This window comes from Eucyclogobius newberryi, unplaced genomic scaffold, assembly GCF_026437365.1.
Source record: "Eucyclogobius newberryi isolate DKJ021-1_F unplaced genomic scaffold, fEucNew1.0.hap1 SCAF_8, whole genome shotgun sequence".
NCBI lineage: Eukaryota > Metazoa > Chordata > Actinopteri > Gobiiformes > Gobiidae > Eucyclogobius > Eucyclogobius newberryi.
Genome location: NW_027316500.1, coordinates 10,415,634 through 10,703,991, shown reverse-complemented (window position 1 = coordinate 10,703,991; position 288,358 = coordinate 10,415,634). Strand labels below are relative to the sequence as shown.

The 288,358-nt window shown below is 40.5% G+C and overlaps 14 protein-coding genes across 22 annotated transcripts in view; 7 read left to right on the top strand and 7 right to left on the bottom strand.

The window, feature by feature from the left end:
* jag1b (jagged canonical Notch ligand 1b) overlaps nt 1-27,040 on the top strand; it is a 35,701-nt gene extending 8,661 nt beyond the window's left edge. The window contains exons 3-26 of one of the 2 annotated variants that reach the window (XM_072437485.1): nt 445-496; nt 4,356-4,613; nt 5,614-5,674; nt 8,020-8,150; nt 8,238-8,357; nt 10,625-10,738; nt 11,256-11,369; nt 11,451-11,564; nt 12,312-12,358; nt 12,993-13,166; nt 14,516-14,666; nt 16,432-16,596; nt 17,227-17,340; nt 17,438-17,551; nt 17,713-17,826; nt 19,565-19,681; nt 20,969-20,996; nt 21,705-21,790; nt 22,334-22,447; nt 22,634-22,743; nt 23,837-24,076; nt 24,602-24,733; nt 24,944-25,085; nt 25,668-27,040. In XM_072437485.1, coding sequence (XP_072293586.1) covers nt 445-496; nt 4,356-4,613; nt 5,614-5,674; nt 8,020-8,150; nt 8,238-8,357; nt 10,625-10,738; nt 11,256-11,369; nt 11,451-11,564; nt 12,312-12,358; nt 12,993-13,166; nt 14,516-14,666; nt 16,432-16,596; nt 17,227-17,340; nt 17,438-17,551; nt 17,713-17,826; nt 19,565-19,681; nt 20,969-20,996; nt 21,705-21,790; nt 22,334-22,447; nt 22,634-22,743; nt 23,837-24,076; nt 24,602-24,733; nt 24,944-25,085; nt 25,668-26,143 — 3,288 coding nt within the window. In that variant the 3' untranslated portion in view covers nt 26,144-27,040. The remainder of the gene's footprint in view (nt 1-444; nt 497-4,355; nt 4,614-5,613; nt 5,675-8,019; nt 8,151-8,237; nt 8,358-10,624; nt 10,739-11,255; nt 11,370-11,450; nt 11,565-12,311; nt 12,359-12,992; nt 13,167-14,515; nt 14,667-16,431; nt 16,597-17,226; nt 17,341-17,437; nt 17,552-17,712; nt 17,827-19,564; nt 19,682-20,968; nt 20,997-21,704; nt 21,791-22,333; nt 22,448-22,633; nt 22,744-23,836; nt 24,077-24,601; nt 24,734-24,943; nt 25,086-25,667) is intronic. The other variant, XM_072437486.1, reaches the window with a different exon arrangement.
* Nucleotides 27,041-29,433: 2,393 nt separating this feature from the next.
* Nucleotides 29,434-81,486, bottom strand: slx4ip (SLX4 interacting protein). Its single transcript, XM_072436909.1, has 7 exons — nt 81,412-81,486; nt 65,898-65,990; nt 65,485-65,611; nt 50,721-50,798; nt 45,463-45,551; nt 30,838-30,944; nt 29,434-30,127 (listed from the first exon to the last, which is right to left on the bottom strand). The coding sequence occupies exons 1-7, from the start codon at nt 81,436-81,438 to the stop codon at nt 29,548-29,550; spliced, it is 1,101 nt and encodes a 366-aa protein (XP_072293010.1). The 5' UTR covers nt 81,439-81,486; the 3' UTR covers nt 29,434-29,547.
* Nucleotides 81,487-82,464: 978 nt separating this feature from the next.
* Nucleotides 82,465-85,339, top strand: mkks (MKKS centrosomal shuttling protein). Its single transcript, XM_072437368.1, has 4 exons — nt 82,465-83,446; nt 84,214-84,392; nt 84,696-84,806; nt 84,897-85,339. Exons 1-4 carry the CDS (start codon nt 82,465-82,467, stop codon nt 85,311-85,313), a joined length of 1,689 nt encoding a protein of 562 aa, XP_072293469.1. The 3' UTR covers nt 85,314-85,339.
* Nucleotides 85,340-85,404: 65 nt separating this feature from the next.
* Nucleotides 85,405-93,942, bottom strand: srd5a2b (steroid-5-alpha-reductase, alpha polypeptide 2b). The gene is made up of 5 exons (XM_072437369.1): nt 93,591-93,942; nt 86,016-86,179; nt 85,845-85,946; nt 85,615-85,765; nt 85,405-85,517 (listed from the first exon to the last, which is right to left on the bottom strand). The coding sequence occupies exons 1-5, from the start codon at nt 93,863-93,865 to the stop codon at nt 85,451-85,453; spliced, it is 759 nt and encodes a 252-aa protein (XP_072293470.1). The 5' UTR covers nt 93,866-93,942; the 3' UTR covers nt 85,405-85,450.
* Nucleotides 93,943-113,078: 19,136 nt separating this feature from the next.
* memo1 (mediator of cell motility 1) lies at nt 113,079-119,387 on the bottom strand. The gene is made up of 9 exons (XM_072436384.1): nt 118,989-119,387; nt 117,599-117,680; nt 117,459-117,527; nt 117,282-117,394; nt 116,899-117,010; nt 115,478-115,620; nt 115,334-115,410; nt 115,145-115,249; nt 113,079-115,033 (listed from the first exon to the last, which is right to left on the bottom strand). Exons 1-9 carry the CDS (start codon nt 119,047-119,049, stop codon nt 114,902-114,904), a joined length of 894 nt encoding a protein of 297 aa, XP_072292485.1. The 5' UTR covers nt 119,050-119,387; the 3' UTR covers nt 113,079-114,901.
* An 898-nt stretch (nt 119,388-120,285) lies between these two features.
* spast (spastin) lies at nt 120,286-125,484 on the top strand. The gene is made up of 16 exons (XM_072436810.1): nt 120,286-120,622; nt 120,703-120,786; nt 120,865-120,948; nt 122,406-122,575; nt 122,664-122,794; nt 122,872-122,965; nt 123,039-123,113; nt 123,186-123,257; nt 123,343-123,418; nt 123,495-123,586; nt 123,671-123,750; nt 124,501-124,543; nt 124,620-124,699; nt 124,791-124,861; nt 124,961-125,001; nt 125,079-125,484. The coding sequence occupies exons 1-16, from the start codon at nt 120,508-120,510 to the stop codon at nt 125,202-125,204; spliced, it is 1,434 nt and encodes a 477-aa protein (XP_072292911.1). The 5' UTR covers nt 120,286-120,507; the 3' UTR covers nt 125,205-125,484.
* A 17,792-nt stretch (nt 125,485-143,276) lies between these two features.
* Nucleotides 143,277-157,162, top strand: opn6a (opsin 6, group member a). Of its 3 annotated transcripts, none has more exons than XM_072437292.1 (7): nt 143,277-143,293; nt 147,250-147,470; nt 149,328-149,533; nt 153,297-153,396; nt 155,163-155,267; nt 155,786-156,009; nt 156,564-157,162. In XM_072437292.1, exons 2-7 carry the CDS (start codon nt 147,332-147,334, stop codon nt 157,026-157,028), a joined length of 1,239 nt encoding a protein of 412 aa, XP_072293393.1. In that variant the 5' UTR covers nt 143,277-143,293; nt 147,250-147,331; the 3' UTR covers nt 157,029-157,162. The 3 variants fall into 3 exon arrangements, with proteins under 3 accessions (XP_072293393.1, XP_072293392.1, XP_072293391.1); XM_072437291.1 differs by lacking the exon at nt 143,277-143,293 and adding an exon at nt 147,097-147,169; XM_072437290.1 differs by lacking the exon at nt 143,277-143,293 and having other exon boundaries at nt 147,179-147,470.
* A 2,164-nt stretch (nt 157,163-159,326) lies between these two features.
* On the top strand, nt 159,327-193,549 carry vit (vitrin). Of its 4 annotated transcripts, none has more exons than XM_072436629.1 (23): nt 159,327-159,465; nt 168,301-168,348; nt 168,776-168,841; nt 168,985-169,141; nt 169,806-169,939; nt 170,015-170,092; nt 171,203-171,391; nt 172,771-172,815; nt 174,363-174,401; nt 174,481-174,531; nt 175,326-175,388; nt 176,958-177,026; nt 181,310-181,384; nt 182,531-182,599; nt 183,507-183,569; nt 184,592-184,654; nt 186,018-186,065; nt 186,439-186,504; nt 186,587-186,734; nt 187,851-187,954; nt 189,856-190,082; nt 191,410-191,923; nt 192,447-193,549. In XM_072436629.1, exons 2-23 carry the CDS (start codon nt 168,318-168,320, stop codon nt 192,623-192,625), a joined length of 2,478 nt encoding a protein of 825 aa, XP_072292730.1. In that variant the 5' UTR covers nt 159,327-159,465; nt 168,301-168,317; the 3' UTR covers nt 192,626-193,549. The 4 variants fall into 4 exon arrangements, with proteins under 4 accessions (XP_072292730.1, XP_072292732.1, XP_072292733.1 ...); XM_072436630.1 differs by having other exon boundaries at nt 159,356-159,412; XM_072436631.1 differs by lacking the exon at nt 183,507-183,569.
* A 260-nt stretch (nt 193,550-193,809) lies between these two features.
* On the bottom strand, nt 193,810-239,362 carry LOC140351660 (striatin-like). Of its 2 annotated transcripts, XM_072437594.1 has the most exons (17): nt 239,016-239,362; nt 220,564-220,667; nt 211,826-211,899; nt 207,977-208,055; nt 206,150-206,314; nt 205,835-205,967; nt 205,087-205,249; nt 203,716-203,826; nt 201,438-201,581; nt 200,471-200,607; nt 199,378-199,553; nt 198,680-198,727; nt 198,193-198,314; nt 197,210-197,380; nt 196,447-196,587; nt 195,263-195,451; nt 193,810-195,077 (listed from the first exon to the last, which is right to left on the bottom strand). In XM_072437594.1, the coding sequence occupies exons 1-17, from the start codon at nt 239,226-239,228 to the stop codon at nt 194,908-194,910; spliced, it is 2,340 nt and encodes a 779-aa protein (XP_072293695.1). In that variant the 5' UTR covers nt 239,229-239,362; the 3' UTR covers nt 193,810-194,907. The 2 variants fall into 2 exon arrangements, with proteins under 2 accessions (XP_072293695.1, XP_072293696.1); XM_072437595.1 differs by lacking the exon at nt 203,716-203,826.
* Nucleotides 239,363-240,240: 878 nt separating this feature from the next.
* On the bottom strand, nt 240,241-271,098 carry heatr5b (HEAT repeat containing 5B). Of its 2 annotated transcripts, none has more exons than XM_072437332.1 (36): nt 271,040-271,098; nt 269,945-270,107; nt 269,651-269,862; nt 268,969-269,077; nt 268,737-268,886; nt 268,264-268,435; nt 268,021-268,175; nt 267,264-267,558; nt 266,175-266,330; nt 264,860-265,110; nt 263,430-263,541; nt 261,558-261,710; nt 261,180-261,279; nt 260,995-261,104; nt 260,377-260,540; nt 259,744-259,919; nt 259,173-259,278; nt 258,896-259,086; nt 258,466-258,625; nt 257,995-258,184; nt 256,846-257,015; nt 256,249-256,387; nt 255,787-255,966; nt 253,366-253,608; nt 251,960-252,141; nt 249,757-249,825; nt 249,050-249,229; nt 248,423-248,663; nt 247,694-247,912; nt 247,407-247,534; nt 246,551-246,695; nt 245,465-245,737; nt 244,363-244,587; nt 243,539-243,690; nt 242,410-242,623; nt 240,241-241,127 (listed from the first exon to the last, which is right to left on the bottom strand). In XM_072437332.1, the coding sequence occupies exons 2-36, from the start codon at nt 270,068-270,070 to the stop codon at nt 240,820-240,822; spliced, it is 6,156 nt and encodes a 2,051-aa protein (XP_072293433.1). In that variant the 5' UTR covers nt 270,071-270,107; nt 271,040-271,098; the 3' UTR covers nt 240,241-240,819. The 2 variants fall into 2 exon arrangements, with proteins under 2 accessions (XP_072293433.1, XP_072293434.1); XM_072437333.1 differs by having other exon boundaries at nt 267,309-267,558.
* A 1,588-nt stretch (nt 271,099-272,686) lies between these two features.
* On the bottom strand, nt 272,687-274,500 carry LOC140351485 (HEAT repeat-containing protein 5B-like). The gene is made up of 4 exons (XM_072437337.1): nt 274,495-274,500; nt 273,868-273,885; nt 273,350-273,418; nt 272,687-272,893 (listed from the first exon to the last, which is right to left on the bottom strand). The coding sequence occupies exons 1-4, from the start codon at nt 274,498-274,500 to the stop codon at nt 272,687-272,689; spliced, it is 300 nt and encodes a 99-aa protein (XP_072293438.1).
* A 338-nt stretch (nt 274,501-274,838) lies between these two features.
* On the top strand, nt 274,839-276,761 carry gpatch11 (G patch domain containing 11). Its single transcript, XM_072437335.1, has 8 exons — nt 274,839-274,995; nt 275,139-275,365; nt 275,505-275,546; nt 275,776-275,896; nt 275,988-276,078; nt 276,164-276,280; nt 276,363-276,444; nt 276,656-276,761. Exons 1-8 carry the CDS (start codon nt 274,946-274,948, stop codon nt 276,709-276,711), a joined length of 786 nt encoding a protein of 261 aa, XP_072293436.1. The 5' UTR covers nt 274,839-274,945; the 3' UTR covers nt 276,712-276,761.
* Nucleotides 276,762-277,252: 491 nt separating this feature from the next.
* On the top strand, nt 277,253-285,261 carry LOC140350907 (interferon-induced, double-stranded RNA-activated protein kinase-like). The gene is made up of 19 exons (XM_072436485.1): nt 277,253-277,425; nt 277,785-277,917; nt 277,993-278,150; nt 278,224-278,347; nt 278,415-278,482; nt 278,546-278,695; nt 278,766-278,898; nt 279,015-279,073; nt 279,139-279,220; nt 279,304-279,335; nt 279,815-279,854; nt 279,938-280,005; nt 280,087-280,206; nt 280,333-280,461; nt 281,945-282,161; nt 282,705-282,845; nt 282,920-283,021; nt 283,105-283,167; nt 283,951-285,261. The coding sequence occupies exons 1-19, from the start codon at nt 277,319-277,321 to the stop codon at nt 284,074-284,076; spliced, it is 2,052 nt and encodes a 683-aa protein (XP_072292586.1). The 5' UTR covers nt 277,253-277,318; the 3' UTR covers nt 284,077-285,261.
* A 2,729-nt stretch (nt 285,262-287,990) lies between these two features.
* The window catches only part of LOC140351484 (interferon-induced, double-stranded RNA-activated protein kinase-like), a 5,793-nt gene continuing 5,425 nt past the window's right edge, over nt 287,991-288,358 (bottom strand). The window contains exons 9-10 of the mRNA XM_072437336.1: nt 288,310-288,358; nt 287,991-288,183 (exon numbers count right to left, since the gene is read on the bottom strand). The exon at nt 288,310-288,358 is cut by the window's right edge and continues 98 nt beyond it. Of these exons, the coding sequence (XP_072293437.1) occupies nt 288,051-288,183; nt 288,310-288,358 (182 nt within the window). The 3' untranslated portion in view covers nt 287,991-288,050. The remainder of the gene's footprint in view (nt 288,184-288,309) is intronic.

Here is a 288,358-nt window from a genome sequence, read left to right as displayed (position 1 = left end):
CTACAAATGAGCATGAAATTAGAAAACCCATACACATTGTAAACCAGCGCTGTCTGAGAAAAATAACCATCTTCCATTGCCTAGTCTCACCACATTTCATAAACATGTGGAAAAACTGTACTTGGGGGAAAGTGTTACCGTGGTGGAGACGAAGACATGGTTTTGGCATTTCAGCGTCTTTTTTTTCTTCTTCACTACGTTTTCATTTTGACGGCTCATTACTCCAGATTGTGTTGAGCAGCTTTACTACAGTGTTTTGGTTTATCTGACTCGTCCAAACCACTCGTGTGCTCCTGATGTCATCAGGCATTAGTCGCCTTGTCCATTTTGCATTCTTATTTTGAATAGTTAAATGTGACAATTTGCATGGTTACTACTAACACGCAGAAGAATTTTGAACATCTAGTTTCTTGCAGCTAACTCCTGTTGTCTCTTTTCTTCCAGAGGTCGTACACTTTGATAGTGGAAGCCTTGGACTTCAGCAATGAAACCAGTGGTGAGTATTGTCCTCATCTGCCTTCTCCATCTCCTCTGCCTCCCCTTTGTCCTTCCTCTCACTCTCACTGGAGTCTTGGAGGAGTCGTGTGTTGAAGGTCAGAGGAGGAAGTTTATACTTCCTGCCGACCCAGGTCCTGTCTTTGGGTCCTCTGGGTCTGAGTGCATCCGTGAGGGGAGTGTGTGCTGACAGGTGCCCGAGCAGAGGGGCTCCGAGGTGGGACAGGGCTGCAGACAGAGAGGAGGAAGTCTGGATGTGGGGGGTTTGAGGGCGTATCAGGGCCTGCTGTTCACTATGAAAATGTTTTCATTGGACTGATGACTGATGGCAGGTGCTGCCAGTCGGGGTCAGGGTCACACTGTCTAACTGTCACTGAGGTGTGAAACACAGCTCGCCCGGGCGCTGCCACGGGGCCGAGGGCTCCGCATGGGGGGCCACTGTCTTTAGGTTAAAGTTACCTCTGACACAGGTGGACCACTCTCTTCTGCTCTTTTACTTCACACGACTGCTACACTCTGAGTTTATCTGTGAAAGCTGTGGTTGTACCTCTCATGCATGTGGGAATAGCACTGCAGTCTCAATTTGAATCTAACTTTTATTTTATTTGGTGAGGCAGAGGTGAGGCCGTGATCCCAGCTCAGGGAGGGCTCTATCCCAGCTTGTTTATGCAGGTCTGTCCGAGGTCATCAAGGTTTCGGTCATTTCTGCTGTATTTGCCGCTCCCCAGAGAGCTATTAGGGCATTGGTGTGAAAAGCCCCTGAATGTACACACTCAATGCTGGTTAAGCCTCCATGAGCTGCGCAGGCGAGCTCCCAGCGCTGTTAGCCTCAGAGGTCATTTTGTTCTGTTCTGTTATTTCGATAAACATTAAAACATTTCATACGTTAATATGACATAATTTATGTTGTGCTTCCCTGTTTGTAAACCACTGCTTTTAAAACATTGCATTTATCCCGTACTAAAGACATAACAGTCCAGTGCTCTGCTTATTGATAATCTTACTGCCAAAGTTGGGCCTTAATGACTTTATGAAGCTGGTCTCAGTCAGCGTTTATGTTTATCCTGAGCCAGGCAGCAGGTAGTAAGGACGTGCTACTCCCGGCGCCGCGGGCCAGCAGTCGGTAGAGAAATGCCTCACCGCCGAGCTCTGGCCTCCAGATCAATGTGAAATGTGGCCAGGCCCTGTGATTTCTGCTCACCTCGCTTCACTCCACTATATTCTCCTCAGAACTGCAAATATATGAGCGTACTCTTGCTTTATCGCTCACTCTCTCATCCTCTCTCATCTTCTATCTTACTCTTTTCTGCCTCCACCCGTGTCTTCACTATCTCTCTCTTACTCTCTCTCTGTGTGCATTGCATCATACTACACCGAGGGGCGATTCACCCAGCGGTCAGCTACCTCTGCTTGGCCGCGCTTGGTAAATAACTGGTGTGACACATTTTTCATTCGCTCCCAGGTGGAAGATTTAGAAAGCAAGTAGCAAGTGCAGGAGTGTGAGTGAATGAGCTGTGTTAATGCGCTGAGGCTTGTACAAACGCTAACTACGGCTACATGTCTAAAAAGTGAATCTCAAGGCAAACACTTAAGAATCAATATTCATTTACTTCTCAAAACACATTTAATATATGGGTTTCAGTGTCAGGCTACAAGAAATATCGCAATCGACTTGAAAGTTTAATGGTCGCAATTAGCAAACAATGTCCTCTACAAACAGCCAAATATTGTGCCTATTCATGTCTAAATCCTGTAGTTTAGACCTCTACAAACTGTTAAATGAAATGTTAATGCTTCTGGATGTGTTTGAAATGGGAACTTTGAACATAATCAAAACATGAATCGTAAATCTAATCACAAACGCAATGCTTGTCAGAAAAATCACAATTCAAAAAAATCAAAAATTGTTCCGCCCTATTTCAGAGTGATAGACATTTTCCACTGTTGCTATAGCAATTAATAAGTCAAAACACAATCACATCATGTCACCTTTAAAGAGGAAGCTGGGTCTAAACTACAGTATTAGCTGTTTTAATACAAATGTCCCCATGGAAACGTATGAGATTTTACAATCATGATCTTATCTTTAATTTGATTTAAACTGTTCAAAAAAAAAGTATTTGTTTAGCTTCAATATAGACCTAGTTTATGACCAGAAGAATAATATTCAGTAATGACTTCTTGATTTAAGTTCCTATGTCATTATGGTTGTATTCTTTCATCCATCTCATTGCTATTGCAGTATTCAGTAGTGTGTTTCCTCTGTAGTGTGCTGCTTTAGTGAATACAGTGTCTGGGCCCTGTGGCAGCCATGTTTGCTCAGTTTAAGTGTGTTTGCTCTGTTTGTAGAGCTCATTACGGCTCTCGCTCCCGGCTCAGCCTTTGCCCATTCACCAAAGCCATGACCTCGTCCTTGTTTGCCCAACTAAAGAAACCTTTCCCCAGCCCAATGTGTGCTAAATCATGCATTATGGAGCTGCACAGTCCACGTAAAGTGTAACTGGTGTGAAAAGTCCGAGACCTTTTGACTGGTGCGAGGAGAAGAATGTCTGTGAGAAATGAGGCTGTGGGGGGAAAAGCGCTGATGGTGCCGTGGCCCACGTCCCAGCGCCGGTGTCCACAGACTGTAATTTATGGCTGCTGTGGCGGTGGTGTCCTCGCCTGTGAAAATGCATGGGGCAGTGTCAATACTAGAGTAAGAGCTGCAATATCCCCGAGCTGCCAACCTGAGAATGAGAAAGCAGGAAAACAGAAGCTCTGATTTGTATAATATTATATTTTGAATTGGTCTTTTTGGGGCAAACTAAGAATCATGTTTTAGAATTGACAAAAGGGCATCACAGTAAGTGCAAGTTGGTTTTGTGTTATTTAATTGAGAGATAAATTGAAATTGTTGTTTTGGAGCTATGCAAAATTTGAATATTGAGAATATAATCTATAACTAATACTATTAAAATTAAGGTATAAAGTGATATTTCTGCCCTTATGTGATTCATTTTATGATCCAGTCACATCTTGTGTGCAAGACTTTAACCTAAACCAAGACATTTATATCAATGTCTTAGTTATATAAAGTCTTTTCTGAATATAGTTATTGAGATATTATTTGCCAGCCCTATGGATGACTATGCCTTTTGCTTTATTTTGTGTTGCCTGGTTGGTAGGTTGTTTGTTGTCTGTTTCAATGTTGGCCTAGACGAGCTGAAATCACTGTCCAACGTGTACCTAGAATTGATCAAAGTTACACAGAAAGCCCACGAGCGAAACATGAATGAAAGGAGTGTGACATAGTTTGTTACAGAACAAAGAAGGCATAATTCAGAGGCTCTAAACTGACAAGGTTAAAGCAAAGTTAAAAGCGTGGCTACTTAGGTGTCACTTTTACAAAGAACAGGGCCGTATCAAGCCCTGCGACAAGTTGGCCACTGTCCAGGGTGTACCCGGCCTAAGGCCCGAAGTCACTGGGATAGGCTCCAGTCACCCGCGACCCCAAAAAGGGAACAAGCGGTAGAAAATGGATGGATGGAGGGCCGTATCAAAGCAAAAACAGGAATAACCCCAAGGTGTAAACCCGAGAATCAGAAACGACGGAGCGATTTGCAAAAGAGAGCGTGAGAAAAAAGAAAAAAAAAAGTTAAAGTGCTCATTACTTCCAGCCTCTCTCGTTTTCTCCATTTTCTTCTTGTACATCTCCTCCAATACACATACTTGCGTTAATTACATACAATCTAGTATCTTGGAGAGCTTCGGCGATTTGTGCGAGCATATTTTGGTTTCCCTGCTGTAAAATCATCCACATTCACCAGATAAGATGCAGCATTCCCGTTCTTGGCCTAATAATGTGAAATTGTGTGTTTTAGGCGCCGATGGACGGTTAATAGCAAAGGCGTTGCTCTCTGGAATGATCAACCCGAGCCCTCAATGGCAAAAGCTCACGCATCCCGGGCCTCCAGCGCAGTTCGAGTATCAGATTCGTGTCAGCTGCGACGAACACTATTACGGATTTGGCTGCAATAAGTTTTGTCGTCCGAGAGATGAGTTTTTTGGACATTATACGTGCGACAGCAACGGGAACAAGACGTGTCTCGAGGGCTGGTCGGGACCTGAGTGCACCACAGGTAAGCTTGGGGTTATTCTTACAGGTCAAAGAGGATGGGTATCAGAGCTGAAGATAAATGTTGCCTTTGAATTAAACATGAAGAAATCAAAATGAATTATATTATAAGTGAGTGTAGCAAAAATTTGAATTGTATTTCCAAGCATAAAAGGCCCAAGTGCTGAATGAAATCATTCCTGTACTTTAAAATGTTGTAGAACCATTTCCTCAAGGCACAGACTAAATTAAGTTTTGAAATGGTTTTACTTATTTAACTATTCATTTTGTTTGGATGGTTTGTGTCCTATATACAAATATCAATATTTACATTATTGTTTTAAATAGAATATAGAAAATACAGTCAAGTAAAATACTATGAAAAGGGCAGAAACTTGCAGTGTGAGTATACAAAGTGATATTAAGGTATTTTTTACCGTTTACTTTAGTGCAATACTAAGCTGAACCTTAACAACTAAATTTACAGGCAGGTTTTAACACATTTCTGGCCAAAAGCTTTAATCTTTTAATCATTTTGTCATCACAATAATGCCCCAAGTGTCACACACACAACAAAGAAAGGTTATAGCAAATATAAAATCATCTATATCAAGTACAATTATAGGTAGATTCACCAATAGTACAGCTAGAAGTAAAATTTCCTCAGAAACATATCTCAAGTAAATGTTACACAGTACCTCTTTGCTAGCCACCTCTAGTTCAGTGTTTTGAAGTCGGCCTTATGAAGAGCCAGAGATTCAGACTGATACACTGTCTGCTGCTTCCTGCCTCTCAATAGCCACTTTGTTCATAAATTTTCTTTTTTTTTTCCCGTGCCACAGGAATTAGACTTTTATTAGACATTGAGCTATGAATCATGGCTTATGGTGAGGCCTTGTTGACAACAGTGTTTATTCCCTGTGGTTGAAATGAAAAAGTTAGGAGTAATTATCATTCACTGCTGCAATTATGAAGTGCTTAAAACAGAGAAGCTAAAATAAAGTCCTGTTTCTTTTCGTTTGTAGCTATCTGTCGACAAGGCTGCAGCACCGAACATGGATCCTGTACAGAGCCGGGCGGCTGCAAGTAAGTGACGAATACATTCATTTTGATCTTAAACTTGTAGCTGTGATATGTACATTTGCTATTCTTTATAACGGTGACACCTGTAGAGCATCAACTTCAGAATTTAAATCAGGAAAGGTTTATTGCCATTGCCTTTGATCAAAATTCACAAACATATGAACTTGCTTTGGTGATTCGGTGCAACATAAAACAGTGAACAATAATAAAACAGCATAAATAAAATCAAAAAGGGCATGCATTTTAATTCACTATAGGACGATGGAAAAAAAAAATAGACTCACTATGTACACAGAATTTACACTTAAATTTACGGATGTAGCGCAGAAAGTGAACAGTGCAGTGAGTGATTGATTAAATCGTAGTTAAAGTGGCAGGTGTTTAGAAGTGTTCATGAATCCAAAGGTGGAAAGAAACTGTTCTTGTGGCGGCAGGTTCTGGCATCCTACTTTTCAGTATTTCTTGGTAAAATGATTGGAAAACATTGTGATTCATGCTAATATCACCTTTCTACGGTCAATATTTCAATAAAATGAATAAGATCTGCAGTCAAGACGTGTTCAGCCACAACTAGAAGCTCATCCTCGATCAAGAATGTATTTTGAGTGATATTTTTTCATAAGTGGCACATACGGTAGGTTGTTCTATCATTGTTTTATGTTGCACCGAATCACCAAAGCAAGTTCCCATGTTTGTGAATTCTGTTCATTGACAATGGCAATAAATGTTTGTATGTTCTTTATTGTAGAGGCATTGACTTGGTTGCTTGGTCCCTATGTCTAACACATGCTCTAATGACGCACATGTTATCAGTTCAATCATGCACAAGATTTGGATGAGTCTTCGAGTGTATTGTTTGTCTAGCTAATGGCTCCCTAATGCTGTTTGTGTGCGCTGGAGGAAAGGCCGGGGCAGATGGGTATCCAGGCTTGTGCATTGTTAGCAGGTTCAGTCGTGGTCCTTAAGTTGAGAGTTGAGTAATAGTCTTCTTAATTCTTTTATCTGGCTGTAAATCAAGCGCAGGGTTGATGAGTTCATTTTGTGCTGCGACTCCTGTTGTTTTTCCCAAGCCTTTGACATCATAAGGTTTCTTGTAAGTGCTTGTGTGGCCACTGGCAGAACACAGAGTTTGACTTTCTTTAGTCTGTGCACAGGTGTGGTTACATTTGGAAATTTTGGTTTTGCTTTGTGTATATGCACTGTGCCAGAAACCTCCTAATGCAAGCTCTGCTACTGGTGCAGTGAGCAATTTCCCATGACAACGATAAGGAATTGTAATATTATTCAACTCAAACTTCTGCTAATGGAGTTTATGTTAATTTACGAATGTCGTAAATTCTCACAGAGGAGGAGCGGTTTGATCCACGTGTCACTGTTGTCAGACAGAATTTCTTTCATACTTCTGCTGAGACGTTGTGCTCCGCAGTTCATAATCTAATGTTGTGCTGCTCAGTAATTTGGCTTTGTAATGACTGTAAATTATTTAGGATGCTGTCGCTGAGAGATCTGCTTCTCATGACAGGATTAGCGCACTTTTAAGAATAGCTGCTTTAATCACAGACTGAGGTTTACTTAACCACGTGTTTATTTTTACAGCCTGTCCGTTTCTCGGGGCTAATCAGTGTGGCGCTTCCCTGGAGGGACACAGGGTTTCCTGCCCCTGCACTCAGCACTGCAGTACTGTAGTGCCACTTCACCACCTTTTAACAGCAAACTTATCAGCAGACTGCACTGCTCTCTTAATTATGGAGGCCTGAAAGAGAAGGGCAGCACTATCAGTGTAATTATGGCTCTGGACATTTTAGTGCCAGAGTGCTCCCTCCTCGGCCTCCAGGCACAGCCTGACTCCTGACTCATGGGAACCACGATGAGCTGCAGTGACTCCAGCTGGACCACTCTGTGCAGAGATGGTGTGACTGCCAAGCCACAAGCATGCCGTTGTTAAAGAGCATACTAATGTTAGCTGTGCTAAAGGTCCCTTTAGAGCAGTGATATTTAGTTTTTAATGCTGTGTTTGAAATGTATAATATTCTTTCTCTCTCCCAAACCATTGTTTTAAAGCTGTTGCTTAAAAACACAGCTACTTCAGATTGATTTGTGGTCCCTTTAGTCCCCTCAGCCCTATTGTGAAAACAAGCTGTTGTTTCTGTAATGTAATGTTGGTTCATTAGGGTCAGATTATTGCTGCATTTTTAGATGGACTAAAGGAATAAACACCAGATAAGAGTGTTTCAGCTCCCACTGGGAAATTGCAGTGGTAGTTTTTGTGTTTGGACTAATATGCCTCACAGCAGCAGAAGACATGTCTCCTTCCTTCTGTGACCTTAACACTGGTGCTTGTGTTGCAGGTGTCTGTACGGATGGCAGGGCCAGTACTGTGACAAGTGCATCCCTCACCCCGGCTGTGTCCATGGCACCTGTGTGGAGCCCTGGCAGTGCCTCTGCGGCACCAACTGGGGCGGTCATCTCTGTGATAAAGGTTAATCCTCTCTTATTTCAGTTGCACTTTTAAAGGAGTGGCATTTGTTGTCTCAAAACAAACTAAACGTGTTGGAAACTTTCCAAGATCTGAACTACTGCGGCACTTACCAGCCCTGTCTGAACGGTGGGACGTGCAGCAACACAGGACCGGACAAGTACCAGTGTACCTGCGCTGAGGGCTACTCCGGAGCCAACTGCGAGAGGGGTAAGTGAAGTCACACAGATAACCTCAACTCCACAAACATACATTTTATTGCTGAACAGACCTGCGTACAACTTTCAGTGATGGTCAAAGAAAGGGTTGTTTTCTTGTTACACGCTCCAGGCTTCGGCAAACAGTAATAATCTGAGTTGGGTTTGTGGAGATTTTAGTACTGATCTTGGCGCAAATCATTGATTGTTTGAGAAACAAGTTTGGGACCATGCGTGGCAGATGACTTGAGATCAAATGATATGATCCATTTGTGTCCTGTTGTGAGCACAGCCTAAAGGTCAGAGGTGAGCGACTGCGTAACGAGAGGAGGCGATAACTCGTCCATAATCTATTTTCACTGTGGCCTGAGTGCCTCCAAATCAGGTAATCCTCCGGTTTGATCTTGAGGCTCCGGTCATCTGTTCACGTCTTAGGTATTTCACAGACAGATGGGTGCGGTGCTGAGGAGATGATGGACTTTTCCTCATTAAATCTCAAACTAGCGGGGTGCTGACAGCTTAACTGCGGGGATGTCAGGAAACGGTGAATTTAGTAACAGGAGGTCCGAAACGAGGAGTGCGTCAGGCTATTGTGGAGTCAGGGGCCCCAGGGCGCAGCTCTGCATCATCTGCCTCTTCTGTACGGACCCCTCAAGGAACTGCATGTTAAAAGTTGCACAGCCAGATTTCTATTTGAGGTTTTACTTGACAAAAACGAATGGTTATTAATACAAAATGAAATAGCACCTATAAGAAGAGGTGGGCAATATATCAATATTTAGATAGTATTGTAAGTTTTGTTTGAAGATATGCATAATTTATATATTGAGTTAATTTATTGGGGGAAAATGCAACAGAAAGAGCTAATATAAAAAGACATGTTGCAAACTTTCAAATAAGGTGATATTTCTGAACTTTTGTAATCAATTTTACAGACAATTAAACCTCTACTAATACAATTAAAGCCATGTTTTAACACATTTCTGTTGGATTGATATAATTGTGTCAACATTGCCCAACCCAACCCTAATAAAGTAATTTGAATGCCTTTTTTTTTTTTTTCAAATATTTCGGAATTCTTCCCAGAAAACTCTCTGCTTGGTTGGTTTTAGCGCCATTCGTTGGAGCGCGGTCGTTTTGTTTACATATACTTAAGCGTCTGTATCTGAGTAACCACCTTCTTGGCTGCACACCTCAGACTTTTCATTATTCATTTAGTAGATCATTGATTTTTGATCTATTTGGGACACGCTCATCCTTAACTCCTCCCGCCACGCTCTCAACTTGAGCTGAAGAACGGCGGCAAGTGAAGAGGGAAGTCATGGTGCATTGGTCAGGTCAACTTAGCATGAAAGCTGATTTCCTGGTGGGGTGGTCTGCTGCGCGGGTCATCAGAGAGAGATGGGGGGAATTTGAGTACGTTTTTGGACGAGGGGGAAGGACGGCTGTGAGGGGGATGGCTGTTGACCCTTGAGTTGGATTTATTGACACTGAGTACTGGAGAGTGGAGGTATTTTGGTCAAGTAGAGTATAAGATGGACAATGGGTCAAGTTAATCTGTGGTTGCAAGAATGGATTTATTTAAATTTATACAGTATAGCCACTGATTCAGGGTTTAAAAACCACTGTAAATTAGACAAATTGGCTTTGGCGTTCTCATTATCACTTAATGCATGTAATTGATTAGAATAGCATTACTAAAATGTCAAACTCAATTACGATACAAAGGATTTGGCTTGATACTCGATACTGATTTTTATACCACAATCATATCAAAAAAACATAAAAACAATAGTCTCGTTTTCAACTCAAAATAATATACGTACTAGTTCTGATAAAGATCAAAATCATTCTAAAACAGTTCAGGTCCAATTTTGTCCAGCCTGCCATTAGTTTTAGTATCAATTAGTATCGTTTTTTTTTGATACAACCCTAGATTGGATAAATAATTGTAATCAAAATTAAGTGATTTCATATTGCATTAGTTTAAACCTAGAGTCTCTGTCGGAGCTTGGGACTTGATTTTTTCTCTTCGTGTTGGTGTTTTAGTATTTTAGGCAACCTTGCACATCGAAGGTTAGTCACTAATAGTTTCATGTTTCAACATGTTTAAGTTAATTATTTTTACAGCTTCAAACGCGGACTATACAGTGCCATTTTCAATCCAACATAATTAATGTTCATAAATTGACTAAATGGGAGGTATTTTTTCCCACAGTTTTGCGTGAGTCAGAGGGGCGTGTTATGGACCTGCTGTTCAAACTGTCTTTCTCGTTGCAGCTGAACATGCCTGTCTCTCAAACCCGTGTTCGAACGGAGGGAGCTGCTCGGAAACCAGTCAGGGCTACGAGTGCCAGTGTGCGCCGGGCTGGAGCGGAGAATCCTGCTCCATCAGTAAGACTACAACCATTAACTCAACCCCAACCTCACTATGATTAGAGCCACTTCAGTAACTTTTATATTGCACATAGGCGTGGGCGATATTGACAAAAATGATTATCTCAATGCCTTTTATTAGTTTAGGTAGGGGTTAATGTTTAAATATCAGACACACGCAAAATGTTTGTATAATGAATTGCAAAAGTGCATAAATATCACCGTATACCCTTATTTACGTTTTTCATTTTCAGTTGTAATCAGCACTTTTTGTGTCATTTAATCAACATTATCATTAGATCGTTTTAGCTCTGTTAGTGAACTTCTTATTATTTTTGGCCATTTTGGATACACCAGATTGTATACATTATTTGTATATATGTTGTGTTATATAATTTATAATACTAGCACTATAAACACATTTATATATTTTTTTTGCTGTGGCATTAAACATCTTTAAATGTGGCATTTCTACATTCTACACTTTTATTTGACTGTAAACAAACTTAATCTCCCAACTTGTATCTCCGTGCAGATGTGGATGAGTGCTCCACTAATCCATGCAACCACGGAGGAACCTGTCAGGATCTGGTGAACGGTTTTAAGTGCCACTGTCCTCCCCAGTGGTCAGGAAAGACGTGTCTGATCGGTGAGCCTAATTTTCCTCCTCTTTTCAAAACTGCAAATGCAAACATTTCTAACTGTTTGCTTTTGTTTGTTTCTCTTATAGATGCCAACGAATGTGAAAGCAAACCTTGTGTCAATGCCAACTCGTGCCGTAACCTGATTGGTGGATACTTTTGTGACTGCATGCCTGGTTGGACGGGGCAGAACTGCGACATCAGTGAGTGGAGAGTTGATATTTCCACCTGCCGTCTCTAGCTTTGTGTGCTTTCTCTGTGGCGTTGAGCTGAATTAAACTTCCTCTTTATTGGCAGTTTATATTCAGCAATTGTGCTCAGAAACCCACAGCTAAATAAAACATTAAAGCAGATGTGGCAATGCACGGCAGGCAGGACATTCTAGTGCCAATCCAGATCGCAATGTTCATCTTTAATCCAATCCAAGCAAACATTTAAACACATTTGTTTTAATATGTTCTTTATCATTGTGAAATAGAATTCTATCTCTCACATGGGCAATTTACAGTTTTATAATGACCCTTACAAGATTTGACCAGTGACTTAGTTGATGTGCTCTGTGAATACTTGCAATTTACATGTTAATGTGTATTTACATGTTTTTATTCCTTCATTTGGCTAAACAATGTTCTCAAAAACATGAAGTTGAATCCTTCTTCAAATGCACAGTGTTGCCTGTCTTGTGTATCGCTATAAACTAGTGCAGGGGCCAAGGCTGTGGAGATTAGAGGCGGTTCAAAACAATCCCACGACTAGTTTCACTTGGCAGCGAACAGGGTTGTGCAACAGCGCTTTGCACCAACTCTCACCCCACATTATCCAACTGTTACTGTCGCATTAAAAAGCATGGGACACATAAAGGCTTGTTTACTAAAAGGCTCTGTATTCAAGCCATTCATTGTTAATCCTCCTATTTGTGTGTGTGTGTGTGTGTGTGTGTGTTTCTGCAGATATAAATGATTGCAAAGACCAGTGCCAGAATGGGGGAACTTGCAAGGTAACTTCTTTTCAAAATGGTCCATCTCTTCCATATTTCACTGCGTGTTTACCAAAGTTCTTGTTTGTCTAAATATTCTTTCAGACGATGCATGAGGTATTTACAGTGTATAAATAGACATTGGAAACTGTAATCGCTGAAATTGACAGAGGAATTGTTGTGGAATTCCTCACTGAAAACAAATCTGGGGGGAGTGGGTTCAGACGGCTTTCGAAGGGAGGGACACACAAGATCCTTGACCACACAAGATTGAATTTCCATAAACATTATTGTCTTGAGTCGGTGCCAGGAAAATGTGTTGAAATAATTGTACAGCTCTGATAATATTGCTCAAAACTTACAGCATGTACGACATATGGTTTCACATGTACATTATTGCCAGTACAGTTCATCAAGTTTAGAGGTCTTATGACATGGTTTTGAGCATTCATAATGTTGTTTTCTCATCAAATTCCTGGAGCTGTGTTTTGTTTCCTCCATACAAGTCGGATTATATTTTAATTTTCCCAATTCCAAAAGCAGTTGATGATTATTTAAAAGTTACATCCAGAAGACGAATATGCAAAAAGCTGAACACTCACTGAATCAATGAAATGTGAATCAAAATGAACACTATTTTCTGTTGCACCTTCAGGACTTGGTTAATGGCTATCGCTGCGTTTGCCCTCCTGGTTTTGCCGGTGAACAATGTGAGCGGGACGTTGACGAGTGCGCGAGTTCTCCGTGTTTGAACGGTGGACGATGTCAAGATGATGTCAATGGATTTCAGTGCCTTTGTTTGGCTGGCTTCTCAGGGAATCTCTGCCAGGTAAATGAGACCACTACAACAATCACGCATACTGTCCTTAGCTAGTGCTATCCAGTATCCCGGTCATTTGGTTGAAGTTTTGTTGGCTATTCCTTCAGATTCCTTGACTTTATATTGGCTATCCGTTTAACATATCAGGAATGAAAGCTGCACTGCATAACTTTGCTATTATGGTGTCGTTTGTCTATTGTATTTTCTTTTAATTTGTTCTTATGTGGATCCCTTTGTGTCCAAAATAAAGTTTAGATTGTTTCTTTTAGCATCTGATGGAGATGTTTTCTCTTTGTCAGAAAATTCTCAGTATGGCATTAAACGTAACACCTGCAATTTAATAAATATAAGTTAAATGCCATACTCAGGAACGTTCCAAACCAAGTAAAACATCTCCACGGAGACAAGAGGGTGAAGGAGTTGCATAGCGTATTTCTCTTGCGCAGTCTTGTACTTCCTTTGACCGCGACCACAATACGGCTGTAGCTGCTGTGGCTTAGTTTTTATTGTATGAAATTGAACAATAAATTAACCTCTGATATTTTACTGGGACTCTCTGACTCGAAGCAGACTGTTTTCGTCCATCCATTAGACCTCTTTGTCCTGTATCTTTGGATCCCTTGTAAAGTTTTCCTGCCCCACCCTGTAAATGTCTGTTGTTCCCCAGTCCTGGTTTTTAAAAAGGGAGTGCTTTGTTGAATCTGCTCCTGGCTCTGCAGCGGGATACATTCTTCTCCGCTGAAGCCTCGAGGTTGAAGACGGCTCCTGTGTCTTCGCCTTATTTTTCCTTCTTCCTCCGAGTGTTGTGCGTGTGCTCTTTCCTGGCACGGCCTGCAGGGAGGATGCTGTGGGTTCTGCTCTGTTTAGTGTAGCAGAAACTATGTCAGCTATCAGGTTCACCACTTTATCTAATAGAAAGATTCCCAGACTTTTCACATGGACAGATACCTACAAAAGAGGAAAGTCTGAATCAGGGGTAAAGTTGTACAAAACATGGGCTAACAGCAGGTCTAAACCAGGAATAAAGTAGGAGGAAATTAGTGAACCCAGACTAAACAAAGAAATACATAATACAAATTAATTTAAACCAGGTCTCAAAACGGCACCAAATAAGGCCTAAAAAGCATGCAAAACCATGTCTAAATAAACAAGGAATAAACTACAACTAAATCAAGACTAAAGCAAAACAAAACCATGGTAATTCCAAACTAAATTAGGCAGAAAGTTGGACTTCCTCTAAACTAAAGAAAGACTTCACTGAAAGTCTCGACATCTGAAGGACTTGAACTCAAGCGTGACCTGTTGCTCAGTTTTTAGACCTTTTGCTAAAATGTCCCCACATTTCTCCGCCCTTTTAGCTGGATATCGATTACTGCTCGCCCAACCCCTGTCAGAACGGGGCTCGCTGCTTCAACCGGGCCACGGACTACTTCTGCTCCTGTCCCGAAGACTACGAGGGCAAGAACTGCTCCCATCTCAAGGACCATTGTAGAACCACCACTTGTAAAGGTACGACTGTTTCCTATCGTTATTACAAGATGCTCCGGATATGTATTACATGTGTTGTAGTTGATGATTCGTATTGGAGGCTTTGTCCAATCACATGCTTGACAAAAATATATCTATTGTCTGTCAGGATGAAGAAACAAAACAATATAACAAAGGCATTATTGTTCAAAAAGTATGCGAAATCCAACTTTCTGAACGCAAAAGTAACATTTTTGTGATATAAACTGCCACATAAAGAGCATTATACATTTAATTGTACTTTTTTGGAGCACCGATTGCTTCTAAAATGTCACGATTATTAGTATCGTGTTCTCATACTGTGACCTGAATAATAACAAAATATCGATTAACCGAATAATCGTCTAATCGTCGCCTAATTGTTTGGTTCAGCTACCTCTTCTTGTTCCAATTGAAAAGGTTTTCAACGGTTGCTACTAAGAAAGAGAAAAGGGCTATTTTTTGTGCAAGCAATACTCGTGGGGAAATAAACGCTTTTTGTGTTTGGCAGTCAAAAGATGGAAATTTGGGTTGTGTTCCTCTAAATCCCAAATGGATAATAGTGCTCAAATTATGCTAGGTTTTGTTTTAAAGTTTCTTGGCCTAGGTGAGCAGTTTTGTGTATTCCTGGTTGAATTCCTCGGCAAAGCTGTTTGAACGACGCTTTCCTAAAGATCTGGCATGGCTTGATCGCTCCGTGTGTGTTCTCAGTAAGGACTTGGTGGGCTCCGTCTTCTTTTCCCCCTCACTGAACGTGCACATTTAGCCGCGCCGACGTGTGTGCATGTGTAATTGAGTGAGCGGACCAACCACTGAGTCAGATACCAGACGGTGAGATTCGCGCTGCTTTTGGCAAGATTCGAGCGATTATAGCGGAGCGTCGTTGTGCGGCGCTCCTAACCCGATCAGACAAGGCGAAAGGAGGGGATTTGTTGCGGAAAGTGAAGCAGATCTTTCTGACTCGACTATGAAAGAATGAAGGCTTATTGCTGTTACAACTATCAATCACTAGTTGCGTTTCCAGCCCATGCCATGTGATACTTGTTGGCGGTTGCCACAAAATGACATAATTTTCTAAAACCTCTCGAGCTGAATGTGTATGATTGCATTGCTAAGTAGAAGACATGGCTTCCTGTCTTTGAAAAATATATTAAGCCCAACTTATCTTTACTAGTATATTTATTTACCACAATGTATTTGACTATTTTGTGCAATTTCAAGCCAGAAGAGCATTATTGACGGTAAATGTCACTTAGAGGGGGAAAATGTATACCTCAATATTATTTTTGAGCATCCATATATAACGATAGTCAGACAATATTATGTCAAGCCAATAGAAATGTGTTAAAACTTGAGTTTTAATAATCAGACAAATGTGGAAAAACCTGTCAAATTAATCACAAAAGTGATTTACTCTATGACACGTTCACAATATTATGTACATGTCCATACACCTCTACTGTGAACTATTACCGTGATTATTTAGGGGCTTTAAAAACGGTGTATTCATTTTTCTTTCTCCAGCGTTTGATCTTACACCTAATCTAGACAAGAATGTACCGTAGTTGTAAACGCAGCCTTTAAGCTTGCAGTGTGTATTCATTGGCCATTGCTTCAACACGTTCTGATGTCAGATGTTTGATGTTAGAACATTAGTTGAAGGCATTAGTGTGCAAATTGTCATGTGAAGTGAAGTGATAAACTCCCTTTATGTGTGTGTGCAAGCTCCCTGCAGTCAGTTGTGTAACTCCATTAACTGTCATTGCAGTGATTGACAGCTGCACCGTTGCCGTGGCGTCCAACAGCACTCCTGGAGGCGAGCGCTACATTTCCTCAAACGTTTGCGGACCTCACGGGCGCTGCAGGAGCCAAGCGGGAGGACAGTTCAGCTGCGAATGCCAAGAAGGGTTCCGAGGGACGTACTGCCATGAAAGTACGTCTTTCTCACAACACACATCAGAATTAGAAACGTTTTACTGCCGTTGTCAATGAACAAAATGCACACGCTAGAGAAATATGGTGCAACAGGAAACTACAAGTAATATTAGTAAGAATGTCAACTGTGATAAAATAGGCAAGAATAAAATAGACTTAAATCCAACATATATACAGTATAATGGACAGAACAACAGTAAAATGACATATACTATTATCAATACTTAGAAACTGTAGTAAAAAGTGTAGGTCAACTTGTGTTTTTTCTTCTAAAACCTTATTTAGCCTTTCACTTTTTTTTTTGCATTATCTGTCTATTGAGAAAAAAAATAATCTATTTCTTCTGAACTTTCCTTTCTAATTAGACATGAAATAAAAAATATTGTGATTTTATTTGGTTCATATGCACACAAAATGTAAGGAGGAAATTGAATTAACTTGTAGATTTATTAATGAACCTATAAAAAACTATGTCCATGTGGTGTCAATGATCTCTCAAAAGATGGTTCCAGTGGATTTAAAAAAAATATTGGTATCAAAAAGTTACCTGCATTTCCATAGACATTGTTCTTAAACCACACAAATGTACGATAAAGCACCACTCATGTTTTCATCTTTCTTCACTCAGACATTAACGACTGTGAGAGCAATCCATGTCACAACGGCGGCACGTGCATCGACAAAGTCAGCGTGTACCAGTGCATCTGCGGAGACGGCTGGGAGGGCACCAACTGTGAGATCAGTAAGTACTTCGTCACGTTAGCGGCGGCCCCTTTGATATTGTTTTTGATGTGGTGAAATCGTAAATCACAACGCTTGTTGGACATCTGCTCTGATAGACATTGACGACTGCAACACCAATCCCTGTCATAACGGAGGGACGTGCCGGGACCTGGTGACGGATTTCTTCTGCGAATGTAAAAATGGCTGGAAGGGAAAGACTTGCCACTCCCGTAAGCCTTTTTCTTTTCTTTTTTAAATAGTCTTGCATCATCTGCCCGTGCACGCTCTTGGTATGCGCTCCGGGGGCTGTTTACAATTATTCAATACATGATTACGCTGCGCCTCTCGTTGTTTGAAAAAGTAACCCTGGATTTCTGAATGGTACCCCCAGGTGAGAGCCAGTGCGATGAAGCCACTTGCAACAACGGAGGCACCTGCCACGACGAGGGCGATACGTTTCAGTGCAAGTGTGCGCCGGGATGGGAGGGGACCACATGTAACATCGGTAAGAAGTCTTAATGTTTGTCTTGATATTTAATATTCACAGCTTACAATTACAACTTGGCTGGGGATCTGCTCAGGCTCCTTAACACAACTGGGTTTTGTGATTAGTCATGAATGGAAAATCGGACTTCCCCACGCTGAGTTCAATAGTGTTTTTCACAGCTTTCAGAGGCAGTGGTGGAAAGGTACAGAAGTAAAATAGTCTTTATCTGTACTTAACTTAATTCATTTTGCAGTTGGTACTTTTTACTTTTACTTGACTGCATTTGAGAGTAGTTATCTGTACTTTATACTCCACCACATGGACTGAAAAGTAGAAAGTACTTTTTATATGGTTTGAGGGGTTATTTTTTGCCCCGGCTTTGGGCAAAAAAAAAATGCATATGTAAAATTCACAAGAAAAATTAAGACATGTATTTGAATTGCTGCTTTTAAGCTTTAACAGTTTTCAAAATCTGTGTGAAATACTTTTACTCTCAAATGTAGAAAACGATTCAGTTGTAGTCATTTAAAAACAATGAATTGCACAGCTGTCTCATTTTCACCCAATCTGCTTTTACAATGTATCAGCACCAGGGACACCTCCTTTTATAGGTTTTGGACAAATGATTAATTGTTTTCCTTCTTGGGTCACGATTGCAAACTGACTCCATGTCTCGGTTGATTTGCTTATTAATTATGCGAATAAATTACTCAGAATGCCTCTCCCGTCAAGTACCCAACTGCATCCATTTAGCCAGACTCTTTGTGGTTTTGTTGGCTTGTCAAATAATGTGCCTTTGTAGTTAAAGGTAAACAGGCCACACACTGTCAGTTATTTTACTATATCTGTTTTTATTCAAGTTATTTCAGGTCCACAAATGTTTTTGATCGCACTGTCAGCGCCCCCCTCCCGCCCCATCTCTGCTCTGAGTGCTGACAGATATCCGCTTTAAATCCCTTATTGCCCTGACAACACACTTCAAAGTCCAGGCGTGTAGATTCTCTCCGAGAAAACCAAACCTAAACCAGCAGTTTCCTCTGACTGACAATATGCTCCACTTATCTTAAAATCTATGTCAAAAGAGGGAATGTCAAGATTATTTCTTTTATCGATAATCGTGATTTAGAGCTGAAACAAGTTAATCAATTATTGAGATAATCATCAAATACAGTAAAGTAGCAATCAAACAGGTCATATGTTGAAAAAAGAGGTTTTATGGATTAGACAAAGATGAAAAACAATTTTGTCTGTAAATATATTGTCTGGACATTCTCAAGCGGCATCACAAATTTATAAAAAACACTAATATTCACGGCCTTTCTCAATCCAAGCAACGGATTTATTAATCAACTGACTAATTGCTAGATTAATAGCAAAACATTTTCAGTTGCAGCCCTATCATGATTATTCAAGTCACAATATAAGAATATAAGAAGTTAATTTAATCAATTTAATCCAATCTCTACTCAAAAACGTAAATGTTGGGTGCTTTTTATGGTGGCTGTTTATGTCACAGTTACATTACTTTAACATTCAGAAAGCTTGATTTAAAAAAAAAAATGGCTGGTCGCAACCTTTAGCAATGGTTTTGAACTAGTAAGTAAGAATTCCACTGTTGTTCAGTCATGATGTCAATAGCCGTGAATAATCATAAAATTTAGGTATTCTGTATCATAATCATTGTAAAAAAAAAAAAAAATTGTATTGCAAAATCATCCCTTGTAAAAAGTAAACTTCATGTGTCTTTGTGTTGCAGCTAAGAACTCGAGTTGTCTCCCCAACCCCTGTGAGAACGGTGGTACCTGTGTGGTGACGGGCGAGTCCTTTACCTGCGTCTGCAAAGAAGGCTGGGAAGGGCCCACATGCACACAAAGTAAGAGCTGCTACAGGGGAAAGGATAAAGTTGGACAGTTATTACTAGTAAATCATGATAAACCTCCTGCCTGCTACCTCATACCGGGCCCACTCCTGTATCTGATTATATCTGACTTTCTCTCATCTTGATCTTAAACATTAAAAAGGCCTTGCTTTCCCTCACTGCTGCCGGCTATCAGCAAAAGAGGAGGAGGTAGACACAAAAGGGTCCGGTAAAGTGGAGACAGATGTTGCTCTTCACTCCTCCTCCTCCTAAAGACTTGTCCAACACTAGGCCTCTCTCTCCCCTCTGCAATCCTGTCCAAACACTGACATGTCAGCTTGTACTACAGCACTCCTTCATTTCCCTGGCTTCACTGGGATCTCTCAAATAACTACACATTTTCTTCAAAACAGAAATTCCCCAACTTTTTCCATGCATTTATAATAAATTAGAACTGGAGTGCGTAGGTGTGGGCTGATCTACATAGCTGGGCTGAAATTAAGTTGTTGAAATATGGCCTTTGAGCGTGAATCCAACTAAGAATGGGCAATACGTGGCAAAAATCATAATCTATTTTGTAATCTGATGATATCCTTGCAATCCAGCAAAAATGTGCCTGTCTATAAATGCCTTGGTCGAGGTCCAGGTATTGTACAAATGTGAAAGGACTGTCAAAGTAGCTACAAATGTGCACACAAAAAACACAGAGAAGAAAAGAAACAAACACATTTCCCAACAAAAATGCTCACCAACTCTTGCCAGAAGTATGGAGCTTCTTGGAGTTTCTAAGGTATCCATTTATTGTGTTAACAGCAGGAGTTTTGAGGCCCAAATACATTGTGCTGAAGTGTTATCAGTGACGAAAACAATCTGCATGAATGAATAACACACCACTATCTATATTATGTCCCAAAACACTTAATAATAATGGATAATGGTGGCATCATGTATCATCATCAGAACTTCCCTGTGAATAGTGAGCATTTTGTCATGATGTTACTAAAATACCATGTGACTTTGTTGTCCTCCATATTCCAGTTTCCATTTTTGATATATCCCCTAATATTATTATCATAGTTTTGCATATTATCAAAACAACTGCTTTTGGTAGGCGATATTTTGCCCCCTCTAATTCCAACTTTGTTTTAATAAGGCATAGTCATTGTGCAGCCCGGACTTGGTTAGCCCAACACGCCTCTGCAGACTCAAGCTCAGACGTGCTCCTTGTTGTCATTTTCAAAGCAGTACACGTAACAGGCTAACTAAATTGTATCTCTCTTTCTCCTCCCTTTTTTCTTTCAGATACCAACGACTGCAGTCCGCACCCATGGTAAGTGGTAGCCAAACATTTCCTGTAGCTTTAGACCGATGTAAACAGGCTGCTCCTCCCGCACAGTGGAGTCTCACCTGCTGGGAGCCAAACATACACCCTTCGCTGTCATTCCTAAGGTGCAATCAGCCTTTTGACAGCTCCTAGGCACGGCTCGGTTTAACCACAAACTGCCTAAACCCTTAAGGCTCTTGTCTAATTAGTTATCAGGATAACATGAACTGATTTAAAATAAATTTGCTTTGATGGTTGACACAGACCAATGTGTGTTTTCGTCATGCTATCTGGGAATTTGTTGCAGTTTGACGACACAATACCCAACGCTATTTCTACATCCTATAATAACAATAGTGGGGTGAAGGGACCAGTTTTCCTGTACTGGTTATAGCTTATAATATTCTTTAAAGGAATATTCAAAAGTAAACATTGCGCACATTGAACATGATCATGTAGAGGTCTATAATCATTCCGTATTTGTCTAACCACAACACAAAGACATTTTGCCCGCTTTCCATCTCAAATGTACAAGTCTATCTCAGCAATAAAAAGAAACACGTTTGATTGCCCTAATGGTCTGGAGAGCTTGTAATTACACTGTACGCTGACTGCTGAGAAAGTCCCAGCATGAAGTCAGATCTGATAAAGCACTTTCTAAAACATGCCTGGGGGTATTGGAAACTAATCTAAAATGTCCCCTTCCCTCTACAGCTACAACAGTGGGACCTGTGTGGACGGGGACAACTGGTACCGCTGCGAGTGTGCGTCCGGATTTGCTGGTCCAGACTGTCGGATCAGTGAGTACTAACCCTTATGCCCCAGGTTTAGGATAGTCGTAGGCTCACACCAAATGCAAGGTCTAGTCGGCCAATTATCTGTAGTGGGCTCTTGGCCAGGTTCAACCATTTCGATGTCACTCCGCCGGGCCCTGCTGCCATCCCCAGGGGAAACGGGCTTAGCAGGCCAACAGCTAATCAGCCATGCTCTCTGACACTGATTACACAGATTGTTTTCCCTCTTAAAGGCTTTCAGATGGCCACATTCTTTCCCATTGCAAACCCTTTGTTCTGCTAAGTCCAGCCTTCAGCTCCTGCATACCTGCTAATGATGCTGCCTTTAATAAAGCTGCATGGGGCACAGATATCCAGGCCTGACTTAAAGCGTGTTTACTTGTTTTTATTAACCAGTGTACTTGTGTATGTACCATGCAAATGACACATGACCTCTGGAAATTCAGCCGAGGAATCAGATTTGTGTGCTGACTGCTTAACCCAATATTTGCGCTGTCTGGAACCCATACGGCAGCAGTTTCTAACCCATTACCCTGCGCTCTGTGGCAGATATTAACGAGTGTCAGTCGTCTCCCTGTGCGTTTGGCTCCACCTGCGTCGATGAAATCAATGGATACCGCTGCCTGTGTCCTCCCGACAGGACGGGACCCCACTGTCATGAAGGTATGTGCACAATTAGCGTGTCAGTGCCCACGGGAGGCCAGTATAGATGTTTATAGTGCAACAAAGTGTGTAGTGCAAAGATGTATTGAAAAACTGTCCAAATACTGTCATGAAATCTGTGAAATGAATCCCTTAGACGCACAAAATGCTGACTAAGCTTTAACTGTTTTGTTTTCTTTGTCTCAGAAACAAGAAAATCCTGCACCGTTAATGGCCACATAACCCCTGATGGAATGAAATGGGATGAAGACTGCAACACTTGCCACTGTTCCAATGGGAAAGTGGTGTGCACAAAGGTATGCCTTTAAACTGCTAACCATTATCTGAGTGTGAAGAATTTATGACGCCTTAGTACAGCTGTGTGTCACATGATGTCATCGTTTACCAATGGGAGTCGGGGATAACAACAGTGCAATAAACCATTGTGGAATACAGATGGGAACATGCACTTTAGTATTAGAAAAAATCACTGATATATCCCAAAACACATTTGCTCTAGTCCAGTCAAGAGAGATAGATAGTGGTAAAAAGTGAAGCTTCTGTAATGTGTAGAACTAATCCATCTAACGCTATCTTAAACTGTTTTTTAAGAAAGACAGAAATACCATTTATACTACAGTGATTTACCCAAAACAATACACAATCATCAAAGAGTGAAAATGTCTATTGTATAAGATGCTACCTGAGAGGCATTGAGCACGTTTCCATTCTTGCAAAGAGGCAGTTGTTCGAAAATTGTGGACCTTGACTTTCTAATTAAGTTTTTTGCCTTTTTGTAAATCAAGTCATCAAGTCAAACACAGATAGATTAGTTTTGGTTCAAACCTGGTTGCGGTAATTCATGTTTTAGTCATTCATTTTTTGTTTGTTTTGAGAATCAGTTCTGCTCCAATTCATGTGGAGGATTTATTTAGGCGTGAGAGAATGTCCTCAGTACGTTCCCAGGTGAAACATGGGCACAGCAGCACTGGCAAAGGGTGGAGCTGACTCAAGAGTGTCACATTCAATGTAGAGATGATGCATTTTGTTTTGAAAAGAAATACAATGGCGCAGTTGGAAATAGCTGCCAAATGCCATTTACAAGAAGTCACCCTGAGTAAGATGAGGATTTACAGGGAGAGCAGTTTTTTCATTTATCGTGAATACTTCATGTCTAAACGAACAATGGTGCCTCACTGATACTGCTTGCCTCGGGAGGAGTAAATCATAGGATTGACCTTATGCGGTTTCACAGCTTCCAGGAGCGTCTGCGGCAGAACACAGCAATTTTGCAAAAGAAATGAATCATTATTTAGGCCTTTTCCAGTGTACATTTCACACGTTATTATCTATGGTAATCAGACACAAGGAAAGTATGACTGATTTCAAAACTTCTTACTGTTTTTCCAGATGCGGTGCGGTCCCAAATCGTGCAAGCTCGTCGCTAAAGGTCGTGGAGGCTGTCCTTCAGGGCAGAGCTGTTTGCCGGTGCGGGACAGCCATTGTTTTGTGAAGCCGTGTGTGGAGGAGGGCGAGTGCTGGTGCAGTAATCCAGCCACCTCGCCTCACAAATGCCACCTGAGCTCCGGTTTCCCCGACGACAGCTGCGCCAACATCACCTTCACGTTCAACAAGGAGAACATGCCTCAAGTGAGTTACCCCTTTCACCGTGGAGAGACGTTAAATTCAGAGGTTTCTGGGGTCATTTTTCATGCTTCCTACACAACAATAGTCAAAAAGATCAGGTTTAAGTGTTTTTCTATCCCGTCTTAGGTCTTGGCTTTTATTGTGCTTTTAAATTTACTCCTAGAAACAACATTATTATATTTCCCCTTTCTTGACTTCCAATTCACTTTCAATCCAAGTTTTGGTGTTCCCAATCCCCCAAAACGTAACCACAATGAAAGATCAACTTCAGGATCATATGGATTTCAGCTAAATGGGTTCACTGGCGACTCTGTCACCACATTGGACCATCACTCGCCAGCTGTCTAATAAGCGTGACAGCCGATAGCGACAGGCCTACGAGTCTGTGGTCTTTAATCTAAATGAGGTGGATCCCAACCAGATAGCACATTGAACCAACTGCCAAATTCTAGACCAAAAGATTGTTTTCTTTTTGTTATTATTTGCCATGTATTTTCCACTAAGCATTTTCTTTCTCCCTTTCCACAGGGCTTAACAGTTGAGGGCGTCTGCAAGCAGCTAAGAAGACTGTATATTGTAAAAAACTTCTCCTTGGAGCATTCAGTGTTTATAACTTGTGACCCATCGTTCTCAGCCAGCAACGAAATCCACGTCTGCATTGTAAGTGACTTAAAAAAAATCTTTATCTGTCTTATCACTACAATTACAATCATCAGCATGTTTTCTTTACCCCGACATCTAATTTGTGGTCAATTAGGAATAACCACGATGATTCACAATGTAAACACAATCAGTAAAGGACACTAAAAAAACATGAATAAACTCGATGTTAACCCCACTTTTATACTTATACTTGTTATATTTTTGCAGTCGACTGACGACCATCGGTTGGATCGTAACCCGAGCAAAGAGATCATAGACAGGATACTGGACCTGGTTAGCAAACGCAACGGGAACAACACCATTATCGCCGCCATCGCGGAAGTTCGTGTGCCAAGCCCGAGCAAAACTGGTATGCATCACTTTGAGCTCCTTTGTTTACTTGCTTACACACCTGAATAGTGTGGGAGGGTTCAATGTTGTCTCTGGCATTTTTGAAGGTTATGAGATAGTGGCAAGCACTCAAAATTTAAAAAAAAAAAATGTTTGGAAACAAATTTCCATTCCACCCACACAGGCCCCGAGCTGGAGACCTGGGTGGTGCAATCTACAGTAAATAGTGCCGCTCAGATCTGGGTCTCATGGCAGTTGTAATTGAAAAGAATGCAGGCAGGGTTTCAATGGAAAGACTAGAGGTGCCTGCTACAAGGCCTCAGACTGGCTCACACTGAGACTGGCTGGACCTAGTAGTAGTTAGACTCTTGCATGTGTCCACCATTCATCAACACAGTGACAGCAGACTGCCGCCACAGCCAAATAAAAGCCGCCTCCTCCCTGTTAGGGCTCAGAGGTCAGGTTGCATTGGAAAAGCATGCTAATGATTTAGCAAGCTTGACGCAGCTATATAATAAAAGCTTTTGTGTATTGTTTAAATGGGGTAAATTCTTTTATGTGTGTGTCATCTCTGACCTTTCTGCTTGTTTTGTCTCGGCAGACTACCTAGTGCCCCTCCTCAGCTCCGTCTTCATTGTGATCTGGGTCCTGGTGTTGGTCTCCATATTTCTCTGGTGCATGCGTCACCGGCGGAAACAAAGCAACCACAATGGGACGTCCACTACAGGCTCAGAGGACAACACAACTAACAATGTGCGCGAGCAACTGAACCAAATCAAAAACCCTATAGAGAAGCATGTAGGCCTAACGGTGGCCATCAAAGACTATGAAAACAAGAACTCACTCATAGCCAAAATAAGGACAAATCATCCAGAGGGGGATGAGGATGACAAGGAGAGGCACCTACAGAAGGGCCGCTTTGCCAAACAGCCAGCATACACACTAGTGGAGCGGGACGAGAAGACGCCCATCTCCAACCCCAACTCCACATCCAAACATCCAAACTGGACTAATAAACAAGACAACAGAGACTTGGAGACAGCAAACAGCATTAACAGGATGGACTACATTGTATAGCAGACAGCTGTGTTGCTGTGCAACCAAGCCTAATGCATTCACACCCCGGTGGTGGGTGAGCGGGGAGCTTTGGCATGTGTCGTTAGTGGACCGTCATGTCAGCGACCCCACAGTATTTTCAGATATTCCCCGTGTTAATTTAAGTTTTGACAAGCTGGCTTACACTGGCAGTGACAGTTGCTTTGGTTAGCTGGAAACACAAGGCACTGGTGTACATTTCATCGTAGAGCTGTGGCAAACGTGTCCTCTATGCATTTCAGTTCTTGTGGTTAGAAGTTGGGACACATGGAGAGGCTCCTGGAGTAATTGTTGTACAATGACTAAACGACCCGACGTGTTCCACAATAGAGCTAATATTTTAGTATTGTTTGAATTATTTTAGTTCAGTTTGGAGAAAGTGCCTTTTCAGCTTTAGACTACAGCAACTGTCAAAAAAGATCAACTTTATTATTTATTTTTATTTCTGGGGGTTGGGGGCGGGTTCGATGTCAGCAGTAGCTGCCAATATGAAGAATTTATGTCGATTTAGAAACTTGTAGATATGTACATTTTTTATTAATCATTGTGTATATTTGATTTATTAACTTAATAATCAAGAGCCTTAAGATATCATTCCTTTTTATTTATATGTTCTGTGTAGTTTGAAGGTTTTGATAGCTGCGGAATCCTACCATTTCTAAATATTTCCGTTGCATTTGCTAAAGCCAAATTTCAAAGAATTTCAATGACAATGAATGGGCACTTTTGGCCTGAAAGAGACTTTTATTTTCTCATTTGACATTTCATAATTTGTTGCCAGGACCTTGATAGAAGGCAAGTGAGGACAACAAGCGACTACAGCAGCTCTGAGGGATGGACATGGTGGCAGACATATTGCTTGCCTCTAATGAAAAATTACTTAAGGGAACAAAAGCCCTCAGCAGCTCCAGTTTAGCCTCTGATGCATTCGAAAGGCTGTCAATTTCATCAACTTGCACAGCATTCACACAAAGACACGCCAGATTTCCCATCTGCTTTAGTCAGCATAATATCATAAGCTAGACCACGAGTACTTGAACGGTAGGAGGCAATGGGAACACTGTAGAATCGGATAAATACACTGCCTTGCTCTGCAAGAGTCTTTTGTTTCTGTGCACATTTGTTTCTTTTTTAAATGAGGCTCTTAAAGACAAACATGTTTTATCTCATTTGTTAACCCTATGAGATCATGGCAACATTTTGTCCTACTTTTTGACTTGTGTTATGAACTTGAGAATTATGTGTTGATCTGGCAATATATTTTTGAAAGTCATATTTATTAAATATTTTGTATGAAAAGAGAATTAAAGTTGTCTTTGTTCAGACGGAGAGTGCTGTTTGTGTGTGGTGTTTAGAGCCAAACATTGTGTGTGGTGTTTACAGCCAAACATGATGACGTAAAGGAGAGGTTTCTCATGAAGCCGTCATGGGAACCACTACAAGAGACACAGCATAGACTCCAGCAAGGTCTTAGTCCAAATGTGTTTACAGCTAATTACATTCTAGCGAGCTCTCCCTGTGTTAAGTCAATCCTAAAGACGAAAATATCCCTGCTCCACATGATCCACAAACAATGTTGTCCTTGTTGGAGTGGTTTGAGTAGGACACTTATCTGCAGCTTGCTCGCGCACTGAGCCTGAGAAGCTGCCATCCAACTCAGAATCAGTTAAAAGGATTAAAGCCAAAGCAAGAGATTACCAGGAATGACCTTAAACATATCAAGCAGCCTTAACACAATACCGTCTCCGCCTCTGTAACACTATGGGCCTGTATCCGATGTCAAATTACACCCACTCATGATAGAGATGGGAACAGCACCAGTTTAATTACAAACATCTCTAGGATTTGGACAAACTGCCACTGCAATGCTGCCAACAGAGAGAACCATGATATTTTAATCACGTTTGCTTCCAGCCTATTTGCATATTCCCGCAGAGTGCAAGACTAATTTATTTGTCATTCAAATATAATAAAAATGAATAACTTATATTGTTTTGGAAAGGCTGTCTTGAACCGATTTGTCCTTAAATTGCCCCTTTCTTGTGTCCAGGGGGAACAAAATTAAGCCCTGGAACAACTTCAATAGCCACATTAAAACACAGCAATATTGTTAAAAGTAAAAACCACCCAAATTATCTGGTGCTAGAAAAACTATAGTACTACGAAACTTGTGCATGAGTGGCATCTTAACTGTGACAATGCATTTTTGTAAGCAGGGTGATGAAATATACCTGGAAACGGCAATCAATCAAAGTTGGAGCTGGAGGAGGGAACTGGACGCTTTACAGACATGTAGGAGCCAGCATTTTGAGCAGAATCCATGACGTTACAGCATGGCTCCTGGCTGTCTGAAATCCCCAATCTTTAACACAAAACCAAATCTGAACTCAAATTAAGGTTTTTGACTTTCATTTGCGAGCTTTTCTTGACCACCACCACTGCAGTACTTAAGGGCGGAGGCCGGGTTTGTTTCAAGCGTTTGACAAAGCGTAACTTGAGGGCTCGTGTATCGATTGTTGTAAAGTGTTTGTGTCGGCAGCAGCGAGGAGAATAGACAGAGTAAACTATGACGTGCTGTTTTGTTTCCAAAGCAAAGACCTCGGCTCAGACTGTGCGAGGTAAACGTGTCAGCGTTGACTCAGATTTGCATATTATGAGAAAATAAAGAAGTGATGAGAATGAGAAACCCATGTGTATTGTGAAATGTTGTTATTTATCATATTTTAAAAAAGCAGTAAATCACCACAGATTTCATTCATAAAGTTGCAATCAATATTTTTAATCAAATACTTTTATGAAATTACAAAATATAGCATATGTATGGACTCAAAATGATTTAAATTTAAAAATGCACCATGTATCTTTTCTAGTGGAAGTTCTGCCACCAGCTTGTCTCCATGGAGATGTTATTGCTTTGCCTGGGATATTTCACACTATTGCATTAGACATATCTGTCTCCATGGAGACATGCAGTTTTACAGATCAGATCTGTAAAGCGGCGACACATTTCACCGTAAAAATGTGTATTTTAAGCAATAAAATTACCTATAATTGAATAAATAATTGTAATGCCATACGGTAGTTAGACAAAGTTACATAGTGCATTTGTAAAAAGACAAAGTGTATGAACTAAAGTATTTGCGGTCAAAATTAAAACCTCAAAATAAAACAATGCAGTTAAAAGACAAAAGAGAACGTAAAATAAAGTAAAATCTGTAAAACGTGTAATAATACTACATTACTAGTTGCTGCTAATCTTGGTCAATGAATTACTGAAACATGTGGGCACATCATCTATATCTTTCTTGTGATGTGGCGACTGCATTTATCGTTGCAATGACCCTAAAATAACAATATCACTGTAGTCTCCCTCTTCTCTCTCCTGCTCAGGACCTCTTCATCCTCCGTAATCGCGACGCTCGGGGCACGTTCTGGCTCCCCTTCTCTTCGGCATGTTTCTGTGCAGATCTGGAAGCAATAGAGGAGCTGGAGGATGCATGCTTGTCAGAAAGGCCCCTCAGACTTGCGGCCGGCCTGTTTTGGTTTGTCTGTGCCGTGTTATTGCTGCTCGCGAGGGGCTGCCGTGGGGCCCGTTTCCCTGGAGTAAGCAGCTCTACTTCCACTGCGGTTTCCACGCGCTCCGACACCGGGAAAGCCTTGGATTCTGCCTCGACTTTGGGGTCACGCCTGGACGTTTGAGTGGAGCTTTCGAGACACGCCCTCTTGGCCCGTTGCGGGACAGGGTCTTCCCCTTCGTCCCTTGTGGTCTCGCTAGTTTCTGGACCGGTTTCTTGTTTGTCAGTGTTACTATTATTCTGGTCACGAGTTGGGCCCGGGTCCAGACTATTCCCGATGTGTACCACTGTGTCAGGAGAGTGGTTTGGATGTGCTTCCTCTAGACCAGTTTGTCCTCTAGTGTTCTGGGGGTCTTTCTGTTGCTCCTTCTGGACACTGGCCTGCTTGGCTCTGTAAAGTAGATAAAGAACAGACATTTATAAAACAACTTACAAACGCTCCCATTACTGTAATACAATAGATTTTATTACTTTGGGGTTTGTACATTTCAGCCAAATTTTGACAGAAAATAAATGAAAACATGCAATTTGAATCTAAATGTCTACTTTTAAAAATATCTCTATTTGCTCTCCATTGATCAGTACAAGTGTATTATTACTTTGACTAAAATTAAACCTGATGGGCATCCAGCCCGGATCTGCATGGGTTCGATTTCATTAAATTATAGTTGGTTAAAAGAGCGTTTATGTCATTATCAAATTTTTGAGTTACGATTATAGTGAGAAGAAACATCTTGATTTAACTGTTATTCACTCTCACTAATGTTATAACCAAACAACAGTGAAATCCTTAATTTTCTTTGATTCATGTTGTTTAATAGATCACCAAGTATTTGACCCACTTTCTGAATGATGAAGTTAATGTGACATAAAAAGCCAGATAAAAATAAAAACAAAACCAACTTTACATTTAGGTTTACATTTTTGGAGAACAGATTTATGTGTGTTTTTAGTTGTAATTGAGTATTTGAGTAACAGTAATACTACTTCTACAGTTTAAAGAACCCATTCCTCCCTCTGATAAACAGGATATGGACAGTTCTACGAGTGTCCTGTCTGACCGGTGGGCTGGAAACTTCAGTGTTATTTGCTCATACTTACATCTTTTGAAGCCCAGTTTTCTTTGTTTTTGTGGGGATGTGAGGAGGCTCTTGGGTTTCGGCCACTTTGGAAAAATATTCAGATCGACTTTGTTCACTCAGCTCTTTCTGCGGAGGATGAGAGGACAAACAGGGACAGTCAACTATCATTTAGCAACATCAGACACACAAACACATTATTTGTAACCAGAGCAAACCATGAATTGCTTTGAGGTCAGTAGAACAGTATTTGTATAAAATTTAACCCCCAATATAACATCAGCAGCGTCACACAGCTAAGATGGGTGAAGTGTCTTGCCCAAGGACACAACTGCGACATGTCAAACCTGTAGATCAATCCGCACCTTCTTGTAATAAACATGACGGTTATAGAGCGTGCAAATAGTGAATAGTTTTACAGCTCATATTATGATGCAGTGAAGCTAGCAGAGTGGTTAGCATTTTTGTCTCTCCCTTTGTCTGTGATGGGTTTGTCACATATGGGCTATGTTTACATGCACACCAGAAATCTGATCATTATCCAATTTCTGAAATGGTCAGATTATTGAAAAGTCATGTAAACAGAGGCTGCGGTTACATGCACACTCAAACATATTATACGATTAGTAAACTGACAAAATACAAAATCTGATTTCTTTCTGATCATGGTCCTTCTCATTACCCACATCAGATTTAGCTTTTCATTTAAACCGTCTTAACGGTCAAGAAATCAGATCATTATCAGATTTGTTGTGTCTGTAAACACACATCTGATGTGAGTAATCTGATTTCTTTCTTGATTAAAAATATTTTTTTTACAACTAAATTGTGACAAGGGAAATTATGCAAAAAAGGGCAAAAAGGGAAAAATAAATGTTCTGATCTACCAGAAATGTAAAACCAAATGTCTTCCTACAAAAGTCCAAATATAAAGTTATTCTAAAACACACGTAAAAAAATGTACTGAATGCTTATGTATAACAAAAAATATTTAAGTTTATGTTTTAAATTATGTTTTTACATGTGTAAAGCACTTTGAATTATGTTTGTACCAATTGTGCTCCACAAATAATAGATGAATTTGAATTTACAGCTCCAGAGAATCTGAGCTTCATTGAAGATGAAAAATGGCTACTTCTTCGAGGCAAAACCAAAAATGTCCCAAATATTGGACCTCACCAACCAATGCCCTCAAAGGGCCACTAATGGAGGTTAATTACACATCTCGTCAGTGACTGCGCCAGAACAGGATTTATGAGTGGACAGGCACTGAAGGAAACCAAGCAGAACCAAGTGCCTGTCAAGTGCCCAGGCAAACCCACAAATACAATCTAATGTCAAAATAATGTACAAGCTTAAGTTCCATTTCGGCAGATTTACAGTGGATTTCAACCTAATACTTTAATGTATACATAAATAAAAAGAGAGAGAGATGGGTTATCTGTGATATCGAAGGGGTTCTCTAGATATTGGTGTCAGCTCCATATTGAAAATGTTGCAGATATTTGGCAGTGATTTTCTGCACTGCCCCAGTCTCTGTGCGCCCATGTGTCATTCCCAGTTCAACCTGAGTACATCAGATTTTATGAGTAAACATTTAAATAGAATAGTAATTAAGCTAAAATGCAACACATGATTTAGTATCCCAGATAAATAAATGGTAACTTTTCTATAATTGAACATACACTTGTGGTACTTGCTATGGAATTTAAAATCTTAATTTTCAAGTCCATATAAAATGGACAGGATTGCTTAAAGAAGACATATTGTGTAGAATCACCTTTAAATAGCTTTTAACCGTGTTATAACAGTGTAGTGTTTGGACTGAACCATGCATGTTTGAGTAATCCTGCTTTCTTCTGTATTTTGTGGCAAGAGTGGTCAGAACATGTCTGTTTATACCTATCACCAATCCTGCCCACAGCTTTGTACCTGTGATCATTCAGAAACAAAGGTCACATGGCAATTTTTGCACAAAAAAACATATGATGATCTGCTGCTCGCTAAGATGACATGCCACTGTGCAGTTCTGCATGAAATGAACTGTACCATTTATATTATTAAGCAGTTTAAGATCACTATTGAAGTTTGCCAAGACCTAAATGTAAAAGTCGAAAAATCAAAGTATGTTATAGTTTGAAATGAAATATCTGGTAAAAATTACAATACACCTTCCTTAAGAAAGGGCATCTGGCATTAAATCATTGCACTAGATGGTGGCGGGTTATTATTACGGCTAGCACAATCGCAACGTGTAAAGAAGGTCAAACAAGTTAAAGAAAAATAGCTGTATCTGGAGAACCATAAATTAACATAAATCAAATTTTACTGCTAAAGACTTAGAACTGCATTGCATTGGTACAACTCTTGCCCAGTGCTTGGCTTGGAAAACTAGTAGTTACAGTGGATTCAGGGAAAGTCCTCAGTGACCCTTTTTAATACTCAGCAATAGTTGTAATAGAAGTTGGCGTATCCCCACAGACACAGGGGAGTGTAATGATCCCGAATAAGAAAGTACTACGAGGGCATTGTGGTTGGTGTTGTGTGTTGACCCTAGCAACTGCTCACTGGTCTGTGTTGTAAAAGAGGCCAAACCGAAGAAAGGGGGCAGAGAGAGGGGCCGTCCGACAGGGAAGTGGGCGGCCGCTAATGTCAAGGAACAAGGGACAAGATACTGGGACGTGAATAGGAGACAGAAAAAAAACGACAATGTAACAAAGAGCAGTGGACCTCCAGAGGCTCAGAAATGTAACACAAATGTAAGATTCCCACACAGGAAACCAGGGACAGACGCGTCTTTGTCCCGTCCTAGTGGAGAGTGGGCAGAGGGTCAGGCGCTTCACAACCAAGTCTGGACCGCAGCTGGTGATCTGGATTCATGCAGCACAGAGCAAAATAAAAGAATAAAGCAACGTCCTGTCGGATTTAGATGCTGCTCATTATTTGTAACTCACAGTCCTGGGACGGCACATTTGTGACTCAGGGTGGTTGTATTATGTGTTGCATGTGTGAAAGGTGAAACGGTGAATTCAATTGGTGCCACTTGTTTGCCATCGCTTGTCTGTAGGAATTAACGCTCTGCTTGTCACACCGAAGGAGTTGTTGATGCTCAGATTTTTGGAGAAGCGGTTCACATCGCAAATAAAATGTGGCTCAAATCATTCCTCCTGTGGGAACCCAAGAGCCCTGAAGTGGTTTATGCGCAGAAGAAAAAATAACAGAACTAGGAGTCAGGCTGTTGTCACGTTATAACACAGACTATAACATTGAAATATATATTACATCAGTGAGCTCCATTTGTCAATTGGGAATTACCTCAAATGAATCTTCTTTATACATTATCTTTAGCAGGGCCGTTCACACTGTGATGTAAACATCTAATTGGGGGCACTGAACCTGCAATGTGTGAACGTAGCCTAAAAGTGGCAGAGCTTAAATCAGTCATTACTACGGTATAATTAATAACGTATTGATACAGAGATACTAATCAATACTAAAACTATTATCAAAATAAGAAACTAATTTGAACAAGTATCAAAACTGGGGGGGAAATGACATGAGCAGGACACAAATGGACCTTTCCTGAATACTTTTAGAATGTTATTGATCTAGATCAGAACTAGTGTATATGTGTAAAACCAGATGGTCGTATTGTGTAGGAAAATACTTTGTATAGTCTAATTTGTATTATTTTTATTATGAATATGAATTTTATTTGTATGTATTATTGTGGCATTGAAATTGTATCAAGCCTTTTCCTTAGTATTAAAATCAAGTTTTAAATGTTTAGCACTGTGACAACAATACTCATTACTGGAGCACATTTGGACTAGGGTAGCAGACCAAAACAGTTAAGGAACAAACACCTTACACTTTTATAATTGTCTCAGATTTTGACCGATCCTATAAAAATATCTTTCAGTCACTTTACCTCCAAAATTGAAAGTGTGTTGCGGCAAACGGAAAACAGAAAGTCTAGCCTGGCAGCCACACTGGAGCTCAACAGTGACTGCTCACCACTTTAATCCAGAAGTACATTTTCCATTATTTTTCCCATAGGGATTCTGAAAAAATACAGTTGAAACTTTGAAAGCTTGCTTGGGGCTAATCAGCTGTGTGGTAAGTAACAAATGTTTTAATTAAAATATGTTTCTGAAATGTATTAATTTAAATATTTTTGCTGAAGTTTTACAGTTTGTTTTTTTACTGCTGCTTTAGCCTCTACCTTGCCGTTTAACTTTAAATAGTTTATTCTTTCTAAATCCCTATGGCTATGGCTATGACTATCCCTATACTATTGTGTAGTAATAATAAAGACACAACACTTGTGTACTGCAGTGACATCAGTTCTGAGAAAGACGTGGGTGCCCACATTTGCATCATCAGGCCTTGATGCGTCAGCTCATCTGCTCGATATGAATGAATGCTGTTTGAAAGTGCAAACATGAAAGAAAAATCAACAAGGGGACGATGGGAAACTTTTAGTGGGGTGCATTTCCTGTCGGCACGACTTCAAATAAAAGAGAGGAACTATGATGGAGGAGCCAGGGGCAGACAGACCCAGAAACATGAATAATAATCATAAGAGCTTGATATGTTGCGTAGGAGACAGAGGAGGGATTAAAATCTCAAGTACGAGGGTGTGGACGAATGAATGCACCTTGTAATTATCACAAGGCATGGAGATAAAGAGCTGAGCATTGTGTGGGAAAGCAGGCAGCCTAATCTGGAAAGAAATGACTCTCAAAATGTTGGAGCACGTTATGTGAAAAAGCAGTAAATTGTTTCTGTTGAAGGAAAATTTGACGGGTAAAAGGTACAGGTAAACATAATTATTGGAAGATTTTTTGTTGCGTCATTGTCAGTGTTTTTTATTTCATCACGCTTTTGTATTATTATTGTTTTGTTTTAATCTGAACTAAAAGATAAGTTAGGTAAACAAGACCTCTCCCTATGCCTTTGTAGATTATTGCCTTTACGCTTCTGAAACTTCAATGACTTCCAAGGAACTTATGCCCAAAATCCCCTGGGGAGAAATTATGACATGATACAGTTAGAATGTTATATTCATTGGGAATACAATGTTGTAAAATGTGAGGTAATGTTACCGGCACAATAATTAATACCTGCTTGATGGAAAAGCAGGAACTTACTCAATCGATACTTGTGAAATCTTTTTTGTTACACATGATTAAAAAATGCATTGATTTTTCCCACACAACTTATGAATGTGTGTAGGTGTGAGAATATTTCAATTTTAGGATTCCTTGGTCCAGGGTTTGAGTTTATTCAGAATAAATGTTTTTTATACCCAATAAGAAAAATTGTATGCTATGATTTGCCACGTTCCAAGACGCAAAATCGCATTGGTCAATTATCCTTTTCTTATCAAGCAACACGCACAAATGACATGTTTGCACTGGTTACTCTCCCAACAAACCTGTGTGCACTGACCAATGTGAGTGAATGTGTGAAGGGTAAGTCTGTGTGCTGAGTGCATGTATGACACTGTATGACACTGTGGGTCGACCGTTTTAAAGCAGAACTAAGTCACTCTGGCAATAAAGCTCCCCCTGCAGCTCCCTTGTGAAAATACATTGTCAGAAAATAGACGCAAAGGCTCTTCTTTTTTCTTTGTTTATCATAATAAGACAGTATAATCACATACAAAAACATTTATAAAAAAGAGCGAGGGTTTCTCAGCCGAGTCGGTAAATGTTGCAAGGCTGGTTTTATGCCCAGAGACAGCAGGGGGCGACGACACTTCAAACGCCCCGAAAATACATATTTAACCATCACAGGGACTTACAAACACGTTCAATAAGGTGAAAATGTAACTTAATTCTGCTTTAAATATAAAACTGTGTGACTGTTTTATTGAATGCACCTCTCAATAAAAACACATTTTTATTCAAACCGTAAGTGTAACAGGTGGAAATGAGTATTTTTGCTTAAACCTGGCACATGACAATTTCTTTCATATATTTCATTCATATTTTTGTGCATTGTCCCTGATCAAATATTAAAATAAAAATACATTAGATGGTAGGCATATGTGTTGTTGCAGATTAAATCATGAAAACAATGTATTCCAATTTATTTCAAGCCTTTGTTTAAATTGTCTTTGGGAAAATAATTTGATATGTTTCCACTTTATTCTAATCTGGCAGGGTAAACGCAACAAGGGAAGGATGCTAGAAAAAGGCTATTTGTCTAAATGGAATCCAAAATAAAATAGGAACATCTGACACCTGAAAGTGCTATGCTGTTTAATTTTTACTCTAATAAATAACCAATACTATCATACAAAGCAAACCCACATATAATGACGCTATGGTGCTGCATTGTCGCTGAAGCACCACAGCGCCCTCTCTGGCCATCCGGCATGTCAGCTCGACACAAGGCGCCACATCTGGACATAAGATTATGATAAGCCTGGCAAAAGGGCAGCGAGAGTAAACCGAATGAATCACAGGGTTAGAAGATACTGGTACCGATTCTCAGTTTTGGAAAGGACTTCAAAAAGATAACTCGCCGCAAGCTCCATAAAACAGGGGCTTGAGAGCGTTCCACTCTGCCATCTCTGATAAGGGCAGGAGCAAAGATAGCAAGATTACCTGCTGTGTTATCATTGCACGCGGCTAAACTTTAAAGTAATGTAGTGATGGAGAAGACCAAACTTACAGAATCTAAATACCTTATTTTTGACAAAGAATGTAACAGACTTATGTGAGCTTAAGCGTGTGATTCTCAGTTGAGTTGGAGATATTTCTTAAAGTGAATCCAGTGCAAGAGGTCAGAGGGGTCAGATGGGGTTAGCTCCACCCACCGCACAAGCAAAATAAACTGTTTTCTTCATGCCTTGTGCTGTGACACGGGGGTTATACCAAAATAATAACAAGACGTTGCCTGAAAAGGTTGCCACAGTTGAACGTTGCGAGAAATGCACGTAGGATTGCCAGTATCTGACTTCTAACTTCCTCAAATAACATTGAAGATATCTAGAAAATTTGTGTATGTTATTATGACACAGATAAAAAGGAATGTGTCTCTTCAAAAAAGAGTTTCTCCACTTTTTTTTTAAATACAAGTGTGAAAAGCAAACCAAGATCTGGTCTCTAACAGATTTATTTGGAGTCCAACAAGAATGTGGATACTGGCACTGGCTTATATGTGTAATATTACGTTATTGCAATTTAAGAGGGCCTCAGACCATTTGTTGTTTTCAAGGTGCCTCAAAATCACTAGGCGGGATGTTTTTACAAGCTTTTGCAAGAATTTCTTGGAGTACAGGAAGTTGGATCAGACGTGACTTTAAAACTGGATAGCTGGAAGATAAACAAATTATGCTGTGATAATGTTAGGGTGCATGAAAAGCAGAAATATGCAAGGTCAGGCAACTAAAATGTAGAAATGTTACAAACTCTGAAGGTAGAAAAGACATGGGTTTATTGCTAACTGCTGCTGTTTGAATAAATATGGCTGAAAATGTGATGATTGGAGAGGAGTTTGCGTAATTCTTCATTCGCCCAGGAATGGTCTATGGCAGAAAAGGTTTCATGTGGACACTGTTTTTAGAAATAATAAGCAGGGAGAAGGGATGGTTTAAAAGAGGGGTGAAGGAGGCAATTTTTCTGAAAAAAGAAGACCCTTCTTTGAACAGAAATTATGTTAAACCGCTATAGTCACCCAAGTCAGTCAAATGCTAATCAGGTACTTAACAGCTGTGAGTGAGAGGCGGGCAGAGAATAGGGTTAAAACGACCCATAATGAGGCTAACAGGAAAACAAAGGCAGAGCAGTTTCGGGTTAAAACACTTCTCTTAGGGCACCTCTCTAGTTCAGAGCAGTATGAATGTTAACTTCTCAGTCCACTACCTTCAGATTGCAAATGATTTAGGATGGAAGTCAAAACCTCTAAATTTCAAAAACGGTGTCCAGATGACAACCTATAAAAATCATGTATGTAAAATGACTGTATAGTGAATGTGTCATGGATGTGTAATGCATTCAACAGTCTATTATGTATGTGTTATGAGTGAGTCCTTTGGGTTTCTGAAGGTCAACGTGAACAGACTTGAAATGTTACAGAATCTCAAAATAGGAAGAAAACTGAACACTTATTACGTTCTTTTGATTAATTTCCTCACCAATAAACGATACCATGTGCTGCCACATTCAAATAAGAGAGCCCTGTCTCTCAAAACAAAGCCTTACAGTTTGATGTTCTTGAAGCTTGCTGGTCAACAAAATGCTCAATGTTTCTCTAGCTGTAATAAAATTAAGAAAATGGAATCATTCTTTCCCCGGTAAGGCTTTGAAGTGTGCACTGATGCTGCAGCGGAGTTCTCCAACTGGCACCACCAAATCATAACAGAACTATATTTCAGAGAGAAAAACTCTAGTATGCAGTTTATGCATGGAACTAAATAAAATGGTTAAAAACAAAACAAAAAACAGAACTATTGTTTAGCACCTGCACTGTGACCAAGAGGATTAGGTTCAGTGTTTGTTGCACTAGCAGTTTTCTGAATGTCTCTCTTAACTCCTCACCCTCATTATTACATATCACTGATTTGAAAAGAACCTAAAGCCCCAAATCAAGAAATTAAACAAAGCAATGATTATTATAACCCTTTGATTGAAATCGATATTAAGGCCTGTATGTATTTAAATGGATTAATGACTTAAGTAATTTTGTTTTGACGGGCGAGGAGTGGGAAAATGTATGTACTTCACAAGGGAGGACAACAAAATCTAATGTTTGGAAAGAATTCTGTTGGAAGAGTGTGACTCATTTTTATATAACACCGTGTCAAAGTGCTCGTTATACAGAGGGAGGGGCTGAATGTTGGAGAAATTGTGGTTGACAGACTGATTTTGACACCATCATTCCACTCAATTTCATAACTATGGATTTGGCCCTCAAAACCCCTGCCTTGGACAATATAGATGGATACCTTTGGAACATTGGAACATACTACAGGCTGGGAAAAGGGCAATCACAAAAAAATGGATGACACAAACTGCACCGATGACCAAGGACTGGACTAAAGCACTATAACCTGACATATAGACAACGGGGGGGAATAAAAAAAAAATCACTCACAGACTTAACTCGGAAGTGGACAAATTTAAAAAAATCTGGACTAAATGGGACCTTTTGTGCCTTACATTTCTTTTCTGGAGTTTTCTTAAAAAATATTTTCAAATTTATATTTTTTTCTTTGTTTTCTCTGGTCCTGTCCAGTAAATAAATAAAACGCCTGAAGCCCAACAAATCTTTAAGTTGTATTGTGGGATAAACAGATGCTGCATTTAACCCTGAAAAGGACTTCTGGGCACAAACCAACTCTTCACTGATTTCTATTCATGATTTGTGTATTCTTCTTTAGTCTATCACCTTCCACAGCGTAGTCATAGAAATTTTCTCACCGCTCATTCCACCCTCCACTCATGCCCAGTTTGGCTCGATTTGGCTCACCACGCCGTCCTTGCAACAAAGTCAACAAACATGTACAGGCACAAGCTAGTTTAAAATAGAACATTTCTTACAGTAAACTCCATGACAAACATTTTGGATCCACCCATGAGTCTTAAGAGCTACACCCTACAAAGCAGCACATAACAGCGCAAAAACGTAGTCTTTGACAACCATCCAAAATGGTGGTTCAACCCCCCTTTATTAGCATTGCATATTATATTCTTGGGCAGGACACTTCACCCACTTGACCATTGTTATTTTTAGGGCTTTAGACCTTTAGGTTAGGTTCGGTCAGGTTAGGTTAGGTGTCTTTATTATTACCCTTGCTAAATTTGGTTTGCAGTGATTAAGAGGCATCAAACATACATCAGGACATGCCACATAATATAAAAACGAGTGACATTATGTAAAAGGACAGTGGCTGCAGGGACATAACTGTCTCTGTATCTTTTGGTCCTACATTTTCGAGCAACATTTTTATTTGTCAACTGATTATTTTGGGCGGATTTTAAAGTATTTGTTTCACAACAGCAGGCAGAGGAAAGCAGGAATTAGTTATCTTTTGATTTTGGAGTGAATTGCAAGTTTAATCTGCCTTTTTATAAATAAATACAACGCAGTGGTTTTCTGTATAAATAGTTTGAATTTTGAACACAGATCCAAATTATAGAGATACTTAATAGGGTTGAGACGTTTGGCCAGCGGCAGAACACGCTAATTTTAGTCAACTTACAGGGAATCTCTTGGGGGTCTTTGTTGATTAAATACATTTCTGGTCGACTAAACTGCCCTCGTTATCATGTAAGATTTCTATTGGCGAGATTAAGACTTAAGATTAAGATTAAGACTAAATGCAAATCTCTAACTACAACAATTGCTCCAATCAATTACAAACATGGTGGCTTTTAAAACAGCAATCACCAACCTTACACATAACGGATACATTTGCAAGTAAGATGCTTCCTTGGGGGACATTTTGGTGGTTATTGAATGAAGTCAACTAAAGTCATTAACAGACAAAATGAGTGCTTGGGAAAGTATGGCCGATGGCTGTAGCGAGCTGTGAAGAACCCAGGCGTGCTGAGGTCATGAGTAAACACAGAAAGAGGCTTCGGGAAGGGAGAGAGGGGCGTGGGGGGGCTGGAAACACATCTGCACTGCCTTTGATCCCAACTTCTGCGGCCCAGCACGCCACTCACCTCAGCTGCCCACACTGCAAAACAATGGCTTACAACGCTAAGGAACGGTGCTTTTTCCCAGGCCGCCCTCCCTCCGCACTCGGAGTCACTGCTTGGAGTTTCAGATGAGGCTTAAGTTCAACAAATTAGAAAGGATAATAAATAAAGGTTTGTTTGTTTCAGTTTTATGCAAAGGAAGCAAGTTTCGATGCGCTCTTATTTTGGGATTCTGGGTCAGGCTGATATGGTCCTCATGTTGGATCAGAGAGAAGCCTGGTGATGTGAGAGGAGCAGATGTGGAGGCAGCTGCGAGGACAAGAGCATTCAGGATTCAAGTCACAAAGGACACTGGAAATATAATAGAAAAAATGATACACTTTACATAAATCTGGTCACAAAGGTGTCATGGGTCATTTTAATGTGGAAATGAACAGCGTTGGATTGTAACTAAGAGTACTATGTAGTAGTAATTTGATCACAAAGTGACAAAACAATGGAATTTGAATTTAAGGGAAGCTTGTGAATGAAACAAACTTTGCTCACTAATATCTTGCTCAGTCCTGTAGTAATTTTTTCACTCAAAGACACTTATTGCATGGTACGCAATACACCTGGTATTACTGGACAACTTCTACTGTGGCTGCCTTGGGGTAGACTGACCACAGCATCAAATCTGTGTACTAAAGATCAACCGATATGATTGGTTTCATTTAATCAATGGCCGATAAGTGCCATCAATGTTTTGAGGCATGTTTTATAAATGGCCAATTCTTTTTTCTTTTTCCCCCCAAGCTATAAAATATATAATAACTATACATTCAGTTGTATAGTTAGGCGCTGCTCTGCATAATAAAAGTATAATAATAAATAAAAGCAATGATTTTTAAACATCCACAACCCCTGGGTAGTCTTATGGGCTGAAGTTAATGCTGCAATAAAGTGTTCAAACAAAGGCCCATGACATCCAGGTTTTTTGTCCCACACAGAATAACAGCCTATGCTGGAGCTTTACGGTCGATAGCTGATATATAAAACAGTGCAAATATCATCCTGATATACTGGCCAAACAATATAAATATAAATTTTGGCCATAGGACCCTTTCATATATCAAAATTAACACATGGTGTTGTGGCCCAAGGACACAACGGCAGCATGAACTGGTCAGAGCAGGAATAGAACCCCTGACCAGTGGGTTGGGAGGTGACCACTCTTACCTATATTTTGTACTTTTCCTTAGAGGCCAGTACTTGCCTTGGAGGCAGTGTCTTTCTTCCCCATCAGGCACAATACTACCAGTAAACCTTTAATGTGATGGTCAATTTTCAAGCTAAATTGCCCTTAGTTGTTATAGTAGATTCTAGATGATTCAATCACAGATGCCAGCAAGCATTTATGTTCTGCCAGATCCGACAACTTGGATCTTAGTTGTGATTAGTGGTGACTAAAGCCACACTCCAAACTGAACCACATTACAAATGACACATTCAACCAGCGTATTTGTGGGATAAAGCTTTCTCAAGACAGGTCCAACCATGATGTCACCTCATGTCGCTCTCGCAGCATCACCCCCTGACCTTAGTAAATGTGCTAATTTGATGAGTCCACATTTCCACTGCGGTTGAAGATTTTTGTCCGAATACTCATACAAATTGAGCTCTAACAACAAAACTGAACCCTCTCACCAAAACATGAAGCAATTTTGGGACTAAACTTTTTTGCTGTCAGGAGTCGCGGTGTAAAAGCCCCTCACTTTGACATTTGAATACTTCTGACTTAAAACTATCACATAATTCTTCATAGATGACAGCCTTGAACCAGCTCTGACTCATTGTTTAACCTTTGTTTTTGAGATTTAGAATTTTCCTTGGTAACATTAAATTGCTCCAACTTACTTTTCCGACATATTAAAGCGAGTTGAGGATGTAAACAAATTATTGTTTTTGTCATGTGAAAACTTCAGCCTCTCTGTCTGGTATCTTTCCTCAACGAAACCACAATCGAGTTTGGGATCGAGAACGCCTGGCCACAAGACTCCCACCCTCCAATTCCCCGTGCTTGTAGAGCAGGAGCCCAGAGAACCACATCCTGGCGCGGGGAATGCGATCGACAGCGATGCCTCCTTCAACTGGAAAATTGGTTATACAATTTGAACTCCTCACTGATGACTATAGCGCCACAAAAAATATTACAATCGCCGCTTTCATTGGACGCCAAGTGTATAGAGCGCAGAGACATTCAAAGGGAGAAACAATAGCAGCAAACTCACTGAAAAACAGAAGGCCAATGATCATGGTTTTATGGAGAGAGATGTGATGCCTTGATGTGAGTGCCAAGGTGAAAGGCTCTACCACCAGAATGCACTTGGGGGATGGGGATCAAATGAGCTGTGTGTGGACAAAAACTACTGTTGTGCTTTGTATGACTTATGAACTGCAGGGTGAGATGATACACAACTACAAACTGGAAATTATTCTCCAGATATGTCTGAGTCCTATCAATCAAGTCGCATGACATGAAAATGTAGATGATTATGTTAAATTGCCTGTAAACCCAGTCTGTGGTGGAAAAAAGTCCTGTCTAACTCCATAAACTCTTGAACTATGGTTTGGTGAAAATGCAGGAAAACGGCATTAAGCACAAGACCCAGCCAAATCCCGAGCAGAGGAAGAGACATGTTCAAAAGTTGTGCAACCAGACATTACTGGGGGTCAAGATAGGGTCCACTGCACCGCCATTTCGCCAAGACCTGTTCAAACCTGAGCTGCATTTGTAAAAGTCACTATGTAGTCTGTCTAATGTGTTTTCACTGTAGCCACAGTTTCACTGGGGATTTTCTCAGAATCTCACAAAACCTGATAATGGTTTATTTTTTTGAGTTTTGGGGGACCAAATATTTGTGAGAAAGTATCTCAGCTTTGGCTATGATGACACACTGGTTAGGTCATGAAAGGGTTGTCCAAAATTCAATATATTTTCATTAATCTATAAAAAAAAAAAAACAGAACAAACAATTCTCAATTTTTAGAATGTAAAAAACCTGAACATTCTATGTTTCAGAATAATTGAGGAGAAAACATTTACATGTGCATGTAATGTGCATATAACTGCAGCACTGGCTGCAGTTATATGCACATTCAAAATCTGTTTAATTATCAGATCTTTTTGAGTTATAAGTATATTAAAACGACAAACTGATTACATCATTTAAATAATCTTAATGATCCAGAAATGGAATGTTTATAAAATGTTTGGTGTACATGTAATCATAGCCACTGTTATATTCCTACTTTAAAGAATAACTTAATATTGGAAAAAGTCCTATTTCCTCAGGTATGATACTGCTGCAGTGGTTGCAAGACCATTCAATACTTTACAGAGAGATTATGGTCTGGAATCATATCACATTTACCTGATTTCAAAAGACTGAGGGCAGATCAACCAATCAGAATATAGCATGGTCTGTTTGTGTTAAAACAAAATAAACATGGCATCTAAGAAGGAACAAAGGTAAAATATATACCACAGAAGATTTAGAAACAGTGTGGGTAAAGTAAAGTACTAAATGCTGTAACTGAGGTAAATAAAGTAATGTATTTTGTTCTGAATGTCATAAGAAGAGTCGAGAGGAGATGTCCTACACATTTGAGAGACACGTGCTCCAAATTATCAGCTGTGGTTGGACCGTCCCAAGTTAGGAGAGTTGTTTGACGCCCCCTTATGGTCCAATTCCAGACTCTTCTGCATTTGAACAGAATGTAGAAGGGTCTGGCTGGTCAGAACTACACCATACTCCACCCCATGTCCCATCCCTCCTCTTTCCCCGTCAGAATCACAGCAACTCCCTTACAAAACCCATTACAGATAAAGTGAGAGCACTATTTGGCAGCGGGTCCCTGTAATAACACAGACAGACCCGACCCGTGCTGCCGGCCCTTTTGCCAGGCGATGGGGTGAGAGGAAACAGGGGAGTATAAACAGCGCTCACCGCGGATCGGCTCAGGTTTCCCCGGAGCGCAGAGGCATCCTCCGGACAGCTCACACACACAACAAACCGCTCCGGAAACATGCGCAGATCTGAGGGGCAGACAGAGACAGAGCAGAGCGCGGCCGTTAATAATGCGGCCTCACCTCTAATTACAACATGGAGTCAGGCGCAGGGAAATGTGGTCGAATATTGTGAGGGCATCAACAAACACCACACATTCACTGTCTCTATGACCAGCAAATATAATGACAGTTTAGTGGAGTTTTATGAGCCCCATAAGCTGCGTGAGATATGAGAGGGTTTGGATGTGCAGTGCGCTATTGGATCACATGACTACTATTTATAACTGTTTACTATAAAAACACACTAAAATATGGTCATTTGAAAGATATACTGGAATAAAACCACAATCAAGAAGATGTACGTGCCAGAATTTGGTTAAAGTTTCACATCTACACTATATGTTGCGGTAAAATTAATACCACGCTGTTTACACAGTCCTGCCTGATAAGTTTATGGGCCAAAAATAAGAAAAGAGGGTGAACAAAATGCATAAAGTGCTTTTTAAAGTTCATTGGATATTTTCACTTTTTTGGTGCTCTTACACAAACTGTAATTAAATAGTTGAATTTATTTAAACAAGCAAAAACAGTGCATGGTAATGAAAATGTCTGTAAGTACATGAGCCGGTTTACAAATGCAACAAAGCAAATTTTCAGTTGCAGTCTCACTATGAAACACGCTCATTATTGTGCAGTTGCATGTGGAAACATATTGCATATTGTCAGACCAATAACGTCAAATAGATGAATCAGTGTTTGTGAAAGGTTTTACAGCAGTGTTTAGGTGGAGACGGATGATTTACAGCAGCAAAGATCACTGCCATAAAACTGCTGCCTTTAATTGTCTTTCATTTGAAATTTGGTCCTTAAGCCCTTAATAAAAAACAAACCTTTCAAAAGCTTTACTGGATAAAACCCTTTTTCTGGCTTCTCCATTTAAAAAAAAAAAAAAAAAAAATATATATATATATATATATATATATATATATATAATAATATGGATAAAGTAAAATGAGGTCAACATTCTGCTGTAAAACCTAAAACTCAAGAATTTGTATTGTGTACAATAACCACTTACGTAATATGAAGAAATAATAAAAAGTACTTTTGTATTTTCTTTTTTTGTTTTACCAGGCTCTTATATTACTTAATAATAATAATAATAATAATAACTTTTATTTATATAGCGCTTTTCAGTGACCCAAAGACGCTGAGCATAATAAAAAAAGGGGGGGTATTTACAGACAGGGGGGACAACACGTACAGAACACATTAATATACAGATAAAATGAACAAGACAGAAGAAGTAGAGAGAAAAAGATGGGGATGTAACAGGGGGTAGAAGAGTAGGCAATGGGGTAGAGGAGGCTAGGGGTAGGGGAGGTCATAGGCTTGGGTGAAGAGGTATGTTTTTAGGCGGGATTTGAATGTTGTGAGTGAGGGAGAGTGGCGGACAGGTGGGGGGAGGGAGTTCCAGAGTCGGGGTGCTGTTCGGGAGAATGCTCTGTCGCCAAAAGTTTTGAGTCGGGATGTTGGTGCAGTCAGGGTGAGAGAGGAGGAGGATCGGAGAGCTCGGGTGGGGCGGTGGGGGATGAGGAGGTCAGACAGGTAGGGGGGGGGCAAGGTGGTGAAGAGCTTTGAAGGTGAGGAGGAGTATTTTAAAGTTTATGCGCTGCTTGATGGGGAGCCAGTGGAGAGAGCGGAGAACGGGAGTGATGTGATCACGGGACCGGGGGTGGGTGAGGAGGCGGGCAGCGGAGTTTTGGACCATTTGGAGTCTGTGGAGGGAATGGGAGGAGATGCCAGTGAGGAGGGAGTTGCAGTAGTCAAGGCGGGAGGAGATGAAGGCATGGATGAGGGATTCAGCAGCGGGGAGGGTGAGGCAGTGTCGGATTTTGGCGATGCGGCGGAGGTGGAAGTATGAGGTCTTGACAATGTGGCTGACATGGGGAGTGAAGGAGAGGGTGGGGTCCATGATGACACCGAGATTGCGTACCAGGGTAGAGGGGGTGATGGTCGAGGTGTCGATGCTGAGTGAAAAGGGACCAGTTTTATTGAGAGTGGATTTGGTGCCAATGAGGAGGAGCTCTGTTTTGTCACTGTTCAGTTTGAGGAAGTTGAGAGTGAGCTATGATTTTATTGTAGAGATGCAGGTTTCGATGTGGCTGAGGGGAGGGTTTTGGGTGGATTTGGTGGTGAGGTATATCTGGGTGTCGTCAGCGTAGCAGTGAAAGTCCAGGTTGAGTTGGCGGAGGATGTGACCAAGGGGGAAGATGTAGCAGATGAAGAGGAGGGGGCCGAGGACTGAGCCCTGGGGGACCCCTGCGTTACTGGGGAGAGGGTGGATGAGTGACCGGAGAGGGAAATGAACTCTTGCCTGTTGGTGAGGTAGGATGTGAGCCAGTCAAGTGCAGAGCCCTCAACACCCAGTTGGCGCAGCCTTTGTAGGAGGATGGAATGGTTTATAGTGTCAAAGGCTGCGCTGAGGTCTAGTAGTAACAGGATGTTGAGGGCCCCGGAGTCTGCAGAGGTGAGGAGATCGTTGAGTACTTTGACCAGGGCTGTTTCAGTGCTGTGAAGTGGGCGGAAGCCAGATTGGAGGGGTTCATAGAGGTTGTTTGACTGGAGGTGGGTGTGAAGTTGGGCGGCGACGATGCGTTCCAGCGTTTTTGAGAGGAACGGCAGGTTGGAGATGGGGCGGTAGTTGGAGAGGTTGGCGGAGTCTAGGGTGGGTTTTTTGAGGATGGGGGTGATGGAGGCCAGTTTGTAGATGGAAGGAACATGGCCGAGGGATAAAGACTGGTTGAAGAGGGTGGTAAGATGGGGGATGAGAGCAGGGAGGCAGGCCTTGGTTAGATTCGTTGGGAGGGGGTCGAGAGAGCAGGTGGTGGTTTTGGAAGCGGTGATGAGGTCTATGATATGAGAGGAGTTAACAGAGGAGAAGGTGGTGAGGGCAGGGAAGGGTGGGTGGTCAGGGAGAGGAGGGGGGGCAGGGGTGGGGGTGGTGATGGAGTTAATGGAGACGGCAGTCATGGAGCTGTTGATTTTGGAAATTTTGTCATTGAAGGCAAGGAGGAAAGAGTTGCAGAGGTTAGGGGAGGAGGGTGGAGTGATGTCCGGTGGCTGGAGCAGCTTGTTGACGGTGGAGAACAGGGTGCGAGGGCTCCGGTGGGAGCTGTTGATGAGGGTGCAGAGGTGGGCAGATTTGGCGGCTTGGAGAGCGTCACGGTAGGAGGAGATGTGTAATTTGAAAGCTTCGGCGTGGACGGTGAGGCGGGTTCTTTTGAGGAGTCGTTCGAGTTGGCGGCCAGTCTGCTTCATGGTGCGGAGTTCAGGGGTGTACCAGGGGGCGGGGTTGATGTATGAGACGGAGGAGGTTTTCCAGGGGGCTAGGGAGTCAAGGGAGTCGGAGAGGGTGGTGTTGAGCATGACAGCATAGTCGTCGGGGGAAGAGGGGGGGGAGTCAGGAGGGAAAGCAGAGGATATGAGCTGGGAGAGCGTGAGGGGGTTGACTGACTTGATATTGCGGTAGGTGATGGTGCGTTTTTTGGGGTTGTGGGGCGAGGGTAGGGGGGCGGAGAAAAGGATGCAGAGATGATCAGAGAGTGGGAAGGGGAGGGGGTGGGGCTTAGATATGGGTAGGAGAGAGGAACAGACTAAGTCCAGAATGTGGCCTTTGGTATGGGTGGGGAAGTCAATATGTTGGGTGAGATGGAAGCAGTCCAGGAGAGAGAGGAAGTCGGATGTCAGTGGGGCGTTGGGGCAGTCAATGTGGATGTTGAAGTCACCAGTGAGTAGGAGGCGGGCAGAGAGAGAGGATGCGATGGTGAGGAGTTCAGACAATTCAGTGAGGAAAGAGGGGTGGGGCTTTGGGGGACGATAGATCAGGATAGCGGTGATAGAGTTGGGGAGGGAGAAGGCGAGGTATTCAAATGATGAGATGGATGGAAGGTTGAGGTTCAGTTCAGTGATGGATGTAGATTTTTTATGAACTTGATTATTTACTTACACTTAGTAAAGTGGTTTTGATTTGCCAAAAAAAAGAAATGCAATTTTTAATTTTTTTTGATATACTGAGGCTATTCCAAGTTTATCCATTGTCATTATTATCTTCCACTTGACGTTTGCCTCCATTCCGGAATTTGGAAAGTTTTTGCTTAAAAAACGTTTAACGGGTTAATTATGAAACTAATAGACCCTTTAAAGCACAATGTCTCTGAATGTCCTGGAGTGGAGCCTTCTGGAGGCAAAAGTAAAATATTGTAACATATTTTCAATCAATAACTGGCATCAGAATACTAATGGTTTTATTTTTCTTTGTAACAAAAATTCAGGAAAGAATTGTCAGTTAGTTTGCTATTCTGTTACAAAGAATGGATGATATGATTTTCTTGCCGCAAAATTATGTTGGACCTTCACAAAAACTATAAGATGTTGTATACTGTACGTAATATAGCTAAAGATAAATGAATTAGTCCAGTAAAAACTAAAAATCAGGATTCTACCTTTATCAAAAATGCTGTCTAAAATAATCTCATATGACATAAATAAATTATGTAAAAACACAGTTGTAAATGTTTTCAAACGGGTTATCATTTGCCAAACACCCTCTTGAGTTGTCATATTTTGTGAAATATTCTGTGATTAATCCAAATTTCCCTATTGAAATTGCATTACGTTCTACTTCACTTTAGCCTCCATTCTGGAATTTAGAATGTTTCCGTTTACAAACTTTGAAAGGGTCTTTATAGCGGTTTAGAAAGATTACATTCTGCTGCAGGTTCCTCCCTACTGTCTCCCCATCCAAAGCCCGGGAGAGTACAGTAGATATTAACCGTACAGACAGGAAGAGAGCCGGGTCGGTCCCATGAAAAGGTCACCGGGGGTCATTGGCTCTAGATGAGGTGTGGAGATAGATTCCTACTGCCCTCCATAGACACGGCCCAGTCGCTCTCTCACACTCCCAGTCGCCTCTCACGGGATCCACTTAATAGCAGGCTGGACTCAAGCAGGTAGGGGACAGGACATAAAAACAAGTGAGGGGAAGAAAAGTCAACAGGCCGACCACAGGAGCTGACTGGGATTTTCTGTGGGAAATGTGGCTGGATATAAGCCTCGGAGACGTCCGTTTATGAATCATTAAAATGAGAATGCAGTCATTGAAATACAGGAATGGCTTTACTGTACTGTACATACCTCCATAAAGCTGCTTAGCGATGCATCTGAGGTTAGAGTGGCGCTTCAGGAAGTTGGCCGCCAAGTTCAAACCATCTCCTAAACGAAAAACAGTTTAGATAAATGTTATTCACTTTTGTGGAATTAAGGATACTTTATTAATGGGTTTCAACTTTCTGTTATAAGGGACCTTTTGAAGAATTCCATCATTATATAATATTTCATTTTTAAGCAGTCAATTTGTATGGCAACGGTCATCAGTTCGAAGCTTATAGATATTTCACATTTAGATACATCTGTTCATACTTTCATTTTCTCTGTGTGGCCCTCTCCTCAACATGAATTATGTTTTAGAGAAATAGTCTTTATCACAGGTTCCCAAATGTGACAGAGACAGAAAATACCTTAGAAAGAGAATTATGTGTGTAATTAATTTTAACCTAGAATTTATTTATTTTGTAATTTGTGTTCATTGTCTTATGTTGTTCATTTATGGTGTAAAATGTCAAGAAATGAATCTTCATCCCCTGACAATAAAGACATCTATCTAAAGAGTAAATATCGTGTAAATATCTTGAAATCCCCCATTTTGCGATTTGGTTATAGCACTTTTCAAAACACTCAAAGTCACCTAATGTTGTTGGCGGTAAAGGCACTCATTTACATTTACATGTCCTTTGATACATTTTTGCTATATATCTATACAATATATACTCATTTATACTTATTTCATACAAAATTATGTATGTTATCTGTGCTTGTAATTCGATATTACAACTGATTATTTCCTCCATCGCTGGTTAAGATTTGCTTGATAAAACTCATCAATCAGCCAACAATCAAGGCACAAATCACATTAGAAAATCAAGTTAATCTGATGCCATCATCATTATAAATGTAATAATAATCATTCAAATTCCCCGCATGGCATTACATTAAACTATTAGAGCAGGCTTTGTGAGTCGACTGATGTGGACAGCTGTGATTTATGGTAACAATACATGTTCAGCAAAGACGTGGTGAGAAAACTACATGCTGTCAACTATTTAATAACAACGCTTTTATAAATACAGGTCATTTATTTCAGTCATTTATTTCAGGCAAAGTCAGAGTTTTCAGACACAACGTATCTCTCGAAAATAAACAAATTATAAAGTACTGTTGCGGAAAATGATCACGGCCGAGTAAATACAGAAGATAAAAGGTGTTTCTTACATTCATCTTTTGTTGCTTTATATTGTCTCCAAATATATTGTGTTGATTAATTTGTTTATGTTACTATCGTAGGAAAAAGGATGGATTTCTAACTTAAAAATGTGTCTGTGCGGCTTTCAGAGAGCTATGATGAAATGCTTTGAAATTGCCATCTGGTGAATGAAAAACACTTGTTGAACATGATACTACAACCAAGATTATAGGAAAGATACTTGAATGGAGTTTTTTATGAATGGGAAGTGCCGTAAAATGAACAAATGCATCAGTCAGCAGCCTTTGGTTCACAGAGCTGGGACTTAACTCTATTTCCGAACACTTGTGCTGTCAATTGTTGCCAAAAGCCTAACATGGACGTCTTTTTTGCTTCTTGGATGTGATAATATTTCCACATTATCCATACCCCTGTGTTTTCTCAGTGTGCGGGCCTGGCAAGTTCACTCCTATGAGCTCATTTACGGAGTGAGAAAGCATTTATTCCCTTTTAATTGAACTGCCCTCCTGCTCTGGCATCTGTTGAACCAAGCGCTGTCTCTGCTCTATTTGTCATGGAATGTTTGTCATGGTATGTCAGATCCACTGGGCAGAAACGGTGGCTTGTTGCCTAATCGACCAGGAATTTGTTGACTAAAAGCAAAGCCACGGCTAACACGCCATCCAGTTGTTCTGAGTAAACAAGACGGCGATCCTGGGAAGCTAACAGAGCACTGCTGAGAGATCAATATCAAGTTAATGCGCAAATATGCTGCTGTGTAGGTCTTACAGTGACGAGGACGGGTGCAGTGCATGTTGTTGTTGCCGTTACAGATCACTAGAGCTTTTTTTAATCATCTCGAAGATAATATTCAGACAATGTAATGGCAATCCAAGAGAAACGTGTTAAAATGTGTGCATAAATGTCAGGTTCCAATTTTGCACAATGTGAATGGACAGAAATATGATTTTACTTCATTATTAGACTTCAACTTTGTTTTATTTTTATATTTAGTTTTTATTATATGCTTGATATTCTAATTTGCATATTCTCCAAAACGATGGCAATATAATCTACTTTTGTCTGCACAAAATACTGTATACAATAAATGCATTATCAACAAATGCAATCTTCCCGTTGCATTAACGGTGTGTGGAATGAAATAAGTTTGGATATTTACAAAATGGAAAAATCTACTTTTCTTGAAAATGTACAAATTTGCAAGACACTGAGACAAATTGGATCGTTACTTAAGTTGACATACTGTACCCTTTTTGTTGTTTTTGGACAATACCATTTCTTTTTGATTTTGTCTTTTTTCTCTCTGGTCTTGTTGGTTTTGTTTTCTCTGTGTTATAAAAATAAAAGTATGAGAACAGTAATTACAGAGAGGTCTGAGGTTCATCCAACTGGTTTTTGTCATAGGTTCTGGCAAAGAAGTGTTGTTACAATACAAAAATGTCAAACTAAGGAAAAGACTCAATCATCTATACCGATTTAGATACTACATTGTTAAGAGAAGAATGTAGAAAGAAAATGACTTCAAGGTGGCAGTCGAAACGTCTCAATTTAAAAAACTGTCACTTGAATCCTTTTCTACTGTAGAGCACTCCTAAACAAAGAAGGGATTACACAGACAATTCTGTCAACACAAAATAATAGTAGAAGTTTCTTTAAACGCTAACAACTTTATTCTTAAACAGTTCAGTAAGAGACCTGTAATTTCATCACCTTATCACTAATTCATAAATTATCATGATATTACAATATTCAAAATATATTTTCTAAATCATTGTCATTTAGGGCAACCCATGTTTGTAAAACACTTTAAAGAAAAAAATCCTGTCAGGCTTCCTCACTATGTGCCTGAGATGTCATTTACTTAAAACTAGGCTGCTTCCATCGTAAAAGTCTGACATTAAGGTGACAGGGTTTCCTCCCAAGGCCCAGCATCAGCTGATATGAACTGTCCCAGGCCCATAAAACAGTCGGGACAGGTCTGCCTCTGAAGCTTGACTTAACACAACAAATATGCTTCTTTGAATGGATTATGACTGAAATACAGGGCCACACACCAGTAAAAAGGCCTGTGTGAACACTTCCCCGCAGTTTAGCCAATGTCAGCGAGACTCCACTTTTAAAGCATCTAATTATTGTCTTCAAAAGAAGTCGGCTTGACTTCTTCACATAATGACATGCAATTACTGAGACAGTGGGCCACAAACTGCCAGAGTTTACAGTGAAGTCCAATGGTCAATGTATTCGTTTTCTAGTACAGATAGTACTAAAGTACTAAAGTACAAAAAAAAATTATGTCAGAGGTCATCATTTCTGGAACATTGACAAAACATACTTGAAATATTTGTCAGACCAAAAATTGTAAAATGTCTTCCCAAAAAGTCATAACTTTGCTCAAAACCACATGCTTTTTTTAGGATTGGCTGTGGATCTCTTTTTTAAAAAACAAGACGATGAGTGACTATTAGAGATGCCTAGCATCACTTTCCAGACCAAGTCAAAAATAATTGTTCCATCTGCTGCAAAATTGAAGTTTGTGTCTTCCCAAAATCAAGCAACAACAATGATGGTAAAACTTTATTGGAAATAGATTAACATATACAATATAACATAAAACAGCTGTAAATAAGAGTGCTAGTATTATTTTTATCAAGAGTATAAGAGGTTTTCTACAAGAGTGTTTTTATAAATTATCTGTTTTTTGTGCCTAATCTGTGTTGCAATACTGGAATTTCCCCATTGTGGGACAAATAAATATATAAATACATATATCCCATCTTATCTTATCTTTAAATACCTTCAGTTTTGCAGTGAATGATTCTGTCTACTGCCTTGCCATATTTGAGCACGACATCCAGGCGCTGGTTTATTAGTGCTGTGTGCAAAGGGCCTTTTTGGTCGAAGCCATTGACATCAGCAGACACTTATTAGTGGCCACAGTAGTGTTCCACCAGGTATAGAACATATGTATATCTGCTGCTTTGGGGTTTTGTTGGTTTAAATGCAATGTTCCACAAGTAAACACATGCACCTTTGGATTGAGGCCATACAACTGGCACAGCCACTGGAGCAGCCACTCTAAACAGTTCTCTCTTAAAATGGCATGCTTGTTTGCCTGTGCACTTCAGATCACCAGCCAGCTGCACCAGGACTAAGTGCAAACAATCTACTAATTAGCCAGTTTGTCAATTTAATTTGAGGCTTTGTTTGGTTTCAAGTCTACAGCGGATTTAGAAGAAAACAATCAAACCAAGGCTCATGAGCTGAAGTGCTTTAGCTGAACAACTCGCAAAGCTTTTCTCTCTAATAAAATAAGTTACAAAAACACACTGATAGGAATTAGATAGCTTTTCTTGTTAAATTTTACATATTAACCTTTTAATTTAATCTTAATACTATATTTCAAGATAGTAGTGGTAGCAATTAGGGCTGTCACGATCATTTTTGGCCCTGGCTGCATAGCCGCGGCGCGGTCAAATAAGCTAGCAGTTTCAGGAGCCGCGGCATGGCCATATAGCCTCATGGCTAACCCTAACCTTAACCCTAACCTTAACCCTAACCTTAACCCTAACCTTAACCCTAACCTTAACTCGGCGCGGTCAAATAGCCCAGCAGTTTCAGGAGCCGCGGCACAAAAACCCATGCAGTTTCGGCCGCGCGCCGCGGCTCTGTAGACACTCCCATAATTTTTAGAAATTGGCTAGTTAATCTATTATTTCTAATGTACATTACATGCTTTTTATATAAATCATCAACCAAATAAAGGTTAACTCAAGGTGACTGTTTTCTTGTAAGAGAATATTTATGATAAGTGTATTATGGATTTAAAATAAATTGTTGTTTCTAACCCTATCTAGAGATTGTTGTTGTAATTTTGATTTAATACCAGTAATGCCACCGTCTTTGTTAAAGAAGGTATTTTTGTATGTATTTTAGAGTCTGTAGTCCAGATAACGATTACAAGCATCAAAATACAACTATGATTATTTTTATAGTTGACTAGTTAGGATTAGTCAATTAATCGTTGCAGCTTTAGTAGCAATAAAATATAAACTCACAAGTACATTGGTAATGAATGTACTAAATGGAGTAGTTATTTAAGAGAGCAGTAATAGTAAATGTTACATTAAATATACTTTTTTCCTTTCACTATCAAACAGGTACTTGGTCAACATATAGAAGATTGTGTTCAAGGCAATAAAACATCATTCCTTCTCTGCAAATATAGTCTGGAAATAGCCCTGTCCATTGGTCATCCCATGCCAATTCCTGATGGCTTTGCACAGAGGAATGTTCATGCGTATCATTGTTTTCTTTGCCTTTTCTGGGCGCAAAAACAGACCAGGAAGCAACCATCTTTCATTGCAACTTTCATGGCTTTTTATGTTTTCCAAAGCTTTGATAGACTTTATCCTCAGGCCTCGCTCGACAACCCTTCTCACTGCTCTCTCCCTGGTGGCTTGCAGCTTGCCAATTCCCAGGACAAGTTTGACAGGGGACGTCTGGACTCAGAGTTGGGAACCGGTGCGAACAGCGTGGCCTGAGACATCAGCTGTTGCTCTGACTTTATAACGTCCTGCACAGCGGCAAGTAGCTCTTGGCTTTGTGCCTGGTTTCTCTCGTGCTAAGCTTAAATTCATGTTTCTGTCTCACAAACAGTCTGCTGGTGCCTCCTCTGGGACTGAGCGGCCGCTTTTCTGTGGCAACTTCAGACCACAGTGGTGCAATACCCCATTATAAAGAGTAATATAGAGCAGCGGTTGTCACAGCAAGCGCTGCTTTGTTCTTAACTCACTAAAACAGATTTTAATAAGAATGTTCTTAAACCAATATTAATATTTGTTATTCACGCATTTGGGTCTAAGCCCAAACAAAAGCATAACAGAGGAGGAGACACACAAGTGTACTCATGCAAAAGGTTTTCAATAAAATCGTTTTTTACATCCAAATCTTGACAACTCAATACTAAATCAAGAATAAACAGGAGAGAAAAATATCCCTAAAGTTAACGTGCCCTTTTTAATAGTAAAAAGAAGTCCAAAACATGGACAACCCATGGGCACCACAACAAAGAGCTTGCAAACCAGTTTGAGAGACAGTGATAAAGGAGCTCAAAGAGATCGGTCATACTTCCCTCAAGAGATACTCTTGCATAATTGTTTTGAAACTGGATCCACGACAATCATTTTACAAGTTAAATCACAGAGATAATGAGTCAACATAAAACATAGCCTTGATAATAAAAATAAAATGATTCAGTCTAAAAGTCATCCCCTATCGTTTCTATGGTATTATCATCAATATTGTTTGAGAACCACTGGTGAAGAACCTTAAAAGGAACTGCAGTGCAGAGGAGATGTTGCTTAATTGTTTTGAAACTCAATGCGTGGCAATATTATGACAATTCAAATCGTACAGTAAACAAGTCTGCACGCCATGTTTTGAAAAATGTTGCAGATAACATTGTAACCGCTTGTGTGGAAGGACTTCTGCCATCTTATAATCCTCCACAGAACAACTGCAGAAAAAGGCTTACTGCCAAGGCTATGGCACTGTACGCCCAGATCTAGCAGACACACACATATCCCTGCAGCTTTCACCACTTCCTGGGAAAACAATGAGAGGAAAGAAAAGTCAACAAACTCAAAGGCATCCAGAGCGGTCCGGGACTGTAAAATGGAACAGACAAAAGTGGAGCTGGGGTCAAAGGTGAATCCCGCTGGAAAGGACTTGATTAACTTCAGTCACATCCTGAAAGGACATCATTAAAGAGTCCATAGAAAACATAACACACGTTTTCTGTCCTACGCTATCTGCGGCTGAGTTCTATGAGTCATTCCGGACTCCATGAGCATTCCATCTCTGAAATTCCAGAATGTTGTGGTGTTGATTGCCGGTTTTTAAACTATGCAATCTCCCAGAGTATATGTCATCACTCACGCCTACTCTCCAGCACAGTATGGTCAAATCTAGTGTCTTACAGGAACGTTTTTACAAGAGCAGATGTGCAGGAGTAAGACCGAAGCCCCCGGGAATGTTGCACTACTGTAGCTACGTCTCGGGATGGAAGAATTATTAATGAGATGGTTTAAAAGTGGCAGTAAAACTCAGCCCTTGTAGAAAACTAAATGTGTTAAAAATCAAACATAAACTTTGAGATTTGGAAGTGATTTTAGTAGTCCCATGTCAGGTAAATTCTTATTATAACGGAAATGGTATTTTAATGACTGATGCCAATAAAAGATATTAACAGGTTTGAAAATGCAGATGAGGTCTGTGAGATGTATTGCGCTTTGAATTATTCAACTTTCCACGACACTCTTGAAAAAGAGATTATACATCTCAAGGGTCTATCCAAAATAAACAAATAGTCTATTTTAATACTGGTCACATTGGTCAGTTTGGTCCGATAACTGACATATAAGTGCTTCAATGGCATGCCAACAAATTGATACAAAAGTAAGTAAAATGAATAGTATAGGGTATCGAATAAAGTTTCAACCTTGGTAGTAATATTAATAGACATAGAAATTGCTTTAGTGGCATTGATGGATTTAGTAAAAGTGATAGTAATATGATAGCAATAACATCAGCTGAGGTAAAGGGGAAAAAAGCCCTAATTTAAGATAAAATGAAATGAAAAATCCAATACAACCATGAGATTTGTCAGGAAAGGATAGATTGAAAGGCTTAAGTTAAGAATGATGCCAGCGCTGCATAAAACATATGGCACGATAAATGGGAAAAACTAATTACAGAACTTTTATTGTAACCAGGTTATTGCAGTCTGCTATAACCCAATTTCTGCTTTTAAACGCTTGTAAAAGTAGTGACCATATGTCAAGAGAGTTCCATTCCCACGCAAACTGCTTCACGCACAGGAGTAGAACCAGCAGGACCGACAGAGACCAATGCCTGAAGAATACTGCTCTTTTGACATCCTCAGGCTTTGAAGTGGACCCCCTCCCTCTGTACTGGGATGCGGGTGGAAACAGGAAAGAGAGGAAGAGGGAAGAGGAAGAAAGGAATATAGCAAGGGAGAGTAAGAGCGAGAGGACTGTGCAGAGTGAAATAAGGGGAGGTTGGCCTAAAGAGGGCAGAAAGAGAGAGAAGAAGGAGATAGAGATGAAGTCTAATGAAAAGAGGGCACAGAGGGCAAAAGGGAAGAGAAAGGGGGAGATATGGGTATGAGGAGAGCGGGAGAGATGGAGCAAGAGAAAGTAGAGTGAGAAAACGGAAAGGGAGAGAGAGGAAGCGAATGAGTGAGCGAGGGGTAAGGAAGGAGACAGGGAGCGAGAGTGAGGGAGAGAGCGTACAACAGGAAAGGAGAGAAAAGGGAGGATACTAGAAAGGAGGGGAATGAGGACAAGAACAGGGGGGAGAGAGGAAGAAGGAGAGAGGGGAGGGTAAGAGAAAGAGGAGGGCGCAGAGTGCGAGATGGGGAGGAGAGAAAGGGTGGAGGGGATGGAGGAAGTTACCCATAATGCAAGCGGGGGCTTCGCATCGCTCTGTGCGGTGTAACTGTAACTACGGCACTGTGCCTTATCATCCCCGCGCAACGTCCACCTGAAACAATATTTGCACATGAGTGTTCAATTTAACATTTGGGTGACCCCTCCATCGCAGTTACAAAATATGCCGCAGCATGGTAGCGCAGGCCAACCCATAATGCAGCATGTGACTCTGGAGCAGTGGTGGGGAGCTGTTTGGGAGCACAGGAGAATTACCAAGGGGAAAAACAGTTTCTCAGAGCACAAATCAGATGACAAAAGCGCAGTCAAAATTTGCAATGTCGCATTCAATCACCACTGTGGGCTAATCAGCAGAAAAGACCACACAAAGCACGGTTTAAAAACTGCCATGTTTTTAATTAAAGGCGGTTCAGACGGACACTGACGTTAACAGCATATTCTGCATAAATCTAAATTAATGTTTGTGGGATTGGGATGGCGGGGTCTAGGCTGCATAAGAATTCATTTTATTGGTGAGCTACAACTGTTAAACATATGGAGAAGATCATTTAAAGCTGATGACAGAAGCTACAGTATTACAATGAAAGTGATTGCTGAATGTTTTATTATTTAAAAGAAAAAAGATTGCATGATGAAACCGAACCATGGCTATTAGATACATGAGGTCAACCCACATAAGGCAGGGCAGTAGAAGGGCACAGTGAAATGACTTCACTGGATTTCCTAAAACAAGGCACTCTAGTGAACGTTTGCATGAGTTCAAGAGCAAGTGGTGTCTCTGAGCAGCTTGTGGTGAAGTCTAAGAGTCACATGAACAGTCCGTGCTCCAGCTGAGGCTCAGGCCCTAATTATATGGGAAACAGTGTGGTCTAACAGCTATGGCCGGGGTGCGGGTATGTCCTAGTGCAGCTGACCCTGTGGACAAGTGAGAGGACTCAAAGAGAGTTATGCGTGTGTGTGATGGGTGAGAGAAAGTGGATGTTGCATTTGTCGTATCACAGACACAGATATGAGGAGTTAGCCTGGAGTCAGACTGTCCTGTGCTCTGCTGCAGGGTAAGGCCCAGGCTTAAAGACTGGATTTAAAGAGCCACAGCAGCCCCACAGAAGAGCAGAAAGGGGGTGCCCAGCAGGGGCTGGAGCAGGGAGGAAAGCACTGCAGCCGCCTCACTGATCGGGATACATTTCCAGCCCAGGCCATGGAATTCCTTTGTTCCTGTCACAGGTCTCCGTTTCCCTCTCGCCTTAATCCTGGCCTGCCTCACGCCCGTTAACACTGAGCAGGTAACTGTGCCACAAGCATGCCTATCTATTTACAGAGCATCCCTTAAATAACAGCCACCTTTATAAATAGCAATAGCTTTGGTTGGAGAACAAGGTAAGGTGAAACCTAATGTCCCAAATGTATATTTGGCAAAAGTAAAGGTGTTTTCCAATAATGAACACAATTCAACTGTTGCTCAAACCCTTGAGAGGGGCCGGGACTTGAAGGCAGCTGAAATCCAGGCCAAATCTGTGACCTCTGACTCATCCTTTGCATTATGTGCAGTGGGAGATGGTCATTCATAAACACATTTTCTAACAGTAAAGCTATCCAGCAACACTTGTGTTTTCTGCGATGGCCGTGGTCAGGCTGCCTTAAGCCCCTACATGGAGCTGCCAAGAGGAGTCAGTGGTACACTGTGCAGCACTTGCAAAGCCCTCTCCCACGGCTATTAGTGACCATTCATCTGGGGAGCCTGGGAAAATGCCTCTCCAGCCTGCCGTGGCCATGGGGGAACAGGCTGGCAGGTGCTCCCTCCCTAAGTCCTGGCACCTGGATAAGGAGAGCTGTGCCCGAGGATCAGCCTCAAGGTACCATACAGTACCACCACACAGCCGCAGGTACCTGCTTTCCTGCTTGTAGGGTGATGCACCAGAGAATATACTCAACCTCGGCCGCATACTAACAGATCAATCCAACTGAATCAATATTAACAGTAGAGACATCTGGTAATATACTTTGGCAGTTTGAAACGCCATTTTGTCTAAATCCGTGTAAAATGGGTCATCTCAGCTTACACTCTACGCTTTTCACATCAATACATGCTGTAACAGGTTAAAGAATCAATATCCCTCCAGAGAGTAAAACTAGACCAGAACAACTAAAAGAAACTCTGATATGTTAGAAAATGTCTATTGCAAAGGAAAGAGAGTAGTAGTACCTTCAGGGAGATAGAGAAGAACTGTTTTGAAACCACGAGTCTAATCCAATATCAAACATAAATTACAAAAATGTGTTCTGTAAACACTAGGACCCCATTATCCACTTATTCTCCATCTGTAATTACACAGAGAAATGTGGGTGGGTTGGACACGGTCTACCAGGGAGAATGCAGCAGCCTCTCCCTATACTTCCCTGTGTCCACTCTGCCTGTCCAGAGCCAAGATGTTGGGTGGGAAAGGATCCTTCTGTTCATCCCTTGAAAAACATAAATAAATCACATCACTGTGAGCTAATGATTAAGTAGCCTCAGAAAAACACAGCGAGAGACAGCCACAATTTGAACATTTGTCTGTCTGCAGCTGATATTTGGGGGGAAAAAAAGCCAAATAATTTTATTTCAATTCAATGATAGTGGTTATATTGTCACACCGAGCATGACAAATAAGATGAATGAGTAGGGATAGTTGCATTGAACAGAAAATATATGAATCACTAAAAAAACTGTATCGCTATTGCAGGGCTTAACCTTGCCCAAAATACATCACAGGAACATATGATAATCTCTCCAAATTGGAAGAATCAGATCATCACTGGGTCAGATCACATTTTTATACCATGTCACGGCCCCATGTTATCGCCGTGTGATATTATTGTTGTTTTGCGAGTGGATCTGGATGTGGTCTTGTGACCTCCCGTGCTTTTAAAAACTTGTGCATGTGACTCACTCGTGCTCGCTCATCCTGATCCTGGCCTGTCACCTGTAAATACTTAATCTACCACTCATCATATAACACTACACGTACACACATATTGTTCAAACCTGCACATCCACCCCTGACTTAGCGAGATTGTCCATGAAACTGCTTAGTTTATTTAACTTTAATTTGTGGTCTGATGTATTTACTGTTGTGACTTGAAGGCGGGTTATGTCAATTGTCATGTTGCCCACCTATAATCTAACCCTAACCTTAGGACATGGGACCAGCTCGTCAGTGAGGCTGCACAATTTTGGAAAATGATCTACTTGCGATCAGTCAGAAATGTTTTGAGAAAAGACAGCATAATGAACGTATACAACCATATCATTCACTTCAGAATATGTTCATAGAGATCAACAAAAGTTAGGTTTCTTCGATTTAAAAAAGACCTTAAATTAAGTTTAACACAGGACACAGGACTTTCTGTTCCGAAATAATTGCAGCCTTTGTATTTAGTTAAGTGCATCTATTCACATTGCGGTTTCAATTCATTCTGCCTAGCTCTACTCCTTAGTGACATAATAGCAGCACACGCAAACACAATACGTTACAGAGATTGATTGAGGTTGTGCACAAACGCTTGCACCTCTAGGCCTTGGAATGTTAAAAGCTGTTGATGGCTCATTTGAAGTGCCAACAGCTGAGACCGTTATGCCGCTCTCACTGCAGTCTGTTGGCGGAAGCTCTGTGATTTCACACTGGCACCAACTCAACACAGGACCCCCTCATATATACCAGCACACACATGCATGCTGCATCTGGCTATTCTTGGCTGGACATCAGGAGAATAACACTGTCCAAGACATTGTACCACACACTTGGAATGAAACTTATTAGACCGACCTTCATCTTTGTAGTTGCAATTTTAGTTGCAGAGCCAGCACAAACTGGGACACAACATAATTAGTACTTTCTTTAACTTACATGTGGTCTTGTATTAGATCTGATGAAGCTCAAGACCTAAACTGTTGAGGAAAGGTAAATGTTTGACCTTGGGTTGCGACGAACAATTTATTTTAGTAGTGAATTTTAAAAACACAACCGAATAAAACTTGACTAAAGACTACTGATGTTTATTACGGATGAAATACTAATGAAAATAAGACAATATTTATTCTTGTTTGACATTTTTATTTAATAATGCCACTGTCTTTGTTATAAAACATTTTTTTAATGTGTTTAAAGTCTAACCCTAACCCTCACCCAGCCGCAGCAGCCCTATTTTGTCCAATTTATGTTATTTTCTTTTACTATTGACACTTGCTAAAAAAGTTTTTTTTTATCTAGTTTCAATACTAGTTTTAGAACTTAGTATTTGATTTCCATCAGCTCTCAAACTATACAAAGTTATAGAGATGCAAACAAACAGAGGCCAAAACTGCTTTTATTTCCTCATAGGACACACAATGAGACCTCAGAGGATTAGCAGGTTAGCGTTTGACCTGCTGGCAAAACAGACGACCCCAGCGCTTAAAACCTGCCTTGAGGTTTGCTGGGTTTTCCTCCTTTAAGCCTACACACGACCCTCCCCTTTTTATGGCTCACTTCTCACAGCCGCAGTTTCCACCTCCAACACTGTGCTCTCTCCCGCACACGGGACAAGGAAACGACCAAAAATGTCATTACACTTACTTAAGCCCTTTAATAGGACGCAGCACACGAACTGGGTAGGCTTGCTGAGGTGCTACAGTTTTTTTGATGTCCAGTAAAGGGAAAGTTGTCGGTTATGGTATGGAGTCATGTTCCAGTGCTTACGTTCACTCTGGCAAAGCTGCAGGGAGCTTAATCATTTTAACATGCATATTTGAGTGAAACGCTGATAGTGTTCACACAGCAGGGTGTGTGTGCGTGTGCGTGTGCGTGCGTGTGTGTGTGCGTGCGTGTGTGGTGGGTGGGTGTGTGTATGTATGTGTGTGTGTGTGTGTGTGTGTGTGTGTAGGCGCAGTCTGTGATCTCCATCATTAGACTTGTCTGTCTCTCCTCAGTCTATCATGGGGAATATGAGTCAGGCTTTTCAGTAACCCAACACTGTGGGCCTGTTCACACCTAGCCCAGGGGGAGGATATATCTCGCCAACGCCGTCGCTCCTTCTGATTCTCACTGTTCAGGTCTATGGAGGAGCACATGCATGTACTGCTGCCGGCATGGCTCTTTATAGACGCAAGACAAAGAGCTGGGGAGGCCATAAACAGGCACGTTTATGTGTGAAAACAAGGTCTCACACGTGTGCTTTCATGTGCACATTCTGGAGCAGGAGGCAGGACAACTATAGATGCAGCTTTAGCGTGAGAGACACCGCTGCAGCCACAGGAGAAACTTTATGAGGCCAACTGCCCTGTAATCCCACTCTCACAGTCGTCCCCGTCCCGCTGAGTGAGCCCAATTTAACTGCCCTAAACTGCTACCTGTGACAAACCTGTCTGCCTCGAGTTCACAGCTGGAGGAATGGCGCGGGCGGAGGAGGGGATGCACAGACATCGAACACAGAGAGAAGATTTAATGTCCTTCTTCACGCTGCAGTGTTTTATAGATGTTGCTTACGATGTATAGAAGGCTGAGTCAGCATAGTTTTTGATGTCTTCCAGTTAACTGCAATTATATACAAATACAGGTGTGTCCCTCTTACATGAAACACAGCGCCTCAAACATGAGCCATTTTTTAGGACATGCATCTAAAGGTATGACCTGGACGTGCCAAGTTAAACAGTGCAATTCAATATAATATAAAGACTGGTATCAGCTCCTGCTCCACGGGTCACACCCTGGGTGTAGAGCCACCGTGTCCCAACTAGTTCTGTTGTTCTTCCACCCACTCTCAGCTCAAACAGGTAGCCGTTGAATACTTTTAAGACACGTTTTGCAATTGCATTCCTCTATTACATACAGAACCCTACAGCCCAATTACTGCACATGCATTGTGCTCCATCTGCCCATGCGAATATAATGATTTTCTCAGCCATTGCGTTATTTGGAAGTTGCTGACAGACACACCCACGTCAAAGAAAGGGAAGACCAATGACTTGATCTCTTAGGAATGTGAAACTAAATCAAAACACCGTCAAATTAGTTTTGACAGTGCAAAACAAACAGGGTATTTAATCACTTTGTTTGAATATGTTCTAAAATAACTGGTTTATTGTTGATACCTGTGACATAAAAGGCGGATGCTGGCGTCAGCTCTCTCTTGTGCTTGGGAAGTCCTCTGTTGTGGATGGACTCAGTGTACTGCTTCACTCTTTGGTCAACGGCATCACGGACCAACGCTGTCACTTCCTGAAGAAATTGATAAAAGGGTGAGAAATGAGGGTTATTTTTCTAAATATATTCACACAAGTAAACTTAGAGGTCTTCAGAAGGCCGTTAAACGAACCCAATGAGTGCTAAGTGGTCAGAGTTTTTTTTTCTTTAACAATAAAAGGCTAAAGGAAGAAAAGGCAGGAGGCTCAAAGTCATTTTGGATTCCACGCTGCAGCTCTGCATTGAAAAGTCCCCCACAGAAACAGAGGCCATACATTCAGTCACACTTATTCACACCCGGCCTTCCTCTCCATGGTTTTACCTCGACCTGGTCCGCCGTAAACCAGCTGGGGTCCGCCGGCCGGTCGCCCTTGGGCAGGACGTGGAGATCCACCAGCACGGCAAAGTTCCCACACTGTAACACAAAGACACAGGACAGCCGCAGGTTGCTGAGGGCCATTGAGCTCGCAGACAACAAAGGAAATCAGAGCATGGGGTGATTGACAGCGGGACAAACCAAAACGACCCCCTGTGTGCTCAAACATCACCCCGGGCAAGAATCTCACACAGCCACCACTCCCCAACTCTTTGGGACCTGTTGCATGCAGAGAAGATGAATAAGGTTTTCAATGCTGGGCTCGTGATATGTAATTATGGTTTTAGCTTTATAAACGGTGGAAAATATTTTTAAAAGCGTTTAAATTTAAGGACGGCAAAATTCTATTCAGTCAAAACAAAATCCATTGACAATCATTTTCGCAACAGAACTAAATAGAGGGGATATTTTTCAGTAGTAGTAGTAGTAGTAAATTCAGAAATGCAGAAAAGTATTGTACAAGTTCAACAGGTGAAGCTAGGGTATCTGACTTGGTATTGAGGGAATTTTGTGTTTTACCCTCTAGAATATAATTCAAAAGCAACACTTAGTCACAAACTACTGTGCGCTGTCTGCATCTACGAAGTATTGTCTCTCTCGCAAACCCGGAAGTCGGAAGCAGCGCTCGGACTGACTGAGCTTTGGCGGTCAGCCTCTGTTTCAATTTGTCATCAAAAAAGCTGTTGTAAAGTGAAGTCCGCACATGAAAATACACATACGTTTTAACGGGTTCAAAGGGTTTGTGAGAGGAACTAGTTAGACATATTTAAATACTTCAGCTTTAACATTTTTCTCCATTTTTCTCCAAAAGCTATTAAAAATATTATCCAAGTGTAAATGTAAATGAGATATAAACTGAAAATAAAATAAGAGTAAATCAAGATAGATTTTCTGAAATCTAAACTATGGAACCTGTAAGTCTGTATGAAAACTACATATGAATCAAAGATAAAATGAGAATATAATCAAATCAGACATCACCCATTATATTCCCGCCACTCGCACAACTGCATTTTCTCTCTCGCCATCTCAGGACCAATCTTTCCCCCAAAATACAGCCCGTTTAACCCCCATGTCTCCTCTCTCCTCATAAAAACATATCCTTTTTCTAAGTCTCACAATAAAGCGCTTGCCCCAGGTCACTGCACAGAAAACTTCAAAGATAAACGCTATAAATAAGGATTACATGATACTGAACTAGTGGATGCACTCAGACAACAATTCTAATCCACTCTACTCCAAAACTCTACTCTAATCCAAGTTATCTGGTACATTTCAAAAGCAACACACGTCACTAAAGAAGAATATTAAAGTGGCACTATTGTTTTAATTTGAGAGTCCCAGTCCCGTGTTTCAACAGGGTTTAAAAAGGAAAAATCCCATTCCAGTTGCAACCAGCAAGTACGTATACTTCCTAAACTGGGATGGAGTCGTAGTCTACTAGGGCTGCAAATAATGGTTATTGAGCCAACACATTAATCTAACATCTATTTTTAAAATTCATTAATTTGTTTTTTAAATATTAAAACTATTCTAACAAAGTTTTGTTTTGTTTAATCTTTTTGATGTAATTCCTGCTCTGGCTGAGTCGGTGCATGGTCCAAATAAGGATTATTTGATAAATAAATCACTTATTTATAACTATATATATATATATATATATATATATATATATATATATATATATATTTATTTATTTCAGTAATTGATTAACGATAGTTGATTAATCAATTAACCTATTTCAGCCATAGCCGACCAACATTTTTCTTAGTTGACCAATTCATTTTGTGGATTATAAAATTATAAAGCTATGGACCACAGCAGAGAGCAGAGAGGGAGTTATCAGAGATGTGGGAGTGAATCATTCATGAGTTTAAATCGCCTTTTTATACATGAAGACTAGTACCTCTGTATGCATAGTTCAATCAGATGAAAGAGATATCTAAATGTTTTGCGAGGTTGCTTGCTACAGCCCTACAGCAAATCATGTAAATTGGATATTACAATTTTAAAATAATAATTTAGTTTGGCTTTACCATACGCCACAGCCCAGGCGAGCGCCGCACCAAATACAAATAGTAGTTCTAACCTGTAAACTGTAAATAAGGATGACTGTATTATACCAGAGAAGTAATAGACACAAAGAAACCTCCTCTTCTAATCCACTCTTACTTTACTTAGTGCCTCTGCTCTACAATTTAAGACTGCTTTACAAACTTGGAACTGAGAGTGAATTCCTTGAGCGCTATGTCATCGTGTCAGTGACAATAAGCTACGAGGGACATGAGGAGCTGAAACGCCGGCGCTGGTTAGGTCGCCGTTACATCTTTGCAGCTTGCTTGATTATGGTTTACACATGCAAAACGCTGCCCACTGCACAGAGCAAAATGAATCTCGTGTGAACTCAACTGCTCCCCAGACAAGGAAGCTGGACCGGGACCACCCACAAAATTACACAGAGAAAACTACATTAAACTAAGAAATAAAAAACAATTCAATGTGATATTGCAGGGGAAAGGCATAGTAGTTAATATTAAGAAGGCATTCGGTAACAGGGAAAACATTGCACACCAAAAGCTTTGTTTTGGGCCAAGCTCGTCCCATGGGCTGAAGCAGAGCAGACAGGATGACTAAACTCTTACAACCCAGACATGAAGGATGTTTCTGAAGCTTTTCTCTCAAGATGACGTGCACAAATGAATTAGCAGGGTGTGTAGGGGAAGGCCCAGGCTGCTCCTTGTTACGAATAAAACAAGTCCCAATCGAAAACTAAATTGATTTTCTGTCCGTCATTTCAAATTGAGTTACTGTTTCAGGTTCAGTCAATGATGGGAATAAAATATAGAGTGACAGATGGTCCAATGTTTTATTTGTGGAATTTTTGTGCAAGTGAGGAAGTCAACAGGGCTCCTTACTTTGTGTCAGCTAGAGGGAATGGCGCCACCACATGACTGACATGGGTATTGTCGGCCTTTGTGTATTCTCCCTGCAGCTTTGTACAAGCTGCTACTGAATCTCTGCACATGAGTTGTCCATTTTAATAATTATAAACTACTAAAAGAATAATGTCTGCAGTTTAAGTGCCAGTCCACGACCGGGTTTTTCAAAAGAAAAAAGACGTTTGCTAATGATTGACTTTTTAAATTACAAAACTGAATCATGAAAAGGTTGAAATATGATTATGAGTATTTTAATGATTGATTGTTGATACCTATACAAATGTTTTTGTTTTCTTTAAAATGTAAGATTTACAATAGTTTGTGGTAAAAAGTGGAGACTGGCACGCTCGCCTCATAAGAATGTTCCAGGTTCAAGTCTTGGGCGAGTCCAGGTCTTTCTGTGCAGAGTTTACATGTATTCTCCAGGCAATAGGTAAAATCTTCAAGCAAAGGTCCTGAACAAGCCAACCTCATGATCTGGAGATGTGCATACACGATAGCTGTCCGGCAGCTGCTCACACTCCTGACAGGTTTAACCCAAGCAGCACTGGGTGAAGGATGGGTCAAATGCAGAGAATGAATTTCCCTCACGAGGGATTCATGAAGTATACAGTGTTTCTCAATTCTGTTCAGACTATGGGGTACAAATAATTTTGTCTATTACTTGAATTTTATATTAAAGCAGTCTTTTTTAAAGTGTACAAAACTTTTTAACAATACAATGAGCAATAAAGAGTGATTTGGTATGTCCAGGTTGTTTTTACACTACAGGGGAGAATTGAAAACTATTGGGGGCCACCAAATTTCCTCTATAAATGGGAACCACTTGTATACTTTAGTTTATATAAAAATAGTTTCACAATAAAAGACTATGTATGTATACATTTTGCTTCTAATTATATGCAGTGACACATTATTTCTTGAACAATAATGAAATGCACTACTGATCACTGGGAACCATAACAAAATATATTGCATTAATCAAGTGCCAGCCCCCGTCATAAAAGCTGTGACCCATAGAGTTTGACCTTTGTGATTAAATATTTGCATGAGTTTTTTTCTAGAACAGAAACATGAATCAACACAGTGTGTTGTGCACTCTTGTCATGTGTGAAATGTGTGCTTGTAGCCTGTCAACTCCTCCACAGTCACTATTCTTTCCATCCTTCGCCTTTGTCTCGCTCCATGGATGACTGGTGGCCTCAGCTGACTGCTTCGACAATTATCAATGCGTGGGAAAACCTAGCAACACAGAATCTGACCTTGTCTGTCAAAACTACGACAGCCAAGGACCCACTGCGGTTTCTCCAACGTGAGATGAGTGACACAGATACCTTGCTTATACTTTTAAATTACTATTCTTCCAGGAAATATGCGCTCTTCACTTTTGGTATTGAAAGTCTTTTGGGGCCCAAACAAACCCTGACACTGGCACAAACCAAGAAAAACAACTTAAGAAATAAAGAACATTTTAGAAGAAAAGTAAGAGCACACTTAAATTTCTATTTCTGGTCATTCCTCCACCACAACCAAATCGTCTGAAGCAAAACACTCAAAATACAAAAAAGAACAAACATTATAATGGATACTAAAATTTCCATGCTGTTGTTTGTCATTTACATCCAGCTCTAACTGAGACGTAGGGCTGCAAATAACAATTATTTTAGTGGTCGACCAGTCTGCGATTATTTTTTTGAATAGTCTACTAGTCAATGTGTTTTTTTTTGCACATTGAGATTTTTTAGAGATACAGACATATTTCCTGACAGAGAAAGGCTGATAGATAGCACATATTTACCAATACACACTTTTTTTTTATTCTGTATAGTGATTTAAGTGTTATTAAAATGTCTCTTGATTATCGCGATTAATCGTTGCAGCCTTATTGAGAAGCCATTTCTTACTTTTCATTTTCTGGAGTTGTTGAACTATGGTAGGCATTATTCTAAAGTGCACATCCATTTGAGAATCACGTTTGGAGACTCTTAACACATTTGGAACCATTGATCTTAGCAGTCTCTCTTTATAGCCAGTAGAAGACAAGATTGATGCAGTAGTGTACGTCGCTTTAACTTTTAGAGGCCATTCAGAGCTAAGGAGGAAAGACGAGAGGTTAATTCGATCAATATCTCAGACTGTCCGGAGTTTAGGCTTTAAGGTGAACCGCAGAGGGTGAATCGTTACAGTGGTTTCTCTGTTTTGGGCATGATTCCCAAAAAAGAAAAATCCAGTAGACCAACTCTTGTTTTATAAGATTAAAGCAGGAGACAAGTCCAAATGACAAACTAGTGGACTGCAATGATAAACAGTGCTCTGCACCTCACAGAAAAAACCCACCATGTGATTCTTGGCAGTTCTGAGAAGAGGGGGAATTTTGCCAGGAATGCCACTAATGCAATCACGCTAACGAGAAAACAATTAATTTGAATGAGCAGGATCGGGGGCTCTGGTGCAGGAGAGGAGTGACAGAGAAGTGCTAAGTGTGGCCTTTCCATTTTAAACAGAACTGGCAGCTCTCGAACGACTGAACTCGGGGTGCTGTTTTTGCAAAGGGAGACACAAAAATGGGAGGAATCTAATTTACACAAAGGCTCTGGAGACAATCGCATCATGTGGTCCAAATTTGTCAACTCGCAGCACAAAGAGTGACCAGTAGATCTGTGAGGTGAACTTTGGCACGACCTTTGGCCTCCCCCTCCCAAATGAGCTTTCTTTAGCGAGATCTTTGTAAGCAGCTTATACTTTGGATTGAATAACACAGAGCACAAGAGCAGTGTCTTTTTCCATTTGCGACCAGTTAAAAATTATAATTGAATATCCGCTGAAAGCTTCCACCTTCTGTTGTCCGACCCCCATCGCAAAAATGTGCAGGTGATCCTTGACATGTGCTTGTAAAATGTAATTAGGTTTGCAAAAAAATCTCTTAATTTGTGGCAAAATTCTTCAATTCGTTGTGATAATTGCTCTATTGACATACAGTTCTATAACTTATACGTGAAAGAATATGATTTGGAGGCTTAATACTTCTTTTTACAAGATTTGTGCTATAGTAGTGTAGTAGTGGGTGAAATAAGTAGCTACTACCGTATTTTCCGGAGTATAAGTCGCACTAGCCAAAAAATGCATAATAGAGAAGAAAAAATATGTATAAGTTGCACTGGAGTATGAAATAAAGTTGCGAGTGTGAAAATAACAAATATTATCACATATAAGTCGCTCCGGAGTATAAGTATATAAGTATTCATGTAAGTATAAGTCGCACCTCGGCCAAAACTATGCGACTTATAGTCCGGAAAATACGGTATAACAAATTTTACATATGACCTCACTACTAGTGTGTTTCTGCCTTGTTTGTTATTGATTATAGAAGAAAAGTGGTTGTTGGGATTTTCCTGGTTTAAGAATTATTGTGCCAAATTAGTTTTTCAGACTAGATACAATAGTAGTAATATTCAAATTTCTAACTTGATTTCAATACTGAAGGAAAGAAGCTTTACTCTTAACCTCAGGGTAAAAAGTTATGTTTTTAGATAAAAGATTGTAATTGTTAACACAATATAACTGTAGTTTCTTTATGTACATGTACACAAATATGTATTTTCTATGTAGGCTTACTATAGTTTTAGTTTCAAATATGTTGACAACCCTATGCTGTATATTGATATTTATTAATGACCCCATTTCCACTTTGTTGAGAGTAAAAATCTAAAATGTTCCATCATAAAATTGTAATGCATTTTTAAACTTTGATGTGTTATCAGCTCTAGTACATTGAACACACTGTTCCAACTTTGGAGTAAGGTTTTGGATCATACAACGCAAATCTAACTTAAATATCCAAAAACATGTCATGTTTTGTTTGCTTCACTTTACCACTTTAATGAAATACTTAGCGTAACTGTGACCGCTATTGAAATAAAAGCTTGATAATGGGCCAAGTTAGAGGAAGTTATTCTTTTCATAAATTCAAAAGTGGGCCAAGACGGCATTGTTCTCCGCTTTGCATTGGCTTTCCAGGGTTTTTATGTGACGAAGCTGAGGGGTGAAGGGGAAGCGGCTACTTCATACCAAATCTCTTATTGTGCCATCTTTTGTGTCCTGTCAAACGGCGGTGAATGGGAGAGCTGCGTCTTCCTGGAGGCTATGCGCAATTTCCTTATATCCTAATTCTCCCCACTGCCAATCAGACATCCTACTGGGCACAAAGAGTCAACAATGACAAAGGAGAGGTATTAAAATAATGTGCGGTCGTCAAGATTCTGTGAGAGCAGCCGAGTCAGGGCCGAGTCAATACCAGCCCCATGATTAATGAGAAGAGATAAGACTGACAGAGCGTTAAAGGTTCACACACAGTAATTGTTGCAAGGCTGGATCTGGTTAGAAAACAAGGGCACAAAGGAGTTAGCGGAAAATAACAAATCCTGCAACAAAATTAAACAGTTGCATTGGAAAACAAGAAATGTATACATTTTTTCACTGCTTATTTCGTAACTTTGGCACAGTTACATGGAAGTCGTCGCAAAAACCTGATTTCAGTTAGCTATCGGTTCATCCACACACTAAGTGTTTTTGTGGAACATGGTTGAAGAAGAATATATGTTTCTTTACTATTTGGACAGAGAATATTTGTGGTCTTGTGCACCTTAAATCTGTCGGTAGCAGTACAAGAAGTAAAGTCAATGTACTCGCGCTAATCTATTTTCTATGATAATTACATTAAGGCCAACTTAAAAATCAAACCAATAACAACAATTATGTTCCTATACTGACTCCTAGTGGCAGGCGTGAGCATTTTTGACCCGACGATGTAAATCAGACCCCATTTATTGGCCCATAACAGCCATTTTTCAAATATTTGACCAAAAGTTATCTTCAAAAAATTGCCTATAAAAGCAACAAGCCGATGACAAATATGACCATGGGGAAAAAAGATATCTGAGAGCACGGCATTGGAAAAATAATAATTTCTACATAAACAACTTTGTGACTCAGACTTTCTGAGATCTCGGCTGCCTCTTTGAGACTGAGGAGCTCTGGTCTATATCACTTTCAGTTCCCAAAACACTCTTTACCTTCTCTTATCTCTCTCCCAGACCCGTCTCTGCATCCTCCTTGAGCCCAGAGCCTGAGCTGGTGCTGCTGTGATTCAGGCACCCGGCCCAGAGTAAGCACAGAGAGCAGTTTAGCCTCCTCCTCCCCAGCCTCACTGCCCTTTGCCATTGCTATCGCTCTGTATAAGAACCAGACCTGCCCGGGCCGGCACTTAGCTCTCACAGGCTAACAATAACCAGCCGCAGATGTTTACATTAGCGGTGCAGGGGCAGCAGATGCGGTCGCACTCAATAAAACTTGCATCTCTTTCCCATTGTCCAACATTCCCTGGTTCTGTCTACAGTCTGCAGAGAGACCCAGGGGAGCTCTTTAGATCTGAGGGTGTGACAACTTCACTCCCATGCCTTAAGCGAGCTCGCCTTGTTCCCAGCTCGATTCCACCCCTTTTCCTCTTCTAGGCCTGTCGCCATAATTACTTCATAAAACTTATCGTTCAAGAGTAATTATTATTTTAGTGTTTTGCCACTCATGTCCATTATACCTTTTTCTTGTGATATTGTGAGTCTTTGATGCTTTGTCTGTTTATGATGACACAGCTTCTTAGAGCTCCTTTTCAAATTCCACCAAATTGTTTGTGTAGCCAATAATGAAAGATTCTGGTTTGTTTATGTCTTTTTGTTATATTTTATTGTGCACTCTTGAGCTTTTGCACGTTTTCCAGTGTTTTTCAAACTGCAAATAGCAACTAAACCAATAATTGAAACTTGGGGATTCATATTTATCGTGTATACCTTTTCTTTCTATTAGATTTTAGCTATAGAGTATCAAATGTAACATCTTTGTCTAATATATACTAAGTAATGTACTGTTTCATGCTGCTTTTTTTATTGCAGCTCATGTTTTATTTACAGCATTAAGATTTAGAACAAGTTTACTAGGATCCCACTAGAGTTATTGTGTCAGTGGGATAAAATAGTTTAAATATTATTGTTTATTATGATAATTACCATGGCAAGATATTGCACAAAAGTCATTATCATGGCAGCCAGTATCTTATTCACTCCCTCCCTCCCTCCCCTCCCTCCCTCTCTCAGCTGTGAGTCACCTGAGCTTTCCCTATGCACAAAACACTCACAGCTACAAACAAAAGCTAATCAAATTTTTCAAAACTGCCAGATTTTGACAACCGAGGCTTGTATGAGTAGAGTTTTCGGAAGTGCTTTATGTGCAAAGCTCCCTTCCATTCAGGTAAATGTTAGCACACCTGAGTTGTCTTTATTTGATGATCAAAAGAGACACATCCCAGCAGTGGAATTCCAGCAGCATGAACAGACAGGAAAGTCTCCAGGTAACACGCTGCAAACAAAGCACAGCTGAAACATCCATGTGAGAAATTAGTAGATGTAGCGAATTTACAGGCTTAGGCCTATATAGTGTTATTAATTAAATAATGATCTCTATAGGGTAGGGCCATATACTGGTTCAAACTTTACATTCCGAGAAGCACCACCCACACAGAAAATCTGGAATATACAAGCCTAACCCAGAAATAAATTAAGCCTAAATTCAACTAGCACAGAGGCTAGAAAACATGTATAAACAATGTGTAAAACCAAACTAAACCTGGAAAAACTGGAACAAAAATAGGTCTTTAGATGCAACTTGAATAGGACTGAATATTTCAAACCAACATGCCAAAGGTCTAAACCTAGGGCAAAAATTATAAACAAACTCGCATGGCTCGCAATTAAAATCACAATTATTTTAAACTACTAACCTGTAGAGAAAGGATATATCTATTGTATAAGCGTTTAAAAGTCTATATAGATTAGAAAAGTGGCTTTTGCTCCAACTTTTGAGAACGCGCATATCATTTCAAACAGAAAATAATTAATTGTATATGATGTTTTTTGAGTAATAATTCAACTAACACTTGATTGAAATTTGATTAATTGCACACCCTTTTTAACCAGCTCTAACATGGAAATAAAATAAGAAAAGTATTTCAAATGTTAATAAGACTAGCTATAATTCAAACTAAAAGAACAAGACAACAATTTAGTAACACAAGATGAACCATGCGTGCCACCAGTTAGTATACCTGCCAAAACACTAAAGAGCATATGAACCTCGGGGAGCAACGGAAACATGTAAACTACATTAGTCGTGTCAACTTCTCATGTAAGAATCCCCCTTAAGCTGGAAAACGTCAAACAGCTTCTTGAGAATACAGAGGAACTTAATGTGTGGCCCGATATGAGCTCATCCGTAGAGTGACAATAACACTAAGCAGCACATAAACCTCTGACATTAAAACTGCTCTGCGAGTCCTCATTTCTCTTATTGTTAAATGACTCTGGTGTTTGGGTCGACCTATTTCATTGGCAAGTCAGCAACACTAATAGAAGGCAGACAGCAGTAATGTCCCAGGCAGAAACGAAAGCTCTTCACTGGATCGGTGGTTTAGCCTATGGGCCTTTTTTCGGGAGGTCTCAAAAGTGGCAGGTCTATTTAAGAAGAGGCACAGCTGCATCTTCAGCAGGAGCAAAGAAGAAAATGATGCTTTGAAAATAACAAAATACAGTATAAACATATCAAATGTATTACTGATCTTAATAGCCACTTTACTAGATATGTTAAAAAAAATAGGGGCGGGGGGAGAAGGAGATTTTTTTTATAAACAGACGAGTGGAAACATATTTACCGGTATACATTTTTGGAAAGAATTCTGTAGGAAAAATGTGTCACAATATTTTAAAACACCATGTCAAAGTGCACACGACTCTCAGTCTAATACCTGTTGCTGGAAAGCTTGTGGATGACAGGTAGCCCCTCATTATCATGCGTTTTTGTGATGTCATGTGATAGTCCGAATGATCATAAGCAGTGGACTGAGATTCATGAAGCCTCGCAAATTATTTTCAACATTAATGTCACGCTTGACCACAGAACTATGTATCTGGGACATAAGACTCCAGCAATAGACACAATAGATGGATGCCTTTGGACCGTACTTTTGGCGGCAAGGAAAAAAAGCTATCACGAATAACAATTTTGTTGCATTTTTCAAAAGACCTGAACTGTTTAAACGTGATCGCCTGCATCCAAATATGTAAGGCTTCTGTCTCCTTTCTTTTAACATTGACCTCACTCTTGTGTCTGTAGCAGAAACTGTGTGACAATCAAGTATGCCGACTTCAAATTCCCTTGGCCCTTTTAAGATACCAGTCAAGATCACAAGGAGAATAATAGTATTAGGGTCTCAACCTGCCCAACATGCTATTGTATCAAAAGGAAAACAATCAGCTGATGATTACAAGCCTCATAATTGTGTAATAAATAATAAATGGCATAGGGTCAACGCAGACCTACAAAAAAACATATTTAATCAACATTAAACTATCTAAAAGCTTGCCTGTGGCAAATACTCAATTAGATAATGTTCATAACACAGATTTAAATATATCAACATTTAAATGAAAAAAAAAGTCCTTGAGTTATTTAAGTTGTCAATCAAAATTAGATTGTATTAGAGTGTGGTCAAAACAAGCTAATCCTGACATATTCATAAACATGGCTAACCTCCAAAATCTCGAATGCTGACATTTCTTTGGACAATTGTTGTTGACCCAGCAAAAGAGGTAGAGCAGCAATATTTATAAAACCTTGTTTTACTGCACCTGTAAATACTGGTCTTGGGTAAAAATAATACTGGAAACATAATAGCAGTGTTTTTTATCATTCTCCATCTCAAAATTATACAACCGATAACCAGCACTTTGCCAACTCTAGAATTATTCTGACGATGCTGCTACATTTATTGCCGTTTTCCGAATAGACAAGAATAGGGCTGATATATATGAATATTTTCCCTCAAGCGCAGCATTGTTAAATATATAGTCCTCTATAGATTAAAAAAAAAAAAAAAAAAAAAAGTCCACTGAAGCAGACAGATGTTTTTAATCTCACAATTCAAACTGAAAGTTTTCTCTATCGTTACTATGGAAATCTGCTTTTGTTCTCCCTTTGCACAAAGGAGGCCAGAAACATTATTTGAATAATTTCCGTCCAATCTCAATCCTGCCAAGCAAAACTCTTGGAGAAGCTAATAAGTAACCAGTTGCATGCTTTGTTAAACAAATATTCAATTTTAAAGAGCTACCCCTCCAGTTTTAGACCAGGGCATAGTATTATCACAGCTTCTAAGTTATAAATGATATTGCTATTGCAATCGTGAAGAATGTGCTGCTGCTGATCATTGCATTCTCTTGGATCGTCTGGATGCTATTGGGTTTGATACAAATGCAAAAAGATTGTTTGCAGATTACCTCACAAACAGAGCTCAAGCTGGTTCTGATAAAGGTTTCAATCTGAATTTTCTTATCTTAACAAAGGGGTTCCTCAAGGGTCCATCCTTGGATCACTTATATTTACACTAACATACATTGTAGCATTCACATGTAAGCAGATGATGCAATTCTATATGCTAGGGCGCCTTTTGCGGCAAAAGTGATTCAAAATATTCAAGTAGATTTTCATTCCATCTAGCAAAACTTTGTTGATTTAAACCTGTAAATGAAATAAAATAAAACAGAATGTATGCTGTTCTTCAGAAGGTGTGCATTCTAACGCTCCAGGGTAATAGGCAAGGCAAGTTTATTTGCAGAGCACAAGGTTGAACAAATACTCTACTACATAGGGCATACTTGGGCATCTGGATCCATGATAAGATCTATTTCTAATTAACAAGACAAGAGCTGACAAATAATCTTAAGGCCAAATGTCATCCTTCTTTAGAATAAAAAGTGTCCATCCATCCATTTTCTACCGCTTGTTCCCTTTCGGGGTCGCGGGTGACTGGAGCCTATCCCAGTGACTTCGGGCCTTAGGCGGGGTACACCCTGGACAGTGGCCAACTTGTCGCAGGGCCAACACAGAGACATAGACATTACAGATAGTTCACTCTCACATTCAATCACTAGGGCCAATTTAGAGTCACCAATTTTACCTAACACATGCATGTCTTTGGACGGTGGGAGGAAGCCGGAGAACCCGGAGAGAACCCACGGTAACACGGGGAGAACATGCAGACTCCACCCAGAGAGATCATGTGATGTAGGTCTGGTCCGGGAATCGAACCCATGATCTCCTTCTTGGGAGGCAAGAGCGCTAACCGCCTTTGCCACCGTGCACCCAATAAAAAGTGTATTCCACTTAATTGTAGAAAACAGAAAAGAGTTATTCCAAGATACATTTCTCTCAATGCTGGATTATGGTGATATTTTATACCTGCATTCTACGGCAGTGTTAAAACCTCTGAACTCAATCAGCACTAAGGTTTATAACAGAAGCTGGATACAGAACCCACCACTGTGAATTATATTCTAAAGTAGAATGGCAGTCATTGGATACAGAACAGCAATGCCTTTTGTTTGTTTAGAAGGCTCTCATTAGTATTTTGCCAGATTATGTAACAAATCGCACAGTATTAAAAGTTGAATGGACGATTTTTTTTTGAGTCTTATTTCCTCGTGGCGTGGACTGCCGATTAGTCCTGCCACGTATCAATCATAAAACGCACCTATCGCTCACCTGCAGCCGCGTGCGGATCGTCCCACATTTCCACGTGTCTAAGCGCATTGATCTATCATAATATAGTTCCCTCCGTGTACGGGACAAAATGAAGACGGAGAAAGACTGTTCGAGCTGACTCAGAAGTAGACGGAAATCTATGGGAGACGAGAGATGCGATCCGTTGCGCTAATAAACAAACGCACGTGTGTGTTGTATCAGTCCACACGGTGGAGTGCGCATGCGCACTTCTGCCTGCGTTCTCAAATCGCCGAAAAATCGTCCATTGCGCCTTTAACACAGCATTGGGGAGGATAGGCTTTCAGCAACTACGCTCCATATCTATGGAATAAAACATGTATTTTTTCTGTTTAAACATTTGCTAAAGTTTTATCTTGATATTCTGTTGTTTCATATGTGTTTTGTGAACATGGGATACCCACGAAAAAGAAAGCTTCTCTCATTGAGGTTTTCCCTTGTATAAATAATAAATAAATAAAATACAACTAAATGGATGACACAAAACGAACCAGCTGTCAATGGCTCACATAATAATAGACATATAAAAGATGGCAAAATTACCGTCAGTTAATTTTAAAATGTACATATTTACCAAACCTTGGTATAAGACAAACAGCAGACTTTAATTGATGATTTAGCTACACCTCTGTTTTGTTCCCCCGAATATTTGTGTTTCCCATTTTTCTTTAAAAAGAAAAAAGAAAAACACAAGAGTTTGTAGGCGTCATAAAATGCTTAAATAACAGTCTCCATGGGGAAAAAGATAAAAAAAAAAATATGGTGACAAGCAACTATTATAGTAGTAGTAGTTATTATATGATGATCCAACATGACATATTACAAAAGCAAAAGTTTTAGTGATGTGAGAAAAAGGTTGACATACACTCGACATTTCTTTGTTCATAACGCCCAACAAACACATTCTTGCACTGAACTGTCGTCGATTCATACATTAGAAATTATGATTGTGGTGATGTTGGTTTTGCACAAGAGCAGCCTTGAAAGCCATTGTTCGGGCTGAGTGCTCCTAACATATTTGTTTGTGGTTAGTTGGTTAAGCATGGTAGAGGCTCTTTGCATTTTCTCAGGCAGGGTAACACAACAGTATCATTATGTGCCCAGTGGGAAGGAACCTCTACTCTCCCACAGCTGAACTGAAGGGGGTGGTGTGCAGGCCGTACACAGGCATGCATATGAAACAAATAAAGGGAACGAATGCAATATCTGGTCAACGAGGCACACACGGCATTACGGAGGATGTGAGAGATCCCTAACAAATGTCTGCTGCCCTGCTACAAAACTCTCAATAAATGAAAGATCAACAAAAAGGGAGGCCAGGGGCTTAGCCTGTACTTAACAAAAACATCTGATGTGCATTACTCCTGACAACGCACCAGACAGAGGATGAACGACCCGGATTTTAACAGAATGAGTTTCCTCTGCTTTGTATCACTTCACCATTGACAAAAGGCTCTGAGGGAGGTAGATCTAAGGCAGTGGTTCTCCTTACCCCTGTAGCTTTGGCTTACACTCAGAGTACCCCCTAACTCCGGTACTAGGCAAATCTGTTTTCTATAGAAGTATTGTTTTCTATGGTAGTATTGTCAATTATGATAATTTGTTTTAATGATATTGATGTCCCAAATCCTCAAAAACTTACTACAAAAAAAATCTGTATTCAATTTCACTTTCTTTTAAAATGTTATAACATTCCGAGTACCTCCTGGTGGTGCTCCTGTTCGTGAAACACTGCAAAAGGGTGCAAAGGTGTCCAGAGAACGGTGAATAACATAAGAACCTGTCGAGTTAACTGAACACGCTTCTTGACTGACCTCTAGTGGACAGAGTGTACACTGCACTTTGTAGTTATCGCTTACCTTAATGACATATTTGTGAGGAGCCATTAGGATGTAGGTTAACCTCTCCAAGAAATCTTCCCTGAGAAATTCAACAATCATAAAATAATACAATGCTGTCAATTAAAAAACAATATGCATGATAACGGGCCTATGAGGACCCGTTGTATTATTATTTATTAATAGTAACTATTCTATTATTATAAGCTGACGTTAGCATTACAGAAGAAAACAGTTGCAACGATTATCTGTTAAAAAATATAGCTAAGATTGTGTTAACATGAGTTTAATTCGGGTTATTGCTGCCATTGAAGCAGCAATTACATTAAAAACATACAAATATGAATTGTATTGTAAAATATATCACATACCAGTGTTGACAGTGTGATCTTTTATCGGATAAAGTGTACAAAAAGTGTTTATGCGGCAAAAGTAACCATGGGCAAAAGCCGTGTTCCGCCAACTGTTTGAAACTATTCAGGCGATGGAAGATGACGTCAAAATAGACCGTAAGTTCGTAAACTGTAATAATTGAAGTTTATTTGTAAATATGTCATTACCATACTTAATCGTTATAATTGTAAACATTTTTCTTGAGCCATTTCCCTTTTTCAATGTAAATATTGCAATAAAAGTATTTATTCTGCATGTGACGTTTGCTATGCGACGAGAAAAAAAACGCGTGAAAGGACCTCACGCTATAAGCGCTACCATGGCAACCATCGGTGTTTTGTAGAAAGCCTATTTGTAATACATACTTTTAGTTACGTTTGTGTTCATGACCGATTTTCAGACAAAACAATAATATTGAGTTATTCATACTTTATATGAATTAGTTTCTAATGCATGTCGCAATCAATAGTATTGTGGTTTGTTGTTAAAATTATAATCAGGCAGTATCCAAAACACTAGTAAACTGCACGTTGGCAAGACAGTCAACTTTGGGAAGGGAATTAGATGAGGTGTTTGTTTAATTCTTTTGATTTTTGTGGATACGATTGAAATCAAAGTGGAATTACAGCACAGCGAGTGCGTGTAGGTTTGTTGTATAACGTGGTGTGCCTGTGGTGTGCCATGTCTCGACTTGAAAAGAAGAAACCTGCTCGTTGTACTGACTTGCCACTGAACAATGCTGATATTTGCAGTAAACTTAACATTTTGAGGCAACTTCTAAAGTCGTGTTATGGACCTACAGGCAGACTAAAACAAATCCATAACAACGTCGGAGGGCAAGTTGTCACTACCTCGACATCGTCTGTGCTTTTGTCAGCGTTGACCTCTTCAGAGCCCTTTATCAATTTAATAAGGACTTCTATAATCAACCACATATCTCGTTTTAATGACTGCGGTCTGTTTGCTGGTATTTTATGCATGTCTCTTATAGAAAAGGCACAACTTTCATGCCTCAGAAAAGATGTTTGTCAAAAAGTAAACAAGTCTTTGCTTGATCTGTGCACAAGTTACCTCCAACAAGAAGACTGTGCCTGTAAAGTCAAAATGGACTTCAACAGCAGCCATTGCCTCATCAGATTGGCCCAAAGTGTCATCTCCAGTAAACCAGCATGTGTGTTAAGAGAAGCAGAAATCATCCATGTCAGCAGATTAACAGTGCAAGGATTTTTACTCACTGTCCCCTGTGATAACTCTGGTGTGGTCAGACTTGGAAGAATAATAACTGTCCCAGTTGAAGGTTTACCTGTGATGGACTCTGACATTTTTCCTGGGTTATTGCTGGAGACACCTGACTTACCAATTCATCAAACAGGACCTCTTCACGCTGTACCTCTACGTACTATTATATTCAGTGCATCTCTGGCTGGGGACCTCACTGAGCTTGGAGAAGGAACCATTGAGGTGCACAGAGGAGCAGATGTGGAGGCACAGATCCTAAAACAGCTGTTGAGGATTGGAGATCAAGTTGTTAAGGATGAGGTGAACCTGTTTATGTGCCAAAAGGTCATCCACCCAGTCCTACAACAATATCTGAGGGACCACCACATCACAGTAATAGAGAGACTGGGAATTAATTTACTGGAACCAGTTATTCATCTCACAGGTAGGTCAATTTGACCTATATTATATTCTATATTTTATTGAAATGCCTGAAGTATAAATAAACTGCTTATTATAGTATTGTTTTGTTAAAGGAGCTGAACGCTTTGTAATGTAATCTGTAACCCTTTTTGTAACCAATCTTATTGAAAACTAGTATAGGGGTGGGTGATGTTAATACAAATATGTTTCATTATCTAACTACAAAATCCCAACAATATTATAACAATGGATCAAGGATGTGCTAAAACGTGCATTTAAATGGCTTTACTGAGGTTCAAGAATTAAACATAAATAAACCATAAAATTTACTACAAAATGGCAGAAATATAACTTGTTTTTAAGATTACTCTTGATTAGACAGTTTTGTTCATTCTAATTTTATCAGGGCTTTTTCTGCCTTTTATTAGTAGTTTTTTTTTTGTTTTGTTTTTTTTTTGGGGGGGGGGGGGGGGGTTGTTTTGTTTTTTGAATAAAGATTGTGTTGCCCGTTGGCTTTATTAGACAGGAAAGGACAAAGTGAAATGGGGATGAGAGAGAGGGGAGGACATGCAGTAAATTGGGTCGGCATTCGAACTCACAACACTGCGGCCGGCTGCACTTGGAGCCTGGCATACGTGTGCTGTGATTTAAACACTCGACCACTGGGCAGCACTTATTAATAGTTTTAATTATTATATAAATATTTATACATGGATTAGCTCCATAACAACATTTCTGCTGTAGTGTGGATATTACAATTGTTGTGGTTATGTTATTTCTGTTTAACAGGTGCTCAACCAGTTGCTACACTACATACCATCCCCCCCAATGCTTATGGAAAAATTAAAGAAATCACTATTAAACAGTTTGGAGCCAAGACAATGCTGCATTTGCATCCCACTGAGGAGGCTGCGATCTGCACCCTGATCCCCTGTCACAGAAATGAGACCATGCTAAATGAGTTAAAGGTATGTGGATACTGTAATAGCTGTTTGACCAAAGGCATTTAGGAAAATATTGAAGATATAAGGCACTTTTTTGGACGCGTAACATTTCTGTAGAATAGTAGACCATTATTTAATCATAATAATTGCACATTTACTTTATAATGTTGTGCCTGCAAATAGTCCGAATAATTGCACATTTACTTTATATTTTTACAGTTTTTATGTAATGTTGTGCATGCAAATAGTCTCTTATCATCTAATATATATTGCAGATAATATTGGTAATCAGTTATATTGTTATTCTTCTATCTTTACATGTTTTAGGTAGCATGTGAAAAGGCAGAACATGTGTTAAGGCTGACACTAAGAGATCCGTTTGCCCTTTTTGGAGGAGGCTGCTTTGAAACGCACCTCGCAGCTTATATCAGACACAAGGTAAATTTAAACACAGCTTCTGAAATAAAATGCAACATAAACCAAATTGCTCTCAAGTTAATGTTATATGTCCTGTTGTCTGTTTTCTAGAGCAAAACTACTGGCTTAGACGCTGCCTCAATGTTCGGATGTACGCAGACTGAGTACTTGCTTGCTGTAGAGGGATTTTGTCGCTCTTTGGAGTCTGTGACAGCAGCGTTGGAGCACGATGGTGGGAGTTCCATAATTGATCTGACTCATGCTCACCACTGGACACTTCCCACCGACACTGCATCAGATGAAATGGACCCAAATTTGAGTCGTTGTAGGTGTGGGGCGGTGAAACATTGTAAAGAACTTAAATGGAGCTTTTTAAACACCAAATACACAGAGTTCTCTGCTTCAGCCGTGAGCGGAGAAGCGGATGTGTTGGACTCCTTCACTGCCAAAGTAAATGGGTTGCAGGTTGCCGTAGAAACTGCCAATCTTGCTCTTGACGTGCAATACATAATACAAGATACAAACTAGAAAAGCTGGAAAATCTACCTTACTAATACACAGGTGATCATTGTGGGAAAGTATCTTACTACAACCCACATATATTTTATTACAAAACATTATTTGTCTTTGTTTTACATATCTGTATTGTGTCATGTTGGGTCATTTTAACAGATGAATGGAATCAAAGCCTTTCTTAAAACTGGATAGTCTTTGAAGCGCTCCTGGTAAAATCTATTTAGGAAAAAAAAGTTATAATCACAGGGTTGCAGAACATTTGACAACAAGGTACAATCATATGTATGGCTTTAAATGAAAAGCAGAATATCACCTGTGATGGTAATAGGCTCTTGGACCAATAAAACACAGGCTAAACAGTGCAAACGACAGCGTTGGCAGGGACCATGTGGAGAGCGCATATCCAAACCACTCCACAATCTCCCCTAAGTAGTTGGCACCGGACACGTACTCGAACAGCCCACCTGCAGAAGCGACACCACCCACATAAACCTGATGATGAGCTGAAGAAAAATTAATGCGGGAGTAATCTTATGTGCTTACCTTTAGGAATTCTGTAAACTACTTCACCTGGTTTCCTCAGGTTACGGAGAATATAGTCACTGTGTATATTTATAGCCATCCCAGAATAGAAAAATAATAATCCTTGGTAAAAGAAGTGCTAATGTCAGATATATTTTTCCACTGACTTAGAAGTATTTTTAGTGGTCAGACCTGTTATGAAGTGAATATTTGAAGTCCATTCCTCACCAAACTGTGCACAGTGCAGCAGGTAGTAACCTTGAAGGAACCCATTCAAAGAGCAGGAGAGACCTCCTGCGAGCATCATATGCACCGGGAAAGGCCGTCCTCTGGTGAGCAAAGAGTACACGAAAGTCCTGCCGTAGAAAAACAGTTTGAAACAATGTGATAATTGTGTCTGTGATCGGTCAGAGATGGGTAAAGAAGCAAAAAAATTATACTCAAGAGAACTAATTTGACTCAAGTAGAAGTATGTCCGAGAAAGTAAAGTAATGAAGTAAGAGTTAAATGTATTTGGGAAAACTACTACTATTCAACTATTAGTAGTATTCTACTATTCAAATGATTTTTATATTGTTCACATAAAGCTTTTGTCACCTGTAGGAGTACACTTACACTGTAAAATATACACTCACATGTGAAAGTATGACATCTGAAAGTATGACATCTGAAAACTAACAAAGTACAATTTTATTAAAAACTTACTCAATGTTTTTATTACAATGAAAAACATTTGTCCTGACTGTGAGCGGGCTTGCATCTCCACAAACCTGACTCATACCTGTGTTGTTCGTCAGAAACCAAAGTGAAACTTGCTGTACTAAATGTCAGGTCTTTATGCAACAAATCATTTCTGATCAATAATTTTATTTCCTCTTATAATCTTGATTTTATGTTTTTAACTGAAACATGTCTTGATGAAAACACTGGTATTCTAGTTCTTATACTGTTCTTGAAAACTTTGGTCTTAACTCAGCATGTGAGAGGCCCCACCCACAGTAGAGGACACACTCTGGATCTGTTATTCACAAAGGGGTAAATATATCAAATGTTAATGTGGTCGATGTTGCTCTGTCTGATCATTTCTGTGTCTTCTTTGATCTGCTTGTCACTCCTAAACCACCAGCTGACGCAGGGCTGACGCAGCCCTTGTTCAGAGGAGACACATAAATGACAGTACAGGTGCACTATTTATGGAAAGGATCAACTTTGAAAATGTCCCATGTCCTGATGTCAATGGTTTATTGAACTCTGTTTCATCAAGTATTATGAATGTCCTAGATAACATTGCTCCTATGAAGGTTAAGGTGGTTAAAAATAAGCAGAAGGCTCCATGGAGAAATAATGAATCAGTCAGGGCACAGAAAAGAGAATGCTGCAGAGCGGAGCGAAAATGGCGCAAGTCAAAGCTCCAAGTTCACGATGAAATATACACAAGAAAAATGTCGGTATACAACAAATTATTATGTAAAACAAGAGAAAATTATTTCTCAGAAATAATTGGAAATAATAATAACAACTCCTGCATTCTTTTTGCGACAGTAAACAGACTGACAAACCCTCCAGCTCAAATGCCGTTGGAACTCATTTCCACGTCAAAGTGCAATGAGTTTGCCACATTCTTCAAGGACAAGGTCCAGAACATTAAGAACACCATCATCCCACAGTGCAAATACTAATTCAACAGCCAGTCAAACATGTGGAGCTGACTCAGTTTGTACCTGTGACTGAAAAAACTGTCCAAGAGACCATCACCAGCCTGAGCTCTTCTACCTGCTGCCTTGACATGTTGCCCACTAGACTTTTAAAATCCGTGCCCAGTAGTCTGCTGACTCCACAAAAATCCGGAACATTCCCAACGGTCTTGAAAACTGTAGTTATTAAGCCCCCCCCAAAAAAGAGCAGCCTCGACCCCACAATACTTAACAACTATCGACCAATCTCAAACTTACCTTTCCTGGGAAAAGTCCTTGAAAAAGTCATTTATAAACAGCTTACTCAGTTCCTCCTAATAAGTGACTCCTTTGATGTCTTCCAGTCCAGGTTTAGATCGCATCACAGCACTGAGACGGCTCTCGTGACAAATGACATCCATCTGAGGACTGATGATGGCAAGGCCTCTGCTTTAGTCCTGCTGGACCTGCTGCATTTGACACTGTTGACCACGGGATACTTTTACAGAGGTTAGAGGACTGGGTGGGCATCACTGGTATGGCCTTAAATTGGTTGAAATCCTACCTCGATAACAGAAAATACTTTGTTGAGATTGGTGACTGTGTCTCTGAGAGCATGGCATTGACCTGTGGGGTGCCCCAAGGGTCAATCCTTGGACCCCTTTTGTTCAATCTGTACATGCTGCCATTGGGACAGCTAATACGAAACAGTGGTGTGTCCTATCACAATTATGCTGACGACACTCAGATCTATGTCTCACTGACGGCAGGTGAATATGGACCTGTCATTGCCTTCAACAGATCAGTGAGTGGATGCAAATCAACTTCCTCCAGCTGAATCCAGACAAAACCGAAATCATCGTCTTCGGCCCACAAAAACTTAGAAAAAGTGTTAGCAACCACCTCCAGTCCCTCTCTCTAAAACCCGTTACCAAGGTAAAAAAATTAGGAGTAATTATGGACTCAGACATGAATTTCAACCGCTACATCAATTCAATAACATCAGTAGCTTTCTTCCATCTAAAAAACATTGCCAAAATTAAAAACATAGTGTCCCAACCAGACTTGGAGCGACTTATCCACGCGTTTGTCTCCAGTAGACAGGCAGACTACTGCAATTGTTGCTCATCTAGTTTATTATGCTGATATTTAATTGTGATGGTACAATACACTGCTAAATTATTATTACTTTTGTGTGTTAGATTTTCACCTATTGTCTGTGTCCGGAAGAAAGATGGGAGTCTCCGTCTTTGTGTGGATTACAGACTATTGAACCAAAAAACTTTGCCCAATCGCCATCCTATCCCTCGGATCCAGGAGATTCTGGAGAATCTCGGGGGCAACTCGTGGTTCACTGTCCTGGATCAAGGAAAGGCATACCATCAAGGTTTTGTGAGTGAGAAGAGCCGACCATCTACCGCCTTTATTACACCTTGGGGACTATATGAGTGGGTACGCATTCCATTTGGACTCACAAATGCCCCAGCCACATTCCAGCGCTACATGGAAAGCTGTCTTGGGGATTTGAGAGATGGAGTGTGTGTTCCTTACCTCGACGATGTCCTGGTCTTCAGCCATATAGTTTCGACCAACATGTACACAATGTGAGACAGGTGCTCCAACGGCAAAAACTATCTGGCATCAAACTGAGACCAACAAAGTGTGAGTTCTTCAAGCCTGAGGTGTGTTATGTGGGGCGCGTCGTCTCGGCTGAAGGCTACAGGATGAACCCCAAAGAGGTAGAGACAGTCCAAGCTCTCCGATATGAGACCCCATCTACTGTCAGAGATGTGAGGAAGTTGATGGGATTCCTCAGTTACTACAGGTCATACGTCCAAGACTTCTCGAGAACTGCAAAGCCACTCTATGACCTTCTCTCCAGGCCCAAGTCTGCAGAAAAGAGACCCCAAAAGAAGCCCTCAAGTGGTCAGTCAGCTCAGCTTCCTCCATCACATCCATTGCAGTGGACCACAGTTCACCAAGCAGCCCTTCAAAAACTTGTCAACCACCTGATTAATCCACCAGTGATGGCCTATCCGGACCTTGAGAAGCCTTTCATCCTACACGTGGATGCTTCAGTAGAAGGACTCGGCGCGGTTCTCTATCAGAGACAAGGGGGAGTCCTCAGAGTAATTGGGTACGGCTCCAGAACATTGTCTGCCACGGAGAAGAACTATAAACTCCATTCTGGGAAACTGGAGTTTCTGGCTTTAAAATGGGCTATTACGGAGCGCTTTCGGGACTATCTCTTCCATGCACCCCACTTTACCGTGTACAGTGACAATAATCCCCTTACCTATGTCACCAAATCTGCGAAGCTCAATGCTACAGGACATCGGTGGGTTGCGGAGTTGGCTGACTACCGCAGCGGTGAAATCAACTGGATATCAGCTGTCACCTGCAACATTGACGCACTGCCAGAAGAGGTCAGCATTTTTCCACCTGTTCAGCCCTTGGCAGTTAGAGACATCAAGGCAGCACAAGGGTCTGACTTAACCATAGCCAGAGTCCTGTGCCTGAAGAAAAAGCTGTACCTCAAGTACAAAGAAAAAGTGGCAGAGAGTGCACCAGTTCGACACCTGCTCAGAGAGTGGCCCCGCTTGCATGTAGATGAAGATGGAATTCTTTGGAGGGAGACAGCCTGCCGGGCACAGTTGGTTGTTCCAGAGTCCATGAGGGCCCTTATTTATAAGCACCTGCATGAGGATATGGGACATTTGGGAGCAGATAGAGTTGTCACCTTGGCACGCAAACGTTTTTTCTGGCCTAAAATGAGGCAAGACATTGAACATCATGTCACACGTGTCTGCTGCTGCCTAAAGAGAAAAAAGCCAAATAGAGTCACTCGGACACCAATCCAGAGTATCAAAACATCAGCCCCGTTCGAGATGGTCTCCATTGATTTCCTGCATTTGGAGAGGAGTAGCGGTGGGGAGGAGTACATCCTGGTACTCGTCGACCACTTCTCAAAATATGCGCAGGCCTACGCTACGAGAGACAAGTCTGGGAAAACGGTGGCCAATAAAATCTTTGATGACTTTGTTCTTCGCTTTGGATTTCCATCAAGAATTCATCACGACCAGGGGAGATAATTTGAAAATCAGCTCTTCCGTAGGCTTGAGAATTATTCTGGTGTCAAACACTCCCGTACGTCTCCTTACCATCCGCAGTCTAACCCAGCGGAACGCTTCAACAGGACATTGCTAGGCATGTTGAGAACACTGGCAGACACCCAGAAGGCACGCTGGAAAGAACATCTGAGTAAAGTTGTCCATGCATATAACTCTACTGCCCATGAAGCCACTGGATTTTCTCCATTTTTCCTCCTCTTTGGCCGGGAGCCTACTCTGCCCATTGATCTGCTCATCCCTCGCAGGAGAAAGGAGAAGGAACATCAGTCTGTGGTGGTGTATGCAGAGAAGTGGAGGAAAGCCATGCAACAGGCTTATGCCATAGCCATGGAGAATATGTGGAAATCGGCCAGAAGAGGGCAGCAGTGCTACAACCAGCGCACATGGAGTTCTACGCTTCAGCCTGGTGACCATGTGTTAGTTAGAAATCTGACCCCTAGAGGTGGTCCTGGAAAGCTGCGGAGTTATTGGGAGGAGAACATCTATGTTGTGAGCGAGAGGAAGGGTCCAGACAGTCCTGTTTACGCAGTCGAGTCCCTGCGAGGTCCTGGGAGGAGACGAGTGTTGCACCGCAATCTGTTACTGCCCTGCCCTTACCTGGTAGAGGAGCCTCCAGCAGACATTCCTCAGCCAAGCTCAAGTCCCCGTCAAGCTCAAACAAGGAGACAGAGAGTCCAGCCAGAGCTGCAACGATCCAACACTGAGAGTTCAAGTGAAGAAGAATTTGGTGTATGGACCGCACAACAACCAGTTCCCCCTGTCACCAGAGCAGCTGCAAGAGAACCCCTAATAAGAGGGAGGCATGAAGAGAGAGCTATGCCTGCTCACCAGCCGGACGTTGTTGCCGCTGAAGTTCCTGGAGGCGAGCCAGAGCCCCAGGAGGGTTCACAAGCCTCTGATACAGAGTCTGAAGGAGAGCAAAGAGCGCTTACAGCCGTGCCATCAAGACCTGTGAGGGTGAGACAGCCACGACGTCTTTACACCTACGAGCAGCTAGGTGAACCATCGGTCCGGGAGCTGCATAGCTGTACCGTTGATGTGAGAGGAGCTGGAGAGGTCTCCGATGACTACAAAAGACCCTATACGTATCCTTTTTCACGCTATTAAGTAGAAGTGCCAATGTAAATAGTGGTTTATTGATTAAGGTTTTGACAGTGGGTGAAGTAAATGGTAACAATAACAAAGTAGAAAAGCGTATGTACTAATTAGAATTATGATATTGTGGAAGTATCTGATAATTTTATGAAAGTAAGGATTATGGTAGAAAAATTATGTAGTAATGTTTTGGGTGAAACAAGTATTTTCCTTGTCCCTTTGTGTGAAGATCGGGGGGCCCACTGATTCTTCACTGGACTATGCACCCATTGATACCAAACGGACTGAACGTCCCTGTTAAGGGAAAAAGGACATTTTATAGTTATTGAAATGTGCAATAGTGAGTCATCGTTACCACGGTTCCAACCAGTATACTTGATACCTAGAGCAACCTTTTTATTATTGTATTGTTTTGTTCACTTTGGTAAAATGTAAAAATGAAATCCCAAAAAATATATGGGGAGCACTTCTCTTTTCAGTGGGGGAGGGTGTTGCTCATCTAGTTTATTATGCTGATATTTAATTGTGATGGTACAATACACTGCTAAATTATTATTACTTTTGTGTGTTAGATTGTACATGTTAGCACGGAGCACTTTAATTAGAGTGAACGTTCATGAAAGGGGCTGTACCTGGACGGCGTGTGGCGTTAAAAGTAGGTCAGCCACGCCTATTCATTTGTGTTGAGTGTGGCCCAGGTGTGTTGTGGGTGTTGTACCCTGCGTGCCTCATATGTGTTATTCTGAACCGTGGACTTAATAAAAGTTGCAAAACGGAATGTATCGGCGTATCATTCAAGGGTGCAACACAATGGCCTGCTCACTGGCCTGCTCACTGGCCTCTCCAAACGAGCTGTCAAACAACTGCAGTTAATCCAGAACGCTGCTGCTCGGGTCCTGACCAGAACCAGGAAGTATGATCACATTAGTCTATTATCTGAGCCACAGGAGCACTGGCTCCTGTGGCTCAGAGAATAGACTTCAAAACAGCTCTACTTGCGTATAAGTCTCTCCATGGCCTAACACCAAAATACATCTCGGACTTGTGTGTGTCATATGAACCATCTCGGACTCTAAGGACCTCAGGGACCGCCCTCCTGCTGGTGCCCAGAGCCAAGACCAGACACGGAGAATCTGCGTTCCAGTGCTATGGGGCAAAGGTCTGGAATAGCCTCCCCGAAGTCGTGAGACAGGCCCCCACCCCGGCTGTGTTTAAATCCAAACTAAAAACTGTTTCGTTTAGCCGCGCCTATGACTGATGTAATTTTACCTGGTTTTAAAATATTTTAAAATACTACATTATTTTCATTCTTTACTTTACTCTCACGTACGTTGTTTTACATTTTTATAAACTGCATTGTGTTTTTACTTTATGACTTTTTTAAAATTGTGTTTTAAACACTGTAAAGCACTTTGAATTGCAGTTTGTATGAATTGCGCTTTATAAATAAATATGATTTGATTTGAAGGAGCCTCCACCTGCTTGTTTCCATGGAAATGTTGTTCCCGTGGCTATAGCGTTTCACAATATGACTAAAATTGTATCTATCTCCAAAGCAAATGTTCCAAAGTATGGTCTTCACTTTCTATTTTCATGGAAGCATGCAAGTGATGTGCTACCCCCTGAAAGTTACACAGTGTTGCTTTAACTTCTATCATCCCTAGTGCATTTTAACCTGCATCCGAAGCTCATTCACAACCAGCTCTTCTATTGACCTGATGTTGTCCCATTTGTAGCCTTCAGGTGTGTTTACACTGGTTTGAACCCCTCTCAGACCTGATGTAGACTTGGTTTGGTCCAGTTCTATTTCTGGTCTACTCCAGAGGTTGTTCCAGGTTTAGTTTATGAACAAAGTTAGTAACACTTACCTCTGAAAGTAATGCAGACAGAAGGTCCCCATGAGCAGGCTCCGGCCCAGGCTGGAGGAGCTGTGAGAGGAGAACGTGAGGAGCAGAGGGACCAGGAGTGCGGGCATCTCCTGGAGAAACCAAGCCACTTTTGCAGAGACAATCCACACGGGATCCTTGAAAAGCAGGTGTCGCCCGTATGAAGCCTGGACCTCTTTGTGATGAATGAGATGTCCCAGACCTGCCAGGATCATCCCACAGCTCAGAAAGTTCACCAAATCCTGGGAGCAGTGCATCTCATCAGGCTGTACCTCGAGGTTAGTGAGCGCAGGAAATTATAAGGTCAATATAAAACGTCTGTGTGAAGCTGGATGTAAACAGGACGATAGACTCCCGAAACCCGAAACCCAGTTAGGGGTGTGTTGGAATTCTGCTGCTGAAATGTGAGAGAGCAGCTTCAAAGGCTGGGCTCTAACATGGTGAGATGAGGATAATTGGCTCGAGCCATTCCATGGAATGGAACGAGTCTTTGTTCTTGCTAGGGTTCTTATTATTATTGGCTCGAGCCATTCCATGGAATTGAATGCGACGAGTCTTTGTTCTTGCCATGTTTCTTCTTCTTCTTCTTCTTCTTCTTCTTCTTCTTCTTCTTCTTCTTCTTCTTCTTCTTCTTCTTCTTGCATGGTTATTTTGCCACAACTCAGGCATTTTTGACCCCCTGAACATTGATGAATGTCACACATGGGGACATAGACTTGATCGACTCGGCCCGAACTCGAATAAAATGGAGGTTGCGAGAACGCCCGTCACAACAGTGCAGACTAGTTCAAAAAAGAAAAAACATGAAACGCTTAATCTTTGGCCTAGGCACATGAGACTTGGGACAGTGATAGAGCTACCTTTGACCTCTGACGAGTAAAGCACACCTGGCAGCATCGCGCTATGATAAACAGGAAGTCAGCCATGTTGAATCAAACTGGCACCACCACGCTTGACTTTTTTTTTTCAGAATCATACTTTTTTCCTTTTTCGTCCGATCGAGCTCAAAACAACACCTTTTGCATCTAAAGACATTGAAATTTGATAAAAAATATTTTTTAATTGATATTCCTTATGGTCTCTGCGTAACACACCCTTAAAAAAGGCTTAATTTCCTGTCTTTTCAAGGACAAGTCACACCTAATGGAATTGATCTACGGAGCTCATATTTGTTGTTGTTGTTGTTGTTATTGTTTTATGGCGGTTGACATCCGAGTGTTGCATTACCGCCAGACTTTATTCCTTAGACTTTGTCGTAGTCCTAAAAGTTCTTCTTCCAGTGCCTTGACTTCCAGTGCTTTGTCCTCAGACTCTGTCGTAGTCCGTAAAAGTACTCCTTCCATTGCTTTGGTGTTACAAAGCCCATGAGGTCATGATTTGTCTTTGTGACTAGAATAGTTGTTGTTGTTTCAGAGACCGGAGTCGGAGTGATGGGGGTCTGGCGGTAATGCAACACTTGGATGCCAACCGCCATAAAACAACAACAACAACAACAAGTGATGGGGGTCTGCTTTTGGGGAGTCAGGGTGATCAGAGTGACGAGATGGGGGTGGGGGTGGTCTCCTGTCCTCGCCCAGTTGTTGTTGTTGTTGTTGTTGTTTTATGGCGGTTGGCATCCAAGTGTTGCATTACCGCCAGACTTTATTCCTCAGACGTTTCGTAGTCCTCAGACTCTGTCGTAGTCCGTAAAAGTACTCCTTCCATTGCTTTGGTGTTACAAAGCCCATGAGGTCATGATGTCTTTGTGACTAGAATAGTTGTTGTTGTTTCAGAGACCAACCGGCTTTATTGATCAAAGTGACGAGATGGGGGTGGGGGTGGTCTCCTGTCCTCGCCCAGTCTCGTAGACGCACGGCTACCAAGCGGCGACATCAGTGGACATATTAAAGCCTATAGAATGAAGCCTGAAGAATAAAGCTGTACGGTGGAAGCACCGAACGTCAAAGAAGGAGAGGAAGGTGAAGAAGAGTCTCCCTGGAATAAAGCCGGTCACAAAGACATATCATGACCTCATGGGCTTTGTAACACCAAAGCAATGGAAGGAGTACTTTTACGGACTACGACAGAGTCTGAGGAATAACAACAGCAACAACAGTCTAAGGAATAAAGTCTGGCGGTAATGCAACACTCGGATGCCAACCGCCATAAAACAACAACAACAACAACAACCGGCTTTATTCCAGGGAGACTCTTCTTCATCTTCCTCTCCTTCTTTGACGTTCGGTGCTTCCACCGTACAGCTTTATTCTTCAGGCTTCATTCTATAGGCTTTAATATGTCCACTGATGTCGCCGCTTGGTAGCCGTGCGTCTACGAGACTGGGCGAGGACAGGAGACCACCCCCACCCCCATCTCGTCACTCTGATCACTCTGACTCCCCACAAGCAGACCCCCATCATGAGTATGGGAAGTGTGACGTGGGTGCAAAACTGAAGTGCTGTAACTGTGGGGAAGAACATAGCTCTGCCTACGGGGGATGCAGGTTTAGCAAAAGAGCTGCTGAGGTGCAGAAAATAAAGGTCTCTCAAGGTATATCCTATGCAGATGCAGTCAAGAAAGTTTCAAGTGACAAGTTTAGAGTAAATACAGAGAGAGGAGCCAGCGCTGCTCCCAGCCAGGGCGAAATGAGAGAGGCCAGCGTGGCTCCCAAGAAGTGTGAAGGTTTCAAGAGTGGAGGTCCCAAGTGTGCAGGTTCCAGAATTAATGAGAATACCCTGGTTGTGGATAGAGAGGATTTTGTACTCTTTATGGTGGATGTTGTAAACTGTGCTGCTCAGACTCAAAGCAGAACTGAAAGGATCAGGATCATTGCTAAAGCTGCAGGGAGATTCCTTGGAACAAAGGAGCTTGATTGGGCAGATATAGAAAACAGGCTAAAGGCGCTAACCCAGTCTCGTAGACGCACGGCTACCAAGCAGCGACATCAGTGGAAATATTAAAGCCTATGGAATGAAGCCTAAAGAATAAAGCTGTACGGTGGAAGCACCGAACGTCAAAGAAGGAGAGGAAGATGAAGATATTCCTTTATTGTGCCACATGGGGAAATTTCATAAAAGAAGAAGAGTCTCCCTGGAATAAAGCCGGTTGTTGTTGTTGTTGTTTTATGGCGGTTGGCATCCGAGTGTTGCATTACCGCCAGACTTTATTCCTCAGACGTTTCGTAGTCCTCAGACTCTGTCGTAGTCCGTAAAAGTACTCCTCCCATTGCTTTGGCGTTACAAAGCCCATGAGGTCATGATGTGTTTTTGTGACTAGAATAGTTGTTGTGTCAGAGACCAACCGGCTTTATTGTTGTTGTTGTTGTTGTTGTTGTTTTATGGCGGTTGGCATCCAATTGTTGCATTACCGCCAGACTTTATTCCTCAGACTTTTCGTAGTCCTCAGACTGTCGTAGTCCGTAAAAGAACTCCTTCCATTGCTTTGGTGTTACAAAGCCCATGAGGTCTTTGTGACTAGAATAGTCCAGGGAGACTCTTCTTCACCTTCCTCGCCCTCTTTGACGTTCGGTGCTTTGGAAGTACAAAGCCCATGAGGTCATGGGACGTCTTTGTCGTTTGGTCTCTGAAACAACAACAACTATTCTAGTCACAAAGACATATCATGACCTCATGGGCTTTGTAACACCAAAGCAATGGAAGGAGTACTTTGTGGAGACCTTGCTCAACACCCGGTCGAGAATGGGATCCCGCAGGGGAGTGTGTGTAGCCCTATCTTGTTCAATGTCATGATTAAGGACATCTTTGACGACGTGGATGGGTCTGTTGGGAGGAGCCTTTATGCTGATGATGGTGCTCTATGGGTGAGAGGGAGGAATCTCCGGTTTTACGAGGCGAAACTGCAAAGGGCAATACAGCAGGTGGAGCAGTGGACCCTGAAGTGGGGGTTTAAACTGTCCGTACGGAAGTCTCAAGTGATCTGTTTCTTCAATGGGCATAGGGACGTCTCCCTTCGACTGCATGGGCAGGTGCTTGAACAGGTCAGGGAGGTGAGGTTCTTGGGGGTCACCTTTGACGAGAGGCTTAGTTGGCGTCAGCACATTGATGAGGTCAGTGGTAAATGCAAAAGGGTGAATAACTTGCTTCGTTGTCTATCCGGCCAGGACTGGGGGGCCAGCAGAAGGTCGCTCCTGGGTATTTATCGGGCCGTCATGAGGGCGGCTATTGATTATGGCTGTATAGCCTACATGTCTGCGGCTGAGACTAACTTAAAGAAGCTTGATGTGGAGCAAGCCCAGGCCTTGCGCATCTGCTGTAGGGCTTTTAGGACCTCCCCTGTCTCGGCGCTGCAGGTTGAGTTGGGGGAATTGCCGTTACGGCTCCGGAGGCTAGAACTTCTGTTAGCTTACTGGGTGAATGTGCAAGGTCATACGAGCTCTCACCCGGTGAGGGACTTTCTCAGGGTTGATGGGGGGCAGAGTGAGGCTGGCGGTATGGTTTTCAGCCAGGTAGGAAATGCGAAGGCGCGGCTTGCGGGGGTTGGTGATCTGCGTGTGAGCCCGTCGGTGGCTTTGTCTGCTATAGCTCCGTGGAAGTTTGTCCCGGCTCCTGTTGATGTTAGCTTGCATGGCAAGCTTAGAGGAGTCGCTGGGAGGGCACCGCAGTTTGCCGTTCAAGCGATCATCGATAAGCACTCAGGTGATGTGTTTATTTATACCGACGGGTCTAGGGATCCTGAGAGTGGGCGTACTGGCGCCGCTTATTTTGTGCCTGACCTGGGGCTAGCGGTCAAGAAGAGGTTGACAGATCGCCTTTCTGTTTTCACGTCGGAACTTATAGCGATACGGTTGGCGTTGGAATGGGCGGAATCTGCTTTGCAGTGTTGCGGCATTCTGGTGGCCTCTGACAGCCTTTCTGCATTGCAAAGCATTAAATCTGGGAAATCGGATTGCAGACAGGATGTGTTGAATGGCATCTTCTGTCTGATGCTCTCCCTGTCCAGGAAGGATGTGAGGGTTTCCTTCATTTGGGTCCCTGCGCATGTGGGGGTGGATGGTAACGAAATGGCTGATGCACTGGCTAAACGTTCCCTTCGGCGGCCATCAATTGATGTAGCGGTTGAGTTGGGCAAGTCTGAAATCAAGCCCGTTATCAAGAGTCATGTGGTCGGCCTTTGGCAGGAATTTTGGAGCCACTGTGTTACTGGACGGCATCTCTATCACATACAGGGTAGTGTGGGTCCTTGCGCGTCTATGGGCAGGAACGCGTGGGAGGAAAGGGCCTTCGCCCGCATGAGGATTGGCCATACTGGACTCAATTGGTCACTGAGTAGGATAGGCAAACATCCGACCGGTCTGTGTGGTCACTGTCGGGTGCCAGAGACTGTCGAGCATGTGCTGATTTGCTGTGAGGCTTATGATAGGGAAAGGGCCGGGTTGGCCTTGTGGTTTCGGAATAATGGGCGGGAGTTCAATCTGCGGAACGTTCTGGCGATCCAGTCACAGGGTTTGTGTCAGGCTGTGGTTGCTTACTTATGTAGCACAGGGCTGGGTAAACGTTTATAGAGGTGGGGGGTGTTGGAGACTGAGCCGAGGATGAGGAGCAAGAGGATGTTCTAACGCGCTTGGACTTCGTGGGCCTAGAAACGCCAAAGTGATGGAAGAAGGACTTCTAACCGAACGTCAAAGAGGGCGAGGAAGGTGAAGAAGAGTCTCCCTGGAATAAAGCCGGTTGGTCTCTGACACAACAACTATTCTAGTCACAAAAACACATCATGACCTCATGGGCTTTGTACGCCAAAGCAATGGGAGGAGTACTTTTACGGACTACGACAGAGTCTGAGGACTACGAAACGTCTGAGGATTAAAGTCTGGCGGTAATGCAACACTCGGATGCCAACCGCAATAAAAAAAACAACAACAACAACAACAACATCAACACCCGGTCTGCGACGAACTGTGGTTAACCTTTATAATCCGTGTGGTGAGGTAACGTTAGAGTCCTTACATAGTATCGGTAAGGATGTTCGGGGAAAGGCCGTGTGGTGTGGGGATTTTAATGCGCATAGCGCTTTGTGGGGCGGTAGTGGTACCGATAGGTATGGGCAAGTGGTAGAGGGTTTTATCAATCAAAGGGAGTTGGTTTGTCTGAATGATGGGGGTGGGACCCGCTATGATATGGGGACCGGTGCGGAAAGTGCAATAGAGGTGGGGGGTGTTGGAGACTGAGCCGAGGATGAGGAGCAAGAGGATGTTCTAACGCGCTTGGACTTCATGGGCCTAGAAACGCCAAAGTGATGGAAGAAGGACTTCTAAAGGATAAAACGACAAAGACGTCCCATGACCTCATGGGCTTTGTAAAACAACAAAGACGTCCCATGATCTCATGGGCTTTGTACTTCCAAAGCACCGAACGTCAAAGAGGGCGAGGAAGGTGAAGAAGAGTCTCCCTGGAATAAAGCCGGTTGGTCTCTGACACAACAACTATTCTAGTCACAAAAACACATCATGACCTCATGGGCTTTGTAACGCCAAAGCAATGGGAGGAGTACTTTTACGGACTACGACAGAGTCTGAGGACTACGAAACGTCTGAGGAATAAAGTCTGGCGGTAATGCAACACTCGGATGCCAACCGCCATAAAACAACAACAACAACAACAACAACAACAACAACTGCCATAAAAAACAACAACGACAACAGTTTGGATATTACGGCAACATAGAGGAACGCCTCGGTCCGTATGACGGGGAAGAAGAAGAGGAAGCGTGACCTGGTCGGTGACGATATGAACAGCGGGGAGGACTCCCCTGGAGCCACTGATCCTGTGCAGCGTAGGGCGTCTTCTTGCTCGTCTATGGAGGGCTCTCTCAGTGAGGAGCAGGGCGGGGGGGGTTGCAGATGTCGGGGATGTGAGTTCAGAGTGTAAGGTGTTCATAAAGCTTGCGCAGGATAATGCGTCCTTTAAGGGGTGGGATCCGATGGCGTTGACAAGGAGCCTGACTGTAACTGTGGGAGTGGTCAAGCATGCGAGTGTCCTTAGGGATGGCTCGCTGCTGGTCGTGTGCAAGGACGTGGCTCAGCAAAGGAAGGCTATTGAAGCTAAGTGTCTGGGGGGGAAGGACATTCTTGTGTCTGATGCTGTAAGAGGCACGGTCAGGGGAGTTATAGTAGGCGTCCCTACGACGACATCTGTGGATGACATAAAGGAGAATTTGACTGGAGCTAAGGTGGTGGATGCTAGGCGGTTGAAGATGACCCGGGATGGGGTAAGGTGTGACAGCCTGTCGATAATGATTAGATTTGAAGGTGGGATCCTGCCTCGTGTGGTGTGCGTTGGGTACATGCGCTATGGCGTACGCCCATATGTTCTGCCGCCCCTGCGTTGCTTCAAGTGCCAGCGCTTTGGGCATATTGCAGCGGTCTGTAGAGGGAAGCAGAAGTGTGGTAAATGTGCAGGAGACCACGAGTATGGGAAGTGTGACGACGGAGCAAAACTCAAGTGCTGTAACTGTGGGGGAGAGCATAGCTCTGCCTACGGGGGATGCGTGTTCAGCAAGAGGGCTGCTGAGGTGCAAAAAGTTAGAGCCTTTCAAGGCATATCCTACGCGGATGCGGTCAAGAAGGTGTCTGGTAGTCAGGTGACGGTGGATGCAGTGGGGGCTGCCAGTGCTGCTGGTGTCCTAGGCGACAGGGGAGGGGGCAGCGTTGCCCGCGGCCAGGGGGAGGTCCCCACTGGGATGCCTGTGAGTGTGGCTTCCACGGGCAGAGGCCCTGTGGGTGCGGAGGATGTACTGGTTGTGAAGAGGAAAGATTTCTTCCTCTTTATAGTGGAAGTGATTAACTGTACTGGGCAAACCAAGAAGAGATCCGAAAAGACTAAGATCATCGCTAAGGCTGCAGGGAAGTACTTTGGAGCTGGGGGCCCCGAGTGGACGGAGATAGAGGATGCGCTGCGGGAGGGCGCCCTGCCCCATTCTGGCAGTGGGAGTGTGGGGGCTCCCGATGCGCCGTCAGGTTCCGGGGGCTCATAATGGCGGTGGTTGTCTTGCAATGGAATGCGCGTAGTCTTCGTGCTAATGGCCAGGAATTTAAGCATTTTGTCTCTACCTTGTTGAACAAGCCTCACGTTATGTGCGTGCAGGAGACTTGGTTACGACCTAGGTGGGGTTTTGGGATACAAGGGTATGTGTGTGTTAGGAATGATAGGGAGCAGGGTAGAGGCGGAGGTGTGGCTGTGTTTGTCCGAGATGACCTAAATTACGTTGTTGTCAGTGTGAGTAAAGCGCCGGAGGCCCTGGCGGTGAGGGTCTGGCTGGGTGGTGAAGCTGTTACTGTGGTTAACCTTTATAATCCGTGTGGTGAGTTAACGTTAGAGTCCTTACATAGTATCGGTAAGGATGTTCGGGGAAAGGCCGTGTGGTGTGGGGATTTTAATGCGCATAGCGCTTTGTGGGGCGGTAGTGGTACCGATAGGTATGGGCAGGTGGTAGAGGGTTTTATCAATCAAAGGGAGTTGGTTTGTCTGAATGATGGGGGTGGGACCCGCTATGATATGGGGACCGGTGCGGAAAGTGCAATAGATCTTACACTTGTGTCCAAGGAGTTAGCTGGTGTTTGTAGTTGGGAGGTTCTTGGTAATCTTTCTTTTGGCAGTTGGCAAGGGCGAACTGGGGGGCTTTCCTGAGGAAAGCTGATGATGGTTCTAGGGTTCTGCAGGAAGGAGGATTGACTCAGGTGGATGATCTCAATAGTGCAATTGTCTCGCTCATCACGCAGTCAGCGGTAGGCACGATTCCTAAGAGTGGTGGTAGTGGACATAGGAAGCGGGTGCTGTGGTGGACTGAAGCATGTGGTCATGCTGTTAGGGCGAGAAATGCGGCGTTTCGCCGGCTAATGGTTGCCCACACTGAGGGTGCCCTCATTGACTACAAGAGGGCCCGCGCTGTTGTGCGGAAAACTGTGAGAACGGCCAAGAGTGCCTATTGGAGGCGGTATTGTTCCAAAATTGGGAGAGAAACGCGTCTCGGGGATGTTTGGGGGATGATTAAGCGGATGCATGGGGTTGAGCGCCGTCATGGGACCCCGGTCCTAATACTGAATGGTGTTGAAGCAGTCGGCGACGTTGACAAAGCTGAACTGTTGGCCAGCACCTTTGTGTCGGTGCACAGCTCTGACAATCTCTCACCTGCGGAAAGGCACTACAGGGAGAGTACTTTGGCCCAGAATTCTGAGCTGATTGGGCACCAGCCTTCGACTCAAGATGACCTTGACCTTCCGTTTAGTTTGTTTGAGCTAAGGAGAGCACTTTCTAAGGCGAAACAGACAGCCCCGGGTAAAGATGAGGTGTGCTATGACATGCTCTCTCATTTGACTGATGACACGCTTGGGCTAGTCCTGGGTCTTTTCAACCGTGTTTGGGATTCAGGTTGTGTTCCATCTGCGTGGAAACAGTCTACGGTGGTGCCGGTTCTGAAGCCGGGTAGGCCAGCGTCTGACCCTTCAAGTTATAGGCCGATTGCCTTGACGTCGCAGCTCGGGAAAACGATGGAGCGCATGGTTACCGAGCGGTTGGATTACTTCTTGGAGAGTCAGGGTTTGCTTCCCGCGCACCAGAGTGGTTTCCGTAGGGGCAGGAACACCATGGATTCCGTGTTGTGTTTGGAATCTGATATCCAGCTGGCCAGGGCTCAGAAGGAAATGGTTATTGCGGTGCTCTTTGATATGGAGAAGGCGTACGATATGGTTTGGAAGGATGGGCTCCTCATTAAGCTGCGGTGTGGTGTGAAGGGTAAACTGTTTAACTGGGTCCGGAGCTTTCTGTCTGGCCGGCGTATCCAAACCAGAGTGGGCGCTGCTTACTCTGGGGTCTATGGGGTGGAGAATGGGATCCCGCAGGGGAGTGTGTGTAGCCCTATCTTGTTCAATGTTATGATTAAGGACATCTTTGACGACGTGGATGGGTCTGTTGGGAGGAGCCTTTATGCTGACGATGGCGCTCTATGGGTGAGAGGGAGGAATCTCCAGTTTTACGAGGCGAAACTGCAAAGGGCAATACAGCAGGTGGAGCAGTGGACCCTGAAGTGGGGTCTTTAAACTGTCCGTACGGAAGTCTCAAGTGATCTGTTTCTTCAATGGGCATAGGGACATCTCCCTTCGACTGCATGGGCAGGTGCTCGAACAGGTCAGGGAGGTGAGGTTCTTGGGGGTCACCTTTGACGAGAGGCTTAGTTGGCGTCGGCACATTGATGAGGTCAGTGGTAAATGCAAAAGGGTGAATAACTTGCTTCGTTGTCTATACGGCCAGGACTGGGGGGCCAGCAGAAGGTCGCTCCTGGGTATTTATCGGGCCGTCATGAGGGCGGCTATTGATTATGGCTGTATAGCCTACATGTCTGCGGCTGAGACTAACTCAAAGAAGCTTGATGTGGAGCAAGCCCAGGCCTTGCGCATCTGCTGTAGGGCTTTTAGGACCTCCCCTGTCTCGGCGCTGCAGGTTGAGTTGGGGGAATTGCCGTTACGGCTCCGGAGGCTAGAACTTCTGTTGGCTTACTGGGTGAATGTGCAAGGTCATACGAGCTCTCACCCGGTGAGGGACTTTCTCAGGGTTGATGGGGGGCAGAGTGAGGCTGGCGGTATGGTTTTCAGCCAGGTAGGAAATGCGAAGGCGCGGCTTGCGGGGGTTGGTGATCTGCGTGTGAGCCCGTCGGTGGCTTTGTCTGCTATAGCTCCGTGGAAGTTTGTCCCGGCTCCTGTTGATGTTAGCTTGCATGGCAAGCTTAGAGGAGTCGCTGGGAGGGCACCGCAGTTTGCCGTTCAAGCGATCATCGATAAGCACTCAGGTGATGTGTTTATTTATACCGACGGGTCTAGGGATCCTGAGAGTGGGCGTACTGGCGCCGCTTATTTTGTGCCTGACCTGGGGCTAGCGGTCAAGAAGAGGTTGACAGATCGCCTTTCTGTTTTCACGTCGGAACTTATAGCGATACGGTTGGCGTTGGAATGGGCGGAATCTGCTTTGCAGTGTTGCGGCATTGTGGTGGCCTCTGACAGCCTTTCTGCATTGCAAAGCATTAAATCTGGGAAATCGGATTGCAGACAGGATGTGTTGAATGGCATCTTCTGTCTGATGCTCTCCCTGTCCAGGAAGGATGTGAGGGTTTCCTTCATTTGGGTCCCTGCGCATGTGGGGGTGGATGGTAACGAAATGGCTGATGCACTGGCTAAACGTTCCCTTCGGCGGCCATCAATTGATGTGGCGGTTGAGTTGGGCAAGTCTGAAATCAAGCCCGTTATCAAGAGTCATGTGGTCGGCCTTTGGCAGGAATTTTGGAGCCACTGTGTTACTGGACGGCATCTCTATCACATACAGGGTAGTGTGGGTCCTTGCGGGTCTATGGGCAGGAACGCGTGGGAGGAAAGGGCCTTCGCCCGCATGAGGATTGGCCATACTGGACTCAATTGGTCACTGAGTAGGATAGGCAAACATCCGACCGGTCTGTGTGGTCACTGTCGGGTGCCAGAGACTGTCGAGCATGTGCTGATTTGCTGTGAGGCTTATGATAGGGAAAGGGCCGGGTTGGCCTTGTGGTTTCGGAATAATGGGCGGGAGTTCAATCTGCGGAACGTTCTGGCGATCCAGTCACAGGGTTTGTGTCAGGCTGTGGTTGCTTACTTATGTAGCACAGGGCTGGGTAAACGTTTATAGAGGTGGGGGGTGTTGGAGACTGAGCCGAGGATGAGGAGCAAGAGGATGTTCTAACGCGCTTGGACTTCATGGGCCTAGAAACGCCAAAGTGATGGAAGAAGGACTTCTAAAGGATAAAACGACAAAGACGTCCCATGACCTCATGGGCTTTGTAAAACAACAAAGACGTCCCATGATCTCATGGGCTTTGTACTTCCAAAGCACCGAACGTCAAAGAGGGCGAGGAAGGTGAAGAAGAGTCTCCCTGGAATAAAGCCGGTTGGTCTCTGACACAACAACTATTCTAGTCACAAAAACACATCATGACCTCATGGGCTTTGTAACGCCAAAGCAATGGGAGGAGTACTTTTACGGACTACGACAGAGTCTGAGGACTACGAAACGTCTGAGGAATAAAGTCTGGCGGTAATGCAACACTCGGATGCCAACCGCCATAAAACAACAACAACAACAACAACGGACTACGACAGTCTGAGGACTACGAAAAGTCTGAGGAATAAAGTCTGGCGGTAATGCAACAATTGGATGCCAACCGCCATAAAACAACAACAACAACAACAACAACAACAACCGGCTTTATTCCAGGGAGACTCTTCTTCATCTTCCTCTCCTTCTTTGACGTTCGGTGCTTCCATCGTACAGCTTTATTCTTTAGGCTTCATTCTATAGGCTTTAATATTTCCACTGATGTCGCCGCTTGGTAGCCGTGCGTCCACGAGACTGGACGAGGACAGGAGACCACCCCCACCCCCATCTCGTCACTCTGATCACTCTGACTCCCCAAAAGCAGACCCCCATCACTCCGACTCCCATTTAGCGCCTTTAGCCTGTTTTCTATATCTGCCCAATCAAGCTCCTTTGTTCCAAGGAATCTCCCTGCAGCTTTGGCAATGATCCTGATCCTTTCAGTTCTGCTTTGAGTCTGAGCAGCACAGTTTACAACATCCTCCATAAAGAGTACAAAATCCTCTCTATCCACAACCAGGGTATTCTCATTAATTCTGGAACCTGCACAATTGGGACCTCCACTCTTGAAACCTTCACACTTCTTGGGAGCCACGCTGGCCTTTCTCATTTCGCCCTGGCTGGGAGCAGCGCTGGCTCCTCTCTCTGTATTTACTCTAAACTCATTACTTGAAACTTTCTTGACTGCATCTGCATAGGATATACCTTGAGAGACCTTTATTTTATGCACCTCAGCAGCTCTTTTGCTAAACCTGCATCCCCCGTAGGCAGAGCTATGTTCTTCCCCACAGTTACAGCACTTCAGTTTTGCTCCCACGTCACACTTCCCATACTCGTGATCTCCTGCACATTTACCACATCTTTGCCTCCCTCTACAGACCGCTGCAATATGCCCAAAGCGCTGGCACTTAAAGCAACGCAGGGGCGGTGGAACATATGGCCTAACGTCATGGCACATGAACCCAATGAACACCTTACTAGGCAGGCACCTCCCTTCAAGTGTTACCATTACCGACAAGCTGTCACATCTTACCCCAGACCGGGTCACCTTCAACCGCCTAGCGTCCAGCACCTTAGCTCCAGTCAAATTCTCCTTAACTTCATCCACAAACGTCGCCGTAGGGACGCCTACGATAACTCCTCTGACCATGTTTCTTTCAGCATCAGACACAAGAATGTCCTTTCCACCCAGACGTTTAGTTCCAATCGCCTTCCGTTGCTGAGCCGCGTCCTTGCACACAACCAGCAGCGAGCCACCTCTAAGGACACTCGCACTCTTGATCACTCCAACAGCTACAGTTAGGCTCTTTGACAATGCCACTGAATTCCACTCCTTAAAGGATGCACTATCCTGTGCAAGCTTTATGATCACCAGGGCCGGCCCAAGCCTTCAGGGGGCCCTAAGCGAAAACATTTTTGGGGGCCCCTCACCACGTCATCAGAATCAGTTTTATTGCCATTGTCAGTAAACAATTCACATATGGGAACTTTCTTCAACGCAAACAAAGCGCACCCAAACTCCAGGGCATCTGTTTGCCAGTTAGTTTATTCTCAACACCTCACAAGCTCAAATATTGCTAACTTAAATCCCACAATGCAACTTGGTATTCCGCTGACATCACCTCTACTCCCTGTACAAATAACACACGTCCCAGATATGTTTTTGGGCGTATTTGTGGGCGTTAAGGGTCGACAGCCACATTAGCAATTTAAATTAATAAACAGGGGGGTCTGGGGGCCCTCCCCCAGAAATTTTCAGACCTTTTTTGGGTATTCTGGTGCATTTTAATGTGGTCCAGCCGGCTAAAGTAAGAGTAAAATGTTGAGGTTGTAATGCTATAAAATGATGATGTGATGAAACTGCGCCAGGAGAAAATGACTAAAGCCAGTTATTAATACATTAGTGTACTTAATTACTCAATACAATATTGGCTATGAAAAATAATTATGGTCAAATTGATTCATTTTAACTGAAAATGTAAAAGTAATAGTTATCCTTACTAATTTATCTTTTACAGCTCCCAACTGTTCCTTCTTGCCAAAGTGACAAAACAAGTTATATTAAATTAAACAAATGGCATAAGCGTTGCTTGATTAACAATTAACACTGATAAAACAGTGCAAACATATTATTCCCAGAGAATGACCAGAACTAGAAGTGAAGGTCCAAACCTAGCTATAGTGAAGAGACTGCATTTCTGCAGCTTTGCCACTTTTGTATAAAAATATTTAGTATTATTCTATAACAGACGCAATCATAATATGTCTGGTTATTTTTCACTATCAATTTATTATAATTTATAACAAATAGTCTAATGATGCTTTTTAAATAAATTGAAATGTTTTATTGCTCTATTAAAAGTGAATTACAATATAAATGTTTGTTCTGATCAGAACATCACACACTGGACTCCTGCACCTTTACGTTCCTCTTATTGCACGTTAAGAAGTCAAAGTAAAACAGACATCACGAGTCACGATTGATCTCACACATGGTGATGTGAGAGAGGGACGCAAACTCAAACCGCTCATCTCTGACTGAGGCTGCACAGGGGCCCGGGACAGGGGCCTGGGACAGGGGCCGCACACTGTTCACTCCAAAGTTTCACGTCAGAGGTTCTGGACGAGACGGCGCTCGTCCGGACCGGATCTCCGCCTCTTAGTGACCCGGGCATAGACGCCCCTCACCGGCCTCACCTGCAGCTGACACTACGGGGCTGGTGTCAATGTGAAGCTTATTATCTTTCATTCAGACATATTATTATGCGCGGTGCAGAGCTCTCGTCGCCTCCAGCCTGAGCGAACTAACGTGACAGAATCGTGTTGTTTCAAACAGCAGCATTAACCGTCTCTTTGTAAGAGAAGTTCAATACCTGGAGAGTGTTGTTGAGTTTGCAGTTTCTTTACATCGTCAAGAAGTTTCTTCTTTCGTTTTTCGGCATCGGGGGGATATATTCCTCTGGACATGAGGACCACGCAGGGACCACGTTGTGTTGTGTTTATGTTTTGCTCTCGAGCTCCTCGCGCACAATGAAGTTGCCCAATCAGCGCAGGTTTGGTGTCTTGGTTGCCAGATTGTCATTACAAATAAATGCGGTTTGTGCGTTATATGTTACCGCTGTGTGCGCTGCCGCGCCAGCAGCGCTACTACACTAGTGGCGCACGCTGCGCTTGCGCTTCTCATAAGACGGGTTGCCAGATTGGGGGCCCTATTAACGCCTCGGGGCCCTACGCGGCTGCTTAGTTCGCTTATAGGCTGGGCCGGCCCTGATGATCACCTTACTGACTCTGCTCTCACCCCGGATATCAATAGCTTCAGCCTCATCCTGTTGCTCATTCCCAGAACCCTCGGACGAGCTAAGGGACTTTTTACGTTTCCGGGCACGTGCAGCCAGAAAAGGCTGCTCCTCCACGCCGTCCAGAACGTCTTCGACCACCGATCCACTCTCCTCCGCCATCTCCCGTCTCTCCCAGACCGGGTCACCTTCAACCGCCTAGCGTCCACCACCGTAGCTCGATCTCAACAAAGGTTTGTGTGTAGTGTACACAGTTTACAACTCACTAATGTGTTTTTATGGTCTGAGTGGAAATAATTATGACCTCATGGGCTTTGTAAAACAACAAAGATGTCCCATGACCTCATGGGCTTTGAGTGACGAGATGGGGTGGGGGTGGTCTCCTGTCCTCGCCCAGTCTCGTAGATGCACGGCTACCAGGCAGCGACATCAGTGGAAGTATCAAAGCCTAAAGAATGAAGCCTAAAGAATAAAGCTGTACGGTGGAAGCACCGGACGTCAAAGAATTTCGCCCTGGCTGGGAGCAGCGCTGGCTCCTCTCTCTGTATTTACTCTAAACTCGTTACTTGAAACTTTCTTGACTGCATCTGCATAGGATATACCTTGAGAGACCTTTATTTTATGCACCTCAGCAGCTCTTTTGCTAAACCTGCATCCCCCGTAGGCAGAGCTATGTTCTTCCCCACAGTTACAGCACTTCAGTTTTGCTCCCACGTCACACTTCCCATACTCGTGATCTCCTGCACATTTACCACATCTTTGCCTCCCTCTACAGACCGCTGCAATATGCCCAAAGCGCTGGCACTTAAAGCAACGCAGGGGCGGTGGAACATATGGCCTAACGTCATGGCACATGAACCCAATGAACACCTTACTAGGCAGGCACCTCCCTTCAAGTGTTACCATTACCGACAAGCTGTCACATCTTACCCCAGACCGGGTCACCTTCAACCGCCTAGCGTCCACCACCTTAGCGCCAGTCAAATTCTCCTTAACTTCATCCACAGACGTCGCCGTGGGGACACCTACGATAACTCCTCTGACCGTGTTTCTTTCAGCATCAGACACAAGAATGTCCTTTCCACCCAGACGTTTAGTTCCAATCGCCTTCCGTTGCTGAGCCGCGTCCCCGCACACGACCAGCAGCGAGCCATCTCTAAGGACACTCGCACTCTTGATCACTCCCACAGCTACAGTTAGGCTCTTTGACAATGCCACTGAATTCCACTCCTTAAAGGATGCACTATCCTGTGCAAGCTTTATGATCACCTTACAGTATCTGCTCTCACCCCGGATATCAATAGCTTCAGCCTCATCCTGCTGCTCATTCCCAGAACCCTCGGACGAGCTAAGGGACTTTTTACGTTTCCGGGCACGTGCAGCCAGAAAAGGCTGCTCCTCCACGCCGTCCAGAACGTCTTCGACCACCGATCCACTCTCCTCCGCCATCTCCCGTCTCTGGGTGCAGAGTATGCTCAGAGCGTGTTTTCTGAGACATCTCATGACCTCTTGGGCTTTGTCAAAGCACTGGAAGTCAAAGCACTGGAAGAAGAACTTTTAGGACTACGACAAAGTCTAAGGAATAAAGTCTGGCGGTAATGCAACACTCGGATGCCAACTGCCATAAAACAACAACAACAACAACAACAACAATACCATGTAACACATTTACTCTATGGCGCCCCCTACCCATTGTGTGAAAAACTCAACATTGTCTGATTTGTTTGAAACTCATGGATTATATTCTCGAGACGCCATGAAAAAAGTGCATTACAGATATTGTGTATTTTCACAATTGACCAGCAGGGGCGCAATTAATGCCTTCACTTCCTCTTCCTCTTTTATTTTGATGGGACATTTCCTCTCGTGCCGCGGGCTTAGCATTAGCATTAGAGTTAGCGCTAGCGTTGGCATCAGCGGCGGGTCTCTGTTGCTAGGTGACGGAGGTACAGGGAGGAGGGCGTGCAGCCAGGTCACAGAGGCTCTCTTTCTCCCTTTTTCCCTGTGGATCGCCTGTGGCACTTACAAAATAAAGGCCGCTGTGTTTTATAGATACAGAAGTTTTATTTTGTTGTTGTTGTTGTTGTTGTTGTTTTATGGCGGTTGGCATCCAATTGTTGCATTACCGCCAGACTTTATTCCTCAGACTTTTCGTAGTCCTCAGACTAAAGCCTAAAGAATAAAGGCCTCTGTGTTTTACAGATACAGAAGGAGTTTTATTTTGACATAGCCTGACAGTGACAGATGATAGCCTAAAGAACGGGTTAAAAGTCCTATGTTTATTTCTGATGTTAAACAAAAATATTATTGTGACCACGCCCCCAGACTAACCCTAAGGCCGCCATCGTCCTTTGATAATGAAAAGACCATGGATGTATTATATTAGGAAAAGACGCTGAGTCAGCAATTTGGTTCCTGTCAAACTTTAACAAACTCCACCTAGAGCCTTACGCCCACTGGCCTCAAATTGGTGTACGTCCTCTGGACAAGTGGGGCGGTCGCACGGGTTGCGAGAGCCATATTAGGTTTATTCTTTGCAAGAATAGTTTTACAGATAGGACCTCATTCAGTTCGAGACTGCAGCTTCAGTTGTGCTTTTCAAACAGGCCATTCCATTCACTCTGCAACATCTGAAATGTTTTTATCAATATTATACACATACCCATAGTTACTTTTAATATATACACACTTATTAAAAACATTATATTTGAATAGGCCTATTTGAATCCTTGTGTATCTTGTGCAATTGCCCATTTTCAAATAAATGAACATTCTTTTATCTAACGCTGTGTGAAATTCTTCCCAGTTATAATGTACTGATAAAAGGTTTAAAGTTGAATGATGCAAGTGTGTGTAATGCAAGCTAAACAGCAATTCTGATTTTATTGATCATCTTTTAAGATTATTATTACAGCGTATTTATATAGGCACTCAAAGCGCTTTACCCATGGCTTTTCAAGGCAATGTGGGTCAAGGGTCTTGCCCCACTGTGGCACCTGGTGCGGTCTCCCATCCAAGTTCTAACTAGGCCCTGTCCTGCTTAGCTTCCAAGAGCTGATGAGATCAAGCATTGGAAAGCAGATACGACCACTTTAATATCACATTTTTCTCCTTCTAAACTTGCCATGGTAACTTTAAATGAATGTCATGCAGACCTGAGAAAACTAGATCCTCCTGTCACCAAACGACCACAGCAGAGGGCTGATGTCAGGAGGCCGGGACGAGCGCAGCCGCAGGCCATGTTTCTAAAGATTTTACACCACACAAAACCCAGATATTACCACTTTCTACATATGAAACAAAGTACAATTTTGCACATTGTTTACAATTTTTTCCCCAAACATACTACAATCTGACTTGGGGCTGGGCAATATTGACAAAAGTGAATATCTTGATATTTTTGGGAGTATTGCGATTATGATATCAGGACAATATAATGTAATTCCATGTTAAAACATGTCTTTAAATCACTTTTTTGTATAAGCATTTGTACAATAAATGATATACTCAATATTCAAATTGTGCATATCTTCAAAACAACATTCCCAGACCACACCACACATACGGTATATGTACTAAAAGGAAATATGGCAATTGTGGTGTAGTAGCTTTTGTGTCAGTATTTAGAACATTTTCAGCCAAAAAATACATTTTAAATAACAGCAGGACAATATTTCATTATCAAAGTGCAATTATTTAGTAATTGAATGTGCTGTGCATTCAGGAAATGAGCCCGTCTTTTTGGGGAAAAGAGCAGCAAACCCTGTAGATTAGACCTCTACAATCATGTGCTAATACTCCTGGATGTTTATAATGGCCACTGTGAACTGAATGCTTTTTTTATTATTTAAACCATATTCAACCAAATTTTTATTTTATTTTGCTTGATTTTTTTTCAATTATTTTTCATCAACTTGAAAGCTGATGAACACAAAACTGAAATTCTTCAAACCCATATGTTCCACAGATGGACTGACATTCAGCCCATGTCTAAGACTTAGCTAAGTTTACAATAACCCTTGCAATTACATTTTATCTAAAGTTCAAGAAAGACACATCGAGGCATATTTGTTTTTCAGTACATTTTACTTTTTTTGTGACATGAATCTTCAGCCTTTTCTTAAGAGCCTTATGGGATGCTTTGTCAGTGGAACCTGAGATAAAAAAAACTCCATTTAGGGAGCAGTAAGTTCTATTTTTCTTTTTACACTTTTAAATGTATGTGACATGTAAGTTCTCATTCTCTAAGTAAAAACTGAAAATAATAGAATACAAAAAAAACAACGTATAAATAAAAAAAAAAGATTTGTAAAACAGAAAATGAACAGTATTGAGGTTTAAGCTTTTGCCTCTACAATGAGGAATGAGGTGGACAAAACGAACACCACTCCCTGTGCTGGGGACAGGAGATAACAGTTGGTGCCATTTTAGACTGATGGGGGGAGAAAGAGGAGGGAGGAGGTCACACAGCCCGGGCGAGCTGTGTGAACTAAGCAGGGGAGAAGAGAGCCACAGATGGGAAGAGAAACACTCCAATATAAGACTTAAACGTGACAATAATATGCTGTATATGTTTATGTGCAACAGTGAGAAAAGGCACAATAGCACAGTGTGTCATGCTTAACTAGTTTCCTTTAAATCAGAGGTCAAGCCGGCCCAAAGTATTGTAGCCTGATGTAAAATGTAACAGCCTTTCCGTTCCACTCAAAGTTTTTTTTTTGCTGCAACAGAGCCACTGCAGGGGCTGCAAGATACCAAAGAGGAGCATTTAACATTGTGCGCTGCTGCCGCTTCTACCTAGTCCTCTAAACCTGAAAATACTACTGCAAATCGTAGAGAAATTGTGGAAAATTCTTATATAATTTAGTAAATGTATTTTTATTCATGATCAATTTAATCCAACTCATGCTAAGAACTACCATCGTTTTTTGGCAGTCCATCAAAGCTGTATCTGGACTAAAAAAAGAAATATTTTGTGGCCTAAAATCTCCTAAACTAACTCTACGCATTAATGTATCGTCTGTCCAAACTGAAGGTGCCATTTTGGTAAACGTTCACATAAAATGCAATCCAGCAGTGGCAAAAGATCTGTAGACTATACAATATAAATCTTGAATGTATAAGATGCTACAAGTAGGTAACTGTTGTACATGAGAAATAATACACTGTGTGATGCCACTGCCTTGTTCAAATCCAAAAACTTAAGGTTAAGGTAAATACTACATCTCATAAAATACATTAAAACAAGAGCCTAACTTAATAAATTGGGGATAATATGTCATGTTTTTGGTTTTACATAGCAGGGGGTTAGTAAGTTCTGTTGGTTGCAGCCCTTTGTTAGCAACTAATATATATAGAGAGCTATCATGGTGATTGTTACCTATAAACAAACAAACAAAGCAAAAGCCTTCACATCCTCAATCACTGTTATCTGGCACCAGTTCCATTTTTTTTTCCTTTACTGAAGCAAATTACAGAAGGTCTGCTTACTTTGAGTAAAAGTAAAACAGATTTATTTTCTTCCGTAAACCAAAGGGGATAAAACTTTGTTCCTTTGTTCTTTCCTTGTTGTTAGGTTTTCCAGAATCCTAAATTTAACCTACTCTTCACATCTCCTCTAAACTTTGCCAACATAATCTCAAAACTGCACTTCACACTAAATAAGTCAATCCAGAGCTCCAGCACACAGACTTCAAGTTGAGAGGAGCGTGTAGAGAGGTGGGCTGTTGGACAGAGGGGAGCCAGAGGTGGGATTGTATTGGCTTCGAGTGTCTAGGTCCTTTCTGCAGTAATAGGTGCAGCTGGGGCGGGGCAGGTATTTGGAGGGGATATGGCGATAGATTGTAAGGGTCGAGTGGCGACGCTGCTGAGGCCACTACGACCTTTGACCTCAATGGACGACGAGCGTTCCGGCGGCGTAACTCACAGAGCTATCATCCATGCTCCGGCACTCGCTCGACTGTGCGTAGTTCAAGAAAGTGAAGCTCATGTCTATTTCGTTCTTCCTCAGCTCAGCCACAGCCTGAAACAATCAGTTACAGTTCATAAATTCACCAGTTCAGCCCAATTCACACCAAGAAGCTGTTCGATGGCTTAAAATGAATAAGCAGTGTATGTTTTTAGGTATACATACATTTAGTAGCACCCCGATTGGATGCCGTCCACAGATGGTATTGCGGTATTTCTTCAGGTAGTTTGTAAATAGGATTGGATCCAACGACTCTATAATGCGCATCCCCTAATACAAAACAAATAAGCAAAGGATACAGCAAACTGGACATTTGGGTTATTAAAACAAAAAGTATTAATAACAGTTTCTTACCATTTTATCAAGATGCTCAATAGATCTATAGATCTCTCCTTGTGCATCATCATAGTATGTGTAGTTGAAGCGTTGACCTTGAAAGAAAACAAGCATCTGTGCAAAACTGACTTAAATATTAGTAATGTTAAGGTTTAGTCTTACCCCAATGGCAGAAGTCAGATGAGATGACAAAAAGATTGGTGGGGTCAGCCAGGTACTTGCTGAACAGGCGTCCATACTCCTGTTCTTTAGATTCACTCAGTGCACCCACAAGCACAGGAACAATGGTAAAATCATCTCTGCGACTACAAATGGAAAAACATACTATATTAAAACATGTTTACAATGGATTGGGCAATCTGTTCAACTTCCAAATGCATACAATTGAAATGTTCACACAACTAGTTGCAACCACAACAGGCGGTATCAAAGTTCCAGTTTATGCCAACTAAAATCTGGGCCTGTCTTGTTCTGTAAAGGGCTTTAGATACGTTTTTGTATTAATTGCATTCTACAAACTTGCGTTGTCTATTATGTTACATACTTGGTAAAACAGCCGTTTCAGGACAAAAAAACAAATGCCAGGATAACAGAGAGACAGAAAATGTTTTTCTGATGAGATTATTACCCATCGTGAATTGGCCACGTATAAACAATTGGACAGAGATGTTGGCCTAAACACGGAGATGGGATGTTTATTGCACTCAGTCTCAAAAACATATTTAAAGCCATGTGCAATTTTCATGTGCTCATCCTCAATTTGCACAGTGACCATGTACGATCTGTGAATGGATTTATGAAACAATCAAACCAGAAAAAAAAAAACTCTTTGATGGAGCATATGAGCGAGATTTGGTTTACTGTCTGAACTTGTCTGACTCAGAATATTCCCTTCATTATTTTCTGACAGAGTAATAAAATAATAGCCTTCTGTGCCCGAGCTAGGCCAGTGCACTCAAAGAAGTAACTGGCGTTTACGCAAGTCAAATTGACCAGTGCTCACTTTTATTTGTATTTGTAATAAACCCTTTGATGTGACTGTGGCTGCATGGAGCGTCTCCTTCTCTGTCCCCTGTGTCCGAGTCAAACCCACTGATTATCGGCTGATGTAGTTAAATCTCATTCACAAGTTGCTGTGCTTGGCCCTTTTATGGCGTTTGAGGTGTGGAGAGGGCATGACGTGTGGACAGGGCGTAGGTCACGTGTGCAGATTCCAGCTTGGTGGAGAGCACACAGAGGGTTTTATAAATCAGTACCCTTCTTGTGGCCAATAAAACTACGCATTTGCTCACCAAAATTCGTGAGCAAACCTTTATAAATGAGGCCCCTGGTTTGTGGTCCCTTTCCCCTGTTTTCCTGCTTCCTCCCAAGAAATGACTTAACTCTTGCCAACCAAACAGAAGGCTGCCATCAATTATGCACAGCAACACTTCATGTGCCACAGTATTAGTCGGACTGCTCAGGGCGTGTGCACAATGACAATTGATAACACACCCAGAAGACTTGTCACACTAAAAGCTTTTAAGTGTGAGACTGCTCGCTTTGTCTCTGTTTTGTTTGTGTAATTAATCCTAGCATGTTACCTCTCCATGGCTTTAGCGGTGTAAGGCAAGTGCATTTCAATACTGTGCTCCTCCAGATCTGTCTTCTGAGTCATCCGGTCGAACATCCCAGTTTTCCCGAGCTCAGCGTACACTGAAACACATGTGTAATTGTTATGTTAATTAACGACCTTTTAAATTAAAGCAGAACTATGCAACTCTACTCTACTAACTCAACTGGTAATAGAGCTCTCCCTGCAGCTCCCTGGTGAATTTTTTATTGCAGCATTTCTCCACACAGGGAAATGCATTCTTCTGTTATTGCCTAATTTTGTCAAACTATTGACAGTGCCGTGTGACAGCAACACGGTATTACACAGCCAAAACAACCAGAAAAACAGGTCAAGGTCAGGTAGAGTAAATACCCTTTTGGTCAATCCGTAGATCATACAGAGGAGTCTTGTAGACTTCTGCAGGAGACAGCGCACAGCGAGACAGGGCCACGTGATGAGAGGGTCCAAGGATGAACACCCTACGACTATAAAACCACACATTTAATCATTGTTATAGGAGCATATAAATAATACATCAGCCAAACTTACGTTACAGTGGGGTCGACCTGCTTGTAGGCATGTGCTGCACAGGCACCGCAGTAGGTGTACCCAGCATGCCTGTGGGAAAAGACAGGCGACATAAAACCAGACAGAGCCACACTTTTGTTCAGGAGTCCAGCTGTGCTTACGGTGCAATGATGGCTCGAGCAGGTCTGAACGAGGAGTGAGCATGGGACAGCCAACCTTCTAATTGTGCATTAAGCTGAGCACCTGAAAAGCAGAGCAGATGGATTTAGTCAAACAGAGCTATGTATATTATTGATTTATGTAAGTGTATTACCACAAAAATTACCAGTATACTTGTTGTAATATAACAAAAGAACACACATTTGATTATCTTTAGGCATAGAGCACATTTAGATCATGATTTAGCTACACATAATAGGTTTATATTGCCTTTAAAAAAAACACTATGATCTTCGGCCCATAATTCATATTTGAATGTGATTGGTAAAATGTCATTCTGTGCGATATTTTGGCAAATGATTCAAACCATACATGATTCAATATAATTGAAATACCCAGCCCATAACCAGGTAAACAACAAATAAAGACAAAGGACAAACCCCAGGAGGAGCTCAATGCAGCAGCTGGCTTAATATCAGACAAAAACAATCACGCCTTAACTTCTTAGCTTGAAGCCTTATTTTTCAGAGTTTGTAAATCCAAACACATTTGCCAACAAGATAAACCGTCCGTTTAGTTAAATGGGACAAGCGCTGTCAACAGAAAGAACAAGAGGCTCATTAGCATAAAAAAACAACCAAGGACGCAAAAGGTCTATGCGTCTAAAAGACTGAGGGACTTTTGCTTTGTTCAAAAGCGTTACACATTATCTAATCATTGTAGTGGAATGTACGCGTTACATTTTAAACAAAGGAGTTTGCTGGTAGTTTATGTGGAACTAAAGGACTACCGAGTGAAATGGGGGAAGGGGTGCAACGTGAACCTTTAGCGTTTTCTGCCCTGCCCAGTCTTTTGTTTCACAGCAGACAGCAGTAAAGAAAAAAACTTGACCAAAACTAGAATATAAAACATAGTGACAGTTTAAACAACCACGACATTAGGCATTATAGCGTCAATATCAAATAAATACACAATGCCACTAACAAAAAAAAGTGTCATTTGATCAGGTAACAAAAGTACATCTCGTCCATTTGGAGCCTGTCATGTCTGGTCAAAATCCATGTCTATGCAGGCCACTGTGTTTTGATCAGTGTTATCGATCAAACACACAGGAAACTGCTTAATACGCTCAAAACAACAGTGCAGCAAACAGGATCAGAGATGATCTAGCTCTAAACGTTAGCTTTTTGCTAAGTAGATTAAAAACTTTGTGACAATACTTTTTTTTTTTCTTTTTTCCCCCACAAGTGCAGTAAACGTCTTGGGATTAGTCAAATAGAATACGAGTTTCAATCAGCACTGCTCGTCCCTTATAAGGCGAAAAACATCACCAAGCTAACACAGGGCAAGCTAACTGAGCTAACGTCAGGCCAGTGCTCTGTTGACAATTACCCGAAGCAGAGTACCAGGCCCCGGCGTGTTTGGCGTCTCTGCAGGTCCCTCGGTTCGACATCTTGGTTACCCAGCCGCCTATCTTGCTTTACTTGGCTTTTATCGGGAGACGTAAAACAAATGAAATGACACGGTTGTCAAAAGCAAGAGGAGGAGCCAGGACGCGTTTGGAGTCTACAGACAAAGGCTAGTAGTAGCAGCACAGCCTCGACTTGCATCAACCTCCCGTCAGCTGTGCGGGATGTCACCGGGTTAGCATGTAGTTAGCCGAAGACACCAACAGAACGCCAGCGACTGGACCGTGCCTTGATATGCTAGACGCGGAACTTTGAAAGGCACAGAATACGAAGTTGTTTCAAGTGCCACTGCCACGGAAGCGAGGGATGTTTCAGTGTTATCTGTCAGAAAAGAGCCAGACGAGCAGGGCTATAAGTGAGGGGCTGTTAGTGGGCGGGGCTTAAAGCGTTCTTTGATCGAAAAGAACGCGTCGATTGGCTGGCTGAATAACCTCAATAATCTGATTGGTGGAGTTTGAATATGGGCGCGGCTGTTGCGAAGTGATGGTTTTGAAGGATTTAAGCAGATATATTTTTCTAAACCAAAAATCCGCTTGAATAAGACACGATAGTTTAATCCAGCATGTTTTCATCTTTATTTGCATTGGATGTAATGTGAAAATAAAAGGTTGTATTCTAAAAAATTCACACCACCTACAAAAAATATTTGGCCCCCGAATACCAGGAGCTCGACATTATTGTACAATCTATTGTAAATCATAAAATACATTTTAAACCAATAGTAGGAGGCTTCAGTATTTATGTATTTATATATGTATGTATTTATTTTAATCAACATCTACAACAGTTACAGTTCAAATAGTCCAGATTATAACAAATATGTTAATTTCCATTTGTTATCACAATAGGTAGGTAACCCGATAATATACTAGATAATATAATAGATCCATGTAGGTAACACAGAAGACAAATCATTATCAGTAAAAAGCCAGAGTTAAAAGACTTGGTTTTCCATTTTCCACTGGACTATCTATGCTCACATGGCATTCACTGTGTTCAAAATTATATTTTCCACAGCTCACCATATAAGTTTGAGATGTTTTAGGAGCATAACCTCATAAAAGTGATTATTTTTTGTATACGGTTGCTGAACATGGTCACCACACAGAGACAACTTTACACTGAATTGATGATACACATTGCTTGTTTTGAATATATTTTCATCGCGCGTTTGAACCGCAAGATGGCGACATTGAAACTTTTGATCCCAGCCGAAGAAGTAAATGGGCGGGCTCATGATCTGTCAGTCACGAAAGCGGAAGCAGAGGAAAATGTTGTTGTAGCGAGGAGATGGTAATTTCTGTACATATGTGACCTGACTGTCCTTTATAGATGCTTTCTTCTGTTAAATAACCAGTTATCTATGAACATTAAAAGCCAGCGTTTGAGTCGAGGTCGTAAGTTTTTCTTTAGTTTGGTGAAACGAGGTGACAGTAGTAGTAATGTCGACGATTAACCCAAGTAAAAGCAAAGATAACGCAGAAGTGATCAAAAACTACCACAAGCAGGCGTTTGAGTACATCTCCAAGGCCTTAAGGATCGACGAGGAGGACACGGGTTTGTATTTTGTGCTTAAATTGGGACTGGGCGTTGTTGGCATGCGTCATATAACATTAGCCCCATGTGTTATATTACAGGAGAGAAAGAGGAGGCAGTCCAGTGGTACAAAAGAGGGATTTCTGTGCTTGAAAAGGGCATCGCAGTGGAGATAAACACAGAAGGTAAGAATAAAATGCTGTCAAAAGCACAAAAGAGGCCCACTGTAAAGATGAATTGTTCGCATCTTTGTGTGTTTACAGGGGACCAATATGAGAGAGCCAAAAGACTACAAGATAAAATGGTGAATAATCTCACTATGGCTAAAGACAGGCTGGCCCTTTTAGGTATGTGAAAGTAATTCCTATGACATGAGTTATTACTAAGGAGTTACACCCTAGCAACATTTAAAACTAGAAACCAGAAAGGGGAACTAGACGGCTTTGAAGATTTCATTTAGAAAAAGAACACTGATGGTGGCTCTTTTGAATCTTTTACTCGTTCAGTTCGCAAATCACCAACTACCGTATAATGATTTCCTGTGAGGTCTGGTATTGTTTTACCAGGAATAAAAGAATGATATTATACATTTTATTTCGGTCTTGTAGTCTGCCAGAGCGTACCAACTTTTTACTTTAAACATATAAAGCCAAAATAACCCAGTAAACTTGGCAAACATGAGTAATAAAACTCTCTTCAAACTTCACTGACTAAGGGTGGACATGTATACAGCTTGATTTTTTTAATTATACGCTCCAAAACAACAATTGCAATATTATACATTTTTTGATACGTTTCCCAAGAGTCTGAGATTGAGCGCATCTGTTGTTATCACCAAGCCCAATTCAACCGGTCCCTGTAAAAAAAGTATGCTTGGTAACTGTGAGGAATATGGTTTGGCACTGCTGGTTTAGTTCATTAAACGTTCCATGGTGTCTAAGTTAAGAAATCATTTTAATAATTTTGCGAGCCCATGGGCTTGGATTTTGACTAACAGTAGCTCATACATTACAGTTTATTATCAAAGATCAAGAGAATAAGCAGTAACAAGATTTGCAACGATTAAAGTAAAGACTTCTGTCAACCAGGTACAAATAAACAGGTATATTAAGAAGTGGAACCAAATAAAAGTAAATTAAGTATGACATTAGGGTGAGTTGTTTTTTTCTGGAGTATGTTATGAATGTTAGGGCAGCAGCAGTCACAATTTGCCATTTGATGGGAGACAATCAACAAATTGCAAAATAGTAGTTTTCGAAGTACCGTACTATAATTTATTCCTCAAACAACAATTATATTATGTCTTACTCTGCATTAAAACGGCTGACCTGTAGCTTAGATTGTACATCATGTTCTGAAATGCCGTCAGTTAATAGTTCAGTCTTTTTGTAAATTTTTCTGTGAACATGGTCTGATTTAAAAACACACACACATTTTAAATAAAAAATCTTATCGCAATTCTTCTCGTAAAAATCGTAATGTAATGACTGTGTTCCAGTATCCTTTACACATCTTTAGTTGACTACAGACCTAGTGGTATAACAAAAGTTAACAGATGCATTTTTAAATATTCTGAATAGAATGAATGAAGTAAGTAAGTTAACAGTTACACTAGATATTATACGTAACTGACTCTTTTGTTCTCTGCATGAGATGAATTTGTTCCCTTGAGTGCCTTTGCTGGACTTGATTCCGTCTCTTTGCAGTTGTAGCTCAGTAACATTATGCACTCCCAGGTGGTTTATTTGTTCACATACAGTATATTGCATTGGATAAACCTAAACTCTTATTCTGTCTTGCATAGAGACAACATTGGCCTCCAAACAGAAGAATGATTCTGAAAGGTCTTCAGCTTCTTTCTTTTCAACTCAACCCAAACCTGTTCCCAAGACTCAGCCGACTTCTCGCTCGACACTGTCCAACATCAGACCCTCACCTACCGTGCGGCCCACGTCCAGAACCACTGATTTCAAGGTACATTTGCTTCTATCTTTAAATCCTCATTTGCGATTACATCACAATTGTTAAATAGCAGAATATAATTGGTTGATTTTATTTAAAGGTAACACCCACTACTGCTAAATCCAATGGGAGAACGACAACAGTGAAGCAGCCAGGAAAAAGGGATATGAAAAACTTCAAGAATGTCGACAGTAAACTGGCAAATGTGATTCTCAATGAAATCGTCGACAGGTACAGTTCATCACACGTGCGTGCCAAGCGTATGCTGTCGTTAATTGTAATTGATTATCTGTTTGTCCTCTCTCCAGTGGAGCTACTGTATCATTTCAAGACATTGCAGGACAAGATCTAGCAAAACAAGCACTCCAAGAGATTGTCATTCTTCCTGCCTTAAGACCAGAGGTTGAACTAAACACATTTACTTTGACTGTATTTTAATTTTCTTTTTTATTAATCAAGAATTGTGTCGTCGTAGCTCTTCACTGGGCTTCGAGCTCCAGCACGTGGGTTGCTTTTATTTGGGCCACCCGGGAATGGCAAAACAATGTTGGTAAGTAAATTGATCTGTTTTGATCATCCCGTTGTTATCGTTTTTGAAATTTACGGTACTTTTGTCTTCCAGGCCAAAGCTGTCGCTGCGGAATCAAAGGCAACTTTCTTCAACATCAGTGCTGCCAGTTTGACCTCTAAATATGTAAGATCACACTTTAAGCAGATTCATCACAGCATTTTTACTTGAACCAGTTTGAATTTGCTCACTCCCGCTGCTTAATGTGAAGGTCGGTGAAGGGGAGAAGTTAGTCCGAGCTTTGTTCTCCGTCGCCAGGGAGTTACAACCCTCAGTCATCTTCATAGGTCAGATTTAATTTACTTTACAGCACAAGCAATAATCACCCTTCTTTCAATCAACGGACAAATTGTCTCCCATCAGACGAAGTTGACAGTTTGCTGTCTGAGAGGAGAGAGGGGGAACACGATGCCATGCGCCGATTGAAGACCGAGTTCCTTGTCGAGTTTGATGGGGTAAGCGGGATTTACCTTTTAGAAGTGCTGAAGCTTTGTTTGGAGTGCATTTCGGTGAGATGGATTTGAACATGCGTGCTTCAGGTGCAGTCAGGAGGAGACGACCGAGTGCTGGTGATGGGAGCGACCAACAGGCCCCAGGAGCTCGATGAAGCTGCGCTGAGGTTTTCAACACCTTTTATTATTGCTGGGTTTTGGGCGACATCACAGCACTCTATAGACCAATGTTTTTTAAAAGTGCACTACCATGTAACCTTTCTGGTGGAGGGACTGCCACTACACTGTCTCCATGGAGATTGCTTTCTTTTGCCCAGATTATTTTACACCTGTAATTTAACATTTAAACGTCCACTATGTAACTCTTCTGGGCAGGAGGAGACACTTGCTTTTCTAGACTTGCTTGAATGTTCCACAGTTTTGATTTATTTAAAGGCACAGTAAGTACCTTTTCATGTCCATGGAATTGTGCAGATGATTTTCCATCTCTATATTATATTGTTGTTTGTGTTTTCACTCTCTTTAAAAATGCCTTTAAAAACAAACAAACTGTCCAGGACCTGTATCTTGGCATAAGCTCCTTGTTTTCCTTTTGGATATTTTTTATGCTAGTATAGTAGTACCGGTAGTAGGCAAGACGAGTTTATTTGTAGCGCACAATTCGTACACAAGGCAAGGGTTTTTAGCTTAGATTTGAACATTGCTATAGTAAAGGCCTCTCTCACATCTTCAGGAAGTTTTAGCTGCATAAAACTGAAACATAGATTCCTCATGTTTAGTCCTGACTCTGGCACCAGCAGGAGGCCGGTAAACAAGAGGTGAACGGGTTCTTGTGAGATTATGACATCATCACACTCCACAACCTGAAAACCACCAAATGCACTCACACATTATTCACTAGATTTGTCTCTTTGCAGGCGCTTTGCAAAAAGAGTATACGTGACTTTGCCAGATGAAGAGGTGAATTCAACTAATTTAATTTGATGTGCCTGATGCTATGTACGAGTTTGACATTTATTTATATTTTTGTCTACAGACGCGGGCACTGCTGCTTCAAAACCTCTTGTCGAAGCACGGGAATCCTCTGACCAAAAGTGACCTGTCCTATTTAGCCAAGTAGGTTTTTGACTTAATTCATTCAACCATATTTTGTCTGTATTTATTTCCACATTGTGAATTATCATTGCGTTTAATATGACACTCACAGGAAGGCCCAAGGGTATTCAGGGAGTGACTTGACATCATTAGCCAAAGATGCTTCACTTGGACCTATTAGGGGTATGAATAACGACTATCCAACAACTATTTTGATGCACAAATTCAGAATATTACTATTCTAGGTCTTTCCACATTTTGCTGATATTTCTTCTCCTGCAGAGTTGGGACCACAGCAGGTCAGAAATGTGGCTGCAAGTGAGGTAAGATTTTAAGTTCTCAAAATTCCACTTGTAATTATAATCTAGTCTATTGTAACTGTCATTGTGTGTGCTCACAGATGCGTAACATTAAGATGAAAGACTTTGACGATGCGCTGAAGCGCATCAAACCCAGTGTTAGCCCCACGACTCTCACCATGTACGCCAAATGGAACCAGGATTATGGTGACACAACGGCCTTTTGATCTGAAAACATTTAGATCCAAAAGAGAGACTAAACCTTCTGCTTCCTCCACACTGGTGCAAACTGTAATACTGTACATACAATATAAGTGAGGATGAAGCCTCTTTTGCACTTAAAAAGTAGAATGATTTTTGCAGTTTTCCTGTTTTATGGAAAGACTTTACTCACTGCATTTTCTTGACTGTATTAAGACTAGCTGCATATTTATTGTTTCTGAGGTTGTCTCACTAAATCAAATCATGTATGTCTTTAAACTGCCTCAAGGGGGCAGTGTGTTTCTGTGGACACTGGCTTGGTCATGGTTTACACTTACATTACACATACCTTGTACATTGATTGCTTGCCTTGTACATTGATTGCTTGCCTGATGTATTAAAAAAGATGGTATAACCAACGGTCCTCAATCAGAAGATTTTTTTCCTGGGGCCGGTTGAAGGGTGCAGGGCCAGTAACAACAGCGTAAAATGTGCACAAACCATTGTTTAAAGTATTTAGTTTTACTGATACTTGATGTATATGTGGCTCTATATTTTATGACATAGTAATAGACCATGACACAAAATTGAAGTACATTTTAATACATAGCAGTATCAGATGGATGGTTTATGCTATAACTAAATGGTTTACTATAATCTATTTAGTGCTCAAAAAGGAATTGAATCAGTGTATTAGCATTTTGCAAATAGTTAGCTTTGATGAGCATGTTTCCCATTTGCACTTGGATTGTTTGGTTACACCTCCAAGGCCTTAAGGGTCACCGAGGAGGACACTTTGTATCTTATGATTATATTTGGACTGGGCGTTGTTGAATTATGAAGGTTATTTTGTGTTTTTATTACCAAAGCTTTTTTTTTTACACTGAATTTGTGTAATTTAATTTTTCGCATTTGAATTATGTGAACTGAATGTTTTTAAACATCCAATCAAGTAAAAAAAAAAATCATTAAATACAAAATAATATAAAAAATATATCGGTGTTAAAATATACAATGTTTTAAAAATCAATTTGCAGATTGAGAATGACTCTCGGATGAATGTCGAAACGTTTAGTTTTTTCCTAAAAGAGTCCAGATAACAACTGAATATTTTTCTGGACAAATGAGGGATTACACCGACTTAATTCATTCAACCATATTTTGTGTTTATTTTATTGTTAGTATAATATATTGAGTTAAATATGACATTTACAGGAGGGCCCAAGGTTATTCAAGGAGTGACTTGATATCATTAGCCAAAGATGTTGCACTTGGCCCAATTAGGGGTATGAATAACGACTAATTTGATTCGGTATATCACATTAGGTATTTTCACAATTTGCTGATATTTCTTCTGCAAAGTTGGGGCCACAGCAGATCAGAAACATGGCTGCTAGTCAGGTAGTTCAAGTTCTCAAAATGCCAATTGTAATTATAATCCAGTCTTTTGTCCTATTTAATGTAACTGTCATTGTGTGTGCTCACAAATACATAATATTAAGATGAAAGACTTTGACGATTCGCTGAAGCGCATCAACTCCTGTGTTAGCCCCATAAATCTCACCATGTGCTCCAAATGGAACCAGGGTTATGGTGACTATTCTGTCCCTCTATTCTATTGTAATTCATTTGGTTTAGAATGCTGGTGTAATTATCCCTTTCTCCACAAGAGGTCGACGTCATCTTTATAACTTTACTTATTCTAGTTCTTTACTTTGTACGTGGCAGCGCCCTCTACCGGCCTCCACTTGTAAGCAGCAGGCAGAATAGTGCAAGAGGCATTTTGAGAAGCGGCACGGAGGTGTTCACGTGCAGCCACACCTCTGTGCACACTTCTCATCAAGACATAATCTGTAAATCACAAATACCCGATAAAACATTTTTTGCTGCTGAAGTAGTATGTTTGGTTTGTTTTGTGAGCAAAACCGTTTTTCATTGGTGGTTGTTTGAGTTAGTAAACTTAACTGAAGGCAGAAAAGTGACACAGCCTTTTGATCTATGTGTGTGCATGTAATATAAGTGAGGATGAGGCCTCTTTTGCACTTCAAAAATACATTGATTCTTGCAGTTCCTGTTTTATGGGAGGACTAACTGAATTTTCTTGACTGTATTAAAACTTTATTAAGACTCTTTAAACTGCTTTTTCATGTCCAACAATAAATTGAAAGGACTTTATGGTGTATTTTATCATCTTACATTTGTACCAACATCTGTTATTCAAGGGCATTTCAAGCTCATTTCAGTGAGAAGAAGTATGGCCTCAAACCACAGATGTGAAGAATGCAGAAAATTGCTATTAATGAAAATCTAGACTGTCAGGTAAATGACACGGTGAATTAACTCTGCGCTTCATGTCTTGTCAGAGTCGTTGTGTAAGCTCCTGGTGTGTTCGTGCTTGTACATTCAAGGCTTTAGGGAGAAAGATGAAGTTGATAACTTATAAATGGTCAAGAATTCCATTGATGCGGATGGAGAGGTCTAAAGTGCATTAGGGTCACCAGCTGTGGGTAAGCGAAGCCCTCACTCAACTTTACTGAAGGCCTGTGGTCACTCGATGTGCACTTAACTCCTCTGGCCTAAAACACCAGCCTGTCTCCTAGAGGTGCTCCCTATGGTCAGCCGCAGCAGACGGGTCACTATACAGCTGCATGCATCTTTCTGCAGAGCGTCTTTATGGACCATAACCAGCTTTAAAGGTGGAGAGGTTACAGCTCTGGCTAGAATGTCCCACAGTGTGGCATTAACCTGGCCTATCTCCATGAAGATGCAGGTGAGGTGAAGTTACAGGTCAGAGCTGTTGTAATTCACATTTTGAAGAGTTTTTTTTTCTTTCGCAACAAAACACATTTCAGGAAAAGCAATAACATCTCCATGGAAACAAGGAGGTGCACCTTTATATGAATAGGTCTAAGAATATATGAATGATTAATAAAGCAGTAACACATTTTACCATAATAAATGCCTAATCCAAAGAAGAATAACCAAAGAATAAACCCTGAATAACCATTAGTTTAAATGATTAGAAAAGGGTGTGAGAGTGTATTTAGTTTTGCACAGAAAAAAATCATGTAGTAGCAAGCTTAATCCCTGAACTGCTCAAAATAAGAATGCCCAGTCGGTATCACTGCTTGAGATCATGTATAAAATGTGAATTATTATGTTTTTCTACTTTTCCAAGTGACAGCTACAAATTGCCCTTCAGGGATGACTAAAGTAATCGGATTCAAACTAAATTACATACACAACCCCTATGGCCCACCAACAGATCTATAAGTGTTTGTGTTTTTTAAGTGGTATAAACTACTCTTGTCATTGCATAGCCTTCATTTTCAACATTGCCTATTTATGGTAGATGTATATTTCTTCGTATATGGCGTAGAGAGTTGCATAGTTGTCCAAATACTCTTCTTGCAGGGGCCACACCCAGCACTGCACTCTCCTTCGGGGCAGAGATGTTGAGTTTGAGTGTGTTCTTTTTAACGCGTCCTGACTGAAGAGGCTCTTTCATGACACCCGCTGGAACGCAGAGGGCTCGAGTTACGGTTTAGTCATCACCTTTTTATGTTTTCACTTCACTAAGAAAGCAAACGACCCCCTGTGACAGTCCATAACCGCTTGTAGTTCAGGTTTCTTATCTTGCATCAAAGTTAATTCTACCAATTACATGTTAAGTAGGTTGTAATTGCATGTGTTTGTGGTTTGAATTTTCATGTATTATTGATTGTGTTGTTATAAATATGATTGGCAGCTTCCCTTTGTGTTGCGTGTTGGAGATTCTTGTTCCACAGTGACTCATTGATGCAGTTGGGACTCCAAGGAGATCAGAATGGGTGATCCTTTGATACCAGCCCACACCTGTAGAGGGCAAAATAACAGTCGAACACCTGAGAACCTTTAGTGACAGTGTGGAGTGTGTGGAAGTCTTTAAGTCATTCAAACAGATCTGGATGGGTGGGTTTTGGTTGTTCCTATTGCGGTGAAAGACAAAGCTGCATCCAGTGGTTTTTGAAGACATACTTTTATTTCAAAGGACATAGTATAAAGTTTGTTGATAAAAGTTGTTCCTAAATGTTGCAATGATAACCAACATTTTGATATAGGATGTTTCATTATGATTTAATTTACCTTACTGTATGCCTTTGTGTCCATGTTCAAGACACTTCACTGTCACCCCATTGATACTAGTTTATAGTCTTTGTAGGGTCATTGTACAATCTTCCTATAACTGAAATGATGGCAGTTTCAGTCCCATTCTCCAACGTTTTTCTGCTGTTTTTGAGTCGCAGCACACTTTGGTTGTTGGAAAAACTGCTGCGGCACACCCTCAACTAAAATATTATAAAATGATACCCATTATAGAAAAAATAAGTGCAAATAATGTCTGTGTTTGTGTCTTTTGTGGTGCAGAAGTTTGCTCATTTTAATCCAAAGTAGAAAACTATTACATTAATTAGCAGTGTAAATTAACTAGCACCAATGTTACTATTTTCCGAGACGTACCTGTCTGTCCCTCTCGCACACTGGCTGAAAATCAATGCTCTAAAGTTCATAGTATGCTGCTGCTGCTGCTGCTGCTGCTACTGTTGGGTCCTTGGGCAAGACTCTTCACATACTTTGCTTCTGTGATTCACTTTGGGTCAAATCGAACTCCAGAAGTGGCTGTTTGTTTTGTAAAGCACTTTTGTTACCACAGTAGGCACCAAATTACTTTTTCTTTACAAATGAATGGTCCAAGTAAGACTTATATTGAGCTAATTCATTTTCCCTCTGTGCCCCAAGCCAGACCTGACCTGCCATAATCACAGCCTCCACACACATATCATATCTCATGTGTACATATCCACAGACCAACAGTCATTTTTCACTTACACATAGCGGCAGATACTCTCACACCATAAATAAACGGGACGCAGGGAAAATAAATGTACTCATAAAAGACAGATGTTGCTATTGGAAACCAGATTACCGTAGTTTTGGCCCGGAGGATCCCGAGAGAGGGAACCATAACACTCTCATCGTAAATGCAGTTACATGTCGGGCGCTGCCGTGGACCTCTGGAACAGTAGCAGTCAGTGCCCAAAGTGGACCCAAGTCTGGCCTGAAGGTGTCTACTGTGCGAGCACTCAAAAGCATTTGTCAACTTCAGTCATTCAAAATACTACATTTGAGGAAATCCTTCTCAATCACTCACTTCACCATTCATAATCAGGTTGGCAATGTTGAAGCTGCAGTGCGCCGTAACTACTAAATTTGTCATAAATAATAAAATGTAGTCACAAATACAACTGCTGAACTATTGAAAACGTTCTAATGTCTTGGTGAAGTTCTGCTGTTTCATGATAAAATATAGAGACCAATTTTATGTGTCTTTAGTGTAATACCTTCCACTGTGGCAAAATGTATCTAATTTCATTGCGCTCATAGGTTGCCCTTTAAGCACTGTTTGAAACTTTTTCTTGGAACTACATGTTCAAAGTATGTGGTATGTAATATCTGATAAGCATTTTGGGTGCGTAGACCTTCAGGAATTTTGTCTTAAGTGAAAACATATTTTTATCCACTTCACTGGGCTCTGGAGCCGCAGTAAAACGCAGAGTGGACGTCCTTGTCATGCCCACACAGGACCCAGTGCCATTAATCTGAGCGTAAAGGTCAGACGATCAGGGGCCAAACCTGAAAAACAAGCTACATTTGGAGTTTTTGAAAGTTTACTGTTACTTCAAAGGTCATACAGCAAAACTTAATATTTAAACATGATAAAAGGTCTGTAATTATCTGTGGCTTTGGATGTAATTTTGTTTCTTTTGCCCGAAGGCTTTATAAGACAGATGAGAGAGAAGGGAGGACATGCAGTACATTGTCAGAGTTGGGATTCGGCTGCACTTGGAGCCTGGCATACGTGTGTTGATGCCTAAACCACTCCACCACCGACCACCCAGCGCTGTATATCATTTTGACTTGTTAATGGTTTCAGTTTCCTGATTACAGGCGTCATTTTGAGTACTTTTCACCTTTCACCAGATTTTTAGTTGCTTTGGCCACAGTGCTAATTTGTTATAACTCTGGAATCCATGGATATCCCTTGGATTATTGGAAGGTGCGATGTATAACGTTTCTTTCTGATGTCGATGCTATGTACATGATACATAACCTGCTTGTCTCCATGGAGATAGACGTTGAATGTCTTACGGTGGAAAGTCGCATGCCCTGCCAGGACAAATAAAATGGAGGAAATATTATAATAATGTAACATTCCAAACAAACTAAAATTCAGAATAATAGTCCAATTATTTTAACCTATATAGATATTTATGCTTTGTACAAAGTACATTGGTAGAAATTGTTACAAAATTGTGCGAGGGGAACCAAAATCATGACTAGAACATACACAATTTTACGCTTTACTGTTGTACGTACAATCAGGGGCCTCTTACTTTAGACAAACTGTGCAGATGGATCGGCCTTGACGTCAGGCAGAGCGGCTTGTCATCGCCACAAGAGGCTGTTTCCAGTCTCACATCTGCAGATGAAACATCAGTGAGAGGAGCTCAATACATCTGAATAGAATGTTGTGACTGGTCTTTAAAGTAAGTGCATTGAACTATGTAGGCCTATGTTGAGCAAACGCTAACTACAATGTACTTTCCAAATATACAATGTATTCCTTATGTTATGCTTCTTCCCACATTATAAAAACATCCTAATTTATATATAACTTATCAAAGGAGAGTCAGCAACCCAAAACTAATGAAAGAAATGTATCCTTTAGATTTTTACTTGAGATAGTAATACATTCATTTCATGTCTCATTTTATAAAGCTTGCATATGTCAAAAAAGGAAATGTGACACTTTTAGTCAGTTTTAGTGAAATTTTGCAAATGATGCCACCAAACAGTTTAAGCTCCACCAGTGTGCTGTCTCAAACATTAAAAAAATACATTCATTTTCTACTACAGCCAACAATATTTTGTTTTTCATGAAATGTGCTATGTGCATTGTTGTTGTTGTTGTCTTGAGTTTTCTTCATGATTTTGTGTATTAATATTAGAGTTGGACCGTGTGGACTTGTTGGGGCCTGGACAGGGGAGGCTGAGGTGCGATGCTGTGTTTGGGAGCCGTTCATTGCCCCGCGGTGCATTCCTTCAGCTCATTTGCAGCCAAAACACTTGATGAAAAGTGAAAGTGCAGCAGGACTGAGTATTTTCAGAGAGATAACGCTCCTGTCTGTCAGATTGCAGCTACTGACACTGGTCCAGCTCCCCTGTCACTCACTGAGGTGCAAATAATATACTAGAGTTGTTATTTATTAGCCAATTTTTGTATGTATGTATTTATTTATTTATCGACCTTTGTTTCAACAGGAAAGTCCCATTGAGATGTAGCATCTCTTTTTCAGGGGAGTCCTGGCCCCAGAGCGAGGAGCCATCTCTTTGTTTGTTTGTTTGTTTTAGTTTTTTGTTTTTTTTAGGAAAATTTGTTTTGGTCACATACATTATCCATGCAATATATCTATATAAGCAGGTTAACTTATAATGGCAAATGGATATTGAAGATGGATCATTAGAGAAATTTGTTTTGATTGGCGGATTGAGATGGCTTGTATTTGTAATTGTGGTTTGGGGTTTGTAAAGGTAAAAGTATATATATTACTGCAGTAGACTTGTACTTTACCTACGGTAATAAGATATTTTGCTCAACAATCCACGTTCCAAATAGTTATTCACTCTGTTGAACTGGATATCAGTCTTTGTCCAAATTTCATTATCCTTAAAAAGTATGGTACACCCCAAAGTACTCACAGCTGCTCCTGTCCAAACAAGCTTTTATTGGTACTTTAATGACAAAAGATTGTTTTAATAATAAAAAAAAAACCTAGGTGTGTCAATTCAATATCATTTACTTTGGCAAGTATCTAGATTGTACAAACACACAGACACAAAGGACTGACAAAATGTGCAGATGTCACTAACATTATAAGAAAAATGTGTTGAGCTGTTCTTGTGGGATTGCCACATGTCAGAATGAAGCCCTAAAACTACATGTTTTATGTAATAAGAGCTTTTGTGAATACCGTTGCATCTGTGCGTGATTGAAGCTCATTTTATTGCAGATCTAGATTCCAGCATAACATGGCATGATTAAATTACATGTTATTATATTGTTTTATCTTTGCCGGACATCAACCTCTATCTGGGACGTCCCGTCAGGAGAGGGTGAGGGTTCAAAGAGGACTGTCCTGGCCACACGCCCGGAACAACCATGAGTGCTTTCATCTCACTGTCTCCTACAGGGAACCAACAGCTCATCAAGATACAACAACAGGAGTCTGAAGGTTTGTGCAGAAGTGATGTATTTGTACCATTAAAGGTTACGTTAAGTCTATATTGTAACAGGTGCATTGTCTTATGAACCTAAGATTCTTGTTTCATCTTGCTTTATAGGGTTTTAATGTATTGCTCAGTTTGTAGTGGAATTGAGATCTAGGAATTTGTACAGATCTGGGTTGTTAAAATAATTACTCCTACATGGAGGTCAGAAATATCTTCACTGTTTTGGAGATGTAAAAATGTATAATATTGGGGAAAAAAAGCTGATTAAGAGAATGTTGCAGTCTTATCTTCCAATACGGAGTAAAAGATATTAAGTAAGTGACCTTTACCAAGACATTAACAGGCATATATCAAGATTTTTGACACATGTTTTACTTGACACATTTTCTTTTGAAGGAGAGGGTTAGAAGGACTGCTTTTATAGATGACTAGAGTGCAAGTTGTTTTGTTTGTTTTACTGCAGTTGCCTCCTGCAGTACCTTTGCTTTCCACCAGGTTGCCCCACACTACACAGGAACCCCCCTTTAGTTTCAAGAATCCCAAAATGACTTAAAGTGAATGTCAGCGATGGCTCATGTCAGCTTAGTTCTGGCTCTAACCCTGTAAACAATGGCCCCCGGCTCTGTGTCCTACTGCGGGACGGGGCTGCTCTGAGACGGGACCTCGTGTTTAGGTGCACTTGGTCATGGGGCAGACCTTGACCTCTGTCACATGACCTGTCAAACAGAGCCCCCATTATTCGCTGCATTGGACCATAAGGTGCGGCTGGCAGACGTGATATACGCTGCTGCGTTTTGATCTATCATAACGTTTTTACACCAAGGATTTGAACTTGAGGTTGGAAGCGAAAGGAAATAACATATTTAGCCTAAAGAAATGCAGGCAGTCACAGGATTAGGTGTAATGATCTTTTATTGAATGTCTAAATGAAACATAATGAGATGCCAGGTTGTTTCTTGAGTGCAGTTATTATGACTCTAGTGCACAGTGTAATTATGCTCTTCAGCCTTGAGGGTTGTAAGTAAGAGCTGGTTAGGGAGTGAATTATGAGTTTAAAGTGAGTTTTACATATGAAATACACTATTTTATTTACATTTTTGTTTTTTACATGCACTCCCACACAGTTGTAATTGTGTGCAGTTTGGGTCAGATACAGATATACTTCTTAGAGCTTTGGCCACACGCCCTTTTTATTCGACTAATTGTTCGGCAAGGCATGTTTTAGTCGACCAAAAACCTTTTCTACAGACCAATGATAATGGTGATAATAAAAGTGGTTTCCAGCGTGTCATAACTCAAAGAAAAGACAGGACAGGGGCCATAATGTGGGACATCTTCTACTGTAATTGTGATGGATCGGTCCTTTTTAGATGCTGTCTACTTCCGTCTTCTATATTTTCTGCAGACAGTAATGAGACTAGCAGTGATGAACCTTCTTGCACTTGCACCTTTTGTCCTGAGCACTGTTAAGGTGTAATATGTGGTATTTTAAGTGGAAGAGCAGATCTAGCCAGGTGTTACTGCTGTGTCTAAGGTCTATCGTATAGTGAGTGTCAGGTATGCTGTCCAGGTGGCAGTCCAGAGCTTCCTTTTAATTGTGTCAGACTGCTGAGGTTAAGCTTTTACATATGTGTCTCTGAAAGTAGCTAAAATAACCTTCTCCTGATCTGTCATGGGGTCATCACATCAATCATTCAGCTTAGTCGAGTTTATTGGCATCCCTCGAGCTCCCAGCCTGTTCATATCTCAGAATGTTCCAATAAAACATGATTTATTGAAGCAAAGACTGCAAATACGTTTTTCCATTTGCGGTTTTTCACATTTTTTTCTTGTGCCTTAGTGTTCATGTTTACTTTAAAATTACCCACAAAAGTGCAGATATCGCTTTATATCTTTATTTAGCAGTTTGCCACACCATTTCTTTTCCATTTTTTTTTTATCAGCTCTTTATGCAGTGTTTCTTATTATAAACAATATACTTGATATGCAAATTTCAGAAAAATCTTCAAAACGACGAGGTGGGTACTCTCGCCTCACAGTAAGAAGGTCCTGGGTTTGACTCCCGGGTAGCTCTTGGCCTTTCTGTGTGGAGTTTGCATGTTCTCCTCGTGTCTCTGTAGGTTTTCCCCGGGTGCTCCGGTTTCCCCTTCCACTAAAAACATGGACAGTAAGCTCCTCCCTTCTGGGGCCAGGACTCCCCTGAATCTCAGAGGGACTTTCCTGGTTAAATGAAGGTCATTAAGAAAATTACAATATCACTGTTCACAAGCGCTGATGTTTATAATCGACTGCTCAGCGATTATTTTTTCATTCGTCGACTAGTCAAACGATTATTTTGATAATACACTGAGACTTTTTAAATACACTATCCCCTAAATAAAGGTTGAATAATGGTAACTGAAGGCTTCTAGATAGAGATTATTTAAGTATAATGTCTAATGTCTCAAATTTGAAATAGTTGATTATTTTGTGCTGATTGAATAATGCCCTGTATATACATTTATATATCGTGAAAGACATATTAAATACAAAACAAATGTTATTTTACAGTGTTAAACAACAACATGGTCAATCAAATGCAGCCCTTCTTATCTAAATGGAATAAGAAATGCAGATTCAGGGATTCTGAAATTTCAGGTAACCCCACAGCATGAAGTTACCTGTAATTTCAGAATCCCTGAATCTGCATTTCTTATTCCATTTAGATAAGAAGGGCTGCATTTGATTGACCATGTTGTTGTTTAACACTGTAAAATAACATTTGTTTTGTATTTAATATTTTCTTGTCTTTCACGATGCAAACCCCCAACCATAAACTGACAGGAGGATTTTGGCATCTTGCTGTTGATTGAAACATCTCTAGAAGAGACAATTGCACAAAGTATTTCCTAAATTAGTTGAAATACAATATATATAACACTGTGTTTTTGAACTAATTTCCACCAATTCCAATGTTTAGACCAGTCTGCACTTACATTTCATTAGGCTCAAACAGGCCTGTGTCATGGGTCATTGGGTTAACCAGGCCTGTCTACTTTAGCTGAAACAGAGATAATTGTAGAGGTCTGAAACCTCCTGCCACGTGTGGGTCACCTCTTTAACCCATAACCCGGGCGGGCGTCGGGACAGCTGACAACATGTCCACTTCTTTAGGGAGATTTGAAATGCTTGTCTGATTGCACTTTGATCCTGACAGTTTTAAGCTTGTGTTTACGGGTTGTTTCTCTTGTCTTTGGTGCTCATGTGTCACGGCGGATCATGGTGAGTCGACAGGTGGGCCTTCCTCTAAGGATATGAGTTTTGTATGGACCTGTCAGGTTGTCTTACTACTGTGGCAGAAGTGTAAGCCGCTGCATCTTCTCATACCAACAAGAAAGAAAAACTAACTGAGCTTTACTTTTAGACCATGTTGGATGTTGAAACCATTTATAGGCAAAATATATCAGCCAACTAAAACCAAAATTCAAATTAATGTTCTCGCAAATAAAAAAAAAAAAAAGACTGATGGTGATGGTTGGTCTCATCAAATGTCTTCAAACTGATCCTTTTGTTATAATTGGTGTGAATGATGTAAAATTATGTTTTTAGGACATTACATTAATGCCTCAGTACATAACTTTTTGGCTCAAAAAAGTGTTGTAATATAAAAGCATGTTCTTTTATTTAGTTTTTTATTGCACCAAGAAAAACATGTGTCCTTACTGTGACACAAACCGTCCTGGCTAAAATATTCCACAGTATGGCATAACAGTATCATGTCCATGGAGTGACATGTTACCTCCAGAAAGTTATTTTTTTCTTTTAAATTCGTTCAAACATCTTTTAAATGTCTTTTTTCCAACTGTATTGCTGCAGTTCTGCTTTCTTGCCATGAAAACACTTTCTGGAACCAACTGAAAACACTGAACAGATTGACACCTGCCTATAAGTAGACTAGAGGGACACAGGAGATTTTGTAGAGTTTTTTGCGCCGTGACTTGACAAAATACTTCTTGGTGTCAGAAATGATGCAGAGCCTTCCGGGATAGGCCCGTACTCAGAGCTGCTTACATAAGTGCCCAGCTTAAACAAATACAGTTCAGTGGAGAAATGCAAACTGCACTCGCTGCCCAGATAAATGTTAGTCTGTGGTCCAAGGGCTCATGGTCCGGAGCCACAAAACCCAATCCTCGTCGCCTCTCGGGCCCAACTAGGAACCCAACATAGACTAACATAGAGCTATAGAGAGTTTGTTCTGGCCAATGTGGTTTATTGCAAAACTGCTTTTCTTTGCTAAATATAACACTTGCAATTCACTGGCCATTTCCTGCATTGTTGTTTAATGAAGCTTAGCATAATACATTGAGTCAAATGTGTTTTATTCATTGTTTATGGTCACACTTTGTGCTTGAATCTTGGCAAGCAAAAGTGATGTAGGTTCAAAACATCTATTTTAATCTGCATTAAATTGTCCAGATGTTTTCTTACCCTTGTTTCAAATGGCCAAAAGGTACATTAAAGACTCATAGGTCTTCTTTCACAGTATTCTGGGCTTTTTGACATGTTTGGAGCTAGTCTTGGTTTAGACCTGGTTTTAATCTTGCATTAGACCTGAGTTCGACTTGGTTCAGTGCTGTATTTCTTCTACTAGTCATTGTTTATGCTTGGTGAAATCCATTGTAGCTGGTAAATAATAAGAATTACATTTTATGAGGTCACGCTAATATTTTTTTTTTTTAGTTTTGTATGGTTGGTACTCATATTTCAACAACAAATACTGTGAGACCAACCATCTTTTTCCTGTGTTCCTTGGTCGTTGCAAATGTTTATAGTATTAGGTCAATAAAGGCAGTGATTTAATGTGGTACCTGCACATAATGGCCCATAAAACACTTTAAAGTTGACAATGAGGGCTGTGTCAGTCGGGCCTGAGGCTGAGGAGTCCACAGAGGGAGGTGTGAACATGTAGTGGGGCCGGCGGGAGAGTTTAAAGGGATTTATTACTGGATCTGAGCCATGTTCACCTGCGAGCCAGCTGGAGACCGTCCACATGTCTCGTTTTGGCTTTGGTAACATGGACGAACCGAAGGTCAACCAGTGAAATTTGTCCTAAAATAGGATCAACCCTGCTGTTCTGGAATTTGTTCTGGTTAAAAAAATAGCTATATCTGTAGCTATTGTCAATAATGTTCAGATTTTAATACATTTTTTTCAGAATTTAATTTTATGGTGTGCTATTTGTAGATTTGTGTTATTTCCATAAAACATCAACTTTATTTGGAATCCAATCTATCACGTAAGTACTGATTATGAGAAACATACATTTCCATATTTAAAGTATGAAGTGATACATTTCCACTAAGATATTTTGCGGTTTGACCCCAAAAGTGACAGAGACCCATTTAGTGGCCCTGCCCCGCGCCCTCACACAGCCGTCAGTGTGGCGGCAACGACACAGGGCTTAGGGGATCCTGTATGGGCCATTGCGCTGCTCTGTGTCTGTGTGAAGAGAGACTTTGTTGCCTCAGACAGCTCCAAACTCCAACACACACCTCTATAATAGCATCTGTGTCTGGGACTTTCCATTTGGAAAATTGTGAGCGTTTAACCTCGTAGGCTCTCTTCGGCAGAGAGTGTGTGAGTGTAATCATCGTAAGCCTAATGATACAGTGGCCTAGTGTTGCCCTCGCCGTGTGCCAAGCTTTACAAACACGTGCCAAAGCAAACCGGAGCTAATCTAATCTTAATATGCCTCTGACATGCTAACACCTGAGCACGGTGCCCGGGCCACTCCACACCACTGCCCTGTACACCACATACTACTGTGTTTTTACAGTAAATCACAGTAAATCACAGTAAATCACACAGTCAAATCCATGATTGAAATACAAATGATACAACAATGAGTCCATTGTCTGGTATGAATGGTTTGTTAACAGAATCATCTTGGCCATGGTACTCATCTCATTTCCACAGAGACAGAAAACCTGCATTGTTTTTTGATTGCAGCAGAAACAATGCATTGCAGTCAGCTGATAAACCAGATAATCACTTATTTGTCTTTGTAACACAAAGTTAAAGCAAACAAATCCAGAATAGTTGACTGCGGCTGTGAAAACTATTGTTCTTGTTTATAATTTTAGACAAAAATGCAGTGAGAATTGCCCATTATTGTATTGTATATTGTTGTCTCATTCAGTCTGTACCAGGTGCATTGGATACTGAGTGTCTTCAGCTCTGAATTCTTTGACCTTTCCCCTTTGAGCCCATCTAAGCTGTTCAGCAGCTGCCCTTGACTTTGCCAGGAATGAGTTACCAGACTTTTAAAGCTCCTCACTTTCACTGTAAGCGGATGACAGTGTTAACAAGACACGGAAAATCATTTATATATTTACTGTGCATCTGGGAAGTATTCACAGCGCTTCATTTTCTGTCACAACCCTATTCCAGAATGGTTTAACAGTAAAATACAACATAGTGACCACTTGAAAGAAGGTTTTCAGATTTTTTGGTAAATATATATATATATATTCCTATGAGCGTAGTGACTTCCATTATCCATAAATGGATCAGTACCTGGTCAGTACCATCCCTACAATGAAGAAGCATGGTGGTGGCAGCATCATGCTGTGGGGATGTTTTCCACCACAAGAACTGGGAGACCAGTCAGGATCAACAGAAAGATGAATGCAGCACTGTACAGAGACATTAATGAAGAAAACCTGCTCCAAAGCGCTCTGGACTTCAGACTGGGGCAAAGTTTCATCTTCAACAAGGGCTCCCTCATCAAGAAGGCCCAGCAGAGGATGTACTTCTTGCAGCAGCTGAGGAAAGCCAAGCTGCCAGCGCAGATGATGGTGCAGTTTTACACGGCCATCAATGAATCCATCCTCACCTCCTCCATCACCGTGTGGAGCCACAGCCAGAGACAAACACAGACTAAAGTGCATTGTGCGCTCTGCTGAGAAGGTGATCAGCTGCAGACTTCCACCTCTGCAGGACCTGTACGTCTCCAGGACTCTGGGACGAGCAGGTCAGATCACAGCCGATCCTTCTCACCCTGGACATGGACTATTTGAGCCACTCCCCTCAGGCAGGAGGCCACTCCCCTCAGGCAGGAGGCCACTCCCATCAGGCAGGAGGCCACTCCCATCAGGCAGGAGGCCACTCCCATCAGGCAGGAGGCCACTCCCATCAGGCAGGAGGCTACTGTCCAATATTTTCCTCTGCCGTTGGACTCATGAACACTTCTAAACACCTGTCACTTTAACTAATCTAATCAATCACTCACTGCACTGTTCACTTTCTCCACTACATCTGTAAATTGAACTGTACATTTTGTGTACATCGTAAGTCTACTTTTATCTTATACTAAATTTTTTTTTTTTTCTTTAATGCATGCCCTATTTGATTTGATATATCTTGTTTTTATTATTGTTCATCGTTGTATGTTGCACCAAATCACCAAAGCAATTTCCAAACCGGTGAATTTTGTTCATTGACAATGGCAATGAACCTTTCTGATTCTGATTCAGCCAGAGCCTAGACTTGAACCCAATTGAACATCTCTGGAGAGACCTGAAAATGGCTGTGAACCGACGCTCACCATCCAACCTGATGGAGCTTGAGAGGTTCTACAAAGAAGAATAGGAGAAACTGTCCATTAGCATTATACTCAAGACTTGCAGCTGTAATTAGTGCCAAAGTCTTTCAACACAGTATTGAGCAAAGACTATGAATACTTATGTACGTGTGTTTTTAATTTATTTTTTATACATTTTAATAGAAACAAAAAACTTATTTTCACATTGTCACTATGGGGTTTTGGTTGTAGAATTTTAAGGCTAATTTTATTTATTTTAGACTGAGTCTGTAACATGGCAAAATGTGGAAAAAGTGAGTGAATACTCCCCGGATGCACTTTACTTTTATCATCATAGTCAACGTTCATAATATCGTAGTAGTCCAGTGTCTACTCCTTGTCCAAATAAAGCTTATACAACGGGGCCAAAAATGTATCAAAAATAAGTATTGTCCAAGAAAGACAACAAATATTTTAGAATAGTGTCTTGCATTTAACTTGGGATTCATTCTTTCTATTATCCTTTCCAGATTTAAGTGGCGCTCTGTGAGAAACTGGTTAAAACTTTAGCCTCAACAGGATATTGTTGTTGCACTTCTATTGGTTTTTGAAGCACCACAATTTCCTTCCACTGAGCAAAAGTAGGTGTGATTGATCTCACTAAAGTAAATGGCTGTCTGTCCAAGTTTTGGTCTACATTGTACTTTTCAGCCTATATGGAATGAACAGAATAACACATTCATCCACCAGTTTCCTTTCAGTGACAAAGTACATGGGTGGATTGGTCACTTTACATAGCGTAGGTGAACATGTGGGAGAAAATTGGTTTCTTTCACTGCAGTTAGCTGGTAAATGTCCACTCCTCATCTCGGTGTGAGTCATGGTCCGGTCAAAAAGTAGAGTAGGCGCACAAGTAAAGAATGTAATAGTAGATGGTTTTGTATATCATTATAATTCTCCAACCTTCAGCCTAAATAAATAAATAAACTCTATACCTGGGTAAACAAAGATGTACTGTAACTCTCAATGAGCAACTAGCAAGTGGTTTAGGTGAAATATGAACACCTGAAGAAAACTCACTATTATTGCTGTAAGCAGAAGTGAGAGTTTTTTGTATATGTAGACTTTGTTTCCCTGAAAGGATTTCCCCCTCTGCATTAGACCCATCCTTCTGTGCCTCTAGGACAGGGGTGTCCAAACTTTTTTCACCAAGGGCCGCATTTTGAAACTTAAATGGGGCAGAGGGCCACAAACAACTTGACAATGTCGAATTTGTTGAATTTTGAATTTGATGTAATTGCGATGAGCCTCCACACCTTTAATTATACCTGGAACATTAATATTAGGTTGGTACAACATCAATATGCCTGAATTTTCCCAATTTCACAGTAAAAAGTACTAGTTTTTGTTGTTTCGGCCGACATAGCAGGAAGCTGGAGGACCAACAAAAATTGGTCTGAGGGCCGCATTTGGCCCCCAGGCCCTAGTTTGGACATGCCTGCTCTAGGAGAACTGTGATAAGCAGTGCAGTGCCCTGGGGCCCAGATACTATCTTGTCTGACATATCCGTCATGTGGACCCAGGGGTTGGTCATTCCCAAACGAGGGGTCGGGACCCAAATGATCAGGGTTTCTTAGAAAAATGGTTTCAACGAGATTGTGTAAAGGGATGGCATGTTAATTGCTTCTTTAATGCGTATTATAATAATTCATAATTGTTCTACAACATCTTTAGTAACCATAATATAATCACATTTGTCCTGACAGAAGGAGAAGGATGTTTAGGTTACCAACATATCCATAGGTAAAACAGGGGACGAAAGTTGTGAACCACTGCTCTAACACACATGCTTTGTGTTGATGGGGTAAACCAGAGGACACACACCCCGACATATATGAGAAGAGAAGAGATGAGGAGAGAGAGAACTTGCAAACCTGTCAGAGAAATGCCACTTCCATCCAGGACCATCTTGCTTTGTCCTGTGAAACAAGAGTGTATCGGAAAAAGATTGTCTGGATAATTTGATCTTCTGTTATTATTTCATATGAAAATGTCAAATATAAATGTTTAAATCAGAGCATCCATGTATGTGCTGTGGGACAGAGACAGCGGGTGTCATCCTCATTTCAATACGAGGCTTACAGAGTTGGTTTGCTGGTTTGGAGGGGAGCGTTTTGGCAGCGGCCCGTCCCTCCACATCCTGAGGCTCAGAGCTGCTCTGTGGTGAGGGAACAAGGTCCTGCCTGTGACATAAACTCAAACTGGAGCCGGGGGAGTTCAGGTTACTGCTGCTGTAAGTGTGCAGCCACAGAACCTCACTGTAGAAACCGAGAGACAGGAACCAGGGCAATGTGTCAAAAAGGAAGATATAAATACACCAACAAGCAGCTGTTTTCCACATGTGCACGGCCAGACAACTTTATCCGGGGTTAGTTTATCCTGTGTTTTGAAGCAATTGCACCTTTCTGTCGCCATGCTGCAATATATTTTTATACAGCTTTTCTTTTGAGTGCCAAAGTGCGATGTATTTTATTTTGGAACTTTATGGATCCAGAAGGGAAAGTTCATGGACAGTTATAAAGGTATCAGTTGTTAGATATAAGATTTTTAACTTCAAGAACATACAAACATTGCAAATAGTCCTAATTTGGCATAATTGTCCAACTCAACGTAGATTTTCAACTACTGGTACTATAAACACCAGGACTACACATTTGTGGAGTCTGCTTTAATCATTTTCTCCCCTGGCTGCCCTCCTTTTCCACTGATCAAAATGCATGTATTGCCCTGGGACTGCACACTGCACCAGTCAAAAACATATGTAGGAAAAAATGTCTGCAAGATCCTGACTCACTGTTTTAGAGTTTCCTGTTTTCTGCCTGATTATAAACAGTTTGTATCATGTGGAGAGGCTCTAACTGCGCCTGAAATGCCAAATCCTCTCCAGGTGACGTTACCTCACGTAGATTTGATTACATTGTATTTGATACTCAAGTCTGCTTTACATTTTGCCGGCTTTTGTCCATATTAGAACTAAGTGAGACTTTGACACAGCCATCCGCGCGGTGACCCTTTTGTGGAAGTGATTAGGAGAATGTGGAACGTGTCCCAAGAGGAGAGGCGCCCTGCTTCATACTCAGTGGTGCACGACTTATGGGACAAGTACAAAGGCATTTTTGAATGGCTGCAGTGGCGTGAATTAATACCAGACCATGCACTGTACACTGTAGTACAGTGTTTACAAGCTTCAAAACAATCTCCAATCAATATTACAGGCCAAAGGTTACACCAGGATGGAACATATATAAGAAATTATATCTAATTCAGTTTTATGATTTTTTAGATGTATTTTACAAATCAGGATTCATTTACAACGCACATTTTACGCTTCCAGAAGAATTAACATTTGAGAAAGGGCATAAAATGATCTGCTACACTAATACTAGAATCACATGCATCGCTAAATATGTTGGAAGTCAGAACTACAGTGTTTCATATTGACTAAGACCCAAAAGAGATGGATATTTTGTTGTTTACTGAGGACATTACTTATAATAGTCTTTGCATCTTGCTTATTGAGGCCAATCAAATAATAATCTTGTTATAATAGCGACTAATCTTGCAACTTCATAGTGCTTTTGACTGATTTGTGTTTGCAATAATTGACACATTGTTAGTAATATTTGGCCAATGATCAAGGGGTATCTATCAAAATGGGTCGTTAGGTCATAAACATGCCTTTAAAACAGTAATGTGAGATGTTGCATGTAAGGTGTGGCTCCCATTGACTTCTATTCACACTCACACCAAAAACGCCAACAATGGAGCATATTCAGGTTACAGGATTGAGTGTCTTATTTCATTTCCCAAACAACTCTTTTTCATGTAACCTACTTAAAGGTGGTATGGACGATTTTTTTCAGCAAATTTTTTATCATATTTCCTTGTGGCGTGGATAAATCATTTGTCCTGCCACGTATCAATCATAAAACGCACCTACCGCTCACCTGCAGCCGCGTCAGGCTTGTCCCCACGTTTCCGCGTGCCTAAGCGCATGGATCTATCATAATATAGTTCCCTCAGTGTACGGGGCAAAATGAAGACGGAGAAAGACAGTTCGAGCTGACGCAGAAGTGGACAGAAATCTACGGGAGACGAGAGATGCGATGCGCTCCGTTGCGCTAATAAACAAACGCACGTGTGTGTTGTATCAGTCCGCACAGGGGAGTGCGCATGCGCACTTCCGCCTGCGTTCTCAAATCGCCGAAAAATCGTCCATACCACCTTTAAACGGCCTAACCTGGACAACCCTGAATCCATCTCCTCTGTGTCTCGCTGCTGTTTCCTATTATTCACTGCCCAACATCTGTCTGTCTAAGTTATTTACCATACCAGCTGTTTACCATTACTTAGTTGGTAGCCATGCCTGCTCCTTGGCCTGTCATGATTACTATATCAACTCATCGTTCAACAAATGATGGAACAATATGTTTTGGAGCTCAATATTTATTATGTGTATATCTTATTTGCAGTAGAAGGGACATATTGTTTTGTTTTTTGTATTACAATAAGATGTCAGCTGTTGAAGGTTGAATATTAACATCTATGATGCATTAGAAACACTAAGTGTCTCATTCTGCTATTTATTAGTTGCAGCTTGTGTATTTTTTTTCAATATTGTACATTTAAAAGTACTATTCTGCTTTAGTTTTATTGTGTCAGTGGCATTATAATTAATCGTAAAATTATAAATATATCATACTTCAAAATTACCTGTTCCTTTGGCAAACAGTCCAAGGCCAACTATGAATATTGACCTATTGTAGTATTTTTCTAGCTTGTAAAGTTAAAATAAATACATTATCATTGCTATAGTACATCTTAGGACAGTAAATTACATATTAATTTGACAAAGGGCTGCAAAGATTTATCAACTAATCGTGACTAGTCGTAATTTGATAATCATAATTATTTACTGGAATATACAGGCTCTAAAACATACAAAAATGACCTTTATAACAAAGACAGTGCCACTAATAATTCCAAATGTCAAAAAGACATAACAATTGTTGATTCCCATCAATTCAATAATACACTGTGTTTGCAAAATATTTTACATGCCTTCACCATATTTCAACCTTTATTTGGTTAATAATGCATTTAAAAATACATACAATAACTTTTCCCCCATCAACCTAAAACATGCAAATCCTTCAGTTAAAGCTCCTGACCAAGCTGAGCTCAAGAGCTGGAGATAGGTCCCTCCCACTCCTGACAGGAGCAGGCTGCTCCAGCTGCATTGATTGGTGGGTCAAATGCAGTGGAAATATTACCCTACAGGGACAATAAAGTCTTATCTAATCTAATCTAATCGTTAGTTGCAGCCCCAATTGTAAAATGATGCCCTTCCTAAATCATCACATTATCCAGGCTTTGAACCTTATTCTGCCTGGATTATCTTCTTGAAGACACAAATAGTCTCATTAAATTTAATACTTAGAATAATTTAATCCATGTACTTGTGATAAAATGTGAATATATGAGTATATTTCTGTGATGTATTTTATCTGCATAATAGTGATATTTTATCTGCATCATTAGTCTAAGAGAAAAACGGGTGTGTGACAAACTGCATTTGTGAAGGGGTCGTAAAGATGGGCCAAAGGATGTTGCCCCAGGGGGGGAGTTGCACCCCCCCTTGCAGGCTTTATCTCTACGGAAAAATACCAAGTGCCTTGATGTGAGGCTGACCAATGAGAAATGTGACCCGCCTATTCCAGAATATCTAATAAAACCAACCAGCATGGGAAAAAACGGGGTGAGACGCGGGAGGATCACGCAGGCTGCGTACCACAGCTTGCGTGATCAGTCCCCGCGTTTTCTCCCATGCATGCCATACAAATGTCTGATATTTCTGTGTCGTTTCATATTCTAAGTTGAATTGTGTTCTCTATGTGTTACGGAATAGCATCTGGTGTATGTCTAATTCCATGACAGTACTGTACAATACTTTTGTTGTTAACTAGGAGCTCCCTTCAAAAATGTTACCTTCTTTCAAGTTAATCTACAGATTGGATTAACAAAGCAATCAATTGGTCAGTAAGTGGTGGGGCATTAGTGACAGTTGCTAAGCAGGATTTACTATGTACTGGCGCGTCGTCCTCACTACTTTTGCATAGGAGCGTCCATTGAAAGCAAGAGGAGAGCCAGGACCGGGGCCGAGAGGAGGATTCATGCCTTGGATTGAAAAATTCACGGAAGATGGAAATAACACTGAAAGGATTCCCCATAAAGGTGGCCAGCATCCCATGGAGGAACAACAACCTGAGCTCACTGCACTCTGAGCCTCCTCTGTCTGAGCAAGGAGAGACCATCATCGGAGTTTACCTGCTCATACTGGGTACGTTTAGCACATTTAACACTTTCAAATAGACTATGGTGCCTCGATATTTGTAGGGATGTAACGATATGCGTAATTTTTCCTTTTTAAAAAGTCTTTGGTGCAAATTATTACTGTAAATTTCCTAAAAATGTATATAAAGTTGCTTAATGACTTGATGTAGTCTGTCTTTTTTTTTTTTTAGCTCTTTCTGTGAAAAAAAAAATGCATTTAAGCAAATAAGTATATGATTTAAGATATGATATGATTGTGTTCTATTATTTCTACATCCGTAGATCTTAATGTTTAATACACATATTCTGTGCTACCTTCTGTTTTTTGTGGATGATTGTATGAAGAAGTTTTAGTTAACGTGATCCTCAAAAATGTATAGCATTATAAAGTTCAAAAAAGGTTGAACAAATACATTTCAACAACTAATCTACAGCAACTACCACTTGTTTGGCTCGGATATTGCTACTACTTGTAGCAACTACCGGTACTATTACCACAACTTTGTCCATTTATTCTGGCTGAGGACAGTGAGATGTTTGGGAGCTGTTTGTACCAAGCGATTGTGCAAAATCCTAGTCTATCGCTTATCAGTCAGAGGCAGCTTTGCAACAGATAGCAATAACAGCTCAGTTAAAATTTGTTTTGGCTTAAGTGTCTTGTTTTTTGGCTAGAAGTTTCCTGATCAAGAGATGAAAATGATTGCTGAGGATCTAGTGATTTTCATTTAGCCTCCTTTCTGCTGCCGTGATCAATGCTGAGACTACCTTTGTGTTGACAGCTTGTACCGCTCCTCTCTGCTGTAAAGATTTTAACTTAACAAAAAACACACAAAGACAAGTCTTGTTTTCCTCAGATGACTTCATATTCAAATTTACAGTTTATACAAATTTCCAGGAACAACAGTCACAAAGAATACACTATATGACCCTTGTGATTGGATTAACTATCTCACTGTATATTGAAAATACTATATCTTGAGTTCTGAGCAAATCACATATGACTAGAAAGATGCAATAAAATCATTAAATACAGACAAAACACTGTTATACAATAGGTAGACTCCTGTCTTTATTTGGACGTCCCGCTCTGACCCCCGCTGGGACAGACGCTGGTTGTTGGCATGTTGTCTGTGAGTCTGATCTGATACACTCCAGGGGTTTTCATGTAAGAAGGCCAAGTTATAAAAAGACCAGGGATTTTCAGGGCTTTCTGTGCCGCAGTTATCTCACAGTTTATACCGTAGTAGTCTGTCTAGGCTTCTGTATATTAGATTTAACATACATCTAAAGCAGAAGCTGTATGTGGGGCAATAAAAATGGTTCTCTGACTTTAGGTCTGATCTAGACAAAGGCAAGGTGAATGAAGTGTCTTTCCAAAGGACACAACCACATTATACTTAGAAGCCGCTGCTGCCCCACTACAGCATGTATGCCCAGAGGTCATCCCAGTACTAACCAGGCCCAACCCTGCTTAGCTTTTTTGAGATAATTTGTGACATAAAAATTGTTAAGATTGTATGGGCAATATGGTTCCTAACCTAATGCATGATCAGACCAGATCAACTGCTCCATGAGAGAAAATGTAGAGGCAATGCACACCAAAATTTCATGGCGGACAGTGAAGCGCAAAATAAAGTGCAAACTGGCACCATTTTTAAGAAAGAGCCTGCGTCAAAATGAGGATCAAACCACACTCAACTCCAACACACTCCCTCCCATTACCTAAAACAAAGGCTTTGAAGAAGTCTGTATAGAGCTGTATCAGCGTGTAATATTTCACCTCCATATTTAGCACGGATCCGAAAAGATGATCAAGAGACAAGCAGCCTTTAATGCAATACTGTAATCGTGTATCTGTGCTCAGGATGGCTGTCGTGGTTCGGGAACAGTTTGGTGATCTTCGTCCTGTACAGACAGAGAGCGTCGCTGCAGCCCACAGACATCCTCACTCTGAACCTGGCCATCTCTGACGCCAGCATCTCTGTGTTTGGATACTCAAGAGGCATTTTTGAAATATTCAACATCTTTAAAGACAACAAATACCTCATCACGTGGATTTGGACTTGCCAAGTAAGGAAGCTTATAACGGAAATGATCAAGTCAAAATTCAAATACAACTTCGATAAGGTGGAGGTTTAGCCATCTTCTCATTTACACCGTGTTTTTGCTTCAACTGGAATGTCCCACAGTATGACATAAAACAAACCTATTCCCATGGAGACAAGCAACTGATGCCACCAGTTCAAGTTACAGGTCAGATCTGTGGAGAGGAAAGACCACTCACAATATGAAGGCATGTTTTTCAAGGTAATTTTGGGCAATAAATGAGTTTAATACCATACTGTGGAATATTCCAGGGAAACAAGAACATTGTCACGGTAACAAAAGGGTGACATACCATCAAATAGAAAGGTTACATACCCATATATTACAGAAAACCTTACAGATCTAAAGTATTCCCATTGTGACATTGTGAGATAGGGCCAGTGGCTTATCAAGGAAGAATGACTTTGTTTTTATTGGTCATTTCATTTCCATTTATTACTTCGGTCAACCACTAAACGTTTCATAAAAGCACATAAAAACAACAAAAACAATATATTCAGTCCATTCAAATCTGTATAAGACAATATGAAACAACCACAAGCATTTTGATTATTCCATGTATTATATTAGGAACAAAAGCTCTCAGTGAAGAGTGCCGAAGTGCAGAGAAGTGCTGTTAAGTGTACGTGAATGTGACAGATTATATTGTGGTCATGTGGGCTCCAGGATCATCTGTAATCTGATTATCTCAAGGGGGAAACTCTTCAGACACTTTCAGGAAGTAAATATGGCACCAGGAAATGAGAGGCTCAGGATGTTCAGATTATATATAACTTCATTTTGTAACATCTAGGTATAGCCAATGTACAATTTCTATCAACCACTGTCAGTATGTGGAAAATATAACTATGTATACTGTTTATTTTGACTTAAATCAGCATCCAGCATCAGATTATGCGTATTATATATTTTTACATTTTATTCATAGTTTTTTACTCATCTATTTGCTTTTAACCAATGTTTTTCAGTCTTGATGTACAAAATAGTGCCAAATATCACAATAAAAATGTCCATTCACAATTTTCACGTAAATATTATGACACTTGGAGTTGGACCTCTTCCTGGATATTTTTCCTGCTTCTTGCCAAATAGCTGTGGAAACTCTTATATCCCCAGTGCAGCCTCCCCATTGAGTTATAACCAAACACTCAATTAGTCTCTGGAGTAAAACCCTGTAAAAAGAGTGAGATTTACTGTAAATGAACTTCTGTTTGAGTGTGCATCCTTTTGGGACCTCATAGCTGTCTGACGTGAGGGGTTCAGGTGCTACAGAAATATTAGGACAGCGCTACGCCCTCCTCCTCTGGGACTCTGGGCTCTGGCTGTGAGGGCCGTGGGTAAACACAGGGAGCACTAAAAGTGACACAAATCTACAGCAGAGGCAGCAGGGGTGAGGGGCAGGTTATTGGCACATGCTGGAGGAGAAACTTTTGTGTTATTTTGTGTTACAGGAGAAGGCAAATTGACCAGATAAAATCTAATCTCAGGCCTTATTTTCTCCATTTGTGGCAATGACAGAGACTGTGAGGCATTTATTTCATGCTTTAGTTATGAAGTAAATTCCCTGTTTAGATGAACAGAAATTGAACCTGCATTTGTAAAGCTCAAGATATAATAATGTAGCTGAATTTAAGCCTTTTTATCTTTTTTCTGTTCAACTAGGGGTATTTTAAAGTATATTATTCAAATTATATCTAAATTGCTCTATGTACAATTCCTGATGGAGCGTCCGCCACCTGTTTGTCTCATAATGCTTTGCCTGGAGTGTGACATTAATCTGATTGATCTGGCATTTGTTAAATAAACGTGCTCAAAAACACCATAAAAACATGCATTCTCTGACCTGCAACTTGCTCAGGTGGCATCGCTTGTCTTCATGTAGAAATATTTCATGCCAAGCTCTGTGGAACATTAGGGTCAATGCACTGACATCTCCGTGGACACAAGCGGGTGGCAAACCTTCCACCTGAAATGTTACACAGTGCACCTTTAAAGTGAACTGTTATATTTTTCTTGTTTCTAATATCACTCTCTGTTATTTATCTTTGACTTATATGAAATCGACAAACTTTAATTCCGCTGAAAATCAAGTTATATTGAACATACATAAAAACTCAACTAATCAAAATGCAATCTAATCAATTCAATATCATTATGAAATAAATAGGCCGCAAATGAAATGACTACAAACAACATGATTAAAACAACCAGAAACAGCAGCTCGAGGCATAGCAGAGGCATAGCAATCTGCAGGAAGTGTACCTGTAGAAACGTGATGAGTGACAGTAATAGGATTAGCGGTTAGCAGGCTCAGGACTGTAAGCAGCAAAAGACCTGAAGTGATCCCTGGAGTCACCTGGAAGTACCACAGCGGAGGGTCGCCCCGTGGGAGAGCCCATTGATAAGAACAGGGGTTAAGAGATAATTATCAGTCATTAACAAGTAAAAGACTTCACGTATAGCAGCGTATAAGTTTAACTGAGGTAAATGGGAGGATTACGTGGATGTGATGTGACTTGCATTATGGAAATGTCACGCAAGGTTAAATTTCCTCTGAATTTTCCTATTGTTTGTGCTGCCAGCCAAGATTAATGCCACGGCAGCATCTATCACGTTATTACATGTCCTAAGATTCATGCCATTCAGCAAATACCACTGTGCCTCACCAAGCCCTGCAAATAAACATACATTTTCATTGGAAATTTGGAAATGAAAAAGGCATTGTTGACATATTTTTGGAGCATGTGACCAGCTTCATGTTTTTCTTTTTAAATGTACTAAAACATTTCTTGGAATATATTTTTGGTGGAATTTGCAAATAAAAAAGATGGATAAAATATTCCATACATGTGACCAGATTAACTTTTTCTATATATGGGCATAAGAAATTGGCTACAAGTATTTGTAGATTTAACCACATGGAGGAATGGGGTAAAACACAATGTAAAAGAGTGTTTACTTGGTGAAAGTTTGGATTTCACAGCTCTATGGGGTGAACCCTCAATGACCTCATGCACTTGAAGCATAGAGAAACAAAAAAATACATTACAATAGATAAATACATTTGAAAAATAAAATTATTATTTAAATATATCACTTTCTACCATTTAATATTTTCACTCTGATCCAAAGCAAATATGTTAATTTTACATAAAGAAAAAAGGTCATAAATAAAAAATAAAAAATGAAATAAATTGATACAATCATTCAATTCGGACACATTTTTGTGGGTTTGGAAATGACAGAATAAGCAAGAAAAATGCTGCTCATTGAGATACCAGAGAAAGCCACACTGGTTTACTGTAACATTTTCTTAATCAAGTTTACATGGCAATATCCCCGACACTAATCCAAGAAAATGTTTTTAGAGTGTATGTGGTTAAATGTTCTCATAAATAACACTGAATAAATAGTAACAATGCTTCACATTGATTGTATTCCAGGGCTTATTTTGGCTTGAAACTCTTATTCCTAACAGTAGAAACGTAAGAAGATCTGTACAATCAGCCCAACTGCATCTGAGGGTCCCACAGCCTTGAGCTAAAGGAAACATTCACCGTCTGCTCCTCGTCTGCCACTCACTCACAGGAAAAGCTCTTCTCTGGTACCACTTTGATCTCATGACGCCAAAACCAAAACAAACCCAAATGTCTTAAAGCCGTTTGCCACCGTGGATCTGTCCCCGAGGCTTTCAAAACATCTCACTTTCCTCTTCTACTTCTTTCAGGTTGATGGTTTTTTCACACTGGTGTTTGGCCTCGCCAGCATCAACACTTTGACTGTCATTAGCATCACAAGATATATTAAAGGATGTCATCCAAACAAAGGTAAGAAACGGGGAAAGTGTTCACAAATCAAACTACAGTCAGTTATTAAAGGTGCACTAACTTTTCTGGGGTTTGCCATCTGCGTTTCTTCATGGAGATGTCAGGGTTTTTTCCCCCTCAACACCAATAATTAAATAACTAAAGGTATGTTTAATGCCATACAGTGGAACATACCAGGCAAAGCAATAACATCTCCACCAGAAAAGTGTTATAGTGCACCTTTGAGTATTAGAATTAGCATTCACTCTTTCAGTTGTCTAGTATTTATTTTTGCCAGCTTTTGTCAAACTTTTCATACTAAGTGGCCAACCATTTTATGAAATATTAGACTATCAAAGTTCCACCACGAGATCTGGACTAAACCAGATCTAAGATTAAAACTAGACGAAATACTAACTAAACTTGGTCCCAGATTTTCTGACTAGGACCTGGTAATTACAATAAAGACATTGAAATGCAAATGATTTTAGTGCCAAAATAAAAAGTATGTTTGGTGTACGAACCACAATCAATTTTTTAGATTTCTAATCTGAATGGCATTTTTTCTTTATTTTTACTCTGTGTTGTTTTTGCATAATCTGACCCAATGACAAAGCTATTGCAACTTGTCCCTTGTTAAACATTGTTAAACTTTGCCTATTTTTCCACTTCTATGATCTACTTTCCAAGGAAAAACTCTCCCATGTTGTGTGAAATGTTTCCTGCACTAAAAAGTCTCTGTTTTTCCCTTGAGTGGTCATAATGCTATGGATGAGTTGTTTATCTTGTTTTTCAACACAAATGCAGCTTTACCACGGCTCCCAGCTGTCAAAATAACTTTACATTCACACAGTATACCATTAACACACGCTGAGGTGACATTATCTATTTCGGTCTGTAATTGAAGTGAAAGAATGTCTTAATTACATGGACATCGAGTGCAGCTTGTGTTGTCACTGTGGCACTAGACGTTTTACTGTGTTTGAGGTTTTTCATAAAACTAAGGCTGTATAAACCATTTTAAACAGAGGTTAATCTGCCTCTACATCAATGGGACATGTGCTCTGACTGTGTCTGCGCCCGTGTTATGGCCGTGTTAAGGCTGTCATTAGCTGTAATCCAAAAGGTAATGAGTTTTTGATGTTTGATCACATTCACATTAAAGTAAATTGGGTTATTTAGCGGGATTATGTCTAAATTTTAACACATAGGCCAGCTAGTTTAAAAGTTCATACTGGCAAAAGAAGAACTTCTATTTTATCTTATGGTTTCAAAACAAGAGTCTTAAAACAAGAGCAAAACTCCTGATAAACTGCCAGGCCTTGTCTCTTCTTGTCACGCAAAATCATCATTACCAGCTGTAAAGGTGCAATACCACTTTATCCGCTGATATCTCATACCAAAACATATGGTGTAACTGTATACGATTACATTTTGAGAGCCAAACTAACTGCAATACTGGCTCGTGAGAACTGCTAAAAGAGTTGGATTTTATAACATTTTACCATCCAATGTCCTTTTATCAACAATAATCTATTCAGTCCCAGATGTTTGCTTTCATTGTTCCCAAATATCACACTCTGACATTCAAGACTGCACAGGAATTTGACTTGCCTCTCACTTTTCCTTCCCTGTGTTTGCCAAAGTCACAACATTGTTGACCTTTTCACAAATGGACACAGTCAGACAAGTGTTCCACGACTAACAAATATTGCAATTTCTCTCTCTCTCTCTCTCTCTCTCTCGCTCTCTCTCTCTCTCTCGCTCTCTCTCTCCGTCTGTTCCAGCCCAGTGCATCAGTTTGAACACCATCGCCGTGTCTCTCGTCTGTATTTGGACCGGGGCAGCGTTTTGGTCGGCCGCTCCTCTGATGGGATGGGGCAGCTACACAGGTTAAACCGGCACAAAATTCAGTGCCTTCTTTTGAGCGGGACAGTGATGATTTAATCAGGCCTCACTGTGCGCGTGAATTAGTAACAAAAACTAAACGCCTGTATATATTTGACAAAAAAAGAAACAATCAAATGTCAAAATACTGTATATAGTGAGTTAAATCATTAATTTAGCGAAATGTGTAGACTAGTGAATATAATTAAATCGATATAGCACGCAAGTTGAAACGAAGTGAAGGGCCACAGGCTGTTGTATGTAAATCATTTAAATCTGTGCATTTAGCAGAAGTCTGACTGAACCACCACACTTTTATTCAAGCTTGGAGAAGTAATTGCATGTCTCTGTTACATCGACATTTTGTAGTTAAGGTTATGATGGATGTGGATGATCAAACTTGCTGTAAAAATAACTGCTTATGGCAATTTGGGCCACATTTAGCGCCCAGGATGTTTGGACATGCCTCAAGCGCAAACCATCCGTCCAGAAGCGTGATCTGCCCGTTTCCCTGTTCCTTTAGACCGAGGCTATGGTACGTGTGAGGTCGACTGGTCCAAAGCCAACTACTCCACCATCCACAAATCCTACATCATCTCCATCCTGATCTTCTGCTTCTTCATCCCGGTGGTCATCATGCTCACCTCCTACGTCTCCATCATCAACACCGTGAAAAGCGCCAACGCCATGTCTGCAGACGGCCTCCTCACCGTGCGCCAGAGGAAAATGGAGCGGGACGTTACCAGGGTGAGTGCGGCGTAAACAGAAGTGTGGAGTTGAATTCACTCACTAATCAAACACATTTTTAATACACTTTATTTCAAAGATCAACCTTGTAATTAGTGATTTGGTTATTCAAGCATTCTCTGTACATTTATCTAGACAATTTCCCCGATCAGATAGACATTAATCATTTTCTAAACCGATTACTTATTTGCTTAATTGAGATATTAGTATTAAATGATAATAAACAGTGGTAAACTAGACATTGATAACACACTGACACATGGTAAAACAAATTAATTATCATTAATTTATTGTATTTGCTCATTTTGTTGAGTCTATTAAGTGTAATTGTGCCGAATTTCATGGTTATTTTTTTGCCTTTAAAATAAAAGCACTTGCATCCTCTTGAACTTAAGTTTTCACCAACTTTTTCTTCTACTTTTATGTCCCCAAATACTCCTCTGATTGCGAGTGTAAGATGAGACACGTTTTAAAACTTGACTTTAAAAGTGGCCTCACAGCTGTACGATTTCCACTGTGACAATTGCTCCCTGATGCTCTCTCTCCTTTCGCAGATTTCCATTGTGATCTGCACTGCTTTCATCATGGCCTGGTCTCCATATGCAGTGGTGTCTATGTGGTCTGCCTGGGGTTTCCAAGTGCCAAACACCACCAGCATCATCACACGAATGTTCGCCAAATCGGCCAGCTTCTACAACCCGCTCATCTACTTTGGCATGAGCTCCAAATTTCGCAAAGACGTCTCTGTGCTCATCCCGTGCTCCCAAAAACGCAAAGATGTGGTGCGCCTGAAGAAGTTTAAGAACATCAAAGCCAAAGGGGAAGCTGCTGCACAGCTTCCTGCCCGGTTGAAAAAGCAGGAAGTGAGGTTTGTGATGGAGGAGAAGGTGAAATGTAAACATGACAGTGACTCGGGAGTGAACAGCCCCGCCGAGACGTCCCCCTCCGGCCCTCAAGACATCTACGTGAATGTCCCGTCCCATATCGAAACCTCAGAGTACGTGTGTGATCGGCTCTGATCGGTGTCCTGCTCTCCTGAAAATATACTTGAATTTAAGCTAACATTATCTGTACTTTTGTATATTTTCCATGTTAAGAAATTGTGTAAAAATGTGAAAATACTGAATAAATTGTGTGTGTTCTTTGATCATTATTTTGACTTTCTGATTGTATTAGAGCTGGTACATGTTTTGGGTCGATGGAGGACCAGAGTGCCTGGAGGAAACCCACCCAGACATAGAGAGAACATGCAAACTACACACAGAAAGTCCCGGGAGTCTGACCCTCGACCTTCTCGCTGTGAAGTGTGAGTTCACTTTGCCACTGTGCAGACATATACAATATGATTATCACTGGGCCCTCCGGTTTCTTCCATCAACTCAAAACATGCACAGTGGGTGAAATCCTCCAGCTGAGGTCCTAAAGATGACACCTACTGTTCCTGAGAAGTTGCCCCGGCGGCACTGAAGGGTTTATCAAATGCAGAGGACATTTTTAAAACAAAATGTAATGTAGAGACATGTTTTTATGCATTGTATCTGATAAACAGACTTTGTATCAGGTACAAAGTTGGACATTTTGCTTTTCATGTAGCATCTCTCCATATAATATTAATACTACTACTACTACTACGACATATACTGGGCAGTTATAGACAGTTTATGGAGCTATAAGTGAAAGTGGGAGGATCACCCTGAGTTAACCAGTGATTAGGCAACTGCTGCTCAGGCCACTGACCAGTAATGAGACAATTTAAAGAGAGGAACATGGGCTAAAAGAACAGGGCACTGAGACAGATAAGTCTATAGAGTTTAAAACTGTCTGGTAGCACATGTCATGTTGAGATTCACTATTGGGACAGGAGTGACTAATTTTGTAGTTTACATTGAATTTTGTGACTCCATAAACTGCTGTTGTCTGTGTGCCACCCTGGCCTGCTCAGTGTCCACCATGCACCAGCGATGCTGCAGACACAGTCCAACGCCTCACAACGGATTGAAGAAGTGACAGAAGATTGAGTGTCTCTATACATGTAGTTCAGGCAAAAAAGTGTTTTGGGATGCGAGTAATCTGGTGCATCTGGAAGCACTGAAGTGTCCTGAGCTCATCCGAAGAGTGTGCTGGCAGTTTTTTGTTTTTTCATGCTCAGGCCTCTTCATACCAGCACCTCTCCTGTTACACTCCACATGTGATACCAGACACTGTTTTCATCCCAAGTTACAATGCTGTGAAGGAAATGGTGAACACTTTGCTATAGTTTGTACCCAATATAACCACACTGACAGTGATAGAATACATTTTACACTGAACTGATGCGGCATGGGAAAAGCGTACATGTAGAGAATAGCTAAGCAGTTAAATGGGTGGTCTAATAGGACTAAAAAACAACATTACAATGTCGCCCCACACAGAGTTTGGTGTATTTACAGATGCAAATGAACTGCAACACAACAATAACAGCACAACACAGATTAACAGATTAACGGTTAACAGATCAAAGGGTCAAAAAGGAAAGTGAATAATAATGTGAAACATGTGGAGAGCATAGATAATGGAGTGGTCTAAACAAGGACTCAAAGAGGCACTATGTAACAGTTTTAATGGAGTGTCCACAACATGGAATTAAACTTATATATCAGGAGTGTATATCTGTGGAGAGGCGGCCCTGCAAAGTAAGAATGTAACATGTAAAAGCTGTCATACTGTGGAACTTTCCAGGCAATAACATCTCCATTGAGACAAGCAAGAACTGAAAGCTGTTTTATGTGAAAGATTTTGAAAGAACGAGAATCCATGAACATTGTCTTTGCTTTTATCGTGGTCCTGTTTTAATCTTCTGCAATACTTTTTGTTTTTAAGTGGAAAATGTTTAAATATTTTGTGTGCTGCAGTCACATTAAAACGTTGTTGTTGTTGTTGTTGTACCTGGTAAGAAAAGTTACATAGTGCAACTTGAAGAAAAAGATGAATAACACGCACCATTTTCACCCATGTCTTATGCTGACGTTATGGTTAAGTTTACCGAAAAAAGAACAGCAGGTCTCCAACAGAAAATGCTTCTGTTTTCAATTAAATCCAAACCAATGTGAATCCAACGGTGACGCGTGAACAATAGGATGCTCACAGCTGTGGATGTGTCCTCCTCCATCCTTCCCGCATCGCCATGGGAAACCGCCCGTCTCCTCTCGCTCCCAAACCCTCAAGTGGGACGGACGAAAGACGAACGGGGAGGAAGAGGGAAGAGGGAAGAGGGAAAAGGGAAGAGGGAAAAGGGAAGAGGGAAAAGGGAAGAGGGGGGATCGCGCTCCTTCACTTTAATGAGCGCCGCGGCCGAGGCAAGTCCAGGTGGAGCAGCGCGCGCAGAGACCAAACCAGACGCGCTGCACTCGTGTCATCCGCGGAGGTAAATGCGGTGGATTTGTACTGTGAACAACAACAGGATTACAGTTTGTTGAGGTGAGTGTTGGAGAGGTCTTTACGCATCATTTAACATATAGATACGATGCATTTGCGCGCCTCCAGTGAAAAATAATTCCCCAACTAATCCCAAGTTGCTGCTGTGCGCTCTTGGCATCTTTTGCGCGTTTTTTTTAGATATGACATGCGTGTTGCATTTTAATCAGTGTCTGTCTAGCATTTATAAACTCTTTTAAAAGTCTACTGAGAGAGGATATTGTGCCAAAGGGCTGCCAAATCGTGTTTTGGTTTTGCACCGTTTAATTTTCCATTAAACTGAAAAGCCCTTTATTCTCTAAGGCGCACTCGCTCGTTCGTGCGCGTTGCTGCAGAGACTCTCTTCTGATTATGACCAATTGTACTTCAGCTGTATTTCTTTCTGTAAATGTGAGCTGCCTTGATGAAAACTGCACATTTTTTCAAACCAGTGGATAATTATTTCTACTTTAAATCTGACCTTCCCCTGTCGAGGCTAGTCTTTCTTTTTTCTTGCGTGATTGTGTTTGTTTGAAGGCTTATCAAGGGCAGGTGGTCTTTCCATACACAAAATGTCCAGCAGCAGAGCTATACAGGCTCTGACTTGCAGCTTAACGTGTGCCAAGAATTAAAGTAATTCGGTCTGCATTTTAAAAGAAAAAAAAAAACCTCTGAATTTGGCCCAGGAGCACCCCAAAAGGCTACAGCGATGACCTTGTACAGACATGTTAGTTTTCCCGTGCTTCTGATCTCCTCTGGTTGCTTGCTGGCTTGTTGCTACAGCACTTGGCACATCTAACCGCGTTTACAGTGAGTTTCTGACACTTGTGAAGGCTGGAGTTGAACTTGTCTTGGCACCGGGTGCGTGTGCGTAATGTGCCATTCACGCAGCAGCACTGCAAAACAAACTGCCTGCACCTCTGCAGAAGAAGTGGTCAAAGCTGTCATGTTTGAGGAAAAGGAAAAGGGCAGATTCACCTGGTCAAATATTGCTGATTGTTGAGTTAAAGTAGCCTATGTATTTGCTGTAGTAGTACTTTTTATTCATCGTTTTTAGTAAGCATTGAATAATAACTTTGTGTCTCCAAACTGATCAAATACAGTAGGTAACTTCAAAAGACAAGATGCAAATTACATTTTACTTGATTCATTTCAGTCCATCATGTCAGTATAAATGATGTGACATATTTTTGGAAAGACAGAAAGAGACATGTTTGGTTAAAATGCATTGGAATTACATTGGAAACATTTTTTTTATATCTATCTCCAAAACAAAAGCAGCCACCTCAAAGCTCATTAAAACAGCAGGTTAATCACCCAAAAAGTTTATAGCAGGTCACAACAGTAAATTGACTAATAAATCATCCCATCATAAATCAATCCCATAACTTGCAAAGGAGGAAACCTTCTTAGTCGAGAGTCTGTAAGTTGAATCAGCGTTTAATTGGTTCTGGAGATTTTCTTTCACCTACAGCCAGATGTTGATAGGTCCAAGACTTAGCTCAGTTTATTGTGGAGTGGTGAGAAAAGGGGAATTTGGCAATTGACATGAAAGGCAATGGCATAACACATCAAACCAATAACTTTTAAAAGGAACTTAATATTCTTTTTTTATGTTCATAAACTTGTTCTGGGGACACGGCTGTATAACCAGACTTGAACCATGGAATAAAACCATAAACCCGTCTGTGCCATGCAGTTCTTGCCGTGCTTGGTGCAGGTGTGTGTGGTCTGCAGATCCATTGTGATTCACCCTTTGAAATGGCACTGAGCATCCTGTTTGCATTACAGCTGCCATGGAGAGCCAGGTGTGATGTTGTTACCCGTGTTATCAAATCTCTGCTGATTATGCATTCAAAACCACAGGCAGAATGTAGGGAGAAGGTGTGCCGTATCTTTGCCAATGTGGTGTAGAAAATGTGTCCTCTTGGGTGGCCTGTTGTACCCCGCTGTGCCACTGTGATGTCATGTCAGTTCTGCGGTGAAATTAATTATAACTTGCCTTTTTCCATTTGTTTCACAACGTTGTCAGATATTCTCATTGAAAAGATGTTGGTATGCACAGAATTTATGACGTTTTAACAAGGATCATGTTCACATTAATAATCAGTGTAAGCATGAGATTCTTTAGCTTTTGAGCATCATTGCTGCTTGCCAATGTAGGCCAAAGGTTATAGTTATTTTTTTCCCAACACAGTATTCTGGCTCACTACTCACCCTGCTGTTTGTAAGTGACCTAAGTGTCTATGTAACCAAACTACAGAGGATGCACTGGCTGTTTTATGATGAGGTTCTCTTTGCCCCATGACAAAAAACAATACAATTAGGAATGTGTACATTGGAGGAAGAGGTATTTTTAGACAGATAGACAGAGTTTATAGCTTCTTAGATTGATCGGGGTAGTAAATGGTAGAAGGATGTTAGGTTGGAAAAGCTAGACAAGAAGAGCAAAGGAGATTTATGGATGTAGTGAAAGAGAACTTGAAGTGAGTTGATATTGGAGACGAGGATATAGAGAACAGAGTTTAAGGTTACGCTAAGGTATACTTTATTGTCCCTGTAGGGAAGTTTGTCTTCTGCCTTGACCCACCCTTAGGGTTAAGGTTAGGAGGTTGGAGATAAGGTACTTAACCTTATCTCCAACTCAATGCCACTGGTGCAACTTGTCAGGAGTGCCCGGCAGTCAAACCAGGGACCTTCTTCCTGTGAAGCCACTCAGACACCAAAGAGTCAGATGGATGTTTAGGTGATTCACAGGGACAACCATGGAAAGTAAAATAAAATAAAAACACACTCTTTGTTTGATGATATTTCATAAATTCCTCCCCTTGACGTAGACGTTTGGACTGCACTGCAAAGTATTATGGCCTGAATGCATTTGCATAGCTCCTCAGTCTGGGCTGATTTGGTGCATGTTAATCCACATTGTTGAGTTGAATTTGATCCTGTATCGAGCTGCTGTTTAATACCTACAACTATGTGACCCGTCTGAGAGGCTGAAGTCTCCACAAAGTTGCTGCTTCGCTCTTTTGCATAAAACAGTGAATTTGAAACTTTTCACACAAAAGTTTAAATTGTGGCTTTCAACGTATTTATTTATTGAACTGGATGAGATTACAGCAAGAACAATTGTGGACTTAAGATAGTTTTAAATGTATATACCATGGACTAAAACAAGAATGAAACCCAGTCTTCTTAACCAGGACCAGATCATTACTGCACAACCCAGGACTAAACCAGATGTGGTAAAGAAGGTAACCAAAGTACCCACACCTAAATATGAACAAGAAAAATAGCACTATTTTCCTGTGTTTAATACAACGTTTCTAGTGGTTCTCGGGGGCTAGATGTCTGCATGGAAACTTGTGCAACATTTCAGAACTTTGAGTTTATCTGAGTCAAACAATCCAACATGGCTTTGACCTGCGTAAACTTTGATATCCGACAGTTCAAATATTGAAAGTACTTGCATATTATCTGCAGTTGTATGCGTACCTATGTGATGCGCTGGAGCCACAGCCAGGGATAAACAGAGACTGCAGCGCACTGTGCGCTCTGCTGAGAAGGTGATCAGCTGCAGACTTCCACCTCTGCAGGACCTGCAGGTCTCCAGGGCTCTGGGACGAGCAGGTCAGATCACAGCCGACCCTTCTCACCCTGGACATGGACTATTTGAGCCACGCCCCTCAGGCAGGAGGCCACTCCCCTCAGGCAGGAGGCCACTCCCCTCAGGCAGGAGGCTTCGGTCCATCCGGACCAGAACCTCCCGCCACAAGAACGTTTCTTTCCCTCTGCTGTTGGACTCATGAGCACTTCTTAAACACTGTCACTTTACCCATAATTTAATCAATCACTCACTGCACTGTTCACTTTCTGCACTACATCTGTAAATTTAACTGTACATTTTGTATTCATAGTAGGCCTATTTGTATTGTTTTTATCTTAAAATACTTTTAATTGTTTTTGTTCCATGCATGCCCTTTTTGATTCTCTATATCTTGTTCTTATTATTGTTCGTCATTGTATGCTGCACCGAATCACCAAAGCAAGTTCCTATGTTTATGAATTTGTTTCATTGACAATGGCAATAAATCTTTTCTGATTCTGATTTTGAAGGAGAACATGCAAACTCCACACAGAACATGACAGTTTACCACCTGGAGAAAAAAAGAAATTGCTTACCATCAATCGTTCGCTTACCATAGTTAGTACCTTTGCTTTTGTGATGACTTTTATCTCTTGCCGCTTCTCTGAAATCGACTTTTCTTGTTCTCCACAGCTAATTGTGTGTGTTTTCACGGTCTATTTACTGTATGGGCCCCTTACAGTACAGATTCATCATTCTCTGATGCTTTGAAGCCTTGACTTGGCCTAATAGGAGCAGCATTCATACACACTGCCTTTTGCCTTGTGATTTATGACAGCTATCTGGACTGTGTGTGAATGGCCTGGCATGCCATTACATTCTTCAAAGCTATCAGAGCATAAGATAACCCGGGCCACATTTTGTCCCATTTGTTTGCGCACCATTCACTGTAGTTGAATGTGTGGCTGAGGTCTCCAAGGATCTATTATGCAGGAAACTCCCAGACGTGTTTGTCCAAGGATATCATTTGCTTTTCATTGCGCGAGAAGGGGGCACTTAGAGGCTCGCAGCCAGAATAGAAATTAAGATGTCTCAGATTATTGGCATTTTTGTCTCTGTGGTTCAGTCAGTCCAGAGAGTTTGTCCGATTATCAATAATTAATTTATCGTTCAATACATGAAAGACGGGACAATCAATTTAGGGATTCATATTTATCTTTTTGGAATTCGGTTTAATTCGGCTTTTATTTGTTGTTTATTGAACATTTGGGTAAACTAGTTTACTAGGAGGGTCAAGGATATTAAATAATGATTGATTGTTGATCACTGTTTCTTTACACCATTCATTAAAGCTGGAGTATCTGACTTTTTTGTATAGTGAGTTTTGTGTTGAGTATGTTGTAAAAGCAGGACTTTGAGACAAAAAATAGGCTGCTGTACATTGTCTGCATGTAATGATAAACAGTTTTATCTCTCTTCAACCTGGAAGTAAGAACCACTGACCTAGACATGGGAGGCGGATGGTTCTGCTGCTGCGGAGAGTTTAGGCTTATAGTTGCTGCAACAGGATGAAGGAGGAGACACAGTGTATTTAATTGAATTACTTTGCTGAAATCACATCATTTTTGAGACAGACTTGTCCCCTTCACAACAGCAGTTAATTTATCACAATGTTTTCTTAAAAGTAAGTCAAATAGCAGTTGTGGTAAGTAAATACAGTGGATAGTTTTCACTTTCTACTCCACTACATTTTTCACCTGAATTAAAAAGTATTAACTACTCTTTTCTTTATTTTATTTTTTGAGCACGTTCATGTAAAATCCCGCCTAAAAGTTACGAGCAAACAAACTGTATTAAATAAAAAAAAAAATAGATACATTATTGATTCAGTAGCTTCTGTACTTAACATTTAATTGTAATTCTTCCACTACTGCCAGAAATATTCATGCACCAAGGCACATGTGATAAAACAACATACATAACTGATACAGAACATTTTTATTTGACCAAAATAGAAAAAAGGCATAGTCGTTAAATAGGGATGAAAACATTGCACTACTTCTGCTGATGTGAGTCAAGCTTCTCTTCTTTATGTTTCTTCTTGACTGTGTACTCATCATATCTGCCGCAGCTTGCAGAGAGCCTGTCATTTTTTTCCCTCCTAATGACAAATTGTAGGTGTGATTGCTCAGTTTCTGTCAGGTTCAACGGAAAATTCATGTCAGTGATTACGAGTGTTCCCATCAGGGAAAGTCCTCAGTGCCATCTGCCAAACGCGTCAAATAAAACAGGACTTTATGATCTATTGTGTGTGTGTCATTTGTTTACACGGTTATAACACGCCCCATATGCAAAACAACAAGCGACTACTGATCATTTAACACTATGAACAGTTATTGTTATTATACAGCTTGTTTAAAAGATCACCAAGATAAAGTCTGACATCTATTGCTGACATTTATGTAAGCTTTTAACTCAAGTGCCTTTTTTGCATTTCGGCCCTGCTGGAAAAATGAATTGCTTGTTTGGACTTGCTTTGACTGGAAACATTGGCGTTGGTCCCTAAATCTTTAAAACAACGACTTTATTATCAGTGAAATTACGTCTTTAGTTTGACTATGACTTTATTCTTTTAAAAATATGACTTCAATGTTGAAATGTTGTGAGTTAATTCTTGTTTTGCCTGCATATTTATCATACTTTTTACCATTCAAAAGACATAATATTTGTTTTTTAATAGTTAATTGTTATTGAAAGGGTGCAAATTTGTCATCATTCTGACACCAGTGGATAGGGTAACAGTCAAGCTGTGGTCGTATTTGGTTGGTTGCCGGCTCCGACTATCAATGTGTTTGTTGGAAAGACACGTAACCAGTGTTTACTCAAAGTAAAGCTCCTCTAATGTATTATTTATTCCATATTTTCTGTTGGTCACATGTTTGACAGATTGATCGTAGACGCAGTAGTTTTGTTTCCATGCACAGGTCACTCAGACAACGCCCTTGATCCAATTTTTGTCTTGTTTCTAGCAGAGACCACTAAGTCGACATAGGTGTGTCAAGTAATTTAGCATTAGTAATTCAACTTCGTAGCTATAATTGCTAATTCAAATGGCTATCATACATATAACTGAACTTTTACCAATGATCTTTTTTTTAAAACTTTCACTTCAACGTAGAGGACCAAAGCAAAACATTTATCGGACTGCACTGTTAGACGCAGCAGGAATACGAGTACACACAGACTTTTCCTGATGTGTTTTTGAGATCTGGGAGATTCCAATCAAGACATCTCCATCGAAGCTCCGGGTTTTGCATTTTGGAAATCTTGTTTGCATCGGAGCAGGCCAGTTATCCGGTTTTCCTGGTGTGCATGTAGTGAGTGAAAGGAGGGCTCACTCTGCCACCAAATTCCAATATATCAGACATCGCTTGATATCAATAGCAGCTTGTCTTTGGTTCCTTACTTTCCCTGATCATTTTTAATCGCAGAAGGAAAATTGTGCAGTGCAAACATCGCTTATTTGTTTTGGGATTTTCACATTCCACTCATTCAGTCATTGCAGCTTTCAATCACATTTTATTTTCATACGTGTCATTAATATCATGTCAATACAGGTATTTTGATTTGCTTACTGATGTATTTGTACTTCTCACTACTTTCCAAAGCCATCCTTCAGTTGTGGGCGTGTGGGAGGTAGACTTCTGGTCCGCTCCCTGTTGCACTGACGGCTTCCAAAACTCACAGAAAACATAATGTTGCATGTGCTATCATTTATCATTATCATTAAGCAGTACAGCGCCTTGACCCACTTCTGTTGGTCTTATCGCGGTGATTTATGATTTTTTACATGAATGAATTGCGAAGGAAAGGTGGGGGCTGTCGACTGTAAACATGTCAAACCTTGATGTGGCCTCCAGAGTTAAACAAAACCATTGACAAAGTACAGTCCTGTTTAGGTCAGTTACATGTGTGTCTTTGAGCCTGTAGTTATCAGGGAGAAAAATATGATTTCATGTAAAAGTTTAAGCTTCTAGTTAAGAAATCGCTGATAGACAGAAATAGTTTGTTTGCAAAAGGTGCATTCTGGTTATGTGTGTTTGGATCCACATTGATTTCCTTATGTTAATGCTTGATTCCATGTTGTAGTTGTTTCTTCCGTGGAGGAGGTTAAGTTTTTCCAGCGTTGGTTTGAAAAGATGACTCAAATGATGGCAATGACATTTGGGAAAGGTCTGACAAAGCCAAAGTGAGTTTATAAGAGCTAAATGGTCCACCCTGGACCCAGAGCACATGTAAGATATGTGGTTTCTGCTTCTGGATTCATGTTTTTCAAACTGTGGAGCATGTTCTACTGTTCTGGCTTTTGTTGATAGGTGTAATTTTTTGCTGGGTGTTACAAAACTATTTCTCAATTGTTCAATTGTTGTTTCTCAAGTATTTGCACCATGACCAAAAAAACAATGAAATACTTACCGGTAATTCACTATGATTCAGATTGCTAGTATGTGACCAGTTCTGTAAAATAAAACTTTCTGAACGATAAAGAAGTGATGTGACATAAATAGATAAAAAAGCCTTTTGCATTTAGATGTAAGAGTGTAGATCAAACTGAAATTATTCCATTATTTGTTCTATAATTCTATAATATACTATATTGTGACCTTTATAATCACAATAATCAATGAAGCTATTAATCTTGACATTCCCTAAACTAATTCTAAATCTGACTGTCGGTTCTGCAGGCTTTTATCTTGTATAGTCCCAATTGTGTAGATTTCTACGAAGATATTTGGTGTAAAATGTTTATTATTCAACAAGTTAAATTTTGTTGTTAATTTAGGAACAAACAAAAGTTACATTTTCAGAATCGTCACATGTGCACAGAAATAGACATCATTTGCACTTGCGCTTAACCCTGATTTTAGCTTTGGTACACATAAAACAAAGCTTTAATTTTGTTGTTAATTTAGGAACAAACAAAAGTTACATTTTCAGAATCGTCACATGTGCACAGAAATAGACATCATTTGCACTTGCGCTTAACCCTGATTTTAGCTTTGGTACACATAAAACATGCCTTTAGCTACTGTCAAAATCCACCTGAGACCCGAGTTTCCTTTAAGTCTGGGAAGTGTACATCGGTGGTTTAGTGCGCCTTGTCGAGAATATTTATCAACCTGTCACTCAAACAGAGTTCAAGGTTATATTTCAAAAGCCCAAGAGAAAGTTAATGTGGTGCAGAGATAACTTTTCTGTGCTGCTTTGTTTAGGACATCACTGCATCACCATGAGATCTCCACTGTCTGCCATCTGTTTAGGTGAGTGTCTTCTCTGTGTCACATAATCTGTCAAACAAGTACTTCATTCATTCACTATTCCGAGTGCTGTGTGGTCAATAAAGGCCATTGACACCATTCAACACTGTGGAAAAATGCATATTGTAATCTGTGATTGTACCTGTGTCTGAAGATGAAAAACACTGCAGACTAAATGCTGTTAGAGAAGTTTGAGTTAATGACCAATGAAAGTGTCCGTTGTCACTGCACTAGTCTTGATTGGAAAGATTGCACTTAGCCAAACTTACAAATGAATAAAATGTAATGCCACTTTCAATTTAAAGCCACTCTGACCTCACATATCTCATCTATTCTTTTCTCTGGTTCTTGTAAAAGCCTCTCCCAGTGTGTAGAATAAACACTGTTGTGATTACATGGCTTTCCCTTTCTGCTCTGTCCCGGCCCGCAGCCCTGCTCCTGTCCTGCGCCTGCCGGGCCAAACCAAACGGATCAAAGAACAAGAAGCCCAAGCAAGGTACCATCACCGCCGCCGCATCCCTCTAATCTCTCATCTGTGTTTGGGACTCCACCTCTGTCCATTGTAGCCCTGTCTGACCTCTAATGTGTCCATGTAAATAAAGGTAAATAGAGTGCAGTCTGTGATTTGGTGTTTTGTAGTGGTGCCAGCGATCGAGTGCGACGTCAGAGCAGGAAAAATCAACCTCCAAGATTTCATAGTGAAGTGTCCGGCTCACTGCAAAGAGACCAAGCAGCAGGTTTATGGGACTGGGGTGTTCGCCTCCATCTCCAGTATCTGCAATGCCGCTATTCACAGGTACAACTGTCCTAAACAGCACCAAGTAGCACTGTTTAATTAGAATTCTTATATTGTTGATTATTCTATACAGGCAGGAGGGGGGGATAATGGATGGTGAAATAAAGTACAAGAAAAATAATATACTGTATGAAAGCAAAAAACAAGTGGTTCAATCTCAAAATGATCCTCTCCAAAGTCACTCAAATAGATTCTGTCTCCAGAAATCTATTTAGAACTAACAACATAAAAGCAAAGATTGTTAAACTGTGCACCGTTGTGTCCCCCGCGAAAGGAACTGAATTAGTTGTGATTGACGGATGTTGTTGAAATGACAAAATGACGGATGTTGTGTTTTCCCTCAAAGAGTTGTAAAAGCAGCACTTTCTGAGTATTTTAGCATTTTATGTCTCATCAACCTGGAAATAAGAGCTGAAAGCAGAGCTCTGATTGGCTGCTCTTGGGTGGTCCAACCCAGCTTGATTTCGACATATGAAAAAAGCCGTTTCAAAGCGGTGCACAAGCCTAAAATGAATGCTTGTGAATATTAACAATGAGCCAAAGGGTTTGTGAGAACTAGGGATGAGTCACACAGATTTAAAAACCTACTTCCGTTTTTGCGGTGTGAAAATCAGGGCCCACAGCTTTAAACTTAAATTCAAACACTTCTTTGTCTTGTTGCCAGTGGAGTCATCACCAACACAGGAGGAAAGGTGATTGTGAAGAAAATGGCGGGACAGAGCATTTACAAAGGCTCCAACTCAAACGGAGTGAGGTCCCTTTCTCTGCCCAAGTGGAGAGAGTCATTTTCAGTTTATGGTAAGACTACGACTTTAAAGTATTCAAGTATGCCGTCTGATTTTGCTTCTCAAAATATATTTATTCTATTTTCAGTGGGAAAACCCAAGAAAGGAGTGATGTATCCCTCTACACTGGACTATGTGCCTTCAAGACCCACTTACGTGAAACCAAGTAAGACTTCGAAACACTTATTGAAAGGATTGTAACACCTACGCATTAGTTTCTCTCACTCTAGTGGGGGTAGAAATGAAGAGAGACGGTGGATGCTGATGGTTTTGTTGCTGCGGTAAAGAAAAGGTCGAGGTTTGCACCATAAAAAGTCCAGTGGTGACTAGTTATGTAAGAAGGGTGTGATTGGCTAACAGTCTTCTAGAGCAGTGGGGGCTTAGTTGTTGGTAGAGCTTTCGTCCACTGACCCATATATCAGTGGTTTGGTCCCAGTTTCCACAGGGGAAAACTATTGTGTCCTTAGGCAACACATTTAACCCTCCTCAACTCCAGTGTCTCCTTAGACCTTTCACCCATTCATCAAATGGTGTGTGTCTGTGAATGGGTGAGTGGTTTGTTGATGGAAAAGAGTGCTTAAATAAATCTGACCATTGGCCTTTTACCATTTTTCTCTGTTAAATGTTTACCGTCATGACCTGGCTCTAGGCCACGACAGTAAACACAGTTCAAACCAGCACAAACACTAACAAACTAACCAACCGGTTCAGGGCAGGGGTTTAATGTGCGTGAAAACAGAACTTCCAACAGTCCAAAGTTATTGCTCACTTACTCTACCTAATGAATTCTGAGCATCTTTATTATCCACCACGATGAGTTCATTAGCGCTTTTCACACCTTTCAGAGACAAGATTTTACTGTCATGGTAAAACACAAACATTAGCAAGCCAACAGCGTACTTCCTTTTGGATGAAAACCTCTATAATTAGTTGCAAAGAGCACAAATTGGTCTTATTTTCACCCTAAATTTGGCTACAGCTCCTTTAATATTCACAAAGCTAATAATAGTGCCCTCACAGAGAATAAATAAGTCAAATTATAGTCAAATAATTCTGACTTCCTTTTTAAACCTACTCTTACCTGGACACTTTGTCGTCTCACATGCCTGCAGAAAATTAACGTTTTTGAACTCAGCTATTGGTCTGAGCTTGTTGAAGTTCACAGAGGTTAAACGAGGAGTCAGCGCCGCACCGTTTAGTGGAGAATGACAGGAATGCATTACACCAGCGCTATAGACACACTCCTCATAAGTCTGTCCCAAACTTTATTTTTTAGGTCAAAAAGAGGCCAAGCCCCAAGTAGTTTCGACCCCTCCTCCCTCCACTACACCACAGCCCACTACGACTACCACACAGGAGCCTACGACCACCCAAACCACCACAGAGGCCCCGACAACCACATCTGCACCGCCAACTACAACCACCACCAAGGCCCGGGCCGCTGCACATAAAGTCAGGGATGCAGGTAGGTTTATAATTGTCAATTCTGACTCATACTTGGCCCGGAGGAGCTTCTTCCTGCTTGTTTCCATAGAAATGCTGTTTCTTTAGCTATAATCATCCACAGTATGCATATCCCCATGGAGAATGTTCTGAAGTATGGTTTTAGCTTTCTATTTCCATGGAACTATGCAGATGACCACCTCCAGAAGGTTAAATACTGTATGGGTTAATTTTATTGATTTTTCTATTGTTTTTGTCAATGAAATTCCATTCATCTAGCCAACTGAGATAAATAAAGTCTTTGAAGAGATTATATATCAACTATATTGGTAAAGGCAAAAATATGTTAACCGTCAAGCAAATTCCAAATTCAATTTAATTTGTTTTTGTAGAGCCCAAAATCACAATTGCAGACAGACAGACAGACAGACAGACAGACGGACAGACAAACAATGAAACCGTCATCGGTCAATAAAGGCAAGCGGATTAACAATATTCACAGGAAATTAGCAGGACTGTACCAACATTCTGACTCAAGATCTGGAAATGAGTCCCACAGCTCCTGACAGGTTGCACAAGACACACACACACACACACACACACACACACACACACACACACTTACACTAAAAGCAGTCTTAAACCCCTAAATGCTTGTAAATCTGTATTTTCTCGCTTGCCATATGGACTCATTTGACTATTTCTGCGGTGAGTTTGTAGGAATAGGAATGCATCTGTAGAAAAGGCCCTACAGATGTATTTGATTACTGATATCTCTGATTCAGCCGCCTCCTGGTGCAGAAGAACTGTGTTTTGTAAATCTGTTCTGTGTGATAAAACATGTGGAGATTTTTTTCTGCACATGCTTTCTGTTTTCTATCTATATATCATGTATTCAGGCTAAATGATGACAGATGATCCTCCATAATAAAACGCCGTCATTTTTTGCCTGAATAGTTTTCATTTGCTTTACTTCAAATGCCTTTACCCTGGTGGCCCTTTTCACATGATCAGATTCACTGTATGTGGAAAACGTTGGCCGCTGCGCTCTAGAAACAAAGATTTTCATTTTGCTAAAAGTGAGTGATGAAAACCTCTGATTGCTGTTGGTAATTGGTCGGTCACAATTACAACAAATTACAACTGGTTTAGTTGAAGCTGGTGCCTGCGTGTGCATGTGATCAGTGGAGCTTTCATCGCTCTAATTAAAATGAAAATATTATCAGATCCAAACCATCTTCTCCATTTGGATAAAAGAGGGCCCCAGTGTGTAGACAATGGTGCAGTATCTAAAGGTATGTGTGTAAATGAGATGGGACGAGGGCCAGACGGTGCCCTGCCTTTCATTTTGTGTAACTTTATCTTTTCGGCGTCTCCCTCTTGCCGTGTCTCCCCATCCAGGCAGCAGTCACCCGTACTTTGCCTCTGTGGCAGAAGTGAGCACAAGTAAGTAGGTCCTGAACTGACAGGGGTCAAGCATGGTTTACATTTGGCCTGATGGGGGCATGAAGCGGTGTGAAAATGGTGCTGGGATTGCATGGCTGGTCTCGGGAATGAACCTTTAAGCTTCATTTGATTGTAATATTCTAATCGAGTGGAGCTGTAATTCTAATGATTCTAATGATTAAATGTGTTTAATTGCATAGTCCTGGTTTAGGATTGAACAGGGTCATCTTATAACCAGAAGATTTGGGGTTTGACGCCATCTCAAATACATACACTCATTGTTTCCTTGGATTGTGTCCCATATTAATAGGAGTGTGAGTGATTGTTGGTGGTCAGAGAGACTATTGGTGTACATTGGCAGTCACTTCTCTGTCAGTCAGCCCCAGGGCAGCGGAGACTGCAGAATTGTACAGTTTTTACCAAATGTGAACAAGATGCAGTTCAGGAATAATCTGTGAGTGATAAAAATGTGCCCTGTTTCACTGGCCTCGGAGCTCTGCGGGTTCAGGCGAGCTGCAGGTCTGTGGAAAGAATTAGCAAGTAGTCTATTTACCCCAGACACCACAGCGCTCTGAAGTGGTTTTCAGATAATTAGAGGAGTTCTTAGCTGTTATCTCGTTGCTAAAAACATACAGAAACACCCCGTAGCTAGTGTAAATCCAGCCAGGCAGATGCATTATTTCGGCCAGTGAACTGAGTTGCATGATGTTTTATGATGGTCCGGTGGGTTTTCTTTTAGCAAGAAGTGTGCATGTGTCTTGCTGTGGGTCCTCTCTTACTTCATGCATGTATTTGGTGAATTGGTGAATAAAAATTCCCTTGTGAGCATATGTGAAACTGAATGCTTCACAGTGTATGTTTCAGATTTGCAACCAAATTTACTATTGCCCATAAATGAATCGACATCTTTTAGCTGTTTCAAAGATGTATGTCCTCACCAATTCTGCCCTACAAAGACCGTAAGATCACGAAATACATCATTCAGCTGAGCACTAAGACAGCTTTCAAGTGGAGGCCAAGTGTGCTGTCACATTACACTTACAGTGAGCAGATGTTACAGAGGAGTCTGGATCATTAAAATTACGAGCTCTATGATATTCCTTAACACAAGACAATTATAGTCTCGTGTTAAATTACAGTTTGACCTTTCTCATAAAAGTCGACAGGAAAAAATATTATTTCCAACGAACATAACAAGGGGCTTTCTTGGGCCCCACAATGAGGAAGAAAATTACTTTAGGAAATCATCACTAAAAACACTTTTTAATGATTCAATTTGTGAGATGCTTCTACTTCACTTCTATGAGTCTTTTGAAGTAACTGTACTTTAACATAATCCATCCTTGAGAGAAGATGCATTTAAGGTGCACTTTTCAGGTGGAGGATCAGCAATGAAAACACCATAAACTACATTTGAAAACACATCATTTACACATGATTTGACCATGGCTTTGTAGGGCAGAAAAGCACGACTTAAAGTGCCACTATGTTAAAAGTGAATTACTGCACATTGTCCACATTTTGTCTTAACACTACCCGTGGTACAGGACAGTCCCAGAGCGGAGCAGGGAAGAGTCCTGTTCAAGGTAGGTCACTCCTGTCAGTGTAAGTACATCCTTTACACCTCAGACTAAATTATGACTAAATACAAACATTTTCCTAAAGTGTTCAGAGGCGGAGCTTATCCCAGCCGCTTCCCACAGCGAATCAGTGCAGGTAAAACAAGCTGAATCAATGCTTTCAAATGCATCGTGGAACTCTGCTTTGCTAATTATATTGTCCGCATGGCATCTGCGCATTATACTGTTCTACTAATGTAATGTTGCTTTTGTTTTTGTGAATGTAATATATTCTAATGCCCCTTCATGTACAGTATGTTATATCAGGGACATTATCTTTGATTACCTCAAAGTCATTTTGTCTGCATCCACTTCTAAATGTCAATATGTTTCTTTTGCATGTGTATTTTAACAACTTCCTTTAATACGTGAGAAGTTATATTAAAATCTGAAAGATATTTTATGATTTCAGTTGTACTGTTAGTTTTAAGGCCCCACGTCTGCAATGAAAAGACAATTACACTATTAAAATATAATTACTTTAACTAATAAACATGGATTTGCATCTACCAGTAATACTTTAAATGAAAAGGTATTATTTTTTCCACATACTGTATATTTTGTATTTCAATCCAATCTAGATACTTTATCTTACTTGCATGCCTACTGGTTTTTAATGGTTTATTTTATAAGGCTATTCCTTGTTGTATTCTACACTAATTGCCAAAGCACATTCCTAGTCATGAAATGTTTGCTCGCTGACATTGACATACTAATTCTAATTCTGACATAGCGACTTATGACCATAAAGTGAGAGTGTTTTTAAAAATGTATTGTGTGAAAGACGCAGAGACCTTTTGGCTTTACATTTGCTGCGTGAATGTGATTCCTGTCTCTTCACCTCCACTGGGACTGCGTTAAGTAATATGTCACTCATTTTGGATCTTACAGGCCTCCGTAGACATGAGACCGCGGCGACCATCAGGAGAAACCCATCGTCTCCGGTGGGACCAGGTCAGAACCATCATGAACTCCACAAGCACAAAAATGAACACATGCAGTAGACCTACAGGTTTTGGGAACATTACATTGATTAAAATACATTTCCAGGAGACTAATAAACTTAACCATAATAACTACTTCCCTAACTTTAACAAAAACTCTAACCTTAACATATCCTAAAAGCGCACTATGTACTGCAACTTTTCCGGTGCTTGCATGGTCTACCACCACCTGCTTGTTTCCATGGAGACATTATTGCTTAGCCTTGAATGCTCCACAGTTATTTATTTCATTTGTTTTTTTATTTATCTGGGTCCATCCACATCAAAACATTAACCTACATGTTTGTCCCAGGCTATAACACAAAATATGTACCAATGGCATTAAAGGGGACATAATATGCTTTTTTATATTGAACTATAACATAAGTAGATTATATAATGTGAAGAATATAAGGTGAAAACAGTACTTTTCCAAGCCTCAGTTGCAGGACAATACAGGATTACTCAAACATACAAGAACCAAATATCCCCTTTCATTAAACTTGTATTTATGTTATTTATGCTATTTTATTTATTTTATTTATTTTATTTTATTTTATTTATTTTATTTATTTTATTTATTTTATTTATTTTATTTATTTTATTTATTTTATTTATTTTATTTATTTTATTTATTTTATTTATTTTATTTATCTTATTTATTTTATTCAAGCAATGGAACACCAGTAATTTAATAAATGTTAGATTCACCTCATGGGAATGAGATTTTTGGTCCCTACTAAGCAAAATGTCTCCACAAAGTGACGGTGTCTCCACATTTCAGTCTCCACGCGGTGATAAATCCTTGCCCAACAAACAAAGGGGGTAAAAACAGATCAAAGGCAATCTTATGTGGAGCTTGAACAAAGGTGGACATGGTAAGTTTGACCATAGAGACTCTTTTAAGACCCTTAAAAGGTTTCACCTCGGGTCGCAGATGATCCATTCCCATCCAGTTTCTCTAAAGATCCCCACTGTCAAGCTTGTCTTTTGCTACGTCCGTTTTCATCAAAGGAAAGGGGCCAAATGACGCAACCGAGTCTAGTAAAAGTCATTTCTAGCTGATGTTATTATAAAACACTTTGGATTCATGCTTTGACTTTGCCTCATGCTTAACAGATGGGAGACGTCATAGCTACAGCACCTTCTTTACGCTGCAGAACTCCAACGGGTGAAATTACCTTTAATCAGAATGTTTATTTTGAGTCGAGAAGTTTTGAGTTGCTTGGATTTATTTACTTTACATCATTAGTCAAATAAGCTAGGTTGAAATGTCCACACTAAACGTAGACAAACGTTATTGATTCACTTTATCTAAATGTAGTCTGGTTTGCTTTTTCTAACTTGTCTCAATCCAATTGTGTATTTTTCAAGCTAAACTATAGGCATAGTTTCATATTTCATGTTCAATTCTCAGTCAGAAATGTCAAGTTAAAAGGCATCTCGAAACAAGATGGTTATTATGTCATTTTAAGACACTTTTTCTTTTGCATTTAATCCCTCCTCACCTTTTCTCTCTGTTTCTTTTTGCCTCGAACAGCTTTTAACAGAGTCCAGCCCTCTGCAGCCGACCGCAGCCAAGCAACAGGCCAGTCCAACTCCAACCCCGGTGAGTATCTGCACGCACACAGCACACACAGAAGGACAGTCTGAGGAGATTCACAAGCGACAGAGGCACTTACTCCAACTAATGAATATCGCTCTATTCGGCAGAGTTTGGGAAAGGAACGCTTTTGTGCTCGAGTGATGGGTTTCAGAGACTTTGTGAACAATTCTCACCAGCTTTCTGTTTGATATTGGTCAGGCATGCTTGGTTACTTTGGGATTTATTGCACAGAAAACATTATAGTGTGCACAGTGCAGTGGGATATCGTGTCCTCTTAGAATTAGGGTTCTGTCTGTCTTATTCATATATTCAAAACTACAAACACTTAAAGTTCAAGGGCAAATGATTACCAGTACATTTTCCCATCAGAATGTGGACCGTGAATCAAAATGCTTCAAACACAAAACGATACGTCATAGCACTTCCACAACTGTACACACAAAGCTTTTTATCTTGGACTTGAGATCAAACCATTTCTGTCATTGAACATCCTCTGACGGCCACATCTGGTCCGGCCTCTGTCCTGCTCGTAAACATTTGGAGAGATGGAAGTTATACCAAGTGACCCAAAAACGCAAGATCTGCCCCAGAATATCGCAGGCTATTTAAAACCCAGTTTAGGTTTGGCTCATAGTGAAATGGTGGTTCGATTTAGCCTCTGGTATGCTAACCGATAAAGCCCTAGAATTAGACTGCACTGCAACTGTTCAGCTGACTAAACGTTACATTACAGAGTAGTGGCTTATCTCTTATTACTTAGAAAACCTAATGCAACACAAACATGGCTTTTCATTAAGTATTGAAGTTGAGTATTGAAGTATTGAATTGATTGCAGAGCTTGACTGTGAGTCAAAATATAATATTGGAATCAGACAGATAATGCTCTATTATAATACTTGTAAGTCAACACGTGTTTTTTTTTTTTTTATGTTGAAGGCTTAAAATTTACTCAAGTTTTCAAAAATGTTAGTGCAGTACAATTATAAAAGAAAAATACATATATTTTTTTGCAAATGAGCTCTTCCTTTAAAATCCAGTTCTTTTTACAACGTAGAACATCTTGACTGTTTTTAGAAAAACAAGACGTTTCGAATCTCATCCAAGAGGCCATCTTTGTTTAAAAAAAAACAATATTAAAGAAAGAGAGTGAATCCCTCTTTAAACAGGAATGAAGGTTTAAGGTTTTATTTTTGAAGCCATGGGGCGGGGTCAGCCCTGCTTCAGATACTATTCATCAGTGATGGGGGAGCTGCATCCAACCTACAATAGGATTTCGATAGCCCATGAGAAGATTGGTTTCAAGTTTCAACTGTAAACCGATGATTATTATTACGATATTTATCCTACTCTGAATAGGATAAATATCTGAGCTCTCAGACTAGATCCACAGATTGAGAATGATTCTTTGATAAGAGTTGATACTAAAAAGTATCACGTCTAACACTGACTCCCAAATCTTAGCTTGCACTTTTTAACTTCGGATATGCGTCTGAAAAATGTGTGTGACTTCTGGTTTGTGATGTGTTACTTTTTTGAGGCCCTCAGAGAAATTCCTAGAGTGTGAGGTGAGGAGTTCAGGTCACGATCATTAACATAAAAGTTTCAGGATCAGACAGATAACTTTGTCTTTAGAGTCTTTTGGAAAAGGTAGCGTGTTTTTTAATGTGAAATGTAAGATTTACGACTTTCCATTCACAGTCACTGTCTCGCTGCTCTGCACAGATGTTCAGAGTTACAACAAAGTGTTTAAGTCTTTACAATGAGGCGTAGATCTTACTAATGAGACTATAAGACAATAATAACTCTTTGAGTTATTATGGCGCTATTACCACCACCTCAAAAACTAAAATAAGAGATTTAATCTTCTTCATAACAGTAAACCTAAACCTAAATTCAGAATGAAAATTACTTTCGGATGAATGTTGAAACGTCTTGATTTTTAAAATATTGTCCAGAGATGACAACCTTTGAAAGATTTTAATCTTTTTTAGGATGGATGATTCCTGGATGAATGAGGGATTACACCGACAGTTAAGCTTAATGTACTTCTTTTTTTTTGCAATTTGTTGTGCAGGCTGTAGTAAAACTCACTATACAATAGGGTTTCAGCATGAATGGCACGAGATCCATGGAGGAAAAAACAAAAGTCATCTTGTTGTAGGAACTGTGAGGCTGTCTACAATTTGTCTGCTCAGAGATGTTGGAACCACTTGGACAAAGTTAAGGATGGACATTAGGGTCAGGGCTATTCTGTATTTCCAGGAGAAGCAGCAGAAGTTCTTGTGGGTGTTGTAGAGGATGGAGGAGGTTTGGATGGACCACTACTGTCGACTACAGGGAATTATAGTGACATTCTCGTGTCTCCCACGCGTTTGTCTGGAGTGGGTCCTGGGGCCAAGTCTAGTTGGAATAATAATTTTTTAAAAAGGTATTGATGTGTTAAATATTTTACATATATAGTATATATTCACCTTTAGGGATAATAGTCTTATCTGAATCTCCAATGGTTTTCTACCACATAAAGAGGATATCTGTACCAAATGTTGTTTATCTGATACAGGTGTAGGCCTCCATCATGCAGCACTGCTTAGCTACCGCACAGCAACAGCAAAACACCAAACAGACTTGTGAGCAGTCCCTGCTCTGCTCCAGCAGCAGTTCCTCCAGAGCTGACCTATGGTACAGTGGACACTGTCTGCAGGCCCAGGGCTGATGCTTCATGGGCAGTGCTCAAGGGCCTCATCTATAAAGGATTGCATAGGAATTTTGAACAAATGCATACTCTAAGTGGCCTCTAGAGGCGTACGCCACGCAAATACCTGATTTATAAAAACTCCATGTGCTGTGCACCACACACAATCTTGCAAATACAAATCTGATCTTCAGGAATTTAGCCTTGATCCAGTGATCTACAATGTAAATGGCCTGAACTGTCCGTGACCTCGTGACCGCTGTGATCACTGAAGTGTTGGTGAATGAGAGCGTTAAAGTGGATCACATGAAAGCACCTGTGTCAATAGAAAAGACAACAGCACTGTCCTCTATGGAGCTGAGCACATCTGAGCATTGTCCCGTCCACACTGTCCCTGGTTTGACTCTGGCTTTGTCCAAACACATCTCTGCTTCACTGGACCTCAGGGTGGACAGCTCACGACGGATGGGAACGACAGGCTTGCTCACTGTTGGCGATGCAGAGTAAATTCCAAATTGACTATCAGATGGCAAATATCTTCGTTTTCAGTTTGGAGAGAAGGTAACCTGTCAAAAATACTTCAGGTAGATCAAGAGTTGTGAAGAGAGGAAAGAGAGAAGTTTTTTTTTACCAGCAGTACAGGACCTGGAGGCAACATTGTGGTGGTTTTGTTCATTGAAGTCGCCCATGCTCATTGAGTATTATAACCTTTGATGAGGTCAGACAGGGAGATGGAGGTGAAAGTGGTAGTGCAATTTACCTATCACAACCCAAATATTTATTATTATTGAAAATATATTAAATGCTCTGTTCCACTGAACTGACATTAAAAGACAATTGCATCTCTGTCATGATGCAATGTATACAATCATTTAAGTTGTAAACAAATTTGTCAGCACAACTCATATGCTCCAAAAATGTTTTTTTCAACTTTATTTGTTTATTCCTGCACACTCCTTTTAGAATGGATGTGCGTGTCTTACTTTTTATTCAGTGACTATATGCTGTAAGTTAAAGCTGCATCAGAGCAATGCACGCTGTCATTATCTAGTTATTAAACACTTTATCTGTACAAACTTCAGAAAGAGCCATGTGAGTCACTATGACACCGCTCAAAAGTAACACCATGTCTATAAATATACCTATAAATCAGTTCTCACTTTTTGCCAGTTAATGTTGCAAACGCATCAGTTTTACGATATTAAAAGCCTTACAACCAAACGAAATGGCAAGTTTGTGTATTTGTGGGATACATATACATTTTCCTTCTTCAGAAATGTATAGCATGTGAAAGACTATTTGCTATGGATGTACGTAGCATTGTCTGGACATTTTACATCCATACAAATACCACGAGTTTGTTTTCTCTACAAAACGTGTCTAGGTCTGAAAACAGAAAAGCTCTCAGAGGAAAAAGCCCAATGCCTTCAGTCCCGTTTGAGTGTGTGTTTAAGTGTAAGGCGGGACATTGTGCACCTTCTCTCACTGTCCCGACGTGGCAGCAGAGGAGGTCACAAGCTCGCCCCCTCCTCGTGCCCTGCTCTGTCCTCTGTCCTCTGTCCTGAAGGCGGCTTTTTAATCTCCCTCTGCACAGCTTTTCCCAGAAGGGAGTGGGCGCCCCCCTCCCACCCTCGGCCCGATTGGTTTCCTGGAGCCAGGCGTCCCGCAGGTAACAAGGCAAACAACTTACCTCTGAATGGACGCACTAACACCACCGCTTCATTCATGCACTTCACGTATTCGATTATATACAAGGATTTTAGGGGTTTCAAATATAGTTTACAAAATAATACATGCAACTGTGAATGGAGTGCCAATATTTCTATAAACCTGATAAATATTACTCCAGTATAGCTACAACTTATTAAAAAAAACAGATGTTGATAATTCACATGATGCTTGCCCAAGCTTTTTGGTCTCACATTCTGAGTTTCACACCTTTAATTAAAAATCCATTTACTAGTTTATTGCCGGTCATAACTATTATTATTTCCTGTTTTAATGATATTCATAAAACATTTAAGGAAAAAAAACAGTGTATAGATGATATTTGTGCCAACACTATCCTACAGAAATAATTTTAAGGATGCAAAACATACTGCAAATAACATTTTATATAAATTTAATTCTGCCTATCTTTTAAATCTGAAATCAGTCCCTGTATTCCTGGTTGGGAAACATTGATCTACTCTATACCTATTCTCCATCAGGGCACTTTAGACAGTATCAATAGGCAGAGGGTTGACTATTTCACTTAACGTACTTGAGACTTTCAAACAAGGATTTGGTTCCTCCTCGAATCAGATTAAAAAGGGTTTGGCTATTTTCAGTAATATATGCTTTAAGAATCCATTCATATCCATAGTGGCTCAGCTGTACAAACATCAATCCAATTTCAAATATCTGGAGCCAATATTGTAATAATGTAAATATAAAGAACAATTTGTGAACTGGTTGAACCTGATTCATTGCAAAGCGTTTTTCAAGGTCCCCTCAAGTTTTAAGAAAACAGAGCCATGTTTTTTTTGTCATTGTCCTTGGTGCTTTCACCGCAAGTATGCACAATGGAGAAGCAGGCCACACAGTTTTAGAGTCCTGGATCTGTTCTCAAACTAAAGTAAAGAAACAGATCAGTAATACTTTCGACAGGTCTCCACAACATCCTGAGAATAGTTGGCTTATGGAAGTCGGACTTCAGATTCTATTTCAAAACACATGTCATTCTACAGTAAACGCTTACCATAGTTTAGTTTCACACTCAAAATGCTCATATTCAATACTTTTATAGACTGACCACTCACCTCTGTGCGTTCAGATGTAAGTTATTCCGTCCCTGACTCAGGATACTCATGGACGGAGACCTCTGAGACAGCGGACGTCCCAGGTAAGTCCACACCACGTCCCGGGACACGTCATGTACAATTACACTGCATGAGCAGGTGGGTAGAGGGCACAGTTACTTCAAAGTGATTTCTTTCTTAGTTTGGATCAGTTTCATAGCAAAATGAAATAAAATTCTGCCAACTGGACAAACTTTGTAAGAGTGAAGACGTTTTGCCACTAAACCAAGTTCCTTTAGATATGTTTGTGGTAATGATTTGCCTTTTTGTTTTTATATAACTAGCCAATGTTTAATTTTTTATGTTTTAATTAATACAGGACGTTTTTAGACTCTACCCACCTTTAAATGATGCATGTGTGTGTCATTGCATGTAATGGTTCTGTACATAAGAGTGTTTGTAGAATATAGTTTCTTTTGGATGTTTATCACATGCCAACAGCCTGAAATATGCCAAAAAACTGTGATTTTTAAACTGTCCACAGTACAAGTGCGACCAGTAAAATATCTAGGACTTGAAACACCACAAATGTGTCACTAAACCATGTCTGACTCCCGATCAAACCTTGTCTACTTTTGCACAGTCGCCAAAATTTGGACATAAGTGTCCAAATTTTGGCGACAAATTTGGACATAAAATCTGGACTAGACCCGGACTAAACCGAGAGCGACAAAGCGAGAATACATTTGCAATAAAACTGGGCTAGTTTTATTGCAAATAAACGCTTGGTCCAGGACTATTCTAGGACCACCAGAACAATAGCGGTCCTTGAACTACAGTTTGAGAATCACTCATGTTGCAGGTTTGTAGTTTGCGCATGTTGTAGCTGCTTGGTTTCCACTGGTCTGGCATTGGTTGAAGACTGGGTCAAACCAATCCAAATCATGGGAACGTTTGGGCGGCCATTTTGATAGTTGGGATTACTAACAGCTCTGAAACATCCTCCTCCAGCTCGGGATCAAAGGCCTGATTTCTCTGACTTTGAGCGCTGGTATTATAACTTTGGACCCTACCGTAAGTGTCTTTTCTTCTTAGTTACTGGGGAGTCTCAAATTGTGCAAACGTTTCAGACAGTGGCAGAGCTTTACAAAATGGTTGATTTTAATGACAAAAAAGTTGGAAAATCAAACAATGGTCAATAAAACACAAAGAAATTAACCAACTTTCTTAGGAAACAAGCAAATTATCTTTCCTTCTCGGCAAGTGTCTATGCCAGCTGCTGTTGGGCAAGAGACTAAATTCACACAATTAAAATTAATAAAAAAAATCAGTATTTACCATCTTAAAATCCTTAGATTATATAAGTTATATATACATATAATATAAATTCAAGTAAATTGTATAATTTTGATACGTTGCAGTGATGGTTGGCTGCTTTAGCATAGGTCAATTCATCCAACATGCTTCTAGTATATAGTATAGTAGTAGTATGTATCTATTCCTTTCTATAATTATTATTATTTATTTATTTTTCATTGTCTATCATTTGTAAGTTTATTCTGATTTTACTTTTCTCCACTTGTGTCTTGAAACCCTGTCTGATACTTTTGCACAATACTCATATACTTTTGGTGGTATTTTAAACAGGGAGTGTCACATGTTGTGTCCTTGCCACACACATTGTCTTTGTTTGTGTTTCATTTTAGAAACACTTTCAAGTTCTTATCTTTCGTTCTTGGGTGTGCCTGCCCTGTGGTCTCAACTGGGCTGTGGGCTCATTTATATCCATGTCCAAATGAAAGGATGCAACGTATTTATTATTTTTGTCAGATCTAACTTGTAATACAGCTACTTTACCAAAACACAAAAGCCTATCCAAGCAGCCCTCAATGTTACAGATTACAGAGAGTGTTTTTGCATCTGTTTGGCGAGGCGGCTTGGCACAAGGAGAGCCCTGGTTTGGAAAAACAAGGTGGCCAAAACCCTCTGAACCACATAAACGCCTCCACGCGTCCTGTTCGATCAAACGTGGAGACTATGAGTTGTTACATCTGCAGAATGTGGCATCGTTGCAAAGCTTAGGTCTATTTTTACAGTGTCGAGATCGTTTGACGCAGACGGGAATCGCAAAGTGTCGCTGGACTCAACCCAGACTCGAGGTGAGCCGTGGAAATGACAGTAACTCATGTATTATGCAAAATAACTAATCACATCATATTTAATTTTAACATTACATCATCATCATCATAAATGTTGGTTTGATCTAAGTGTTTTCATTTGCTTATTATCAAGTCATTACTTCTACAATATTCAATTATGTAAAATGTGTTAAATATCCTTTATTTCAAGCAACAAAATAAAAAAAAAGAATTGAGAATAATTTTCTATAGGTCGAAAAATAATCGTCATTATCTGGATTAAAACATACAGCAAAACATAACAAAGATATAACAAAGATAGTGGCATTATTAAGCATATACGTCATCATAAAAATAAATGAATAAATAAATAGTTATATACTGAACAAAAATAGACTTTATTTGTAATATTCTCTTTTTTTTTCGAAACCTTTGGCACATTTTTGTCTTTATAAGTGTAAGGTATCGCTTTAAAATAAGGTTACTTTGTAAACTATTTATGAAGCATTAATAAGGACCAGTTATTTTTATAAGCACTATAAGCATTTAGAAGCATCTATCACTTGGTTCAGTTTAATAAGCATTGTATAAATACAGAAAACACATTTTAACACATTTTACTTTAAACACTAACCATGTTTAAAGTATTATAAGCCATCTACAAATGCTAGTAAATGTACGTAAGTAAAAACATCCTGGTTTATCTGTCTCTGTAAACACAATATCCTAGTCCAGAATATCGTGTCATGTTTCCTGATTTCTTAAAGTGGGTGCTGTACTGAGCATGTGCAAACTAAAGAAACCCACAGCTAATTTCCCAAAACGTTTTACCAGGGCTTTTTTTGTATAATTTTATCCTCATAAAACATTAAAGCCGTCTACTGTAAAATACAGCCAACTTTTGACACCAAACTCATTTCTGTGACTGTATTTTTTTGCACTCCATATTTTTCCACTTAATAATAACTGATGTCACTATTATTTATTTGAATGTTTCTTGTCCCTCTGCTGTTTGAAACAAGCTAAAAAGTCATATGTTAGTGAAGTTACATGTTCATCTCATCATGTGTTGTTAAAAATCTCAAAACAAAAATAGAAAAAGTAGTTTTACAAGTCAATTAATCGCAAAAATAAAGGGTTTGGGTTAAACTACTACTACAATTTTCATTATAGTTACAGCCCGAATGCCTTTATTGGTTTGCTAACATCATTAACACGCAGCGATCCAACTTGATGTCTGATCTGCCTCTGAATTATGGTCCATTTTGGTCTCAGCGTGACCTCAATATGGTAACGACGACACCAGAGTCAAACCAGTACTGACCTAAACAGTAACATATCATTTTGTGAGTTTAAATAAGATGTGGCCTGTCTATTGTTTTAGTGGAGCCAGTGGATGTTTGGAAGCCGGACATCAGCCTTTATGAATCAGGTAAACCTCTTCCTCGCAGTGTTTGTTGTGGTTTAAATGCTTTTCCGGCTCACTTTTGGTCACTGCTGCTACCCCCAAGCACAGGGTTTTGGTATTTCTATCCTTAACCTGTAATTGGAAGTATCAGTAGTCCAAGTTAAATGCTAAAACTCTCCCACTTAGTGAAATTACATTAAAACCAATGCAAATTTTGGGATTTCTGGAAAGTGGATGACGGAAGCAGCATCAAAGGTCTTTCATGTATCTCTGCAATTTTAAACCAGACATCACCCTGACCCAGAACATCTTCATTTCATTTAGTAGGAAGCACGTAGAGCCACCGCCATTTGATGTAATTGTGTTTTCGTACTGGCAATTTGCATTCTTTTTTTAGGGTTCAATTTGAGAGAGCCAGAGCCTATTCCCAGAATCCCAGAACCAGTATCACAAGGAGATCCAAGTAAGTTCACAGAGTTTATTTTTAACCTTTTTATGGCTGTTGGAAATCGTTAACCGCTTATGAATACATCGTCTTTCTGCAGATTGTAAGGTGGACATGGTCTTCTTGATGGACGGAAGCTGGAGCATCGGAAAGCGCAGGTTTAAGATCCAGAAGGACTTCTTGGCTGAAGTGGCACAGACCATAAATGTGGGCGTGGCAGGACCAATGATGGGCATCATCCAGTACGGGTACGAGACAAACTCCACAATTTATCCCAAAGCATCCAAGAGTCCAGGCTTTTCTGTCACACAGTGAATAGACAACACTTTAAGAATAGCATCGGTCGGTTTTACATGTGAGGGATTTTCAGTTCAAACTTACTTTTAGCTGATAAACATTTGAGTAAGTTTTCTGGCACAGTTTTAACACTAAAGGAAAAATGCCATACAAGATATACAATATGTGCCCTAATTTTAGTTATATTTATTGTATTGATTTTATGTGTTTGTTCTGTTTTGTGTGTTTGTTTTGTATTTTTCTGTGTTTGGAAAAAAAAATGAAAAATAATACTTTAAAAATGAATTAATAATGATAACAATAATTAATAAATAATGTCCAGATACAGTCAATGATGCGACATATTAGGGGGCGTGGTCTAGTGTGAGGGAAATTCTCAGTTCATTCAATAAGAAACACATTTTTTTCCCTCGTCTAATGCGTTATTATTTCAAGCACGATTAATTCTGTTCGAGTCCCAACTGCGTCTTAATGGAGGTTGTTTACGTATCATTACCTCAGAAAAGTACATATAAATTTGTCTATTCACCACTTTATTCTTCTCCATTTCTGTGTGTCTGTATTTGGTACAATATGTATACTTAAGTCAGCGTTTGCTCTTGTAGTTGTTGAACAGTTGGTGACAGAGCAGCTCTTCTACATTGAAATGAATGGATTGGTTCCTGTATCTATAGTCAAAACATTTAAAAAGTAGGCTAATAAAAATGATACTTTTCTTACACCTAAATTTGTGATATTGATTTGAAGTAACAGTACTACAATATGTTTTAAATGATTGCAACCAAATAGAGATAGAAGAAAGGTATTTTTTTCCATGTCTTATAGAAAATGAAGGAGACACTTGTGAGTTACATTTAGAGAAGCTGCAGTTCCAAAAAGTTGTTCTATAATGAAGCAAAAATCTAAAATATAACATTATTTATTATATTTGTGTCAAAATCTCGTCTTGTCTCATTCTCGTCTCTTGGGAAATGTGTCTCGTCACATCTCTAATCAATACACATTCATAAAGAGACGTTGAAACACCAGAATGATTTCCTGATTTCCATGAGTTTCTTTCCCTTCAGAGATGACCCGGTGACAGAGATCAGCCTGAAGTCGTACTCCAGCTCCAGAGACGTGAAGTCGGCGGTGGATAAGATCGTCCAAAAGGGAGGCCAGTCCAACGTGGGTGAGTGTGCACTGTCATCAATAAACTCTGCAGTAAAACCCGACAAACGCTGGTGTGAAAGTCAAACACTGCCACTTATCGCAAACCGTGCGGCACTGGCACATTTTCACATGCAAAGATACAATTAAAGCTAAATTTGCTTGGAGATACTGTTGGCTAAATTACAGTTCTGCTCTGCAACGTTGTGTTTTTCTTGAACGTTTTTTTGCCCGAGACTCGAGCGGGTTGCCTTTGCGATCCTCAGGGGGTCAGGTTTTGTTTGCCCTATGTCCAGTGCCACATGCATCTTTACAACTTGCTAAATTTTGCTTTTCTGATTCAAATAGTGTCTTGTGCGCTCTGTAATCAGCGCAGGGCGAGAGCCACCAGAGACCACAGGACGGACTAAATGATAGGATGCCACGTACTCTGCTGCGTTTTACAGTGAGAGAAATGCACTTTACATTGTTATATATATGTTTACAATTCACTCGGTGGATGTTTTCGCACAAGACTTGTAAATGTTGCCCAAGTTAAGGACAATGGGTGTTTTGCTATTTTAAAGGAGACATATGATGCTTTTTCCAGGTACTTCGCATTGAACTGTGGCATAATTAGATCATCATTTTACATTTTATTGGTTATAAACAGCAATATTATTGATCTAAAATGGCTTAGTTATAGAAACAGGTCCATTGACAAAACTGTGAAACTGATAAGCCCCGCCTTTTCATAGTTAAAAGAGTTTTAGAAATCGTAAAAAGCAGCAGATTACATGTTTTTATCTTTGAAAAGCAGCTAAAGGACATTTAAGAGTCCAATTTCAAATAGTCACAACTAAGTACAGTGATGTGGGCAGGGATAGGGGGTAGGTGAAAACAGGATTTTTTGGAGCACTGGAGTTCTCAGTTGCAGGACGATACAGGATTAACTCAAACATGCAGGAATCAATGAAAATACAACTTTGAGGAAACTAATGATGAGGAAACACCTTTGTGACATGGTTAAGCAAGTTGATCAAGCATAATATGTCTCATTTAAAGTTTTTTTTATAGTGCTTGTTTATTTGTTTGTTTGTTTGTTTGTTTGTTTGTTTGTTTGTAAAATGACTCATCACTTGCAGAGTAGACAGCAGTTAGAATTTCAGCCTCACAATAAGAAGGTCCTGGGTTCGGTGTGTGGAGTTTGCATATTCTTCCTGTGCCTGTGTTGGTTTCCTTTTCTCATCTGGGGCCAGTACCTGAAAATGAGATTCCAAATCACAGTGGGACTCTTAATAAATAGATAAATAAAGAATAAATACCTCTACTCAGGTCTTCAAGGTAAGACAAGGCAAGAAGAGCACAATTTGTACACAAAATAATTCAAAGTGCTTTACACAACAGGAAAAGATGCATTAGAATCACAATACAAACAGATAAAACATATATAATCATTATAAAAGTAGCTTTAAAAGAGAAGAGTGCAGATCAATCCTTTCAGTCATAGCATGCACGGCTGAACAGAAATGCTTTAGACTAGATTTAAACATAATGTAGTAGAAACCTGTCGCACTTCTTCAGATTTTAGCTCTACCAAACTGAAACACTGATTTTTCATTGCTTTTATCTTATCTCAGGATTAAATACACACTAAACCAAACCTGAACCAAGAGACTAAACCAAAAGAATAAGGACTGTACCAGGTCTAAACCAAGAAAAAAATGGTCTAAAACAGGACATAACCAGTGCTAAACAATAGTTAATAAAGCGCTATCAAGATATTAATTTGGAACCTCATGCACACAATTGAAATTCTCATTTATCCAGACATCTGAACAGATTTATACACCTAAAACATCTCAGACTGCCCTTTCTGACTTTACCTTCAAAACATCCACCATCACTTTCTTGTGTGTTTGTTGCCCCCTTCTGTCTGAACAGGGAAGGCCCTCTCCTACATCAATAAGCTGTACTTCAGTGATGCCAACGGGAACCGAGGAAGCGCTCCTAATGTAGCCGTGGTCCTGGTGGACGGATGGCCCACAGACAAAGTGGAGGAGGCGTCCAGACTCGCGCGGGAATCAGGGATCAACATCTTCTTTGTGACCATCGAGGGACCGGATGAGAACGAGAAGCACAACCTGGTGGAGGCCAACTTTGTGGATAAGGTAAGAGGAAATGCACTTGTTTCCTTCACAAGTGGGTAAGAGTGGTCAGACATACTAAACACAAAAGGTACGTCTCCTCAAATTATTTTTGGTCAATCATTTGACAAAAGGAAACTATCAAGCTCCTGGGAATTTAAAACATAAAAATAAAACTGTAACCCACGTATTTGCTGTCAACTCAACCATTCTAAGATGAATCAGGGTCAGTTTGTGCTCCATATCTGCAAATAAAAAATAAGTCTAAAATTCATACAATTTAAAAAAAAAAAAAAAAAAAGTCCCTAAATTTAGTTTTTAGTGATAGCTGAAATGGAAATTGTGCTCAATCAACAGTTCATATCTCCCAACAGCAGCTTTACTCCTCCTCGAAGCCTATTTATCCCAAAATCTTGGTAGTATTATAGATCTCTTTCTTTGTTCAGAGCTTGTACTTACAAGTAAATCAGACATTAGAGGCCAAAACTGTCACTTAATAAATACAGAAGTTTACATCAAATAAGATGATAAAATAAAAGTGTGTTGGAGTGTGGCAGAAACCCGAAAGGGCTCAACTTTTAGGCCACACACCTACAATTTGTTTATTTTGCAGGCTCAAATTGACAGAAAAGCTTTTTTTGCTGCAGAAACCGCAGTCTCAGCTTCACAGAGCCATGTGTTTATACTTCTAGTCCTAAAGGTTCAGAAACAGCTTCAAATCTAACTGTGGGTCATTTTAGTCTAGCTGGAGGGCTATTTATTAAATAACTAGCCCTCCAGCTAGACTTCTATTATTATGAATCAAATAATGTGTCTAATTGGTTAGGAGAAAGATACTAACTTATTCCCTTTAAATCTTTAAATAGAAAGTTTAAAAAAAGTATCCATTCAGGTAAAGGCTTTTAGTATTAAGTTAATGTTAGTTAGTGAATGATATAGGACTACATATACAGTCCAAATACTCCACACAACTGCACAACAACAACAACAACAACAACAACAACAACAACAACAACAACTCAAAAGCACAATTTTCATCTTGGTATTACATTAGTGATCATTCTTGTGAGCTACTGTCCAAGTAACTTCCCTTGTGGATCAATTAAGTTTATCTAAGTCTAATATTAAGACCTCTTTGTGGCTAGAGTTATATTCAAATCATTTTTTTGCAGTTTATAGCAGGTTTATCCCCTGTTTAAGGTTCTATACACTTGGTTTGTTTTAGTCTGTACGTGGCCTTATCAATATGTAATTTGAGTTGTTGTAGACGTGTGGCTAAGATAATGGACTAAAGTAATTACAGTGAAATACAATGTAATTAAAGCGTACATGTCGTGCCTCTTTGTTCCAGGCTGTGTGTCGCACCAATGGCTTCTACTCTTTGCCCGTGTCCAGCTGGTTCGGCCTGAGGAAAGCCGTGCAGCCTTTGGTGAAGAGAGTCTGTGACACGGATCGTCTCGTCTGCAGTAAAACCTGCCTCAACGCCAACGACATCGCCTTCGTCATCGACGGCTCCAGCAGCGTCGGCACGGGAAACTTCCGCACCGTTCTGGAGTTTGTCGCCAACGTCACAAGAGAGTTTGAGATCTCGGACACGGACACAAGAGTGGGAGCGGTGCAGTACACGTACGAGCAGAGGCTGGAGTTTGCGTTTGGACAGTACAACAACAAGGCCGAGCTGCTGAACGCCATCAAACGCGTCAACTACTGGAGCGGCGGGACGAGCACGGGCGCGGCCATCACCTTTGCAGCCGAACAGCTCTTCAGCAAATCCAAACCAAACAAGCGTAAAATCATGATCGTGATCACAGACGGGAGGTCCTACGACGACGTCAGGGCTCCAGCTCTGGCCGTGCATCGCCAAGGTGAGCACTGCACTCAAGGGCCGGCCGATCGGAGGCACAAATCTAACTGTGATCCCACAAAAAGACCAGATTATGCGTCTGATAATTAAGATAAGATAAGCCTTTATTTGTCCCACGATGGGGAAATTTCAGTGTTGCAACACAAAGTAGGTACAGAAGTAAATAATAAAGAACAGATAACTTATACAAAATTTTAAAAAACACAATTAAATCTGAGACAATTAAATCTCCGCATTGGTTGATACAATGTTGTCTAAAAATACAATTAAACATTTAGATAATGTAATGTAATTTTCCTGATGCGGTTTTATGTCCTCATGAACAAACTTATGTATTCTCTTTAGGGCAGGCCACAGAAAAGGGTCCATACATCTAATTGGAGAAATGTATTGATCTGAATTAATCTGCTATCAATGGCAGAAATGATTGCTGTTTTATGCAAGTTAAATGAGGAAGTTTACGGTGCCCTGAACAAAAATATTGGTCAAGTGGCACGTCTCACGTCTGGTGTGTTTGTGTCCAGGTGTGATCGCGTACTCCATCGGCATCGCGTGGGCGGCTCAGGACGAGCTGGAGTACATCGCCACAGACCCCGATAAAGAGCACTCCTTTTTCGTGGACGAGTTTGACAATCTGTACAAATATGTGTCCAAAATCATTCAGAATATCTGCCAGGAGTTCAACTCTCAGCCCAGAAACTGAAGAGGGGCGACAGCAGACTGTACAGAGACAGAGGAGGAGCGCGTGGGACGTCCCAGACACTGATTGTAAATGGACTCACTCTGATGCCCACGAGGAAGTGCTGGATTGGTCTGCAGCGAGAGGATAAATAAAGTACCATCTACACACACAAAAACACCACACCAGTTGATGGGAAGGGGAAACTCTTCTTTTGTTTAGAGTCATTTTGGATCAGGACAAACACTGTTGATAAAAGCTGTAGATTGTACTTAAAATATTCTCAGCCAGTAACTCACCATGAGAATACTAGTGTAAAGAAAGAAGAAGTCATCTGTTTTCACATAGAGGATTTTTCTCATTAGATATTAAGTATTTTGTTACATCCATCCATACATAGTCCATCTTGTAGCTAAAAAAAGGTAAAAAGTAATTTATTGAAACCTCCAGCAATCATTAGTATTTTTGTTTGGGTTATTAATATTGAGTCTTGTAAAAGTCAGAGGGAGAAATTGTATAAAAGTATTTCACGCTGTAACAAAAGGTGATACAAAATAAATGAGATAACATGTATAATAATTTAAAACAAAAGTCAAATGTCTTTTAAAGCGGGGCAGATGTGAAGAACGTCTCCTTGAATAACTTTTAAACTGGTGCTTTTATATTCATTTGTATATTTCTGTGCACTTCCTGATGAGATGGCACATACTGAGGTCAAGTTACTCGGAGACTTTCTTGGTGCTGAATTTATGGATACGAATGGTTTGTCAATATATTAATAAGAGGTACTCATTTTTTACAATGTATTTTTGCTTCCAACTCTGCAGCTTTTTCCGTGGAAAATATATTTATAATTTCTCAGTTTGTAAATGTACATATTAAAATCTTCCGCAATGTTCAAATATTAATTTTTTTGTGTCGTTTTTAATAAAATTTGGAAAACTATTACTACTTTTGACTAATTTATTTTGTTTAATTTCCCAGTAGCAAAAGAGAAGAAAAATCCCACACACGCACCAGTATCTAGCCGGAAGATTAAATTGACTTAATTATTTTTCTTTTTACTTCACAAGCACCTGAACTCACCCAGGCAGAGAAAATACACGGCCTGACAAAAGCGCTCTACAATATTTATTTTACTACTCATTTTAGGAAAGAAACGGTATTTTTGATAATGTGCTTGTAAAAACCACAAAAACCTCCAGAAACACATTTTACAGCAGTTTTATTTGAACATACTTTCATATACAAACCAGTGACTGAGAAAATGGCTCATTGAAGCTGTACACACATGTACATCTCTGATTGGTGTCACCTCCTCACTCACTGTACAGTTAGCTGGACCGGTCTTCCCTCAGTGATGGTGGAGTTTGAAATCTTTACAAATAGTCCTACAGTACTAAGTTCCTGCTAAACACTGGACTACTGTAAATATCTGGACATGAAACATCACACTGAGCATGTCCACACAACGGGGGAAAACTACATAGTACAAGCCATTCAATTCAAACAAGAGCAAACTGGCCAAAATCAGTTAGTTATTCCTAAAATGGACATCTATAACCAAGTTTGAATCGCCTTTATAACCAAAATGGTTTACTTTGGACACATACGTTTGTAGCTTTATTTCTCAAGTGTACAATTAATCTAACAAACAGGCAATATATATTCCATGGTCTGTATCACTATTCGCATTGCCTTGAAACGCACAAATTAGATTTTCCAACCACACTTTGTCCAAAGGAGCACTCAAACTCACGCTGCACAGTTAAGATTTTAAGACTGAATATATATTTTGTTTATTATAAGCATTTGTAATTTTACATCCAATGTTAAAATCAACAACATTGTGACAAACAGCTCCATGTTTTTGCCGTCTCCCGTTTTCCCAAAGAACAAGCTTGTTAAAATAACTTTTCAGACCTTTTGAAACCAAAGGCACGTTTGTCAAGAAGTGTTTTAAAAAGGAAAATAAAGGCAGGCCAGCAAGCAGAGTCAGTCTGGGGAGAGCTCCGAGTGAACGCCATGATCAACTGAAGTCGAAGCCTGACGTGTGGGCGGGGCCTGAGGGGCGGGGCAGAGCTGGAGAACTCCAGTCCAGGGTTAAGTCCTGAGCCTCCAGTGGCGGAGGTGAATCTGCAGGGGGCGCTGTGGCCGTACACCCAGGCCTGCCTGGATGGTTGATGGGGGACTGAACAGTTCCTCTCCACAGATGGCCTGTTTCACTCAGGGACAGAGTCCTTCCCTTCTGCGTCTCTATTGGTCCCTGATCGAAGGAGGCGGAGTCAGAGGTCCGGGCCGCAGGGTCATACGAACACTTTTGCCAAAGCGTCTGCGCCGGCACTGGCGATGTAGCATTTAGTCGGATGAAATGCAACGTCGTGGATGGACTCCTCGGACTTCTTCCTGTGAGCCGTGAACTCCTGGATACAGGTTTTACTCTCCAGGTTCCACAGGCGAATGGAGCAGTCGTGACCTGAGCACAAACACAAGAAGATCAACACATGCAGGAGACGAGCGAAATGACCAAGAACTAAAAACTGTATTATGTGGTTTATGGGAGTGGATTATCAGGGATCAGACCTGGAGCCTTGAGGTCAGCGCTATCTCTGACACAGCTTTGATAACATCAGTCTGAGCCACAGAGGATGAAACACTTACTTCCCGACATGAGATAAAGTCCGTTGGGGTCCACGGCTAAACTAGTGACTGCGTCGAGATGAGCCACCATGGAGTGGATGAGCTTCCCACTGTTGTTGTCGTAGAACTTGATGTGTCGATCCTCCTGCGCTGTGATGGTGATGGGGAGCGTCGGGTGGCTCAGGACCTTGTTGATGTGAGACACTGTGCCTGAAGAAAAACATCAAACATTTTTTTGTCAGTGGGGCCTATCAGGGCAAATGTTACACTATTTAACAGGGGGGGCATTATGTGAAATGAAATATCCATCCATCCATCCATTTTCTACCGCTTGTTCCCTTTCGGGGTCGCGGTGACTGGAGCCTATCCCAGTGACTTTGGGCCTTAGGCGGGGTACATCCTGGACAGTGGCCAACTTGTCGCAGGGCCGACACAAATGTGAAATTAAATAGAAATGTGAAATTAAATAGAAATGGAAAATTATAAACACTCCGGGGACACTCCGGGGACACTCCGGGGACACTCCGGGGACACTCCGGGGACACTCCGGGGACACTCCGGGGACACTCCGGGGACACTCCGGGAAAAGAGACGACTAGCCTCCAGTCACAGTCATTCAAACATGTTTGAATTATAAGCCTGATTTTGGCCGTGCTCTGGTGCAGTGGCATGTTAACTGACACTTCCGCACACACGGAGCCCAGCGACCAATGAGCTAAAACATTTTATTTTTATCTTTGCAGACAGAACAATGTACGAACAATGCCAACAGCAAGGCGTATCTTCCTGCCTAAACATCACATTCAAAACCACTCACACACTACTTTTACTCTTAAACACTAAACCTCTTTTCTCCTTACATTCACTCTGCTTTACAAGTGATCCAAATGATCGGGCTGGATTATAATTACAACCTTTGACTGAAAAGAGGAGGCACTTACGTTTGGATTTACAAGAGGCTACAGCAAAGACAACTAAAGATAAATGCTCAGATTATAGTCACAGATAATAGACACATGCTGAGAGTTGTGCTACTGTAAATGCGATTAAAAGAGAACTTTGTGAATGGAGCGTGGTGCTGATCGGAGCTCTTTTGTGGAGCTGCAGATTCTACAAACGATTCATCAAAAAAAAACAGCCCCCACGAGCTCTTCCTCCGCTCTCCTCTGAGGTTTGATTCACACTAAACTGAGTCTCTCCTGTACCTAGCTCTGTGTTGGTCTCCAGATTCAGGACGAGCTGTTGAGTTTCCATGTTGAAGAGGCCGATCTCTCCACTCGCGAAGGACGTGACCAGATGAGCCGGTTCACTGCAGACCAGGTCCACCGAAGTCGGGATTCCCAGCTCTGAAGGACAGAACAAGCACTTAGACTATATACAAGACCACAACACAACAGAAAACCTAATTATCCAGAAAACTACAAGTAAACATTGAATTATCAGTTAAAAAAAGGCAGATTAAAAAGATTATACACATGCAAATCAAAAAATGTGTCAATAAATGTCTTCTCCTTTCCGCTCTTGTTCATATAAATTCTTTGAAATCCTCCCAAAATATTAATAAAGATTTTGTTCGACACAGTGAAATTACATGGCTGTCAATCAATTTCAAGTTAAGCAAAACCAACTCGACCATACGTTTTAATGTTGTTCCTCATTCTAAAATATATTCAAAAGGTAAATTGTGTTTCCTTTATAAAATGTTCTCAATCACTGTCTAAAAGCTGCAAAAAAACGTATTCATTTTTCCATAATCTAAACCAAAATTAACAAACGCGAATAAGCTTAAACTGAACTTTAATTCATCTTCCCACTATAGAAATCAACATCAAATCCATTATAGATTTCAAGGCTTTAGTTGTGCAGTAAATAAACGATAAAAGCACATCTCCAGCAGAAGGACCGCACGTATTTACAGTGGATGTTTTTTTTAAATAGTGCAACTTTCCAAACAGAATAAGTCTTTACTTTTATTCTCGTTGAAGACCGCCAGAGCAGGGGAGGTGGTGTTGTTGGCGTCCCACAGCCGCACCGTCCCGTCAGCGGAGCACGACAGGAGGCGCTGGTGAGCACCGCTGTAGACCAGGCCCCAAACCGAGTCCGTGTGTCCCGCCAACGCTCCACGCAGCACCGACGGGTCTGAGGCAAGGACACAAGGTACACAACAACTTTACCCTGAACGTCAAATGAAGGGGTGGATTTGGTTAAAATACTATAATTATAATGAGTTGTTTACTTGGAGATCTACAGGACACTACTAAATATATCAAACAAATATATATGTAGGGCGATTTGACGAAAAAGTTGGTCACATTTTTCTTCGTCGTATTGATTGAATTTGAGATATCTCCCCAAGATAAATTTGCCACAAGATTGTGCACACATGAGAGAAATGATCTTGTGAGATTTTCTTTTTCATGCGTTTTCATTTGGTTGGGACAGAAAATGGGACACGCTCTGGTGAGTTACACATCTTGAAGCCGTAGCTCCAAGAAGCAGTGTTACGATGACGGCAAAGATTTGAAAGAGAAGTAAAGACTTTGAGGCCAAAATTGGAAACCGCATTGCATAAATGTATTTATTTATTATGAGTCATTTATAGATCATGTCTGACTCTTGTCTTGCCCCAAACTTGTGTCTTATTCCATCTTGTAGAAAAAGAGCCTTTTCCCACACCTACTGAATTTTGATTAAATTCTATTTTGTCATACTAAAAACTAATGGAAAAAAGGCTTTCAATATGAACAAATAAATAATACACACTTTTAATTGAGGCCATTTAACCCCCCTAAAGACAGAAACCATTCTAATTAAATAAAAGAAAACTACACTTGCAATCATGTTGAATTCAATCTTAAAAATGTAATGCTGCAAGTATATTTACAATTATTTAAGAATATATTTTTGTTTGATATCAATGGCCCAGTGCGATGACTTTCTCAGATGTTTACCGTAGGAGTCGTAGGGGTCGATGTTTGGGTTTGGTGTGTTCCAGCACTGGATTGTCCCGTCCAGGCCTCCGCTGAAGCACTGCTCCCCTGTGGAGCTCATCACAACGCTGAACACAGCGCCCCTACAGACACAAACAGGGATTACACAGGCTGTTATTATGTGTATTCATTTGTGTAGTTTGTTTTAAAGCTGGGGAATCTGATTTTTACACTGCAAGGTCAGAAGTAGGTTTTTAAACCAGTGCAACTCAAACCAATTGGTCAGTAATATCCACATGCATTCATTTTCAGGCTCATGCAGATTTAGACCCAATTATTAAACTGGGGTGGATCACCCATGCGCAGCCAATCAGTGCGTTGCTTTTGGATTTTACTTCCGGGTTGACAAGACATAAGATACTTTATTATCAGCTGTTTTTACAAGATTCACTAATTAAAAACAAAAATACCCCAGCTTTAAGTTATCCAAGTGTTGGTGTTTTTGTACCTGTGAGCTCTGAATGTGTAGATCGGCTCCACGTCTAAAGACGCACTCCTGTGGATACAAAAGAGATTTATCATTTTTTGACATTGCCCTCAAACATTAAAAATAAAAAAAATATAAAAATTGAATCCCCTTAAATAAATCATGAATTCAGATAGATTGCAGGGAGCCGAGTGGAGACTGGCGTTTGATTAAAAAAACACTAAAGCATTAAATATGACAAGCTGCACCACAGAACATCAGTCTCTAATGTCACTGCACTTTTAACTCATCATGACCGCAGTCAAAACCCTGATAAATTGTGGGACAGAACATGTTAAAAATGGATTTCAGTAATTCCCTGAATTTTTAGATAATAATAATAATCCATCTTAGTCTGGAGTACACTGCAGTGCCAATAGGTGGAAATGATCACGAGTAGCACCTCTTATCCTTTTTTACACCTGTAATCATTCTGGTTTTAAGTCCATTATTCATACTGCCAAAAATGTTCTGGAGAGGAACTTCTACATGCACACAGTAGTATCTAAATATCTTTTACACTTTGCATCTTAACTTAAGTATATGCTAATTTCTAGTTAATTGTTTTTTGTTTTTGTTTTTATCTTTGTTTTTTTCTGTAATATTTGTTATGCTCCTGGAACTTTGCTGGTTAAATAATGATTATTAAAATTATTTTGGACTGTAATGGAGGACTTTACTTTTTGGCAGGAGCTGTTTTCTGAAGGTTCCACATTTTGAGCGTGTGGTCCTCAGAGGCGGTGACCAGGACCGGCTCCACGGGGTGAAAGGCCAGAGCCCGGATCCCGTCAAAGTGACTCCTCAACGTAAACTTGGGGTTCCACGTCTTCCTCATGGCGTCCTTGTTGTTGCCAATCTGGAAAAACAAGACAAATATTCTGTTGGCGTACATGGAGTTAATGGAGATTAGGTTGATAGCAAACAGCACAGTTTAATTTATTTGTTAAATATTCATACATTTCAGCATTTCTAAAAGTATTTGCCAACTTGACACTTCCAAGCCATAATAAATTAGCAGAATTGATATAAAAGCTTAAAAAAATTAATATTCTTTTACTTTTATTGTACTTTATATATACTTGTACTTATATATTTATTGGGAAATGTGTCACAGTTGGTCACTAATACATAACTATTAGCTGTAAATGGAAATAAATTAATTATTTCACACCTTTTTGGACATCGTGTCAATGTAACAACCCAAGAAACAAAAACGAATATATTTAAAGGGGTTGATGCCAGGCATGTGGATATAGACCGGTCTTGTACGAGCTTTACTTCTCACAGTCAGAAGCCATCACAAAGCGCGCAAACACAATACTTGAGCAGACTTTTCATCCCTCAGCGTCTGCCTCCGACACAAAACTCCACTGTGTTTTACTGTGTGGGCGAGTGTGGCCTGGCGAGTGTGGCCTGGCGAGTGTGGCCTTCTTGAGATCAATAAAGCTCTTAGAACACTCTGACATTTGATTATTGGGTTTTGAAAAAAACAAATGTCAGGAGAAATGTTGTTAGTGAAAAACCTAATACGACAAATTATAAAATACACTTTATACTTCATTTATTCGAGAATGAACAGTAAATCCAGTGATTGTCAAATATAGTGACTTATTTCTCATACAATTTATAATGGTCAACAGGGTGTTTTTGGACATTATTGTAAACGTTGTTCAAGGGGATAGAAATAGACAAAGACATCACAATAATGTACGTCTTTATAAACATTCTGAACTCTTTCCTGAACCCTTCCCGCCGCCCTGTGCTGGCACTCACGTCGTATGTGAGACTGTCGGCTTCGTTGGCCACAGTGAGTCCTGCCAGCTCGCCCAGACCCAGCTCGCTCTCCATGGCCTCGTCTGGGCCCATGATGAACGCTTTCCCCGAAGTCGGAGGAAACGTGAGCGCTTCCACTGCACAAAAGGAACTCACAGTTAGACTAAACAGTACAAGTTATTCCAGAGCAGATGTGGATACGATAAAAAACCTCCCTGAACAAACAAACAGGTTACAGAAGACTTATTATGCATTTGTCTGGCATTTGATATTAAATTGAAATAGACATCAATCCTAATTTGACATTTTGAAAATTGAAAACCCCACTACTCATCTAAAATTGCTTAAAATACACACCGACTCAACAATGTGGACTTAGCAAGCGGCGGATTGTCATTTACGTGTTGAAAAGTGGCTATATGAGATTTTAGAACCCAGCAAGTCAAATAATACCAAGTACAGAAATGTGGACGGGGATACAGGGTAAGTGAAAACCAGAATTTTTGGAGCACTCAAGCGTCAAATCCAGGGCATAAAAGGATTACTTGATCCATTGTTCTGCAACTTAGGCTCAAGTGCTCAGATAATTCTCGTTTTCACCTACCCCCTATCTACACCCACATCCCTGTACTTAGATGTGACTATCGAGTCCAAGTAATACGTATAGGGTTTTAAAATGCCACGTAGCCTCTTTCCCAAAATAAAAACATGTAAATGACAATCTGCTGCTAGTTACAGTGAAACGTCACAATGAATAGGCGGGGCTTATCAGATCTGCAGTTTCAACATTCAATATTAAACACCAGAAAAAAAAACGTATGTCTCCTTTAACAGTCTTCTTTTCAATTAGTGCGACTGGCAGCTTCTTTTGTTCAAGTAATATACAGTATTTTGATGCATCAACTTTCTCTAACCTTTACTTAGCAGAGTATCTCACATTTTACTTGGGCCACCGGCTCGTCCTCACCTTCATCCGTCCGGTTTGCGTCGTGCTCGTTGAAGCGGGCCACGTTGGGTCTGGGCTGTGGCGCAGAGGGGGGCTGCAGGTGGGACAGGTCCTCTGCATCTCTTAAATTAGCCAGCATGTCCTGCAGCTTAGACCGGTTCGGCCCTGTGCAACAAGTCACGGCACAAGTCTCAGTCTAGTGGGTCGAGTTACAATGAGTGTATTCAATTTGTAATCAAAGCGTGCGAAATGAGAAGCAGAAGCTGAAAAGGAAACGATTAATGGAAAAAGCAGAAAATAGAAGAAAACTTGAAATGTAAAAGAGAAAAATTGAAGCCTGGTTAACCAAAGAGGAAATGTTAAACCAAACTGATCCTGGTCTAATATCAAAGGTGCACTACGGAAGCAGGCGACACCCCTCCGGAAAAGTTACATAGTGCACCTTTAAACTATTAGGAGGAAAATCATGAAAACAAAGAAAACAAAAAATGTAAAGACTTTAAGCTTACTGGCACATATCAATGAATATCTAAGCGTAGTATTTACTTTTTTTAAATTTCAATTAAACATGTGAGTATCTACAAAGTGAAACTAAATTTTGATTATTTAAAAAGAAATTAAATTATGCAATATTGATGACCATAAATGTAAGCCATAGCACGGACCATCTTAAACCTTCTGAAGTGTCAGTGTCAGCCCCAAGTCTGAAGAATGGTCGGAAATCCGGCTAAAAATCTGTGCCAATTTAAATATCCAAATAGGTACAAGCTGAGGGCCAGTTTTATTGTGATGACTGTGAAAGGAAAAGTAAAGGATACATTCATTCAGTTCATCACAAATGAACTAAAAGATTGAAGTACTCTACTCACATTTTTAGAATAATTCGCCTTTTTCAAATTTAACTTTACTGACAGGTGCCGGCAGACCGTAAAAAGAAACCCGCTCCTCATGTTTATCTTCTCTCCTCCACACTCCCTCAGATGTGATAAACCAAGTGAGAAAAACTAAAATAGAAAAAGATCCAAGTGTTGAAAATGGCGTCTCAATCAAATGAAAGGGAAGCCGAGACGAGCCGAGACGAGCCGAGCGGCGCGTGATTCGATAAAGCCACATTTACAGAAGGACGGGTGTTTTAAATGTGCAAAATAATGGCTCACGAGAAGTGAACGAGACTCCATCTGAAGTGGCTCTTTACCGTGAGAGCGGCGGTATCCAGACAACTCACTGTTTGTTTTTATCGCTTTCAATTAAAACGACAACAAATGCCATTAACTGGAGCACCAGGACAGCAAACACATGATGGTGGTTTTAATGAGTGGGAGCTGTGCACGCTTGCAAGAGACTAAACCCAGATTGTTGACAGATGGAGGAGGCAACACCGCTAACTTACTCATGATTCTGTGATGGAGAGGAGTGTGGACAAGATGAAGTGAATAATAAATTAAGAATCCATAAACGAGGGGAGGGAAACATGCCACAGTCTGGAGAAGGAGACAAAAAGGAACATGGTTTTGACGGGAAAGAGCAGAAGACACAGACGGGCTGAACAATTTGGTAAAGTGAATAGGAAACTGCCAAAATGTCACGATAGCGGACACTAGGGCTCCATAATTAATCACAAACTAATTGAAATTAGTTATTAATTGAAAAGTAATGTAATTTCCTCTGCTAAGAAACCCAAAAATATTCAGTTTTATACTGTAAAACATTAATCCCGTAGTGTTGGGTTCTAAAATGCACTTTATACTGTAGTTCTGTCAGTAAAATTTGAAAACAAAAACAAATAAATCACAATCACATGACTTTTGCAATTAGATTAGATTTTCAAAAATGTTGTAGACCATCTTTAAACCTAGATGATAATACAATTTGCCTAAATTGACAGGAAGTTCTTGAAGCAAAATTCTTGCCAATTTTTAAATCTTGAGGTATTCAGCAATAGTTGTATAATGTGATCTATTTATCATTTTCTGAAGCTGTATAAACCCCAAAGTTCTAAAACGACTCAATGTATTTTATGAATTAATAGATTCACGTTACGGTCAATTGTTTTCCCATAAGTGAATGGCTCTATCACATCTGTAAAGTTGTGATTTTTTTTAAAGAAATATTACATCTGGAACCAGATGTTCCCGCTCCAGTGACACTTTTTGTCCAACTGTTCAGCCCTGGGACAGAGTGATGCTAAAACCATGAGAGAAAGAACAAGGCTGGAAGAGGAGATGAGGAAACAAAGAGTGAACTCTTGTTTGGACTGAGGCCTCAGAGCTCTACAGAGAGAGGAGCAGGAGGGACTTACGCTTCACCCCCTTTTTGCCCTTGCGCTCCTTTTTGTACTGCTCCTTGAGTTTGGTTATCAGGCCCGGGTCCACGTCCCAGGCCTCTGTGACGGGACCCTGCTCCTCCTTGTCTACAGGGACACAAGACCAGACCGAGAGCTGGTCACATCCTGGTTCATCGGATTCAAGAGCTACTGGACTATTCTAGTACATCTAAACTATTTCAATGGACTCATTGCCATTATTGTTTACTAATGTTTTGTAAGAAAGTATGGGGAAAGTATTTTAGGATTACGACTCAGTATCAATTAATTATCTTAAATACACACTGGTGCAGCTCAATTAAATGGAATACTATGGAAAAGTAAAAAAAAGTCAGATTTTATAGTCATGAATTTTAAAACTACTTAAAATTACTCTTTGCAGGTAAATATAAACAGAAGTTTGGTGTCAGTTAAATATTGCAACAATACGTATATTCAAAATATGCGTTTGATAATTGGATGTGTTTTTGGCCAGGTGACCCTTGACTTCCAACTGCCCACACACTTTGATAAGAGTAATGCTGATAAACTTATTTATTTACAACTGTCTAAAGAGATAAAACGTTGAAATGTAAAATAAGGTAAGCCTTTTAAGAAGAAGAAGAAAAATTAAACTCTTTTCTACAATATTCGCATTAATTGAACTGCAGTTGTATAGTAACAGTATGTTTTGGCCTTAACCGGATATTTGGGGACATTAAAACTTTGTGGAAATTTAGCAAAAACACTGACTCAAAGAATTTATGCTTATTGGAGACACAGGAGAGGAACGGAGATTGTGGTCGCACATTGCTATGGGAACACAGTGAAGGAACAAACTATGGGTTAAACAGAGAAACATCAAACATTATGAAATATGACCACAGCATGAGATATGAGTGAAAAGTACAACAAGCATCACCTTATTCTATACTCATAAGGAAATTATACCACCGAATATCTCAAGTTTCCTGTAAAATGGAAATGTCTAGACCAGTGGTTCTTAAAATATGGCTAAGAAGTGGTTGCGTTAGTTGTCTTGGAGCTATTAGTCTTTAATTCAGTCGTCTTTTCATCTGCTGGTCCGATTCACTGTCGGACCCAAAGACTATCGGAACGTTCAATCGTCTTTTTGTTTCGAGGTCCGGTCATCTCGGGATCCAGTTGTTGTCGTCTTTATACATTTATTTGTTTCAATCTGCAATTCTTCCAGTTTGTAAAAAGTGACATTTCGATTTAGAAATGACCTTCAAGCGATAGGTAATTGTAGTGTGTTAGATGTAGAGACAAGTTTGATATCCACTGGTCCAGAGTCTTCTCTTCTATTAAAGGTTATTGTCCCATGCTTTTGACAGGGCAGAGACTCACCCCAGTCCGTGCCGTCCCCCGGGTCTCTGGACTCTGGAGACGTGTCCATTTCGTCTGGACTGGACAGGAAGTCAAACACCTTCATGGCCTCTACAGCGTCTGGATCCTCACTCGTGTCCATACTCGCCGGGGCGGTCGTGGAGGACGGCTTCTTACGCAGGATCTACATGAATTACAAAATAATGTCACCTTGTTTCAACAAATGAGATTGGTTAAACATGACTATCTGGGACATTCAAATAACGTTTCAAATAGAAAAAAAAATATGGAAATCAGAAAATGCTACTTTTTCCCTCTTTTAAGATGTTTCAAGATTACAGTTTGCCCCATGACACAGAAAGAACAGTCTGAGGTGGTCTCTGATTAGATAACAAGATACTGTAAGTCTCCAGCCATTGTGAGCTTATGGTTTTCATCTGATAAAAACCCTGTAAAATGTAAATCTCCCCTGAGGGACTGTGGGTTTTTCCTGCTGAAATAAAGGTAATTAAATATATAAAAATCTCCAAAAGCATCCAGTGTCTTTTAACCTGAATTCCAAGAACTAAAACTAAGGTACAGGAACTTTATCATTAATTCATGTTGAATGTTAAGAGGTACAGAACCAAAGTGAAAGATTGATTCAATTTGCTGCCATGATGTGGTCTAATGCTGTACACAAACTGAAGATGTACTGTATAAGAGAGGAAACTACTGAAATTCACTTAAATACATTGAGAGTCAGCAGATACGATGTGTTTTCTCTTACAGTTCGGGACTCCACAGTCCTGTCTTTGCCCTCGCTGTCTTCATCCTCGTCCTCGTCACTGAATTCGGCTGCTGCGTTTTCTATGAAGTTAATGACCTCCTCCACGGCCCTGGTGTCCGATAACTCACTTTTTCTGACGAGACAAAGGTAACGTCAGACAGAGAGTTTGTGACTTGAGATAAAAGTAAAAGGTAGAATGTGTGGTGACACTGAGGGAAGCCAACGTGTAAATAATTATGAAATAGTATAAATAGAGCACGTATTCACCTCTCCCACTTCACAACACTTATGTTCCTTGATAATGTAAAAACTAACCCTCTGTTGCCTTTAGCGGAGGAGTCTGTCCCGTTGACCAGGGGCTCAGTGGTTTGGCGCTCCCCCGTCCGACTGCCTCCGTCTCCGGCCAAACCGAGCAGCGCCCGAACCCTCTGGGACTTCACATCCAAAATGGTGTCTGTGTAGCCCACCTCCTGCAGGTACCTGGGGCAGAGACAGAGCAGGTCAACATGATGATCTTGATACAAATGAAAAGTTGGCTACATCCATGTTAGCATGCCAATAGTTTTACATATGGTTGGCTAAAATGTTTCTAGCATATTACAAAACTTTTTCAAACCAATATGGACACAATTAAAAAAACTAAATGGCTTTACTTGAATAACATTTCCTTGACACGTGAAAAACCTCCTTATAGTCTTCATTTCAATACATTTAATTATTGGCCTTTAACAATATTGACAACTTGAACAGCATCTACTGCAATCCTTTGTACCACGTATTGAAATGTAAAACAAAATATGTAGCACTTGCAAATGTCATAAACAAAAATATCAATACACAGACCTTTACAAAGAGTAAATATGGTGTTTATGAACCAACACTTCTATTTGAAGGAGTTCATATAAGTTCAAATAAAAATTAAGTCAAGGAAACCTTGAGCAACCATGTCCTACATATCCTGATCTTCAGCTCTGCGCCAGTTCACACTCTGAGTGAGTCAAGCCGATTCAGAGAAGAGAGAGAAGCCGCTTTCACACTTTCACACACTCATAAAAACTGGGACTAAACTGGAACGAAACATAAACCACTAGACCAGTGATTCTTTGGCTTTCCGAATGCACCAGATCTAAATCATGTCTATAACAGGACCATTTTAGAGCTAAACTAGGGCTAAACCAGGTCTTGATTAGGAATACACCAGTGCCACAGTAGTTTCACTTAAGAAATTACACAAAAAGCAGAACAAATTTGGAAAAGAATGTACTAAACATTACAAAAACCAAAGCTGAAGAGGTATGCGCATACCGCCTAAAGGACCTCGCTTATCACAGTTTGAGAAACGCTGCACTAAACCAAGGATAAACTAAAACCAAACCAAGACCACTTCAGACTAAACTGGGATGAAAACCTGGACCAAATGTGGACGCATATGAAAGAGAGAAGGAGAATAGATAGATGGAGATAGAGAGGGAAGAAGAATGAGGAAAGAGGAGAGATGTCTCTGAAGTACATTATTGAGCTGTCCCGACACAGACCGATGGAGTGTTGGGACAGACGACGCGTGGGGAGCTGCCGTGGAGTCTAAGATGAGCAAGAAGAGCCCAACTTTGGAATACAAGGAAGGCTGAATGTAAAATGAAAACCTAAATATGACTCTGCTTCCATGAACTGGAGGAACTGATCAAATACAGCAATGAACGACTGAAATGCACAACAACACGTTATTTCTTAATGATTACATGACTTAGATTTTATGGCCATGAGCATTTTTTCTTTACTTTTTTATCTCCTTCGTTATAATTATTCACCATTTCAGTCTCTTTTAGTCCCTTTAAGCTCAAACCAATTCACTGCTAACGTTTCATGTGCTTCCTTTAAGGACATAACATCTAGAAAAAAGTTTAGGGGAAATTAAAAACACTGCACTACAACATTAAAATTTACCACAACATGTAACATCCCACAGTGACCAATAGAGGGAGCTTTACACCACACTTTGTTATGTAAATGCTGCAAAAAAACATCAGTAGAATCAGGAAAAAGCTTGTGCGTCTGCCTACTTTAAATGAACGCCATGTTAGTCCAGTTGTGTGATGATTTATGGATTGAACAAAACGTTCTAATTTATACAGTGACACTCACTGTCGGAGGAGTTGGCGTCCTTGCTTCCAGGACAGCTGATTGTTGAGTGATCCGGATGTGTCGTTTTCATTTGCCTCATCTGGAAATAAAGAGAGCGAAATGAATGATGACTGTAAATGGACATAATAAGTACTGAACAACAAAATTCCTGCGTCGGAGTGTCCCGGCAACAGCACAAAGACTAGACGACAAATCAAGTCAGAGTGAGTGTGGTTTTAAGCCACATTGGACTTACAAGTTTCATTGGTGACGGGGAAAGAGTCTGGGGTTTGTAGCAGTATTAAATGTGCATTATATTTACAAAAGTACTGAAGTGAAAATTAAAAGAAATCTGCATAAATGTTTACTTTGCGAGTTATTTCTGTTCCATTAGGAGTTAGAAGTGGCATCAGTGGTAATTGTGATGTGATATTCAATAATTATGTTTAGTGCTGTGACACAATAATGTTTTTGCATTACTTTGACAGAAGTAGTTCTGTTAAATTCAAACAAAACAGCACGTCTCAATGTATTAGTTCAATGAGTCAAATCATGTCCGTCAGATCATGGAGAACTTTGTGTTTTAATAGATTTATTTTCTTGTAATATTCATAGTGTGTCAGCCACATATTAGCAGTTTGACACTAGCATTAGTAGGAAGTGTAGTAATAGTATTGGATGTAATGTTAGTTCTAGTAATAGCAGCACTAAGTAGTAATAGTAGCAGTAATCTGTACTCGCCAATATATTATTTCAATGATACATGTTTTAATTGTGCCGTATCATAATCAGAGAACTCCAGCCGTAACATAAGAAGAGGATTTGAACTTGGAAACAGTAAAAGTGTTATGTAGTTCGATGTGATAAATGATCCTGTGATATCATTTCTGAACATTTCAGTCACAGTCATGTGACTGAAGTGCCCAACGCTCACTCTGCCACAACTTTGTAAATTATGAATTAGTTTGGTTATTTTTAGAGCCGGAGATGTTGGACTGTGGCCATCCACAGCTACAATTAATGTATGAAGCCCGGCTGTCGGGAAATGGAAGGATTTCTGAACGGCTGCTCCGAGTCGACTGCAAAATGTCTTGTTATGTCCTCAGTCAGAGCTAAAAAAAGTTAGAATGGATAGAGCCCAGTCTAATCAGTTTATCTTTTGATTCTTTTTTTTATTTATTTATTCATGCATGCATTTTAAACTTGCAGTGTATTCTTCCACATTTGAGGTTAATTGTGCAGGCTATTCACATTTGTGCCATTTTCAAACCTCACGTAAGACATTTATAGGCAGGTTTAGCACCAAACTGACTATTGAAAGATAAACTATGTCTAAAAAATATGTAGTTCATCAAAATAATTCATCAGAACCCAGACAAATTATGTTTTTCAAGTGTCTGCGTGGGCTACACAATTGGGTCAACACACAAATCTGGGACAAAAATAATGAAGCTTCAAATTCAAAGTCAAAATGTTTCCAAGAACAGAACTCAGAACTCCCATGATGAGAAATGCACCGACATCGTTTGAGAATGAGCCTCAAAAGCCCCTCAAAGTGTTGGGTTTGTTGTGCAAGTGGGTCATGCCCAATCCTCTCCTCTCGTCTCCCAAAACCTCATCCTCTCCTCTCGTCTCCCAAAACCTCATCCTCTCCTCTCGTCTCCCAAAACCTCATCCTCTCCTCTCGTCTCCCAAAACCTCATCCTCTCCTCTCGTCACACAAAACCTCATCCTCTCCTCTCGTCTCCCAAAACCTCATCATCTCCTCTCGTCTCCCAAAACCTCATCATCTCCTCTCGTCTCCTAAAAACCTCATCATCTCCTCTCGTCTCCCAAAACCTCATCATCTCCTCTCGTCTCCTAAAAACCTCATCATCTCCTCTCGTCTCCCAAAACCTCATCATCTCCTCTCGTCTCCTAAAAACCTCATCATCTGCTCTCGTCTCCCAAAACCTCATCATCTCCTCTCGTCTCCTAAAAACCTCATCATCTCCTCTCGTCTCCCAAAACCTCATCATCTCCTCTCGTCACCCAAAACCTCATCATCTCCTCTCGTCTCCCAAAACCTCATCATCTCCTCTCGTCACCCAAAACCTCATCATCTCCTCTCGTCTCCTAAAAACCTCATCATCTGCTCTCGTCTCCCAAAACCTCATCATCTCCTCTCGTCTCCTAAAAACCTCATCATCTCCTCTCATCTCCCAAAACCTCATCATCTACTCTCGTCTCCCAAAACCTCATCATCTCCTCTCGTCACCCAAAACCTCCTCCTCTCCCCTCGCTCTCCCACTCAGTCTCCCGCCTCCTCATGGACACTTGGAGAGCTCTGAACAGCTTTATGAATAAACACAAGGAGAGGAGGAGCAGACGAGAGGCAAATGTCTGACTCAATGATTGTGGAGGGCTCGAACATGAGAGGCCAATTAATCCACTGAACATTAACTGGAAACAAGACACTGAGCCAACGGGGAGAGACACTGGGCACTGCATCAGAGGAAGGTAGAACTGTACTCAAGTAAATGTAGGATTAAAATGTTATCCCAATTATAATGATGCTCTTTTGTAACCAAGTTATTTTGCTTTACTTGGATAAAGTCAACAGAAATGTGATACAACGCGTCTTTAAATGCCCTGTCACTTATGTGTTTCCCTCTGCTGCCAGTAGATAGAAAACAAAATTACTTTTGGCTCTATTTTTTGTGTTCTAAAACATTAGATACCAAAGTAAAATATACTCAGGAGTATGTTAAACCTATAACAATAGAAACAATGCATAATAATTGTCCTTTAATGCAGGAAAAAAAAAAAAGTGTACTGCGCCTTTAAATTGCACCTCCCTTAACCAATAAACAGGTAGCTCTGTTGCCCCGGTTACGCAAAAAACAAAGGTTCTTTCAGCGTTTGTGATGAAATCCATCAAGGAAAACAAGATTAGACTTGAATGCAGCCTTCACAAGCTGGACTGCACTGTCACCCCAGGTATGTGAGAGGGAGGGAGGGAGGGGGAGAGGGAGAGGAACAAGCGGAAGGAGAATGAATAGATTGAGAGGACAGGAGAGAGAGGGAAAGAGGAAAAGGGGAGAAGAGAGGTAGAGATATATATATATATATATATATATATATATATATATATATATATATATATATATATATATATATATATATATATATATATATATATATATATATATATATATATATATATATATATATATATATATATATATATATATATATATATATATATATATATATATATATATATACATACATATATATATATATATATATATATACATATACATACACACATACATACACACACATATATACACACACACATATACACATACATAGAGAAAGAACAGTGAGCGAGAAAAAAAAACGAGAGAGAAGATGAAAGAAGACTACGCCAAAAGATGGAGGAAGACAGAGGAAGAGAGTGAGTGCCAAGAGGAAAGAAAAAGAAAGGCAGAGAAAAAGCAAGAGACGGTGAACGGAACGAGGTAGAAGAAGATAAAGAAGAGAAGATGAGGGGGAAAAGGGGAAAGAGAGGAGAGCAAATGGAGCAGACAGGGAGCGTGCAAGAAGAAAGGAGAACGAGAAAGTGACGGAAGATGGAAAGAGAATGAGGAAGGAGGAAGCGACGAGAACAAGAGGAAAGGAAAGGAAGAGATGGAGAAGAGGGAGGGAGAGAGAGAAGGGTAATGCGAGAGAAAGATGGAGAACAAGCGAAAAGGGGAAAAGAGGGGTAAGAAAAGGAGAAAGAAGGGGAAAGAGTGGAGACGGTGCGAAAAAAGTAGATGGAGAGGGACCGACAGAGTGAAAGAGTGGGGCATGTTGCTGCATAGACTCCTGGGTAAAACTCACCCGAGTCGTAGGTGGGGGGCTTCATCTCGCCCTGGTTCAACTCTGTCCCGTATTTTAGCTTGTGGTACTTCGCTCTGAAAGAAAGACAAAAACAAACTAATGAGCGTTTAGGTCTACTTTTTGGACGGTAGATTGAACTAAAAATACTTCATTTTGCTTTGAAAACTGTCACAATTATTATTTTTTTGGTTCTTACGAATATATTGTGACCCAAATAATCAAGATTATTGTTTAACCTAATAACATTGACATCCCTAATTACAATACAGTCGTCGTAACCATTGTATTGTACCGTATTTTCAGGACTATAAGTTGCACCGTTTTTCATAGTTTTGGCCGGGGTGCGACTTATACTTATAAGTATAAGTTGCACCCCGGCCAAAACTACTATTATCTATACTTTGACTACTTACTCTGGAGCAACTTGTGTGATATTATATGTTATTTTCACACTTGCAACCGCATTTCATACTCCAGTGCAACTTATGTTTTTTTTTCTTCTCCATTATGCATTTTTTGGCTGGTGCGACTTATATTCCGGTGCGGAAAATACGGTACATGTATTTGTTAAATAATGACTGTAGAGTGAAATCATTTATAAACTTTGATCTTGGCTTCAACACCAACAAAGTCCATTTCACAGAGCGATAGAAAGGCACACTATTGCAGTACATGGTGACAAATGAATGAGCGCAACAAAGATAACAAGCTTTTTCACCAACATATTCTTTCATAAAATATGCAGAGGTTCAATTGTAGTGTATGGGATTCATGGGTCATAATAAAAGCTTGCTTACAATTCTTATTTGTTCCTATTTGAATCCGGTTCTGGGTTTCCCAGGCCAAGACTAGAAGCGTGCACACTTTATAAAGACGTACAAGAGTCTGTAACCGAGTAACTTTAGAGCGTGGTGATTTACCAGAGATACACACTGCCTCGTTCATGCCAAAACAAACATGGAGGCTTAAACAAATAAAACAAGATATAAAAACCGCACAAGGGCCCGAGCAGTAATGTTCAGTCTGTAAATTTGAGGTAAAATGAGTCAATTCATTCTAAATTGCGCATATTCAAGACAAAATCCCAGGGTTGATCACGATTTGATACTATACACAATGCATAGTTCAAACATAATACGAGAAGATCCAAACAGAATCATAATTGATATATTGCACACAATTTTGTACGTTATATCTCTATTTTCTAAGAACCAAACACATTTTAACAACTATCTTTCTATGTTAAACCATTATCTGCGGGATTCGTAATATGAAATACACCCGTTTTAAATCATCAAACCACTGTTGGCAACACAACTGTGGATTTCTAGACGCTTATGGCAGGATTGAGGAGGTTTAAATCCATTCCAATTTATCCTTTTTTTTTTTTTTTTTTTCAAAGCAGATTTTACTTGGTTTATCAGCTCGAGTTGTCCTAGTTTCCTCTGAAGATTTGCTGCCGGACAGTTCTATATGTTAAGAGACGTATACGTTTGCGGTACATTGGAGCGGCGCCGTCATCATGCGCTTCACCTGTGCCATTTTGTCGCGCTCATCGTAGAAACGAATGGAAACGGCAGAAGAGTCTCCACAGCTGCTGCCCCCCTCGGTCTCCGCTCAGGCCTCTGCGTTTGCTCCACCGCCGCGACCCAGGAGGCACGTCACAATCTAATTCACTGTAAATTACGACCCTGAACGGTCTTTGAAAATCACATTTCTGACACTGCCTGCGGAAACCCTTCGAGACTCGTCCTGTTGCTAGGAAACTGAGAGCATTTCTGGGTTAAGTGTTTTGTGCACAAGTATACAGTGGCAATCTCCAGAGAAACGTGGATAAATATACACGATACGCATGCAGTGATGACGATGGTGCACCTACAGAAGAAACTGAACTTGTCAAAAGACTAAAAGACCTGCGCTCTCATAACTATTAAGTATCGCTATGATCTGACCTCGTATCAGACCCGAAAACCCCCAAAACGTCTAGTAAACTGTCGCAATACGATATTAACACAATATTCACACAGCGGTTTTGCGATATTTTCCTTTCAAAAATGTCTTGACAGGCCTTTGGTGTGGATAACGAATGTGAATTACAATTAAGCTTCATAACAGCTCTAAAACGGAGCAAAGGATCATGGTCTATGCGGCTCACACTGTTTTCAAGCTACAAAACAAAGCGAGAGAGCTTGTAATTCAATATACTGTGATAGCCCACGGTGTTATTGTGTGACGTTTGATGGTACGTCACCGCAATATTTCGTTTATAATGAATCTCTAACAAACAGTGCATTTCTTTGTACAAAGGCAGATTAAATTCCCAAGATCTCAACCAAACTCACAACGAGCACTCTTCTTTCTGCAGTGATCCTTATAAATCCTCAAATAAAAAGACAAATAATTAGTCAACCGATTCAACATTTTGGTTGACTAAGAATCCATCAACCGATTAATCGAATAAACGACGAGTGGAGGCAGTGAATAAGAAATAGCAACAGCGGTAGCAAAGTGGTAACCTAGTAGATTTTGGAACATTTAAGCGTCACTTATGAGCCCTGTTGTTATATTAAAGGAGATTTTATTTTAAGAGAACTTCCCTACAACTTTGGAGTACTCTTCTTTAGTCAAGGGCGTCAAACGGCCCCTGACGATCGTTGCACTGCTGCTCTAACCTGTTTGGACACGGCTGGAGTGGGATTGTCTCGCTCATTACACAGACGAGTTCAGATCAGGTGCTCGACTCGCTTTTCAATTTCCCCCACAACATTTACTCATCAGACAGGAGACTTTTTTTAATTTAACAAGGATTATATTATATTTAGACCGGCCCAAACTACAGATCAAAGTATTGGTTGGTTGCCGCGGGAAACAGTGCAGGAAAGGCCAAGTCCTGATGGATTTCGACGGTCGAAATCCGTCTGGTTGCGTAGCCTTTGGGGGCCACACCTTAAAGCTCGACATAACACAGCACAGGAGACTCGACATGTTTTTACAAGAAGTGATGTCACCAAAAAAACAACAACAACAGGGCATGTATTCTGCATAAAAACATAACTCTGTGGCTGTTCTGAAATGCATACGATTCTTTCATTAGTTTGTCAATTCAAAAAGGCCTATTTCAGTCTATTTGTCAATTGTTTAAATGTGAACTTTGAACAGAATCCTACCATTAAAACATAAATTGCAAATCGAATCGCAATAGATATAAGAAACCTATAAGTATTGCAAAACGTTTGAAGAGATTGCCTACATAAAACTGAGGACTGTATTCAACAAAATAAATTCTTGGCCGACTCAAAACCAGTCTATGATCTGACCAGGCTGCATTGTCTATAGACATATTTATAGCCCCAATATAAATCATTAGTCGACTGGCAAAACATTTGGCTGACTAAGACAGACAAGTCAACTCAAAGTCTAAGATAAGATAAGATAAGATATTCCTTTATTGTCCCACATGGGGAAATTTCATTGATGCAATGCAGGTAGATACAGAAGTAGATACAGAAGAACAGATCACTTATAGGAAGTCTGAAAAACACTTTCAGTAGAAGATCTCCTATAAATAAATGAAAAACTCCCATAGACAAATAAATAAATACATAAATACCATTGCATGTGATCACGACAGTAATTGCACATGAATATGTGTCACGACAGCACATAGATTGCACATGAATTTCACAGTAGTTGCACATGAATTGCACATGAATTCCAACAGCAATTGCACATATGACAGAATTGCACATGGTTAGGTCAGTATTGCGAGTGTTCAGTACTAACAGTGTTTGTTATAAAGTCTGACAGCAGCAGGAAGGAAAGACCTGCGAAACCTTTCCTTCACACAGCGAGGGTGGATCAGTCTCTCACTGAAGCTGCTCTCCAGAGTGAACAGAGTGTCCTGCATGGGGTGACACTCATGGTCCAGCATAGATGTGAATCTAGCCAGGACCCTCCTGTCCCCCACCTCCTGCACCGAGTCCAGAGCACAGCCCAGGACGGAGCTGGACTTCTTGATGACTCTGTCCAGCCTCTTCCTCTCCCTCTCTGTGATGCTGCTGCTCCAGCAGGCCACACCGTACAGGAGGGCTGATGCCACCACAGAGTCGTAGAAGGTCTTCAGGAGTGGCCCTGTCACTCCAAAAGACCCGAGTCTCCTCAGGAGGTAGAGCCGACTCTGGCTCTTCCTGTACAGTGCGTCTGTGTTATGAGTCCAGTCCAGTTTGTGGTTCAGATGAACACCCAGGTACTTGTATGAGTCCACTCTCTCAATGTCCCGTCCCTGGATGTTCACTGGTGAGGGGGCAGTGGGGTGGTGTCTACGGAAATCCACCACCATCTCCTTGGTCTTCCCCGCATTGTTGATGAGGAGGTGGTTCCCGCTGACACCAGTCCACAAAGTCCGCGTCATCGTCGTCCGTGATGAGTCCGATGATGGCAGAGTCGTCAGAGAACTTCTGCAGGACACAGCTGTCCGTGCCATGTCTGAAGTAGTGTAAAGGGTGAAGAGAAAGGGCGCGAGGACAGTGCCCTGGGGCGCCCCCACACTGCAGGTCCGAGTGTCAGACACACAGTTCCGGGCTCTCACAAACTGGGGTCGGTCTGTGAGGTAGTCCAGGATCCACTCTGCCAGGTCATACTCCACACCAGCCGTCTCCAGCTTGTCCCTCAGGAGCAGCGGCTGGATGGTGTTGAAGGCGCTGGAAAGATCGAAGAACAGAATCCTCACAGAGCTGCCAGGCTTTTCCAGGTGAGAGAGAGAGCGGTGCAGCAGGGAGATGACGCCGTCCTCCACTCCGATGCCAGGCCGATATGCAAACTGCAGCGGGTCCATGGCTGAGCTCACGGTGGAGCGGAGGTGGTCCAGGACTAGCCGCTCCAGTGTCTTCATCAGGTGGGACGTGAGAGCCACTGGCCTGAAGCTGTTGAGGTCTTTGGGGCACGGTGTCTTAGGCACAGGTACCAGACAGGAGGTCTTCCAGACCTGTGGTACCACCCTCAGCTTCAGGCTCATGTTGAAGACATGCTCCACAACTCCACACAGTTCATCTGCGCAGGACTTAAGGAGCCTGGGGCTGATGCCGTCAGGTCCTGCTGCCTTCCTCACTTTATTCCTCTTCAGCTCACTCCTCACCTGTGCTGCTGTGACAGTCAGTGGTTGGCAGGGGGACTGTGTGCTGGGGGGATGGGTGAGTCCAGGCAAAGTGGGGAGCTGATGTCCGGGGCAGATAAGCGAAGAGGAACAGATGCAGGGCATTGTCCAGCTGTGGAAGAGGGAGCATGCAGCTGTGCAGGGGGAGGGGCAGGTGACCGATCAAACCTCAAGAAGCGAGCATTAAAATCATTCACCCACTGTAGATCCCCCTCTGTCTGTGCAGGGGGGATTTTGAAGCCCGAGATGGTTTTCAGGCTCTTCCACACTCCCTGAATGTTCTTTTGCTGCAGCTGCTCCTACATCCTCCTCCTGTAGTCGGCTTCAGCCTGCCTGATCTTCCTCCTCAGCTCCTTCTGCACAGTCCTCAGCTCCTCCTTGTTCCCTGACCTGAAGGCTCTCTTCTTCTCCTTCAGCAGAGCCTTCAGTTCACGGTTAATCCATGGCTTGTTGTTTGGAAAACACTGCACCGTCCGGGAGGGAACAATGTTCTCAAAACAGAAGTTGATGTAGTCCGTGATGCACTCTGTGATGGTGTTGATGTCCTCCCCATGTGGGTCATAAAGCTCAGTCCAGACAGTGGTGCTGAAGCAGTCCCTCAGAGTCTCCTCGCTCTCAGCAGACCACATCCTCACCTCACGGGACACCACAGGCTCGCACGATGGGTTCATACACAGGCCTCAGATGTACAAGGTTGTGGTCCGAGCTGCCCAGGGGAGGGAGGGGGGAAGAGGAATAAGCCTCCTTGGTGTTGGCAAAAAACAAGTCCAATGTTCTATTGTTCCTGGTGGGGCAGGTAACATACTGGGTGTATGTTGGTAGAACAGAAGAGGGAGAAGCGTGGTTAAAGTCACCAGAGACGAGGAAGAGAGCCTGTGGGTGCTGTGTTTGCAGCCTACAAGTGCAGGAGAGCAGTGCTTCACAAACATTTTCAGCATTGGCAGATGGGGCCACATAGACTGCGATCAAAATCACATGTGAGAACTCCCGGGGAAGATAATATGGCCTCATGCCAATAGTTCAATATCCCTGCTACATAGCTGCTCCTTCACTGTGCAGTGTTCGGGTTTGGACCAGCTCGTGTTCACATACACCGCCAGACCTCCACCTCTTTTCTTCCCGCATTCTCTCGTTCTGTCCGCCCGCAGCAGATGAAAATTGTCCAAACCTACAATAGAGTCTGGCATTTCTGCTGTTAACCAGGTCTCTGTGAAAATCAAGACGCTGCTGTCCCTATAAATCCTCAGGGACCGTATGAGGCTCGCTATTTCCGTCATTTTCTTTTGAAGGGACCTCACATTACCCATGACTACGGCGGGAACCGACTTCCTGTTTCCTCCTCTCTTCTCTCGGAGTTTACGTCCAGCCCGTCTGCCTCGTTGCGTTTTCCTTAGGATGTCCGCCGGGATAACGTAAAGGATTATCTTATCTTATCTCCGGGTAAGACAACTTTTCTCCGCAGTTTCATTAGTTCCTCCTTTGTGTAAACGCGGTACGGCGCCGGCCGGGGGGCGGGGCCGGAGCCGGGGGACTCAGAGCCAAGACACATTTCCACGACACGACGAAAACACTCAATCCAGCCGAATAAAGTCAAAACAAGTTAATTTAAAGCGATTCCAGTGCGTGTCACGATCGTTCGTGAAGTTCCTCTTTTATATAAACGTGTATATAAACGTGTACCGACGACACGCCGTACTTTAGCGGCGGCCGGAGGGCGCGGGGGGGGGGGGGGGGGGGGGGGGGGGGGGGGGGGGGGCTGGTGGGCTCACATCACAACAACGACGAAAAACGCTCAAATCCAGCCGAAAATAAGTCAAAAACAGTTGAATTAAAAACGATTCCAGCGCGTGTCCCTATCGTAAAAATATACTAACCATATTTCCAAAAATAGGAGATAAAGCACAATAAGTGTGAGAAAAAAAAAAGAGGGAGCGTTTACACCGGGCTGCTAGCTGTACCAGCGCCTTATGACTAAAGGCTTACAGCCCAACAGAACATGCCGTTTTGTCAACTTTCATGAGCTTTGACCTTGCAATAACAGGATTGCTTCATCATTAGTGTACTCAAAGATGTTTAGTACTACATTTTTGCTTGTTTGAGTAATGTATTGTCCAGCATTTGAGACTCGAGTGCTCAAAAAAAAAACATCGTTTTCACCTACCCCCTATCCCCACCCACATCCCGTCTACTCCAGTTGTTTGAAAGATGAAGACTCCAAGTGATGCATGTAGGGTTCTAAAATGTCCCGTAGGTAAGTGTAAATGACAATCCGATGCTTGTTACATCACTATGAAGAGGCGGAGCTTCTCAGTTGTACAGTTTTGAACAGGAAGTTGATTGATCCGTTTCAAATACTAAGCCGTTTTAGATAAATACAGTGATTTACAATGAACACAACGCAAAATGATATAGTTTAACACGTGGGAAAAAAGCACAATATGTCTCCTTTAAATCCTGCCAACGGTCGCTAAGGTTTTAAAATTAAAGATAGGACTTCTTGTGTCATTAAAGCTCTTCCGACAGGTTGTAAACATTCTCAAAAATGTACAAAGAAGCATTTTGGGAACTCCATTTCAAATCCATGTCTGCAGTTTCCATGTTTCCTCGTGAACAGCAGCCTTGTAGTTTCTTGAGGTCAGTAACAATCTGTCCAAAGGGAAGTGGCAGTAATAAAATTCATCCTGTGACTCATGGCGGCCGTATCCCGGTGCAGCGCCTCGTCCTGTCCAGAGGAGCGGTCACACTCTTCAGACACAAAGTCAAGGATCCCGCCCCGAGCTAAAACACACTCGTAGCCCACAGAACAGGCGGCGGACGGGGGCGACTGGAGGACCTGCGCCCGTCAGCCCATTAGCGCACCACAGCTGAGACATGACACATAGCACAGCAACAAAAGGGACAGATAAAGCATCGAGACACGGAGCGGCAGTGATTGGCAGCAGCGACGATGAACTGCAGACAGAACTAGACACGTTTTATTTTACTTTTCTGTGTAAGAAAAGTGTTTTACAAGAGGAAACCTTTGTTCGAAATGGTGCAATTATGGTGTACTTTAAGTTTATTATAACAAGGCAGGAAATTAGATTGATATTTCTTAAGCTTTAATGGTGTTGGGAAGGCATTTTGTATCACCAAGTTCAAGAATCAAACTGGGCTCATGTCTAGAAAGTTGCGGTGCAAGTTTTTACGTTTAACAAACTTGTTGATGCTGTGACATAAACAGCCAGATTGTTAAAATATTTACATTTAAGCTGTTGAAGCATATATTGAACAGAAATATTTTGTAATTGCGTAACAAAATAATCCTGACTCTAGATTCAAATGAGCCGTAAAATGATCTTACGAAGACTTTACCCTGTTGTTCCCATAACATGAAAGTGCTCAGTCTGCCCACTTCTCAGTCAGCGGAGGCTTAGACACTGCAGTTGTTCAGTCAGAGTCTCATGTGTGCCAGCGTGTGTGTGTGTGTGCGTGTGTGTGTGTGTGTGTGTGTGTGCTCGTGTGTGTGTGTGTGTGTGTGTGTGTGTGTGCGTGTGTGCTCGTGCTCGTGTGTGTGAGACAGTGGGTGGGCTGTGAAGGGGCTCACCTTTCCTGCTTGAGCGCATACTCCAGCATTTTGATCCTCCGCACCAGGTCCTTCTTTAGGTTCTCCTGGCCTTTCCTCTCTCCTTGTAAGAAAGCGATCTGAGCCTGGAAAAAACAAGAAAACAGATTAAAATGCTGTTGTTGTGGTCAGTGGTTTATTGTAGGCGTGGGCCATCTGCCAAAAAAAATTACTTCAAGTTTCGGTTTGTTGTTTTGAAGATTAGGAGTATATCGTTTATGGTCAAATGTGCTACGAAAAGAGCTGATTAAGAACAGAAATGAAAAAAAGATGCAAGTTGGGGTCAGTACTGGGGCAAATACTGTTCATTTCATACATAAATGACTGGACCAAAGTGTCCACATTGTTCAAATTAATATAATTTGCTGAAACGAATATTTTCTGTTCGTAGAAGAGTGCAGATAGAATAATTGAAATTGTAACAGCCGAAATGCACAAACTAAAACTATGGTTCGATCTCAACAAATTATCACTAAATACAAGTACAACTAAATATATTAGTTGTACTTGTACAAACTAAAATTTCAATTTTAGTTTGGATTAGTTTCAATTAGTTTTAATTTAGCATTTCAATAATAGTGTCAAACATTCACTGAATATAAACCATTTGTTTTATATTATGTTCTAGTGTTACCAAATTTATTATACTGTATAAAAATGTATGAGCGAGTAACTATAGCAGTGCAATAAAGCCACTACAAAAAATGGCAATACGAATCATCCATAATGCCAGGTATAAAGACCAAATGGCCAAATTAATTTGAAAACAAGAGGTTTTAAGAACCACCAGGAGACGTTTCTCTTTGTCAATCTGCAGGTGAGATTGTGGAATAATTTGAAAAGGAATTTTAAGCAGTGTATCACAGTTCACCAAAGTAATTTATAAAAATACTGTTCTTGCAAGGTACAAGGCCGATTTTTTTTTCTTTAAATAAATAAAACCTTATCAGAAATGGTATTGAAAAGAATATAGTTCATTGAAAGGTGAACTCTTTTATAATTTAATTGCTGCTTGTAATGACTAAATCATCATGTACCAGTTATGAGCACCGATGTAAACACTGTACTGAAAGGGGACGGGTCTACAAAAGGTTGCAGTTCTACTACCCATTCGTTTTCCAAATATTTGGAGATACTTAATGTACAACTAAAATGTACATGCATGTTTTTATCAATGTTTCTGATCTTCGAAATAACCCCAGTTACCCAAACCAAAAATCTTACAAATAAAAGTTAAAAGGTGCCATTTCTGAACATTAGTGATTCATTTTTTACAGATATTTCACATTTGTCTGATAATTAAACCTCAACTAATATGTTTTAACACATTTCTTTTGTATTGACATGATATTGTCTGATTATTGCTAGGCAGAATATTTGGCAATAATATTGATATACATTTTTGTCAATATCATTCACCCCTAATCGAGGTTTATGTAGACTTTATTTACCTCTTCAAGGGAATATAAATGCATTAATCATATGCTTCTGACATTCACACTTCAATGTAATTGGTTAAATCCACATGTCACCCACTCAAAAAAATCATATTGTTCAGCCATAGTTTATTGTAGGACTAATGATGAACTACCATCTCACGCATTCTTACTTTAAAAAGGATTAAACCAATTTAACAGAAAAATCAATTAATAAAGACAAGACCTAAAAATGCTAGAAAAAACATCTTGTGTTTCCTGTTTTACTACAACTAATGCTATTTGACTAAAAATACAACCGCTACTACGACTGGTTACACTGCTACTGTTACTACTGTTACTACAAGTCATCTAAGATTAATAAAAACACTGTCCTCGTTTATAAATAGCATATTTTTAGCCTGCATCTTGGGACATCAAAATCTTATTTTTGAAACATCAAAATCAAAGAGCTGCAAGGTATAACGAACACAAAAAGCATGAATCTGTAGCACTCTATTTTAAAGTAACCTATTCACTCTCCCACACAGCAGCTATGCGCCCTCCCCCTCCCCAGGCACGACTCCCTCTCACACTCTCGCTCTCTTGAAGGCAGCAGCTGTTGACGCACACAGTCTGAGTCAGCACTACGTTACATTACAGAGCTGGGCATCACACACACACAGGCTGCAGCTAATACAGGCGTCCTGCCACTATTTAAAGATCCATCCAAGCACTTCCGGATCGGTTTAAGCTTTTCCAGGACAGCAACACTGAACTTAGTGTGGTCCAAAAAACCCCAAAAGACAGTGATGTAATGTAACATTATGTAATTTCACTGAAGGTTCCCCATTACAGTAAGTTCAAGTATAGTCAACAGTTTAGTGTGGAGGAAGTCTACATAATCCCCTAATTCGTCTAGGAGTTACCCAATCAAGACGTTTTGACATCTTAATGTCAAATTGAAACTTACTTTCGGATGGAAGTTAAAACGTTTTGATTTTTAAAACATTGTCCAAATGACTACATTTGAAACCTTTTCTACAATGGAATATAGTAGAGGAAAAATTAGGTTTGGTGTTGCCTCATCTCTTCTCTTGGCCCCGTGTAGACTTTCCTCAGCTGGTGCACCTGTACTCAGCATCTATGTTCTATATGCAACCATCATAAGTTCTCTCATATTGAACAATGCCTGCAAGATTAAATCAGTAATATATTACAATACACACCTTATGTAATATTTTTCAGCCTCATCACTTACACAACCTGTGATCTGTAAAAAAGTGTTTCCCGAGCTGCAGTTTCACAATTTATTGTGAAATGTAGAGACATATTTATTTCTTGGGGGTGTGAATCAATATTAATTATGAACTACATAATTTTAGACCATTTTTAACCCGAATTTATTCCTGATATAATTCCTGGTTTATATATGGTGCTATTTGGAAAGCCAAATACAATTGGCACTACTGACCTAAAACGATAAGTCATAATTAAATGATCAATATCCCTAATCTGAAATTGACTATAAATTGCAGCACATGTGGAAACCATGGTAATGTAACCTCTATGAACATATGAACATGAGCTTTATGGACATATGTAGTTCCCTGCGTTTCCATTGTAAAAGTGTTGTCCAGTTAGAGCTCAGGATGAGCCCGGAGCTGCTGAGAGCTTCAGTGTTTACACAGGGGGGATTAACTCTGAGGCGGCTCCATTATTGCACTGCATCACAGTCACTTAGCTGCTCACACAGACAAGGACTTCACTCCGAGCAGGAGGTTTAATGGGAAGAAAATGTGACATGGTTCAGCTTTAGAGAGAGATGCAGTGAGGCTGAGGAGGAGAACTCCAACTACTGTTACTGCTACAAATACTACACAAATATTAAGGATGGGGGACAAGCTTTCATGCCACAAGATCAAAAGAAAATTGCCACAAGATGTACAGCGAAATGCACAACCCATGGTGTGAGATGTTATAAATTTGTCTGTGCTGATGAGTTACACTTATTGAGAAGCCGTAGTTATCAAAAGCACAAAAAGCAGTGCTAAAATGACAACAAAAGTGTTGTAAAATAAATTGTGAAGGCAAAACATGAAACTGAACTAAACACAATGTATACATTATAAAAATATTGTTAAATCTTGTCTCATGTATCCATTCTTGTGTCTCATCTCGTGGGAATTGTCTCAAAATAGAAACGTGATATTCAAAGTATGAAAAACAGTCTCTTTTGCTGAGGTGAACGCTTAATCATAAAAATGCAATCTTATTTTTTTAAAACGGTATATATTTGTGTGTTTTTTATTTAATTAATTTAACTGCATTTTGTCTAAATGAAAACCTGTCGAAAACCTCTCCAACTGAGCCCAAGAATGAAAGAATTGGAGCAGAGGATGGTGTGAGTGTGAGTGGGCCGCTGCAACAATGAGTCACGACGTGCCTCAGTCTGCTCCGTATTACCACAGCTCGCTCTCCGCACAGGGACCAGGGTGAACCGGAGCAGCAAACGCAACTAACCCACACGAGATATTAAGGGAAAAGACAAAACTCGTACAACCAGGCAGTGTGGGTTTAGGCCCGATTTAAAATAGCGATTCAGAGTAGATGATATGATACGGGTTGTGCATCAATGATGGACTCAAAGTGTTTTCCTCAGATTTCTGTTCAAGTTATTGTCGTCGTCCAAGTTTTATTCAGCAGACTTATTAAAACAAGGTTGGTTTCTGGCCAAAAAGTCAACATTTGCCACCAAAGTCAACTCAAACGCGATTGATGCAAGGCTACAACTAAGGATAATTTTGCAATCACAGACGAAGCTGAAATAAAGCTGCTCGACAAAGTCCTGGTGGAGGAGATTTACAAATGAGTGTTTTAATCAAAAGCGCTACATTTCTACTGTCATTTTGATGCAACTACAGCTCTATCCGAGTCATAAGGCCTCTTTCCTCAGCTCCTGGCTTGTTTAACGTATAATTCGGTGACTAGTTGACGATTAGTTGCGAACATGAAGTTGTTAGAGCAGAGAAGGGACAAATGGAGTAAAAACCTTTCATCTGTCCAGAATCCTCTGTGGATAAGAGAATTATACTTTATTTACATATCATTCATTATTTTTCATGGAGTTAAGATGCATGTGTGACCATGTATAACAGAAGAAATACAATGAGAATGACATTTTAGCTGACATAACATCCCGTGGCAGGTTAAGGCTCTCAGACCTGCCTCAAGTGTAAGCTCTGTGATTATAGCTCTCAGGCTGTTTCCCTGAAGTAAATGGGACGGGCTTGAACCATCTGCTGAGCCAAAACAGTGTATTATTTTTTAACAGGACAAGTGAGCATATCCCGAAGTCATCATCACATGCTAAAACAAAGGATTATGTCCAAAACAATGCCACACATTGACCTCAAAATGATGACAACAACATCTGACGATCACAATGTTCAGTTTGCGTCAGACATCGAATTGGTTTTGGTGGATTAAATCAAGACGGCAGTTCATTTGTCAATAAATTACTGCCATTTAACTTGTAGCGTGGAGATGACGGGTAAAAATAAACTCTTCCATATAGAAAATGGACGGGATGAGAGATGGCGACGCTCTTGAAACAGATTACATGCGCTGGAGTGGCACCGGTCCAAATATGAGCGCCGAACACAGCCTCCGGCCAATGGAAACGTTATCGCAGTCAATTGGGCTCCTGATCCTGAAATATCTCATCAGGCTAATGCTCCGAGCACCATTTAAGTGCCTTTGGATGCCGAGCAGGACAATGTCACACACAGCATTAAATGTCAAACTAGGAGGACTATTACCTAGCAACAGCAGTGGCCTTGTGATCTTCTAATAAATATTAAACTCACTGAAACACATTCAAAGCCATACATACCCATGCCAATCTTCAAATTAGTGCGCTTAAAAAAAAAGCACAGTTCACTTGCCGACCAACCAGAGCAGTCAAAAACATGAACGGTTTGGTGAAGGCAGCCAGTGCACTTCCTGTAAAAGAGTCAAGAGCAGAAGCCGGATTTTGTCGGAGTAATAAGGCGAGCGCTTGGTTTGAAAACAATTCCCCTGCTCCATGTTCTGGATGCACGAGCAGATTAAGCTGACACTCGTCTCACTGTGGATGACACTGTACATCTGTGGTGGGGGGAAACTCCTCTGTTCTTATCCAGACAGTGTCAAGATCAGAAAAAAGCTTAATAGAATAATAATTTCCTTATTTGCATGGATGTGTTTGGCTAGTTCTTATATCATTATCTCTAGGGATATGACAAGATCAGACAAAATTGCCACAATATTGTGCACATGAGGAGAATGATTGAGATTTGTTTTATTCTGGAGGGCCGAAATACAATCTACTCACTGTTTACAACTGACTCATCATACCTGGGTCAAAGTAATCAAAGTAAAAAGTCAATCAAGTACTTGAGACTGTCAAAGGGCAATAGGGTACAAAGATTTGATACTAGGCTATCAGACTACCTTTGAAAACCCTTCCTGGTCGAACGAGGGATAACATCGGCTTCCCTCAAAGAACAAGGCTAGCAGGTTAGGAGCTGTGACGCAGAGACTCGAGGGTTTGTGAGAGCTAGGAACTAGACAGATTTAAAGGAGTAACGTTTGGGAGTCAGAGTCAGTGTCAGTCAAGTGGACTACACTAGTACAAAGAAGTCTCAAAATCACAACTTTCATGTCGTTTCAGGTTGTTGTTTTTTTCCCCAAGGCTGCGGTAGAAATCTGCACTGACTCTGAATCCATCAAGAAACCTTTATTGCAGTACAGTTTCCCTTGTAACTCTTGGGCGGCGAAGATCTACCTCTACTGTATGTGAATCTCCTGTTGATTTAAGAGGAATCAAACCAAACAAAATGTCAACACAAATCCAAACTTCTACAACAACATTACACATTGTATACCGAATGTTTTATGATCTTCCGTGTCTCTGCAAATCCCTCCCACCAAACATGAAGCTTCAGAGGAATGCAGAGAGTCAGGCCAGAAAGACACAGGAAGCGTTTAATTCGGGCACTGACTGACACTGGCTGCATTATGGGGCCGCGGGATAAGGCCTTCTTAGTCTGAACCGAGAGAGGGAGGGAGAGAGAGAATAAGGCATCCATCTCAAGCGATTTTCAAAGAGGAAAAGCAGGCGGGACGACAGGCTAATGCCTACTGAGGAAAATAAACACTGGTCACTGGTTTAACAGAAGCAGCAGCTGTGGAGAGTATGACGGGAGCTGGCATGTAGACAGGAAGAAGAGCAGTGTAATGTCACGCAAAAGACTCAACTTTGTCAGGATAAATGGAGATTTGCCATGTCTTAATACAGTGTCCTCTTAATGTAATCATTTCAAATCAGTTATGGCACCCTAATGTCTTAAACTACACATCAAACGGATAAACAGTATAGTACACAGTTGTTTTGGAAATATAAATGCCTGTATTGCATTCAAAGATCGAGAGGTCAGCCAAGTTTGCTCCAGTTTAGGCTCCATCTAATCGCTTACTGGACAATTTAGGGCCAGTGTCTGTAGGAGTCGTTTATATCAAGTCAGAACTGTTCCTGTAAATGACCCTTAAAAGAAGAAGGGCCAAGTGTAATGTAGCAAATTAATATTCAGGGTCACCCACACTGTTCAGGCCTCAGCCTCAAATTAAAAGCTGTCGGACCCCCAACATGTTAATGCGTGAAATCAGGGGTCAATTTAAACTTCCTGTAACTGTTTTCTTTTATCTGGTATGATCTGGCGTGGGAAGTGAGAGCCTGGGAGAGCATCCTGTCCGTGCGTGGATCAACGTCTGTGCCAAGGCATAAATAGTGCATCTTTATAATTTAATAATTTTCACCAGCCCCACAATGTTAATGGACTGTTTTACATGCAAATAAAGGATCTAAATGTGACTGTTAAGTTTTATTATTGTAAATTCCTCTCTTTCTCAACGTAATTTCAACTGCCAAGAGCTACACAAAGAGGCCTTTTAATCCAAACAGTATTAACAGCACAGAACTCTCAATGTCTCAGTCACTGGAGTCAAGTGAAATCCGGTCACGCAAGCCCCTGACTGTACACACAAAATGGTAACACGGTGGCCTGCTGTGGTCTGGAGGAGGAACCTAATCCATAATCCCACATTTACAATGCAAACATGCTTTTTTCTGGGCAAACGGCAGGTTTACAGTCACTGGGACAAGCCGGCGAGCCCCATGACGCGGTCCTGAAGAAGTACATTCCTCACATACTTCTACAGCTGCAGCAGGAGGAGACGAATCTAAACAACAGCTCAGGAATGATCTGAACTCATGGGACGGAGAGACGGAAAACTGTAGACCAACATCCACATATCTGACTCTTCAAGATATAAAAGAACTAAATGAGGAATATTTGGAAATGATTTGATGATGAGTAAGTGTTTTTTATTCATTTTAATTGCATGCAGTTCAAATAAAACATAATACTGTGGAGGTAGTAATCTTGACCAACTGTGAATAAAGAGCAGAGAGAACTAAATTTCAACATTTGTGGTATTATACTTTAAAGGCGCAATAGACGATTTTTCGGCGATTTGAGAACGCAGGCGTAAGTACGCATGCGCCCTCCCCGTGCGGACTGATACAACACACACGTGCATTTGTTTATTAGCGCAACGGAGCGCATCGCATCTCTCGTCTCCCGTAGATTTCTGTCCACTTCTGCGTCAGCTCGAACTGTCTTTCTCCGTCTTCATTTTGCCCCGTACACTGAGGGAACTATATTATGATAGATCCATGCGCTTAGGCATGCGGAAACGTGGGGACGAGCCTGACGCGGCTGCAGGTGAGCGGTAGGTGCGTTTTATGATTGATACGTGGTAGGACAAATGATTTATCCACGCCACGAGGAAATATGATAAAAAATTTGCTGAAAAAAAAATCGTCCATTCCACCTTTAAGAGTGGGACGAGACACGAGAACAAGACAAGACAATAATAAATAGAATTATATTATGTATCTACAGCTTCACAGCTTCTCATTAGATGTAACTGAAATGTAATCTTGCAGCAATTTGATTTCTAAGATGTCAAACTTGGATACAAAAAAAAAAAAAAATGATAGTAAAGTAACAAATGTTTTGGTATAGCCATCAAAAGGAGAAATGCTGCACTTTTTTTTTTAAACTTTTGATGGCTATACCAAAAATGTGTTACTTTACTTTGGTATTTTTTTTTACTTTATGGCATAAATCGAAACATTATGCCTCGAAAATTCTCCTCAATACTCTAAAAACAACATGGGCAACAACATGGCATATCAATCCAACTTTTGTGGTCATTGTACTGTCATAAACATTAAAAGTAACTAACTGTAAAAAAAAAAAAAAAAAAAAAAAATGCTTTAATGAGATAACTGTGGCACCTTAGTCCGAGGGGTTGAATGAAGAGACCCCATTTCCTGCTGGGACAGTCAAGTTTAAACCTCAGACTATTTATTTTGGGGGACTGTAAAGCCACGACAGACACAGCCACTTAATTTCCCTTTCATTTCACCAGGACACCAGTAAAATCACAACATAACATGACTCCTCCATGTTCCGGTCCGTTTGTATATTCCTGGCCTGTGGATTTGCCATTGCTGTTGTTTTTGTCACCTCGCTGAAGATCTAGGTGTGAAAGTATTTACCAGCTTCTCGCCTTTGTACGAGGATAATTTAACCGTTTGCACATCTGTCTCTCGGGAGCGTCGCACACAATCACTGCACTGCTGACACTTCCTCGGCTGCAAGCTTAATCCACTGGTTAAATTTGCACAGTTCCCTTTTCAAATGTGCAGTTTGCGTGGCAGAAAGGTGACGGGCTGGAGTCGGGGTTCGTGACTGGGGCCTTGGGGCACATTGATCTGGACTGAAGCAGCAGTTACCATGACACTGCTCAACTGTGTGCAACCATCTACATTTTACACTTTAATGTGACAATGTTCCCTGGCAGCAAACACATTAGAGCAGTGTTTCTCATTAACTCGGGAGGACTGTGAGGGTCACCTGGCAAACGACAGATTGATATGCGGAGCACTCAAGACTTGAGTTCTACGCATCATCGCTGTGGGATAGCCCTTGCTGAAATCCATTGGGAAAAGGTTCAGACAAATCCTACAAATGCACAAAGTCCTTCCCTCTGCATGTTACAAAGAAATAAACATAGTCTGTGTTTCCACTAAAAAAGCTAGAGGTTGTGAACTCAAACTCACTGTGCAGGGTCACTGTGAGCATATATAGATTTTAAAAACACGGAGGAGCCACAAGATACTAGTGGAGATGTGTTTTCAGGGTTGACGAGGGCAACAGACTCCAGGAAAATAATTGAATTCCATGTTTTTAGGATCCAACAAGATAACAATTTAACTTTTATCATTAAATAGGCCCTCAAAGAATGGCAATATGGATATTTGTCGGCAATATTGACCAAATCAAATATCTATTGTTTGAGCATCACGATAACATCATTCAGACGTCATTATGTGGTGAAAACAGAAAAGTGTAAAAATCACAAAAGTGCAGAATCACTTATTTGAAATTTATTAACATATCTTTTTGATTTGATTTTCCATAAACTCAATTTTGCATTTCTAACAAACATCCACCACCATGTAATCTAAATTTTGATATATTGTCCACCCCTAAATATGGATTGAGAGTGTCTTGAACAAGGACAAACTAAACTATGCAATGCTGATATGGTGAAGATCAAATATGCGGTTATAGCCACGAATGCCCAAACCTTCAATGACAACACGTGTTGCAAAAAACCTCCCGACTTTTACATCAATAGCACAGATGTCTTGATTGGACAGGACAGAGTCTGAGCATCGTGCGCTCTGACCCTGCCTCTGCAGCGTGGCCTCGCCGTGGGACAAACACAGACGGGTTTGAAATGGTGCGGACGACTACACATCACCTTCGTGTTGCTACATCCATTTCACACAATACGGCCGCACACGGAGCCGGCAGGGGAGGCGTGTTTCAACATCAGCGTTTTCTTCACAAATATAGTGGGCTCGGTGTCCTGAAGGTGCAGTCGTGGCAGAGACAAATGATGGATCAATAAAATGTGTGTAGCTCGGCGGAGAGGCGGCGCACTGACTGGACCTAATAGTTTTTAAATCACCAGAGATCAATTAAGTGCAGAGCAGAAAAGCACTGACTGTTGTATGATTATATGATAAAACAAAAAATGACATCAGAAAACTACAAGTCATTCTTAGAACACAGACACTGGCCAGTAAAGATGGGCGATGTGGCAAAAACTCCTCTTCATATGGACTGATCATTATTTTTAATTCGATTTTACACACAATACACAAAAATAGTCCAAAGTCTGAAGTCTGCTTTTACTGACAGAGGAATGGCTGATTAAAAAGCCTTATTTCCTGACGGGGAAAAGGGCTAAGAACACCTCCAGGCTTGCGTGCAGCTTTTGTGATTTGATAATTGCTCCAAATCAAATTGATATTTTGTGCAGCCTTATGATAAGACTAATAAATAATGACAAAACAATAATAATAAAATACCATAACAGGAATCTGCTGCAAACCAGTTCAAATAAATATGTTCCCGTTTAAAAAATAAATTAAAAGAAAAGAAAAATAAAGTTTTTCCATTTCATACTACCGGCAGTTAATCATTTTTAAGACAAGGCAAGAATGTAGAAGAGCCATTGCCAAAAAGGAAATAGTGTCTTGAGCGCAGTTCTCGTCATTAGAGCTGCAACGATTAAACGACCAATTGTGACTAGTCGACTATAGACCATTATCTGAGTGGTCTTCTGACAATTGTAATTGTTATCTGGATTGTTCAGACTCGTACACATACAAGAAGCCCCATTATAGAATTCAGTCACCATATTTCAACCTTTATTTGGTTAAAAATGTGTTTAATAATTGACAGAGTACAATAGAACAATCGCTGACTAATCTAGTGCCAAAACTGTTTGCCACAGCCCTACTTGTTATCATGGTATTATATTTTGATAATCATGTTTTGACGGACCTCCAGAGTAATTACACACAACACAAGCATTTTCCAAAAGCCCTGGTCTGTGCGGACGACTCCACTTTGTGATGTGTGCGGCGACACAGCGATGACCTCAGAGCGGGCAGCTGTCCCACACAGACCCAGCGCCTGCTCCCTGTGAATGAACGGAGCAGATTTGAGGGGATTTAACAGCCCCTCTGTCGGCTGTGGCAGCGCCGCGACGGCGCAGAGGAGCTGGGCCCGGTCCAAGCGGGACAGTGGAGCAGGCTGGAGTTAGTAAACACAGTTCCTCCTGCGGGCGCTCGCTGCAGCAAAAATAGAAACCCTTTTAAAGCCGCTGTGATCTGCTCAGTGAATATTTGATGTGCAGCAGAATGACTCAGAGCTGGACTTCTGCGTTGGTAATGAAGGCCGTCTTTTGTAGTGGAGCGCCATGGAAACAAAACAAATTAATTAGGCTGCAACAATGACTTGACTAATGGTAGACTATAAATAATAATCCTAGTCATATTTTTGATCGTTGTAATTTGGACTCATACAGACTCAAAAACGGCCACAAAAATACCTTTTATAACAAAACCAGTGGCATTATTAAATAAAATTAAAAACATTTAAAAAAAGAATAAACATTGTCTGATTTTCAGCAATAATACAGTGTAGAAGCCTTCAGTCACCATATTTCAACATTTATTTTGGTTAAAAAAGTATTTTAAAAGCCTCAGTGAACTAGTCGACGAGTAAACTAATGGTTTGTTGCATCCCTAGATTTAACTAAAATGTTAGTTTTAAGTGAAGTTATTATCGTTTTGGATTACAGAACCATTTACGCCTGATGCCCTTTCCAACTTCAGCGCTTTCATCGACATCCATGGAGAAACTACACTGAGAATAAACCCTGCACAAGGACAAAAAGTACATCAAAATTCAGGATTAAAACTGGATACTGTGTTAAAGTGATCAGTGGGATGTATCATATGTTGTTTGACATCTGCTAAATTAGAATATCAAGCACATCTCGACAATGAAAACAATTTTAAAAGGTTGCAAAAAAAAGCAAATATTAAAATAAACTGGAAGTGCAATCTTTCAAAGGGTATAAAGTGACATTTCTGAACTTTTGTTGTTCATTTTATGGTCCAGTCACTGTTTTTTGCATTACTTAAACCTCGATTTTGATGGAACAACATAATATCTGGATCGGGATAATCAGAAAAAATGCTTCGATATCCATATTTGTCAACTAGTTAAAATAGAAGTCTTTCTGTATAATTTCTGCAGCAGGAAATGTTGGCCATCCATTCACATTGTGGTGACTGTACCTTTAAAATTGATTGCTCTTCAAACATTTGTCATTTCTGTGTTGACTCCCGAGGGCACAAACATTGAGCCTGTATCGTCACTGCAGCGAGCGCCGGGGCAAACAGAAATAACTGCAGCCCGGGGGTGGATGTGCGGAAGAATGATGGTGACACCCTTTTCAGCGAGACTCCGACCGCACCACGATGTTTGTGCTCGGCTCGGTCCTTCTTATGGCTCCACTGAGTTCAACCATCTGAGCCTTGAGTAAATGCAGCACACCGCAAGTCGCTGCGATGAAGTCAAACTGCTGCGCTAGGGTTTGGCATCGAAAAACAATGCAATGCAATGACCGCTCTGTATTCAATATCGGATCATAACCGGCAATGTTTTGGAAAGGTTCTACTTAAGGTCTTTGTGTTAAATGGCAATATATAAAAATGGTTTTGTTTAACTTGGAGCAAAAAGAGAAAAACGTCTATAGCCAATATTTTTCTTCTAAAGCAAGGTATAAAAGTGATAGGTCTACCTTTTTGCAGGTAACTTTTCACATTTTGCGCAAAACTTTAACCTTTACTGGCACGTTTTAGCTCATTCCAGATGAATCATTACTATAACCTCGGGGAATCCCCAAAATATATCCATATCGCCCACCAATGATGCCACGCAATGTCTACAACAACAATGCAAGTCCAATAAACGGGCGATTGGTGAGGTTGGCATCAGGAAAAGGCTGCCAGGGGAAAACGTATGCAAACTAAGCATCGTTTCCTGCTTCATTTGTTTTGAAAACTCCAAGGACAAAAAGTAGTCATCCGCTTGATATTTTACTGAATATCATTAGAAATATACCATGCGTCATTTTGTTACACTGAAATCCTTTTGGTTCTAGACTGTTATTGCTGTCCAAAGCAGCACCGGTCGAACAAATCAGCCAATCACAAAACAATTGCGTCTTGTTTGTGTTCCCGGAAATAATGCGTCAGTGTTTGGAGCCGCGAGTCACCTTTCTCTTCAGCGGGTGTAGTGTTCGGGACAGAGCTGCTGCTGCTGACACAAGCCTTCGGCAAGAGGACACCGGCGGAGCAGGGATTTCCCCAGAACCGGAGGCACAGGAGACGAGAGCGGACCACACTACACACTACACACACACACACACACACTACACACACACTACACACACACTACACACACACTACACACACACTACACACACACACACAAGAGTCCAACACAGGGCTTTGGTTAAACACAACTGCAGCCTGTCATCAGAATATCCTCTTCTCTGTCCTGGACAAATGAGGAAATCTATAGTGTGTTTTTAGCTTGAAAACATGCACTTATCAAAAGTAGCTCCAAGTGCAGCCGGCCGCAGTGTCGTGAGATCGAATCCTGACTATTTACTGCTTGTCCTCCCTTCTCTCTCTCTCTCTCATCCCCCATTTCACACTACTTTCCTGTCAATAAAGCCAACAGGCACAAAAAAAACTTTGTCAATGAGATATTGAAAGATTAAGATCCACAAGTGAAATGACTGTCACGGTAGTTGCATTTGTCCAAAAAAAACAAAAAAAAAAACAATCGCAAATCAAATACTGAGGCAGGGTTGGATTGAAATACTCTGAAATCAGCTACAAACTCAAGAATATAAGGAAACTTCAGCACAGATCATACCAGTGACAACATATGACGTATTCTTGATCAAAGAGTCAGTATGGAGAAGAGAGAATGTTCTGGTCAGCTAACGTTAGCACACACGCTGCTACTGCTGTCAACAACAAAATATTATACTCACTACGGACAATCGCTTAGAGTCAGGATTAAAATAAATCTCATTTGTGACGAGTTATGATCTGAGGTGGCCTGTCTGAGCACTGAGTGTGGAAAATGTGTCCATTTTGATGATTTTCATTAGCGCTTTGCTCTTGAAATGCTAACACATCATTGTAAACATTGCCTCGGTTCTCTCATTGGCTCCTCTATAGTGTTTATGGCAATATCAGTGTTTACTGGATGTAAATGAGTCAGGAATAGAGGGGTTAATGGTCAGAATTTATGCAAATGAATTACTGTGACAAACACGCATTAAATCGGGCTGAACGAAGGCTCGTAAATTCAGTTCAAAAGTTTAATTCTATCAAAAAGAATGTTGTTGTGATGTGTTCAGCCTATAATGGATTTGGTCGTATTTTATATATTATTGCTGTAATTTGGCTTGCTTTCTAAAAAGCACTGCTCTATATAAATACATACACATTTGCACAATTGTATTGCAAAAGTATCGATATCGCATCATAATCAAGCCTCAATTTGGTCGCAGTTTCATCAATGGAACATTTTTATTTTGACAGTTTGACAAATACATTGAGTCATGTACTTTTTTGTTTTAATATCATTGAAACTAAAAGTATATCGCAATAATGTTTATATACTTACCACTCACTATACTGTGGCCATTTTGAGTTGAACTGAGCCAATCACTGTGGCGCTCTCATCACAGCTGACATTATGTTTGTCAGTCTGCGTGTCTGTGCGTCTTTCAGAGGAGTGGCTGAGCGAACGGGCTGGACACACGGCATTCCTTCGAGATCTGGGTTTGCCTTGAACAGTCACAGCAGGAGAAAGGTGTGCTACACGCTTCAATCGAGGCTGAAGTGTTTCCGATAATGTTCCTGATACCAGGATTACAGGAAGTTGAGGCAGGTTCACAGAAAGCGCAGGTTCACCTTGTGCTACTTTTAATGTGAAGGAAATATATAGTAATTATGGCGGCTCACGTCCACACAAAAGATTTACAGCAGTAAATGTTCAGTTAAGATTAAAAACCCACTCTCGCGCTTTCAAACTTGCAACACAGATGACAGTTGTATCTACAATGTTTTACTGTATGGCATTAAACTTCTCCATCTGCCGTACATGGAGAAAAGCAAGTTCTATGCGTTATTATAGATAAGAAATAGTATTGATTGAGCTCGACGGACAGTTTCTTTCCTGGCCGACGCTGAGCGAGAAACCAATATATTTGGTCCAATATGTATGGTCGATATTGATCATTATGCAATTTAAATTGACCACAGCCTTGTTTTACCACAATCGTATGAGAGAGTCCCGTTTTGTGCAGTGCCTTTGAGTATTCTATGGGCAACAGGTCGACCAAAACAACTGCTTGTGTTGGAGATTCAAGTCTGAAGCCGAAAAAGAACAAATATCAGCTTTATTGTTCATTTACATTGTTAATATAGATAAGATTGATTTTGCTACATAGTTTTACTTTGTTTTTCACTTCAGAGATAACCATATCTCCATGGTCAAGGTTGGACAGCTCGTCGCTATTCTCCTGTAAATGCAAACTTTTCAAATGATGGCGTTTTGTGATCGCTTCTACTACAGGGCAAAAGGAGGAAAGCAACAGCCCTGAGCATTTAAATTAGAAAGACTACAAAGTTAACCAAAACCTTATCTTCTTTGTGTTCGTTTGATTGTTTCCTTTTACGATAATGAAACTACTGTCAATGTTCTTATGTTTGAATCCCTTCAGGAGAATCTCGTCGTCTTGGGTTTACCAGAGACTCTGAGCAGGGGGAACCAATTACTCTTTGCATTAGAGCCAGGCAAACATACCATTATTGTCATCTCACAAAAGTACTCTCGCTTATTATCGCTTGTGTAGATGTAATTTCATACAATGTTAAACATTTGTTGAAACAACTTGTGCACAGGCTTCAAGGTCATCACGAGTGAGAAAATACATGCCATTCATTAGTGCTGCAAGTTTCACATACTTGTAGAGAGAGAGAGGGGAAATTGTAAACAAATGTTACACAACAGTTTTACCACAGTTGCAAAGAAACAACACCCCAAAAAGTGCAATTTAATATATTTTGCTTATATTTGTTTATTTTAGTTTACTATCAAGGCTTTATTTAGATTTATTTTTACACTTTAAACATACTATCCACTTTATTTCTAGTATTTAGTGGAAACACAGACTATCGCAGATATTTCTCAATTTTATGCACACTTTAATTAATTTGGAATATACTGTGCGTCTGTCAACAACGGGTAAATGAATAGGTGAATCTGCTTTTCAAATAACGTCAGTAGAAAACACACAACTCAAATGTAGCGCTCACCATTTTGCCGCCACAAACTAACCAACCAGCAGGCCTTTTGGCGGCCTCGGTGCGCCTCACCACTGTTGCTGTTGCGTTCTGATAAGCGCTCTTTATATGACAGACTGCAGACAGGAAGGCGAGCTCAGGGCACAGACAGAGCAACACGGAGTCAAAGCCTATGACAATGGACGTATTTACAACAGAGTGAGAGGCTTCTTCCTCATCACCTCGTTGGATGAGTTCAGAGACTAGACGGAAACTAAGAAACGATGGCTGATAAGTTTAGAAGGTAAAATAATGATGAAAACATTTACTTCAAAACTGAATGAAATGACTAAGAATTAAACTGTCCATACAACAATCTTGCTCATAGATGTCGAACTCACACACAATACAGTACAGTGAGGTAAGCATTCAATATTGCAGCACAGCAATTAGTTAAGACATATCTTTTTCATTGTACGTTGAGACTTTTTCAATTTAAATACAGAGACTGGAGGCTTTAGAGATTTTGACTTAATAATGCCACTAGTTTTGTTTTAAAATGTTTTTTGGCGTGTGGTTTTGAGTTTGTTTAGTCCAGATAATGATTACGATGACCAGAACACAACTACGATTATAGTTGACTAGTCACAATTAGCTGATTAATAAAAGTACCTAAATATCCCTTTGTTCCTGGACTTTGTAAAACTTTGAACTACAGAAAATATAGGCCAACTGGATATTATCATTCGGCCTATCACCAGAACAAAAATGACAATATTTCCCCCCCACCTCTAGTACTTCACTAAATTCATAAAAACTTGGCTACACAGAACTGCATTAAATACCAGTGTGAGAAAACACACAGGTGTGACTTCATGTCTCTCATCTCCAATGCCATTTTCTTCACGCATGTCACTGGAAAAAACCCTGGATCACCACCAGAAAAGACACAACGCAGCTCAGATGACTTGCTGGTACAAAGCCATAAAGCTCACACTAAGATGGTGGGCCAATAAAGCCAGTGGTCTGTGTCAAACAGGTTGGCAGTGGCAAACATTTTGGTGGCTCCGACTTCAGCAGTGGCAGTGACAAGGCATAAAAAAAAATAAACTGAGAGCGTAATAGTTTCAATGATATTTGCAGTTTTGTAATAATTGGACATAGTTATATTCAAACAATGTGCCACTATTGTATCATTGCGCAAAGGTATCTAATTGATTGACTATTTCCACACACAAGTACGATGCGCTCAGTCAATGCGTCTTCACAGCTCTGTGTCAACAACGCAATCTGCCACTTTACGGGACTAGTTTCAATAAGCAAGTCCATTATACATCACGCGAATCCGTTTCGTCAAGTGTCCAGACAAATACAAACGCAGATGTGAGACTTTCCCCATTTAAAGACGGGGGGAAAGGAGCAAATAGTCGTCGAGAAGTGGGGTCATGGGGGCGCTGCAGCTGCTTTAGCACAGAAGCTAATGCTAAGAAGCTAACACCAGAACAATCAGACAGAGCCGCTCAAAGAGACTCTTCACAAAGCCACGCACATACGTCTCATTGTTTGCACTAAACGCAGCCATTCGCACACATAAGGCGGTGTTTTACCTGTAGCTCGGCTCTCTCCACCTCCCATTGTGCCCTCTCTACTTCGAAGCGGGCCCATTCGTGCTGCAGGAAGTGCAGGATCCCCGGGATACTGTACTGCGCCCGGGCCGCCTCCCCTGCGTCGCCATCGGGCAGCGGTCCTTTCCCAGCACCGGCTAAAACCGAGTTGTTATTGTTGTTGAAGAACACGCCGGGGCCCGCCTGTTCGTCCATGGCCGGGCTCGGGGTGCGCTCTCTCCGCTGTATCGCAGATTTTTAGCTCTATAAACCAGAGGAAGGGCTTGAACCTGGTCGAGGCGCTCCGTGTCTCGGCTCGAAGAATGAACTCACTTCTGACAGCTCGCTGTCAGAGTGACGTCAACACGCAGCCACGCCCACAGCGTGCCGACACGACTCGTGTGTGCGCACCATGATCTATTTACTACTATTACACGAACAGCGCAGTATCTTTATAACATTGTTGATATTTTGTTGAAAGATACAATACAAAATGTAGTCTTTAGTCATGTTCATGATTCAAACGTGACCTTGTTGCTCAGTAACATTTACTTGAGTAAAATACAATTGTACTTCTTTTGAGTATTTTCTGACTGCATACTTTTACTCCTACTTGAGTTATTTGAAGTAACAACAACAAGCTTACTTAAGTAAAAGCTTTGGTTACTTATCCCAGTGTTATTAACTCTATAATATTACATTTTCTGAACAATTGAGCTTCATGTACCGCTCCTTCAGATTGAGTTTTTCTCATATTTGTAGTCTATCGTTTGAAAACACCAGATTTTATGCATGACTTAATACTCTGTCCTTCCAATAAACTAAATTCAATGAGTTATAAATAAATCTGTGGTTACAATTGGACAGTTACTCATACAATTTAACCTGGTGCATGCCAGCATATAAAATAAGATAAGATAATCCTATGTGTTACTCTGAACTCACAAATATTGATGCTCAAGTAAATTTGCTGGCAAAATTACATTCAATTACTTGTACGCGAGTTGTAGTTTTTGTCTCTCCTACTTTGTACTTGGGAGTAAACTAGAATAATATTATTTGGGCATTTTTTGGCTACTCTACCCACCACTGCTGATTATAGCAGTATAAACTATCCCTTATTCTAAGCAAACCTATGATAAACTGAATGTAAGAGTTGTGTCTAGAGGTTGGCTCTGTCCATTTGAAGCCATATTGAAAATGTCCACTTTGCTTTTCAATGACATAATTCAAATAAAATAATTTATTACATGTGTGGTTCACTTCACAAGCAGATAAATCAAACACGCTCAAGGACAACTTATATCAGAGATGAAAATGTAGAACACTGAATCTCTTGTGTATTATCCTTAAAAGTGTCAATTCATGTTATGAATACAAATTTAAGTTTCAGATATAATTTAATGGCAATATCTGCTTAGAATTAGAGCCACAAGGTTTATGTATGCAATAACACAATGTAAACATGTAATCCTGATATGATCTATGTTGTATTTCACATTTATGTACATGGACAGAGTACTTTAACACAGGACAAAATTATAATAATTAAGGAATGTATCTAAATAAGAAGAAAATAAATCAAAATGTCCCTTCACATAGACATTTCTGTATCTGTCTGATGATTACATCCATCAATTCGGCTGCTTAACGATTAAACATTCAAATAACTATTTACAAAAAAAGACTTAAAAATCAGAATTAAGTAAAATGTAACAGTATAAATAAAAACACATCAGCAAATGACAGATATGACATCATGTTACAGCAAAATAAAACATTGACCATCAGCGTGTTTTAGCAGTCTTTAGAAGAAGCTAGTTTTGAGTTTTATGGTCGGCGCGGCTTGAACAGTGGGTTGAGTTTGCCTTGCTGCAGCCTTTGCTTTACTACTGGCTTGATTGGCTCTTATGGCAGATTCAAGGCGAGTTTTGAGCTCAGGGGCGGCACCGATGACGATCTTGAAGGCAGCCGGGTAAAGGGGTCCGATCCGCATCAAGTTCTGAAGTGCAAACTCGTGAAGACCTTTAGAGACCACTGGTGCAGAGTAGAAGGCTGTTTCATCCAAGAGGTAAGAGATGAGAGTAGGGACGAGGAGCGCCAACAACTGCACCCCTGCACATCACGTTAAAGGAGACATTATTGCTTTTTCATGTATTTTGTATTGAATTGTAATTTAAGTAGATCATTATTTTACATTCTGTTCATTGCAAAATGTAATATTGATCTAAAATGGCTTGATAGCCTGATACATATCCAGTTCCCTTAAATGTCTTAATTACTTGCTGATGTGGAAAATTTCACCCCACATGACAAATAGGGCTGTTGTAGGCATTTAGACCAAAATTTATACTATTAATGGGATTATAAGGAATGATTGCAGAGAAGACATTGATTTAGCATGAATTATTTTTCATAATCAAATACGCAGTTTAGCAAGACTTTTGTACAAAAACTTGCAGTTTGTGTCACATGATCAGATCAGCGGAATTTAGACTAATTGCTGGCACTGTACATGCTGATTGTTTGGACTTAATGTGCTCTCATTACAATGCAAATCATAATGTTATATATTTGTGGTTCTTCATCACCCAGGTACAAAATACCAAAAATACTGCTATTTGCCAAATGTACTAGTATTAATGGCACATTCATTTGCTTCAGATAAGAGGCTCACTAAGAATAAGGCCAAGAAAGGCTTCATGTCAGATGTCCACTATCTAAATAATCTTCTTAGATAAGATTACTCATATACATGTATTTCTAGAGGACAATGTCAAGGATTATCTGTGACAACGCATAATCTCAGACCAGCCAGCTATAACAATTAATAGATTAAGACAAAGGAAGAAAGGCAGGATGACATTAAATCATCTCAGAAAATCCACAACAGACCTTAATCTGTGGGGCAAACTATAAAAGATTTGCTATTCTTAAAAGTTGTGCTAATCCTTTTTGGCAAATATTATTTTATTTACTTTTTTAATAATCAGTAAAAGCAAAGTCGGTTTGTTTTCCTGAAGACTTGTTAAGTTTAAAATCATCTTGTTTTGACAATCCATTTCAGTAAATTGAAAGAAGTGAAAAAATATTATTCAAACCAGTTACAAATGCATTGAACACAATTATCACTAGCAATCACTACAAACATGTTCTGAAATGCATGTGATTGGTATATAGCTCATATTTCAGTCTTCTCTGAAATGTTATTATTTATGTATATAAATGTGTATTAAATATTTATGTTTAAATGTGTACTTTGAACAGAATTGTACTGTTAAAACATCACACGTTTTATACAAAATGCAATGCTTATCAGAAAAATGTAAAAATGTCAGCCCTTTTACATTTTGTGAACAAAAAGAAGCAACAGTCGCAGTTTGGTAAAAAGACTTACTGTTTTGTTCCTCCCCCATGCCGACCAGGAGTTCTAAGACCCTGATGCCCTCCTGAATGGCCTGGAGCTCTGCGTTGGTCTGGGGTCGATTGGTTTCTGCAGCCTTCAGCTTTTCCACCAGGATCGGAGCCAGAGTGTGAATGTACGGAGTGGAAAGGGCGCGACTGCAGTGCTGAAACACGGACAAGAGCAGCTGATAACACCGGGCCTCCATCTGAAAGAACAGAAGAAATGGAGTTAATTTTGCATTACAGAGTTAAATAGAATACAAGTTACCGGTAGTTAGTATTGTGATTTGTAATCCTCTGTGTACATTTTATTGTCCTACTTGAACAGTCTCGGCCTCAGTCAGGACTAAACATGGGGAATCAGTTTTCTTTAGCTGTGCATATGACTGAATGGGTTTTATTTGCATTCTTCTCCAAAAAATAAGAAAATATATAATTTATTAATTGTTTGTATTATGATTGTAATGCACCCTTCTTGTTCACTTGAATTACTTTGTGTAATTATGCTTCACAAATAAAACTGCCTTGCCTGGCATAATTAACTGAATCTATAATTTATATACACAGGCTTTTCCATTTCCACCTTCTACTCAACAAATCAACACTGAATTAAAAAGGTAATTATGGCCGATAAGCATTGTTATTTTAATTTTGTTTGTTTGTATGTTGTAACTGCCTCTTGGCCAGGACTTCCTTGGAAAAGAGGTTTTTAATCTTAAAGGCGTTATGGACGATTTTTCGGTGATTTGAGAACTCAACCCTGAGTTCCGAGGTGAGTTCTATGATTGATACGTGGCAGGACTAATTGGCAGTCCACGCCACGAGGAAATAAGACTCAGATTTGGGCCAAAAAAATCGTCCATGCCACCTTTAATACGTCTCTCCTGGTTAAATAAATGTTGCCCAAAAAATAACTTGCTGATTATAGTTTATCAAAATTATCATCAATCATAATTATATTGCATAAATTAGAGAACAAACAGGAGACATAGAGTACAAAAACGACAAAGAATTAAGCCAAGTTCCAACCGGTGTGAGTAATTGTGAGAGAATACTAGTTAGTAAAATATATTGAGAAAGGCTCTAAGTGTAGGTGTTTTTTGTCAAAGACAGGTGCTCACCCAGGGATCCCCAGAGTTGAGTGCGTTCCTGTATTGATCCATGCAGCCTTTCTGCAGCACAGTCACACCGACAAGCTCGCCGCCCGCCGACAGCAGAAACAGAGTGATCGCTGTCAACATGCTGACATTGTCCAGGTCGGGCCGGGAATCATCTAAACAAATACAGACATTTGCATCAGTCCAGAGTCAAGTTTTGTGTTTCAAATTCCATCATTGCAGATTTTAATTTAATTTTTTACAAGCATTTTTTGATTTGTTGACATGGAGAGCAGGTAAAATTGCTAAGGTTAAAGAAAGGCTCTATAAACAATGATTATTAAATCGTTTTCTCCTGTTATGAACTGTTTTGTATTGTAATTTTTTAGTAATCAAGTAAAATAATTGTTCCTTTGGGTAAAATTTGTCCAAATCTTCATAAAAACTACTCTGGAATATGCTTGGGAACATTCTCCTGCCCCGAAAGGACTTTAAAGAAGTGTAAAGAAGTGCCAGTTTGACTTCGACAAACGGTTGAATGACCTTCCTTCTCTCATCCCCATTTTACAGTCTGGTCAAATAAAGTCTACGGATGAAAAAAGAGAAGAGTGGCTATCTGCTGACGACTGGTATAAATAAATGTGGATAGTGTAATTAATAAAATTTTTGGGTTCACGGTTTGGATATTTAGTCTGGAAAACACAAACAAAAACGTACTGGCACATAACCCATATTTTGGACAATTATAATGCAACTTTAACTCTCATAAAAAACATGCCTAAATACTGGCTAATATCTGTGACTGACACCTACACATTAAAGGATTTGAAAGCCTTCTTTGTGCTAACCTGGTTGTGAATATTCCAGCACAGAGGCCAGGCTGCTCCTCACAAGGGTGGTCCACTGCGTCTTGATGCTCTCCTCTCGGGCCAGTGGGGAGGTGATGATGGTTTTGATGGCCTGCAGCGCCGCCGAGACAGGAGCAGGCACAGAGTTGTCCTTAGTTTTGAGAGCAGTCTCCTTCAGGACTCCAGTGATGAGGAAGAGCACAGTAGGAAGGATGGTCATGCTCCCTGCAAAAACCAAGCCACGGCTCAATACAGATTTAAATTCACATTACGAAATACACAGAAATGAAAAGGACAAACTTTCTTTCTTTGGTTATTGAAAATGCACAGAATGGGTGTGACATTATCACATTTTAGTTGTTACGATTATTGTGAGGAAAAAACAATTTATTGATTATTCGTGATTACCGTTACTCACCAAACAACAGTAAACTATGTCATTTTCTTTCATTCTCATTGTCCTCAAGTTTGTGACCAGCTTTATAAAATCTTCTGAATGACAGAATAAAGTTAAGGTGACAAAATCAAATCAAATCAAACTTTCTGAATGATATATTAAAGTTAACATAAAAAAACAATTTATAATTAGGGTGAAGTTTTTGGAGATAGATTGAACGTAAATTACATATTTTTGTTTCGAAAATTGACATGAATTTGTATTTTTAGTCCTTCCGATTATGTCCTGTGACCTAAATAATCACAATTATTGATTTACCAAATAAATAATCTTGACACCAATCACAATTTGCACAAAACAGAACATACCTTTTTTAAGTTGTGCATGTATTTTTTGACTTGATTTGACCAATAATCTGAACAAAATGCGTTCTGAATACACCGCACTTTGTATTCGAGTTGCATTTATTCAACTAAACTTGGACTAGACTCAAAACTAAACCTGTAATAGACCAGGATTAGGACAGACCAATCCAAGTCTGTACTAGGACAAAACTGACCTTAGACCAGGACCACAGTTATGGAAGACAGTTTGATATATTCATTTTTTCACCATTGCAGACAATTTTGTTAACCTTTAAATACAATAAAAAAGCCTGCATGTGCCTAGATTCACTGATGTGATGTAGTTTGTCTTGGACCTCACCAGCTGGAGTGCAGAGGGACGGCAGCTCGGCCAGGATCGACACTGTGTGAGCCACCAGCCGCGCACTGTCCTCCGACAGCCTCTGGGGCCTGAGCGCGGCATGGCTCGGGGACTCCTTCACTTTGGTGTTGAGTTGTGGTAAATGGCGAACAAGAATGAACACCAGCAGCTCCATGCAGGCGAACACCAGGGATTTACCGGGAACCAGCTCCCCAGTGTCTCCTCCCTCTCCCAGGCCCGGACCGGACTCCTTCTCTACCTCCTCGTCTTTGTCTAAATGTATTAAACGAACAGTTTAATAATAGATGATTGATAAAAGTAGATGTTTGAAGAAAATATAAATATGTTAAGTTACAGCACACGTTGGTTCTTTTTTTTTGTTCCATTTTGCATTAAACAAAAACAATAATAAATAAAAGTATGTATCTCGGATGTAAAACTCCAATGGAAACAATAGATGGATACCAGTGGAAATGGATGACGGGGACGGAGTCAACTGTCAAGGACTAGAATAACATCAGACATTTATTAAATGGAAAGACCATCCTTTGTGGAGAATTTTAAAATGGACAATGGGACTAGTACGAAAGAGGGACATATGTCATACTGACTTTGCTTTTTACTGTATCAAGTTTGGTTTGTTTGATTGTGTTTTCATTTTGTATTATTTAAATAAATACAAATAATATGTATTGAAAAAAAAGTTGGAATACAAACTACTTAATCTCATGAAAGTCATTAGTTTCACTTGGAAACTGGCAAAAAAAGAAAAAAAAAAATATTCTTCCAGTTGCAAGCTGTAACTCTAGATTTGGAAGCAACTGACAAGAAAGATGATTGTAGTAGAAATTTGAAACATCTTTGCAAGTTTTATCTTTTCTTTTAAAGTAAATTAATATTGATTGTTTAGGTCTTTATTTGGTATTACTATTTTAAGGCTTAATTTCCTGTTCTGTAAAGCACATTGAATTTGTTTGTGTGCAAATTGTGCCATAAAAATTAACTTTAGTTTTGAACCTACAGTATATAACTAAACCTCAGAAATGAAATCTGTAAAAGTGATAAAAAAAAGTGTGCATGTCTGACTTCTGGAGGTGCGTTGTTGCTGCAGCTGGTCCTGTGCTGCTCTGATGGTCTCCTGGACGACGGCAGTGACCTGGAGTTGAACTGCCAGAGGGTCTCGGGTCAGTAACAGTCTGTGCAGCACATTGAGGAGTTCCACTGCCAACAGCTATAGAGCGACAGGTTAGTCAAGGTGAGGTGGGTATTTTATTTATATAATATAGGACAATATTAAAGTTAAGTATGAAGTTAAGCCTGTGTAGATTAAATTCATTCATGATTGAGCTTAGTTCAAACATATTCACCTTTCAATGAGACTGGACCCAATAAAGTAAATGAATACTTGTACTAACAGCTGTAGTCAACAACAAAGTCATGGCCATCATTACTGTTTATACATTTTACAAGACATACTGTACAGCTGACCCCTGGTAAGACCCTCCAAAGTCCAATTTTGTGTAATCAACAACTCAAACAGGTTTTACAACCTCATTTGGAGAAAAGCAATACACCCAAAATCTGATTATTGTCTGATTTCTAGAGTTATCAGATTATTGATAATCAGACAATAATATCTGATGCGAGTAATCAGATTTCTTTATGACAGTTCAAACCTGTGCAGACTTTGATAAGGAACATTAGTCAGAAAAGGGCAAACTAATGTGGCAAAGACAAAATTGTTTAAGTTTGAAATCGTTATTTTAAAAGGTCACTGTATTTTGTCTTCCAATTACAACAATTACTCAATCCATTGACCCATGTTCCCAGATTTCTATTGTGCATGTAAAAACACATACAAAAATCAGCTTTAATTATTGGGTTATTTGATTATACTTTACTGTCCATGTAAAAACACCCAGTGTGATGACATTTAAAATACCTGGTCTTCTGCAATGTGCATCTTGGCACACGGTGAATCAAAGAGCGTGCACAAGGCCTGCAGGCAGGACATCACATGCTCGATGGGCACCTCAGGACGTGGAAAGCAAAGAAATTCAATGCTGACACCTGAGAAAAAAAACAAAAATACTGTTGGGGTGTGTCCACTCTATTGTCGTCAAATGTAAAGTGAACTTGAAGGTAAACAAAAACTCCTTACAATGTGCATGTTAAACCTAAAGGCTATGAAACTCAGACTTTCAGAAAGTAAACTTAAGTCATGTTTACCTAGAATAAGATGCATTCGATCTTTGACCGAGTCCTCAAACGTTTTGGACGGAGGGACTCCTGCAGCCTTGGATGGGGCAGAGGGAGACTCAAGTTTGTCTTCTACTCCAAACCCAGTGCTGTTCAACCACAGGGCCACAGCGTGGAGCACAGGGGCCCAGGAGCTGCGGTAGTGGAGTCGAGCAGTGTCTATGGTCTCCGGAGTGTAGAACGCACCACCTGAAAAAACACACACTGTATATATTAGAGCGAGTATGTAAATATTTATACAACTAATACGATCACAGCTTATTGTTAGACACGATATCATGTACTTGGTGTGACTAAACTTGCCCCAATCATTCCATGTGACCATTTTTCAAGACAAAATGTTAACTGCCTTTCTATTAGCAAATGTCATGAGGAAAAGGCTTTAATAAGTCTTATTTTCATACGCGTCTTAATATGCCAGTTAAACTGTAAACTAGACGAGTATAGCGTAAAAAGGACTGGCTTACTTTCACCAAGAACTCTTCAGTTTTGATCTAAAAGTGCTTGTAGTAGTATATTGGGAGAGAATGGGCACAGCAGGGTTGACTTTTTGGAATCTGTCTGATAAGGAAAATTAGATACGCTTCATATTTCTCCTTCTGCCTCAGTCTGTGCAGGAAAGTTTTTGTCTGTCTGTGTGCCACTCTGTGTCCATCACCTGGTGTTGAGAATGTAAAAAGTAAACAATAAATAATGTACCTTCGGGAGGCAGCTGACTGGAGAACTCGGCGGGCAGAGTGAGCAAAGCGTAGTCTCGGAGCATGGCCAGCCACAGGCGGCTCAGAGAGGGCAGCTCAGGTTGGACCAAAGTGATCAGACTGTCAGGCGGCAACACGTCCACACTGAGATCCTCTTCATCCTCATCTTCTTCTCCACTCTTCACTGGTTTAGCAGGCTCAGACTCCGCCTCCTTCTTGATCTTCATCGCCACCACATAAACCTGTGACAGTTCATATGTTAAAACAATGACAAGCGAGTTCATTTAAACACGTCCAGGACCATTTGTGTTCTAGAGGTATAAACTACAGAGATAGTGGGCTCTATAGATCATAAGAGGAAAGAGGATTGTTCTCTGAGGAGGACAATGTTTCACCTATATAATTGCAGCCTTTGTAAGATGTTACGCACAACCATTAAATTCAGATTGTGATTTAATTATGATAAATCTAACAGCCCATTTAAGACCCATTAAGTGGGGGGCATGACTCATGTACACTTAAATGCAACTTTATATTGCCATTAAGATCATTAATGACATGACAATCCCATTTATGGATTCTGTTGCAAGCCTTATTTGTGTCAAAATACAGTGTATTTTTCCCAAACCTCAGCCCAAGCCTTGAGAACAGCCAGTTTCTCCATTGTAGTGGCGCTCTCACTGTACAGTTGACTGGACGAGCCCTTCCCAGCCTGCACCTTGTCCAGGGACGAGACCAGCAGAGTGTGGACTCTCCGCAGGTCGTTGAGGTCACTCACCACACCACTGCCAATCCACGTACTGCAAACCTGAAGTGTCAAAATGGGATGGAAATTTAATCATATACCATTCAAATTATGCCCTATAAACAATACACCACTGGACAGTCACATTAAACTGACAAACCAAAATGCTATGAACGTAAAAATTGTAAAATATTGTTTATTAAGCTTTGACCAGGTTTGCAGTTATAAAACATGTTTCTGAAATGAGAATAAGACTTGAAGCCGACAGACCACAATATGTTGAACATGCCATTTAACTGAGGAACACATTTTTACTTTCAGAAGGTCACATTTGAATAAACAGTTTGAATATTTCCCTTTCTGACAAGATTGCACCAGCTTTAAAATATTATATTAGTCATACAGCTAAAAGACATGTTTAAAATTCAGTCCTGTCATTTACTCTTTGCATCAATCGCAGAGTCAAAAACTGTTCATTTAATGTTGGCATAGAACCAGCAAAACCAGTAACAACTGATATATGTCTTAGCATTACACTCTTGTCTCATTTTGGTTTGAACAATGATATAGTGACTTAGAGACAGTCTCACCTGACAGGCTTTAGCTGTGATATCAGACGGAGTATCAGGTGAAAATGCCGGTCTGAGTGCAGCTCCAACCTAAAAGCATTCAAACGAGAGATTCATGTTTATTTCCTCCTTAATGCTCAGAAATGCAACGTAACTCAATACAATACTACCCAAGTATGATATGAGTGATATGTACATAAAATAGATACAATGGTCAACTTGACTGATGTATAACTATATGATACATATTTATCATATAGTTTATCTCACAAAACTAAGTAATAAATATAGCCGCAAGCGGCAATGATCGGCCCTCGCCACGCCGCCGCCACGCCGCAAGACGAGGGGGCGCTAACGCGCCCCAATTGTCCTTTTATTACGCCTACTGCTGAATCTGTGACGCTGTCACATCTTCTCCCCTTTGTTTTACCATCAAAAAGCAATTTTATTTTGAATTCTTGGCAAAATGTGCGGCTTTGCCGCACAGACACCGTGACTCTTTGAATAAAAATGTGGATAACTTTTGATGGTCCTGAAGATGAGTCTCACCAAATTTCAGGTTAATAGGGCTGACGCCCTGGGAGGAGTTTGTGAAAGTCTAAAGTGTAAACATGTTCTGGCGATTTCCCCATTGGAATAACATGGAAGGTTTCGGTCATCGTTACGGCAAAGCCATAACAATTATGACATGGGTCTCATTGACTTTTTTGATGGGGAAGCCAAAATTGAGTTGTGTGTCAAATTTCATATAATTTCGCAAAACTAAATATTTAACCTCCATATAACATCTGTAGGGGGCGCTGTGGCTCCAAATTAATTTATTTCACTTCAAGTAGGTTTAGGGCAAAGAGTTTAACAACTGATTCTAATTTGACGCAATTCAGACTTTATCTGCGCAAACGGCAGAAATGTTAAATTTGGGAGATTTCTGAAATTCTTGCTACAGTTTGCGGCTTCGCCGCACAGAGGCCGTGACAGGTATCAATGTAATTTGGATAACTTTTGATGTCCCACTCCTCAGTAGCATTTTCACCAAATTTCAGCTTTTTAGGGCCAACGCCCTGGGAGGAGTTCGTAAAAGTACGACGTTTGGAAAAACTCCGAAGTCATGTTTAGCCATTTTTGAAGCAATATGGCCGACATTTGGTTGGGCGGACGGCGTTGCCGTAATAATATTTTTTACTTCTCTTGTCACCATCTACCTCTGCGCCAAATTTCATGATTCTACGATCAGATTTTTTTTGGGTCATTTCCCATCTCTCAATGCATTTTTGGTACATTTGGGGGCGCTGACGCGCCATTTTTTTATTTTAGAAAAGGGAAATAGCCAGAATGTAGAGAGGCACGATTTTTAGAAGTGTGCAAATTTTTGTGACTTTTCGTCAATGTTCACTGGGTGAAAAATAGGGGGGTTGGTCCCGAGAAGAAAGAAAGAAAGAAGAATAATATTCCGATGCGAAAACAATGTTTCCCATTTTTCAAATATCATAAACTATACATTTTCGGAAAGCGCTCGCGCTTTCCTACCTCATGGTGTGGGTCCCTGGTCACTGACGGGTACTTTCGATAATTTTGAGTGGGCTCCGCCCACTTTGTGTTTTTGGCCCTCTATACAGTAATAATGTTAAATTTTTGCATTACATGCTTATATGCACGGAACATGCAAGAGATGGGGAACGTATTCGTGAGGTACTTAGGGCAAATGAGTGCTTTATATGGGGATGACGACCGCGAAGCGGTCGTCATCTCAATGTAAAGTGCTCGTTTAGTGCGCACTTTTGCACGGGCTTCGCCCGTTTACAACGGTAATGTTCCATTTTCCTACTACTAATTAGTATGCACGGGGCGTGCATGAGTGAAGGAGTGCGTTAGTGAGTGTTTCGATTTCGTGCGCACTGTGTGCGCACTTTCGCAGCCGTGCTTCGCACGGCCTTACGAGATTAATAGGCCTCTCGCCAGCTTGTGGCGCTCGGGCCTAATTAGAAAAACACGAGAACCTGTCATATGCACTTTAAATTATATGCATTTTTGGTTTTGCAAATTAATAATGTTTGTATTTAACACCAAGTTATGATGTGAAATGCCATTAAATATCAGTTAAAAATAATGCATGACAATAATAATAAATAGAATCGCCTCGTACAAAACATTTCATAACACTAATTGACACTCACTCAGCACACTACCGTACTTCATTGTATTTAACTTATTGTGTATGACTCACATTGGCTTGGTACTGCTCCAGGATCACGTGCCCAGGAAACTCGGGTTCTGGGACAGAGGCAAACTTCTTAATGATGTCCTCCAGCGCCTGCAGCCCGGCCATCCGCAGCTGGTTACTGTGGTCCGTGGCCGCCATGAACGCCATACGGATGAGGTCAGACAAGTGACGCACCAGCAGATCACCTGGAGGGAAATAGATTAGCTCAATAACACCATTTCCAGCCAGCGATTCAAATAGTCGTGGTTATGTTCTGGCATGTACCAAAATATATATTTGTTGAGAATTTTTAGATTGTCCTTTGGTCAGTCCAAGTGTGATTTTAGTTTTTAAGCGAGCCATGTTTTACTCTGATCTCGGTTTCGTATCCCTTGTTAAGACCATTAACTATTATTTTCAAATGCAGTTCTCTTTACATTACTTTAACATACCAATTGAATTACTGATTAGATTAGAGTTTTCAAGTTTTCAAGGTTAAAGAGCATACATAAATAGCTGAATATCCATCGTGAATATACAGAGGATGTTGACAAGAGTTCAGATTTGAAAACAAGAATGCTGACGAGACAAGGTTGCATAATTTTCTCCAGTGGAAATGTGAGTGTTCTGGAGTGCTTTAAAAGAAACAGGATATAGCCTTGAGGAAGAGATCTGAGTTTTAGTTGAAGTGCACCTTTCAAGGGATTAGCCAGCGAACACAGCAGGCAGACCAGTCATGCCCTCTCTCCTCCTCTCTCTTATTACCTCTCTCCAAGTCCTAAATGTATCTTTGCTGCCTCGAGGTCATTGGAAAATTACTTTGTTGATCCTTGTGTTTAATCAGTCCGAAATGTGTAGGTTTTAATATTCTGTTCTGTTTTAATGATGAAAAATCCTGATACAAAGAGTAATTCCTCCTCGGATACACTGCTTACAATTGTGTTTTGTATTACAGATGCACAATGTGAATGGTATCACTTTATAGTAACTACACTTTTAAAAGCCTTAATAAAGCAGGAACAAAGAATTCATAATGATCAAAGAATTCATATCACTAACCTAACCCTATATAGTTACTAAGCCTGAATCCTTCTTGATACTATGTGTTCATTGTGAGTTTTTTTTTTTGTTCATCCTGTATTAAGGATAATTAAGGTGTAGTTAAATTAATTACTCTCACTTTATATCCTATTTTAGCCACTAACATTTAGTCAAATTTTTCATATTGACTGTAAATAAATCAGTTTTTAACCTTGATAATTCAATATTTATGCCAAAATTAACCTAAAACGTATTTAAAAGTGGTTTCTAATATCAGTTACTGGTAACTGTCAACCCTCTGATTTAGTAAACTCAAGACTTTTGTTTCGCTGACTGACACCTTTATAATTACATCTAATCTAACCACTGTACGGAGTAGTAAATAGTACCTTTCTTGGCAGAGCGGGCCGCTGCCAGGTCGAAGTGGGCCTTGTCCGCATTCTCACAGAGCAAGATGATTCGGCACAAACAGTCCGCTGCGAAGACTCGAGTGACCCATCGCGGCGCCACAGACGGCTTTGACTTCTCGTCGTCGCCGAGGCCCGTGAACATGGTGTCGTCGTCGGTCTCGTTGTTCTTCTCAGAGTCCTCCTCGTCCCGTTCGACCTTGACCACGACGGCCCCACCCACTTCTACAAACATACAACATATAATCATCAATACTACGATAGCACACCCACCTTAATGTAAAATGTAGACTATGGCCTTTGGTTTAATGGCATGTCCTTCCTGTGTTTGCAGTCGTTTCCTCTTAAGTGCTACCTACAAATATGTTTATTTCTTTTTAGGCCCGAGCGCCACAAGCTGGCGAGAGGCCTATTAATCTCGTAAGGCCGTGCGAAGCACGGCTGCGAAAGTGCGCACGTAGTGCGCACGAAATCGAGCGCGAAGCGCTCGCCCACTTCCAAACACTCACTAACGCACTCCTTCACTCATGCACGCCCCGTGCATACTAATTAGTATTAGGAAAATGGAACATTACCGTTGTAAACGGGCGAAGCCCGTGCAAAAGTGTGCACTAAACGAGCACTTTACTCATTTGCGCTAAGTACCTCACGAATACGTTCCCCATCTCTTGCATGTTCCGTGCATATAAGCATGTAATCCTCCTCCTCCTCCTCCTCCTCCTCCTCCTCCTCCTCCTCCTCCTCCTCCTCCTCCTCCTCCTCCTCCTCCTCCTCCTCCTCCTCCTCCTCCTCCTCCTCCTCCTCCTCCTCCTCCTCCTCCTCCTCCTCCTCCTCCTCCTCCTCCTCCTCCTCCTCCTCCTCCTCCTCCTCCTCCTCCTCCTCCTCCTCCTCCTCCTCCTCCTCCTCCTCCTCCTCCTCCTCCTTCTCGGGACCAACCCCCCTATTTTTCACCCAGTGAACATTGACGAAAAGTCACAAAAATTTGCACACCTCTAAAAATCGTGCCTCTCTACATTCTGGCTATTTCCCTTTTCTAAAATAAAAAATTGGCACGTCAGCGCCCCCAAATGTACTAAAAATGCATTGAGAGATGGGAAATGACCCAAAAAAAATCTGATCGTAGAATCATGAAATTTGGCGCAGAGGTAGATGGTGACAAGAGAAGTAAAAAATATTTTCACGGCAACGCCGTCCGCCCAACCAAATGTCGGCCATATTGCTTCAAAAATGGCTAAACATGACTTCGGAGTTTTTCCAAACGTCGTACTTTTACGAACTCCTCCCAGGGCGTTGGCCCTAAAAAGCTGAAATTTGGTGAAAATGCTACTGAGGAGTGGGACATCAAAAGTTATCCAAATTACATTGATACCTGTCACGGTCTCTGTGCGGCAAAGCTGCAAACTGTAGCAAGAATTTCAGAAATCTCCCATATTTAACATTTCTGCCGTTTGCTCAGATAAAGTCCGAATTGCGTCAAATTAGAATCAGTTGTTAAACTCTTTGCCCTAAACCTACTTGAAGTGAAATAAATTAATTTGGAGCCACAGCGCCCCCTACAGATTTTATATGGAGGTTAAATATTTAGTTTTGCGAAATTATATGAAATTTGACACACAACTCAATTTTGGCATCCCCATCAGAAAAGTCAATGAGACCCATGTCATAATTGTTATGGCGTTGCCGTAACGATGACCGAAACCTTCCATGTTATTCCAATGGGGAAATCGCCAGAACATGTTTACACTTTAGACTTTCACAAACTCCTCTTAGGGCGTTAGACATATTAACCTGAAATTTGGTGAGACTCATCTTCAGGGGTGGACCATCAAAAGTTATCCACATTTTTATTCAAAGAGTCACGGTGTCTGTGCGGCAAAGCCGCACATTTTGCCAAGAATTCAAAATAAAATTGCTTTTTGATGGTAAAACAAAGGGGAGAAGATGTGACAGCGTCACAGATTCAGCAGTAGATGTAATAAAAGGACAATTGGGGCGCGTTAGCGCCCCCTCCTCTTGCGGCGTGGCGGCGGAGTAGCGAGGGCCGATCATTGCCGCTTGCGGCTATATTTTGTTTTGTTTTTGTTCATATATTGTATTGGCAAAATTCCCTGTTACATAGGGTTGATGTAATGTGTGTGTTTTAAGTGATAAGTCATTACACTAATTTACTTCAATTAGTGACCCTTACCATAGATTTTGAAAGACTGATATTGATACTGGTTATATATTGGTTATCAGCCACCACAGCAAGTAAAATATCTGATGTTGGCTGAAAAAAATATCTATAATCAGACAATCCCTAGTGAGCATAGGGATAGTGAGTAGGGATGGTCTAGGAAATTCTGCAATGCACACACTCTCTCTCTCAAATTAAAAGTATTATCTTAAATGTTGTGGTTGTACCTGTAGTGGCTGCGAGAACATCTTTACAGAGTTTGAGCCAATGGGAGAGCTTTTCCACAGCCAGTGATGAGAGCATGTGTCCCAGAGTGTCGTGAATGTCGGCGCACAGTTTTCTGTCGGTCTCTCTGTCGAGCATCCCGAACAGAACGCCCTCCAGGCCTGTCTCTGTGATGTTCAGATCTATATCAGGGACAAAGTATAATTTTACCAATACAAGGACACTGAACAACACTGCAAAATGTAGTATCTACATAGGTCAAAACTTCTTTTATTCATAACTTTGGTTTAAGTTGAGAAAACGAACTCCATGGAAAGTTAATTTTGCAAGAAAAAGTGCATTGAAACCAGTCAAAGAAATACATCTAAACAGCAGATATCCAGCTGAATATTGTAAATTCAAGTAATATTCAGTATTTAGTAGAGAAAGAAACTAATTATACAGTACAAGTCCTTTCTACTGACTGATGTTTGTGTTGTCTCCCTTCTTCTTGGCGAGGCTCATGGCGTATTCACAGACCTCAGCCGCCTCTCTCTGGGCGAGCTGTCGGAGGCAGGCCACAGCAGCACGGCGGAGGAGCAGGTGAGAGCTGCACAGGTGCACCTACAAACAAATTTAACCAACATGATTCATTATGGTACACAAAATGTTTTATCTTTGTTCATTCTGTTCAATTGGAGTTGAAAGTGGCTAAAGTAATCACAGGTGGTTGGACCAAGGGTCTGATGATTGTGATTAGTAAAGTTATATTATATTATTAGCATAGACTAATATGAAGTCTAAGCTTGTCAGTTACAAGTGTGATTAAAATATACAGAAATCCAGGGTAACATTATGATCACTAAATAACTTGGTCATAATTTGGTCAAGACATGTTCAATATTCTCAATAGCCTTAATCATTAATTGGAAAAAATACTGAGAAAGTTACTTTTGGAACCAAGTAGTCACTGTTGAGCTCCTTAACACTTAAAAATGTTATCTTGCTGTAATGTAAATTTAACACTAAAATACATGAATTGTGACAGTATGTATTGCATGTTACATAGAGCTACGACTTACACACAGACAGGGCACCAGGCTGGAGAGATTGACGTGCCGTGGAGCAAACATATGAAGCTGCTGTAGACAGGAGATGGCAGCCGCCTGAACCAGAGAGTCTGAGTGATCCTGCATTATGGCACAACCCACCAGACACGACGAGCGGATGGTCGAGATAGTGGCACCATTGCCTTAAAAAGAGATGGAAATAAAGAATAGATAGTGTGAAGATACACTGCCAGTCCAAAAAGAAAGTCACCACAGAAATGTCACATGACACGCCGTAATATTTCGTTGGAACACCTTTTGCTTTAATTACAGCGCACATTTGCTCGTTTCAATCAGTTTCTGTAATGTCAAAAAATGTATTTAATTCCAGTGTTGCATTATATTTTCATCAAGATCTTGTATCAATAATGGGAGAGTGTGACCACTTCAAAGCTCCCTCCAGCTCATCAAAAAGATTATCTATGGGGTTCAGATCTGTAGTAGATTAGTTTCTGCTTCTCCTTAGATGTTTTCTCTCAAACATAGACGTCTTATTCACGACCACAGGATTTGTCGTTCCTCATGATCATTTCAGAAATGAGAAGACACTGCATCAGTTGAAAAGCAGCTGAAAGACAATCAACCATGCAGTAAAAAGTAGGAGAGGACCTATTTGCTTAGTTGAATCCAGTTGAATCCAGTCTGTTTTTGGACAGGCAGTGTAGGAGCCTACTGATTTTACTGCCTCTAACCAAAAGTAAAAGGTATGAGAACTGAACATTGATCATGTGATATGTGTGCAATTACACCAAAACAGAAATTTGTCCTAGTTCTCTCCTGGCTCAGTCCGTTTGGTTTTGGTAGTGGCCAAGTCCAGGTCCAATCCTGGTTTAGCCCCGTTTTTGTCCTGGTCCAGACCAGGGGTATCCCAGGTTCCAGCCTGTTTCAGTTCTAGACATGTTCTGATCCAGTCCTGGGTTATTAGTGGCTCTGTCCTGCATCAGTCCTTGTTTTTTAGGCCCTAGTTTGGTCCTATTTCAATCCCTGGTTAGATCTTGGTTTCAGATGGTTAGTTAACATTTAGTTCAGTTTTAGTCCCATCCAAACATCCTTATAGTGTTGTAGTGCCACACCAGCTTTACATATGTCTTCTTCTAAGTTTGTCCATCTCTGAACAGTTACCCTGTAGCTCTGGTCCCACAGTGGTGATGAGGGCTCCCAGACAGCGCCCCAAACACTGGTGCACCTCTGTGTGGGACGGGGGCACAGTCAGCAGCAACGTGAGCACGAGGGACAGAGTGGGCTCCACGTAGCCTCTGTACATGGGACCACTGGAGTCTACGATGAGGGCCAAAGAGTGCAGCGCCCAAGTCTGGCAAAAACATACATCATTTTAATTAGAAAGGCATATGTTATCTTTAAAAAAAGGAACATATTTTGAAGTTAAGATTAATGTCCAGTTTATTACAACCAGGGAACTCTCCACTAAATCTTGAATCTATCTGAAGGATTCGCCTACTGTGCATTATTTCAAATCGCATGTTTTTATGTACAGTAAGTAAATCTCGACATGCAAAACGCTAGGTGTGCAGAATGTAGTGCAGTTTTTGCTGAACATCGCAGGATCTTAAAAGCGGCCTAAATTCACCTCACCTGAACCTCGTGAGAAGAGCCGTCCTGGGCCAGAGCCAGGAGGATGCTGACACTGGTCTTTAAGTGCTGGCCTGAACCAATTCCTCCGACATATCGATGCAGACAGCCCAGAGCCAGCGAGTGTCCCGTCCTAGATACAACATCTCGGGCTGATTTGAGCCTGGAAAAACAGAATGTAAATGAGAACAACAATCTGAAATAAAAAACATCTAATGTATTATAATAGGGTTATTTTAATAAAAATCTCCAGGCGATTGTCTGTGGGTTTATGAACATGTTTGTATAAAACTAATATTGTGTTAAAAATTACCATAAATAACATTACTTTTTAAATTATCACTATTACAAAATACCTGCCTGTTTGCAAGTTTTAATAGGCTTTGAACTTATAAATATCAATAGACAGTAGTTTTTAGTGCACAATACATACTTGTCAAAACTGGTCTGTGCCATTCTAGCGATGAATGTTGCCTCTCCGACCACCTGAGCCATCCTGCCCAGGGCCTCCCCAGCCGCACAGCGCAGGATCGGGTTAGGATTGTCCAAAGCCCCCATGACAAGAGCCAAGGCTGATTTACGAACCTCCTCTGGGCCCAGGGTGCTCTTGTTCTCAGCCAAGCCCTTAAATTAGACCAAACAAATAATGCATTAAAGCAGTAAGTGCCGAGTAAGCGATAATATTAAGAATGTGGGAGTAATTTAAGCACCTTAAGAGCACTGAGGACAGCAGTAAAGATGTTGAGTTGAACCGCCTGTTGTCGCACTCCTTTAGCTTGCTTAATGCACTCTGCAAAGTGATCCAGCATTTGCAGCCTAAGGCACAAATCATATCCATTATTATTTATTTTTTCTTTTATTTCTCTTTTATTCTTAGTAGGAATAGATACAGTCAGCCAGATAGTTATACATATAGCTATACAAAAACTACTATTCATTTCAAGTGTTGTAACTGAGAAAGTGTTTTTTTTGTTTTTACATTGTAATATTTTGTGACATCCTGTACCATGCTGATTGTGTTGGCAGCTACCTTGGTCAAATACGACTTGTAGTACTCTTGATGCATTATACCAATCTCATTAAGTACATTGTAAGGCACCGAGTAACAACCTGAAATGATTTGATCACATAAATGTTGGCTTAAAGAAGGTTTTAGATGAGTGAGGGCGTGGATTACGTGTTATTGTAGATTGTTACACAGTGCGTTACATTGTACTTAATTACAAAATGTTTCAGTGTATCATTTCGGTACTTAATTTTCAACCATTTCTTTTCACTCACCTGTGTTTGAAAGACACATGGGGGAAAACCACACCGAACAGAGCGACTGAAGCATCGATGACAGAGACGCCCAGGGGCAGAGGACCTGGGATGGCCTCACCGACCGGGACCCGCAGGTAGATGGAGGAGGGGTCGTGCTCCAGAGCTCCACTGCCCGACGCACTGTTGGGCTGCAGCTGGAGATCGCACGCATGAGCCACAGTCAGTGCAGTGGAATAATCAAATTATAACCGTGGCCAAAATTACAGATTGCTAAAATCTAAAACCTACTATTACTATATTTATTAATTTATACTATATGTATTACTAAATATAGTAATATATTTAGTACTGTTATCATTTTCAGTTGTGTGTTTTTAATTAGTTTCATATGAACCCCTGTGATGGCAATTTGTAAAGATCCAAAGTGAAATCCATTAGCGTTTTCATGTTCATGTAATTATAATCATACATTTTTAAGTGAACGCCTACGTCCACAAGATCATATTTCAGCCAGCACTGCTTGGGCCTGTTAAAATGTGTGGATAAAGGAATTACTTCTTGTATTAGTTTGCCTTTCTTCCCTGTTACAAAGTATCCTTCAACTCAAATGTCCCCTACATTATTCCATCATCCTCCTGATGCAGTTCGTACCTGGTCCTCTATAGACTTGTGGTCGGTCTCTTGCAGCCACGAGCCCATGAGCACGCTGTCGTCATAGTGACAGAGCGAGCGCAGCAGCGAGGTGGTGGTGTTCGCCGAATTGTCAGTCAGTGTGAACTCAGCCACCAGCTCCCGGAGCAGAGCGTTGAAGCTGCCTACATACGGAAGAGAAACAAAGGAAAATACACCATAATGACATCTTATTCTGCACCAAGACTTTTATCTATTTCCATCTAGTTCTTTCTGCTTTCCTACCAATGCACCGTTACCAAGCGTGTGTTTTAGTCACAAAAACATTTAAAAAAACTGTAAATGCTCACATGATCAGGGAGACTTTTGAAACTCTGTTGCCAATATTGTTCGTAAAATATATACAGGCAAATGCAAAATAATACATGTTTAATTCTAATGTTATTTTGTAGTCCTTTTACTGGAATACACTATATTATTATATTCTAATATTTGTTGCATGTGTGCTTTTGATTGTATGTTATACTATTTCCCTTCCATGTGAACTTTGTTATGTTACTGAAATGTATCTGTGAAATAAAAAGTTTCCATCACGTTTTGTTATATTACAATCATTATATTCAAACATAAACCTCTTACCTTCATATGTTTTAGGCGGCAGCAGAGCCAGGATGTCGTACAATCTGAGCCTTACCATTGCAGCACTGGCTTTAAGATGTGCGCCATGAACCTTGATAATTGAAGGGACGCTGATAATGCAAAAAGTGTGTATGTGTAAGAGAAAAGACACAAGAACTGAACACTGTTAAATAGATCACACTCACTGGGACATCATGGTCATTGCACATTCAATGGGAGTCATTAGCCGGCGAATCACATCCTCTGTCAGCAGCTCAGGGCAGTGAGCCACAAAACTGCGCATTGCTGGAATGAAAACATTTAGATAATGCAAAAAGGGCCTGAGATTTTATTGACAAATCTTTACAAAATGAGGAGGGATAACATATTTCCTTAGACTTTCCTTTTTTGGAATTACCATAAGACATCGTCTCCCTCCTTGCGTGCAGTGATTTATATACATTTAAAAGAATAAACTTTGCTACCACATAAGAATACTGGACACTGGACAATGAGTTTGAGACACATGTACATTACATTACTGTATATAAGCGAAGCCCTTGTGATATAACAAAGCTTCTTACCACACAAAGCTCCGGCGCGGCCCTCTAGAGTGACCTGCCAGGTGAAGGCGTCTCCTCTGGCCTTTTCAGCCTCCAGTTCTTTCTGAGAGCGAGGGAACACGTTTCTCCACAGCAGCAGCATCTTGGGAAGGTGATAGCGCACAAGGGCCGGACCTGAGCAAACACCAGAGGGATGTAAACATTTGGCAAATACAATGGTAAATTCAAATGGTAAATGCCTGCATATAAAATAGGGCTGTCAAAGTGAACTATAAATTATATAAGATAAGATATTCCTTTATTGTCCCACATGGGGAAATTTCATTGGTGCAACGCAGGTAGATACAGAGGTAGATACAGAAGAACAACATGAACTGACTCATTTCATCGTTAACGCAAATTAATCACAAGGTCTATTTGACCAAACGCACTCCGACAAATTATAATGGGCAGCTTGGTTTTTAAGACATAGACTGATACGCTTAAATCTGCACAATTTAATGAATCAGTTCTCACAGTGTTTATGAGCGCAGATCAGTGGAGAGTGTTACGAAAATGTCAGGAAACGAAATGTAAAATAAGTAAAAAATAAGCCAAATATTTCACCAAACTACTACAGAATACAGGAAGACGCCATGTCAACCGGAGCTTTCATCGTCACCTGAGCTAGTTATACCCGCAGCGCAGGCGGCAATGAGGGGCCTCTATCCAATTAAACCTGTTATTTGGTCATAGTGTGTGTGTTTACATGTGCACAAATACACCGGGTATGAGCAGTATCCCGGTTTACTGCAGTATTCTGGACATGCCATCTACATGCGCTCAGAGAAACCAGGATACTCATGTCCCTGTTTATGTTGACATGCAGCATCTGATTATTCTGGATATCTAGAGTGGTAACGATGGCAACAACAGCACAGAGATGGCAAAGAGCTCAACATGTTAACAACTTTGCTAACATATGGATTTTGGGACACGTTTTTAGTTCGCAGGGACAAGATACATTCAAATCACATCATGAGGGTATAAAGCATATTAAAAGATGTTGAGTTTAACTTAAATTATTTATGAAGATAAAATAATACAAATAAAAAGGCCTGGTAGAAGTTTGAGTCCTTTTGGGGAATTTCCTGGCAAATGTGTTTGTTGCAAACGGCTTGGTTTATATTCGTCCCCACCCTTGCGAAGAGCGATCTGGCTCCCCCGCCCAACCCGTGACGTAGTGTGTCTCACCTCTCACTCTCACTCTCACTCTCACTCTCACTCTCACTCTCACTCTCACTCTCACTCTCACTCTCACTTCTCACTCTCACTCTCACTCTCACTCTCACTCTCACTCTCACTCTCTCTCACTCTCACTCTCTCTCTCTCTCTCTCTCTCACTCTCTTCTCTCTCTCTCTCTCTCTCTCTCTCTCTCTCTCTCTCTCTCTCTCTCTCTCTCTCTCTCTCTCTCTCTCTCTCTCTCTCTCTCTCCTCTCTCTCTCTCTCTCTCTCCTCTCTCTCTCTCTCTCTCTCTCTCTCTCTCTCTCTCTCTCTCTCTCTCTCTCTCTCACTCTCTCTCTCTCTCACTCTCTCTCTCTCTCTCTCTCTCTCTCTCTCTCTCTCCTCTCTCTCTCTCTCCTCTCTCCCCTCTCTTCCCTCTCTCCCCTCTCTCCCCCTCCCTCTCTTATTGACAATGACTCTTGGATGAGAGTCGAAAAGTCTAAAAATGTTTCTAACTGAGTCCAGATGACTACAACTGAAGCTTTTTCTACAATGGAACACGCCTGGACGAATGAGGGATTACACCGACAAAACCAGGATACTTAAAAAACCCAATCAAAACAGTTATTTGTGCGAATGTAAACGCACTTTGGAAAAAGACACAAGAATAAAAATGTCTCCAAACGTACCGAGGGTCATGAGCGCTCCGAGCAGCAGCCATCCTGCCTGAGTGCGCTGCAGCGACAGACGACTGTTCTGAGCCGCAGAGCGCAGCAGGTCCTCTGCTATGCTCACCACCAACTGGAAACACATGACAGATAATATCCGACAAGTAAATACCAAAGTCAAAGTGTTACTTATTGCAAGAAATTGGCAAAAACAATTTGGAAAGTATTTAGATATACAATATACGAGTATTATGAGAATTATAGTTTTCATTTTATTATAGCTACAAATATGTTGTTTAGCTTTATTTTCTGGTATCAATCAAATTCTCTCCACAAATTCACAATCAGATGATTTGTGCGAATGTTAGGATTTGGTTTATCTGATGAAAATCATTTGATACAGTAATCATGGGATTTTACAACTGTTTTACCTTAACCTTACCTTAATTCAATCTATCAAATGCCAGATTCATCCGAAATTCCATGTCCACCCAAGCTGCAACATTTACATTTTCTCCCACCTGACAATCATACCACACTCACACCTCTACAGTCACCAAACACTTAAAGTTCTAGAGAAGAAGCCGCGCCACTTCCATCATTGCAGCACCTCATTTACAATCACAATACTTTAAGATGAGAGAATCTAATCGGATTCATGGATATCTGCCTGGTTTGTAAGACTTTGCATAGTCCCTCACCTAAGTGACTTTGTCAGCATGAGATCTAGCTCCAGTTGTGTCATAAGAGACGCATTTTGGGGAGACTGAAACATCCCATTCAGCCTTTTCCATTAGTTTCCAAAGAATGGACCAGAATACCAACAACAACCAGGGAAATATTAGCGTACAGTTCATTCTGGTCTCAACTAAAGCTTTGACTCCAAACAAATCAGATCTGTTTGCATTAAATTCCTGCTGCTGCCATCTTCTGTTAACACCCTGCATGTGTCTCTCTGTACGCCTTTTAATGTATCCGTTTTTCAATTGTCAATATTCTACTCGATTATTTTACTGCCATTAACAGAGCGGGCTGATAAATAACCTTTATGTTTTAAATAATTTGCTTATGCTTGTGCCATTTGTCTATGCTAGAGCACACTGCCTCTGTTGCTTGGATCTCACTGTACTGTACTGTTTATTTATTTATTTATAACCTGCCTATGACACACTTTACAACACATATCTCCAGCTATCATACATACAAAGAAACTGCCTGGTTTGAAAAGGGGGATGGTGGGAGTTTTTGCTGTCTTACATGACAAATTTTTCCACTTCTTGTCTTTAACTTTTAATACTATATCTTATTGTTACCGTATGTTTAATTTGTTGCACTTTTTCAGGGTACTCTCTGTACACTAGGCAACAACCTCTTAGCTAATCCTGACATAGTCTGTTAATAAATACAAAATACAAAACAGGACTTGTGCACCATGTTTGGGGAGTACACACCTTTCCCTTGGAGTGGGGGATGCCTAATGGACACTGGTGCACTCCTCCGAGCAGAGCGGCCATGGCAAAGCTGTACCCGCTCACAGCTTCAGGAGAGCTCTTCAGGTTGTTGATCCTCTCGGCACAGCGGTCCAGCAGAGGCGTCAGCTGATAGGGCAGAGCCACGGCCACACAGCGCAGACACCACGCTGCAGCAAGGCGCGCCGCCATGCTGGGGTGGAGCAGCACTGATGTCACAGTCTCCAGCAGGCCTAAAGAACATTCATATAGTTCCATCCTATTTGAATATCCACCATTTTCAAAATACATTAACATAATGCAGTAAGTCCCTGTGATGGTTAAACGTGTATTTTTCAGGCGTTTAAAGTATCAGTCGTCGCTCCCCCGAAAACCAGCCATGCAGCATTTGCCGACATCGACCTGAAGACAACACGGCTGAGAAACCCTGGCTCTTTTTATTTTATATTTGTGAAATGTTTTTGTATGAGATTATGCCGTCTTACGTTTTTTTTTTTTATATAAAAATAATGTATTTTCACAAGAGAGCTGCATGGGGAGCTCTAACACCAGAGTTATTAAATTCTGCATTAAGATACTTGGAGACGTTTAATTTGAGTCATTTTTAGCAAACATACTGTAAATATTGTTTCAATCAAAATGAATCACTCTTTTTGTAGCATTTTGTACTATAAATGATATATTCGACATTCAAATTTGGCAAATCTTCAAACATTCACAATATTATGTATATTTCGACCTCTATTTGTTTCGCTTAGTTTTTCCTATAAAACTAGTAACTTTAGTACACTCAGTGATTGATTGATGTGACTTTTAACCTCCCATTTATCCTATTAGTAATTCAGACTTTACATGTAGCTAGGCAAGGAAAGTAATTAAAAGTGCTTTACAAATATAATTACAAAGGACTAAACTTATAATGGGGGTTGGCAATTTTGACAAGAATGTATCTCTCTTTTTTGATGATGATTTTTCAGATGATGTGTCAATGTGTCAGTACTGTATATGCCTAAGTTGAGATTTAAGTATCGCACAAAATGTAAACAGACGATAAAATGAACCACAAAAGGGCAGAAATATCACTTTATACCCATGTTTGGGAGCTTACACTAGATGTTTCTGTCTATTTGAGGTTTTAATCATAGACAATATGGTCGATAGTCTATTTTTGCCTTTCTTAAAAAACAGCTATTACAATTGTGTTCATTTTTAAATCTACAATTTCTACTAAATAATATTCAATAAGCAACATAAATCAGGGTTATCCTCTCTTTAAATGCACTCAGAGGTGTCGTACCGATAGAGGGGTCTTGTATGAGCGGTGAGGCCGTCGCGCTCAGGCTCTGGACCAGGCTGCCCAGTTCCTTCAGGGCACACACCATCACGTGTTGACTGGCAGAGACATCGGCTGCCCCGGCTTTGTTCTCTCCAGTCAGATCATTCACGACTGCCTCTGCAAAAACACCAGGCAGAATTCAACAGGGAATGTTAGTTAGAAACAACAAAACAAGCAACAACGTTTTAAAGATTCATTTTGAATTTATTTTGACACCTACAGCAGTAACAGACAAGGTGGTCTGAACAAAGTCTGAAATACACGTTTTGTCACTGAAATACATTTTTCTCAATCAAAACTTAATAACGCATCTTTATTTTTTTGACAACAAGCCACATTAGTCTCTTACTGCTGTGAGTTTTCATCTGATTCCAAACATTTAGCTACAGAGCTCCCAGAAATATAAGCATGACTAATCACAAGAGTTAGAGGTCGTCAAACAAATATTTCCAGTGCTCCGAATGAGAGATTTTGTAGAAAAATAAGGAACAGTTAAGAAATAGATTAACTATAGCTACCATTAGCTATTATACAAACTCCTTTTGTACATCTGTTTTAAAGTTAATCAAATTTAACAATTTAACTAAAATAAACTGATCTAACAAGTTTGCCATGGCTTCAAAACAAATCAGAGTAAGATTCACCATTTTGCATGTGAGTGTAAATTATCATGTGACATGAAATGCTGGTAGCTTCAAAAGAGTACGCAATTTATTGAAGATATAGTTTTCTTCTATGCAAATTGTTAATGACACATGCATTTTGGATTGCCTTTATGAAGCTGGTTAAGTTTATTCAAGTTTGTCTAGACAAACTAGGTGTGCATTAATGGATCTATACACTGCAGTCTTACATAGCCACTATTATGTGTCAAATATTGGCAACGGATGATACTGGAAGTTAAATTAAAAGGGAGAAAGTTGAAATCAGAAAAAGCCCCTCCACACAGCACGCTGCCGCAGAAGCCCAAAGCCAGAAGAAGCGCACACCATGCAATTTGGAAGAAGGTTGATTTTAAAATGTAAATGATGATAATGGATGAATACTTACTCTGTAATGCTCTGAACCGTGACATTTCCCCCCCATCCTCCTTACCCACAGCCCTCATCTGTTTGCTGATGGCTTGGCATATTTCTTTGCCTGCTGCGATTTGGGCTTTTTCTCCGAGCAGGCCTCCCAGAGTGGCCCGCAGCATGAAGGACACACAGCGGCGCGAGTACACAGCCTCTACGTGAGTTTGTGTGGCGCGAGGATGAGAGACCAGGTCCAAAACATGGGACAGGAACGTGGCAAAGTTTCGTTCCAGCCATTGACCGCCCAGCGTAGTGACAAAGACAACGTAAGCCTGTGAAAAAGCAATTACTACATTCATATATACTTAACAACACATTGATGACTAAAGAAGTTTAAGATTACATTTTTTTTTTATTAAACTTACAATAGGAAGTAGCACCTTCATCTGAACATAACTACATATACTACCAGGTTAATAGTAGTATCAATTGGTAAAATTACAAAAAACTAATTTGCGTGTGCTAGTTATGTGTCAGATTAAATGATGATTTAATAATAATAAGTCGAATGTGGTGCTACTAATTCCTCTGAAGAGAATGAATAGTCTTTGTAACTTATGGGTTAAACTAAGCAAGCATCTTTTGACCTTTGGTAAAGGTCATCAGTCATGGTGATTTATGTTGTTTAACCTTTGGTCATTTTTTTTCAATGTGCAATAAAAAAAAAAAAAAAGTTTGACTTAACACTGACCAAAACCTTCATTATTTTTTTGTTATGAGCAGTACACACTCACTTGTGTGACGCCAACTCTCACTTCCCGGCTAACCGAGGCCCCCTTTAGCATCTCTCCACCACTTTTCAGAAAGCCAGAACCTCCTCGCAAAAAGCCAGTGGACATGAGCTCAAGCACTTCATCCAGAGTGGCCCGCTTCACATTTTGACGCATGACTAGGGCAGAAAGGTTTAAATTAAAACCATCAATGAGAGTAATAGGTAAAAGCACAATAAATACATAGAACCAGATAATAAACATTACCTGCTGCTTGTTTGGGCATCAGAGCTGTGGCCATAACTGTTCCCAGGAGTTTAGCTACAGAGACCCGGACTCCATAGTTGGATCCCTCCAGGGCTTTGAAACACAATGTGGCTAAACTCTCCAGCTCTGTGGTCCACATAAACACTGCCTCATTCTGTAGCTCCAACAAGCACTAAGCAGACAACAAGGGGAGAAACAATTCACTTAAGTTCATTTGATTTGATTTTGAGTAACAACTAAGGTCATGAGAATTTTGAGTCCAAACATCCTAGCTTGTAAGCAGAAGCCTGTACTATGAAGGTGTTACAAGAGTTTGTGAGGTGATTAAGAGGCTGTGCATCTTTCCACACTGCCTGGCACAGACATACAAGGGTTAATGATTTTTTAATCTTAGACAGGATTATCAATGATATTCGAATGAACTTGTTGGTCATGAAGGGTTCATACCGGTAGCTCGTTCAAAGTGGAGTTACCTTTGCTATGGCACAGCGGACGGCCATAGACCTGTCTGTTAGAAGGGAACGGGCGTTTTTGTAGATATCTCTGTGACATGAGGCTGCTGCACCTCCAAGTCCACACAACACCTTCTGCAAACTGAGAAGGATCTCCCCTCTGCCCTGAGACTAACGTGAAAGAAAGAGAAACTTTTAAAGTAAAAAATAAAAATGATTAAAATATAAGTAAACATTTTTGGACAAATCATACCTCTGCACTCTTTAAAGCCTTTAAAAGATTGTTGATTGTATCGGGAAAGGAGCTCCCGAGCATTCGGCCCATTTTCTCATAAAAAGCGCCAACACACGCCACTGCAGCGCTACAAAAACATACACAACAACACAGTATGACCAGTTAAGACTGGAACCTGGCATCCAATCAAAAAGCTTGCGTCTCTTGCTATGCAGTATGCGCTGTGTACATGCACCTCAGCCAAAAAGAACCATTGCATAAATTTGCCGCGGACTATAAGAGATGTGATTGGTTGAGCCGCAAAGACTTGGTGGAAAACTGATTAAAACAGCTTGTAACAGCTAAAGTTTGGCCCAGATATTTTTTATACAAGAACCTAATGTGATGGTTTATTTTCCTAAAATAAAACATTTGAATTAAATTGTTTGGATTTCCCCATTTTGAGTAAATCAAAGCCATTGCAGATGTTATGAATCTCTTTTAGGTTACATCAAAGTCTTAGCGTAATTCAGAATCTGGTCATGTACACTTAATCCCCCTTTTAAAACCTCATTCTGCAGATTAACAGACAGTTTAACGACTGACGTAGTTGAGGTCATTTCTCATTATAATTATAACAGAACCCAGACCCAAGCTGCTTAATAGAGTCTGCTACAATTAATATAGAAATAGCAGCGGTAAAACATAAAAATGCTCTTACAGTTTCGTTGGCAGGTATGCAGGGGTGTCATCCTTGCTTTTGATAATCTCGTTGCATTTATCCAGAGTCTGGAATACAGTGAACGTGTCTCCAATGCTGTAAAGAGTTGCTAGGTTTTTGGCCAGTAGTTTTCTGGTTGGAGGGCCAGGTGCACTGCTAATAAGCCCAGTGAGCTGCTCCACCAACTTCTTCTGCTTCTCCTTTACATCAGTCTGGCAGAGAAAATTAAGTAAAATGCATATGGATTTAAGTAGCAGAACAGTGGTATAGAGTTTTACAATATCCAAGTCTAACCTTATTTGCAGCTACAAGGACTTTATCAAGGAAACGGAGCCACTCGAAAATGAAGACAGGCCTCTTGGCTTCAGTGATCTGGGCCAAAGCATCTTCGTTCAGCAGCAGACTGTGAGCCAGCTCCATGACGAAGGCCTAAAATCACAGCCTTTCCTCGTTGGTTCTAAAATCATGCATCAATCAATCCATCCATCCATCCATCCATCCATCAGTATAAAGACTTTAGCATCTCATTGTTGACATATTGTTAGATTTACAATGTTATCAAACAGAGCTGCAAGAAAATCAAATACAAATTGCAATTTGAGTTTAGCACAAGTATTTATTTAGATAATATAATGTTCTCTCCAAATGACAAAATATTTTTATATGAAAATGTTGCTCCTGTAATTAGACCTCTACAAACATGTGTTGAAACGCACAAGATATGTATTAGTTTATTTCAGTTATCTAAAATGTTAATCCTCCTGAAATGGTGTACAATGTGAACTCTGAAAAGAATTGTACTTTTGAAAATATGTCACAAATCTAAACAGCCAAATAGACCCTTATAAAGTCATTTATGTTATGATAATCTGCGGTTAATCCCATTTTTTTCATTTAAATCACAATACATTCCTAATCATTTTTGCCTCTATTCCGGAATTTAGAATACATTCCTTTACAAACTCTTAAAGGGTCTGTTCTTTTCCCCAGACATTTTCACAACATTTTGCAGCCCTTTGAGCTGTCAGGTTTAATTTAACTAGTGCAAGGCATACAACACTGGACATGACATCAATCATTTGCCAATTTGCATTTAAAACTCGAATACATTTTCCAGGAGTAACATGGGTATGCAACAAATCTAGAAGGACAGCCTAAAGTTGCTTGTTGTTTGTGTGTTGACAGTTGCATCTCTCCTGCTGCTGCTGCTACTGCTTTTGGCGTTAGCAAAGGGCGAGGCTAGTTCCTGTCAAAACCGCCTTAAATTCGCACTAATTGAAGTCTCAAACAAACGGGATGCGTTGACTGCTCAGTTATGTCAACAATTTGGTGTTATTAATGCAGAATATTTAGAAACTAACGTTAAATATAGAGATGTGTTCGTTTTACCTGCGCTTCGGCGTGAGCTAGGATGAATGACGACGAGCAACATAGATGTCACGCTAAATGTCACCGGCTCGAAACAAAACATTAAGCGTAAAACACCAAACAACGGAACAAACCTTGAATATTTTAATTCTTAGCTCAGTAAATACAGTAGTTTTACATTGAAGTACATCTCTGGTGAAATACGCCCCGTATGTTTGTCTATTAAAAAGTAGATCGATATTGTGAAGGAACCTTGGATCTGGACCGATGTTGCTACCCGAAATAATAAGGGAATACACTCAAACAAACTGGAAATCATTTATCAACGCAACAATCTAATATAACTACGTTTCTTGTTCTATCACTTTGCACAAAATGTCAGACGATGAATAGCATTACATGTTTGATGCACTTCATACAAGTAACAATGTTGACAGTGCAATCTAGACTGCTTCAATCAAGCTTTAGTTTTGTGTGTATTTAATTTGCAATATTGAGAAAATCAAATCAGAATGGCTTGGCTGTACCGTACATATAAATGGTGTTTTGTTTTGATCAGAATATTATAACACAGCACAAGAAATGCCTACCTGCTCAGAAGTCAAGAGGAAAGAGGAAAAACACGCCTGGAATGCTCTCTCAACCTGTGGATACCCGGCTTGGGCTCCTAACAGAGTGAAGAGAACCAAAAAGCAGGACAAAAGGGAAACAGAACCAAGAAGCAAGGGTGTTTCTATCCCTTATGTCTCTATCCCTTATGTCTCGGGACTGTCGGGAAAACTGCGAAGAATTTTTAGACGACGCGAAAGCCCTGTTTATTTTAAACCAGGCAACGTTAAGACAAAAACTGGTTCACCCTAAGGACAAGATGCAGACACAAAAACAGAGAAATTTAGTTTATTCTATCCAATGCAGTGAAGAAAATTGTAAAGAGCGGTACATAGGAGCGACTCAACAGCCACTTCACAAGAGGAGCACAGAAGACACTCTAATTCAGGACCCCAGAGCGCCGTGCATCTGCATCTTAAAGCCACTAACCACTCTATCGAAGACAGTGAAGTGAAGATTCTAAGCAGGGAAAAAAGATAGTTTGAAAGAGGACTTAAAGAGGCGATCTTTGTTTAAAAAAAAAGAGAATCCGTCCTTAAAAAGAAATAGAGGTTTAAGATTCATCCTTTCGGTTGTATATAATAGTGTCAAAAAATCCTGGAGCGGGAGATGCCCAGGTCATTCTGTTGCTAATCAGGTACTTGGTGAGGAGGGAGCAAAAGTCAGTTCACAATAAGATGTTGATGGCCCATTGCAAGGCTGATATAAAACAAAGAAGGTAGTTTCAATTGTCATTGTCATCAATTTATCATTGGTCCCTACTCAGAGTAGGATAAATATCTGAGTTCCCAGACTCGATTCGCAGATTGAGAATGACTCTTGAATGAGAGTCGAAAGGAGGACAATGTATCACCTATATCATTTAAGCCTTTGCAAGATGTTACGCACAAACATTAAATTCAGATTGTGATTTAATTATGATTAATCTAACAGCCCATTTAAGACCCATTAAGTGGGGGGCATGACTCATGTACACTTAAATGCAACTTTATATTGCCATTAAGATCATTAATGACATGACAATCCCATTTATGGATTCTGTTGCAAGCCTTATTTGTGTCAAAATACAGTGTATTTTTCCCAAACCTCAGCCCAAGCCTTGAGAACAGCCAGTTTCTCCATTGTAGTGGCGCTCTCACTGTACAGTTGACTGGACGAGCCCTTCCCAGCCTGCACCTTGTCCAGAGACGAGACCAGCAGAGTGTGGACTCTCCGCAGGTCGTTGAGGTCACTCACCACACCACTGCCAATCCACGTACTGCAAACCTGAAGTGTCAAAATGGGATAGAAAAATATAGTCATATACCATTCAAATTATGCCCTATAAACAATACACAACTAGACAGTCACATTAAATTGACAAACCAAAATGCTCTGAACATAAAAATGATGTGAAATAAGCCACAATATGTTGAACATGCCATTTAACTGAGGAACACATTTTTACTTTCAGAAGGTCACATTTGAATAAACAGTTCGAATATTTCCCTTTCTGACAAGATTGCACTGGCTTCAAAATATTATATTAGTCATACAGCTAAAAGACATGTTTAAAATTCAGTCCTGTCACTTACTCTTTGCATCAATCGCAGAGTCAAAAACTGTTCATTTAATGTTGGCATAGAACCAGCAAAACCAGTAACAACTGATATATGTCTTAGCATTACACTCTTGTCTCATTTTGGTTTGAACAATGATATAGTGACTTAGAGACAGTCTCACCTGACAGGCTTTAGCTGTGATATCAGACGGAGTATCAGGTGAAAATGCCGGTCTGAGTGCAGCTCCAACCTAAAAGCATTATTTCCTCCTTAATGCACAGAAATGCAACGTAACTCAATAGAATACAACCCAAGTATGATATGAGTGATATGTACATAAAATAAACACAATAGTCAACTTGACTGATGTATAACTATATGATACATATTTATCAACTATATGATAAATATTTATCATATAGTTTATCTCACAAAGCTAAGTAATAATTATAAAAACACGAGAACCTGTCATATGCACTTTAAATTATATGCATTTTTGGTTTTGCTAATTAATATATTTTTTTGTATTTAACACCAAGTTATGATGTGAAATGATCATAACCATTAAAGATCAGTTAAAAATAATGCATGACAATAATGATAAATAGAATAGCCTAGTACAAACATTTCATAACACTAATTGACACTCACTCAGCACAGCCATACTTCATTGTATTTAACTTATTGTGTATGACTCACATTGGCTTGGTACTGCTCCTGTGAGCGATTGTCATTTGTATGTACGTTTATGTTTATATACGATGTTAGAGTTTACCCATTGTACCAAATTATTTTTTAATTATTGGTAATTATTATTGACTGCACAAAATAAAAACAGTACTTTCTTTTCACATTCTTTATCTAGTTTTCCTTGATCTGTGTTCAACTTAATTTAACACAATACATAAAAACTAATGAAATCATGGAATATCGTTCCGAATGCATCTTTATGTATAAACGTTATCTTGTGTTAACTGTGTAATCGTTAATTTTACACTTTATATTAAATATTTAGTGAAAACGTGAGAAACTACATATAATACAAATTACTTGTATTGCAAGTCTCGTCTAGTCCACTTTCTGCTGCTTCTGTTAGTTTTGTTTTCGTCCAACATCAGACTAAAAAGAATTGAGCAAATGAAGATTATTTTGTGTTTTTATTACGATTTTTCTTTTTGACATCAAATTTATTTATTTTTGACATCGAATTAAACATTTTTTTACATGGAATATACTTTTTTTTTTAAATAATCGTATTTATATACAATGACTATTTTCCTAGATTCGATGTCAAGAAAAATATTCGGAATAAAAACACAAAATAACCTTCATATAAGCACTGTTCGTAATTTTACAGGCCGAACTCTTTTAATGGCGGCCTCCGGTCTGGGCCGTGAGGGTGCAGTACTGTGGAGCGGCCACTACTCGATTTAGATAATTTAATACGGCCGACGAGCAACACTCTAATATCACCGGCTAGAAACAAAACATTAGGCATAAAACACCAAACAACGAAACAAACCTTGAATATTTTAATTCTTAGCTTAATAAATACAGTGATTTTACATTGAATTATATAATACATATCTGGTGAAATATATTCCATATGTTTGACTATTAAAAAGTAGATCGATAATGTGAAGGAACGCGGGATCTGGACCCATGTTACAACCCGGACGAAATAACGGAATACACTCAAACAAACTGAAAAAAACCAACACATATCAACGCGAAAATCTAATATAACAACGTTTCTGGTTATTTTACTTTGCACAAAATGTCAGACGATGAAGAAGATTACATGTCTGACGCACTTCTTACTCAAATGTAAGTAACAATGTTGACAATGCAATCTAGACTGCTTATTCCTATTTGTATTTAATTTGCAATAATGGATCATCAAATCAATGGCTTGACTGTACCGTACATGTCAATGGATTCTTCTGCGTTTTGTTTTGATCTCTTATCAGTCAGGACGTCAAACCTGGCGTCAGCATGGTGAGAAGGGTTAAACAAGCCATGAAGAAAGAGGCTCAACACAAGGAGACAAATATTAAAAATCGACAAAAATCTTTTAAAGAACAAGAGAAAGAAAGTCGTGAGACGGCGTTACAAAGTGGTATCAGCAATGAAAACAAAGGCTTTGCACTGCTGCAGAAAATGGGTTACAAAGCTGGTCAAGGACTGGGCAAAAAGGGCAAGTTACTTAAAATATGTATATATATATATATATATATATATATATATATATATATATATATATATATATATATATATATATACATACATTGCATTCAAGACTCACTTGCGTTATAACAATTGTTTTCTTTCCATAGGAGCAGGAAGAGTTGACCCTATTCCCTTAAATATAAAAACTGGTGAGTCATTTATCCACATGCACTTTTGTTTGTGTCTTTGTAATGTAAAAATTCCATTTAAATTAAATAGCATCACATTTATACTGGGATCTCGGGCTGGGAATCATAGGGTCCTCACAATTTGATACAATACATGATGCTGTATTGTATCTAATTGTAATATTGTATCGTGATCCATGTATAGTCAGTATATCACCCTATAATACATATATTTATTATATGAATACAGACAGAGGTGGCATTGGGATGGAGGAGCTGAAGAAACGAAAAGCAGAAGAAGAGCTTCAACATTACAGACAGAAAGTACGAGCTAAACAACAGAATGAGGCCAAATCAATGGAAGATTTCAGGTAACTGTACATTATACCAATTACACAGTTACTACTATCATCTATTAGCACATATTTTAATGCATTTACCCACCCTTATTTTACTTTTCAGATCAAGGGTGCGAACAGAAAGAGAGGACCGAAAGATTGAGGCAGATCTCAGAAGAAGTCAGCGTTCCTGTGAGCAGCTCGACAGTCAAAATGTTGGTATAACAGTGAAAATGTTTGAGTAACAACATATATATTTTTTAATATAATCAAATATATTTTTCTGTTGGTTTGTATCAGGGCATCACTGCTCCTAGTGAAGAGTGGTACTGGCCAAAAAACAATGCTGAAGAAGAGGTGGATGAAGAAGATGGTCCTAACGAAGAAGATGAGGAAGATGAGGCAGTTGAATTAACAGTTAGTATTGTATTATTGCTTTGATATTATATATTATTACACTTGGACAATATTTCTGGATTTTGTTGTGTTTTCTTTGCAGGAATTTGATAAACTGCACATTTTGACCTCATACTTAAGAGGGAGACACTTTTACTGCCTCTGGTGTGGCACAACCTACAATGGTGAGAATATAAACAGAAAACAAACATTTTAGTTTAATATCTGTAAAATAAATATATTTTAGGCTTAAAGGTTATTGGGTGACTCAGGACAAGAACTCTCATTATCAATTAAAAAAAAAAAAACTTCTAAGTCATAGAGTCAACAGCTTATTGTTTATTTGTAGAGCCAGATTTGGTTACTTACTTTCTAATAACTTCCTTTTTTGTACAGATGAAGATGACCTTTGCTCAAATTGTCCTGGAGATACAGCAGCTGACCACGAATAAAAAAGAAAGGGTCATTTTTTTTTTTTTTTTTTTAAGTAGTGAGTGTAATGTCTTATGTCTTGCCATGTTCCTATATCATTTCTATGTTTAATATTGCATTGTATTATTGCAAGATTTTCTACCATCACAGAAGACATTATGTAACAATGTGATAGTAGATTTAATAAAAATAAGAAAATGCTGTAGATGTCTTGTTTGAATATTATTATTTTTGTACAAATAATATATCAGGCTATAAGTTATTGTATTATGATGTATGACTACAACTCCCACAATGCTTTGTACTGTGGATGTGGCGCTCAAGTAACGCAGCCACCACTAGGAAGCAAATAAATAAAACTATTATCGGGATAATGTTCATAGTTTATCCGTGTGTATGTATTGTGTGTCAGAGTTGTCTACTTTGGAACATTGGAACCGATGTTTGCATTTATTTAAATATTTTCACTGATGTGCGTCATGACGTGTCCTTATCGAAATTTGAGATTGAAACCAGAATCGAAAGTGAAACTACAGAGGAAGAGTGAGGAGTGAGGAGTTCTGGTACAGATGAATGCGCATATTTTAATCTGACTTGTGATTCAATGATTTTAAACAATAGTTAATCATGGATTCAACAAACTATGTCACAAAATTACACGAGTTCGCGCAAAAGAAACGCTGGGTGGTGAAGTTTGTCGATGTTGATGCGGCAGGTCCCGATCATATCAAAAAGTGAGTTTCAGATGAATGAATTTCTGTTTTTATTCGATGCATTGAGAATATTTGATGTAACATGGTTCAGGCAGCACGTTGAACCTGCTGTTGTCATGTTTTCATTGGATTCTGTAACAAATAGACCCACATTGTTAAGGGAAGGTAATTGTGCTCATTAGTGTGTGGTGTTGGGATTAATATTGCAGTTAATAATTTAGTACTAACACAGATAACGAGATTGAAGAACTATATTGCCGGGAAAATGACTAAACTTCTAATCAAATAGGCTACACACCTTTCTTAATGTTAAGTTTAGGACATTTAAAGCTTGCAGTTTGTGTAGTAAGCATGGTCTTTCTTATCTTTGTTGTATCTAGGTTTACTGTACAGGTGGTGCTGGATGGCAAAGCCTATTCAAAAGGTGTGGGGAATAACAAGAAGGAGGCCAAACATATTGCTGCAAAAAATGCCTGCCTCGAAGGTGCACTTGATGACCCACCATCTGAAACAGTAAATATTACTCAAAGTGTCATAATATAATAATTTCACCTGTTTATTTGGATCTGATTTTTACTCTTTTAACAGACAGCTGCGGCACAAAACACTGTACCCTCTTCTCCAGTGCAACCAACAGTCATGACCCAGAGTAACTACATGTGCTGGTTGAATGAATATGGGCAGAAAAATAATGTCTTGATCAAAGCCGTGGAATCGACTAAACTAGAACCAACAAATGCACCTCTGTAAGACATTGCATTTCCACATAACATTTTAAACCCATTTTGACCCATTTTGACTATATTGTTGCTTTTCCAGATGCTGTAGATTCGTAGTGGGAGATAAGGAGTACCCAGCAGCTTATGGAACAACTAAAAAAGAAGTCAAAGAAGAGGCAGCCAAGCTTGTTTACCGTGAGATGTTTGGTAGCGCAGTATCTCAGGTAATGCTGACATTGTAAAGCCAATACATGTAGTTGTACATGTTTTGTAAAAAAATACTTTTTTAAGACCGTTGATAGCGTGCCAGTTCAGTGTAATAAGGACGACAATCAAGCATCAAATGTTTCGGAAATCATGTGAGTTGTAAATGTTTGCGTGACATTGTATGGTCCAATAATGCATATATTATGTTTTTTTAGTAAAAGCACACAGAGACTGGGCATTACCACCAAGGATGAAGGTTTTGCAGATACCAATTTCATTGGGATTCTCAATCACTACTGCCAGAAGAAAAATCTTCTCCTTGATTTTGTATTTGAGAAGCGAACTGGGCCACCCCATAACCCTCAGTCAGTCTCCACTTATGTAGTTAAATTATTGTAATTGTTCCACCTCTAATATTGTAGCTTTCCTTTACAGATTTTCTTATAAAGTGGTTATTAATAAAACGGATTATCCTTTGGCTGAAGGAAAGAACAGAAAAGAGGCCCAGCAAAAGGCAGCTCAAATGGCTTGGTCCACACTGCAGGAGCAGCCTGATTGGGACAGCAAGGTACACACAAGTCCTAAGTTTAAAATACAGATGAATTATCATCAACATTTACTATCATTAAGAAGTTAAAAAATAAACTTGGATGTCACTATATGTCTGCACTGTGGTTCTATCAGGTGTCTATACGATCTTCTGAAGACTCACCCGCTCTGCTCCTTCCACCTCCAATGTCAAAGTAAGTTAAAAACAAAACAAAAATGTTGATAATTTGAATCTGTTGTTTTTTGTTTTTTTTTTAAGCGTTGTTGCTCAAGCCAAGCCAGAAGACATTGCAACTTCTACAAAGGTTAAAGTTGATGCTGTTAGCCCTCCCAAAGATCAGGTAAGTAAGCTATTGTATGTTCAAAGTACATTTCACAAAATTACCACATTTATACAATATTTAATGTGTATTTCCGCCCACAGGCTGTAAGTCCTGGTGTGAAGCCCAAATTAAAGTGAGTTGTTATTACAGGTGATAAGTGGATGTGCCACTGCTGTTAAAGGCGGTATGAACGATTTTTCGGCGATTTGAGAAGGCAGGCGGAAGTGCGCATGCGCACTCCCCCGTGCGGACTGATACAACACACACGTGCGTTTATTAGCGCAACGGAGCGCATCGCATCTCTCGTCTCCCGTAGATTTCTGTCCACTTCTGCGTCAGCTCGAACTGTCTTTCTCCGTCTTCATTTTGCCCCGTACACTGAGGGAACTATATTATGATAGATCCATGCGCTTAGGCACGCGGAAACGTGGGGACGAGCCTGACGCGGCTGCAGGTGAGCGGTAGGTGCGTTTTATGATTGATACGTGGCAGGACAAATGATTTATCCACGCCACGAGGAAATATGATAAAAAATTTGCTGAAAAAAATCGTCCATACCACCTTTAAGTTAAAATGAAATGGTTAAACATTCAAAAACAACTTTGTCTTCAGGATTGCAGCAAATTTTCCAAATGCTCTTAGAAGTAAAGAGGTACTATGACAAAGCTCATTACAAATCTTTTGTTTCAGTATTTCATTTAGCGATATATATTTTGTCTTTTTTCTGTTCAAAAGGATTTAATGCCCGATCTAGCTTTAAAGAAAGATGTTGGAAAAAATACACTACAACCTGGTAACTCAAGGTAATCATTAAAATACAACATTTACAATCATGTTTTGAATGTTTATTTGTTTAGTCTGACAGATTGTTTACTTTTCCTCAGATTTCTGTCTGATTATGACTCCATTGACCTTCTTGGCAAAGGAGGGTTTGGAAGTGTCTTCAAAGCGAGACAAAAACTTCTTGAAAAATTTTTTGCCATAAAAATAATTCGCTGCAAAGAGTAAGTTTAATCTTTATGAGTATGTGAACTTATGATTGACCCAGTAATATATCTTTGTGTGAGTTTTGTGCAATATATGTAATGTAACACTACATAATCCATTTATGAATGTTGCACACATTTTAGGAAAGCCCTACGTGAGGTGAGGGCTTTGTCAGACCTAAGTCATGATAATATTGTGAGATACTACACCTGTTGGATGGAGGATACAACGTACCAGTGGGACGCCTCCACTGACAGCTACAGCTCAACTCAGTAAGTCTGTGCTTCTCAATCTGTGGTTTGAGTGCAAGAGGTTGTACACTGGTTTCTTTTAATGGCACCCTATGATTTCCGCTTTGCACAGTTTTAGTCCTGACTTTCTCCAGCACTTTAATGAGGGTTACATTTGAATGTAGTGGTCCCAATTTGGGAAATATACTTGCTACCATGAGTCAATTTGTCCTGCCATCGGGAAACCTTTCAGTAGTAGTAAGCAACTACAGTGCAGTACACAGACAGATAAGACTTTGTGCCTGTTTTAGTTTCATGTGGATTGGCCCCTGTAATTACTGAGATATTAACCATAAACAAAGTAAACAAAACCACAATCTGACAGTTAAGCAAATTCCTGCATTGGATTATTTTTCTTTAACTTTTTAGGCGACAGCAGTTACCCTGCCTCTCAAAACTGCTTTACCTGCATCCCAGAGAATGGGTGGAGAAATTTCACCAGTATCTGTTTCCTTTACATAATTCTCATAATTGTCTTTTGACATATAAAAAAAAAAGACAAAATTTAATCGTTTAAGGAATTATAGACCGTGCCGCCGCTGACAGTACGCACATAACCTGCAGTACGTAGGACATCAAGTGCTCCGATGGGCACCAACATGATCAGGCAGTTTGGATTGAATGACATAACAGGCTATTTGTGCAGCTGCTGCACTGTTCCTTTTCCAATTAAACAGGGAGCCTGCAGAAGAGAGAGGGGCACCAACTGCCTTCAGTTCTTAATCAATTCAAACTTGGACTCAAGTGTCACCGCTCTCTCTCTCCATATGAAGTTTGAGATGCGCAGGGGCAGCTACACAAGCCACAGTTTAAACGGATTAAGGGCACAGTTGAGAACAGTTTTGACTCCACATACATATTCAACACAAGGAGCAAAAGGGTCTTAGATGATGAAAATCATCCTCACAATCAGTTAGAAACAGTATGTGTTTTCCAGCTGGCGCTGTGAATGGCATGGCTGACACTGGCATGCACTAAGCCAAAATGTTTCACCTTACAAACGTCTAAATCATGTTTTTATAAATGCAACAGAAAGTGCCAATATTTTGCAGCCTGTAGATTTAGTTCTAGAGCCTGGATCTGCTCTGCAGAAGAGCAGAAGGACTCCTAGTGATGCTGGAGCAGGGGCGGAGCAGGCGAATTTAGGGACTGTGTGATTAGTTGCTAAGAAATATTTTTGTTAGGATTATGATATAAACAATACGCCTTATACAAAATTGACTTCAGAAATGGTTACAGACATCAAACCCCAGGCATTTTTTACATGTTCTAAGTTGGTTGGGGGCATAGGGGCACCACTGAGCATTTTTGCTTAGCACACCCAAATTTCTTTCTGCGGTCCTGATTTTAGAACGCTGTGATGTCGCATGAACTCAATCTATTGTGTATTACTGAGGGAGATGGCGGGAGTTCTCAGAGATAAGCAAGACAAAACTAAAACATGCCTGTAATATTTATTTTTCAGATCAACCGGTAACCCATCTGAAAAATACCTGTACATTGAGATGGAGTTATGTGACTCTAAAACCCTGTCAGTCTGGATTGATGAGAAAAACACTCAAAATGTGAAGAAATCTCGCCGTGACCCTCAGAGACGAGAGGAAAGTTTGAATATCGCTCAGCAGCTGATCGCTGGAGTGGTGTACATTCACTCAAATAGTCTCATCCACAGAGACCTGAAGGTGAGACAACATACAGTAACTACCACTGTGTCCCAGACTAATGGTGTGCTTTGTGCGACCCCTAGTGGTCAAAAACATTCTGACTCAAATAGAGACTAATATTCCTGCATTATATATCATATCAGACAGGGGAATTAACCAAATTCCAATCTCAATTCAACACAACAGACAATACAATATTTTGATGTCAGCTACAACACAGCAACAAACACATTCTCAAAAACGACATTGTGTCATATTTTAATTAATTGAAACTGAGGAAGACTTTCGTGAATCCAAGGTTTTATTTAGTTTAAAACATTAAAAAGTCCTGAAACCTGATAGTCTAAATATGCATATAACCAGGATGACTAAATCAGTTCTAAACCAGGACTCTACTCAGACTAAACCCAGTTCTAATTTGAAACTAAACTTGGAAAAACGTAGAGAACAGTACAAACCACATTCAAGCCATCACTAAAATATAATTTATAAAGGACTAAGATATAGACACGTTTATCAAAAAAGGATTTTAATTTCAGTTTTGATCTATTCATCTTTCAGCCGGCTAATGTCTTATTTGGGCGTGATAGGAAATTGAAGATTGGAGATTTTGGTCTGGTCACTGCAGAGAGTAATGATGATGAGAATATACTGGAAAGAACCGCTTACAAAGGGACTCCGTCATATATGGCCCCAGAACAAGTAAGCTATCTTCACTGAATATACTTTAAACAATTCAAATCAAATGTCATTGTTTTTTTTGTGGTAATTGACAGAAAAACAGGAAAACCTATGACCGGAAAGTGGATATTTTTGCTTTTGGTCTGATATATTTTGAACTCCTTTGGAACATTGGAACAGGACATGAACGACACGCGGTCAGTGAATAATCCATAAAATGTAGTGTTGATATACATTTTTTGGATGGATCTTAATATTTTTTGTTTCGTATTTTATTCAGATTTTTGATGACCTCAGGGTCCAGAAATTTCCTGAAGGCTTTTCTCGTTATTTTCAACATGAGGTAAAGATGCTATTTGAAATAAAACTTCTGATGATCAATTAATATGATAAAATAATATGATGATAACACATTCATTTTAGAGTAAATCAAACCATAAAATAGGGTTGCTTAATTAATCAAATTTGATCAAGATTATCGTCAATGTTTGGGTCTTTTTAACCGACACGTCTATCAATAAGCGTGTGGTTTGGGACAAATTTCAGTCTTTATAGGAACAAATTTGACTTTTTTTTTGTATTAATTGGGAATAATAATAATAAAGTTAGTATTTTTATTTTCAAGAATATTTCAATTAAAGGTGTAATGGACGATTTTTCGCAGAGTTGAGAATTCAAGCGGAAGTGCGCACTCACCCCGTGCGGAAGGAGAAAAAAGCCTCGTTGCTAACACGTGCGTTTGTTTATTAGCGCGACCGATTTGTCCCGTACACTGAGGGAACTATATTATGATAGATCAATGCGCTTAGACACGGGGAAACATGCTGCTCTCCTGGGGACGAGCCAGAACGAGGCTGCAGGTGAGCGGTAGGTGCGTTTTATGATTGATACGTGGCAGGACTAATCGGCAGGCCAAGCCAAGAGGAAATGAGACTCAGATTTGGGCCAAAAAATCATCCATTCCATCTTTAATATTGAAAACCATTGTATTTGTTTTTATTTTTGTAATAACGGACAGCTCTACCATATATAAAATAATGACTATCATTTGTTTGATGAGTAGAATTTCCATAGCCAGTTTAAACGTGATGATTCTTTATTGAATGATTTGTTTTTCTCCGCTCAGGGCCAGATCATAAAGTCCATGCTGTCGGATCAGCCGCAGGATCGACCTGAAGCAGCTGAAGTGAAGCTGGAGCTGGAGGAATATGTCCAGACACTCAAGATGATTAAAGACATGCGAACAGTTTGAATAATGCGAGACATTTCACATACATCACGTTGTCCTAAACTTCAAAATCATTGCACGTTAGAACATACATATTTTAAGATGCTATAACAATATCAACGTGTTATCCGTAGGCGGATTTTTGTCCAACTGTCTCTATAGACATCTCTCCAAATTAAAACCATACTTCTTTTTTAAGTATGTGCATTATTTATGAACAAAAGTTATACATTTCTTTATCCTTTTTGTTAAAAATGAGGGTGTTTATAGCTGCTGCTTGTATGTGAGGCCTGAAATACACTATATATCATTACAAAAACAGGTTGGCCACTTAAGTTTCAAATGTGAGATCATTATCTGTAGAAACAAGTATTTTACCACACTTTTTGTAATACTTTATCCAGGCGTTGGATAAAAGGAACATTCCCTTGTCCAAATCTATCCAAATTGGACACATTTAGAAAACATTTGATCACTTTTGACTTCTTCAACCTACATACATCAATGAGTGCTCTATTGAAAGCTTACAACTAGGGAATCCATTTCTTTACACAGAGACACTATATTATGTTATTGAAATTCATATTCCATAAATAAAAACACATTTTCACCATAAAAATAGACAAAAACAAGTGTTATGTGAGCACGTTTTGCGCACAGAACAATCGCACGGCTCTAAAGTGGAACTTTTTGGAGAAACCCCCATACATTTGTGTTAGGTTTGGGCACTTTTCCTCCCTATTGGTTATAATAATATTTTGTCTGTTCAGTTTTTGTCTAATGATCTGTTTAGTTTTTTTTATTAGATTGGCTCCCGGCCGCGGGCGCGCGCCCTGGAGCCTTTAAATGGAGACCGGATGGGCTCATCACTCTCTCTCAGCTCGGCTCCGCCCATCCCGCTACGGTCCCGCTTCGTAGACGCACTCGGCTCGCCTGCTCCCAGCTGGCTCTCACTAGCAGTAGCACTAGCCTGTCTTGTTTGGCCTGGTGGGACCGGTAGTCCCATTTTCGCTTTTGTTTGGGGCTAGATAGGGGGTTTGGTGTGTCGTATTTTTTGTGCTTTAGGTAGAGGTGTCGGCACCGGCTTCGACGGCCCTATACGGGGCTGGCCCGTTGTCGATCCTATTTTATTTCTGTTTGGCTGGCCCACCAGGTCCATCTTTCTTTTTATAACTTTGGGGTGATTTTTAGGGCACGGGGGTTCGGAATTTAGCATTTATTTTGGTGAAAACCTAATAAACTTGTTTAAAATTGTCTTCGTCTCCGTGTCCGTTTAAATATGTTAAACCTCTCTAACAATTTGACACATCCCCGTGCTCGACTACCCATTGGCTGTTTGTCTGTAGTGTCAAACACAGTCTGTAATCTAACTGGTTGGTTTAGCAAGGGTGGGACTTGTGCGTAATTTGCATCTTTATGTGACACTTAATTTGCTTTACTGGGCCGTAGAACTGTCAAAAACCGTCCTGATTGGCTAATCTTGGCGTCAATCAAAAGCCAACACTTCCTGTTAGATTCTGTAGCAAGGACATTGCGCTGAAAATTATATTCTCTTTGATATGGGAAAAAGAAAAATGGAGTTGACGAAAACCTTTTTTCTGCAACATTGAGGCCTTCAAGGATTTAACATAAAAAAACAGTAAAACAATTGGACCTAATTGTTTTACTGGATTTTATTTGTTGGACCATTATGAACAGATTGACACCAATCTTGTGGGGAAATATTGAAGTTTGACGTGTATAGAGCCTTGAAAGTAAGGAAAGTCAAAACTTTTACTTTGTGCTTTTCTGTACAAATACCGTGTGTGTTCGAGCTGTGATTGTTGCACGTGAAAATGGATTACATATTCAAAAAGGCGAGATCCAGGTCCATATCATGCAAAATTGACTTTTCAGAGCTTTTAACCTTCTTACAGTGCTATTGGTGCTTCATACATGTGCCCAAAGTGTTTTTTGATTGATTCCCGCTGTTTTTAGCTAAAGTACAGTCTAAGTTCTCCTCCTCGGATCTGCAGAAAAACGGGTGCTACTTACAAGTTAGTTAGTTTCGCGTTGCACAGGAGAGCCTGCTGCGCTGTGAATCTTCGGATTTGTGGGGTGGAACTTACAACAGTTACATTTGATTGAGCGCGAGAGCTGTACATACACCGTCTCGACGCTGAGACTACGTCACGGGTTGGGCGGGGGAGCCAGATCGCTCTTCGCAAGGGTGGGGGCGAATCTCAAACCAAGCCGTGCGCATTTCTGGGTTTGTGAGAGCGGTCCAAGATATGGGTGATATTTCATAACTATTATGTTATGGGTGTTGCACAACACTTATTATTATCAAATATACCTTTAGGGTAGACTATGAAACAGGAAAAATAGCATGATATGGGATCTTTAAGGTTTAATTTGATGTGTAGATTGTCAGGCTTTGTGACTGGGGAGCGTGATGGCACATGAGTACATGGTGGCACACATGTGCCTGTCGGTTTTATGACATTATGAACTGAATATGATGTTGATGTACAGTGTACTGCACATTTTATATCATAATATTTAATGACCAATCAATAAACAGAACAAGACTTATTTATTGAGCCAGATTTGGTTACTTGCTTTCCAATAACTTCCTTTTTTGTACAGATGACCTTTGCTAAAATTGTCCTGGAGATACAGACTACAAATAAAAAAAATATGTTTTTATTTTTTGTAGTGAGTGTAATGTAATTTAAGTGTATTTCTATGTTTAAAATGGCATTGTATTGTTGCATCGAGGGATATATGACATGTTCCAAACATTAGCGGGGATTTTGGAGCACACGTCACCTGGGCCAGCAATCTCCCAGCCACGCAATCAACTGTTTTTACTTTTACTCAAAAAGAGTTTGAGTGATGCTTCCCGTGTACATAAGATCCGCGTACCGGACATGAATGGATTTGGACATGAATGGATTTGGACCTGAATAATTTGTGAGTAAACCGGGTGAATCGAGCATGTGCAACAAGAGGATCAGCTGTTGGAGATTGCAAATGACGGTGGTCTTTAACATGTGTTTGAGGCAACAACTCTGCTGACATTCTAGATGAAAATAAAGCCAGAATGTCCTGACATTGCCACAAGAGCACTAAAAACCTTACTACCATTTCCAACATCCTTTCTGTGTGAAGCGGGCTTTTCTGCAGTGACAGTAACAGAGACAAAATTACAGAGCAGACTGGACTTAAGAAACACACTGCGGGTGTCTTTGTCTCCCATCACTCCTAGATGGGACCATCTCATCGCACAGAAACAAGCGCAGGGCTCCCACTGATTGAGCGATATGGTGAGTTGTAATTTTTATGCACTTATTTTGAAAGCCCACATTATTCCGGTCCGTGGTGCAAATAAGGTTGGGGACCCCTGGCATACATCATAAGTATTCTGGAACATTTTGGATGCAATATTCTTAGAAAAACACTACAGGCTGCAAAATATTGGCACTTTCTGTTGCATTAATAGAAATATGATTTAGACATTTGTAAGAAGGTGAAACATTTTGGTTTTGCATATGCCACAGTGTCAGTTCCACGATTCAGTGCAAGCTGGACACATTGAACATATTGTTTCATTCGCTCACTGTTTCTAATTGAATGTGAGGCTGGAATTTGCTGTTTAATTATCAGATATATCTGTAATTACTGGACCTATCCACATGAAACTAAAACAGGTAGAAAGTTAAACGTCTTATCTGTCTGTGTCCGTAAACTGCACTGCAGTACTACTACTAATTACTATTGCTGAAAGGTTTCCCCGATGGCAGGACAAATTGACTCATGGTAGCAAGTATATCTTACTTTACCAAACTGAACCTTGACAAGCATCAAATTAGGTATGTGCAGGATCAAGCCAAATTGGGACCACTACATTCAAATGTAACCCTCATTAAAGTGCTGGAGCGGAAATCATAGGGTGCCATTAAAAGAAACCAGTGTACAACCTCTTGCACTCAAACCACAGATTGAGAAGCACAGACTTACTGAGTTGAGCTGTAGCTGTCAGTGGAGGCGTCCCACTGGTACGTTGTATCCTCCATCCAACAGGTGTAGTATCTCACAATATTATCATGACTTAGGTCTGACAAAGCCCTCACCTCACGTAGGGCTTTCCTAAAATGTGTGCAACATTCATAAATGGATTATGTAGTGTTACATTACATATATTGCACAAAACTCACACAAAGATATATTACTGGGTCAATCATAAGTTCACATACTCATAAAGATTAAACTTACTCTTTGCAGCGAATTATTTTTACGGCAAAATTATTTTCAAGAAGTTTTT

Bases quoted from the DNA above. Each gene is read 5' to 3' on its own strand.
- mkks (XM_072437368.1), top strand. From the start codon at position 82,465: ATGTCTCGACTTGAAAAGAAGAAACCTGCTCGTTGTACTGACTTGCCA. The intron at 83,447-84,213 runs GTAGGTCAATTT...TCTGTTTAACAG, and splicing joins ACCAGTTATTCATCTCACAG to GTGCTCAACCAGTTGCTACA. The intron at 84,807-84,896 runs GTAAATTTAAAC...TCTGTTTTCTAG, and splicing joins CAGCTTATATCAGACACAAG to AGCAAAACTACTGGCTTAGA.
- srd5a2b (XM_072437369.1), bottom strand. From the start codon at position 93,865: ATGCACTGCTCCCAGGATTTGGTGAACTTTCTGAGCTGTGGGATGATC. The intron at 86,180-93,590 runs GTAAGTGTTACT...TTTCTACGGCAG, and splicing joins TGTCTGCATTACTTTCAGAG to GACTTTCGTGTACTCTTTGC. The intron at 85,766-85,844 runs GTAAGCACATAA...TCGCTTCTGCAG, and splicing joins AGTTTACAGAATTCCTAAAG to GTGGGCTGTTCGAGTACGTG.
- slx4ip (XM_072436909.1), bottom strand. From the start codon at position 81,438: ATGGCTCCTCACAAATATGTCATTAAG. The intron at 50,799-65,484 runs GTATCAACAATA...TTTTTCGTTTAG, and splicing joins ATCCGCCTTTTATGTCACAG to GAGATGGTTTGAACTTGGCG. The intron at 45,552-50,720 runs GTATGTACAGTA...TCTGCCCCTCAG, and splicing joins CGCTAAGCAGCTTTATGGAG to ATCTGCGCATGTTTCCGGAG.
- LOC140351485 (XM_072437337.1), bottom strand. The intron at 272,894-273,349 runs GTGAGACTGTCT...TTGACACTTCAG, and splicing joins TCACAGCTAAAGCCTGTCAG to GTTTGCAGTACGTGGATTGG.
- gpatch11 (XM_072437335.1), top strand. From the start codon at position 274,946: ATGTCAGACGATGAAGAAGATTACATGTCTGACGCACTTCTTACTCAA. The intron at 275,366-275,504 runs GCAAGTTACTTA...TTCTTTCCATAG, and splicing joins TCAAGGACTGGGCAAAAAGG to GAGCAGGAAGAGTTGACCCT. The intron at 275,897-275,987 runs GTAACTGTACAT...TTTACTTTTCAG, and splicing joins AAATCAATGGAAGATTTCAG to ATCAAGGGTGCGAACAGAAA.
- vit (XM_072436629.1), top strand. From the start codon at position 168,318: ATGAGATCTCCACTGTCTGCCATCTGTTTAG. The intron at 169,142-169,805 runs GTACAACTGTCC...TCTTGTTGCCAG, and splicing joins TGCAATGCCGCTATTCACAG to TGGAGTCATCACCAACACAG. The intron at 175,389-176,957 runs GTCAGAACCATC...TGCCTCGAACAG, and splicing joins ATCGTCTCCGGTGGGACCAG to CTTTTAACAGAGTCCAGCCC.
- memo1 (XM_072436384.1), bottom strand. From the start codon at position 119,049: ATGTCGAACCGAGGGACCTGCAGAGACGCCAAACACGCCGGGGCCTGG. The intron at 115,250-115,333 runs GTAAGAAACTGT...GTTTTGTATTAG, and splicing joins TTGAGCATCTTGATAAAATG to GGGATGCGCATTATAGAGTC. The intron at 115,034-115,144 runs GTATGTATACCT...TGATTGTTTCAG, and splicing joins CAATCGGGGTGCTACTAAAT to GCTGTGGCTGAGCTGAGGAA.
- LOC140351660 (XM_072437594.1), bottom strand. From the start codon at position 239,228: ATGGACGAACAGGCGGGCCCCGGCGTGTTCTTCAACAACAATAACAAC. The intron at 205,250-205,834 runs GTAAGAGAAAAC...TAATTCATGTAG, and splicing joins GGACTGTGGAGTCCCGAACT to ATCCTGCGTAAGAAGCCGTC. The intron at 198,315-198,679 runs GTACAAAAACAC...TTGTGTCTGTAG, and splicing joins TACACATTCAGAGCTCACAG to GGGCGCTGTGTTCAGCGTTG.
- spast (XM_072436810.1), top strand. From the start codon at position 120,508: ATGTCGACGATTAACCCAAGTAAAAGCAAAGATAACGCAGAAGTGATC. The intron at 122,795-122,871 runs GTACAGTTCATC...TCCTCTCTCCAG, and splicing joins CTCAATGAAATCGTCGACAG to TGGAGCTACTGTATCATTTC. The intron at 122,966-123,038 runs GTTGAACTAAAC...GTGTCGTCGTAG, and splicing joins TTCCTGCCTTAAGACCAGAG to CTCTTCACTGGGCTTCGAGC.
- opn6a (XM_072437292.1), top strand. From the start codon at position 147,332: ATGGAAATAACACTGAAAGGATTCCCCATAAAGGTGGCCAGCATCCCA. The intron at 149,534-153,296 runs GTAAGGAAGCTT...TACTTCTTTCAG, and splicing joins CGTGGATTTGGACTTGCCAA to GTTGATGGTTTTTTCACACT. The intron at 153,397-155,162 runs GTAAGAAACGGG...CGTCTGTTCCAG, and splicing joins AGGATGTCATCCAAACAAAG to CCCAGTGCATCAGTTTGAAC.
- heatr5b (XM_072437332.1), bottom strand. From the start codon at position 270,070: ATGGAGCTGGCTCACAGTCTGCTGCTGAACGAAGATGCTTTGGCCCAG. The intron at 268,176-268,263 runs GTAATGTTTATT...TTTCTGCCCTAG, and splicing joins GATGCCCAAACAAGCAGCAG to TCATGCGTCAAAATGTGAAG. The intron at 261,280-261,557 runs GTAAGAAGCTTT...TTTTCATTCCAG, and splicing joins CCGCGCCGGAGCTTTGTGTG to CAATGCGCAGTTTTGTGGCT.
- LOC140350907 (XM_072436485.1), top strand. From the start codon at position 277,319: ATGGATTCAACAAACTATGTCACAAAATTACACGAGTTCGCGCAAAAG. The intron at 278,696-278,765 runs GTCAGTCTCCAC...TTTCCTTTACAG, and splicing joins GGGCCACCCCATAACCCTCA to ATTTTCTTATAAAGTGGTTA. The intron at 278,899-279,014 runs GTACACACAAGT...TGGTTCTATCAG, and splicing joins AGCCTGATTGGGACAGCAAG to GTGTCTATACGATCTTCTGA.